At 41.3% G+C, this 243,793-nt stretch overlaps 14 protein-coding genes and 1 long non-coding RNA gene across 26 annotated transcripts in view; 6 read left to right on the forward strand and 9 right to left on the reverse strand.

Moving 5' to 3' along the window:
• The window catches only part of luc7l3 (LUC7-like 3 pre-mRNA splicing factor), a 6,077-nt gene extending 3,933 nt beyond the window's left edge, over window positions 1–2,144 (reverse strand). Inside the window, exons 1-7 of the mRNA XM_070848017.1 lie at window positions 1,946–2,144; window positions 1,336–1,402; window positions 1,191–1,230; window positions 959–1,103; window positions 672–746; window positions 353–457; window positions 77–238 (exon numbers count right to left, since the gene is read on the reverse strand). Coding sequence (XP_070704118.1) covers window positions 77–238; window positions 353–457; window positions 672–746; window positions 959–1,103; window positions 1,191–1,230; window positions 1,336–1,402; window positions 1,946–2,044 — 693 coding nt within the window. The 5' untranslated portion in view covers window positions 2,045–2,144. The remainder of the gene's footprint in view (window positions 1–76; window positions 239–352; window positions 458–671; window positions 747–958; window positions 1,104–1,190; window positions 1,231–1,335; window positions 1,403–1,945) is intronic.
• Window positions 2,145–5,657: 3,513 nt separating this feature from the next.
• Window positions 5,658–6,697, reverse strand: LOC139217000 (E3 ubiquitin/ISG15 ligase TRIM25-like). The gene is given in 2 exon segments (XM_070848256.1): window positions 5,658–5,755; window positions 5,757–6,697. Coding segments are annotated over 2 exon segments (981 nt in total). The 3' UTR covers window positions 5,658–5,715.
• Window positions 6,698–7,501: 804 nt separating this feature from the next.
• Window positions 7,502–12,223, forward strand: ankrd40 (ankyrin repeat domain 40). The gene is made up of 5 exons (XM_070848085.1): window positions 7,502–8,075; window positions 8,754–8,902; window positions 9,144–9,788; window positions 9,928–10,109; window positions 11,264–12,223. The coding sequence occupies exons 1-5, from the start codon at window positions 7,942–7,944 to the stop codon at window positions 11,405–11,407; spliced, it is 1,254 nt and encodes a 417-aa protein (XP_070704186.1). The 5' UTR covers window positions 7,502–7,941; the 3' UTR covers window positions 11,408–12,223.
• Window positions 12,224–19,904: 7,681 nt separating this feature from the next.
• On the forward strand, window positions 19,905–22,402 carry wfikkn2a (info WAP, follistatin/kazal, immunoglobulin, kunitz and netrin domain containing 2a). Its single transcript, XM_070848507.1, has 3 exons — window positions 19,905–20,129; window positions 20,659–20,975; window positions 21,202–22,402. Exons 1-3 carry the CDS (start codon window positions 19,905–19,907, stop codon window positions 22,400–22,402), a joined length of 1,743 nt encoding a protein of 580 aa, XP_070704608.1.
• Window positions 22,403–60,388: 37,986 nt separating this feature from the next.
• tob1a (transducer of ERBB2, 1a) lies at window positions 60,389–64,257 on the reverse strand. Its single transcript, XM_070847984.1, has 2 exons — window positions 64,005–64,257; window positions 60,389–62,545 (listed from the first exon to the last, which is right to left on the reverse strand). Exon 2 carries the CDS (start codon window positions 62,328–62,330, stop codon window positions 61,302–61,304), a length of 1,029 nt encoding a protein of 342 aa, XP_070704085.1. The 5' UTR covers window positions 62,331–62,545; window positions 64,005–64,257; the 3' UTR covers window positions 60,389–61,301.
• A 56,666-nt stretch (window positions 64,258–120,923) lies between these two features.
• On the reverse strand, window positions 120,924–145,835 carry spag9a (sperm associated antigen 9a). Of its 8 annotated transcripts, none has more exons than XM_070847207.1 (31): window positions 145,362–145,835; window positions 140,674–140,794; window positions 138,443–138,513; window positions 138,249–138,337; window positions 137,331–137,481; window positions 134,952–135,038; window positions 133,651–133,786; window positions 133,323–133,416; window positions 133,112–133,233; window positions 131,952–131,963; window positions 131,152–131,209; window positions 130,895–131,047; window positions 130,707–130,758; window positions 130,396–130,526; window positions 130,230–130,286; window positions 128,860–129,024; window positions 128,376–128,505; window positions 127,623–127,712; window positions 127,417–127,533; window positions 127,080–127,266; window positions 126,749–126,964; window positions 125,987–126,197; window positions 125,667–125,783; window positions 125,278–125,358; window positions 125,106–125,173; window positions 124,824–124,972; window positions 124,509–124,680; window positions 124,122–124,235; window positions 122,607–122,783; window positions 121,918–122,055; window positions 120,924–121,069 (listed from the first exon to the last, which is right to left on the reverse strand). In XM_070847207.1, exons 1-31 carry the CDS (start codon window positions 145,659–145,661, stop codon window positions 120,954–120,956), a joined length of 3,882 nt encoding a protein of 1,293 aa, XP_070703308.1. In that variant the 5' UTR covers window positions 145,662–145,835; the 3' UTR covers window positions 120,924–120,953. The 8 variants fall into 8 exon arrangements, with proteins under 8 accessions (XP_070703308.1, XP_070703304.1, XP_070703303.1 ...); XM_070847203.1 differs by having other exon boundaries at window positions 124,824–124,975; XM_070847202.1 differs by having other exon boundaries at window positions 134,952–135,041.
• A 421-nt stretch (window positions 145,836–146,256) lies between these two features.
• On the reverse strand, window positions 146,257–150,434 carry LOC139216939 (interferon-induced protein 44-like). The gene is made up of 8 exons (XM_070848187.1): window positions 150,333–150,434; window positions 150,215–150,243; window positions 149,695–149,728; window positions 149,458–149,559; window positions 148,408–148,557; window positions 147,895–148,066; window positions 146,877–146,977; window positions 146,257–146,754 (listed from the first exon to the last, which is right to left on the reverse strand). Exons 3-8 carry the CDS (start codon window positions 149,710–149,712, stop codon window positions 146,593–146,595), a joined length of 705 nt encoding a protein of 234 aa, XP_070704288.1. The 5' UTR covers window positions 149,713–149,728; window positions 150,215–150,243; window positions 150,333–150,434; the 3' UTR covers window positions 146,257–146,592.
• A 1,579-nt stretch (window positions 150,435–152,013) lies between these two features.
• On the reverse strand, window positions 152,014–153,172 carry LOC139216940 (uncharacterized). The gene is made up of 2 exons (XR_011585588.1): window positions 152,577–153,172; window positions 152,014–152,400 (listed from the first exon to the last, which is right to left on the reverse strand). It is a non-coding gene; the product is annotated as an uncharacterized lncRNA (long non-coding RNA).
• A 995-nt stretch (window positions 153,173–154,167) lies between these two features.
• LOC139216161 (interferon-induced protein 44-like) lies at window positions 154,168–168,061 on the reverse strand. 3 transcript variants are annotated; one of them, XM_070847218.1, is made up of 8 exons: window positions 159,411–159,503; window positions 159,293–159,321; window positions 158,773–158,806; window positions 158,360–158,555; window positions 157,311–157,460; window positions 156,798–156,969; window positions 155,780–155,880; window positions 154,168–155,657 (listed from the first exon to the last, which is right to left on the reverse strand). In XM_070847218.1, the coding sequence occupies exons 1-8, from the start codon at window positions 159,419–159,421 to the stop codon at window positions 155,496–155,498; spliced, it is 855 nt and encodes a 284-aa protein (XP_070703319.1). In that variant the 5' UTR covers window positions 159,422–159,503; the 3' UTR covers window positions 154,168–155,495. The 3 variants fall into 3 exon arrangements, with proteins under 3 accessions (XP_070703319.1, XP_070703321.1, XP_070703320.1); XM_070847220.1 differs by lacking the exons at window positions 159,293–159,321; window positions 159,411–159,503 and adding an exon at window positions 168,040–168,061; XM_070847219.1 differs by lacking the exons at window positions 159,293–159,321; window positions 159,411–159,503 and adding an exon at window positions 159,920–159,944.
• LOC139216162 (interferon-induced protein 44-like) lies at window positions 163,794–168,010 on the reverse strand. The gene is made up of 6 exons (XM_070847221.1): window positions 167,860–168,010; window positions 167,447–167,642; window positions 166,391–166,540; window positions 165,880–166,051; window positions 164,670–164,770; window positions 163,794–164,547 (listed from the first exon to the last, which is right to left on the reverse strand). Exons 3-6 carry the CDS (start codon window positions 166,475–166,477, stop codon window positions 164,386–164,388), a joined length of 522 nt encoding a protein of 173 aa, XP_070703322.1. The 5' UTR covers window positions 166,478–166,540; window positions 167,447–167,642; window positions 167,860–168,010; the 3' UTR covers window positions 163,794–164,385.
• A 2,844-nt stretch (window positions 168,062–170,905) lies between the features above and the next one.
• LOC139216647 (cell death-inducing p53-target protein 1 homolog) lies at window positions 170,906–175,430 on the reverse strand. Of its 2 annotated transcripts, none has more exons than XM_070847833.1 (5): window positions 175,275–175,430; window positions 173,048–173,207; window positions 172,648–172,689; window positions 171,469–171,613; window positions 170,906–171,294 (listed from the first exon to the last, which is right to left on the reverse strand). In XM_070847833.1, the coding sequence occupies exons 2-5, from the start codon at window positions 173,190–173,192 to the stop codon at window positions 171,189–171,191; spliced, it is 438 nt and encodes a 145-aa protein (XP_070703934.1). In that variant the 5' UTR covers window positions 173,193–173,207; window positions 175,275–175,430; the 3' UTR covers window positions 170,906–171,188. The 2 variants fall into 2 exon arrangements, with proteins under 2 accessions (XP_070703934.1, XP_070703935.1); XM_070847834.1 differs by having other exon boundaries at window positions 175,321–175,328.
• Window positions 175,431–180,837: 5,407 nt separating this feature from the next.
• Window positions 180,838–183,055, forward strand: LOC139216311 (myeloid-associated differentiation marker homolog). The gene is made up of 2 exons (XM_070847403.1): window positions 180,838–181,340; window positions 181,977–183,055. Exons 1-2 carry the CDS (start codon window positions 181,074–181,076, stop codon window positions 182,562–182,564), a joined length of 855 nt encoding a protein of 284 aa, XP_070703504.1. The 5' UTR covers window positions 180,838–181,073; the 3' UTR covers window positions 182,565–183,055.
• A 1,097-nt stretch (window positions 183,056–184,152) lies between these two features.
• On the forward strand, window positions 184,153–185,250 carry LOC139216313 (myeloid-associated differentiation marker-like). The gene has a single exon (XM_070847404.1). The coding sequence runs from the start codon at window positions 184,296–184,298 to the stop codon at window positions 185,148–185,150; it is 855 nt and encodes a 284-aa protein (XP_070703505.1). The 5' UTR covers window positions 184,153–184,295; the 3' UTR covers window positions 185,151–185,250.
• A 7,307-nt stretch (window positions 185,251–192,557) lies between these two features.
• On the forward strand, window positions 192,558–196,945 carry LOC139216310 (somatostatin receptor type 5-like). Of its 2 annotated transcripts, none has more exons than XM_070847401.1 (4): window positions 192,558–192,635; window positions 194,372–195,103; window positions 195,216–195,626; window positions 196,529–196,945. In XM_070847401.1, exons 2-4 carry the CDS (start codon window positions 194,420–194,422, stop codon window positions 196,613–196,615), a joined length of 1,182 nt encoding a protein of 393 aa, XP_070703502.1. In that variant the 5' UTR covers window positions 192,558–192,635; window positions 194,372–194,419; the 3' UTR covers window positions 196,616–196,945. The 2 variants fall into 2 exon arrangements, with proteins under 2 accessions (XP_070703502.1, XP_070703503.1); XM_070847402.1 differs by having other exon boundaries at window positions 196,532–196,945.
• A 10,609-nt stretch (window positions 196,946–207,554) lies between these two features.
• On the forward strand, window positions 207,555–241,135 carry LOC139217215 (Na(+)/H(+) exchange regulatory cofactor NHE-RF2). The gene is made up of 6 exons (XM_070848528.1): window positions 207,555–208,226; window positions 209,498–209,791; window positions 230,769–230,996; window positions 238,264–238,417; window positions 238,804–238,922; window positions 239,038–241,135. Exons 1-6 carry the CDS (start codon window positions 208,020–208,022, stop codon window positions 239,194–239,196), a joined length of 1,161 nt encoding a protein of 386 aa, XP_070704629.1. The 5' UTR covers window positions 207,555–208,019; the 3' UTR covers window positions 239,197–241,135.
• Window positions 241,136–243,793: the final 2,658 nt, after the last annotated feature.

Raw genomic sequence — 243,793 nt, forward strand, 5'->3', positions numbered from 1 at the left:
CATGATGTTACACAACGCACGCTCACTTCATCTCATCATCTATGCATGTGTTCTTTGTGTCAGATGATCCTGTTACCTTGAGCTCCTCTACAGTGGATTTGATCTTGGCGTAGCCCATGTGTTGCTTGCCCATCAAGTGGTCGTCCACTCGAGACTGTGCATCACCCACAATGAGGAAGGCTCCACACACCTCGCACACCTCCATCTGTTTCTCCTGGGCTGCGAAGCTCTCGATGGTCTAGGCGGGAAACACAGATCAGCTACATCGTAAGGGAGGTACGTAAAGAGCTATAATCATTTCAAAGAAAGAAACGTGTTTGCTAGCGTTGCGTCTGTGGGTGAGCCGACTCACCGAAGGGGTGGAACTGAGCAGTTCCCTCTCCTCCTTCAGCTGCTCCACAAGCTTCATCATTCCCTGGGCCTCCTCCACTCGGCCCTCTGACCCCAGCTCCTCAATCTAGGCAAAATAAAAAAACAGACAAGTCAAATCAGCCTATCAGACAGTCATAATCAATGGGAAAGGGAATGTAGTTTGATGTTTAAATTATTTCATAGTATTTCGAGACAGGATTTTCAACTTTAGTTGTATAATCTGACAAAGGCATGTGACAGAATTACAATGTGCCCTAAGTGTCTTCCAAATGTCCAGTGCTACCATACTTGTTACAAACCTGCACAACTAGGTCTTCAATCTTCTCTGTAAGAACCTGAACCTTCTCCTCATTCTTTCCTGATGGACCAGGACCCTGCAGAAATAAAACACACTGAATCTCAAATTCAACCAAAACTGTACCGGCCATGTACCTTTCATTTCAGTGCATTGTAGTCAAGGATGGCAGAGACACGTGTTGAAACTCTGAGTGAAGAGCAACTAAATGTTTATGACCAGTGAGATAACATGAATACTGTCAACAGCAATGAAAAGGTTACAGAGTAAAGCCTCAAAATCAGAACAAACCCCTGCGTTCTGCTGAGCCTGGGAAAGTGCGAGCCGGGCATGTCCTCGACGAATCCGTCGCTCCACCTCTGCCAGCAGCGACTGCAGGTAGCGCAGGAAGTCTCGCTCATAGCCCTCCTTCATGAACCGAGAGCTTTTCTCATATCTGCACACAATGAGACAGAGTTAACCGTTAGGTGGAAATATCAAGAACCACACCTAAATGTTGTTATTAACAACAACCACAACTTACGTTATCCTAAGATTTTCATCATGGATTTTTTCACAAGGGCCTGGAAAAGAATTTTTACTTTATTCATTTCAAGTATAACGAATGGATTTGTCATCTATGGTTGTATCAAAACGTATCTAAAGACTTCTGCAGGATTTTGACTTACCCAAGTCAGATCGGGTGTTTGTGAATAGCTCGGCTGGGCAGAAGCCACACAGATAGTATCGACAGACCTGAATGAAGAAAGAAGAGATGGTTTTATATTATTCAAACAGAGGTCTTACTTCTAATGCTACCATTACATCGGATCAGGCTATAACATTTAATTTAAGCGAACAAATGAGGATTACAAGTGAATCTCACAGTTAATCTAACACTAATGTGTGACATGAGTGAGGTGCTCGTGTCTCAAATTATCAGGTAGGATCAGATCCACGGAATAAGGTGCTATAAATTAGTTAAACAATAACTCTCACGATGCTAACGCTAGCAGTAGAGAATGTCAGTAATCCACAACGTTTCAAGCTTCACTACGAGCCAATGACTTACAGTTAGCATAAGCAAACTGGTGCTAATTTGACTAACACGTGTGCTTGAACAACACTCAATGTGCTACCTCGCACTGCCAGTTCCGTGCATAATTGAGCTCGAAACTGAGTGCAATCGGCTTAATTTAGCTAACTTCCACATACAATGATTTCAGGCATCTTAGCTAGCTAACGTTATGTTAGCTTCTCTGCGTAGCTAGGCTAACATTAGCTTAAATGCTAACTTACGCTCTCGTCGTCCCACCGCACGTTGCATCGCTTCTCGTCAGGGGCCAAATTTCTATCTCGGCCCATTAACTCATCGAGTAACTGGGCTGCTGAAAGCATTTTGCCGTGTAGAATGTAGCCTTTAACGAAAGTAATGCAATTTCTCCCGAAGAGCCAGTCTTCACCATCTATTGCGCGCAAATTACCTCTAATCAAAATGGCAGACGGGGTAACAACGACGCCCGTTTATGGCAAATCCACATCCAGTTCAGCAGCAGCCCCCATCGGCCTCTGAACCGGAAGTACATGTGTTTCATGTCGACCACACACATGCGTGACTATGGGTCTAATAAGAAATATTAATACACCCAAGACTTCGCTTAATTCTTTGCTACCGATAAAGTCACAGACTAATTCACAAGCGTAGTATGTTTAGGTTTATTTTGAAAGTGCTCACCGGAAGCTGAAAAATCGGCATTGTGTCTGCCTTGACTACAGACTATTATAAAGATCAGACTACTACAAAATACTGCATACTGCTTTTCAGCAGTATTCAGTACGAACCTGTTAAATCGATTTATTTTGCAGTATGCTAGGCCTGGTTATGCGGCATTTCAGCGCCTATTGAACAAGGGTTTTAGTGTATTTAGGTCCCTGCGTCCTTCTCTGTCCCCAATAACAAGAATGTAACTTAACATTAGGTTTAAGCCATCCATATTGTGTTGTTTCCTTATTGACAGGACGCTACTGTTGCTGTCTTTCTGAGATTAAACCTTATTTTAGCAGGCTTAACTTAATGTCATGTTTTTGGGGTTTTTTTTATGGACACTGGGACAAAAGCAGCTTCGATTGTCCTTCCACAAGCTAAGAATAAGAAATGTTAGATGATAAAAGTGGATATATTCCTCTTTGTCCACAACTGGCGTCGGGGGTAATCAGTATGACATCTGGTTATTTTTTCTCATACAATAGATTTTACTTTTCTTTGCATATTGCATGATACCTCTGGCACTGCTAGTGTAGTAAGCAGTTTCGGATACAGCCAGTCTACTTTTCTGTAGCCTTGCTAACTGCGCGTTAGTCCCGTCCACTTGCTTAAACCCCTTTCAGGCCTTCACAAAGTTATTTCAAATGCATTTATGCTTAACTGCCAGCTCCACCTTTACGAGGCATAATTACGAGTTTACTGCCATCCATTAGTCAAAGCGTGGAACTGCAACACATACAATTAATTAAAACTAGCAGCAGTGGCTCTAGTAGCTGGGCATCATATAGGTTGACTTAAGTGTATTTTATAATGAACGTAACTAGTATCTATTTCTGTTACTTCCTTTGGAATTGTTGTGTTTGATTACTGACCTACTGGTGTTGGTATAACAGCAGTGATGGGGTGTAATTACATCTTTATTAACACGGGATGAACAAATACAATTCACTGCAGTTTCGTACTGTGGCCACTGGAGGGCGACACAAACTGTAAACGGCTCTATGCTGTTTTATTGCCCTCTGGTGGCTACAGTGTGGAGCTGCACCAGTGCTGGCTAGACGACCCAGTCCGTCACCTTACACACCACAGAAAGTGAATCTAACAGTTACTATGATCGTTTCATGACCGCTTCTTTAACCTTCTTTCAAGTTTCGTTTCAGATACTCTAAAATATTCACAGGAAATGGTTGTATGTTATCATATGATGCTACGCAATTTATGTGGTGCGTTTCTTTACTGTGACCACTGGATGGCAGTAAAGACTCATAAACTTGTTGAAGGCTATTTCTAAATGCATTACATTGTGCACCTTAAATGTACATAAACACAAATATTCAGTAAGAATATCTATATTATTTCTACTGAAAATTTTGGAATTAGTGTTTCCCATTGTGACCACTAGAAAACAATTAAAATTAATTTCTGGTTGTGTCAGTTTGGTCCCGCTATTTTGAAGATTCACCATAATATGTACGTACTGTATATATTTGTGTGTGTGTGTGTGTTTTGACGCTTCGTCGACTAATTTAATGTGGTGCAGTTCATCAGTGTGACCACAAGAGGTCAGTAATCACCCCATTTGTGAGTGTTTTCTGCCCTCCAGTGGTGACATGGAGGAAATGCAACACAGTGAAATAATGGCATTAAACACTCAACAACAGTGCTGTTACAATCATCATTTATGTTAATATGTCCAACATCATTATGATTGTACAAATAAAAACATCAGTATTAGTTATAATCAATCAACAGTTGGTTAAACAGTGTTGCTGGTCACCAGCGTTAAGGCAGGTATGATAAAAACACTTCTGAAATAAACAAACAAAACCAAAACAATCAGAAAGCAATTAACAATAATGAATGATCATGTTTTCTTTCATGGGAAATAACACTGACAAAGCTGTTTTATTGAACAGAGAGACTGACCAGCTCACCTGTTCTGCACATAAACACTGTATTTTGTAGTGTTTCAGGAGGAAAACTGCCTCACTTATTACTTACTTATTATTTTCTCCATCAGTTTTGTATAATAGAATGAAGAAAAGAAAAAAACACTTCTTGTTTACTCATTATGTAAACCTCCAGTTTGTTCACACACCCCTTCAGTAAAGTCTCTTAAATGATTCTTGCTCACAGATTTATCCACATAATCAAGTTGTTTGTCCAAAATCTCAACTATGTACTGAAAAATAATACAAGATCTCCTTATTGATTGTGACTTACTTTCACCTCAAAGTACTTCAATTATACATCGATTTGAACAACAACACTTGCTCTGGCAAACAAAGGCACGTGATTATGGATTTCTTTCCAAATTTACAAAGTGGAAAGGCCAAAACAAAGGGAGTCTGGTGCCGGAGGTTTACATTTTTGTGCCGAGAAATGTCACTTCAGGCCATCAAAGATCACCAGGAGCCGTGGTGGCCTCCATGGCCGCAGGAGGGAGCGGCACCTGAAGACAGTAAAACATTTACAGACAAATGAGAAAAGGTCAAAGTCGCACCCGTAATGTTTGACTGACAGGTGATCTCTGTGCAGTGAAGCAACGCCACAACAATCAAAGGATAGACAGCAAGTTTAAGATTTAATACCCACTGTCCTTTAAATCACTTCTGCATATTTGAGTTATATTTGATCTTGGCAGTGTCTCCAGAATAATAAAGCCAAAGTCCGGCATGCAGAGGCTGAGTGAATGTGGTCTGGACTCTGTGGAGGAGAGTCATGGTTTTAGAGACGCTATAGAAGGACAGAACACCTGCACCGTGATCCAGGTACACTCCGACTCTGGAGGACAGAGGGCCTGAGATGGGACTTTGGAGATTGTTGTGCAAAAACGTGAAACTGTTTTTGTCACATCTTAACGCCCAAGAATTGTCGTTGAATCCATACCCACATTTATTTGACAGCCCTACTCTGCCGATATTCTTATATGAGACTGCTATGTAAACTCTTGATCCTTTCCACTCCACCTCCCAGTAACAGCGTCCCGTCAGACTCTCTCTGCTCAGGACCTGCGACCACTCCGTGAATCTGCCTGGGTGATGAGCATAAGGCTGTTGTTGACTCGTTACTGCTGCCGTTCTGTTCCCATCAGACAACAACATCTTAGGGAATGCTGTGTTTGGATCCAGTGTGATTTCACGAGAATATTTCAAGAATTCAGCTCTGGTTTTGGGCTCCGCTTGTGACAGTAAAACATCCACTTCAGTCACTGCCAGCGAGACGTTTGACCACTTCTCACTCAGGACGTCCTGTAGTTCGTCTCTGATGTACGACACAACGGCTGTCACCTCCGCGAAGTACCTCAGAGGACGGATATTGATGCTGGGTGAGTCTGTGGATTCGGCGAGTTGTGACACACCGGCGTAGCTGTGTAGAAAGTGGATGTGGTCCACCGTGTGTGAGAGCTTCTCCAGCTCGGCGTCTCTGCTCTTCAGCTCAGAAATCTCCTTCTCCAGCTTCTCCTGAAGCTCTCTGACTCGGCTCACTTCAGTTTCCTGCTGGGATCTGACCTGCTGCTTCACATCACAGCTTCTCTTCTGGATGAGGCGGGTCAGCTCGGCGAAGATCCTCTCACTGCCCTCCACTGCTTCATCGGCGGAGCGATTGATGGCCTCCACCTCCTGCTGAAGCTCCTTCACGTCTTTCTCGCTCTCCTGGATCCTCTGCTGGATGTTTTCCCGACTGACCTCGAGCTCTCTCTGCCTCTCAGTCCTCTCTGCCGCAGCTGAAACTGTGTCGTGGCCTTCATGTTCGTCCATGGAGCACAGATAACAGATGCACTGCCGATCGCTGCGGCAGAAAATCTTCATCACCTCGTCGTGGCGAGTGCAGATGTTTTCCCGGAGCTTCTTCGTGGGCTCAACCAGCTTGTGTTTTTCATATAATTCACAATGAGGCAAGAGGTGTTTGTCACAGTAAGAGGCCACACACACCAGACAGGACTTGAGGGCTTTCAGTTTTCTCCCAGTGCAAAAATCACAGGCCACATCTTCAGGTCCGGCATAGCAGTGATGATGAGGAGCCGCCTGGAGCCCGGTCTTCTTCATCTCCTCCACTAAAACTGCTAGCATGGTGTTTTTGAGCAGGACAGGTTTGGGCGTGAAGGTCTGCCTACACAGGGGGCAGCAGTGTGTTTTCCTCTCATCCTCTTCATCCCAGGCGCCTTCAATACAGCTCATGCAGTAGCTGTGCCCACAGGGAAGAGCCACCGGATCCTTCAGTAGCTCCAGACAGATCGGACAAGAGAAAGTTTCCCGCTCCAGCAACACTCCTTTCTGCGCCATTTCAATTCTCGGTGAGAAAGTTTTACTTTCTAAGAAATGAAAGTAGTCTGAGCTGATCTACACAGCATGTGTTCCTGCAGTGAATACAGCTCTGCTCTGCACCACATGCTGGTTCCACCCATTCTCCAACTATATATACACTATAAACTATATATCTGAAGGGGAGGGAACAAGCGGACGTGTGCACAGAGCCAGGTTTGCTGCGTTTGAGAGCAAGAAGAAGAGGGAGGAGTTATCAGATTCATTTCAGGAAGAGGAGCAGCAGTGTGAATTTAAACATAAAGGAGCCTCAGTTAGAAGCTGCTCCCCATTTGAAATCATCAGTTTTTAATTGTGAAATTCTTCTTTGCTCCTCATTCTGCTAAGTTATCAAACTGTCATAAAAACACACTAGTATTGGTTATATCAGTAGATATTCTTTCACAATATAAAAGTTTAAATAAGCAGCAAGACAGACATGACAGCAAACTACAACTTCCGGTGAGCACTTTCAAAATAAATAAACACAACTGAATAATGCAGATATTTATATCTATATTTCCTGTCCCTTACGTTTATAGCCACATAAATATTAGTCATAATTTCATTCAGTAATTAGCAAAAAATGATCTCACCTCGACTTTTGTCTCTCAATATGCAAAATGTGGAAATTATTACGACCCACTGGTTGCATGGCTACTGATATCCCAGCAACACGTGTGTATTAATAACAATGACTTCACCTTTTCCACGTCAGAGTTATTTTCTTAACGACAAGAACCGCTCACATAATTCACTTTGAGTTAAGTGGCATCCAAAGGGGAACTAACCTTCGTGCCCACCGTTGTTACATCTAAAGATGCCCCCCGTCGAGGCGGTGGTGTTTTTGGCAGCGCGCTGACGGAGCACCGACACCACTGATTGATTGAATGAGTGTTGGTGGTGGTGGCACAACGTGGACCAGCAACAGACGTAAATGGCGAGGACGGCGGCAGCAGTCTAAACGCCAAAGAGTCGGACCGTCAACACGAAGTTGCAATTAGCAAAGCGCTTTGTTGCTACAAGCTAGCACCAAAGTCTGCTAGCAGCGCGCTGAGCTAGCCAGTAAGATTAGCCGGGGAGCTAATGCTAGCTGGCAAGTCTATTTTTAGTGGACCCCGGTGGAGCCAGCAGTAGGAAAATTGTCAAGCGATTAGTATTGACAACTCAACCCGAGAGGCTTTTGTGTATCCTATGATCTCGCATCGCTAGTTTTCTGTACCAAAATGTCCACCACTTCGTTGGATAAAGAATTACAGGAGCGACTGAGAGAGGCGTCTGCCATCGGGGATATCGACGAAGTGCGGACATTGGTGGAGAGTGGAGTAAATGTTAATTCACAGAACGAAATAAATGGATGGTGAGTGTTTGGACGAACACACGAGCTCTCAAACTGAAGCCTGCATGTCAAATATTCAGGGCTAAACTGAAAAGTTGGGTGCAGTCGTTGCAGCGAAGTGCGTTGATGGAGGGATTAAAACTAGTCTGTGTTATCTCATTAGGCTTCTCAGTCAGCCTGACCTGCTGCTTTCCATCTTGCTTATTCAACCCGTAAATAAATGCCAGGTTAGCTGGCATGCTGTGGAGTATAAAGACGCCATTATTTTATTCAAGGGTTCAGTCACTGTGGAGTGATGTGAAATAATGACGTGAACTGGCTCCTATGAAGCTTATTCCTCATTGCTATTAGTTTAGAACTTGATTGGCTTGAATAACATAATGAAAACATTCATGTCTAAAAAGTATTCCACATACAACACAGTTATTAAACATTTTCAGACAAGCATGCAACATTACTAAGACTGTCTTATCTGTGCCTCCAATATATGTTTTGCTCAGATCTTGTGAGACTGAGGTTATAATAGTACGTCTGTCACTCGAGCACAAGGCGCAGTTCAGGTGGTGTTCGACTCCAACTTCCTAGTTCAGTGTACAACTTGTGTGATGAAAGGTGGACCTATGGAAAAGTTATTTTATCTGCACATGTGAGTGTTTTGGTTCATTAAACTGTGTTCTCTCTCTCCGTTTTCCCCACCAGGACATGCCTGCACTGGGCATGCAAGAGGAACCATAAGCACATAGTGTCGTACTTGCTCAGTTGTGGAGCAGACAAAGAAATCCTCACGGCTAAGGACGAGCTGGCCTCTCAGCTCACATCCAAACCAGAGATCAAGCGACTTTTAGGAGGTAAATGACACATTTCTTACCCCCTGGTTCCTGTCAAATCATTATAGCAGTCTTTTGTTGCTGGCATGTGATACATCAGTTGCGTACTAACTTGATGTGATGCACTGACGTGGTTATACACTTGGGTGTTGCTGGTATAAATGTATCTACACCTTTTTATGGTATAGATGGAGACAGAGGCCATCTTTGGTGTCATTGTGAAGAAATAATCCTTTTTATTCCTGCACTTTTATTACTGCAGTTGAAGTGGAGGAAGTGCCTGAAGTCAAGGAGCCTGAGTTGCCAATCATCCCCAACTACTTGTCTAACCCGCCCTTCATGTATTCCAAGCTGGATAACAAGTCAGAGGTCATCCTGGCCCAGCACCTTACACATAATGGCTCTGGAGATCACTCTGAGGACACGCACAGCGATTCGGCCTCCCTTTCTCCAACTCATGAGCCTCAAAAATCACAGAGCCTGCTCTCTGACGGCTCCACTCCTCCCCCAACCACCACCAACCACAGCCAAGCCCAGGCTGGGGAATTCATTCCTGTTGCTGAGCAAAATGGTGTGTCACCCAGCCCGGCCTCATCCCACAACCACGCTGTTGTGAACTGCGCAGTGCCCATGGACCTGTCAGTTGAGCCGCATCTTGTCAATCACGCAGACTACGCGCATGCAGTTGCACACAATGGCACCATGTGCTCGCCTCCGTTGGCCTCACCCAGCCCCAGTTTGGCCGGCAGCAGTGGGAGCCAGGTCCAGGCCCCGGTGGCCAGCGCTAACCCAACTATGAGCAGGCAGCAGTCTATCCCGCAGCAGCTGAGCTACGGACAGGCTGGCGGGCCCATGCCAGCCTTCCAGCCTTTCTTCTTCACCAGCACTTTCCCCGTCAATGTGCAAGGTGAGAGAGTAATCATGAAAGGGTTAATAGTGAGTATGATTAGATCAGTAACTCTCACCTTGTGCTGTGTCCACCATCTTAATAAAAAAACACAATATCTTTGTTAATAGAGAGGTGTCACCCTGGTCTGTCTTTCCAGAGTTGGTGCTGAAGGTGCGCATCCAGAACCCCAACGCACGGGAGAACGACTTCATTGAGGTGGAGCTGGACCGCCAGGAGCTCACATATCGTTCCCTTCTGAGGGTCTGCTGCCGTGAGTTAGACATCAGCGCAGAGCACGTGGAGAAGATCCGCAAGCTGCCAAACACCATGTTGAGAAAGGTAGGGGAAAGAAATGGGAATGAAGGCCTGCATATGACAGACCAGTTCATGTTGTCATCCAGAGTCATGTCCGCACAAGGGACCATTCAGTACACTGTACTTTACAGCAACCTACACATATAAATGCACACATGGATTCAAAAATGCTCAGCCTATAATGACGAAAAGAAGAATATTGATCTTTCAACTTACAGGAAGTTTGCTCATTTTCTCTATTTTGTGTTTGAGTGTTATCAGTCAGAACTCAGTCAAATCTGCACACACAGATATGATACACATTTAGATTCAGTGTGACCTACACTTTATGAGGATATCATTACAGTTGTCCATCGTGATTGAATGTCCACAGACAAAGAATAATAACCGGAGTGACACAGCACACCAGTGCAGGGGGAAACTTTGAAAGTCCCTAATTTAGACAGTAACGCTTGAAGTCACATAGTGTGTATGTAAGTATGTCTTTGAACACTGAGAGGTTACTGCTTGGCTTCTCCAGCTGTGGTCTGGTGCCAAATCCACACGGGAGAAAAGTGGACATGAGTGGGCATGAGTTAGAGCCACTCCTAGACATGCACGTCTCACACACTGCATGTTCTGTGTGCAGTGAAGGAGAATTGGAGATCTGAGTACGCTAACCTGCCCGTTGCCACAATGCCACCTGTTCTGTTTTGTCATAAATACATATGAAACAGGTTTGCTCTGCAGTCTGTGTCCGCCTGCCTCTCTGGCTGAGACATGCACACAAACTGAATGTGACACTGCCCCAAACTCTCTAATTAAGTTGTTTGTGACTCTCTCGCCATCCCACTGAAACCTCCTGCCCCCCCTGTGTACACTATGTTTGTGTCATTAGTCACTGCCTCTGACAAATAATGGCATATAGGGCCTGGTACAATAGAACAATAACAGTGAAACAGAAGCTGTTTGATTTATGACTACAACAAATGATCATTTTCATTATGAAAACAAGCAATTTGAAGATTTCATATTGGGCTCAGGGAAATTCTATTTTTTTTCTGGCATTTTATAGCCCCACCATAAGTTGCCGATGAACATTTATTGAATTCAAATGGCCTCTCTCTACTGTTTTCTCCTGAAAATCAATGATTAGTAGATGAATCTGTCGTTTATTTACATTTAACTTTCCTGCCCAGGACAAGGACGTGGCCCGGCTGCAGGACTTTCAGGAGCTGGAGGTGGTGTTGGAGAAAGCAGAGGGCCTGTCCCTTTTCTCTGGGACTGGGGGCCTAACAGACAGACCCTGCTACAACATGAAGGCCTCCCGCCTCACCTACTAGAGCTACCACAGAGCCTGAGGTCTCCCCGCTTTTGATGGGCTCCTGTAGCTGCCCTCAAGCAACCATAACTAGTTGCCCGCCCAGGTCCCTCGTTACAGCTTTGTCTGGCTTTGGTGTTTCGCCAATTTCCTAACTGGGATTTGTTTTTTCAAGTTCTGTAGCTATTGTCCTCCTCCTGTCCTCCTCTGGCCCTCCTGCCGCTTTAGTGTACCCAACCAGTTCTAAGCGATTACTGATGCATGGTGTCCTCGATTATGTGCGAAAGTATTTGGGCCCCCCTCTCTCCTCTCTTTTATCTCTTTCTCTCCTCCCACTGCACTTTGTGCCAAAGCTCCAGTGGGACAACAGAGGGAGACATTGGCTCGTCTTCCTTCTGGACTGGACTTGACTGGGATTCTGCAATAGCCTTATATGGACACATCTCTATACTGGCTGTGGACTGTGGTCACAGAGGAGAATGGTCTGATAAGACCAAGAGCAGAGGACAACAGGAAGGATTTACATAACTCTTACTGATAAGTTCATCATCAGTCCACAGAATAGGACGAGTTTCAGCACAGTGGACTTGCACACATCAACTTGAATTTCTAACAAATTGACCTGTAGAGTGTTATCAGATATTCTAGCTGGCATACACGCTTTCATACATGCTGTAGGCAGAAACCTTAGTGTCTTTGCAGAGGGCATCTATTATGGGCCTGATTCTTAAGGTGGAGGTAATCTCTCACCAGGTGAGACTTAGGAATCTTTGACCAATTATACGTCTATTTGCTGACCACGCATACAGTACGCTTTAATCTATATCCATACATGGATGGACACTTTTGAGTAGGAGTACTGGTTTCCCTACATATTTAAATCATCCAGTCATACACTGTGGAAAAGACATAACTAGTTTTGTTTGAATTGTTCTCGTTAGTGTCTTCTCATGTCAGACTAAGACTTCATTTACATCGTAGAGGTAAACGTGCAGCAACTTGAAGCAGGACTTATTTTTCTTTTCTTCAGTGCATCATTGCTTTCGCTTTGCAGGGTGTGCTACTCGCCACGGTCAGCATAACACCCAAGCTGTCAACTGTGAAGTATTTATTTTTTTTTAATTTTTGGAGTTCTATTGACTCTTACTAATAAAGGGAGACTGTGTTTGAGTCGCAGCAAAGTTTGAGTATGAGGCTCCCGCTTGATTTTCCGTACATTGGGGTTAAAACCTTCTGTTGAATATTTTCAGTTGCTGTGCTTCTGTTTAACTGTGATTAGAATTGAAACCAAAAACTAATCTAGCCAGCAAAGATAACTGACTGCAGAATAAACCATCACTGCTTCAGAAAAGAATGCAGCCTTGTTAGATTTATTTTCCTGAGCGAAGAGGAAATAAATATATTACAGCAAAGGACGCGACGATCTGTGTTTTGTCACATTTGGTCTATGATTGAGTGCTTCCATGCTCCTCTGTCAATCCAAATTATCATTTCTGACATGATAGTCTTTGTTGCACTGAGTTTAAACTTAAGCTGTCTATATAGTGACTAGATTTCTTTAAAATGTAACAACAGAAAGAAACACTATTGATTTGTATGGCTTTTGTTTTGTAATTTTAAAAAAATGTTAATGTTTTCTATTTGGTAGCTGAATCAGAGATGTTGCTATCTGACTTCAATGGAAACTGACAAGATGTATATTAAGAATTTAACTGGGTCATGACAGGTCAGAAGGCACAGCCATGTTGTGTCGGATATTAAATGTTTATGCTGCTTTCATCAACACTTTATATTCCATTAACTCTCGATGCTGGGCCTCTTTTATTTTAAGCAGTGCAGTCGGCGGCCACTACACATGTCCTACAATCAAAAGGTTTCTTACCCAGTGGTGACTGTTTACTGTTCAAATGTATACCTGAAGCTCTTACTGTATTTGTATGTTTTATGATATATTTTTTATTAATTTGTATAATTTTTTTTTTTAACCAGCTAGGCCTGTTGCGTTTGTGTCAAAAAAGTCTACGATCGTGTAAGAAGGAGTTCAACAATTGGAGGAAAAGTATTGAGACGCTATTGTTGAAGCCAAGTGCAATGTTTGGGGGGGGGAGAATGTGTTTCCAGAGTTTGCTGTGAGAAGAGAAGACCACCAAGAGTGCTTATTTTATGTTCTCAACTATGTTAACCGCTTTATTAAGTGAAGTTGTGCCACAGGTTAAAGGCAGGAGTTTGGTTGAAGAAGTGGAACAGTGTATGGAGGAAACACCCCCCTGGGTGAATGAGAGCAGCATGTTTGAAATGGGTTTTTATGGGATCTTCTTTGATTCTGTGGAAAGGAGATAACTAACATTGTATTTGTGGGGTTTGCTTATTGTTCTAGAAAAAGCAGAATACAGTTTGACTTAACCTATGCATTCAGAGTCTGATATTTTTATATACAGTACGTCTTGTGTACTTGTAGAAATAATCTTAGGCACTGTTAAAGTTGTGTTTTTTTTTTTCCGTTCACGAGACCTGTATCTGTTCTTTGATAAAGCATGGTGAATTACCTGATCTCTTCCCTCCTTTTCTCTCAAACTGATCAAAACGGACTAAAAGCGTACTACATCCATCTGACTAATGTAATGAGTACATTGATGTAATGAGTTTGAGTATTTATCTTAATTGTCACTTTAACTGAAGGGACCAGTGACCTGTTTTGTGTGGCTTTTCTTGCAGGTCATCCTGTTTGTGTACCTGCATGTGTGTGAGTGGGAATTTGAGGTCAACTCCCCATTTTTGTGTATTTCAGCTGAGAGCCACTAGGGGGAGCAGGAGAGCAAATATTGGCATCAGATGAGCCACTTAACTGTAGTATCTGGGTATGCCACTTTGTGGTGTTGCTTGGATTTGATTGAATAAAAAAAAAAAAAAAGAAGAAGTACTTTATAACCTGCTGTTTGGATACTTGTCTACTATCTTTATATTGTAATGTACTTCTGTCTGTAATTGACAGTGATAAACTCTTAATAATTAAATAAGAACAATTGTCATGCAGGTATACAAGTAGTAACTGGAAACTGTTCCTGTCACAAAAGATGTTGGAGGGGAAAAATGATCTTTATTGTTATGATACGGTCGGCTTGAAAGCACTTTTTTCCCAGCTGTGGTTGCATTCATTTTTTTCATTACTGAAAATCAGAAAAAGGAGCAGACTTTTTAAGTGTAGCAGCATTCAAAGGCAAATTACATGCACTTTTAATAAGGTTCTACCCGCACATTTATTCTAATAAATCTAAAATAAACCTGAATGATATTTTTTGGTTTGACTTTTGTAACCCATCAGCCATGGATAGGGCCATATGGTATAAGTAAAATCCTCTATTATAACGTGTGTTTTGGTAACACTTTACAATACGACTTTATTAATTAGGTTGTGAGTTCTCAATCATTAATAAACAATTCTAGACAAGTTATAACACAGATTTGAGCACACTGATGGGAGCGCACTATTTAGCAAGATCCAGATTACTACTCATCAATCTTACTAATGAGTTACAAATATTCATAATTTACAGAATGGAGCATTATTGTAAAGTGTAAAACATATCACCATCAAGATAACTATTGTCAAAGCCTTAGTGTATGGATATAATAGTTTGATATGCCATGACACTTTTTGGCCATAAGGTCTTATTGTAAAGTTTTACCCTAAATTTTCTATCTCAATAGAGGTACATGTTGAGATTCCATATATTTTCTGGAAAAATCAGCTGAGAAACTGCAAAATAGTGTCTCGTCAAGCAAATGAAATACCTGAACATTAATAGCACTGATATGTAGTGCTGCCTACAGCAGAGAAATACAGATAGTACCATGGCTTAAACAATATGGCAAAATCTCTGCATATATCACAAACTTACCACTTATGAGGATCTCTATTAACACTAATAAAAGCATTTCTGGGAATGCTCCATATTTATATTGTTGTACCGTCCAGCTGTGGTTTTGTCTTTGGCCTGTCCATTCACTTTTGACCTGCATTTGCACAACAAGCCAGTGTTGTACATTCTGTTATGAACTTAACTAACAAGACATTTTGTTATGTTCCCTCTCTGATTTAAAGAACATAAACAACATCTAAGTTATGGTTATACTGACACACTCGTGTATCTGTGAAATCCTTAACCTCTTCAGGGAAATGAATACAATGGTGTTCATGTGGTGAGCAGATGTTCAGACGCTGCAGTCTGGAGAGCACAAATATTGCATAATCTGAACACACGGGTGCTGAGAAAGTTAAATGTGTGTTTTTGTGTGTGTCTAAATATCTAAATATAGGGACAAAGGAATGGACGGCAAGTAGAATATATACATTTCACTTGATGTCCGGGAATCTGCGCCTTTATGCCTGCATGTCTGTCCATCGGCATGTTGTGTTGTGTGTCTAGACTGGGGCTGAGGAATCAGCTTAGGGCCCTGCTGTGGCTGGACGTGTCTCTCTCCTTTGTTCCGGAGTGAGACACTCATAATAAGCTTAGTATGAACAGTCATAACACCTTCATTGTTTTGAACCAGCTTCCCAGGCCTCAGCCATGGCCAAGAGAAGCTGTGGACCTGCATGATCGAGGACCCCTAAGAGCATTGTAGAAATGGAGGCACAAGGCGACGTTACTCGCAGGTACGTGCCTTGGTCGATGTGCTTGGACTATGGCCCTTGGTGCAGTTTGTGCCCCTCTCTAACAGGCATAATGCACAAATCCAATATTCCAGAGCTACTTATTTACAGCATAAATACATGCATGACACTCTAAAGCCACTGAGAGATTAATGGTGAAGTACGATGTACAGTAGCTTATATTCACATACATCCCAACAAACTGTGGGACCTTGTGAGCGATTTATGCCTCTTTTATTCATGAAACAGTTCATACGTAACAAGACATGAATCCCCAGTTTGTATGAAATCATCAATGGAGTGATTTTCTCTTAAAACAATGTAGTGGAGCAAATATAGTGTGTCAGCCACCACGCTCTTACCTTCACCTGTGCAGGCCCATAACCAGCATGCTGAATGATTAAAGGAATAGTTTAACATTTTGGGAAATGTTCCTATTCGCCTTCTGGCAGAGAGTTAGATGAGAAGATTGATACCACTCTCATATGTGTTTGTTCAATATAAGGCACGAGCCAGCAGCATGTTAGCTTAGCATAGCATAAAGAAGGGGAACAAGGGGGAGCAGCTAGCCTGGGCACTTCTAAAGCTCGCTAATCAAGATGTTAAACTTTCTATATATCAAATTTGTCCCTAAAAAACTTTTAGTGTGAATTATTTGGATCACTTCTTTCCACTTTTTGGATAACTTCTGGATCTGCCATTTTCTGCTTCCACAGACTTTACAAGCTCTGCAGCAGTGACACCTTTTTCTGGTCAGTACAATCTGATCCTACAGAGTAAGATGCCATGGCACCCTAAACAATCCAGGTTAGGACTTGTGAGACAGACTATGTCATATCCTCCTCACATCACTGTTGTCAAGGCCTCTCACTAACCCCTAAAACATTATTTCAAGCATTTATAAGTGTGACCACTGCATGAAGGCCAATATGGCCCCTAGTCATAGAACCGATACATATCTTCAGGTTCAGGTGAACATTCAATGTTTCAAACATGTTTATGAAGATTTCATTTATCTTTCTGTGGCAGGCAGGGTCGTGCCGTTTGTTGCACATATCTATGCTTCCTTCTATGATTTATAATCCAGGTTACAAAGGGATAGAATGGTTTCACGTTTTTTCTGTATGCTGAGAAATTAATGCTCAACCAAACTTGGTTAATGAAGTGCATGAAAGCACTGCTTTGCCCGTGCAAAAGTGAACACCAGAAGCTAGAGGCTCACCGTGAATCTTCATATCATGATAAAGTAAACGTCAGTGGAGACAGTTAAGTTGAGTTAAGTTGTTTTGAACTGGGCTCAGAAAGATGGTGAGAGGTCAAAGTCAAGATCTGTTCGCAGACAATACATGTGTTCAAGGCAGATATGCTGTCGGAGCGCCCTGCATGGGGTCCACCGTTTGGCTTAATTCAATATGTGACATGCCCCGTAGCCTCAGTGTCGGCTATGCTGGGAATGCAGGGTCTTGAGGGGTGAAGGTTAGGGGTGGAGGGCCTGAGGGGGCGAGAGGGTGAGCAGACACTGAAAACACAGCTTGACTGTGTTTGTGCATTTGCAGGCAATAGAGATCGTGATCGTGAGAGTATGCGTGAGTGTAAAATGAGTACGAGAATATATAGCATATAATCTGTGACTCGGTTTTTCTTAAGCAAATCCTTGTAAAGACTCAGTCTCGCCGATGGAATAATCACCATCTGTTCAAAATATTCACTGCTAATTGTTCTTTTTTGTGTATGTGTGTGCGTGAGTCTTACCTGTGTGTACATGTGTGCCTATGTGTTTTCAGAGAGGGCTCACAGACACAGACCAGACTAAGTCTGCAGGGTTTGGCCTGGAGAGCACTGGGCCTCTTTGGGCTCAGCAGGGACTCAGCTTGGGAAGCACAGAGTCCATACTTACACTCACACACACACAGCTACTAAAATGTCGAATTTTCTCGTTCCTCTAGAGGTAAAGGTAGACTGGCTTTTTTCAATGTCAGCAAAAACTGTTTCATTTGAGCTTAATGGTGTTCTTGAATTACTCTTGGGCTGTGTGTCACTATTGGGTGGGAACTGTAGTGTTTTTTCTGTTCATGTTCAGACCACCAGCCTATTTGTTTTGTTTTGAAGCCCCCATTTCTGCAGCACTTCCTGGAATTGGCTTTTGGGGAACAAACCATACTGTTTTTTGCTGCACGGTATCAAGTTGCCTGTTCTGCTTGTAACTTCTATGTCAATTTTGTAATCTAGCATGAGCCCGGTGAGCCTTGAAACTAATAGTATTTACAATGATTGCAATATGCCCTGCTTTTTTTCCATGATTTGTCAGGTTTTTAAGACATTTTGCAACACGTGTTGTAACTCATGCAAGCTACTAAAACGTTTAATGAGGCATGTTTTATTGAATGAATCAATTTAATTTGAATAGTACCTTATGTGGTACAATATAGAATCAACCACAGCTCAGTGAACATGACACACCTAACACAGTCATTCTTATTTTAATTCTGTGTGGTTGAGTCTACATCAGCAGCATTTCCTGTCATGTTATATTAGATACTACACCAGTAATACGCTTGGTCCAAGGCGGATGCATCCAGTATGGTAGAATTTTACCTCATTATATCAAAAATCTTTAAAAGGTGGAAGCCTAGAAGTTGCTGGTATGGCACCACCATCTGGTGCACCAGTACAATTGTTATCACCTATCTGGAAGGTTTGGCTGCTGTAGGTCTTTGTGGTCCAGAAGCCTTTAGACCCAAAAAAAGAAGAGGAGGGAGACACAGGATGAGGATACTACCCAGCACAAAATGCTGTGGTACAAATGTGTAACCATCCACTCATAATAGGCTACATAACGTGATCACTTCTACAGCTAAACCTGCTCAGGCAGCTTAAACGGCTCACTTTCAGTGCAGAAGTCAAACAAGAACAAGATCTCCAAACAGCTAAAAGACCAGAAGTGCACTGAGTTTGGTGCCATCTTCTGGAGACTGACATTTTGCTCACATGCACAGAGGATGTTTCACAGTAAACTGTGCAACATGTTTATCATGCAGGATTATAGTGTCACTCAGTACAGTGTTATAGGTGTCAATAAAGAACAGAGGATGCTGCTTCACAAGACACATATCCAAAGTTTCTTCCAATAGGAAATAATACACAATGATAACGATTTGCTTAAAAGTCTATTAAAGTCTTTTAACACTGATAAGTGAAAATAAAAAAAACAGTGTGACTGAATATTATAAAATAGAGCCATTGTATAGGCTCTATTTAGTATCTTGTATTTTTACAACAATTTTTTTTAAATGTGTGAAGAGCCAAAATGTTTACCCCGTGCCTAAATTGTACAATAAACGTTACCTATTATACTTTTTAGGGTATTGCTAAATCTCCTTCTCTTTTGGACCGACTTTGCAAGCTAAGGGTTAAGGCAGCCAGCGCCTTACGCACAGGTGTCTCGCCAGTCCTCTATGAAACAGCGCCTGCAAACAGTTGGCGAACTTTTTTTTTTTTTTTTTTTTTTTTTTTCTTTAATTAAGTTGATCATAACTGTAACTCAGCTGGGATTTGCTGTCCGACTAGACAGGCCACTGTAATTCATGTAGTTAGAACTTAAGTGGGTTTGCTCACCGCAGCCCTAATCTCTCGCTGCTATTAAACGTGGAGCGACTAACCTGGAGATCTCTCCGCATCGACACCGGTCCCGCACGCTCCTCTTTTCGCTATTCTTATGCTGCATCTGATCCCAGAGATTAGAAAATAAATACACGACAGTTTGAAGATAGTTTGGAGCTTTTCTCAACACTTTAAAGTCGTGTTGAACTTGTTGGATTTTCAAGATTTTTTTTTTTTTTAGTGTCCGCTCCATTACGCGCCGGGTATGTGGTGGATGCTGTTTCCCCGATGGATTTGGTTTCTCCTGGGACATTGTTACACTTTACTCCTTTATATGGACAGCTGCCGTGTGAGAGCAATGCCCATGCCCATGCCGATGCCTGTGGCAAAAGTGGTGTACTCTCACGCAGGTCTGTGCCCGAATGACCTGAACCCCAACCTGTGGGTGGATGCTATGAGCACCTGCATGCGCGAGTGTGAATCTGACCAGGTGAGTGTACATCTAAATGACAACAGAGACATTAAATGACATTTGAGGTTTGCATTTCACACAGTTCACAATCTTTTTTTCAAAGGTATCGTGCTGTCTCAGTTCCCTGTGATTCCACTTTTCCTTTGCATTGTTGCATGAGTTGCTGCCTGACGGGCCAGTAGAAAAATTGAGAGCAAAACCCCAATTCAATAATCTGTAATTGTCAACGATCAGCAATCTATAATCTTAGCAGTTATGAAATGCTACAGGTTACATTTTTTAAGTAAGTTTACTTCCTTCAGGTTTTTATTGATGCTCACATCCTGACTAAATATTCATCCACACTGAAAACATTCATTTAAAGAACCTTCGGATCTATACTGATCACAATGAAGTCTGCTGGTAGTGTTTCATTTAGAAGGATTTCACTGAGAATCAAACCATTTTCTTTTTCTTTTTTATTAAATATTTTAATCCAAATTATATCTCAGCTGTAAGAAGACAAAAAAAACGTTGTACAAAAGTTTTGTTTCTATTCCAACTTTAGGATTGTGAGTCGTTTGAGAAGTGCTGTCCTAATGTCTGTGGTAACAAGAGCTGTGTGGCAGCACGCTATATAGACATCAAGGGCAACAAGGGCCCCGTTGGAATGCCAAAGGGCGCCACCTGCGACAAGTTCATGTGCTCTCAGCAAGGGTCAGAGTGCGACATCTGGGATGGCCAGCCTGTTTGTAAGTGCCGTGACCGCTGTGAGAGAGAGCCCCACTTCACGTGTGCATCTGACGGCATGACCTACTATAACAAGTGCTACATGGATGCAGAGGCCTGTTCCAAGGGTATCTCTATCTCTGAGGTCACCTGCAGGTAACATGTTAAGTATTTTAGATCTCTACTATTTGTTTTTGGTGTGGTGAGGTAAAGTTGTCCTGTTTTAGTCCTCAAAATTAAGACATCTGAATCTTTTTCTCTGGCTGTAGCATGAAAAAATAAATGTATTGTGTGTATAATATGTCAGTGAAGTGATCAGAGAGAGAGAGCTTTTGACATATCTGGCTCTGATTAACTCCTTTCTTATTCAACCTACCTACAGGTACCACTTGACCTGGCCAAACACCAGTCCAATCCCCGCAGAGACCACCTTACATCCCACCACCGCCCTCCAGACCACTCTGCCAGCTGACATCCAGCTCCCCACCATACACAGTGGCCCCACCCATCAGGCAGTTTTTGTGGGTGAGACAGCCAGCTTCCTGTGTGAGGTTTCTGGGAAGCCACGTCCAGAAATCACCTGGGAGAAACAATTGAAGGGCAAAGACAACACCATAATGAAACCTAATCATGTCCAAGGGAACGTTGTGGTTACTAACATTGGCCAGCTGGTCATATACAATGCGCAACTTCAGGATGCCGGCATATATACGTGCACAGCCAGAAATGTTGGGGGAAGTGTATCATCACACTTTCCCTTGGTAGTGATCAGGAGAGACGCGAAAGGAAAGAATACTGAAGGGAACAGTACCAACCTGCCATTTCCAGCTGAAGAATGCCTCAAGAGTCCAGACACCGACGACTGCGGAGAAGAGAGCATGAGCTGGTACTATGAACCAAAGAGGAACAATTGCTTCACCTTCACCTACAGTCAGTGCAATAAAAACCGCAACCATTTCGACGCCTATGAAGCCTGCATGCTGTCATGTGGAGGAGAGCTGGCGGCTCCCTGTAGCCTACCGAGCCTCCAAGGGCCTTGCAAGGCCTATGAGCCTCGCTGGGCTTATAGCAGCACCCTGAAAAAGTGCCAGTCCTTCGTGTATGGAGGTTGTGGAGGCAACGAGAACAACTTTGAGTCTAAAGAAGCCTGTGAAGAGATGTGTCCCTTTCCGAAGAACCACAACTGCAAGATGTGCAAACCACGAGGCAAGATGGTCACCAGCTTCTGCAAAAGCGACTTTGTGATACTCGGGCATGTGACCGAGCTGACGGAAGAGCAAGAGTCAGGCCATGCTTTGGTGACAGTGGAGGAGATCTTGAAGGACGAGAAGATGGGTCTGAGGTTCTTCGGCAAAGAGCCCTTGGAGGTGACTCTTCTGAACATGGACTGGAACTGCCCCTGCCCCAATATCACTACAGCCAATGGGCAGCTCATCATCATGGGGGACGTTCACAACGGGATGGCCGTCCTGCAGCCCGACAGCTTCGTAGGCTCCTCCAGCACTCGTAGAATTAGGAAGCTTCGCGAGATTATCCACAAGAAAACCTGCGATTTCCTTAAAGATTTCACTGCCGTCCAGTAGAGTTGTTTTGAAGTCTCGCACTCACTGAGTGACTTTTCCAAGCTCCAGTGACCTCACCAGTCTGACCGACTGCCCGTAAACACAAAACCAGTAACTTATCGGTAACAGGGGAGGTTTTGTTACCTGTTTCTTTCCTTACATTGTCCTTTATTGCTCAGTAGGTCTCAGAAAACCACTTCTTGTAGGTTTTACTCTTGTCGCTGATGGTTTTTGTCATTATTTCTTCTCAGATGTTTTGTTAAAACTGCCCAAATAGCTCTTTTCAATTAGAATCAAACTTAGAGAGTTTTAACGGCCACACATAAGGTACACAGTCTCTAAAAGGCAGGTGGAATAGTATTAGGAACAAGCATTTACCCTGTTCAAAATATTTAATCTTTGTAACTGTACTAAAATTGCATTATAGATTTCCTCTCCAAACGTTACATTCAATACACTTATATCATTCATTTAGCAGTATGTTTTGATATGATTGATGCGTTTTCTTTATGTTTTTGTGGGCTATCACAAAACAGACATTGTGTAACATCTGTCCTGAGCACTTGAGCTCACAATAATGCAATTTGAAGCCTCAGTTTATGTACCAGAATCAAATAAGCTCTTTGGTTCCATGTTTTGTGGAATCTTTTACTTTTACTTTTACAATACGGAATATGTATGTGGATTTCTGTACTATGTATTTATTTTTCTTGATCTATTTCTCATAGGGTTGTGGCCAGCGGAGACACACACACACACACACACACACACACACACATATATATATATATAGGCAAAAAGTGTCTCTGTGAATCTAATTGCATAGAGAACAGTAATATTTTTTATGTTACCTATGATATATTAGTGTTCGTTAAAACTTTTATTGTATATGCTGCAGAATAAATAAAGATGATTTAGAAAATAACTCACTGAGAGTCCTTTTTTTGTGATGTGCTAAACACAAAATACCCATCATGCTCATGGTTTAACAAATGGCTTATGCAGGCAGTGCATGTGCTGCTGTGTAGTTGACATCCCCTCATCCATGTCCTCCTCCTTCCACTTGTATTTCACACACACAGGGCCTAGTCTGAAGCAGGTCACATTCCAGCCCAGCTGTGGTGGCCTGCAGAGCTGTGTGTTGTGTTGTGTCTGGGTCTGGGGCCCTCGCATAGCACACACCCCACCGGCCATCCATTGGCCTTTGGCGGCCCCTTTCATGTGCAAGGGGCCGGGGTGAAGGGGAGGAAGAAGAGGAGAGGGATGTTGGCCGATTCTCTCTCTTTCTCTCGCTCACTTGGCCACATCTGTGTTAAAGGGGCATAATAAAGAGAGAACAGGATGGAAGGAGAGTCAAAAGTCAAGCAGAAATAGAGGAATTGAACCGAAGTTAGGATACGGCTTGATGCTTTAATTACCTCCATTAACACAAAATAATTTTGTTGAATTTCTGGCTTTTTATGCTGGAGCTTGTGACTAAATCCTGATGTGGAAGAGTTTAAGACAATGGGAAAATGAAAACATGCGAGAATATAAAGAAGCAAACAGTTACAAAAGCATGTGAGAATCAACTCAGGGTTGGCAAATGCTAGAGCTGTGGGATACCATAAGAACAGAATTAGTCACCAGGATCAGCGGGGCACAGGAAACAGAACATAAGGAGCCAACTAGCTACCGAATGTTTTCCCCCTTCCCCCTCTGCCCTTATATCCCCCTTCCTAACCCCCTTCCTCAGTCCTCTTCCTCAACTGTCTGCCCACTCAGACCCACAGACAGCCAGCCCTGGGCGGTGACCTCTGACCCCACTAATGAAAAAGAGGCCAACAAGGAAAAGGCCACTTTCATTAGAACTGTTGACAAGTGTTAAGTGACTGGCTGAGCTCCAGACTAGAGCTCCACAGAGCCCCCTTGATGCCCTACACATCACAGCCGGCTGCTGATTTCAGTATCAAGTTCACTTAGAGACCACCAGCCAGGCAGCCTGCCAGACAGACCATAATAATAAGCCAGACAGCCACAGGCACAAAGGGGGGGCACAATGCCCTCAGTGACACAGTATCAGTGAGGAACTTGTTGCTGTTCAGAGGGATGGTCGACTTTCTTTCAAGAGAACTCATGCACAACCATTGGTACTGACTGTAGATTACATTCTAGCTCAGGAAATGAACATGGTGGACAAGTGTATATCATTACACAGGCTTGGAAGTAAGTTGGGGCCAATCTTTTTAAAACATTACTCAGATTTAGCATTTTGCTATGACACTGTCAAGCTGACAATGCACTGGTTTTCAAAAAGGATCTGAATCGATGCAGCAGAATTTTTCTTTCCACACATTTTTCTCCCTTGTGAAAACCTGTATATTTGGGGGTGATATGCCAGTAGCGACTAAAACAGCCTTAAGCTTCTACAACGTTAGCCTCAAGCAGAGATGAGGACCGGGCTACGGGGGTCTGGTAAGCTCTCTCTAAATCCACACCCCCAAATTTTTTTCATTTTCAAACAGGAGCCACAAAAGGCTTCTTGCAGCTCTTTTCGTTTGCAGTAGCATTCCCCAAGACCAGTGAACAAACTATGATGTATGAAATAGAAAGGAGTTGGAGATATTGGTTTACAAGCATTTTTATATAGGAGGAGAAATGTGTTAAGCTAGGAAAAGAATTGTAGAAATGGATGGATAAAGTGAGAGTGAGAATGGGTCAGAGGGAATATACACAGTAATAATTTATGCACCTACCCTGTCCTCAGACATATATGCTACAACCACACCTTATATACCCCCTTGCTTTCAATTTATACCACAAAGGACTAGATAACTTGTTATTGCTTTTCATTCCATTAAGAGCATTGTGCTACATGTTATGTTAAAATGTATTGGAGTCAAATCATTTGATGTTTTCCACCCATAATTCTACTGAATTGATTTCTAGATTTTAAGACTGTGATTTAAGATTTAATAGGACTTGGTTTTGAATAATACATTAATCTAGATAAGCTGAAAATGAAAATGAAAACTACATTACTGATTTTATGCAATGAATAAAGTTTGCCACCAGGTGGCAGCACAATACTTAACAAAGTTGGTGACGTTCAGATTACTGCAAACTGGCAACATAACTGTTGCTTATTTGTTAATATGTACATATATCACATACATGTGGTCAACATTTTAATTCATGAGCAGCACTCTACATTAATATTCAAAACATGAATAAAATATTTAGCTCAACAAATCATGATTATCAAAATTTTGCCGCCAAGAATTTCTTTTTAAAGACAAAAAATCTGCACATGAGATCTATCTTGAAATAATTGAAATTAAGAAAATATCAGTGTGAGTTGGAAACTCAAAGTGAAGCAAACTCCAGACTGACAAATTATGAGAATTGAGACCTAAAAATACACAAAAATAGTTATGGTGAAAATTGTTTTCAGTGAACAGTTGTTCTTTTACAGTACATCTCAGCTTAAAAGCAGATTTTATTGTAATTTCCTGTCTATCACACACACACACACACACACACACACACACACAGTGTTACTTGCCCAATGAGTGCCTCCACAAGCAGTCAGCCAGATGGTCTGGTAGATTGTGCCCAATGCACTGGATGTGTGCTAGTACTTGATGCGTGCAACCACACAAACATGTGCACACATGCACACAGTGTCAATAGCAGCTCTCCATGGCACAGCTGGTCCGTGTTTTGGGTTAGAATAAAAAATTGCCAGATGGGAAGGGACAGAGAGAGGGAAAGAAAGACAGAGAGTCATACATTACGAATATGTGAGATACCAGCACACTGCGTTCCCATATTCCAGGAGAAGATCTTTTACATTTACACACATGGCATATCATGTTCTGACAGACAAATGGAAATGACAGTTTGGATTATTACAAGGGTGTATGGCAAAGATAAGGTGCTCATGTTTGCATACGTCTGAATGGTTAGCAACATGGCAGGGTGTGGTGACAAAAAAGAGGCAGGAGACAGATTCGGGGTGGAAGATGAGAAACCAAAAGAAAATTGAATATAGGAAGGAAGAGAACAGATAAGAGTGCAGGAGGGGAGGTGGAGGAGTGGGGAATCAAAAAAGGTAAGGAGAAGAGGACAGAGGGAGGACACAGAGGAGCAAAGGGTACGAGGGTACGAGGGGGGCTGGGATGAGTGAACGATGCAGGCAGAAAGGTCATCGTAGCATAAGGAGTGTGTAAATTGTCCAGAACATAAAACTGCTGCTGTCGACTCGAGGGGATTCTTTTTCCCCCTTATCTTTCTGCTTTCTAAAAATAGTACCAGCTCTCTGTAGGGGGAAACTAGGACACCATTACCTCTCACATCTCTCGGTTACACTCATGCCTACTTTATTACATATAGATAGATAGATAGATAGATAGATAGATAGATAGATAGATAGATAGATAGATAGATAGATAGATAGATAGATAGATAGATAGATAGATAGATAGATAGATAGATAGATAGATAGATAGATAGATAGATAGATAGATAGATAGTTTTCAAACATATTATTTCTGTGATTATTAAAGAAAACATAAGTAATCTGCATTAGAGGATTCACTCCTAACATCCTGCACAGCTCAGGATGTGTGGCGAGTCGTTCATTAATCCCAGGGTTGGTGGGATCGATCCCCTGCTCCACCTGTCTCTGTGTCGAAGTGTGCATTGAGCAAGGGCCTGAAACGCCAAATTGCTCCTGATGGGTAAGCCAGTGGCAGCCCCGCCACCGTCGGTGTGTGTGAATGAGAAGCAGGATTGTATAAGTGCTTTGACCGTCAAGGTAGACTGCTGCTATGTAATTTTAGTCCATTTATTTAGCGTGAAATAGCAGTTTCTTTAATTAGTTAACAACCTTGCATGATGCACTGAACAAACCTGTGCCCTCTAATTATAAAACATAAAGTGGCTTGAAATTTAAACACGTATTTGTACATGCCACAACATGCAATTAAACACAAGTACGGTATGCTGACATATAGAACGATTGGGTTCAAACCACTGAAAATCAGTACAGAATAAAAGAGAGATAGAAAAATGAGCTATCATTGTAAAAAAAAAAAAAAACAAACCACTCACGACCAGTCTGTGGCCATCTTCCACACAACTTCCCATCCACTACATTAATCTATCATTTACATGTGTGTGTGTATAATAGATTGCAAAACTAGCCACAGGCTGCCACACAACATTCACACTCATGCTTGCGGATGCATACACGTACAAACATATCCTCACACATAAACAGACAGGGACCTGTATGCATCTAGTGAAACAATGATTGTCAATGTATGAAGGCAGCCTGTCTCTTTAATGAGATGTCACACCACCAGCCTGGTTTTGATTCATGTCATATACACACCGACTTATAAATGCACACATACACACACGTATTCCACTCACGCACACACACACACACCTTCCTTCTCTGCTTCCTCTGTGTATGAATACAGTATGAATTGGGACAGAATTTCAGAGAAAATGCAGGTGCAAAATTGTCTGTGTGTGTGTGTGTGTATTTAGCCTGCACGTGCAAAGACAAACACTTGTGGGACCAAAAAAAGAGGCAAAAATAGGTTTTGGTTTCAATTACAATCAAAGCTTCTTCATAAATGAGAATGAGACAATGATATAGAGATGGAGAGTATAAAAGATCCAAACAGAAATGACACAGCAAGAGAGAGAGGGCGGGGAGTGGCCAAAAAAAAAGAGACAGGGAAAGGGAGGGGTGGGGATAAAGGGATGCTTGGGACAAAATGTTCTAATCCCAAACCAGCATCACAGAGAGTTACTCAGGGATTTCACATTGTTTCTGTTTTGGGACGTTGTCCTAGTGTGACCCAGCAGATTGGCAGCAGAGATCAGCTGCTATCAGGAGTGGAACAAGAAATATCAGTCTACTGTGAGGGAAGAAAAAAAGCAAAAAGAGAATCCTTCGGGAGATCAAGGGGAAGGACACAGGCGCTATTGGCGATACTGGCACTTCTGTGAATGCTTTAAAATGAAAGGGATGATGTTATCAAACAAAGGACAGTATGGGAAAGAAAGAGAGAGAGAGAGAGAGAGAGAGAAATGACCTTCTCACATCAAATGTTTCTCTCTTAAAATTGCTTGATAATGAGCTCATAATGGCCGTCTGTAAGCGGCTTGTTATTTATGCCAGTGCACACAACACGCTCACGCTGGGCAGCAATACTACTTTGTAGCATGCACTGTTCGTGGGGACGGACACGTTACATGTGAATACATGTGTGGTTTAGCCTCACGAAGCATGACGCCGCATCTTGTCCTGCTTTTCGTTGACAGTATATTAGGTATATTATATGTCCGGCCTACAGACACACACACCGGATCCACACACGGTATTCAAACACTGCAGGGGAGCCCAAAAACTTGCTGTAATTAGGCCCAGTGGGTCTGTTCCTCAGTGACCTGATTGTAGTTAATGCTCAGGACCTTACAAATGAACTGTGTTATCAGTATTGGTTTTGCAGATTTAGAGTGTTTCACAGAGTGAGCCATGGCGGGACATTTACTGAAGCGTGCTTGTTTGCAGTAAATGTGTTCAGGGAGTTTTGTCAAAATATCGTCTTTTTCAGCCTTCATCACTTGGATGTATAAGCTTCTTGTCAATAATGTGAATTGTGTAGATGCTCTTCGATCCATTCCAGCATGTGTGTCACATCCATTTGTTTATTCTTTCAGTTTTTCTCAGTTCTTAACTCTCGCTTTAAAGCCTGGGAACCAGACAAATCTGTGAGTTCACTTGCTCTTGCAGATGTGTCTTTCTCAGACAGATCTCTAGTCTCACCTGTCCTGGGTCAGACCGATCACAACCATTTATCTAATATGGGGAGAGTTTCACACGACGACTGACAGAGGAGTGCAGCTGATGCATTTTCATTAACAACCAAGATGGCTGCCACTGATGTTTAACATTCTGTCGAATCTACTACTATGTCCATTTTAAACAAAGTGGCAGGTATATTTTCTCTAAAGGAAGAACAAACAACTAAACTCAAAGCTTTTGTTGCTAAGAAAGGTGTGTTTTCCATACTTCTGACAGGATATGGTAAAAGTTCAACATGTCAGGTTACATAATTATCGATATGTCATTGATATTGATATGAAAACAGCAAATTACACGAATGTGCATCTATCAAAATCCCTGCATTATCCTTTTTTTTTTTTTAAATATTTGTTTATTTATGTAATGTAACAATTGAATTCCCTGGCAATACTTTTACAGGTTATTGTTCAGCATTGATTTAAAAACCAAACAAACATGTATGATATGTATGGATACAGAAGCCCTGTTCAAAATGTAAGTGAAATATAATGAAATTATTGTCATACTACATACATATTAGTAATAAAACAATATAAAACTACCTTATAAAAGTACCTTATGAAAGCATCAGTTTTGTAACATTATAAAAACATAAAAAAAAACAACATTATAGTGAATGCTGTTGTTACAATGCCCGCCTCACATGCTTTGTGATACACACATTATCACAACAGTATCACAGTATTATGGACCAACGCCATCACTTTACAGTCACACATATAGACACGGATATAAAGATATCATCCGATTTTCTGAGCTCATGCTCAGTAGGAAATGGAAACCCAGACACAGCCTTTTTGTGTTCACGTAAAAAAAAAAAAACATACCAGGCCTTTCCTCATTGACTCAGGCCATCATGGCTATACAGTCACTGTAAATAGCACTCTTTCTGCTTACGGCCACAATGACTTCACAGCCCCTGTTGCTGAGGCACCTCAGGGGCCAATGAAAGCAAAAGTCTGCTGAAATGCCATAAAGCTCTGCAGACACTGGAGGGAGTGCTAGACTGCTGTCTGTTACAATCACTTGAAGACAGAGAAACTTAGTGCGCACAGTTCGTTTGATGTCTGAGTTTAGCTCTAAGGTCAGTATCATGTTAGTCATGTTAGACAGAAACGTTTAGGCTCTGAAGCAATAATAATGAGCGCGCCAAACTTAAGGTGCATTTATTTTTTAATACAGTGAGGGAAATGCAGGTAAAATGCCCTCATTAGTCTGCTGCTGTAGCAAAGATTTGTTTAATGGTAACACATTTTGGTTTAATAAGGAAGATCCTGTGTTTCCTTGGCCAAAGGATATGGGAATGACACATCATCATCATCATATTTCCTTAAAGTATCTAGCAAATTCTATCAGCTCAATTCAACTAAGGTATTTTCAATTCACTTAATTAAAGACTTTCCTTAAGAAAAAAAAAAATTGATATCAAAACTTCCACTTTTTGGTGCTTTCAAAATAAATTTCAATTTCAAAACAAAACTTGGGGGTGAAGGGTAGTTGCAACTATATTTGTTTGTTACGATCTTGACATTTTTAGCATTTGAGTAATGTTGGCCGTTATGTAATAAGTCACTCACTGGGACCCTAATTTAGCACCTGGGGAGGAGGGGGGGGGGTAGTTGGAGCAGCATGGAACAACAACAAATGCTGCTCCATGAATAGATACACACAAAACTGTACACATTTTACAATCCATTTCTGACCCGTTACTGGTTTCCAACTAACAATTATCTTTAAAAAGAAGCCTTTTTGCAACACTGACCTACAGTTTACAGAGGATGTTGAGCTACTTGGAAAACAGGGTTGATCCTTTTCAGCACACACTTTCACACACAGCATTGCATATTATAAGGCTTTGGTGTCTGACGTTATTTCAAGAGAAGCATTACATAAGTGTTCACTACTTGAAATGGAAGGAAATGCCTGTGCCTGTCAGCAGCAGAGAACGAGAGTGAAGTTGCAGTCTAACTATTTTTGGACTTCAGTCAGGTTCCTTTCTCCACAGTTTGTGCCTCTCCACCATGAGAGAGTATGAATTTTAATCAATGCTTTTATCATTTGTTATGGAAAGGCTCCCTCTGTGTTTGAATGGCAGGAAAGCCATAAACCTGCTTTTCCCTCTGCCATATTAGCATATGAGTGGAAAACATTTCTCACGGAGAGAGAGAGAGAGAGAGAGAGCAGAGGACTTGTTTGAACATAAAAGCTGCTGTGTGGAAGGGAAGCTGGGCTGCACGGGTGAATAATTTGTCCTTTCAGATTTGTTTAGAGAGGGAATGATTAGTAATCAACAGTTAAAAAGCAAGATAAAGGAAGTTTTCCACAGGCAGGCCTTTGTGAGACAGGAGAGCCTGTGGGTGTGTGCATATGTGTGTGTTTACTTTACGTATATGCATATTGGCTGGAAGGCAAATACCTCTAAGCTGGCTACAGTTGAAATCCTCACGTGCAGCTCACGTCTTAATCAAAGCTTGTGTGTGTGTGTGTGTGTGTGTGTGTGTGTGTACGTGTGTGCATCTATGTGTAGCAGATCCCGTGATGTCATGCTTTCGTTCTGAGCAGCTTAGGCAGCATGTCAGCGTGTATTAAACATCTAAATCAGATGACACTTGACCTCTGACCTTTGTGTGTGCTGCTCCTGTGAGCTAAGACACAAGCTCAGAGTGTGTGTGTGTGTGTGTGTGTGTGTGTGTGTACTTGCATTACACACTTAATGGGGCCAGAGAGCACACACAGTATGGGGCCCACAATGTTTTGTGGGTCCATTAGGATGATTTGGATAACAATGCTTTTCTGAACTATGTTGTTGTTATTGACAAAACTAAAAGTATCAAAATATTTATTTGGTGATGGTTAATATTGGTCAGGGTCAGGGATAAGTTAGTGTTTTCTAACCTACAGTATGCGATATACATTGTGTCTACGGGAAGTCCCCACAAAGATAGCAAAACATACTGTGTGTGCGCGCAAGAGTGTGTGTGTGTGTGTTGGGTGAAAGAAACTACTACACTGACCAAATCCAAATCCGGAAACCAAAAACACAGAACAACACATATAAAAATGCACAAACAGAACAAGAGAAGACAAAAAGACAGATTGGAATAAAACGATAACTAAAGTGTAAAGTGTAATTCTGTGCCGCTGAGGGATGGAGTGAGATTGATATTCTAAATGATGTCCCAAGGTGGACGACACATGCCAAGTATGTGACCATTAGCAAGGCTGCTTGAATAGACTGCAGCAGGCCAGAGGGGGATCACATTGAAAGTTTGCCTGAGGACGTAGCTATGCCTGATCTGTTGCCATGATAACTGGGACTCCGGGGTGGGGTGCAAAAGTCTGTGGATTCATTCGTAAGTTATGAATGATGATTAGAGGACATAACTGCATTTCATCTGTCAAAGCTGTCCATTCTGCACACTGTAATGTGACTGCAAAGGTACCATGTAAAAAGTAAAAGAGGTTGAGTAAAAGAGGTTTTTCTGATCATGGTCATTGTAATAGAAGTAACTTTCCACCAGGCTTACTGGCTCACATGATAAATATACTGAGCTATATGAATTACCATGAAACTGTGAAATATCTCTTACACGTGACCTTTTAGAATGGGTTGTGTACATTTGTATCCTCTGATGTGTACAGTTGCCAGGTAATATGATTTTGTCCTTGGTGGTGCCTGAGTCATTCTCCCATATGGCGTTTGTTGGTTCTAATATGTTTTCTAATGTCTGTTCAGAGCCTAAATCGTCTTACAGAACAGCCATTAGTTTCCACCTCCAGCTACACTCAACTGTGACATGCAAAAATGATGGCCTTCAATCACCTGGGTGTTAATCTGAAGAGGTAATGTGGAGGCAGTAACAAGGAAGCAGAAAGGAATGAGAAACAAGGAGAAAGTAGCAATGTGTCGTTGCAGGTGTTCAGACTTAACGGCGTAGTTTTTCTTGGGTGTGTTTGTGATTTGTGTTTGTGCTTATGAGCAGATGGCATGTGCTGTCGCCTGCAAGAGCTTCCACTTCTCACTGTGTTAAAAAAACACACACAAGCATGCACGCAAACACGCACATGCACACACATGCAGAGTCTGTGATTATCCCCCTTGAAGGCTCATCTGCTCGGGATATCGGACGGAGCAGGAGCTGAAAGTGTAGCTCTGCTGTTTACCTTCAGCTTCAGGTAGATGAAACGCTTTGAAGAGAAGAGAAGAGAAGAGAAGAGAAGAGAAGAGAAGAGAAGAGAAGAGAAGAGAAGAGAAGAGAAGAGAAGAGAAGAGAAGAGAAGAGAAGAGAAGAGAAGAGAAGAGAAGAGAGTATAAAAAAATGCTCTGTCTCAACATCTACTGACTGAGACAGTACAGGTGAACAGGGTAAAAATTATACTTAATTCGCATTAAATATTTACATTTTATTTGAATATGCAAATGTAGCATAGTCAGAAATCTGAACACTGGACAAAGCCAGCTTCAAAATTCTTATTTTATTCAGCTGACATTTTAGAGCCAAAGGTTTTTACTGAGGGGATTTTGAATGTCTGTTTTTATCACTCCATAAATCAGAAAATACTTTCATACAAACAGCCATAAAAAACTAACTTCTCCATGTTTCCAGGAATAAAATGCTGTATAAATCATGTAAATCATAAAAATCTTAAATCATCAGTATGAACAGACCCCTCTACGAAAAAAAAAAAAAAAAAACTTCAGAATTCACTGGAGTGGAGATTTCTGGATCATTGTGTGAGAAAAAAAATCATTCAGAGAAAATAGCCTTTAAGGATATGAATTTAAAAAGAAATCTACAACCACAAATAAACCAAGTGGAGTAAAATAAACACCTAAATGTGTATTTTGGACATTTTCCTTCCACTGGTCTGAAAGAGGACATGTTATGGAAGCAAAATAGCCCAAAATCTCAAAATGGACCAGAACATGAAAAAAACAATGTTTTTGCCTGTAGTGCAAATGTTTTTCTTTTCCACAAAGGCAGGTAAAACCAGAAAGCCACAACAAGACAGTCTACATTTTTAAAATGTTTTTTTTTAATGTTTTAGAGAATTGTGTGCATGTCTGAGTAGTAGAATAGTCCACACACATATAAATATAGTTTTTAAGATTTATCAGTAAATGTGTTATTGCTCAGTATGGCTCAGATATGGAATCAGTTGCTTGATATGGGAGGAAGCAGGCTGACAAAAAATGTATGTATATGGGATCAAAACATTGTTGTCTGTCAGTCAAAAGATGCGTGGACATTGTTCGATAACAATGGGTTTGGTGAGGCATTTCCCAATAATGAAAAGCTCTATATTTGTTTATTCAGAAAATCTGTGTTTGCTCAGTATTGATCTGTGAACTCTACCAAAGCTGCATATTTAGGCTTAGATCTGGTATTTTGTTGAAAGTGGATAATTTGTCAGTCTGGAAGAAGAAAAGCAAATTTGGCCAACGTGCTGTCTGAGGGATGTAGAATAAGATTTCATTTTGTTTTTTATTGTCCTTCTTACTGGGAACTCACATAGTTGCTGCAATTAGATTAAGTTGGTTGTTCACACTTGAGATATTTAGATAAACTAGAAAGCCAGGGAAATAAGGGAAAAAAAGCTCTTTATCAGGATAAACCGTATAAGTACGCAGCAGTTCTTTTCAATAAGTGTAATGACTTAATGTTGCCATGAGTATTAACTTTGTCCTTGGAGTTATTGGTGAAGAGCAAATTGGAGTGGAAATGGTGTTGGACTGTGTTAGGCTTTATCCAACCTGCTGATGTTTTGTCTCATGTACAAGTATTTGCTTTTGTGCATATATGTCTACTTTAACCATGTAACAATTTACTTTTTGAGCATGGCTCAGTAATTCTGCTTCAGGAATATTCTAGCACTTTTTTCAGGCATTTGTGCGTGAGGCCCATAGGTGACAGGTGCGGAGTGTATTATCGGGTTGGTGAGTCAGTCTGTCTATCGGACTGTGCTTAAAATTGAAAGAGCGAGGGGTGGTGAACCCTTAACACTACACTGCATTCATAGGATACTTGTTATGTAACAGAGAGAACACATACAGATATCCATAAACATACACACACACACAGAATGACATCAATCATACACACACAACTGCCAGTGGATTAGTCGACCTCCCCACCCTCATCTTTGAAACACGGGATGCACACACATGCACACATAAACAGGCATACTCACACACACATACATACACACACACACACACACACACACACACACACACACACACGTGGCTTGTCCTTCAACCCAGGGGCAATATTCTTGTGAAGTTGCCTCCTTCAGCCCACCTCCTGGCACAGTTTCACCAATCAGGCTTCATGGTGATACACACCTCACTAACCACTTTGAATCCTTAACACCAGAATGGCCCTGCTGCACTATTTGCATCCACATGGCTGCCATAAGTCTGATGTATGGGCTGCTTGTGTCCAGTTGCTTGGGGGCCAAGGCAGGTTATATTATAACATACGTATGTGTTTGTGTATGTGAAGTATCTATGTATATGCAAATGCATGTATACATATATGTATATATATACGTATATATACTTACATACTTTATACCACAAAAATGCTCATTGCTGAGATATATTCAAATGGGCATAGACACACGCAAGCAACAAAATGATAACATTCACATCAAAACATATCTAAACTCAACATTAAGGGTACACACACGAGAGAAAACAAAGGGAGATATATGCAACCTTGGGGCAACACAACCGTGGAAGACATCATGTCAAGTTAAAACAAAAACAATTTTCCGCAAAGACAGAGAAGGTAGATGTCTTTTAGTTGCTGTTGTTTTCCCGTTGGCTGCATTAATAGCGGATGCATTAGGTGGAACTCTTTGCTGCTAATCAATACAAGTTGTTAGTGCCTCTCCCTCCCTCTCTCTCTCTCTGTCCTTCTTGCTCCCAATGTCTCTCTCTCTCTCAGATCCATTGTAATGCAGCACAGAGCACTCCACACATGGCCTTTACAAAGGCTGCTTGTACTCTAGTAGAAATTGGGCTGGGGGCCTTTGTAGCAAAAGTCTGTGACCTCACTCATTCCTTTTATTACACGGACACATACACACAAACACACACATGCTCCTGAGGGAAAGCACATAGAGGTGGACGCTTTGAAAATAAGACATGTGCCGGGATGTAATGTTCTATTTACAAACATCAGCTCATGGCCCTCGGCACATATAGGCACGTACACTGATGCACCGACACACCAAGATACAAACACAAGTTCACTGTGCCCCAGTCCAGCTTTTTACAATGCTAATGGCCTTGGTGCTATGAAAGCACGGAGCAATAAACACAATGCCAGCCCACACGGCATGTGAGTGAGTAGGCTGTGAGTTGTGTGCTGAATAGATCTGTGTGTGTGTGTGTTTGCTAAGGAGCCAAGCTTTGTCACAGCACTCCACACACAGCGCTTCCAGAAAAGGCCATGTTTCAATATGGTTTTGTAAGGACCTCGCCACCGGGGCTCAAAGAGGACAAACTGTTCCCTGTTCCTCAATTCACATCGTGTTTAGTTTTATGCGTACGTTTTATTGTTGTGTCACTCTGTGAGCTATAGTGAACTCGTGAGAGATTTTTTTTTTTAATATAGAGAACAAACTCAACTAATAATAGTGTAATATACCAATTTCATTTTCTTAGCCTTGCTAGCAGTGTGTGCTCTATGGATGGCAATATCGGTCTGTCTGCCCTTTGGTCCAGGTTGAAATATCTCAACAGCTATTGGATGGATTGCCATGAACTTCTGTACAAACAGTCATGATCCCCAGAGGATGAATCCTACTGACTTTGATGATCCCACGTATTTTCCTCTAGCACTACCTGCAGATCACATTTTTCACATATCCACTGAAATAAGATTTTAATGCATCTAGATTTTGGTGTGTAGATTTTGTCAAGTATTTCTTCTCATGCACTTCTTCTGCAATGCCTCGAACCCCCTCCCCCCCACTGGAGATCAATATAGGCTTATTCATCTTGATTTATATTAATATCAGATATACCATTTATTTCTTACTTACTTACCTGCAGATTAAACAGGACTCTATTCAACATTTTCAAATAAATGTTTGCTGTCCACTCCAAACTGCAGAAACCATGTATAAAGAGAGCTGGATACAGCGTTGGGAGTCTCATTCCTATGAAAGTTGCTCAGTCGTGCAGGGGGTATAAAAGTACTCAGATCTTCTGCATTGTTGTGCCTGTGGAGCATGCTCACTAGTGTCTCTCAAAAGATGATCTTTTCTTCGTCAGCTTATCGTGTTTTGACTGTGGTGGCAAATAACAAAATGGGGACATTATCGCCATCTATTGGCAGGGAGAATAGTTGACTGTTTTGAGAAGCTTATTCTCATTTCAAAACCACATGGCTATCGTGTTCCTCTTGGTATATTTTTTGATTTCTTTACAAATATCTGATTGTTGTTGTGGTAGCTAGTTGCTAACCGAGGAGAAAGTAACTCATGAGCTACTGCACTAGATCCTTGATTATCAGTTTATACTCATACAGACATTTATACAGATATCTGGCTATGAAGACTATTTCAAAACACCTGTTTTGTTTTATTGGCTATATCAAGAAAAAAATAAGCAATTGACTCGCATTTTCACTGAGAGAAAAAGCTTTGTTCCCTACAAGCGGAAAACGCTGGCTTAGTGTGGATTGAGAGCAAACACTAAAACAAAAGATGCAGTTTGCAATGTATCCACATTGGTGTGGACTTGTGTGCCAGACTCTCACACTATCAACAACACACATACATATACACACACACACACACACACACCAGGTTTGTGTCTATTTCCCTTAGACATACACTGACATGTAAAGCAGCTGTGCTGGCAATTGTCAGTGTGGTAACCAGAGAGAAGAACAGAACAGAACTTCAGCAATAATGCCGCAGTGGGTCTGTCTGTATGTGTGTGTGAGAGAGAGAGAGAGAGAAAGAGAGGCAGAGCCTGCTGAGCCAGGCCTCTCATTATGTGAAATGTAATCTGAGCTTTCGGGGCCCGAGCCGGCCCTCCGACTGCGCTGAATGGGGGTCGAGCACCGGCCCCCACTGTCTTTCCTGTGCTTTCACTCTGCTTAGCTCGGCAACTCTGATTATAAACCGAGAGGGTGGGGTGGCCGTTGGGGCCGGGGAGTGGTGGAGGTTTGGGTGGATCACGGGTGGTGAAATTTAGGGCTGGTATGGGTGTGATGGTAAGCTTCCAGTTTGTGGTTTGTCTGAGTGTCTTGCTGAGCTGGATAGTTAAGTGCAGGGAGTTACAGTACATATACAGCATATACAGTACAAAAACAATACAAAAAGTACGAGATGAAAATTGTATTCCAATTTTCTTCTATCTACATGTTTCTGTCTTTTACTGCCATTGACAATGAATTGATAAGAAATATAAAAAAATCAAAACATGTCGAGATTTATAGAGATGCATGTTAAATGATAAACAAGACATTCAAAATTTTGCAATTTGATAAATACTATACATACAGCAATAAAAATAATGCATCTTCAGTTTGATTTTTTTCACTCGATATAGATATTTTAACAAGACATCAGAACAGAACCTGAACTGTATGAACATACCTGGATGTGACACTGCACTGCATGGAAAATCCCTCTTCTAATATTAAGGTTCATGGGATACAACTGTTTTATGTGACTGTGACTTAATATGACCATTACTTATATAGGTATTAATTTTAAAGGCAGTTAAAACCAGCTTTCCAGGTGCTGGAGCGGGACAAGATGTGTGTGTGTGTGTGTGTGTGTGGTTAAGGTGTGATGCTGAAGTCGGCCTACCACAGCAGAGGAGCACAGATAACCTTGGGTCACCTCAGACTAAATGACCGCTTCTGGACAATAGAGATGATTAATGCCCACCTTCAGTATCGGACACACACACGTGCACATGTGTCAAGTCACATGGAGTGTACGTTTGTGTGTGTTGTTAGGGTGACAACCTTGTCCCTTGGAGCTAATGAGGCCTAGCGACCGGTGTCCCATGGCTCGAGCTGTACTTGATACTAGGGCATTAAGCTTAATACGGCCTGCACATCATCTATTTTCCCTGGTGCATATTCATCATAGGATACATATTATACATCTTATATACCATTAGCCATTAAAACCACTATTGACACACTGAAAAATACCCTTAGAAAGAACTATTTGAGCCATCACCTTTCATGCAAATGTAGAAAAAACAAAAAAAGTTTTGCTTAAAACAACAGCTTTAATTGCTGAAGTATAGGAGGCAAAAAAAAAAAAGCTTGTAAGGTGACCCTGTTTCTCACTTGCAGAAGTGGGTGTCTCTAATATGGAATGAGTACAGGGGTAGGCTGTGTGCTCTTGTGTGTGTACTCTTGTGTGATATACCATGCATATTTGTGTAAAAGGGGGGCGGTGGTTTACCCCAGGGGAGCTTGCTGCCTACCTTCATGTGCTCCTGTGCTTACTTTCTACCATTTGTAAGGAGTGACTCAGTCTGGTGATCTCTGGGGAGCAAATTATTAATTTGTTGCCACTTCTGCCAGACTGCAGTTTCAGTAGAAAAAACAGATGCATGCAGAGAGGAAAGGGAAAGACTTTGGGCAAGTTCTTGAGTGTATTGTATATTTATATAAAACCTTTGAATTGTTTCAAACTGAGTGATTTCTGGTCTAAAATAGGATTGCATATGTAGTTGTAACAGGAATATTTTCCATTCCATCTTTTCAGCTCTGGTTTTCATTAGTCTTTTTCTCTCCCTTGTTCTGCATTCTACCTCTGTATTTGAGTATGTGTGTTGGAGTGAGAAGGGTGGTGGTTGGCAACCCACACTGCTTGTGAGTCAGCTGAATCACTTACACTTGGTGCAGCATGTCATTTGTGAGAGAGAGAGAGCGAGAGAGAGAGAGAGAGAGAGAGAGAGGGTGGGGGAGGGAGAGGGGGGAGAGAGAGAGGAGCAGACGGCAAGAAAGCAGCAAGGCTCATGACAGAGGGCACAGCGTGAATAGTGACCGAGCGGGGGAGGTGGTGAAATATGTGTTCCCGAAATCTGATGGGTGTAGCTGGTGAAAAGATTGATGTGGTAGCAGGTGCAACATTAGTGAGTCACTGACTACATTTACAAGAGAAACAAGGTTATTGGGAGAAATTAAGGGTGACGCAACAAGCTGAGGCTCATGTTTTGGATGCAGCTGGTCAGTAAACTGATTTCTTCTCATGCCAAGGCCGATTTTTTTTTACAGTTTATTAACTCGCTATATCACGCTTTTGGATGGCATTTGGATGTGACAACACATAGAGAGATCAAAGAATTATGTCACCTTGAGCATATCATCCGAATATTACAAAAGGTAAAGCAGAGGAAAACCAACTTATTTGGACTAATTTCAGTTTCACTTTTAGTCTTTAGTAAGCAGTTTAGAAACTATATGGATGAATGTATGCACTGGCACTCATTTAACTATAGTGTTGCCATAATTAAAAACTGGGCAGCAAGGCTTACAACAGCTTTCTATACCACTCCACAAAGACGTCTACTGTTCATCAACACTGGCTGAGGTGTTTCTGGTGATCAGGAAAGCTGCTTTGATTGAATACAGCAGTCCACAGCGGCGAAGGAGAGATCCAACTTTCAAGCAGCACAGCAAAAAGCACCACACATTCAGCGGCTCAATAATTAATTACACTTTATGTCATTATAAGATGATACACAGGCACTCCACACAAACCAGTACAAAGTGACAGTGAGATCGGGCATGACAGCTGACTCATACAACAACAGAGACCCAAAAAAACCTGCATGCACGTGCAGGAAAGCCAACTTTTATTACCCATCAACGTGTGTGTATTTGTATAAGGCTGATTATGTCCAACAGCCCACATCCAGCCTCTGAGTAGACACTGTCTGCTTACATTCACCCCCTTGGATTTCTCTCAGGAATCAACCCAAAGCTTATCCTGACCACAGAGGACCGACAGAAAAGAATAAAGTGGGAATAGATACACAGAGTAAGACAATGTGTGAGAGAGACTGATTAAAAGACAGGAAGAGGAAGACCGGCTAAAAGGAAGTAAAAGAGAGAGACGGAGCACTAGAGACAATGTTGTTTATGAGTGTTTGTATGTCTGTGTGTTTGTGGGTGATTGTGTATTTCATTCCAATGTGTGGGTATACACCTTTGTCTGCCTGTTCATTGTGTATTAGAAAAATCAGGAGCAAGCCAAACCCTGTCCTGTATCTTTTTTTATACACCAGGCCAGTGTTTCACCCTCTCTGACAATAAGATAGCTGGTGATTTGTGTGTTACTATCTTTAGTCGAACACAGGCTTTGCTGACGTACCAGTAGCTGGAAAAGGAGACCTGAACCAGCGGGACGAGCCAGGATGAGACGGGAACATGGGTGTGGTGGAGCTTCAGTGTGTGTCTTCAGGGTGTGTGGACGGTCTCAGATGAGCTTGACCTGCTTTTTAGGAGAATATTGTGCAACGCCTTGTGAAATCTGCTCCAGACACAGAGGGTGCTTTCTCAAAGATCAGCAGTAAGCCCAGCTCGGGCTTTCACGAGAGCCTTGGAAAGAGGAGATCAGGTGACAACTCATATTACATTAACAAATAAGGTGAAACAGACAGATGCTTTTTTATTCCCAAAGCATGTTAGAATTTCTTGTCACAAGAACTTATTCGTATATTGTATTTGACTTTATACATATTCTAAGTCTATGTGCAAAAAAAAAACACACCAGAAAAACAGTGAGAAGACAAAACATTAAGTAACACGCAGATACTGATATGGAAACCCTCCCTTGTGATCAACTTTAATCTGGTATCCATTGAAATGTGGCCCAGTTAGGTGCCCGTCCCCTCACATTAGGAACAGTGCTGTTGACTCATGTCCTTATTCTTAGCGCGCTGCATCAGATGTCCTCTTAGTATAGTTTGGCTGGTGCACCATCTATTTCAGTTATATAAGGACAAACATATAGAGAGACAGAGTTGAACAACGCAGTCAAGCCACTTTCCCCATTGGGAAACAAAGTTTAAATGCTTTCACGCTTCACACACCAACACCTGCTGGATTGTATCAGTTTCACTGTTAATATGTAAAAGAAAGGAGAAACATGTAGTTGAACTAGAGGGAGAATAATTGAAAGAAAGAGAATGACGCAAGCAGCTCTAATGCTCACTAACTACTGTAACATTTGTTTTATCTGTATGGAGACCGAAATGTAATAACAACACTTTTTACACTTCGTTTTTTGGCTTTGTCTCGGACAGTCGCTTCCTGGAATCCGGTCATTAACTTGAGGTTTGTCAGGGAACACTTCCTTAAATGAATCTGGTATTTGAATGACAACAACAAAGCACACCCAAGGTTAATATTCTCAGGGCACATACATAGATCTGCTTTTTCATCCAATTTAGATGACAGAGTGTTATTTCCAGAGTGTGTTTCTCCAAAGACACAACAGAACACAGAACTTAAACCTGCCCTGTATAGGATATAGCAAACATTTTCAAAAGCATAAAAGCAGCCAATGGCCTTAAACTATTGTAAAAGTCGCACTGACATCTCAGTCCAAACATCTAAAAACAAAACAGCCCGTCTTTGTCAGCAAAATCCGAACCAGAGGAGTGAAACCACAAAGCATCACAAGCCTTGTGCCTTAACCACGTGGTCACAACAACATCTATAATCAAGATTTATATTCTCAGAGTGAAACTCTCTGACTCAATATTGACTCAAATCAATATCTCTTTGTGAGAGCGGGCCTGAGCCTCTCAAACCTCATTACACCAACTAGATCTGCATTTTATCAGGAAGCCTCACATTGATAACATTTGGCTGGGGATTCCCATCGGACAGCTTTTGCTGTTTGGGCAAACTAACAGACGACATATTAAGAAAAATCGTTTGCCTTTTTCGTGAAGACGCTTGAGGGAGCCCTGTGGTACTCCAACCTCTGTTCTACTCTAATCTGTTTCTATACCCTACAGCCCCATTATCAATACCATGACATAATATAAATGATTTATTTCACAGTGCTATACATATTTTGCCTCTAATCGCTGATCACATGAGTCAGTTCCCAAAAAACGATCTATAATAGTATGGCGCAGAAAGGTTCAACCCCCTGCTGTGCTACTGCACTAGCTGAGTGTCAACAGCTTCATCAGATGTCAACTTTAAATATCAGCCAGTCACTGAGATATCCCATACTGATGAGCATAAAATGGTTCCAGCTGAGTTTCAAACATGTGACAGCACTCAGCACACAGCTTCTATTAGTGGAACAGGAGCTGGATATCAGTGGTTGATGGTAAAAATGTGTTTCTTGTCAAAGTCAAAGAGTCAAATGTCTAGTACAAATAACTCAGTCAGAAAATACAGGCTCATTAAAAAAATTTAGATAAGTCTTAATAATTCATTCAGCAAAGTAAGCTTTGTCATACCAACAATCAATTTGATTTACATTTCATTAAATGACAATGACTGCATTTTAAGCACACCTCTCTCTGCATGTGCTCTGAGACTGAGTTAAGTAAAAATTCTCTTCTGGTAAGTCTCACCACTCTCGTGATTTACGAGCACTCTCTACCTTTTTCTGAGTGCTGTGTGTTTCTCAGGGGAGCCATTTTGAATAGGTAATGTTATCACTTTTGAGGACATAAACAGGGGGCTCATCTTCTGCTCAATAACTCCAATATATTCTAATAAAACTGTTGCTTCAGCAAAAGACCACAGATGTGTTACCAGTGAATGTTAACACAGGTTTATTTTTTGGTTGAGTATTCACACATTATCAGTGATATAAGCAAGACTGCTAATGAAAATATTTGATTTGTTCATGAGAACACTTTGTTAGGAGTCATTGTTCAGATTGGAGGGCCGGGATTCAGCAGTCTACAGTCTTCCTCTGAGGCGACAACCACTTGCATCTTATAACGTGAGAACATGCATTTAAAGGGCATTCCACTGATTTGTCTCTTAACTTTACGTGTACAATAAATAATATAGAAGTAAAATATCATTTTAGTGATGTAGGAATCGATGGAGAAACAAGTAGTAAAATCAAATATGTTTTGATTTGTTAACCTTAGAAATGTAATCTCTAAATTCTTCTCTGGTCTCACACAAAGCACATACACAAACAAATAGCATATAATTAGTGTCTGCAGTTTCCTTTGGAGGGGAAGGCAAAGGCTAAATGATGATCTTTATGTTGTGGTTCGCTGAAAGCCTGTGGTCTCAGTGTAAGTCTGTATACGTTTCTATTTTGTGTGAGTGTGTGTGTGTGTGCGCGTGCATGCTTGCATGTGCGTCAGTATATACCCAACCATTACCATGTCTATTGTGTGTGGCTGTCAAGCCACCATGAATGCGACTGAAGCTCTTCAATTGCAGGGTGGGAGGAAGAACCCAACAGCTCATGGCTCAGGGACAACATTATATTTTCATCTCTGGCTTGACAACAGCATTTACATTCTCAAGTCCAGATGAGATGACGGAGACAAGATGCTACTTTTAAGTGTCTGAACTGATTTAGTTTTACAAATCAGCCATCGCTCTAAGCACACTTGTACACACTATCCAAGCCCAGAATCTCTCTGGTACGGTGGCCGGGAGGTGCAAAACTATTTTACAATACGAGAAACACTTTTACAAAGCTGGAGACAAATTTACATTTTAGAAAACATTTTTACAAATCAGAAAACAAATTTACAAGTGACGAAACACTTTTACAAGTAACTTTTTCAACCGGAAAGGGAATGTACCGCGTTAATCGGCTCATATGTTCGCCACAAAACGGGCAAAAGACCGCTTGACTGCCGTCCATTGTGGGTCGCCATGAACTCCTTATCACTTCCGGTTCTACTCGAGGTACATTGGGGGTACGTTGGTACATTCCCTTTCCGGTTGAAAAAGTTACTTGTAAATTTGTTTCAGCCGCTTGTAAAAGTGTTTTGTCACTTGTAAATTTGTCTCGGCGTTTGTAAAAGTGTTTCACGTCTTGTAAATTTGTTTTCTCAAATGTAAATTTGTCTCAGGACTTGTAAATGTGTTATGGCAATGTAATTTTGTTTTCTGATTTGTAAAAATGTTTTCTAAAATGTAAATTTGTCTCCAGCTTTGTAAAAGTGTTTCTCGTATTGTAAAATTGTTTTGCACCTCCCGGCCACCGTACTCTGGGGGACATGAACACTGTATATATTTGTCAAGTACCAGTTGTTTTCATTTTTGGTCCCCTCTTGACTGAAGATTTCTCTCCATGGCACTGTCATTCAACAGTCATCACTGTTGACATCAATAGCAGCATAACTTTGTAATTATCATTGCTTGGTAACGTCGCCATAGTTGCCTTAACAACCACTGTGGCTTCTGCAACATCAGCGTTATCAGCATCACAATGACTGTTGTTATCTGCATCACTGTAACCACATCCAATTGTTCTTCTCATCTGCTCTTCAAATTTCTGACTCAGTGTTCCCTTGAGCTACCTGTAGCAGAGAGTCCTGCAGGGTTATGCTAATAACATTGTTTCTCCTCAGACAACCCAACTATTGCCTTCAAAAACCACTACCTTTGTGCTGAGGAACCAGCATGGCTCATTGCTCTCTCTGACGCTGCAACCTGTCACACTGTGTTATAGAGCTGCACTTTCAAATGTTAACCCACACATTCCTGTTTGCCTGTAGAGGACACTTATCACTGATTCATTTTAGAATAATGTGTTAGAGTGTGAGTGTGTGTGTGTGTGTGTGTTTGGCAGAGGTCACTTGAGACTACAGTTTGCTGTTGTGAAGGTAATGGGTATTGTTTGTGCTGCAATATGTGTATTCAGGGCAGGGCTGGCCCTAAGCAAAGTCCCCAAACCACCTCAGTGCCGCCAATAGAATCAGGATCAGAGTTAGAATCATCAGCTTTATTGGCTAAGTATATGCGCACACGAACAAGGAATATGAATCCTTTTTTTTTTTTTTAAGTAGTTGTAGTTGTGTTAACTTGCCTTCATCATACCAATGTCAGCCTGACATGTTTATACCCTTCTGTGGTTTTTAATCTTAAAAGATATCAAAGTCACTACAATGGTGTACTGGTATACTGGATGTGTACAAAACCAAAGGAAAGAATAACAAAAGTATAATTTTAGATTAAAGTCACCCATTTCCAAACAAGCACAATCAGTCTTATTTCCCAAAGCCAACAAAAACTGAAAAAACAGATTCCAACCCACTTTGTTGTCTCCCCGATTTGATAAAATACCTGAATACAGATGGACCCAGTCTGTTTACAGTGAGAATAACAATGAAACCATACAAACCAGATCTGTGTAACTGGACTTCAGGGCTGAAAACAGCGTCCAGTATTTTCTGCTGTCACTCCTTCTCCTCTTTCGAATGACAAAACGTTCCTCCTGGTACTCTGCTATCATTCTTTCAAAACAGCTCAAATATCTCTTCACCTGCCACAGTTAGTTGCTGGTTTAGAGAAGCTATTGTAAAAGCAGATGGCTGGCAAATAAGAGACTGCTGGAATATTAAATTATCTTAAACACTGATTGTTGATTGAAGGATCGGGGTAAGCCTTTTGAAACAAGATAAATTGATTAAAAAAAACCTCAACAAAAAATGACAAACTAAACAAGTTGCTAAACAAGCTGTCTCATTTACTTTGAGCTAAAATCAGATAATAATGATAATGTGATTATTTACATAGGCGCAAACAAAAGTACGGTATCATTATAGGAATGCTTTTGGAAAGCATGTTTGTTTGCTTTAATTAGATAAGAAGATCAGCTCCACTGTCATGTCTGTAAATATGAAGCTGCTGGCCGGCATAGCTTCATACAAAGAAATGGACAAACAATAACTTCCTGGTGTCTCTAGTGGTTGCCTGGCAACTGGTCCCTCACAAAGGTCCCACATGAAGTCCAGCATGTAAGAGTTTGTTTTCTTGGAGAATTTTGGTCTATTGCACCATTGCATATTGTAATAGCACATAGTTCAGCGTGATGCATATCTTTCTTTATCGTCCTCTGTCAGTATTTGATACACGATCAAAATATTTTTTCGGGCAAAGCTGCTCTTGTTTTTCGCCCTCCATTTACTCTCAATCTCTCTCTCTCTCTCTCTCTTTCTCTCTGGCCTCCTGAAGCTCTGCCCATCACTCTTCACTATTTCAGTCCCTCTTCCTATATCTCTCCCTCTGTTCTCTCATTTCTCCATCCATCCATGTCTCTGCTAACCTCTCCATCATGTCAACGGTCTATTCTTTCCTTCCTACCTAAAACTTTCCATCTTTCTTTCTCCATCTGCTCTCTCTCCGCACCCGCCCCCCCACCCTGCACCCCCCACCCATCTCATCCTTCTCAGCTAGCTGGCCAGCCTGCTGACGTCTGCAGTAGCGGTGGAGCGCGGCCAAGAACTGCCTTAAATCAAACTGAATCCTAATGAAACGCACACACACGCGCATATGTGAGCTGAGATGTGTGCCAGGCATCCACCCTCACACATACACACACAATACGTATATAAATATATATAAGCGCGCATCCACATTTATATAAAAATACACTCAAACTGAACACAAACATTTTATCACCTAACACTCTGTAACTGTAAATCCTGATGTGCCCTATTTAAACGTTTCTTCATGATGAGAAACTCCAATGAAGCCCTCATAGTTTACTCTTCCACGTAAACTTATCTCTTTTGGTGCTCTGAGGGTTTTTTATTTTGTTGTGCGGGGAGTACTTGAGAAAGCTCTTTGCTTCTTTGCCGGGAACAGCAGATTACACAAAATATCTTTATTCCCAAATCTAATGCAGCCAAATGTGTATAAAATCTAACTCTAGGTGGATTTCCAGCTCTAAGTGCAGACGGCATGTCATGACAACATTGTTTACTGAAAGAGCCTCGTACTGGAGAGATTCAACTCACCTACTGCTTTCACATGAAGTCTGGAAACTGTCCAGTTATTTGGCTCTGGCTTCAATACTGTACACAGAAGATAGGCCATCTGTTCCATATTACATTTTTTACTCAGACATCCCCTCCCTTGAGCCCAAAAATCTGTGTTACCTGACCCATATTTTCAAATATAACAAAAGATTAACGACAATGATTTATTTCGACACACACCGCAGCCAAGAGTGTGCAGTGACTCATTATTTTTGTGTCATTTCATTAGCCAACACCTATTCACCTCTTTTGTAACATTCAACATTCAATTCTAAGACATGTTACTTGTATACTTGGTGAGAGTGTAATGAAATGAAAGGTCTGTTTCATCAGAGCTGTGCCTCCTCAAGTGAGACCTACAGATCACATTTCAGTGACATGGAGTGACATGACCTGGCAGAACCCTCTCTGCATCTTCTCCACTTCCATTTCCTCCTCCTCCGCGTTTGGCTGCAGCCGGCCGACAGAAAACTTACAGCACTGCCAGTAATCCTTTGCGATGGCTGACAGCACAGCGGGCACTATATCACATGGTGGGATTGACGTTTTATAGGCCTACTGTGGACTTCTATCAGCCTAAGGGAGGGGGAAGCATGAGCGAGAGATGAAGTGTAAATCAGTGCTGAAATGTGGCTTCTGTAAAACTCTGTAGCACCACATAGAGAGGAGGCTGTCTGTAGGTTTTTGCTTCACCAAACAAACATTCCCCTGTCTTATGGAGGAGCGTGTTTGGGTCTACCAACTGTGAAAGTGTTCTGTTAAGGCTGCAGACATTGCACTGCTTCACCAGTGCTCTTGAGATAAACTAATTTGAACTAAACCAAACATTTAGTGTAAATCACCAGATAAGTGCACTTGTTTTCCTTTACCTCTGTTCCCTCCCTAATCATTTAATCCTCCTTAAGATAAAACAGTCCACCTTCCTCAAGCTGCTCAAGTGTTGCTCAGTTGGCCGCTATGACAGAGTGCGTACATGGGAGAGAAGGAGAGGCAGAAACACTGTACGACCATTCAATTAGCCCCAAAGAGCTCGGTGTCTGCCCCTTTTTAGCACTGTTATGCATCAGCACAGAAACAATGACAAGCTCTCACTGTTAGCAAGAGGGAACACAACAGTGGAAAAAGCAGACTGTAAAAAAGATTGAAGGAGAGACAAATTTCACTAAACTTGTGGTGATGAATAAAGTAGAGCAATTTGTGGTAGGCGGAATTATATGTTGTATCTGTCTGCAAGTGTTAACATGCCTAGACAGTTGGCACCAGAAAACACTGACATTTAGGCTGAGGGCAAATTACCGACTTGTAAACTAAAAGTTGTGTAGACTGTGATTATGTGACACCAGTGACGAAAGATTAATGTTTGCTACATGTCTGATTTCATAGTTATAGTTATTTCCCTTGGAATAATTCAGTCTGAGATAAGGGATTTCAGGCTGGTAACTATATGGTATGTGTCTAAATGCAGAGGAAGTCTTTTATTTTAATACATTTATATTAGTGGCTACACACACGTCAGTAAAGCAGAACAGAGAAAAGTAGAAAAACGTACCATATATTTTAGTATAGTACTACCATACTGAATTCAGGCACATAAAAGCTTATTGGTCCAGGACTTTTCACAATACAAAGTCACCTACATATCTAGTTTTGAGAGTTGGAATCTTCTCTTTTTCTGTTGCTTTTGTCTTCCCCTCTTCCTCTTTCTCTGTCCCACTCTCTGTATCTGGTGTGTGATAATCATCCAGTGTAGTCTTGTGTTTACATGCTGCCGCTGCTCAGTGGGCTTTTTTTCTACAAATCGAGGTCCACGCAGTTGACTAAGACACCAATGTGTGCTGGGCTTAGCCCATGTGTGTGTGCTATACTGTGTGAGACAGAGGGGGAGAGGGAATGGGAGAATAGGTGAGAGAGAGAGAGAAACATTAAGTGATAGAAACCCCCCACCCAGCACCATCCTTAATTCTCCATATAACCTTGATGCAGCACTGACGCTCTTACACAACGCCACCCACCGAGGACCCATCAGTACCTCCCACACACGCATGCACACACACACACACACAAACACAAACACAATCAGCCTACACACAAGGCGTAGCCTTAAGCATTTCTGTTCTGTGTGGGAGAGGAGTGACATCATTTAGTCCACGTATGTTGCCTGTACAAAACAAACACTACAGCAATAAGTACAGTGAAGTCTGAGTCCGGGATGCTAATTTACCTTCTGTGCTAAATAGGACCAGATCTCTGAGACCAAATTGACATCACAAATTGATATACCTTAACTGGAGAGGCGAGGACAGCTTAGCATTAAGACTGGACACGGGGAAACAGCTAGCCCTTGCCAAAAGATAAGATAAAATATTTTATTTGTTTAATACGTAGCACAAAAGTGTAAAAACAGCAGTTCATATGGGGTTATGGACCATATTATTTCTTGAACCGGTGCTAAACTGAGCTAACTGTCCCCTGGCTGCAGCTTCATATTAACCACATAGAAATGATTATCCTTCTTTGTCAGCTAGATGGCAAATAAGCATATGCCCAAAGATGTTGAACTATTCCTTTAACTTTAAAGCATAACTCCAGTATTTTTAAACCTGTAATGTAGTCCTTTGGCGCAATCGCAATCTATCAAAGTAGTCCACTGGGAGTGCTCAATTTCGCCACTGACAGGCTCAGATTGTGATTGAAAGTGTCTGATAGCAGTAAAAAGCAGCAATTTTACCTCACAGAACATGGAGTAGCTGGTCGACTGCTGCCTCAATCGGTTGGTTTGTTTGTGTTTCTGTGTGTCACAAAAATATTCTGTTGCATCCAAATTAAACCTTTAAAACACTAAAGTCACACAAACACAAATGAACAAACTGATCGAGACAGCAGTGCGCCGGTAATCACTGTGAAAATCATTCTTTTTGCCAATGGAGTCTGGTGGCTTTGAACCAAGCAATATAAGGGCTGTTTCTAATGAAACAAAAAAGGATATTACAGGACTATCTCTGCAGGGATCCTCTCTGTAATGTTGTCAGACACTTGGAATAACAATCTGAGCATATCAGTGACAAAAACAAGCACTTTTAGTGGATGTTGTTTGATGTAGCACAATTGCCCTGAATGATTACATTACAGCTATTGTAGCTCTTTCGCCGCCCGTTCAGCTGCTGGCTGAGATGATCTGCTCGACCAAAGCTTTTTGTAACTACCAGTTATTTCAAACCTAAAATATGTCAAATTAAGGCTCATGTTTGAAATACAAGAGTTAACCTTTAAGGGGGACAGCAAAACAGAAATACAGATAAGGGAAAGAATTAGAATAAATGCAATGAGGGCAGGATAAATAACAAAAACACTTCTGAGCTTAATACTGTACATATATATTATAACATGTGATCTGCACCAACAACGCAGTGTATTGATTTTGTCTTGTAAAAAGACAAAATTCTTGGTTGTGCGCATGATTTTCGCTGTGTGCTGCACAGCGTTTCTTGACATGTATAGCTAAATATACTGAAGCAGTCACATATAAAGTGGGAAAAAAGCCCTATAATTCACAGTTCATTACATGCCAGAGGGGAAAAGGTAAAAATCATTATCCAAATTGATATAACAGGTATAGGTATAAAAACATAACGTTCTGAAAACAAAATAAAAAACAAATAAAATGCAGTGTATACTGTAGCGCCTTAAGTTTCATCAGCTTCAAATGGGAAATAAAGGCAATAATCAGTGGGAATTCATAGAAACCATATAATATACCATATAATAACATAACCATATAATAAAATGTATTAAGCACCTCAGGCACATAAGGACAATCTATAATACTGAACCATGTGACCACAAACAAACCACACATTCACACAATTCTCCTTTCGAAATACACAGTATCATGACATGGCTGTAGTAGTGTGTAATGTGCAACTGTGCCTTTTTCGACACAATACTGCTGTCGCTTTGAGAGTATTATGTTAAAAAGCCTTAATGTGCATGTGGGAGAAAGACCCCTCAGCACAATGTCACGACCGAGTGCAACGCAGCAACATAAGGATCTGACAGCTATGTAGCACACCACGCGTGTTACCTAGATCGATCCCTGCATCAGAAGCGTACACTCATTAACACGATAATGCAGTTGTGTGCGTGTTTACATAACATGTGTTGATAAAGTACTAATCGTTTTAATTCGTTTCGTCTTTTAAATCGGTGGTGAGATGAGAAACGACCGGTTCCTCCAGTCCCAATATGTGTCAGTTTTTATTGCCAAGAGCATAGGAATTTGCATCACCACTCACCCACACACAGTGATTAATTCAGCCATTATTTAGGATGAATCCTGTGCCCAAACTGGATTCCACCGCAAGTTAACGGCCTCCAACTCCTTCTCTCTGTTCACTTGTGTCATGCAATATTTTAGCATGTGACAAGTGACGCAGCCCTTGTAAATAGCCCTGGGCGATACCTGACAGTTTGTGTTAGTTTCACAAGCTTGCACGCCTCACACACCAACACACACAATACACAACGCAGTTAATTTGATGTTGTTAGGGAACTGATTAAAGGACTGGGAAAATGAGCAGAAAATAAGCAAATATTGTAACAATATGTTTAAAGCAATTAAAGAAACTGTCTCCTTTAATTTGTCTTTTTTAATATGCTTACCAATAACAACTGGGTTATCTGTCAGCCTCCAATTTAATTTGGTTATTTAGGTTTAGTAATTGGAAATAGATTATTTTTCATCTTGGAAAGTAATCCCACGGCATTACAAGAAATATTGTTGTGGCTGGTCCATTATTTTCAGCAGTAAAACAAAAAAAAAACAATATAACAGGATCTCAGAGTCACTGCTGTGGGAATATGGGGAAGAGAAATTATATATAGTCTTCATAAAATGTTGACTTTACCTCTTTAAAGTCACTTTAAAATGCTTTTCTGAATCCAAATCCACTAATAGATGCATACATTGAAAAATAAAGCATTGGTCAAGACACCAAAATAGAGTGGGTTGGATGGAGGAATCTCTATCATAACCACTAAGTCTGGCTTCATTAGAGCCTCTCTGTGCGGTGCTGTCGGTTGACAGGTGCGTGGTACATTCCCCAGATCATTGCCCAAACTGGGCCACACTTCTGTGAGGACACTGGGGGAGGCTGAGTGACCACCATGACATTTTCTTTCTGACCCATGCTATCAAGCAAATATATTTTGTTCACCTCACATGCAGATTGACCGTCTGTTATTGCATAGTCACATAGAGCCTAAAGTAAAAGAGCAAAATCAAGGCACAACAATGAATCAGGATTCACAGACACAGGAGGGAGAGTGGAGGACTGCCAAAACAGCTGCTTGACAGTGCTGGTGAACTCTAAGACCAGACAGCAACAAGCAAACGTGTTTAAACAACTAGTAAAATGAAAAGTAGCTCATGGTGGATAATGTTAGCCGATATTAGTTAACAAACTTTAGATAGATATTGATGTGTAACTGACATTACTTAGCTGGTTTGCTTACTTTGAGACCTCTCTACTTGTCCTAGTGTTACACTGTGTCTTTTAAACTTACAGCTACCCCACAATTATCCCTCATGACCACAGTGGTTGTGGTCACAACCAGCAAAAGTTAGTCTCACTTTTTTTCTTTCTTTTTTTTTTTAAAGGTCATAAACAAAAGAGGAGAAAAGAGGATATAATGGATGGGCAAACTGCCTATTGCTTATATTTCTTTTTTTTAATTTTTTTTTACTCAAAGTGTTTAAAGTAGTAACGTAGGTGCACATCAGAGAAAGTGAAACGGGGAGGAATGTGTTCAGGCCTGCACGTGACTATTGCAGGCAGCCTCATTAGTGGGATGGTTGAAATTCCAGTGTCCTGAGTCAGTCGGGGTTGCTCCAGCTGTGGATATTTCCTGGTGATGTCCAAACAGGTTCGCATAGACAAGACAGGCCCGATAAGCTCAACTCTCAACTGGATCGTAAACAACTGACAAAAACTTTTCCTAAGAGCCACATTCTTTAGTTATTTCTTGCAGTCACGTGTCATTTACCACTCTGATTATCATGAAATAATGAAATTATTAAAAGACAGAAGTGCGGCTCTTACCTCCCTCTGCTTTGCAGCTTTGAACACACACTTGTTTTTTCTGGAGCTGACCACATCCCAGCACTTTTTAAGGGCACAAAACTGACTTAGTAGCATTCATTCACGATTACTGACCTGCACCGCAGCCAGTAAATGCTACAGAGATGGCTTTATCACTGCATGTTTTCACTTCCTGTCCCACTGATCCATATGAGTGCGAGCTGTGCTTGCCAACAATCCCATCCTCACACATTTGGACTTGCAGGGGAAAAAAAGAACGTCCTCTGAGAGCTTGAGAATACATTAACTGTGTTGACAAAATATTTTAGTCCTGCACAGACAGCTGCGGGAAGTATAGGAACATTGTATACGTCTCAGGACTTAACGTTACAAGTCAGAAGCTGCATGGCCGGTCGTCACTCGGGTTTCTTTCTTTAATATGTGTAAATATTATTCATGAAAGTGTTCAAAGCATTCTGAGGTATAAGTCAAGTAAATCCAGACTGACTTTAAGCAGACAGAGAGGTGTTTAGAAAGCAATAGCTATTTTTTCTCTGTAACAGAGGAGACTTTGTGGTGACATGTCAGCTCTAGATAATATGGATTAAGTGAATGTGGAGAGAAAGTTTCATATTAATATGTTCTTAGGAAGGACTTGAGTCTCTTTTTGCTTTCGTTTTTTTTTTTTGTAATCCTCTCAACTCAGAGCATGTGCAGAAGGTGTATTATTGTATTGTTTTTTGTTTGTGTACATGGATATGTGTTTGTCGGCATGTGCATGATTATCACCTCCAGTCTTTCCCAGCATGCCCTGGCATCTCTCCTCCCAACAAATCAGCCTCTTGTGAGCATGAAGCCTCTTAGAGAAACCAAACGATTCCTTTGTTGCTATAGTGTCCATCCCCCATACCTTCCTCTACTGTTGACTCTCCCATCATCACCGCCAGTGCCACAGATCTACCAATTGCACAGCACTGATTAATCTCTGCTTGAGAACCTGAGTCTGATTCATGTTGCTTGGACACTGCTGAAAGTTGCCAAAATTAGCCATTATCTCACAGAGGAAGGGTGGGGAGCACAGTGTTATCTTTGTAGACTTGTGGATGCTTTTAAGGGATAACTAGGTATTTTTAAACCTGGGCCCTATTTTTACATATTTCAAAATGAGAGGAAGGTTAAAAAAAGTTTTGGAATTGGTTAAGCAGTTAACCTTAGCCCAAATAGCTGAAATCCTTTGGGGCAACTGTGCCACATCAAAGTATGTCCACCAAAAGTTGTTTTTGCCACTCACATTATTACTTGAAGTGTCTGACAACAACCATCCCTGCAAAGGTAAGGCCTGTAAGATTCTTTTTGTTTAACCACTAACAGCCATTATATCAATCAGTTCAAAACTGCCAGACTCCACTGACAAAAATAACAATTTTACCTTGCCATGAATTTGGTGTTTTAAAACATTTGTTTAAATCCAAACTAACTCTTTAAAACCCCAATGTCACACAATAGCACAAACAAACTAACCAATAGAGGCAGCAAATGACCAGCAACTCTGCTGAGATAAAATAACTGTTTTTGTCAATGGAGTCTGGTGACTTGGAACTGTGTGATAACGGCTGTTTCGAATATCACAGATCTATCTCTGTAGAGATCCTTCCCATAATGTTTTCAGACACTTCACATCTATCACAACTAAATCCAGAAAATTAAATCTTTATTTGCACCAGATGAGGCAGAGCACATGGTTCTAGAAGTACCATAAACAGCAGAGTTGCGTAGTTGATCTGCATATCTGCTAGGATTATTCAGGGCTGCTTTGTAACGCTGGTTAGCTCTCTCTACCCACCCTTCAGCTGAGCAAGTATCATAGGGACCCAGTGGCAGGTTTGGGAGTGCAGAGATAGACTGCACTGGAGACCAAAGTACGTCACCCCTGGAGGTGTGGGGAGGGAGGAGTGACCAAGGACCGTGTGTTTGTTTTTGGTTTTCTTCTGCAGATAAGAGCAACTGCAGTTTAAAGGGCTGGGCGTACGAGTGTGTGTCAGGGATATGTACAGTGTACAAAGCAAACTGGACAACTCCCACTGTGCACTACAATTTCTAAATACAGTTTGCTATATGTGTGTGTGGCAGTGTGTACACAAGAATGAAGGGATGTATAAGATAAACCTGACATACAACATAAAATGCTACATGCATCTCCAAGATGCCAATTAAAAAAAAAACACTCAAAAACACACATATTCCTGATATATTAGACACATTTAACCTTTGATCTATTTCTGTGTAAACTAGCACGAGACTGTCTGGAGCTGCAGGGTGTATTAGTACAATACAATAATATATTTGAATGAATGTAAACCGTCTTCTCTGCCTACAAGCGGCCACTCGTGTGTTCCAAATGGGCGTGTGAGCAACTGTTAAAAGCAACTGTGTCAGTAAACTTGATACTCACTTAAGCTTCAACTGTGAGAACAGTCAACAAATGTTATCTTTCCCATTAATGTGTACTGGAGGCAAGACACGGCAGTTGCACATTTCAGAAACAGAGGGTCCTCACTTTTTAAATGGACATTTAACTGCACCAAATACACGACATGCAGATGGAAAATAAAACACACACAGATAGATTCTTCTATGTTGGGCCAAGATCCTTTACTTTCCCCTGTGAGATACAGATAAGGTGTGGTTAAGTAATGTTCAGAGGAAAGCACAATTCCCTCCAGCTTATCATTGCTCAATCAGCTCCAGCATGCTTCCAGAAATAGATGGGGTGAGGGGTTGGACTGAGGCGAGGGACTGAAAAGCCATTAACTGTTTTTTTTTTCTGCTGAGGAGGGTGACATTACCATAAGGCCTTGTCGGCTGGCTGGGACCACAAGCTGAGCTGAGCTCCACCTGTTTTTATGACAGACGATGGGAGGACTGGGAGGGGGTGGGGGGTGGGCTGAGGGGTACACTTGGCACTGGATTAGCATCAATAGTGGTGCTGGCAGTGTTTCACTCTCACTATTTTTTGCTCCCAGTCACATTGCTCCAAGCTTTTGCCTTTCCCTTTTCTTTTCATCAAGCTTCTGTCTCTCTTTGTCACCCTGTGCTATTCTGATCCCACTCTCAGCCTTGTCTTACTTGGATTTTTTTCTCACTGGTTGCCTTCTAACATATTTTTATGGCATTCACATCCTCTATATCACACTTCCCCCTCTCTCTTTTGTCACTACCTCCCATCTTTCCTGCCCTGTCCTTCCTGGAGTGTAGAAGGGGCTGGGAAGTAACAATATATAGGATTTTGTAGCTGCTATTAAAGCCAAAAGTAAATTACATTTCCTAAACAGTGGATGGATGGATATGTCTCAACAGTGCAAGGACGTATGTGTATGTGTTAGAAGGCAGGCCGATGGTGATTTACTATTACTGCGCTTTAGGGCTTCAACAACTTTATTTTAAAAATTTAAATGTGACAGATATTTTTTCATCTAATACAAAGCCTGTGAGTGAGCAGTAACATTGTTGTGAGCTTTGGAAGTGATGGCAGGAGATACTATGATTTCAAAGACTACAAATGTGTGCTAATACTTATTTGCTGCTTTAAAAGCATAGTGTGCCAACACTTGTGCATACTTCAATGATATATTCTGAGTGAATGACACTTGAAAGGCATTATGTGAATGATTCATAAACAGGAACCTGACTGTTGTATTTCAAATGTAATCAGTTTGCATGATTATGATAAAATCCTCTACAGAATTGTGTCACAATTTTGAAATGATACCCAGGAATCCTACTACATCCCAGACAAAGCCTCCCCAATCAATTTTAGATCTGTTTTTGTTTTTTTGGAGAACTAAAATTTTAATACAATTCCAGGCTGATAAAAATCTAGATGAGTAGGGGACAGAGAAACCTCTAGTGACAGTGATGCCCTTTGATAATTGCTGGAGGTTATGGTATACGCTCCTTTTCATTTACAACTGCAGGACATTGCTGGTCTCAATCTTTTATGTCCTATTGATTCTTGTCCTGTGTAAAATCACACAAACTGGACGAAGACAGAGTTGATGTCCGTGTCCTCTGCTATCTCGGTCTAGCTTGGAGGGTCACAGTCCTGACTCGTGATGCAGAGAAAGCCATCAACAAAAATAACGAGCAGACAGATCAGGCATGTGCAAAAAGTGCTAATAATCCTTCAAAGATTTTTTTTCCCAGAAGACCTGTTCCCCATCTGGGTGATTCTGCAAGCACACAAACAGCATCACAGACCAAGATAAACAAACGCACTCCCACCAGACTCAACAGTAACACTCACAGTATCAGCTACTGAGATAAACCCCCCCACACACAGGGTGAACTTTACATAGCCTATCGAGCCCCAAGTGTATCAGGGGACACTCAGACAGACAAGCGATGATGAGCCAGCCCCAGAGGGGCCGTGATATGCCAGCAGGGTCAGGGTGATTTTAGTCAGCTAGCACTGGCATGATGCAGTCCAACAACCTCTCATCACAGCAGTAACACCACAGAGGTCTTGACTTCAACACAGCAGACCAAGGCACCAGTCATCAAGAAAACCTAGTTTTACTCTGATGCGGTTTTTTTTTTTGGCAAATCACTGGTTGTTTACTGAAAAAGCAACAATCTACCTTCAGCATTAACAATTTGCCTATCAGTTATATCTGTGGGTGGATTCTCCAAAAGCCACCTCTGAGGCTTCAATACACCTTGTTCCAGTCAAATAATGCCTCATCATCCTAATCACCACCTTCGAAATGCATCATTCGAATCATCATGCCACAAAAGCAAGCAGCTAAAAATCCAAAGTGTTACTTTGTGTGCTTGCATTCTGGAAAACATATTCGTATGAGCAATTTTGGAAAGCTTGACAGAGCTCCTCTCACACAACAAAGTCACAATAAATGATTCAGCAGACAGCCTCTTGAATATGAAACAGGCCTGAATCCTGTCCAGCTGTGGTGCTCGTTCCTCACCCCACTATATTACAGCACTCCCTTAGGATGCACGCTTGGACCTCGTTCTACCCCAATATAAAAAGTACTGGCAGTTATCCATTAACAGGCCTCATCCTCGAGGGCACTGGGTGAAATGTAGCGGATTAGCTTAGCATATAGCTATACTCTCCTGAACAGGCTTTACTGCTGTTTTCCAATATTGCATGCTGTAGTTTATCATAGAGGTTAATAAGTGACTCTTAAGTCTCCCTGGAGGGGGAGTTTTCAATCTGGTCTCCCATCTACAAAGATGTCAGGGTGCAGAGGAATGGCACCCTGGAGCTGGTAGGGTTGCAGTATCTTGCACTTCAGTACAAGCTTTGCTGCGTTTTCACCTCAGCAGAGCTGAGCTGTTGTTGCAGACAGACTTACTAAAACCAATTTTGTTTCCTCCCATGCCCCACTAAGCACGATGCCATCTTATGGGTACAGTATCAGTTCTGTACTTTCATCAGACAGGGTTCTACAAATTCTTCTACTAGTAATACAAGGCTTCTGCCCGTCTGCCGTGTGGTTTAGCAGCTTGTTAGCTAACAGCCTTGACGTGCATATGAGGCGAGGCTATAGTTCAGGAGGTTATCAGACTTGACACAATCACGCTCCCAGCATCCATATGTGTAATGACACTTAGCCCATGGGCAACTGTTAGCCAACACACCCTGCGTGGTGTGAGCAAATGTTCCTGAGGGCTTGTGGTGAGGCTCGTGTACCAACAGATCACAGGCAGAGGATATGGAATGCGTGTGACATATTTCATATTTTATCTTGTGTCGCATTTGTTCCAGATACTATTCATTAGGTAACAAACTAAACCTGCAATCTCTCAGCTTAATGTAGAATTCATTTTTTTGTGCTAACCCATTATGAGTGGTCTGTTAGCTAAGGACATACCAGTGCATAGGACACGTGAACTAAGGTGGATGTGGGCGTACCTAATAAAAACCTGATTCTTCTGACTTCAGGAAAGACTACTAGATTTGTCCTGACTTGTTAGAAAACCCTTAAATACTCTCCGTTAAAGGACCTGTTTTCAACCAGCTCAACCATGAAAACCAATGACAAACTGAACAAGTGTAATTATTTTCAAGCTTTTTAATACAAACTTAATAAACTATCAGTCCCTCTTAACATGTAAGACACTGACTCCAAATACTTTGTTATACCGTTTTGTTTTATCAAGTATTGCACAATGTAGGTACAAAATTAATATACGATTACATTTTGTCCATAATATAGCAAAAATCTTTAAACTCTTAACAGAAAATACAACTCTTATGTTTTTCAAAAAGCAAATATTCTTAAATCCCACCACTACGGAATATTCTGTACACAATCTTTAGAATAGTCAATGTTTTTTTTAAGATGGATTCATTTTATAATTTCAATAAAAAAAGAAAACATAAAGTTGCTGCAGCCATCACAGATCACTGGAGTAGTAAAAAGATATAAATGCAATACCATGTCGTAGAAACAATAGATACTCTGATATTTTACAAACTCTGTACTAAATTAAATTATACAATTAGAAAAAAGACCAGGAAATCCCACTTATTTATGCCAATTTCTTGAAAAAATTGGCGGTGTCCAGTTATGTTTAAATACTGAAAGAGGCCATGACTTGTGGTGGTGTTTTTTTTTTGTCTTTTTTTATATCTTAAAACAGTCACATAAAAAAAATATTTTGTGCTTGGTTGGCAAAAGAAATAACAATGATGCATGTTGAAGGTTAGGTAACCAAGCTTGGACATCTTGTACTAAAGATATAACTCAAGGGGGCAAAGTAATTCACCCTCGGGCTCATGCTCTTAGACTCGTAACAAAGATCTTACAGCTGACAAGTCACTTTTTCCTTTTATCCTCGACATTCTGTTCTTGTTTACACTTTTTTTTTTATTTTTCAAAAATGTGCATTTGAGTTTGTTTCCCCCCATCACATTATCTCTGGTCATTTCTGTGTGAAGTAGTAGCTTAAGTAGTACCTTTATGTGTACTAGTTGGCCATAACTGGCTGGAATTGCTGGTTAGAATACTGCATGTTGTTCAAGCTGAAATTCAAGCCATCCATAAGGGACTTGTCGTTAAGGCCACCATAGGCCGCAAACATGTCAAAGGCATTGCTGTACTGCAGCGGGCTGAGGCTGAGTGAGCTGTCCCCAGGGAAGAGAGCACTCTGGCTGCCCTGGCCCTGAAGGCTGGGGAACACAAACTCCTTGGCATTGGGGGACAGGGCTGAGGGCTTCTGGTGCTGCTGCTGCTGCTGCTGCACTCCGAGGCCCAACCCGTACAGAGAGTGCATGGAGGTGGAGATGGCTTTCTGTTTCAGGAGACTGTTCACATTCAGGCCCAGGTTGGTGGGAGAGGTACGTGCCACCTTATTCCCAGCACTACTGCCGCCATTGTTGTTGCGTCCGCTGCTCTTCATCTTAGTGGAGCCGAACTTGGTGGCAGCGAAGGTGGCTGTTGTGAAGGTTAAAGGCTGCGTGGAGCGGGGCATAAAGGTGGGGCTGACTGCTGCAGAGTGGCCGAAAGGAGGAGAGGGTGAAGTGGAGCCTGGGGAGGCTCCGTTCACAGGCTCATTGATGGGCATGAAGACCTGTGCATCAGGGTTGAAACTGTTCTTGATCTCCTTGTCAAGATCAAGTCCCCCACTACTAGCTCCACTTTCATTGCTGTCATCGACATACAATACTTTGACGGGCCCCTTCTCCCCAATCTGATAGGACACCTCAAATGGGTCAATCCACACGCTGAGGTCCTGGGGCAGGTTGTTGCGGACATCCTCAATGTCCAGCCCACTCTCTTTGGCTGCCTTCTCCACCACAGGGTCCACCTTCTCCCCCACGTGGATACATCTGAATCCTGAGCCCTTGTATGGCTTGTCTGGGTACCAGTGTCCCTCATATTTCTGCTTCAGCTGCCTCTCCAGCTCCTCGCCAAAAATGTTGACCCGCCGCCTTGGCAGCTTGTTATACAGGTACGAGATGATGAAGTTGAGAGCTACTTGGATTTCAAGCTGCATAGCTAACTGCTGAAGTTTACCAGGTGCGTGAAGATTAGGTGTGTCTGACCTTGAAAGTGTCCACTGGGTCTGCTTTGTTTATCCGTGGTTGGCAACACAGATGCTCTCCAGGCAGGATGGCGAAAGCAACCAGAACTTGGACAAAACAGGTTCTAAAGCAAAAGTGCTGGTTTTGTAGAAGCGGTGTCCTTCCACAGGGTGTGATAATGTTTTTCCTGCAACAATTGAAAAGAGAAAAATACATCTTGATTCATTCCGAAATGTTAAATAACATAAAAAACTATCATGATATAAATTCAGAATAGACAGATCTGTTTAGCTCATTTGACCTTTTCGACTACACAAGAGTTCATACTGCAGATTTTTTACAACGAGCTCGCAAGTAAGTGTCCTTTAATTATTAATAGTCTGAAGTATGAGCGCATGTTGCTGTTTTGACTGCTGTGAGCTCATAACTTGAATGTCACACAGCCAAAGCAGAATTTCACAGAGACAATCAGATGTGAGAAAATGCGCAGCTATCACAGAAATATTCATTCCGAGTCAACTGATCTGGGGGTCGAGCTACATTTGTTGCTCATCTGGCACTGAACTGAGCTTATATTGTTTATCTAAATGTGGGCATGGAGCACATTAACCTCGCACTAGGACTCGAGAATCCTGTTACATAATACGGTGCTGGGTAGCCTCCGTACAGCAGGAGACTGGAAACTAACGCACGGCTGTTGCATTTCATCACGGTGAACGTAACCGAGGAAAGAGCTCGTCAACGAAGCCCGGAGGATAAGTTAACGAGGAAATTATTAAGGTGGATTTCATGGCTTACAATCGTGTCACCGGTGCTGGTTTGATGCGTAAAGCCCCGATGATACGGCGGAGTGCTTCCTACATTGAAACATGTCGAAATAAGACTTAACGCACTATGGCTACACCCATGTATTTGGCAATTGTACACAGGGAAGACAGAATACATCAGAATAAAACGTTGGACGAGACGTAATCGTTGCAAACTATCATACCGAATTCAAATGAGTAGTCTGCGCTGCGATAATGCTCAACTATGAGAGGAGCTGCACGGTGAAATACGGAAGGTGAACTTGTCGAGGCTCTTTAAATACCTAAAAGTGGATGTAATGATTCATCCTACGGAGGAAAAACGGATTTAACTGCAACATTTATCGCCTCCCTCGTGAAAACAGCAGCTTGCAGGAGAGCCCTCGCAGCTGCGAAACGGCTACAGGTCTTGATTCATATTAGCAGTTTCGTAAAGTTAAAAGGAAATACTGTTGCAATTTCGCCCAATACCCAAGACTGTAGCGGTTTTAACAGCCTGCACTGACAATGAAAGGACACATTAATGGAGATTACGATACGGAAGGCTACAGTCTACATCCACGAACACATAAGGCGTACTTCCGAGGCTTAGAGGGAATATTGTTGCCATTTTCTTATTAATAAAAAGACATACTACACACTTTTATCTCACTCAGTCGAACATACACACTGACAAACACAAACACACACACACCCCTCCCTAACTTCGTGGACTGACGCAGCAAATCAGCTTAGTAAGTATGAATACAGCGACAGTACGACAGCGAGCTAAATAAAGACAATACTGACAAAATGCATCAAAAGTAGGCCAAGAGAAACAAGTCAGCGGGAGATACTTACTTTTTTGTAAAAAATAAAGATTCTCAGTAGTTCTGAAGTACCGTTAGTTAGTGCAAATAGAAAAAAAGTATAAATACTTTCTTCACATAGAATATATTATCAACATTACAAAAAAGTATTCCAGTACATGTACATTTCGGAGGATTGGCGTTTACGGTTTGCTTCGGTTTCTCTTTTTAAGGTTATTTTGCGTTTTTTTTTTCCTCTTTCAGCAGGCTTGCAGAGTAGCTCCCGCCGCTTCGGGAGTTTTGCAACTTCGTCCCCCTTCTGATACAGTGTTGCCTTTATTTATAGCTTTCCTCCGCCATGGGCACGAGGTAGGCGGTGATGCGGTTTCAGAGGTCAAAACAATACGAGCGGCTGCGATTGGTCCGAAGCGTAAGTCCCGCCCTCGGAGTGGTCCCTGAGTCGTGCGCTGATTGGCTGATCTGCGCCGTCAATCCGAGACATATGATTCTGTGAAACGGGAGAGACGCCTATGATGAGCGTTTGCGTCAGAGATAACCTAGGTCTGTGCTGACAGCAAAAGGCTAAAGTAATTAATTTCAAGACCGAAATGGTTTTATAGAAAGAGATATCAAGTCTGTGTCTGAGTTGTATTAAAACAAATACTTCACCAATTTGAAAATGTCATATTTTAGATGATCAACAGAATAAAACCTCTCTGTAATTATCCAGGAACTATAATCCTCTCTGACCATCAGCATCAACCAAAATTAGGGACGCAGTGTTAATGATATATATATATATATATATATATATATATGTAAGCACTGTACACATACCTCGCTGCTCTTTTAATACCTTTTAATGTTTATGCTACACAGCAGAGCTCTAAAAAGAGGCATTTCCACTATTGTAATTTCATGTGTATCATCTGCTTGCACCTTTCTTATAGATTTTTCATATGGGACCTTAGATTTTCACGACCTTCCGCGAAAAACTGCAGGAGTTTTGATGTATATCGCCTGAGAGGAGATTCCCTATAGCGGAACAATACAGCTGGCAGCAGTGTGGGTGGTGCTGAATGCTATCTAGAAAACACAGACGCTGATTGGTCTAAAACGGGGCAGGAGCCCTACGGTGAGTGGTGAGCCCGTATCCAAGGTGCTGATGTAGGCTGCGTACGTCATTGCACGGCTGAACGCATGCTGTTGCCAAATTTAAAGTGCACTAACACACATAGGTGCATGTACATGATAAAGTCATTGTTGTACAATGTCAGCGTAACTCAACGTTTCTGTTTGTGTTGGAAAGGGGGGAAAAGGTGGAGGCTGTGTTATTTGAACGAAACAAACTGTCTCCCAATGATTATTTCCACTGTTACGGTTACAGTGAAAACAGTGAAAATTCCTCATATTTGTGGGCTATAATAAGATCATTAGACTGACACTTGAAATCAGGAAAGTAAGAGGCAAATACAAATAAATGGCCAAATGATATAAAATGACTAAAATGGACTCCATCTGATAGAATAAAGTTAAAAACAGAGTATAGAGACTAAAGCCAGGAAACAGATGATGCTATGCAGACTTGTATCAGGGCATTTCAATATGTGTGGAACATCCTCTGCATTAACTTATTGTCCTTAAAGCTTTTCTGTTCCCTTCTATTCATGTCTCCTGATGGCACTCGGCACGTGAGTCTTACTTCTGTCATCACAGCAGCTGTCCTTGCAGTGGGAAAAGAAGGCTGTTGGTCTGTATAAGCCTGCCGACAGAGTGGACTTTTAGACATTCTTCAAGCACTTAGGTTTGCCAAGCGGAGTCATGTGCTCGCTGTGAGCTGTAAATGTGTGCGAAAGGGCTCCCATAGAAAGTGCTGTGGGGATCAAATGCATGAGACAGCCGATAGATCAGGCAGGAGGAAAGATTATATGGTTTGACATTGCCCCGTGGATTCAGATTCACAATCTAGCCTAGAGGTGAAGTGGGTGGGAAGAGTGTGCTGACTGCCAACATCACAGTGACTTCCACAGTCCTGGCAAGGCCTTCTGGGTTGTTTACTGTAAACAGCTCAGCGCAATCTAATGTCTCGTGTCTCCTAGGAGCAAAGCTATACAGACATTGTCTGGAAGCGCCTTTTAACGGCTATTTACATACTGTGTATGGTTGTTGTGCTTTGTCAGAGGTGTGTAAGTTGTGTGTGTGCGCTTGCCTATGGTGTTTGCACTAGTAACAAATAGCTGTCACCTGACAGAGCAAGGTCAGCAGCCATAATGAGGCATGTTAAGACTGCTATATTGTCTTAGGGTGTAATCCTCTAATATATCCTCCGCTCACTGCTGCTTCTGTCACTTGTGCTTGTAAAGAAGTGTAACACCCTAAGATCTTTAATCCCCCAATCGGTCTTCAGTCGGAATCTGTGCTTTGGCTCCTGCAATGAGAATGTGGGCAGGGGGAGAAATTAAGTTAAATGAGTAATTCGCCAAATGTTGCTGCTTTTTTTTCTCCAGTGTTTTATGAAAATCCGACTCACGAGGGCTTAGTTGAGCTGTTTTTCAGGCTTGTTTACACTGAAGGAACACAACACAAACCATGCAGGCTTTTTTCTGAGGATTTGATAAGCGTAAAAGAAGATGTGGGATACCCCGATATTAACGAAGCGTTTACATTTGTTATCTCAGTGAACTGAAGGTGACCTTCAAAAAACACTTGCTTTGCATGAGCAACATTTGTCACAAGACCTTAGCCTAACATGATAAAAACAAACACGATCCTCACCCTGACAACAGAGCGTGAACAGAGGCTGTCCTCCTCATCTGCTGCTCCATGACATAAACATACAGGCTCCTGTGATAGGACCATATGCAGAATTATGCGCAGCTGCAGGCGTGTGACGGAGCATAATGGGCAGCTTCCGCTTTTCCCTAAACCAGTGGGGAAAAAAGCAATAAGTTCCCTGGAATAAAAGAATCACTGCAATAACGTTCATCAGCCTTTGAGAGAGGAGAGACGGAAATCGCATCTGTGTTTAAAGCTTGTGATTAAAGAATAATTTGCTGCACAGCGTTAATGCTCAGTGTTATACAGCAGTGACACATGAGGGCAACTGACACACAAGTAGAGATTTTTCACACACTACACTTCCATGCCTGCCTCCCCTCCTCCCCCTCCTTATATCCCTTTCTCGCCCCCCCACCCCGGCCCTCCCTCCTCCTCCCAGCTCAGACGGAGAGCCTTTGACGTCACTGGTTGTTATTACTTAACACAACTCTGCAGAGCACCCTGGGCTCCTCGTAATAGACAGATGCTTTGCTCTCCCTTTGAAGAGTAAATGAGGCAGTGGGTGAGACATGCAGCAAAGGAGACAGAGAGAAAGGGAGAGGAATACTGTGCATGCAACACTATCACTGGCGTTGGGACTTTCAGTGTATTTTGCCTTTGTACTGTCAAATTGAAGGGATTTATTCCAAACCAAGATATCCACAAAAAGGTGATGACCCTTAAAAGCTCCCATTGAGAAAAAAGCAACATGTTTTTTCTCTTTCAACAGAGAATGGTAATATCTGGAGGAATTAAATCATATTGTTGTTCCTTTAGTGCTGTTTCCAATAGATTACTATATGAATTAATTTTCCTAAAAGGGAAAACATGTTCCTGGAACAACAAAATATATATTAACAGAATTATGTAGTTAAAGTTACAGATGAAGATCCTACATGTCAAGATACAAGTATCTTTCAAGTCTTATGAACTTTTTATGAGTTGACATCTTTAACAGACTGACCCAATCTTCCCTGAGGAGTGACTACGGAATGAAAAGGCTAATTACCTTAATGTAGATATAGATATCGATTAGATGTGAAAATTGGTGCTGCACTTAGTTATCTCTATTAGCATAGCATGTCAACCCAACATAATATCTAGAATCCATCAGCATCATTTAGCATTAGCAGCAAAACCTGCACTGAAGCTTAACCAGCAGAAGGTAGCCAGTGTGTCTCATGATCCTGTAGTTTTCATTCAGTATACAGACCGAATACTGGATGTAGAAATGTATCATCTTTTCTGTAACCTTCAAATGAGTCAGGACTACAGTTATGCCATCACGGACACATGAAATGAACACCCTGGTATAAAATCTCATTAACCCTTATGCACCCCTCGGTACATTTTTTGCATTTTTCAACTAAAAATACTCAATAATTTTGCCAATTTTAATGATAATGAGACAAAATTTTGCAGGGATGTCAGTCTTTTACCACATTTTAAGATTTCAACTTTGAATGTATTAATAGAATTATAATACACTGTGGAGAGAAGAAAGTTCCTCTCGTCACCCTTAAAACATTTTTTGCACCATTGACTCCCATTAAAACATCACTTTTTGATCCTACTTTAATTACACCATAAAATAATGTTTTACTTATGACTACCTTTTCAATCTAAGCTTTTGGCTTGAAAATTGTAGTTTTTTTCATTATCCATCATTTGACATCTTTTTCCACTATATGGCTGAGGGCTCCATTATATGCTGTTTCAGTGAATCCTACTTCCGTTGCATTTCTCACTATTGCTCCCCAGCAGAATGCATGATTCCAACTAAAATGGTCTGAGTGTGTTGGCAGTGATGTAAAAGTGTGGTATGAATGTGTGTTTTGACAAATTATTTGATGAGTGTGTGTGTGTGTGTGTGTTTGTGTACAGGGAGTTAGAAAGTCATTTTTGCTCACCACATTTTGCACATCCCTATCGCTATCTTTCTTATGACTACAGACCACATGCACCCACTCACCCCCCCGCCCACAAACACACACCTACACACACACACACACCTATTCGAAGCCCCCAGACACACTACAGCACTTGTAAAAAGCAATCAAGGTCAAAAGGTCAAAAGGTCAAAAGGTCAAAGAATCTAAGGAGGAGCACCCTAGCTTTTTTTTTTGCCTGGAAACGTTTTTTTTTTTTTTTTTGACCAAAGCAGTCTTTTTATTGTTTTGGTTTACAGTGCAGCATGTTTATACAGGTGCTGTGTCTGCAAACCTCAAGCTGCACCTAGCTGGTGCTGGCTGGTCATTTCCTCAGTGACAATGAAGAGACACTTTTGTGTTAGAGGAGGCTCTGACTGCTGTCCTGCAGTCGCCTGAGAACGAGGAGGAGATGTCCGGCACAGACACAGGCACTGAGGACATATCAGGGGAGGCTTCACCTGAAATTCATCCAGATGGGTCTCCAGCTCAAGTGAGGACATCCATGTCCTCACTTGAGCTGGAGCTGGAAGACCCATTTCCTCACTTGAGCTGGAGCTGGAAGACCCACTAGTGCGGCTGCTGCTTGGACCAGCAGCAGCCACACTAGTGGATCATGTCAGAGGAAATGGAAGAGCCAGCAGGAGAAGCCAGGCCCTCAAAGAGGTACAGGCAGTGCACATTTTGCATGGGACAGAGAAAGGTCTGGACCCATTGTGCCAAGTACAGCAAGTATGGATGCAAAGTATACATGACAGTGATCTGCAGGTCCTGCTCCACTGAGTGACCTTTCTCATCATTTGTCAATATATTCCCAAAATACCATTAAAGGGTTAAAATTAATTCATAAATACATGTAAATTGAATAGTTATGATCTGGACTGAGGTTGTTCAAAAGATTTAATGCATTGAAAGTGAAAAAAATATTAATGTATAATATTTTTAGAGCACTTCTTAGGAACAGAGTATTTTTTGCACAAAGGATAAAAGGTGGCATATTTTGTACATAAAGTCAAACTGCTCAAAAAATAATGATGGATTCAAATCAATGTTGTTGTCAATTATTGACATACCCAAGGGTGTAATACCCCCCCAAAAAAATTCCAGTTTGCAATTAGTATATGGAAAATATTTCATATTTTGTGTTTTACCTCATTTGAAATTTTTGGTTTTATATTCCCAAAATGGCACTAAAAAGTTAAAAATACTTAATAAATCCATGAAAATGGAATAGTTATGATCAGGACTGAGGTTTTTCAGAAGATTTAATGCAATAAAAGTGAAAAGAATATTAATTATAATATTTTTATAGCACTTTTTAGGAACAAAACATTTTTTTGCACAAAGCATAAAAGGTGGCATATTTTGTACATAAAGTCAAACTGCTCAAAAAATAATAATGCATTCAAATCAATGTTGTTGTCAATTATTGACACATCCAAGGATGTAATTGCCCCCCCAAAAAAATTCCAGTTTGCAATTAGTATATGAAAAATATTTCAGATTTTGTGTTTTTCTCATTTGAAATTTTTGGTTTTATATTCCGAAAATGGCACTAAAAAGTTACAAATGTTTAATAAATCCATGAAAACTTAATAGTTATGATTAGGGCTGAAGTTGGTCAAAAGATTTAATGCATTGAAAGTGAAAAAAAATATGAATGTATAATATTTTTATAGCACTTTTTAGGAACAGAACATTTTTTGCATCGAGGGTAAAAGGTGGCACATTTTTACATAAACTCAAACTGCTCAAAAAATAATAATGCATTCAAATCAATGTTATTGTCAATTATTGACATATCCAAGACTGTAATACCCCCCCAAAAAAATTCCAGTTTGCAATTAGTATATGAAAAATATTTCAGATTTTGTGTTTTTCTCATTTGAAATTTTTGGTTTTATATTCCGAAAATGGCACTAAAAAGTTACAAATGTTTAATAAATCCATGAAAACTTAATAGTTATGATTAGGGCTGAAGTTGGTCAAAAGATTTAATGCATTGAAAGTGAAAAAAAATATGAATGTATAATATTTTTATAGCACTTTTTAGGAACAGAACATTTTTTGCATCGAGGGTAAAAGGTGGCACATTTTTACATAAACTCAAACTGCTCAAAAAATAATAATGCATTCAAATCAATGTTATTGTCAATTATTGACATATCCAAGACTGTAATACCCCCCCCAAAAAATTCCAGTTTGCAATTAGTATATGAAAAATATTTCATATTTTGTGTTTTTCTCATTTGAAATTTTTGGTTTTATATTCCCAAAATGGCACTAAAAAGTTAAAAATATGTAATAAATCCATGAAAACTTAATAGTTATGATTAGGACTGAAGTTGGTCAAAAGATTTAATGCATTGAAAGTGGAAAAAAATATGAATGTATAATATTTTTATAGCACTTTTTAGGAACAGAACATTTTTTGCATCGAGGGTAAAAGGTGGCACATTTTTACATAAACTCAAACTGCTCAAAAAATAATAATGCATTCAAATCAATGTTGTTGTCAATTATTGACATATCCAAGACTGTAATACCCCCCCCCCAAAATTCCAGTTTGCAATTAGTATGTGAAAAATATTTCATATTTTGTGTTTTTCTCATTAATTAATTGTAGTTTTATATTGCAAAAATGGCATTAAAGGGTTAAAAATATTTGACAAATACATGAAAACTTTATAGTTATGATTAGGACTGAAGTTGGTCGAAAGATTTAATGCATTGAAAGTGAAAAAAAATATGAATGTATAATATTTTTATAGCACTTTTTAGGAACAGAACATTTTTTGCATCGAGGGTAAAACGTCATGATTTTTTTAAGGGGTGCACAAGGGTTAAGTAAATTCATGAGTGAGTTCATGAGTTTTTACACCAACGTTCCATGGTGTTATCGGGGACAGAAAAATTGTGCTTTTTCTTTACTCCGGAGCAGTTTGTCAGCTACGGCTGCCCATTAAACATCATACATCAGTCACACAGCGTGCATACACATGGAGGATTTACATGGCTCAGTATATGTAAATACAGAGGTTATGTTATCAGTTGTCACTACAGCAACGTAAGTACTTTTTCTCCTTCACGGTCGCCTTCATAACCCACTGAGACTGTTACATAATTCATTCGATGGCAGCCCACAGGGCCAACATCAATAGATCCATTCGCCATCTGCAGAGAGAAAAAACGAGGCTGAAATGCATCCTAATATAACTCAAAGCTGTGTGAAATGGCTCATTATTGATCTATGGTCAGTTTCAGAAATATGAAATATGTTTATTCCAAATATTCAGTGGAGTATGTAAATGATTAATCCTGTCTCTGCAAAGGAAAGCCTTATAGCTCTCAACTGAAACTTAAATCTAGTTTTAATTACGAGCTTTCTGCTATATGTGTTTTTGTGCCAAGCCGTGTCTGTACAATCTTTTTTCTCAGTTTGACCTTCTAATACTGCACAGCAAAAAACAATGGCAGCATGCTTCAGGAAAACACGGAAAAGTGGTTAGTATCACACATTAACCACACACGCACACGCACACACACACACACACACACACACACACACACACACACACACACGAATTAAGTTTGCACTACAAGTGAGCAGCATTGCCAATATTCCTCACAACTGTATGTTGTCATTAATGGGTTGTCACATGAGTTCTTTTTGAAGCAAATTCTCTTCATCCTACTTTTCTCCTAGATTTGTCGCTCCCTCATTACCCCTCATCTCAGCTGCCGCGCTACTCCATGATTAAGAAGGCAAAGAGATGGAGGGAGGTAGTCGACAGGATATCTCTGTATCTGCACTGTAAAGCTAGCACACACACACACACACACACACACACGCAAACACACAAACAAACCCATACACCTCCCCACCCCCCAGGTCTCTTTGCACATAAACTGACTCAAATGATAGAGCGACACCTCCTGCGCCCCAAGGACATGGAAAATCAATTTAGTAATGAGACTTGGATAGTTGATGGAAAGATAAGAGAAAGGTGCTGAGGCATTTTTGATTAATCTGTGGCAGTGACAAGGCACATCACTTTGTGTGGTTTACTGTCTGACATTATGTTGATTACCTTCCATTTTTTACTCTGCGCTCTTCTCTCTCCACAGTCACTCATGAGCTTTTAATGCAGAGGTGCACCCCGAACACGACAAAACAGTGGCCCACTGTGTGCACAGGATCTGACTAGGTGGGTGCAGGGTCCCCTGTGTGGTCTTGTCCACGTTTCACATCCTCTGGATGAGTATTAAACAGCAGGAGTGGATGTGCTCCAAATTGGCAATCCAAATAGTAAACAAAGAGCCCAGGAGACTCTCTGCAGCAGTTAGAGAGCACATTGTGTTATGAATTATTGACAGTTGCTACTTACCACAGTTGCAGTACCCAAGAATTTAAGCTCTGTTAGTGTTGGTGAGAAATACATAATTTAAATTATAGTTTTTATCCTACATGTAAAGTACCGTATTAGAGATTATCTTCTATTGTAGTTACAGTTGCCTCTCATCAGCCGTAAGAGTCATGACAGAATCTCTTCTTCAGCTCTGTTTCCTTATTTTCTTTGCTTGTAATATTTTTTTTGCACTGAAGTACATCCAGATTGTTTTTGGATTCAGTTGAGACAGATTGCAATCTGTCACACCTGGCATCAGAATGTTTCAAATGTCTCTTGAGTGTCCACATGATTGGCTTTCATTTCCCTGTTCAGTATGCAGATAAGCACAAACTTCACATTACGATAAACCAAGACAGACCTCTCTCTACTCTTGGATTCTGATATTTTTGGCTTGCCCCAAACTTTCATGTATGAAGTAACACCTTGTCAGTCCCTCAGTGTGGACAGGGGCACATTTGCATTCACATTAGACCACTATATGTGGCCACATGTGTCCTTGGCCACCTCCAAATGTGGCTTGAGGAACTCCCAGTGCATCCTAGTGGGTACGTTCACACCTGTGTATAGAGCTGTTTGCTTGTGATGCCATCAATCAAGACGCATTTCCGTCTTTATTGTGACTGCCTGAGGTGTTGGGGAAGCAATAGTCTCCAGGTTGAAAGAGTGTAGAGGTGCAAGAATGGAAATTGTGTGGACAAGAGGGGAAATTCAGAGGTATAAAGGACAGCTGGGAGGATATGAGGGAAGAAGGAAGGGAGAGAAGACAGTTGTGCCCCGAGGGCCAGGAGTGACCTCTGAGGGCTTACAATGAGACTGAGAGACGAGGGGAAAGAAATGAAGACTGAGCTGGTCTAGATGGAAAGAAGAAAAATATGACATTATTAGTCCAAGCAAAACAATACAATGCAAATAACTTCAAATGAATTCTGTTCATCGCGAGAAAGAAGAATCTATTTTATTTTCAAAAAGCAAAGTCAGCGAAATGGAGACCACTCATTGGCAACAGTTGAGCATGACCAAAACACTTTGTGCCTTTTGGAGGCTCAGGCTGCAGAGTTCGATGCACTTATCATAATTCTGATTTGAACTGACCCTGGAAAGACACAGCATGCAATTAGGATTCACAGAGAGAAATTAAAAGTAAACAGCATGGGCTGTCTGCCGAGAAGTGTGCCTGATAGATGAGAGGAGAGATACAGCGAGACAACAGAGGAGGGGGATGAATGAAAGAAAGAGGGGGAACAATAATCCTACCAGAGCGAGGGAGGCTGTTCTGTATTCATGGCTGTGGAAAAATATATTGTTGAACCTGTATGTTCAACTCCCCACAAACAGATACACACATTCATACATCTCTCAGCAGGCCAGGTCTCACATTCCCCGAATATGTAATCACATCCATCTGTACTAACCATATGTGTGTATGCCTGTCTCAGACATGTGTGCGCATGTGCGTTCAGGAATCGATGGAGATGAAGTGGTCACGCACCAGCAGAAATCTCATCTACCTTCAAATGAGATTCTGCTTTTTAGGTAGCTTAATAAACCAGCCATATTATCTTGAAATGTTCTGGTTGTGCTTTTCCTTTAAGATTATTCAACTTGTTATCATCCACCCTGTCACAAGCAGCAAATTAGATCTTGTAGCTTGTCTATTATTATCATAATTCAAATATCTAGCATGAATCAATTTAATAAAAAGATGTGTATGGCTAAAGCGGCCTTCCATTTAGTCTGTGAGGTCACAGAGTTTGGTCTTCCATTGCAAGTCAGTGTTAAATATGCAAATTGTATCCCACCTCTGAGGCACATATGTTGTGACTAACAAGTCCCCTTACTGAGAAGGCAGCTGAATGTATGTGTGTGTGAATACTGCATTACTTTTATGTTTCCATAAGTTCTTTGATGACACATATTACTGAATTATTTACCAGCTTCATCAAGCAATGATCCAAGCATAACTTTCCAGGGTGCACAGACTGCATCTTAAAATGGCTGTTTATTGCGAGGTGGTGGCCACAGCAGGCTGAGGAAATGTTATTTATCACTGTCATTTTTTTTTAAGATGGCTTTTTTAGCAATTCAATTATTCATAAATCCCATGGACACATCTTAAGTATGATTGTTCTAATATTATCCTTACCCACACTGATAAAAGTTGTTCTGTCGGTTCATATTCCACATCTACATCCACATCATCGACATGCTGACTGATGGCCAATCCCTGATTTCCCTGTTCTCTTGGCTCTGGGCCTGAACCAGAATTGTGTAGCTACAGAGAGAGAGATTAAAATGAGAACAGTCTGCCTTTGCTTTGCCCTGTTGACATAGGTAATAGTTGCTCTCCTCTCTCAAACTATGAGATAACACGACGACTTGAGGCCAGAAAGCATCTCCTTATTTAGCAGAATGCACTAAAAAAACCTCAATGCCTGTTTAAATTCTATTCAAATTCTGTTCATGGTTAAAACAAATAGATAATTTTATGATATTTCTTTACTGGTAGGATTATGCCTGGTAGGAGAATCTGCATGTAGTGGATGAACGTAGCTCTGGGTATATGACTCTTTACACAAGTCTTTATCTCAGTCTGGGGACTCATACATACTTTGCCCTGTGGTACATCTGGTTGGAGCAGACACAATGTACCACATTCATGATCCATAAACTCTGCTGGTCTGCTGCAGTGTTTCCAGACATCTCTCTCTCTAGTACAGCAGATATGTATGTATGTATGTATGTGTTTGTTTGTGAGGCGACAGGCCTATGTTAGTCTATCTCCTGCTGCCTTATCAGTGAGTCACACACAAACATAGTAACATGCACACGCACATTAGTTATACACACACTGGTAACAGCGCATGACTCCCACCAGCTAATGGTTGTACCTGTTATGGAAGCAGATATGGTATCATGGAGTAGCTGATGCATACTTAAAATGAATACAGCACATTAACCTTTCCTTTATTTAGCTTCTGTCCTGCAGAGTCAACGAGGTGAAACAATATCAGATGGCAACTGGCTGGCCATGAATGAGAATAAGGATGCAGGCAAACAGAGCTAGATTGCAATAGAAAGAAGCTCAGATTAATCATCTTGTGGATGTGTGTCTGGGGATTTGGATTTCCTATAAGCGAGACACACAGTTTAAAAAACAGATCAAAATTAAAGCAGCAGAATCCGAGAATAATATTGTTCTCTTCCTTGTCCACATGTGGTGCCTACAATACCCACAATGAAACATGACTGCTGACCGTTCAGTCGGAGTTTTCAGGTGTGTTATGCTAGTGGGAGCCGCACAACTGGATACATCATGTGATTGTGTACATAGGCTGCGCACTAGTCCTTTCCCACGTTGCTACTATTTCAGACTTAAAAAGCCAACAATGACAAATCAAGACTCGAGCACAAGAAAGCTTCAAAAATAGATCAGTCCATTCCCCTTCACCTTTCAAAGTCCTCACACTCAGTGAATACCTCCATCCATCAAACTCTTCGTTTACATTGACCTAATGTTTCAGAGTTGCCCCCCAAAACAAAGAGCTCTCACCAAACAGCATTCTTCCACAGCACTCTGCCCCTCCTAAATCTTCTCGTCGCTAATAGGAAGCGGCCAGCTACTGCCCTTCACACTCAGAAGTTTGCATTGGTCATCAGAAATTCACTACAGAGACCGGAGGTGGTGAGTGACTCACTGAATCAGTTACAAATGCCCTTTGATCCCGTGTGTGCATATGGTGGCAACCCCCCCACACACACACACTACACACAGACACACACACACACACATGCGCACGTCAAGTGTCAACCATGTCAGTAGGACAGCCGCGTCATGTCTCTTGTCCTGACCTTTCCTCTATCACACACATATAGACACACACACAAATCTTATTTTGACATAATGGTGCCACAGATGATATCTTTGGACAACAACTGGTGACTGCTGTGAAGAACGTGGGATCGACTCTGTCAGCGTGTGACTACAGTCTTGGTTTTTGAGGAATTTAAGTGAAGTCCCATGAAACAAATTTGAGGGACACTGCTGTCGAACTGTTCGAAGTTCAGTGTCCAAGGTATGTACTTTTCCCAGCCATTTAAGGGCGGTTGAATACACCAGTATATCCCATCATACACCAAGTAAAGGTGCAGGAAAACAGCCTGGACAGATCATCTGTCCATTGCAAGGCAAACACAGACACACTTACCATCTATGGGCAGTTTGAGCTGCCAGTACGCTTCATTAGAAGTGCTTTGGTTTGAACTTCTTTCTCTAGCTCTCTTTTTGTTTTCATATCTGCGTCTGGCACTATTCATGTAAACAACCAAGTGAAACACTATGAATGTGTCCCAGAGGAGACAGGCAGAAAATGTACACCATTATACCCATATTTAAACAATATTGTGCGAACCCCCTGCCCATGACAGCCAGGTTTTCACTTTGCTTTTGAGTATGGCCATTCAGATTCAAGATTACTTCATTTGTCCTTTGGGAAATTTGTCTTGGACATAAAAGCTGCCACATGAAAATACATACAACTACAGTCCAAACAGATATAAAGTGCAAAGCACAAACAAGTACAAAATGTAGTGGATTCAAATACTTTCAAGACAGTCCCTCATCTCACACCTTCCTGAGGCACTGACGGTGGGATGAAAGAGTTTTTGTACCTATCCAAGTACATTTAACCGCATTTAATTGGAACCATTAAATTGGAGCATCTACCTGATGGTAGTAGTTCATATTGTGAATGCTGTTTAACTATTGTCAAAGAGCATCTGAAAAGAGTCCTCTCACCCCCATAACTTTAACTGCTGTCTATTTTAACTTTACTGATATGTTACTTCACCCAAGCTTCCGTAGCATGATATAATGCCAATCACAGCATGATGAAATAATATCATTGTATTTTCTATAAGAATGAACTTGGTGAACACTGGTGAAGAGTGATCCCCCAGATGTCCTGGATCAAAACTTATCTTTTCTGTTTCCTTAGTGTTTACAATGAGATGAAGGTCGTCACACCATTGTACAAACTTTTATATCTCCAAACTATAGCCAGAAATGTCAGTGCCTGTATTCATAAGTCCCAAGGTGGCAGTGTCATCAGAAAAATAACACTAAAAGTGTTGGGATGACAATCATTTATATCTAACGTAAACAGAACTTTGAGGAACCCCTGTGACGACGACTTTAGGCTCAGATTAAGTCTGGTCCACCTGCTGGGTTCCTGTTGGTAAGAAATGAGCGATACCACGTGGTGATATGTGAATAAACAGGCTGTGTGGCTGCAGGGTGTTAAAAGCAGCACTGATGCCTCCAAAGCCCTTGGGGCTTTCAAACTGTTGCAAAATTCAGAGTATTATGGTTAGTGGTACATCGTCAGTGCCACAATTGTCTTCATGGGCAAGCTGATAAGAATCTAACTGTCCATTTATGTTCGACTTCTGCTACCACACCATCAGTTTTTCCAGACATTTCATTACAATAGAGGTCACTGCTACTGGTCTACAGTCATTATTTTCTTGGGAAACAGTTTTTTTTTTTTTTTTGGAGGAGGAGGGGTAATGAATGCAGTTTTCCAGAGAGATGGAACTGTGTGTTCCAACACACCTTTGAAAGATGGAGACCCAGACTGGTGTGAGCTCTTCTGCACATGTCTTCGAAAGGACAGCTGACACACCATCAGGGGCTTTTCCCTTATTGGTGTTTGTAACTCTAAAAAGTCTTGTGACTTCCCTGGGACTAATGTCTAAGGAAGGTTCTTAAGAGAAATCATGGGAAACTAACCTATTGTAGAAGTGGTTCAAATCATTTAGTATTATCGTCTGTTGTGTGCTTGGTGGGTGTCACATTTGTAATGGATTTCATAGTGGCCCACAGTTTCTTTATATTATTTACACAGACGTCTTTTTATTGTCTTTTTGCTGTGTTGAGTTCAGCTGCCTCTGTGCTGATCTTAGCTGCACTAGTCCTCATTCCTGAGGACAAGCCTCTTTCGTTTGATCCAGTACTTGGTAATGTTTGTTGTTTATTGTGGTTCAGGGTATCTCTGCATCCACACAGAAGTTAATGTAAGATGTGATAACTTCTGTGGATTTGTTCAAATCAGGCTCATGGAAAATGTCCCAGTCTGTGTAATTAAGTAATCTTCAAAGATTCAATACTGCCAGTGGACTGCGCAGTAGATGGGAATGAGTGCAACAGCGATTTTGCTGAATTTTACTGTTCATAGTGTCACATTTAACACACTATTCAAACTCAGGTGTTCTCATTTTAAGTTGCGTGCATCGTCTATCTTATTCCTCAGTTTGCATTACACAGCATGCATAACAGCAAGGGGGATCTGTTCCAAACTAGTTGTCTCGCCATCGATACCTCCGTGGTCTTTATAGTTCCTCAGGCAGGTCAGCCAAAGGCAATATTCTTGCCTCGCTGGAGGTTTGCAGTGACGAGAGTGTTTTCCTGTCGTAAACACGTTTCCTGGTTGTTTCTGTGGAATGTTGCTGTTGCTGCGAAAACAGTCCTCTGGGGAGAAATCTGAAAAAAACTTGTCATGTGTTACGTGACAACACAAAACAGAAACTAAAACAAGGGCACATTTATTGTCCAAGCACGATCAAAACACAAATTACATAATATTAAAGTCGTCTGGGTTGCCACTGGAAGCACACACTTTAAAAAAATCCTCATCCTCCTTCATTTGATATAACACTACATTGGACATATCATGAAAACTAGTTATTTTCAAGCATAGCCCAGCCCTTGTGTCCTATCCTATTAATGTCTTTGAAATAAGACCATCAGAGCAGCAGTGGAAACCCACCCACATACAGAGAGGACTGTGAGATTTCACGCAGAAAGTTCAAACCTTTAACGATTTCATTTTTTCATATAGTTTCTTTTTTGTTCCGCCTTTTAGCTCTAGGTCACTTAATTTCTAACAGACATCTGAATGAACAATGCTGTGCACAGATTTCTAAAATAGCACCTCAACAGTGTACAGGAAGGCTTGCCACGCAATTGTCAATTCACATCAGCACCCCTGCTCCGGGCAGACACATCAACCCTGAACCACCTCCACCAGGTAAATAGGCAGCCTGCAGTGAAGAGAAAATGGCTGCAATTACAGTCTGTGGGAAAAGGAGCAAAAATGAATAGAATCAAGGAGGTGCATCATCACTGTTCTTGTGTGTGAAAGTCTCTACTGTGCTTTTTTCTTTTTTCTCTGTCTGTCTGTTGATGCTCGCATGCGTGCAGGTATATGCACGTGTCTTTTGCTTTCTGCTGCTTCTGCTTAAAACTGGTCATTTTTCCAGCTCAAAAACTACCTACACTCAACAGCAAATGTGAAACTACTCTGGGTCGGTAAATCACGATTGCAATCTACAAAGCAGCCATGTAATCAAAGCTCCATTGAATATTGCTTTGGTAAAATTTCAGCAAACTTTTACTCTTTTTTAGTCATCTGGTTCTGTTTCAGGTCTACTCTCTAAATGCTGACGCCATTCGTTTATGTGGAGATTTTAGCAGCTGCATCTTGGATGAAGATGATTTTGAAGGGGATATTGATAGCATTTCATTTTGAGGGGCTGTAGACCTAAGAGTAAATCGCCATGGGGGCTGGCTCCTTAAATTCCTTTAGGATTGTAAATGCTGCTAATGACAATTTTACATCTATATCATGAAGAGGAAAAGCAGTTGTAGATTACATACAAACCCCTCCTTGATTGTCTGGACACTTATCGACTTGAAAGTCATCACCTCATCTGAGCTTGGCTTGGACTGGGTCTAAGAAATCCAATAGAAATCATATTAGATAATGGTGACACTGACAGAAAAAGAAAATGGAAACTAATTTTGATGAAGTGATATTTTAAATGAGATATGTGCTACACAATGAAGCTTTAGAAACTCATCTTCTAGAGGTCCTCTTCTATCTATTCAAGACATTCTTTGAATATGGTATAATACTGACAGCGTGGTATGGTGACCCCTTAATTATGAGGCCATCAGCCTTCTTCGTAGCGCTTGCAATTTGTATTCTTTTGCACTGAACAACAGGCTCACACACTAATTAGAAATGATACAGTCTCTTGTTGATGAGCAGTATGGATTTTGAAAGAAATACGCCTCTATTGATCATATGCATTCAATATCAACTATTATTAGAACTAGAATTGACAAAGGCAAATCCATTTTCCCATGTTTTGTTGACTTACGAAGGCAGGGGTGGATGGTAGATTTTATGAAGGAATAGACATCTTGTACAGTTGCCCAGTTACTTGTGTGGAGATTAATAATATGTTCAATGAGTGGTTCAATACACCTTTTGTAAAACAATGTGATATCCTTGGGCAAAAGAGCTATACTTAATTTTTAAGGAGCTTTACATGCTGTATCTGTACAGGAGTATTTTGTGTTGTAATGTTAACTTTATTAAAAGTGAGCTTTTATTGTACTTTTATTGTAAATATATTATCAAAACCAAAATTATGGATAGCCCCTGTCATCAGAGTTTGACCGATGTGTGAATGTATTAGTGTGGATCCAATGTTAGGCCACTCTGAGTTGTCAAAAAGACGAGAAAGATGCTATACAAGTATTGTCCATTTACCATTTACCATTAGAGTTGGTAGCTGAAGTGGAAAGTGAGTCCCATTTTCCTTTATACTGTATAAATTTTGTTTCTTTAATTTTCCATTAAATAGCTTGAATCGTGAAATATTCATGTGCATGAATGATTGGGAAATTGGAATGGCTGTTTAATTCTGAACTGTTCAAGTTAGCAAACCTTCTGTCAGAAGCTTGCAAAGGAAGGCAAGATTGGATTATTTAATCAGTATTTATTGTGATTTCTCCAGTTATACAGTATAGTATGCATTTTTGTCAGTGATTTATGATTTTTCTCGAAGACAATAATGGTCTGAAGATTTATTTGGTGAAAGATGCTGATCTATTTCTATGTATCTTTCTGCTCTCTTGCCCTGTATACGCAGCACTTTGCTCCTGGCTTATATGAGGTGGCTGGGCATAGTTATATGCATGACAGAATAATAAAAAATTAATTCACACTCTTGCCCTGCACCATCTCTCTTTCTCCTTTCCTTTTGTCTGTGTCCCTCAAAGTAATAATTCTAATTATACATGTCATTTTTAACTAATTAAAAATGACTGAGCTGACTGGAACATGCAATTCACCTCCACACAATCATGCTGTGTTATTAGCGTGTTGACATGACACAGATCTGCTAAAACAGCCGCCCACGACAGAGAGATGCAGAGGGAGGGGAGAGACAGCAGCATGGGAAAACAAAAAGCTTCACTTTTGTGACTGTCCTCAGTATCCAAGAGCTCTGAGAGCCACATTTCTGTCACTTAAATTTCATAAGTGCCTCCTCCTGTCGTCTCGAGACCGTTGTTTGCCTTCCTTTCCACACAAACAAAACTCCCATTGAGGCGCAAGCCTCCGCTGATGTCATAGTCACCATGGTAACTATTCTCACACACACACACCCCTCCTTCCCTTTCACCCTCTTTGATCCTTTAAATCTCCTCAGAGTGAGAGTGACATTCCATCTGTCCGTCGCTCTAATACGTTCTCCTGCAAATATACAGGCTGCATTATGCGACGTTAATGATAATTCCAGGGACAGTGACGTAACTTCCAGGGCAGGATGAAGCCGGAGAGGCCAGGGTCACTGCCCTGTGGCTGAGCAGCAGAAAAAATGGCTCTATATTTTACTCCCATACAGATATCATGCACGACCTGATCACAACCTGGTCACTCAACATGCTGACACCTCTTCATTTGTGCTTCATTTGAGGGTCCTTTAAAGAAAAATAGATAAAGATAAGAAGAGGAAAGAGGCATGTTGAGGATGACCACAAAAAGAAAGACAGCTCCTGTTTAGTATGCATTTGTCTGCTGATTTATGAGAGAGGGATGAAGTGCCCCTGAGATGGATGAGAGAGGTAGGTAGTGGCGACTGATGAGAGCATCAACAGTCGTGAACAATGCGCTAGAGATGCAACGAGAGAGGGAAGAGAGACAGAAACTTAAAAACTATTTTGTCATGTTCGGCATCAGCATTACCCATCACCTCTTGCTCCGTCTGGGAGGCAGTACAGAACAGAACAAACTGGAGGAAAGGCAGGCAGGTAAACCCTTTACACTCAGTTGGTATGTCTGCGTACCTGTAGCGGCCTAAATAATGTATGAGAACAGGAAAAGTTTGTTTCTACTCATCTTTCACTTGCAGCCATGTTTTTGTCTCGGGGACCCTCAGTAGACTCAGCTAAGGATTTTGTTCCCATTAAAGGAAAAGAGTTGGATGAGATTGTACGTTAAATACAAAGCCAGAAGCACTGCATAAAAGGACAGCAAAAAAGCATAATCATGGGCCCAAATATTACGTAATATTAGGATGTTTTGAGACCAGTGTTTCAGTGAATTTTCTGCCATGGCATGCTTTCTGTTTTGAACAATGTGTCCCAATTTATAAGAAGATCATATGTTTGTTTGCAAAATCTTAACACACAGTCATCAGTAACTGTAACTGCCAAATAAATGTGGTGTAGTAAGAGAACATTACAACATTTCCCTCTTATATTTTGTCACATAAAATGGAAGCACTCAAAGTACAAGTTCCTCAGAATGCTACAAATATGTAAATGTACTTTGATAAACTGGAAAAATCCCACATAAATCTAAACATGTTAAAATGATTCATTTTAATTTCTTTATTCATATCTCCTCTATAAAGAAGAAACTGAGGTAATCCTCATCAGATGGATAAGCCTTAGTAACAGTACAAAAAACAAAATCTAAAAAGTCAACCAGGGGTCTCAAACTGTTTGTGCATGTCACGTCCCTCTGTAGCTGATTGTAGTGAGGACCTGCTGGCATTGATCACGCTCGCTCTCACACAGACTCGGTTATTATGTAAGGGCACAGGTTTATTTTTAGAGCGTACTATCAGAGAAAACACCCACTCTTCCCCACCCGAGGCTTTGGCCCGGTTGTGCTGGTTCCATCATGTGGGAGAAAGAGAACATATGGATTACATGCTGTGTTGGCTTCAGCAGCGTAAGGTGTGAGACTGAGAGGAAATATGTTACTATGTGATACATCGCAATGTATTTAAGCGGGATCACATGTTGAGAGTCCATCCAGCAGCAGTGTGTGACTGCTTGAGTTCTCTAATTCAGATGATTGAAATGACCTACATGTGGCATTATGAACCTCAATTATTAAAGTAAAACAAACAATATAAGAAAAATGGCATCAAGCACTCACCATTCATCCTCATCATGGTTGTTTTTTTGTTTGTTTTTATCGAAGACCGGGTCATGGTGACTTGAAAACGACCGTTCTGAGGTCAGGTCTCAGTGGCCGTGATCAAATCCTGCTCATGTATTATATAAGGGGAACATGCACTGACCTGGTTACCACTATTGTGCTACAACTTCCTTATGTACTTAAACATGCAAGATTGTTCATTTGAAAAAACATATATCAGTGATTACAGGAAGATGAGAAAATTTGACCAAAGCCCTTAGATGGAATAATAGCAGATAGGAGACAGAATAAGAGACAGAAGGGAGGAGACAGTTGCAGCGAACAAGCAGATGGTAAGGGAAACAGAAAAAGAGGAAGCAGAGAAAGAGAAGGCACATAGGACAAATAAAGCATGATATAAACAGACTGAGGGGGGGAATCTGAACACACACAGAGGCAGAAAATTAAGGTGGCAGTCAGCCAAGGGTCATGTGAACAGAATTCAAAATCCAGTTATGAAAATCTAAATACACAAACACATATTCCTCAAGCTCAGAAAACCACTCAGCCAATTTGGCTCTAATTGCTTTAATTCTGTTGGTCGCAACATGATATCTTTGGATTAAACGCCACCTGTGGGGTTTGCTGGAGGTGCGACTGCATCCTTATATCCTTTTTATACAGTTACAACCACTTTACAAAACCAGTGATGAAAACAGTTTTGTTCAGCGGAAAACAATCCTGACATTACACATGCCCAGTTGAGTTCAGGCATGCATATCTCCCATTAGCCCCCATTCTGCAGCCTGTGTTACAGACAGAGTCTCACAGCCTTTGATCAGCCCCCTGTCAGATGCCAGGACTGCCCCTCCTCTTACCACAAAGCTCAATGGTCCCCTTGTTCAAAGCTGGTGCCCTAGAAGTGAGGCTTTGTGGAGGCAGCATTTAAACTTGTTCCTTTGTGCATAAACATGGATGGATGGATGTGGAGGAATGACAGAGTGATGAAAAGTAACAACCAAGCAAATCAATGGATGAGAGGGCACTGGTGGATAGGTCCTTATGAATAATAAGCACCCATACAAACTCAGAGCACAAGCAGCAGCCACCAGAGATGGAAAGAGGAACTCAAGAGGGGGAGCAAGTGGAACGGTCATTATCTGGGAGATGAGGGCTGTTCCAGGTCAGATTATGACTGCCAATGAAAACTGAAAAGGTGGCATGAAGAAATATGAAAAGTGGAGATGTGTATATAAAAAATAACTGTAGCACGGTTCGTTTTGTGGGGAAGTGGACTTCTGCTGAGACAAGAGCATTTTAGAAGTCCAAATGGAAGGGAAGCATCAGAATGGAGGAGTATGAGACCTCTGTGAATGGGACAATGATGGGAGGGGGAAGAAAGGGTGAGAGGAAAAACGCAGACATGGGAGGAGGGAAACTGTCTTGGTGATGCTGATGATGCCAGATATCAGTGTGCCGTTGGGAATTGGTAGCAAACATTATGCTGTTTCTATTCTTGCATATCTGCATCCTGTGTACAAGCTGCTGGATCCTATCATTATCCCATGTGTATGTGTGTGTGTGTATTTCTGTATCCTGAACAACAGGCTTTACCTCTCACCCAGAGTCACTGAGTCTGTCTAATTATACTTTACTGCAGAAATGCTCTAGATGAATTTACATGACGTCTGCATGCACTCACAAACACACACTTTCAATGTCATAATTAAGCAAAACAAACATACTGTGCATATCATTCTGCATTCATTCATTCACTCATTTTTCTTCCCCAACATGACACATATGACATGATGTCCAGCTCAGGAGAGAGAATATGCAAGGCTTCAGGCTTTGATAACCTCGGGCTGGAATATGAGGAGCCCATAATGACATGGCACCCTCAAGGACAATGGAGGGCCAGAGGAATGTGGCTTACCTCCAAGTTCCCCACACAAAAAACACAAGAGCAGATACAATCGATACAAAATGGAGCTCAGAGCTAAAAATATGTGCGGCCAAGCAGCCGCGAGGTGAAATATGAGCGCTGGAAAATTAGACAAGGGACAACAATAAAGGCAGCATTTAGTGATCTGACAGCACAATCTCACATTACTGACAGACTACAGGGCTCGATTTTCATCTTGACATCCACATGCAGTACATGAGAGCTTGATGCCCCACTGAAATAAGACACTCGTATTTCCTTACTAATAATACTGTGTCAGATGAACTGGAATATAGACTGCGTTATTATGGATGTGCTGTTAATGAACAGTCAGCTGGCAAGTCAAAGTGAGTGAAATGGCTGTTTCTGTAACGGTAGCAAACATACTTACAGAGTGAAGAGGACTCGGAGTGTTTAAAATTAGAATCCAGCTATTTCAATGTAATTGGAGTCATAAAATGTATCTCAGCTTTTCCAGGATTTAATGAAAAGCTTCCCTCATTTATGTGGAACCATCTCTTACATGCCATGTGCTGTGTGCTGTCACACATTTATTACTTCAATCGTCTCAGTTGCTCCTCGCTGTTGATGAGTCTCATCGCAAGCACTTTAGCTAAAACACAGAATAATACTGATTAAGGTTCAAATGTGTTTGTAATACTTGCTGCAACATGAATCTTTGCTCTAAACATTTACTTGTTTTATCATCAATATTGGATTGATGACATTGCTCACTTGATTTTCTCACCTGTAATTCCCAAGTATGTGAGGTGACATATAAATGGAATAAAACACGGCAGTCACTGACACTAGCTGCTTTAAAATATTGGTATTGTGAATTAAGATCTGTTCTAAGATTTGATCTACAATCATTAACAGAATGTTTTTGGAAATTTCACTGAACTGAAAAAAGGTTTCGACAATTCCTTTTTCAGAAAATATCCAGTCCTGCAAATTTAAACTCAACTTTATTCAAACAGCGTGTCTTCCATCAGTGATCGTGCCCACCACCTTACTCCACTCTTTATCCTTTAGGTAATCGCCTTCAGCTCCCACAGCTCACCCAGGATGCTGGAGCCTGTGTTACCCTCAGGATGGAGCGGCCCCTCCTGCACTTCATCCGACAGTTGCTTCGTGGCTGCTTATCCCAGACTTGTAAACCTGCTGAGGGAAGTCATTCCCATACAATAACTCTGCTCCAAAGTCCAATCTTACAATCCAGTCCGTGCTCTTCCTTCTTTGTGGTGACCTGGTGAGCTTTAACTTCACACACACTTGACACACTGGGATTTTCTTTCTCTTGGCTCTGCCAGAGTACACACTAAAATTCACTGGGTTCAAATTTTGACTTGAAAGAACAAGATATAACTGGCAAAAACACTAAACAAACCTCTAAATCTGTAATTCTATGTTCTTTTTGTGTGTTTTTCCATGCCAGAGCCAATCTACTGTAACTTATTATTGATATCTGTCACTTTCCTTAAATACCCTGCAAACAAATAGACAAATCAACAAATTCATATAAAGCTTAAGTTCACAAGTTATGTGCTGACACTGTATGGACCGATCGTCAAGCCACAAACTGAATGCTAACACTATGCTAACAACATGATGATGTAAGAGAAAACTTTTCTGCAATATTTTGACTTTTTTCAGATTTTTTTGCATCTGCAATCAAGGTTTTCTTATTAATTGAAAATGTGGACAAACATATATTGACAGAACATTGATACGTCCAACCTTCAGAGAGGGTTTTCTGCTATGCCCACAAAACAGTGCCAGCATAATCCAAATTAGCAGCAATATCAACAAACTGTAATTTAAACGTCAGATTAGAGTAAAAAATAGCCAGTTGCCATCTCAGTGTGTTGTATCATTGATCAATTTGTTAACATGAATAATGTTCAGTGATGTTCATTATGCTCATAAATGTTCACAAATGTGCCATCAGCTTTTGATAGTCATACTGCGAGATATGGAGAAAAAAAAAACGTTTAAAACAGACAAGGTCGGAGATTGTGAGGCGTTGCGAGACACATTGTTATGAGGATGCATGTATGCATTTTCACTCTGATGAAAGGACAGACACTGTCAATAACACTTAAGGTAGCCTTGGATACATCAGCCTGTATGTCGTAGCGGCTCATATTCATACGGTCACATGGAGTGCTAATGTATTCAGCACCTGAATGGTTGAGATGATCATCACAAATGTAAAACAGTCTCTGAAAAGACATGCTTCACTCTTTCAGCGACAGCAGGCTTTGAGAGAAGAAGAGAAAGAAAAAAAGCAGTTCTCATTCCCTGTCTAATGTAATCATTCTTTCACTTTCTCAATATGTCCTCGTGTTGCTTGCAAGAAGACCAAACCACATTTTAGAGAGCTGTGTCTGAAGGACATCCTCCCACTGTTCTTTTGTTAAAAGAGGCATGCAGGTCAACCCACACCAACCCTTCCCAACAGCTGCTTTGAGCCAGTTTAATTCATCCCTTTAAACACCCACACACATACAGCACCACGTGCCAAGTGATGATGAAAGCCATGATGATGTTTAATACCAACACCACGGTGTCCAAGGAGGGAGGACACTTGGAGTCCAGATAATCTGCCCTGTGGTGTAGCATCATGCGTTCAGAATGTCATTCATCCTGGAGATTATTTCATTTACCGCCAGGGCCCGGTCAGATCACATATTACATCACAGTCCACCTTGTCTCCAAGGACACACTAACGACCCCATTAAATAAGAATGAGAAATCCTGGCTGGCTCCCAAGTGTGTTTTATTACTTCATGTGTACGTGCGCACCTCCATGAGTGTTTGCATGTGCCACATCCTATCCCACCAGTGCTTAAGCTAATAGTACAATTTTCTATCATCCCTTCAAAATAAAATGTATCTTTCATATACTTGAAAGTAAACAGCAGTGAACTGCAGCAGTGTCAACAGCCTTTGCATGGAGCAATGATGATCCCTTGCTGCGGCACAATGTGCTATGGCCTGCGTCATCACTATGGCAAATTAAAAAATCTACTATAAGTGTGTGAAAGTGTGTGCTAAACTCAGCATTTTGCCAGATGGGAGCGTCTGGTAGTGAAAGTGGTCTCACAAGTCAGATATAACTCATGACACTTGAGATATGGCGTGGTCATGGGCACAGGAGCAGAGAAGGAGATGGTCCAGCATGGCCAGTGGATGTGAGGAAACGCTGAGTCACTGTTTTGTTGTGAACATATAATCAATACCTGAGGGCACTTGAGGCATCAGACAGCACACTGCAATTGGATGCCATTTTCTTGCGTTTTTTTAAAGTGCCAACAAGGCACCTGAGGAGTGGCTTCAATTCTGTGCCGCCATGCCAGGGCTTCTCAAGCAGCCACTGCAATGCCCCTCTTGTTTTCATTGATATGAAAGAGGAAAGAGGCCGAACAAAAACTACTCTGACAATTTGGTGTTGCTCCAGTTTTCTGACAAGTTCATGTACCAACATTACTTTACAAACCATGGAACCAAGATTTAAACTCAGGGAACGAATTATTTTTCTTTACCACATTCTGTCTAATGTGGCAAAATTGCAGTTTTTTAGGTTTGGATGCTCTTCTGAAACTCTCACCCATTACATTTGACTGCCATGCTCTCATAACAAGCTCCAACAGCTACTGTTACACATTCAAAGGAAGATTTAATCAACACGTCTAGTTACATAAACCGCAGAGATGTAGTGCAAAAACACTGAATAGTAAATGAGGATGTGCTTTCAAAAGTGGCTTCTTCAGTTATGAAGACAGGCATTTACTATCTTCAGTGACTCTGGTTCTTGCGGTCATGTCTCCACATTTCTACTCAGATAAAAATGCATTGTAAAAAGGCTCCTCAAATCAAAGACGAAGAAATGTTCCCATCACACTGACAGCAGCGGTAACAGACATCTTAAATCAGATAGATATAATGCATACAAACACAATACAAATGTTACAGAGTGAAAACCCTGAGGTGTCATCACCGAATTCATTTATAATGGAACATCATGCGGATGAGCTTATTTTATTCACCTCCTCCAGACATGCTGCAGCCACAGGATCCGACTTTCAGCCTTCAATCATTTATGACTTGAAATGTCAACTGTATACACTCTTGCTAGAGGGCATCAGAAAGTGCTGGTCTGACTATGTACTATGCTAATACAGAGTCAGTGAGCATGCCCAGACTTTGCCCCGGCTCCTCTGGGCGTTAGCCAGCAAAGAGCTGCTTTCAATGCAGTGGCCATATGCACCTCCTGCAGAATCTAATATCTTATGCTTGTTATCTCTTAATGGTCTGCGATGACAGATAACAAAGAAGATGACACATGTTAAGGAAACACGGAATTAACCTTGGTCTTCATGCTAGTTATCTCTGTGGGCCTCTTCTAAGTGCACCTTTATAACGTTGACCTGATGCAGGCACAAATTAAGGACACGTCTGTATCTGCACTTGGAGGCATTTTAGGAAGTGACCCTCCGCCACACATCCTGTCCACTGAAATATTCTCTGTGCATCTAATGCTCCAGCCTATGCTGTGTTTGGATAAGGAGGAAAAAGCCTCCACATTCACACAATAGAGTCTTTGAATTTGTGCAACACCTTAGACAGGGTGGGACCTGCTTTTACTACTGAAGTTATGTAGCTTCAGTTTCCATCCTCACAACCTGATTAGGAGAACGATGGGCAGAGCTGCACTGTTTATATTTAGCCAGCATCTGAGAGAGTCAAACTAACTTTTTTTGTCCTAAATAAATAATTGGATGACACAAGTGTTCCCATTTCCAAAAAAAATAAGGCAGGGAGCTCTACAAGACCACCACTCAGTCAGAGTTTGAGAATTGTGAAGCAATGCTATAGTCCAATTAATTTTGTTGGGCTGCACACAGCTCTGCCACTGGAAACGTTGAGCCCTGAGGTAGCAATCTGTATGATATCTCCTCTTTTTTCTCAAGCACAGCCTGTCTGTGCCTTCTTTTTGACCGGCCACACTTCAGCCTGCAGCTGCTCTGCTCATCTACATTTTCAGTTGATGAGTTCTTGTAATGCTCGTATCCTGACACTTGACTGAATAATCAAAGGCTACAGTAACACATTTCACTCTGTCTCAAAATGTTGGTGATAACGTGACTCCTCTGGCTGCGTTTCTCCCCCGCTTTTTTCCCTCAATTTGGAATGTCCAATTACCCTGTCCATATCACTGCTGGCTCCACTGTTGGCCCCAGGAGGGTGTAGTCAGTCATGTACCTCATTCGAATACGTAGGGAGTCAAGAAACAATGATTAGCTTTGCCAGATAGGTGGAGAACGAAAGCATCAGTCGCTTCAGCAAGTGACCCAGCAGGACATATAAATGTCAGACTTTGACACACCACTGTTCGCTTCCTGTCAGTCCAACACCAGTGTTTTATTCATTTATTTATTTATTTACTTTTAGCATGACTACCACCTTTCCCTAATGCTAATGACATTAGCGCATGTTTATTGCACCACTGCATCTCTAACCAAACCTATCTCAAAACATTTTGGATCTCAAATCTACATAAATATGAAATTCCAGGTGTGCCTTTGCCAATTGCCATGTGACAGATCATGATTGTGTTTCACAGTGCAAGCCATCCACGTCTGGTTTAGAAAATTAGAAAAATACATTACAATGTTAATGTATTGAACTGAATGAGTTTCTCCTTGGACCGCGGGCACGTCCATCATCCTCCAAAGTTTTTGCTCCCCTCTGAAGTCTTCTGAGCTATTTATCTACACAACAGAGCAAATGAGCTCTTCCCCTGCCTACCCTTGTATTCCTGTTTGTATCTGCTCCAGCAGAGTGTATCTAAGTACCATTGATTGATGTAGTGGTGTCTGCGTGAGGGTATTGACATTTTTGCTGAGACAACAAAGTGGAAAGTGTTAACTTTGTGGCAGCATTAAAACAAATCTGAGTACCGCCTTACTGCAAATGCAGTTTCTATTTGGACTAATGATATTCTGGTGTCGATGAAGTGTGATTGCATTGCTTGGAATTATGCAATAGCAAGAAAAAAATATAATTTGCAAAATGTGTAGATTGTATATTCTTAGTGTGTGCTCAGCAATCTGCGTTATTGCATGAATTGGTAATGTCACCGCTGTCACCCTCGCTCAGTGATTTACAGTTTCAGCATTAAGAGAGGTGTCAACACCAAAAACAAATGGTCCAGGACTTAATATGCTGGCGTGCACAACATACGAGGCATAGTTTCAAGGACAAAATGTTGTGCATGCATTAAAACTCCTCTTAATGTGTGAATATCTCTCAAGAAGTGAACTCAGTGGAGAAGTTCAGAGTTATAATTGAAACCCTGAAGCAGCGATAAGATTATACAAAAGGGTGCTTTGGGTTGCCGTGACTCTCGATAACGTATGTGAGGGAAGACAGGGCAAACTGGTTGTGAAAGCAAATAGAAAGATGGTTCTAGATTTCAATACCTTCATTTGTGCATATGTGCACAGTCGTTGGGCAACTGGAGATACACACAAACACACACATACTGGGAGACTAACCATTGAGATATCTCCTTGTATTGATTCCAGTTGTAGGTCCTTTGCCAGTAACAAAGGTTGAGGAGTGTTAATGTTTCACTCACTCTTCCAGTCTATCTGCCAAGTTCCTAAAAAATGCACTGTTGGGCCTCCTAGAGAGAAAAACTGCTTGTGCAAACACAACCCTCTCCCCCACTCCCTCTATCGCTCTCTCCTTCCTTCCTGACATAACTGTGTAACTTCGGATAACTGTCCCTCATGCTCTGCAATATGTACTTTTGCTGCCTCATTTTCTCCCTCCCCTCTTTGCTGTGTCAACACCACTAACGCAAAACACACATCAGCATGATTCAAATTGTTAAAGCCTAAATCAGCGACTCCTTTCATACACTAATGCTCCAATCAAAGCTTAAGAGCATTTTTTTTTTATAGATTCAGGGAGAATGCTTTTCCTCCTTGGGTCGACGTCAAAGCCTTCAACATGTACAAAGACATACATGGTGAGACAGGGCCAAACTGAGTTCCTCTTAAGCCTAAGGCTGTTCTGTCAGCCCACCTGTGTCCAGCTGAGCAATGGGAGACCCTCTCAGTCTGTTGCTGGGTAGAAGCACATCTCCACCCCTCACTGTGATTGGGTGCTGCAGTCTTTATGGCACCACCTCTTGGAACACTGATGTCTTCTCTGATCACAGTCGTCTGTCGCAAATCCCAACAACTGCTCTGCCGCCAGGTATTTGTGATCTGTTGGCTGCTAAAGTTGGAGCACATGCTGTTTGGTAATTTGATCCAACATCTGCCGGTATACAACTGTGCTCAACTCAATTACAGATCCATCCAAAAGCTTTACAAGCTAACTTTTGTATGAGTGAACTGCTTTTTTCCCACCTGCTCCATCTCTGTGGAAGTTGACAGACCCTTTAACTACTTTCTCCTCTGAGGACAGACTCTTGTATGTGCCATCAGTGAGGTTAACCAGACAGACAATGTGACCCTCATAAAAGGCACTTGACAGTGGGGAGAGAACATGGTGCTGTTAGTGGAGTTAATCATCCATGGCTTCTTAAATATCTGTCAGTATGTTTGTTCTTCTGTTCCTCCCTCTGAGTTTATACAGAGAGGAGGTAGTGTGGTTGGGTGCTCAATTTTGACTTTCTTCATTTTCCTCTCCCTGGCCTTGAATAAAACTTATAAGACTGACAAACTCAAAACAATAATGATAAATTATGTATCACACTCTCAAACCAAAGTGAAAGTCTGACATTGGTATTGTTTTAAGGATACATTTTATCACTTGCCACTCTTGCCTTCCATTACTGGTGATTAGATGAAGAAGACAAATCCAGTGTGAGAAATGTACCAGCTGCCACAAATCAAACCTGGTTCACCCCCCAGCTGCTGAGACAACTCAGACGATACATGAATGACAGAACGGCTGGGATGTGGAGGAGTCAAAGACTTGCACCAATGCAGATAGTGATCACAAACTTGATCGATAAAAGAAGATTGCATACAGGTACAGCCAGGTTTCATCCACGTCCCGAACACAGCGTTAAATAGTTGTGGAGTTGGTGGAGACCAAAAGTAGAGCTAACAGAAAGTGAATGTTGGATTTACATTTATCAGGGATTTTTTCCGTATCTGCTAAATGTGTAAAGTAGTAGTAGTAGTGGTAGCAGTGGTAGCAGTGGTATCCATCCATCCATCCATTTTCTATACCGCTTATCCGTCAGGGTCGCGGGGGAGCTGGAGCCTATCCCAGCTGACTTCGGGCGAGAGGCGGGGTACACCCTGGACTGGTCGCCAGCCAATCGCAGGGCCACATACAGAGACAGAGACAGACAGACAACCTTTCACTCTCACACTCACACCTACGGGCAATTTAGAGTTACCAATTAACCTAATGTGCATGTCTTTGGATTGTGGGAGGAAGCCGGAGTACCCGGAGAGAACCCACGCTAGCATGGGGAGAACATGCAAACTCCACACAGAAACACCCCGGGTTCAAACCGGGATTCGAACCCAGGACCTTCTTGCTGTGAGGCAACAGTGCTAACCACAGCAGGTAGTAGTGGTAGTAGTAGTGAAATCTCAGTCTAGTTACTAAAAATAAATACATCAATTACAATGATAAATTCAGCATATTCCTTATTTAGAGCGAAATTTGGTGTAATCATGGTGTAATTTCCTCTGAAATAACTAATCTGTGGCCGAATTTTCAATCTTTAGAGAGTAAACTGAGGCAGGCAAGCTTTACTGTGCATTCTTCCCCGAGGACATGGTCATCAATTTACATTTTTTTGATGTTATAATAAACTGAGAGCAAACAGCCATTCATGAGAGCCGACCTTTAAATAAACCTTTTCACAGTAGACATTTTGTCTCATCATAGTAGGATACAGGTGTTACCTGCTGAAGGTCTAGGGATCAAAATGTTGTACTTACAATAAAGGTTTTTGCAAGTTAGAGGACAGTGTGCGGGGGTTTTCCTTTTTTTGTCTCATCATAGTAGGAAAAGCACCGCTGTACCAGTAAGCTCTGCCATAACCCTGCACGTGCAACAGCACAGGCAAAGCTAATTGGAATGCAGGCATTATTAATAATGGTTCTAGTTACACCAGTGTTTGGCAGGTGAAAATATGTATTGGTTGACAAAAATCTGAGATGTGGGTGGTGATTCAGGGGTTTGGATCCAGGCTTTTTGATCCCTGCCTACACTGCTGCACTGATGTTCACCATCAATAGTACAAGGCTTTTTAAACCGGGGTGCACCCAGGTGTGAGATTGCATAATGTAATCCTCCCTCAAACTGTATCTACTCCTGCCGAGTGAACAGGGCTTCATTTCTGTGAAAGAGGAGATGTTCCTGTTGTAAATTTTGTACACACCGGCTCAGTCGACCTCTCAACGTATGCCATCTGCCCCTCCATCACGACATGCAACCACCCATGTCACCTCAAATACTCTCTCTTTTATCCTAATCCCTTGTTCTCTATCTCTAATTAGTTGGCATGAGTACGCCACTAATCTGTGTTGTATCACAGAGGAAAATGTTGGCTGTATGTTGATGTTGCCCTGAATTCCAATCTCTCAAAATCAGGCCAATGTTGATTTAAACAACTGATAATTATCTTACATCATGCAGTACATGGATGCACCTAATCTTTTCCCTTCCCCGTAAACCTCTTCCCACAAATAGAAATCTAATCATTTTTGCAGCAAATGCTTTATTAATTGGATAAACTCTTAATGCTTGTTTGTAATATCCAGTATACAGCAAGGGCACCGTTCATCTTCAGCAGGTTTGGTTTAACTCCTGATATAGTTGTCAGATGTATTTGTCTCACGCATTAACAAATTGCAGTCCTGAAAAAAACATAGCACTATTTTGCTACCTCATCAGCTGTAATCTCTACAAATACTGAATCTGAAAATTAAACATTTCAAACAGCACACTGGGAGGGAAGCCTGATCTACTAAACATACAGGGGAAATCTATTTGGAACAAACAGTGTCACAAATAAATGAAAAAAAAGACACATCTCATGCTTTGCACAGTGGTATATGTGTACATGTTGTAAAATGGTGCTCCGTCTATCTCAACAAGTGATTGTGTAAGAGAAAATGGAAATTAGGTTATGTGAGCCCAACTGTACACAGTCTTTATTGGTGAACAAGTGCCACACCTAGTGTCATATTTTGTCACGTTTGCATTAACAATGTTCATATAAATCCTCATTTTACCGTTAAATAACAGCCAGTGCCAAGTCCGTGTAATTGGAAGGTGTTCCCTGCTGGTACATGTTCTGCCTCCCTCCCCAGTGGGCCTGCTTCCAAACGATACTGCGTCCCTTGGCCTGGCACTGGCATGGTCTTCCCCCTAAACTAACATGCACACACAGACACACACACACACACACACAGACAAACATGCCTACACTTGCACACACAGAAATGGGCTGCCATAGTCCTGAAGCAAGGTATGACAATATGAGAGGGAGGAGCAGCATCGCCAGGTTGTTCACAATTGGCAGCCTCAAGAATCGAGTCTTCCACCTCCCCGCACGAGAGCAGGGTAAATGAACTCCCCAGGAAGACGTCGTTTTTATTAACTACTCTTTATTAGCACAGTTTTTATTTGCAAGTGAGTGCCTTGGCCCATTATACGATATTGACCAAGCAACTGCTGTTATCTGGAAATCGGTTTCAACATACATTGATACAGTGCGTGTGTGTGTGTGTGGGTGGGTGGGTGTGTTTATGTGCACGCTAGCTGTCAGCATGGCTACGTGATGAGATATCTTGGATCCCAAGCTAGAGGAGAGGAGGAGGGCAGTGGAAAATTTTCCTCTAACATTGTCAGAAAAGACAGAGGTAGGAGTCTAGACAAAATACCATAGTGTTTAATGTAAACCCAACGCATTACAAGAGCAGTGTAATGCAGAGAAAAGCATTTGATCTTTGGACGACAGGGAGATAAAGCCAGCAGTCAGAATTAGCCATGACATCCCTCTCATGTTTTATTCATCTTGGTGCATACTATTGCTTTATAAGTTGAGACAAGGTTGTAAAAGCAACTCTTAAATCATTTGAGCACTCACTAGTAGAAAACAGCCGCCCATTCTTTTAATGGAATTTAGATCAGGGAGATTCAAATGTAAAAAGAGCGTAATGAGGAAAAGAGGACAAGTGCAGGAAAACATCAGGTGATTTCTCAGTCGTCCACCACGAGCAAGGTCAAAGATCTGGAAAAATCCACGTGATTTTCCAGGGCAGCTCAGGGAAGGGTCACCGCTGTCTTATCACAGGTCGGAGCAGACCGCACTGCTGTGCCATGACCGCAGGAGCACACTTTGGCTTCCCCTCTTTCCTCCCACTCCATCCATCCCCCTTTCCCGTCCTCCCCGTACGCCATCAGGCAGCACGTTCCCCTTCCATCTGCTCTTATTCTCAAGCTGAGGAAACACTGGGGGCCAGATGGATGGATGAACGGGCTTGGAAAAATAGAGGAAGGAAAAGTAAACAGTCGGGTCAGCAGTGAAAGCAGCTGAGTATCTTTTATCAGCTTTAGATTAACAGAAAGCACTGGGCACTACACCATAGCACATGTGATAAGAATCTGAATTATTAACTTCTGGTTTGCGCTGAGGGAGGGGAAAAATAATCCTGTGAGGTCGAGTTTAAAAGGAAAGTCTGTCGCTTGCATTGCAACAGCATTGTCCAACTGAGACTGACTTGCATACCATTATATCTGTATTATTAGAGTACACCTCTCTCCTGCATATATGAGAAATGTACAAAACAAAAACAAACAAGTTGAAGCGTGCAGCCACAGCCCACCAACATATTGATTGATATTGATTCAGATTAAAGCACCTTTCCTATCTGACAGCCATCTGTTATTTTTTATGATTCAATCCAAGAAAGTGGCTTTTCATTTTAATATGTCGAGGTCATGACCAGCATGTTTGTGCCTTGTTTCTTAATGAAGTGGCACTGACAGAGCATGTTGATGGGACCACATTGCTGTAATTGAAAATATATATATAAGCTAAACATAAGACATACGATCAATGTATGTTTTAGTGTGTTTGAATTATGTTGTCGGACATATGGTGAATTATTGATGTTAGCCTGGTGAATGGGTGATGGGTGGTGCAGTACACAAAGCTAAAGCAACAGCACTTTGAGAGGCACAACATGTACTGACAGTTGTTTACCGTAATCATTCAGTGGATGTCAACACAGACTGTGTGTGTGTTTGTGTGTGTGTGTGTGTGTGTGTGTGTGCGTGAATCACCATGAGGCAGAGAGACACAACCTGGCAGTTAAATGTCTCAATTAACGTGAGCAGCTCAAGAGATCTGTGCAGGAACAGTGTGCCACGGTAGTTTCTAAACCCTAACGTTCTGCAGCAGCCATAGAAATGTAAATAAGTCTAGGTGTAAATGCGTATATACACAGGCCGCACATTGAGGGATTTAGAATACCCATCTTTGATTGGATTGTCAGAGGTTCAGTGTGTCAGGTTTGTAGGATGATCAAAAGATAACAAGATCCATGGAGAGACAGAGGCTTTCACACTTTGTTTTTGCATAATGAATTCATTTTAGGTTTGGCTTTACCTTTTCAAGCCCCAGTGGCGGCACAGCACTCTCATTGAGTGCAGAGGTGAGAGGCCAGATCGGGCCATTTAAAGTAAAGCATGAGCTTACTGCTGAGGATACACACGCATTGGTTACAATTCAGATAAGGCAAATTTTTTTCCATCTAAGTCTCACAATTCTGCATGCTGTCATCTCTCCAGGCTTTGTGCTGCAAATTGGCTCGGAACCCACAACTGTGCAGGACTCTCTGCATCATCTTCAGCCCCTCCCTGGATGACTGTGGAATGCTCCAGAAATGTATGAAGGTTGAAATGACTCCTCCTGCATCTTTGACCTTTAAAATTTTTTTTTTTTCTTTTCTATTCATAGGTTTTCCAAGACAGATGTGACTGTGCAAAATGTGTAACTTATTGTCACGGTCAAAGGTGGTGAAGAGACCCAAAGCTTACAGAGCTATGTGCAAAGATTTATAGTAAGGTACAAAGCCTCTGCAGCAGCCCACATTTACGAGTCATTATATAAAATTAAAACCTGATCTGGGCATGCATTAAGCGGGCCCTGCAAAACTCATCCGCTCACGGTCTCGATCAAAACAAAAACATTAGTGAATTTTGCTTTAAACATGAAAAGGAAGTCCGCAAAACCAAGCGCTTTAATCTGTCGGTGTGTTATCTTTGTTTTGTTTTATTAGTCTGTTCGTTTTAGTTTTGAGACATCTTTGGTGATATATGATCATCGTTGTGGCTTTCCGGGCAGCATTTCCCAGTGATCACTTGGCAACGGTGTTACCGCAATGTTGTTTTGATTCATTGAACTGACAGCAGCTCCCCAAACCTCAAACAAACAGCACTGATAACACCACAATAGATAATGGAATACCAAAACTGTACAAAACAAAGTAATACCTGCACACTACCAATATATCAAAGATTTTTCGGCTAGCAGCATTATTACTACCTATCTGTTACAGTTAATGGCTAAAATCAAATCTTACTTCTGGGGAACTTCTGCAGCTGCGAGGGGTTTTGTGGAATCTAACTCCACTAAACTCAACAAAAAAATATTTGATTTAATTTGTGAGTTAATTCAAAAGATGCATCCATATATTTTATAGAGGAATATATACCTCAATATAGGATTAACTTGTGATGCTGATCTGTAATAGGTTTGCAATAACCAGTAGCTGCTCATCAACTTAAGTCAATTGTCACCACATATTGCAATTAAGACAGTGTCTATGTCTGTACATCGCTGGTGTACAGCTTGACTGCTGGAACAGACTAGAAGAAGAGAAGAAGAGAAATCTATTTCATTAAACTTCAGTAAAATATTTCACCTGAAGATTCTCCCCCAGCTGAATTAGAAGCATCAGAAGTGAAGTGGAAAGGATCGAGAGAAGCATACAAAAAACAGAAAGCTGTTTCTAGAACAATTAGTGCTTTCATTATCAATCAAATCAAACACACACAGGAGCCTGTTTTGGTTAATTTCACAGTCAGTCAGTCTGTTTGGATACGGGACAAGTGGCGTTGGACTCTTACCTCCTTTTCATAAATAACCCTGAACAGGACTGATCCAGGTGGTGACTCTGATGAACTAACTGGCTTTCCATACTTTCTCTAAACCTGCCAGTTGTCTGGATGAACAGGCTGCAACATAACAGCGTCTCCTTCGAAATCAGACTGAACCTATTATTTTGTGCTATTTGCTGCATTCCTCAAGCTCGTGTCAGAGAATATGATTGGTCTGAAAATTCAATCTGTCGTCATTGGCACACATGTGATTTCTCATTTATGAAGTCATACATGTCTAGATCCAATTACAATTCTATGCAGTATAGAATAATAATGGTCAGCAGTTAATGTTTAGTCCTTGCATTTTTACCCTCCGTAATACACAGTGCACCCCAACAGGAACCTGCAGTAAAAGTAGAGAGATGGGCTTGCTAGAGGTGAGCCAGTGGACATATATTACATTCCCTATGCTCTCTGCACTCCAACTCTGATTCATATTAGTGCCATAAAGCACAGGGTGAGGGCACTTTTAGACAGGGGTGGCATAAATCCCACAATACAGAGCTCATGAAAATTAAAAGAAAAAAAAATCTGCTCACTCACACACAATCACTTTCTAAACATTCTGCTCATAACAGGCTCTTATTTGTTGTTTCTCTCTGAGGTAAAACACTGACCAAAAGTCTCCATCTATGTTATTCTTAACAGTACGTACAGAGTATATGTAGCCAGAGCCTGACGCCTGTTCCACCATGACACAAAGCAGACACGGTGACCTTCGTGGTATTAAGGCGTGTCCATCCAATCTTTCGGTCTCCCCCGAGACCGTCATAAAGCACACGCTGCTCTGACACCTCAGGGTGTGAGGTGTAGGGACGAGAGTTATGATGTGCTGTAAAAAAAAAAAAAAGAAGATCTAAACACGGCTGCCTGTACAATGAGGGGAGCGTGTATGTTTATGTTCTATTTCACACAGGCTTCACCCTCTATCAGCGCCCTACAGTGTTCAGCCGCTGACGCCATCACATCAGTGTGGGCTGAAATATACACTGAACTGGACGCACTCAATCCTGTGGTGAATGTGAATATAGAAAAGGGGCTACTTTTCTTTAGTTCTGTCAGATAATGTCATACATTGCAGTAAATTGCAATTGTCAATGTTTTTGTGTTTTTGCATTGACAGCATTCACTCTATGGAATGTGCTTAGATGAGGCATCCCCTGTCTAACTCCTGGTTTTCCGGATGTAAGACAAGCCATTTGTGTTTGAGGGAGAGTAAAATAGGATGCACTTTCTCTGTCAAACATATCTAACAAATGTTTACCCAGTTAAGTCAGTCAAATTTTAATCAACATTGCTTATGTTTGCACTGGGCTCAGCGTCAGTCAGATGGCGTAAAGCAATCTGTGTTGAGATTGGGAAGGACAGTGTCAGCAAAGTGGTAAAAGCTGCTATCAGATACACTCTCTGAATATAGCACATCGCTATAGCATCTCAGTGTTCGTTATTGGTTTGTTAACGTGGTCATTTCTAGCATAGTATCAGCATCAGCACCCTGAATCCTCAAATTTGACCTATTTGGAAATTACAGTAGCTCTGTTCCTGTGTGTGTTAAAACATAACTTTTATGCTGCTGATTATCAATAATGCACAGATGTATTGGTGCACAGTGTTTTCCCAGACTAATGAGATAACCTACAGGCCTGATATAACTGTTAACCACTTCATTTCCCTTCATGTGTTTCACCCTCGGTAATCCCTGTCACTGATGTATTTCCTCTCAGCTATTTAGGGCACGAAGTTACTCATGAGCAGAGAGGTTTGGGCTTATTTTGGATCCGTGCTGGGTTTCTTAAGCACTGACAAGCAGCCATATTTACAGCTAATGTGGACAGAATTAAGAGCTCAACCAGGTCATGGCATTTACAGATGCCAGTGGCCAATATTCCCCTCATGTTAACCTTGCCAACACAGCACATGACTGCAGACTGTCTGCTGAAAATGTCAGATGTGTATAGTATTTTTCGGATGACTTGGTAATGACTTTCCCAGCATTACATTTGCAGCATTTGTGCTTCACACTTATGTATGTTGTTTTACAGATTTGTTCATTGCTGATAAAATTATCCTGACACTCCCATTTATTTTCCTGTTGCCGCTCAGAACTGCTGCCTGTGAAGATTTGAAGTGTGTCCCACTCTCCTGTGGGCTCCTCCTCAAGTTCACTTCCACGGCATGAATATTTGCTTTATTTGAGAGCCAAGGCAGCCAGCAGCTTTCCCTTAAAAGGTTCATAGTGTCCAAAAAGGAAATGAGAAGAGAATGAGGGGAGAAAAAAAAGGAGCCAGTGAGTGATAGAGGGGGATAAGAGGAAGATTTTGACACAAAGATGGAAGATATTTGAAAGGGAAACAGATCTGTTGGGGCAAAGAGCAATGGAAATCAGAGAGGGAGGATGCTTAAGAGAGGAGAGGGCAAGACAGAAAAATTAGGAGAAAGACGAAAGAAAGAAGCCAAAAGAAGAGAGAGAAAGAGAGATGATGCAGAGAGAGAGAGAGAGAAAGCCACCACTCTCTCTGCTGTTGATAATTCCTCAAGCACCCTGGCACACTGCTAATCTGAGGACGGACGGAGCTTAGGTAGTCGTTAATAGCTCTGCTGACTCCTCCCACTGTGTAGTGACCCGGCACATTCGCAGGTCACACTCCGGGCTAACAACCAGCCAAAAACAGCATCGCTATCCCTCCAAAATTAAGCAGGAAATTCTTGTTATATGAGCAATTATATTTCAGTGTTCTGCAAACATGCCTGACCTGTAATCTTCTGCAGCAGCAGCGGGGTGAGGCGATTTTTTTCTTTTCTTTTCTTTGTCTTTTTTTCAGCTCTGGGTGCGTTTGGTTGAATATGAATCATAGGCAGTGTGTGAGTTAAAGACAGAGCAAAGCCAGCAGAGGATCTAGCTAGACTCCACTATGAATTTGGTTTTGTTTTCCTTTTTTTTCCCTCCCCCTAGTACTCCTGAACTCTCTGCCATTTCTATTCAGGTCATTTCTCATATTCATGCACAGCCTCACAAGAGGAGGCAGACTTTTGCCAAAAGGTGCTTCTCATTACTACCCCTACAGCATTTCATGTTTCACAAAATTTGCTATGTATAAATTGATAAAGCCCAAGGCACCCAGTGTTGTAAGGTTGGGTTGTGCAAAAATCACATACACTTTTGATTTCAAAGAATTTCTGCAGGGTTCATGAGGATGGTGCTCATTTCAGTTGCTCTATGACCTACACACCCATACCCTTCATGAATTTTAACAGCCCCTTTACGTATCAGGAATATTGACAGAAAGAGTCAATACAGACTGAAAAATTTATTGACAGTGACTGGGTAGAGGGGTTGAGAAGCCGAGTGCCCTCGTATCAGGTGCAGAATGACAGGATTCAATTAGAACCAACATGTTTCTCAAGTTGGGAGGTGATCATTGAAGGTCAGGTGCTGTTAGGTTTTCTTCGATCCTGAAGGAACTGAGCACCACTGGCTAATGATTTTCTTACTGCGGGTATTGATATTCAGTACTAGTTCATCAGAAGAGAGAGTATTCAGTTTGTAGGCCTTCAAGGACAATATTTTGTGCAGATTGCTTTTTTTCATTGTAAGAGGCAACCAAATTCCCCAAATAAAACATGATCAATGTTCACAATGATGGATTTTGAATATCTGCAAGTTGATTCTCATAAGACACCACCGGGGAGAAAGAGTTAAAAATCTAAATTGCAAGGGTATCCTTTGGGAAAGAGTCAGCAGTAAAGTGATTTGCAGTAAATGAACTAAAACATGCAAAAACACGGACGTGGTTCCCTTTAAGCGGGAGAAATGCTTGTCTGCAAATTCTGACAAACAAGCTGTGAAAGACAATATGACCTCACTGAGCAGAACTATATCTCTACTCTGCATATACATTATTAATATACAGCACTGCTTTGTGGTTCTGTATGCAAAGGCATAGGAAACTATTGCAGCAGGACAATGTTGTCAATACTAAGCCAGCAAATTTTCAAGTAATGGGCTAGTGTTGTTGCAAGCCTATATTGTTTGGGCTTTAGATCATTATAGTTCTCTGTTACACTTTCTATAAGCTCTATAAGTTCTATAAGTCTTTTACACATCTGGCTTGCACATACTGTACACTAAAATAACTTCTAGTGCTCCTTATTCCCCTTGTATAAGCTTGAGCTAGCTTTGGTGGCAGAAAACGTCAAGCTGACCTCAATCCCCTCCCACTGTGGGTCACCGTCTTGCCGGGCAGAGCAGCTCTCTGGCTGTCACACGAAGCAGCAAGCCGGCATATTCTTAGCCCTGCAGCTAGCTGGTTCCCATGGCCTGGGGTGATTAGCCTTGCTATTCATACCCAACCAAAGCTACTCTCTCAAGCTCCCTGTCTCATCAGTTGCTCTCCTCGAGGACGTGACTGGTCAAATGCCCTGGATGGAAATCTACCTCAGCTAAGCAGCTGATTAGGCCGTCAGAAACGTGTTTGAGTGTGAGTGAGGGTGCGTCCCTATGCATTTGCACAAATGACGTACAACCTAATAAAAATCAAGAGTTCAGTGTGACTCCTGCACCTTTGCGTTGTGTGTGAAATGTTCCTCTCCATCTCTTCAACAACCACTCCTTCTGGCTTCTGTAGCAGTTGAAAACAATCTTGGACCATGGGGAATTAATTAAGACAGTCTAAATCTAAACTTAAAACGTACAGAGAAGAATAACAAAGGCTGGCAAAGAGCCGTGGATGAGAGCTGGAACGTGGAAGTACGTGAGAAGAGATGCAAAGATTTAGAGTGAGACAGGCAGGGAGGGCTGAAGATGGAGGGAAGGGGAGAAACAAGTAGAATTTTTCTCAGGTGTTCGACAAAATCCAGTTGTTGTTCTTTGTTCTTAACCGTCATCAAATGTTTCAGCATCATTAAGCTCATTCAAAGCCTCTGATCATTTCACATAAAAGCAAAAACAATTAAGAAAAGTCTCACACTTAAGTCGAAAAACTTTGTTTTTTCCTACTCCGTTAATCATCTCATGGCACATTCAGATTTATCTTGTTACCCTTAGGTGGGCCCAGACTTAAGTCATTTGAACTACCTCTAATGCTAATTGCTCATTGTTGCATCAGAATTAACAATCTAACAAAGCTATATAGGCAAATATGGCACGTACTTACTTTTCCTACAGTGCAGTGTGCTGATAATACTTTACTGTACTTATTTAAGTACAGTAGTAGTAAGGATTTTGGATGCAGGACTTGGAATTCATTGTATTTTACTTAAGTCAAGTATCCAAGGACTTCCTCTACTGTCAGGATCACTGTTCGATATGGAGTTTGGGAAAGGGCCTAAAATGTTTTAGCTGAGTTCACATGAAATCTTTGCCCCATATGAAAACAAGTTTACACAACCAGATAGTGATATGGTTTACAGCTGTGGAAGCATAGTGACATAACAAGCCTGCAGCCACTGCCTAGAAACCAATCCAGGCATACACAAACTTGCACACAGAGCTCAACGCAAAACTGGCCTGTGTAAAGGTCACGCCTCTTCTATTGACTGATAATGTGATATTAGCTGTGATATCATCACGCTGGTGCTCAATCAAGGTGGCATTCACTGAGACAGAGCAGGAAACTGAAGCACTATACTGAGCAAACCAACTGGAGCATTCCTGTGAGGTACAAGAGGAAAAAATGTTGTTAGAAAACTAAAATAACTGGTTCAGCATTGTGAGGAGCAGTCACATTCGAAACTCAGCTCCCCTCCCAACAAAAAAAAGGTTAGAAAATGTATAAGTGATCGGCGCCCACATTCCTATGAAAGTAAAATGTCCCTCGGGGTTGGAAGTGTTCCCTTCACCTCAGTGCACAAGAAGTTGCACAAACACTGGCATTTTCACACCCAACCAGCTCTCCTTCACTAAAAGGGCATTATGCAACATGCCAGCAGGACACAGGAGGAGTGGGCAAACAAACGAAGAGGGAAACATTGCAATGTCCCCACTACAAAACAAAACAGCCATGTAAAAGGGGTCTGTGGATGCTGCCATATTGTCCGGTTTGTAATATAGGTATGAAAACGAGATTTGATCAAACTGAATAGAAATTAGTTCGACATTCCCAGACTCCACAGAAACACTAAACATGCATCAGTCTGTCACACTTCTCATATGACCCAGTTTCAATCTATCCTCACCAATTATTAAGTTTGACACGTTTGCTTGAAATGACATCACATGAAACTAAATCTCAGCTCACCCTAACACCAGATCTGACACTGTACTGTATTGATTTCCAATCACTCATCAATCTACTCCGCGCAATCCTATTACGTGCACCCTCGACCCTCGTAAAGACCAAGGTGCTATGTCGCATAAAAAATGGATGCGGGTGCACTCAGAAATGCTATTCTCTCCCTAAGATGTGCCAGTTCTTCACCTCAGCCTGTCATGGCAGAGACTGATGTACTTGTGGGTCGTCCCAGAGGTCAGGCAGCCACGTTTCACCACTGCAGGCCAACCTTGGCAGATACATTAGTAAATTTAATTCCCCTCTGCCCTGCCGTATGTCTTTTAGCTGCGTGTAGCGTCCAGTAAAACTCAAGAAGCCGTTGTTCCCCCTGCTGTATTTCATATGTGTCGAGCAGGGAATGAGGAAGACACGGGTGAAGGGAGAGAGCAGAGATTAATTTGGTTTGACACGTATGAAATACAGGTTCACAACCCTGAGGGGGACGGTTTATAAACTGGAGTTTCAGAGAGATTGTATCTCAAAATTGCAACTTTGAAGATGTGCCTGGTCTTGCAAGAGTTGCGTGGAAATGGAGAAAAAAAAACTTGGAATACTTTAGAAAAAGATTTTGGTCTTCCATGTAATTTAGATATGAAGCAGAGAAGGAACAGGGTGAGAAGTTTGGCTGAGATGTAAAAGATAGAGGGAAGCGAAAGGTGGAGGGTGCGATTGAAAACAACACCTACAATGACAGAGAAAACGGAAAAAAAAGAGATGGGAGAATGGGCAGGAGTACACTGTTGAGTGACTACTTCAGGCCATGAGCCGACAGGTGCCAGAAACATGTCACAAGATGATTTATTTCGCCACTATTCGCCACTATTTCGACACTAACCATGACATATTTTTCAGCTTTCAATACCAACTAAACCCAAGATAAATGTCTGAGGCAATTATTATATGAGAGCTTAAAACTAATTGACATCATCAGTTAAATATATATATGCAATTTCATAATCTGACATATATATATCATATTTACAAAGAGGTTTTCAAAGAGGATTTTCTTACTGCATAGTGGCTTAGCAACGCTTGGAGAAGTCCTTCACAGCTGAGCTGGACGTGACGCAAATAACAACACAAACACATCCAGCACAATCTGTCTGCAGGGATCTCAGCCTGCTACAACTTTGTTTTTGCATGCAATTGCTTCCAATTCACGAGAAATGAAAAAAAGGTGCCCTCTTGGGGAGTCAGGAAAGATTAGGAAAGATTAGAAAAGATTAGAAACGTTCGGCATGAAGGTATATCTATATGCATGTGAGTACAAACTCAGTTTTACGATAGCTATATCAACAGTCCCCTTTCACCCACACATATACTTCACATTTATGTCCAAGTTTCTCTGTGCTTTATTTGAAATTGTTTCCACCCACATCAACTGCCTATTTCTCTCTCACCCTTTTACGCGCACACACACACACACACTTGGATATTTCCTGACACTTTATGTTGCTAATGCCGGATGGAGGTTGTCATGGGAACACATCTTTGACAGTTTTCTCGGCTCACTCGCAGCAAAAACACAGAAACTCACTCAGGAGGCAGAGGAAGTGCAGGCGTTAGGAGGAGAAAAGGACAGTAAGGCTGAGTGACGGGGCAACGAGGATCATCAGGGGCCATCAGTGAGGGACAGGTGAACTCTCTGAGATACGATAGCTGGTTGCTTTATTTGTGTTACGTTTTTGGACTGTTGACAATGATTACAGTCGGTGGCCTGATTTCACAGATCCCTACCTCTGAGATAGAACAACCTAGATTTCATTTTCTACACACGTTGCCAGTGACACATGCAATTTAGGGTTTTTTCAGCACAAAGACTGATGCCCCTCAAATGCCTGCGCAGTAAAAATGCAGCTGCAGTCAGCAGCTGGCTAGTTTGACTAAACACAAAGACATGAAACTTCAGTTCATCTGGCTCTGTCTAAAAGTAACAAAATCTATTATTTCTGTTTCTTGGCTGGGACCAGTTGCCAGGCAACCAGCAGAGACACCAGGAAGTTACTGGTGCTGGCCAAGAAGTAGTCTGGCTCACATGCCTTCGTAAAATGACAAATAGTCCGTGTTTTGAGCTTGGTTAGATTTTGCTACCTTTAAACAGAGACAAGCTAGCTATTTCCCTCTGTTTCCTGTGTTTGTGCTAAGCTAAGCTAGCCAGCTGCTGACTCCAGCTACCTAGGGCCTATTTGGTATCTCATCCAATATAGTCTTATCCAACCCTCTATAAGCAAATAAGCGTAGTTTGCAAAACGTCAAACTGTTCCTTTAAGTTTGTGAAAGCTCTCAGTGTGCTAAAAGCTCCATGTCTCCATGTGTGTTTGTATAGTTTTATTTGCTCTCTAACCCTACAGCATCCAGGATGTTTTAACTTAAGAGTCCCTGTCTAACAGTATGCAGTCTGCAGTGTAATCTACAGTCATGTTTACATTCAAGATCCACTTTGCTAAGTTGTCCTGCTAAGTGAAAAAGACAAATCATCACACCAAAGCCACGCGGTGCTTTTACAGTGAATGAATTGCAGACTCAGTCTCTCTGCTCCCATCTGTCGGGTTGTCTATCTCTCCATCTCTCCCCCTGTCAGAGATTTATGACTCTGCCCCACCGCAGGCCCGCCACTGCACCCAAAGATGCTCAGTAATCACATCATGGCGCACGACAGCAAAACATTTGCTTATGCATGTGTGCTGTGGTCATGCACATGTGTGTGTGTGTGTGTGTGTGTGTCTGAGCAATGCAAGTATACATTTCCATCCACATCCAAGTTCACATGCAAGAGGATAAGCGCACTTTCATTTCCAGTTCCGTGTGTTATTTATGGACACCAGGAGTAGGTATAATGGAACTACCTTTGACAAGTTATTTCTCTAGTCTCACTTCATCATCTCTTTACAGTGCTCGCACTGTTTAGAATTGCTTTTTCGATGAAATATGATCCTGTCTTAATTTTTTTTTTTGTTCTTTAAAATATATAGTCAGCATTGTTCTGCGCTTCAGGCAGTTTTATCAAAATACAGTAAAATGTCTCTCTCTAATACTATAGAGGATACGCTCAACTGTGGGTTTCTCTTCACGATGTGTTTTTCCCATGCTTTCTTTTCCGTTTGGTCCTGAGGCATCCGAAATAAAAACTGTAGCCTATAATCAAGTTTTCTCATCAATCACTGAGTTGTATGGGATGTAGCTGTAGCAAGCGTCTCTGTGCCAACAGCTGTCAGGTAAAGACAAACCATGATATACAGAAGCGTTGCAGAAATATAGATAAGTTAGAAAGGGGATAGTGGGAAACTACAGAATATCCCTGTACATGGTAGCAGCTGTGAGTGGCTGAAGGTGGGTGATCAGGGAGGTATGTTTGGGTGAATCACATGATGTGGTGACTTCTGACAAGATACCACCATACTGTGTATTAGCAAAAGGCCTGTTCTTTCTTTAAACAAGCACGTATATGAATATCACCTTCTGGCCATGAACACCGCGGCCCCACTTTAGGTCCATTGCACAAAACTGGTCCAGTTGCCAGGCAACCGATGGAGATTCCAGGAAGTTACCACAGAACGGCAAATTGTCATTTTACAGGTATGTTTTTGTACAGATTTAACAAATAAGACCTAACACGTGCAGACTGGCAGATTTTGTTCCTTTTGGACAGAGCCAAGCAAGCCGCCCCCCCCCTCCCCTCCCTTTCCCAGTGTTTATGCTAAGCTAAATTAGCTGACTTAGCATGCAGACATGTGAGTGGTATTTTCTCACCTAATTCTCTTTGAGAAATTGTATAAGTGTGTTTCCCAAAATGTGGAACTTTTTATCTTTTTATCATAGAAAAAAAAAAAGGATTCACGACTATTGTTAAACTTTTGTTAAATAGATTTTTGTAAAGTCTCCACAAGTAGGCCTACACACTAATAAAAAAGATAATTCTCATCCATCACGTTTAAGACACAGTGTTTGTAATAAAAGAAAAAAAAACATGTAAGCATCTAGGCTGCACAAGATGACCCCTAGAAACCAATTTCACAGTCACAATACAAAAATTCTTTATGGAAATGGATTGTATAAAACACGTGAGGCGCTGTTCTCGTCACATTTTACAAGCACAGCTATCTTTTTTATGTCTCCCAGTTACCTTGACATCACAGTAACAACTAACCCCACAATATCAGTCCTCAGATTCACTTATCTCTCTGTGGTCTGGCAAGGACATGGATACATTTCCTTGTGACAGACATCATTTGCAGCAGCCTGAGGACAGCATGATTGTCCGCTCTCTTCTGCACTTCATCAACATGAATACTCTTGATTGAATAAACATCCTGCTGAGCTACAAAAAAGCACAGGGCCGCTTTGTAAACTAGAATAAACATGTTACCTGACATCATGTCTGTCTAGTATTTCTGTTATCACTAATACTAAGACTACAGTTTGCACACACACATTTGTATTTTAAAAGTAAAACAGCAACCACAATAGTCACTCCCCTGAAAGGATTCAGGCTATAGAGGTTACATTCAAGAACAGTCATTGTGTTAGTTGTTCTTATAGATTAGCAAATTTGCATTTTAATGAGTCATCCCTTGTGGAAGAGTATAGACCATTTATCACATTTCATTTCTCATGTGGCCAGCAAAAGACACGTGGGCAATATTAAGTGTGTGAGTAGTGAAGAAAAAAATTAGCAGCACTTGATTATATTCTGTGACCAACATGCTATTTTATGTTTGGTGCTGATCTATTAATCAGTGCCCTCATGTTTGTCTGCATTATTGATGATATTCTTTTGAACAACCAACAAAAATGTGTAAATAATCTTTCTCACAGTCACAGAAGAAGTTCCACAAGACAACCTGAAAAGTTTACACACCGCCACCATTTCTGCAGGAAATGTTATTCAATGCATGGATGTTTCCATTGCAAAGGCAAGAAATCTCCAGTCGCTCAGCATTTTAATGAGCATAAACATGATGTCAGCCATCTCAGGTTTATGGGGATGGAGGTGGTCAATATACCCAAAGTGGAGAGGGAACAGAGACAGAGACGTTTGCTCCAGAGAAGCTTTTTGGATTGATTTTTGCATACTCTTACACCTAATGGTTTGAATGGGGATTTTTCCGTGACATGTTTTTTGTAAAGATTCAACTTTGTATTGATTGTTTATTTCCTTGTGCTGCCATTGTGAATTTTCTATGGGCTTATCCTGGTCCTATTGGTTGTCCTGCTAGAAGTGTCTTGTTGACTAATCAGCCTATTCCTATGTGTTACGGCCACCCATGTGTGGTCTGATATCTAATAACTGCCACAGAGGGACTCGGCCCGAAATGTCTTTATGTCATTAAATAATATTTTCTGCAGAAGTCAGAATGTCTTATGTATTGGTTTTTAGGTTCCTGACACCCGAGCACACATACATAACAAATACACTTAGAAACCTTATTATGGGCCATTAATTAATAGCTTTTATGTTTCTAATTTAGCCCTACATAGGTTTGTCATATGAGTGAGTGTGCCCTTCCACCCAGAGAGGCAATGAGCTTTAGGACCCATAAGGATGTCACCTCAATGAGCTCTAGACTAATGAGTATCAATCAGCTATGCATGACTTCAAAACAGACCTCTCCATCTGTAAGCTGTGTAGGGCACTTAACACTGTATTCATATGCACACACACACAAAGACACACATAATTTCTGTAGATAGGGGATGAAGCGGGGGAAAAAATAAACATATTTGCAACACTACAAGACAACAAGGAAAGCATGAATACACATTGGTCACACAAACACCCGCATGCACACATACTGCACAAATGTCAGCTGCTTTTGATGATAGGAGATGTCAATATTTCCCTGGGGCTCTCTTCAGGGCTCTTCAGATGAGCGTGACATGGAAGGACCCCTGGGAAAGGTCAGCACAGCTCAGAGCCCCAGTGGGGCCACATCAGATATAACACTGTAGGATCAAAAGCTAGGATGTCGCCCACCAGTGAGACCTCACAGTGGGGCATCAAGGAGGGCTGATCCTGGGGAGGTGGAGGAGGTGGAGAATGAGGAGAGACGATATGAAGATGTGGAAAAAAAAAAGGGACGGTGTGGTAGAAGAGCCTGACAGAGAAGGGGAGGGTGGGTGTGCGAGGGAGGATAGACATGATAGACATGAGCAGGAAGTGGCAGCCTTGCACTGGTACGCATATTGCAAGTCAACTGTAAGTTAGCCGCTTCATTATTTTTGGCCTCGTTCAGTAGGCAACAACCCTCACATATCCTCTGTAGGCAAATTGTGTTTGACATACACTCAAGAAAAATCATAACCCATGCACGCTACTTCAAATTCTCTGGGTTCCACATGTGTCAGTTTTTTTCAGTGATCATCATTTGGAGTTGACAAGTGCAGATGAGATAATTGTGAGTTCACTGACGAAACTGGCGCAGCTCCGGTGAACACGTCGTAACTACCGCAAGTGTGAAATTACCTCAGAAAGGTACAGGCGACAGTGTCACACCATCTCATCCAAAGCTCGGACCCACGCGCTGGTAGATAACGATGCCACGCCAACGAGTGCACACTGACTCACACACAGACGCAGTTAAACTGTGACAGGTGATTACACTCGGATATTGAAGGGGTGGACTGTCAGTGGACGTGCATCCCTCTAGTCAGTGAGGTATTGATGAAGTGGGTTTGCACATAAGTGTATTTCCAGTTTCTACTAATGTTCAACAATCTGATTCAAATATTTTTTCAGTAGCTAGGGCTCCGTGTGTGTGATAATCGTGTGACAGTCGAGTGACAGTCTCTTGAATTTTGAGGTGATTAATGAGGCGGAGAAAGTCTTATTAATTGAGATTTTCTCACTAGTAGCAGTAGCTCAGATCTCCTGTTTACATGCGTGCCTGATAGAAGATATAAAGATGAATCGCAGAAGTGGAGTGATTGTCAGACAGAGTACAGAGTGCCTGGCAGCCTAAAGAGCCTCCTCAGAGACAAAACCACTGCCAGCCCAAATGAATCATAACATTCAAAGGGGAAAAAGAGAGTGAGTCATAGACTAAAAACATCCAGTTGCTTCTTGCATATGAAAACACAATATCGCAAAAGAATGACAGAGAGCAAGAGAGGGATGAGGAGTGATAACAGCAGCACGTCTATGGCATTGATGAAAGGGTAATCAGACTGGTGGAGCAGAGGGGGTGATAAAGGAGCGAGGAGTGTGGGTGATATTACCCACATCACCCTGCTGTTTGTGGCCCTGGTGCCAGTCGTGCTCTGCTGGGCAGTGACGTCACTCTGCCCCGATGTACACAAACACACAAGACCTGTGTGTAAAGACCTGCACGCACACACGCACACACTGCAGGTGCTTCATTATTCAACACACCACGTATACACACACACACACGCACGCACAGGTGCACATGATTCCTCATCGATGTCCATCAGGTCAATAATTCATGGGACTGTTAGTGGCTGCACTGTCGTCCAGATGCTGTGAACAACAACTCTCCAACATTTAGAGTCTAACTTCGGCACGCACACAGAGAGAGAAAGAGGGCATCAAGGTGGTTTAAAGTTTCCGCCTCTTCCACAAACAAGATTAAACCACACACGTGTACCTCAAAGGCTCGTCCTAAATATAGGAAAGAAGCAGGAGAGAGAGAGAGAGAAAGAGGACGGGGATCTGACTGGTTTGCACTCATATATAACCTCTGCCTCACTGCTAGCCAGCACATGGTGTCACACTAAACTGTGTCCCCACTTTCAACCCCAGTTCTGCCCCCTCAGCACGTTAGTCATTTGCTATAAATAGGCACACACACACACACACACACACACACACAAACACACACACGCCACAGCCAACAGCCCATTTTGAGTGTCTACTTTTATTTTTTAGCTAAAGAGATTTAAGCCGTGTTGAGGCCTCACCCGCAGGTTGGTGTGTTGTGTTTACGGTGTGCACATTGCGCTCCGTGAACGTGTGTCGCTTTGCTGTGCTGGCTCAGAAAATGCTTAGCCCAGCCCATCAATGTGAAATACTGCGCACCTCCACGGGAGGCCAAAGGCACTCTCACCAGGACCGAGGGAGGCTATTAAATCAAATGCGATCATAGGTCCACACACCTCCACTCACACACAGGGTGCTAGCAGACAGGAACATGCTGTATGTTATAATATCATGTGTATGAGTCAGTGAACAAAAGGGGGACCGACTCTTTTTTAAACGCCCTTTCTGCTCATTTTATTTGCTGTATCTACAGCGTCTACTCTGGTCAAATAGCGTGTGAGAGGTTCAACTAATGTGTGGGATTGACTGCATATGTGTGTGTGTATTTGTCCTCATGCATACTCGCAACTGTAGTAGTTTCGTAATAATTTCAGTTGGCTGGTCGTATTTTCCCACTTACGTTCCACACTCCTTCTGTGAGATTTTGGAGGAACAGGTTCATCTGGTTGGCTTTTACTGGGAGAAATTCTCTGGCAGAGAGCGAATGATTGATTTTACATTTCTGGCAGCAGCATCGGGCGTCACTTGGAATGAGCAGAAAAGGATCCTGTAGTTAAAATGATGAATGAGCCACAGCGGCTTGACAGGAAAGGCAAGAGAGGTAGTATGAACGAGCACCAAAATCCTGGCATGGATGTCACAGCCCTGAAAATAGTGTGGTCTCGCGGAGATCTCAAAGGAACCCCAAAGCTCTGACTGCTAATGATCAAATATTTGAGGGCTTGTGCTGTTTCTCTCCACAGGACTGCAGAGACAACCATGCACTGGAATCAGGGAACTAAGGGGGGAAAAATGTAAAACACTCTTCCACAAACACATAAAAAGTGTGATGATGCAGACACATGCAAACACACAGACACCTCTCCTCTTGTTTCCCAAGCCTTTCAGCTGTTCTACTTGCGGGGAGGAGGTCCGGATAGTATTTAGCAGATGCGTCTCTTCCCCCTCACCACAGCCGCTGCCACATTTTTCACTCCAGTGTCATCTGGTGAGCGTCTTCTCCTACCCCTCTCTCTCTCTCTCTCTCTCTCTCTCTCTCTCTCTTCCTTTAGTCCCATGTTTTCTAGACTTCTCGGTTTTCTCCCTTTGCTTTCACCCAGCCGCAATCACTACTAGAAAGAATGGCTCTAATTTTGAAATCTCCTAAATAAATCAACGCACTGCTCCACACCACTGCTATGCTGACATACCACAGGCAGCCGTGAAAGTATTGCAACTATCGCATCTATGAACTTCGCCTCGTGAAAGCTTTCATAAGGACACAGCATGTGCTACACAAGCAGTGGCATTGTCCTGGTTCTTTGCCTCTCTTTCGACAGAAAATGTTCTGTATTTTTCTTCCCTTCTCTGAAGTTCTGCTCTGAGCTCAACATCACAGCGTGATCGCACCATTGATCTGGCAGCATTGTGTTGCATGTCACTGCTGCGTACCAAGCTGAAACAAACACAGGTGATGATTCAAATGCAAACAGCACTCCAGGCCGTTTCATCAAACTTAAGGAAGAACACAAAAAAGGGTTAGTTAGCGAAGGTTTTTTGGGATCAATGATAACTAACAGAAAAAAACACACCAAGAGATCTGATCTTTGACAGGGGATTGACTTCCATCAAGCAGAGAGAGAGAAGGAGAAATGCATTTGAACCCTTAAGGCCTTTTTTTTTAATATTTTACTGTCACATAACTCACAGTCAAGCTACACGCTACACAATGAGCCTGGTGAGCGCAACACAGCAACCTAAATCTCCTGTTTGTCCTGCTAGATGTAGATAAATCATCTCTGCTTACAAGTCTGAGGACAGAAACAAATGGAAATTGTATGTAGTGCAAAACAGCATTTGCTCTCTGGACCTGCAAGGGTATTTAATGTATTTATATTTAGATGTTATTTGAATTGTCTGCCATTTTATGTTTTAATTTGTAAAGCTAATTTGAGCTGCATTCTGTGTATGATAGGTATTGATTCAGCCTGTTGTTGAGTACACTCTGACACAGGAAGTCGGGATCAGTGTTTCTTTAGCAGCATCCCTGCTGTAACGTTGCACAAGCCTGGCATGTGTAAAGAATCCCCTGTCTGGGCTACAAGACGCTCCGTGACGTCAAGAAACCTCTTTGTATGTGTGCGCAGGCCTCGCTGTCAGCCCCCGCATGGCTTCAGAGGAGGAGGGATGGATGAGGTGGGACGGAGGGACATAGGGAGAGACGGAGGAGGGAGGAGGGAGGTGGGCTTTAGGCTGTGATGTAATTTCATGGAAACTGTTATGTGTAGTGATGCTGCATCCTACAGCAGCCCTGCATAGCGCAGCCTCCTACTGGCCAAGGAGAAGACCACATGAACAGAGAGCATCTGACTCGGAAAACATGATGTTTGTGTTGCCCCTTTAAATCTAGCAGCAGTGTTACCTCACCTTGAGCATTAAAGAGCCTTTGTTAATGCAGACATCCACACTAAAGCCTGAGGAGATCATCTAAGCAGACACTGGATGGATTACCATTTTTTCATCATTCAAATTCTTCGGTTGTTCTGCAACGTAAAAACCATGCGCACATTTTACACGAGCTGTAAGGAGGATGATGGAATAAAGCACAGGTTAATTAAAGTTTGGCCTGCAACGTCACGTCTTTTGTTTCCAGAGATAAAAATCATATTTGAATATGGCCGTTGTAGAGCTGAGAGGACGCCTCCGGCTGTTTTGGAAAATACACATCTAGCACCACCTAGTGGTCATATGGGTCAATAATGTTGAGTCATGTGTTGCAGCCTACATGCTTAGTAAACTGGAACATTATCACTATTCTGTTCTTTTCTTTTAACTTGTTAATGGATGCCCAAAGTAGTGAAACATATATGTCACAGTTACAGAGGATGTAGAGAAGACAGCACAGGGCAGTGGTTAAAGTTCTGTTTCTTATGCAAATCAGTGTTTGTATGACCATGTTTAAAGGCAGGGTGTTCAACTTGTTTTAGAGGCATTTTCTGTTGTGTTTGTTGAAATTCTGGTCACACGAGACTGGCAGAGAAAACCACACACACACACACACACACACACAAGATGAGCTGAGGAACAAGTAACTATGAGCTAAAAAGTTATGTTACGTTCGTGAACTCGTCCTCTAGCAGTCACCAGGCAGTGCCAGGCTTTAAGGCCAATTTTACATAGTGGCCAAACCATGTATTTACAACAAAAGCGTCTGTCATGTGATGTCATAGTGCCCAAAAAGAGATGCTTGTAAATCAGCTGATTCATTTTTTGGAGCGTCACAACCCCGCAAAATGACTTACTTAGTTACTAGATAACATTTGGAAAGTCTAGAATGACTAGCCGTATGATTAAATCATTTTATCCCCATTAAAGTTAGCAGAGGGCTACCCAGAAGTTAGTAAGCTTGGCAGGCCCAAGACGGAAGGTCCGGGTACTTTTAGGCTCAGGAAAACTTTTGGGGAGTAGCTCATCTTGCTAGTAAGACTGGCTACTCCCCAGGCTAGCTTGCTAGTTTTCTCCAGTGTTACAGACCCCGCCTTTAACGTTTTAACTCATGATTACATGTCATCAGTGTACAGTAGGACTGTGGACATAAAGACTTGGCTTCATATCTTCAAATATTTCTTGACATTTAATATTGACTAAATAAGCAAAAACCACAGTTACAAAAACATCTTTAATTATTATTCATGAAGAGTTTAACACTGGAAAACTTGTTAATCTGCTACATCGGGGCTGTGTTGGCGATGATTGATCAGATCTGATTGACACATAAGTCCACGAAATCACATTTTCCTTAAGGAGCCTCGCCCCACTTCAATGCAGCATGGACAGCACAGAGAAAAAATATATAAAAATCTCCAATATGAAACAACAGAAAACAAGTTTTGAAAATGAAAATGAGACACACGATAACAGAAACTTGTCCATGAAACTGAGTTTAATAGATTGTTAAAAATAAGGCTACGATGCTGTTTTAACAAATATTGACCAGGAGGAACCACCGTTATGGTGCCCAGAGAATCCCAGTTCAAACAGGTAAATGTGACCAGTCTCCGGGGTGTTACAGATGGACATACAGTGAGCACACATACACCGCACATTTGCAGAATCAAACACACACTGACAAACATGTCTTGCGTTCAAACCCCAACATGTACACATGTACGGTACACACAAACACACACATAGACATCCAGCCCACCCAAAACGGTGGCAATAAACAGATTTAGCTGAAAACATAGCAGTGTTCTCTTAAAAAAAACATGCATAGCTTAGTACATATGAATGTGTTGTTCGAAAAACCACCAAGTTATTGTTTGCACACTTTGATCTCATGGTTTGTCAAAAAATTTCCAACATAATTACATGAATTTCTTTTATTTAACCATTATTAACAATCACGCAAACTCATTGGACTATTCTGTTTACAATAGCCTCCTGTTATGTTTTGCTCATATAGAAAGTTACATTCTGAACCCAGATGGGCTCAATAACAAAGGAAATAAATACTGGAATGGCAAAAACACAATATAAAGTTACTATTTTGAAATGGACTGAAGACCAATCTTGGCCCAACTTTTGAGATATAAAAACAAATTAAAACAGCTGCTTAATAGCGGTATCCTACTATCATGGTACAGGCATCATCAAAATACTTATTACTTAATAAAAGTGACGCATGAATATAAAACACTTGTGATGCCCAAACTAACAACAACAAAACTGACAATAGTTGCCTTCCAGGCCTCTGGATGTATTTGTAACAAGAAAAGAAGGAATGATGAAGCAATCAGGAGACTCTTTAGTGCTGTGTGCATGTTCATTAGAAGGTGCCACACAAAAATGCTATTTTTAGTCCGATTCCCTTATTCAAGCTTATTTCCCAAAAAGACGAGACCCTGAAAATAACGTACACCCTCAAATTAATAGACTCACAATACGCATTAAGTTGCAAAATAATCAAACAAACTGTCAGTTTCACGGCGCTTCTTCTTTCGTCCTTTGGTTACTGGAGTGACTACAAATAGTTTGTTCCCTTCATACAGTTACCACATAGTACTGTAGTGCACGTTACCATGGGTGTTCTTCCAAACCTCAAGCTACTAACATGTAACATTTGTAAAGTGCCAATGAGCTGAAGCAAACAGGAAGCACCGCGCTGGTGGCACAGACGGACTGTCCTCACACGACGGACGAGGGGGTTTAACTTGAAGACGTTCGAGCAGGCACGCACGCTTGGACGAGGGTACAGGGTTTCCCCCACGCAGGCTACTGCTCACCTACAGCAACGTAAGCTGGTTCTTCTATCACAGGAAACCTTTATGTACCCAAACTGTTTAGATAGTCATATCACAAAACATAGAGCTGTGGCAAATAGGGCTCGTGTCAGTCAATTTTAACACAACCTGCTCGAGCAGTGTTTCATCCTAATAAAAGCACATTTAAATTTACCACTGGTACGTGCAAGCTGCTTTTCTAATAAATCGGACAGTACAGTAGAGTAATCGTCCTCAAAAGGACACATTCAAGGAATTTAACCTTCTGAAATGTTGTCTACATTTTGAATAGCAGGTATCGTGACGTTTGGCCCTAATGGTGAAGATAATAAAGATGCTCAACTCAGGAAAGACCTCAGTGAATGCCTACACACACCTGATGTTCACACACGTACAGACATGTGGTTTACAAATGTAAAAGTCTAATGTGTATAATATAAAATATACTTCCGTTCAACTAAAAAAAAACAAAAAAACAAACCTGCTCCTTTTTTTAATGCTTCAAGCACTTTTCCCTTTTCTCTTCCACATCTAAAACCCTTTTTATCATTTGTGAGACGAACCACTCCACACACTACCTGATCAAACTGACACCGCTAGTCGTGCTGACTTGGCCTTTTTCCTGTGTGCACCAGCTTCTCCAGCGTCTAACCAGCAGAAGGGAACACGCGGACCTTGGACGGATTCTTTAAGTTTACGTAAACCTCGCCTTACCTATTTCAGATTCATAAAGAATAAACTGTACAAAACATGGACTAAAAATAATTGTTTTCTTTTACAAAGTAGTCAGCTACTCAGGCATTAAGAACAATCAGTAATATCAAATTATAAACGTCATGCAGGGGTCTGTTTTTTTCTTCTTTTTTTTTCTTTTTCAATCAGACATTGTGACCTGCCAGACAATGAGGTGGCTCTGCTCGACCTTGGTGGGTGCTGACTGCTGCCTGGCTGTTGGCTCTGATAAACCGTCCAACTCGCCACCTTCATCACCTGAGGAGGAAGACGATGAGTCAAACCAGGTGGGTCACAGTGGAGACTTTTGGCCTTTTTGCACCAGTTTTAACAGTATATCACAAGATAGCTATAGTATAGCAGTATAGCTATATGACTAGAGCTGGGTATTAATCTAAACTTTTCTTGTCTTTACTTTTTTCCATAGCAATTTTTAAAAATCCATTTTAACTAAAAGAAAACTACATCACATATTACGTTATAAGTCTTTTTACACACTCAAGGCAGTTTCATAACTAAAATATAGACCTAAAATGTGATTCAACTAAAGTTGTCTGACTTACCTCTGACTTAATTTTATGTTTCAGCACCTTAACATTTTCCACTCAAAACTGTTTTACAACATAAAAAGTGGTCTGGTAACATAGGGTCAATAAATAAAAATGTATAAAAGCCAGAATCAAAGTGGAAACCTTCAGGTTTCCAGACAACTGTAACTCCAACTACTGCCGTGCCGCCCCATCAAAAACACAGACAGATCTAACAGTGCGACCTGCGCCGTTTACACACCAGCACGGCCTCGGGGGGAGCCACAGGTTGGGCACCACAGTCCCGTAACACCCTTACCAGTGGTAACCGCATGGGCCAGCCAGAGCGTAATGCAGAGTGGCAGCTAACCAATGTTTTTCCTGCATGCCTCTACAGCATGTGACATCAGACAGCCAATCACCAGCATTAACTTTGTCTAAAAGTATCAAAGTTTGATACCCATCCCTATATATTATCTTTTATGCGGATTCAAATGCAACCTTTTGCTTTTCACTCGGGGGAAACTTTACTTGGTAGCTCCACTTAAGTGAGGACATTTTGCTCTGTGGTGTACTCACCCATTCTGAAGTCTATGTAGCCTTCGCCTCCACTCATCACCAGGTATGTTTTGGGTTCAGATGTTGCGGTGTCAGAGGATTCAGATGGAGGGTCATCGGAGCCCGAATCTGCACTCCCTGGGGGGGGCATGGCCTGACCTGTGGCAGAAAGTCGAATTACCAACAGTAAAAAAAACACTTTACAATTCATTTTATTTTCTGTCAGCTAGTATTCTAATTACTGACATTCACAAAATGAACTACTTTAATTATCAATTCATCTGCTGATTAATTTCCAGATGAATTGCTTAGTCCTTCCCTCTATTCTTCAGATGTCTTGTTTCGTCAAACCAAAAGATATAAAATTTATGATCATATAAAAAAGAGAAAAGCAGCAATTTGTCACAAGTGAGAAGCTGCAGCCAACAGATTTTTGGCAGTTTTGCTTGAAAAATTACTGAAACAATTCATTAATTATCATATTAGTTTCTGATTCATTTTATTTATTCATTTTTAATCCACTAATTGTAGCAGCTGCACATTAAAGTCACAAATAAATAGCGGAGACGGCTATTTCTGATCTCTGATGATATCTCATCAGATGTGAAATAATGGCGGTTACCGATGTAAGTAATGTGACCCATACAATTTTCAGTGGTTGACAGCTATCAATTTTACAGCATTTAATTTTGTTAGCACTTGTCACCCACCTGGCACAGTGACGAAAAACTTGACAGCATCTCGATGTCCATGGAAACACAGCTGGGCGTGAGCCATGGAGCAGTATGGCACGAAGCTGCCTGGCATGGCACAGTCTGAACTGTCGTCACTGTAAACCCGAACAGCGCTGCCGGGCCGATTTGGCACTACTCCGCTCGTCTTGTTGGCTGCAGAATAAGAAAGATATACATTAATAAAAGCTGTTGACATCACAATATGCATTTTATCTTGGCCTCTCTTTTCAGAGCCTTCAGAAACGTTTTGAGGGAAATGATAAATCCACAAGTAGATGAAAGAATAAGAAATTAGAAATAAAATAAGGCCAAAAAAGAGAGGCCAGCTGTGGGTGAAGTGGACTCTGCACAACACAAAAGGTGAGATAATGGGTGAAACGATCAAATCTCAGTCTCCGATAAGAGGTTGAGAGCAGGAAATGTACCAGAAAAGATCAGCGTTAATGGTCACAAGAGAGTGTGAAACTGATTTCCCATCAGAAAAACAGACAAATCAAGGTTATGAGCAGAAATGGCCTGCACACAGTCTCTCAGAGACACAGCGGAGCAGTCTGAGGGTTCATGTCAGTCTGACAACAGAGGAGTCTGTCTGCTGTCATTATTTTAGAAAGCATAAACAAAGTTCTTTCATATTCACACTCCACGAGAAAGACACTCAAGATAGAAAAGAAGAGTCATACTGAAGTGTGCGGAAGAGAAAAAAAGGGAAAAGGAAGAATATGCCGATGAGGGAAGAGGACAGGCCCTCGGTCACCAGATGAGGACACCATCTTCCATGCTCAGAAAAGTTAGAAAGAGAGCAGCACTCCTCAATTTCCCCTGAGAACAGAGCTGTGCGGTGTGAACCTGCCAAATGGTGTCGTGTGAGCTACACAGTGACCGTCAGACCTGTATCCATGGCAACCCCCAGTTGTCTTTTATTCAACAAGTGACGCCAGGGTGGTGACAATCGCTGCTTTGTCCGAACGTGCCTCGAGAGAAAATGTGGGACGCAGATACATTGAGAGGCAACATGCAGACAGGATGTATGGCAGCCAGGATTTAAAGAGAGGTTACGATGTCGGAGAGAGGGAGAAAAGGAGACATTACGTATGGTAGCAGTGTAGCGGTGAAGTGTCTGTGCTGAGGGTCTAAAGTCTAAGGCAGAGTTGGATTGTGAAAGAGGAAGTGGAGGAAGCCGCAAAGAGAATGTGAGTTCGAAAAGAGCAAGCCACTTGTTTCCAACACCACCGCCAATATGCTTTGATTTAAACACATAGATATTTATCGTACTGTTAAAGAAACACATTTCACAGAAATCCAGCCCCTGAAGCAGAAATGTGTGTCCAAGGGTGAGAATAAATCTCCACACTCACTCACGGGCACCTTAACCTGAGCGAGCTTCAATGAACATGGTGCTATTGTTATGCTGTTGCACATTTTTAGGAGACTGGAGATTGTTGCATGGAGTAAACCTGAGTGGGCTGTAGATGCGGTGCAGGTGTGCGATACCTTCAGACAGCGGGATGGAGATGATGACGCCGTTTCCTGTCCCCACCCACAGTCGGCTGCAGGACACCATCAGAGCCGTGATTCTCACAAACGAGAAGCCCAGTTTCCCCGTGCCTGCAACACGCATAGAACACACACACGTGTTTGCTGTTTCGATCCATGTGCACTCCGAGACCTGGAGGAAGAAGTTCGACGTCTCTCTAAATTATGCACATGCTGCTCTCAAAATGTTATCAGGCGGTTGTTCATGTAAACAATAGATATCATACGTATGCCACATTAGGTAGGTTTTAATCTGCTTACACAGTGTTTACTTCCCATGAAAGAGTAAGTAAAACACAATAGTCTGATAAGATGAAAGTCAGAAAGGAGATTTATCATGTGTACCCAACATCTTGCTGACGTAGGGCTCAATGTCCACATCCTGGAGGTGCTGGTAGGTGTGGGCGTGAAACAAGCGTAGAGTTGAATCGAGCCGGATGGACACCCAGATACCGTCGCCGACCCAGGCCAGCTGCCGCACCTGGCTCTCCTTGCGAGGATGAGCGTCGAACGACTTCTGCTCGGACATGACGGATCGAGGTGATGTTAGATAACCGTGGAAATGTTAAATTCAATTCATTAAAGGTTTTTAATCGGCTGTGGTAAAAGGAGCACTAACTTGAGTGACAGAATGATTGTTAATTATAGTGTCCGCTGTACCTCTATCCTCATGGCCTTAGGCTGGATGACGTAGATCTTGTTCCTATAGCCGCACCACACCTTGTCATGGACTACTGTCATACAGCGGATCGAGTGGTGGGGCCGGCCAAGATCCAAGAGGTGGTAGTTGGTTAAATCCCACTGGCCGTCTGCTTGGGAGAGACAGAGAGACTTCAGAACTGATCATCTCTGTGACATAAAAATAGCAGGGGAAATACCATGGAAAATGCTAAATAACTAATAATTTAAGCTTCCTAACCCACGAAGAGCACGCAGGCTTACCAATGCTTCTGTGGAAAATTGCTATTGTCCCATCAGCCAACGCTACCAGGACTCTCCCTTTAACATGCCTGGAACAAGAGATAAAACACCTTTTACACATTCTTTTCCTCTACGTATAAATGCATGCTCGGTCTGTGTCCTTCAGTAACTACACAACCGACTTTGTACTCACACTATGCTGAGGATGGAGTCTTTCAGTTTGATGGCATGGAGACATTTCCTCCATCGCGCCACAGACGAGTGGACATACAGACTTGAGAAGGAGAGACGGAGAGATGAAGAGAGTGCAACACTGGCTTTTGAGGAGTGGGTTTTAAAACGAAACAAGCAAACAATGCAACTGAATGGATACATTTACTCCTGGCTGACAAAAACAGAATCATTGCTGGATTAAAACTTCAAAGCTTGATTTCATCAACATCTTCCGTCACATATTAAAAAGCACAGTACGTGCTCACAAATGCCAAATGGGAAAAGCTTTCTGATAGGCCGTGTGAGTGACCCCTCTTTTATTTTCCTGCTGCATTAATAGCACCCTCTAGTGGCGGCTGTCCTCCTCACCATCCATTCTGAGCTCCCAGCCACATGGTGGGCAGGGCGCTGCTCATCCTCAGAACCTCCCCCTCTGATGGGTCTGAGTCTTCCGGCAAGGAAGCCACACCGTCCTGCCCGGAGCCCCTGGATCAGACACAGAGGATTCACCAGTTTTAGAAATGTACCCTTCATAAAAGAACATAACACTTGTGGCAAGTGCAGTCTCATTTAAAGGTCTTTTACAACAGTGTTACTCTTATTAACATTTCCTTTGTGAGCTAATATCCTGACTGACGATTTACTGGTGACAATTTTGCTGGAGACAGACAGGAACATTATTTGCTCACCTCTGTGTGTCAGCAGGAGAGGAGTCGGTGGGTCCCACCCCCAGTGGGTCGGTAAACACGTGCTCTGTGTAGATTCCTGGCTGGTTTTGATCCGCTCCTTGGTCCTCTTCTCCATCTTCGCCCACACCAGCATTTGCCTCAGTGGCTTCCGTTGCCTCCTCTGCGGTAGGGACGCCGTCCTCTGCTGGACTGGACTCTCTGGACAGCTCAACTGTGGGCAGCGTGGATTAAGGGGTTAATCAGAGGGGAAATGACCAGCACACGGAGAGGTTTGGGTGGAGATTCAAACACAGGGGAATGTAAAGTAACTCTCTTTGCAAGGAAAAGGGTGGACTGTCCCTTATGATTTGGGTGGGAGGAGTGAAATAGGGTCTTGAGGATGACTCACTGATAACACTTTTGCTCTTTATTATTTATGACATTCTTGTAAACTCAGAAACTTTGTCCATGTCGGGATTCTGTAAGAATGTAAATGATACTTTTCCAGTGAGCCGATTGGTCAGCAAAGAGGCAGTTGGCAGGTTTTGACCTCATCCTCTGTAGTTAATCTGCTCCATAGTAGGTTAGCCGTGCAGCACAGGTCACTATGGTGATCTACCTCAGTTAAAAGTGAGCCAGCTTCCTGATGCCAGTAAACCTGAGTTAAGGCTAAAGACAGCTAGCTAAGTCATACAGGACTCTGGTGGATCCTTAAGTTGTAGCCAGTGGCCCCCATTGTGTTCGATGCCAACAGTATGGCTGTATGGCAAACAAGGACGTTACCTGAGCCAGAGACGCCGCTGTGCTCAGCCGGCTGGTCACTGACACCTGAGCTGGCCGTCTGGGGGATGGCGGTGGTCCCCTCTGCTGCCATGGCACCATCGCTGCCTGTTGAGCCCACACTCGCCACACTGCCGGCCAGTGACACCCCGTCACCTTGGCTAGCCTCCAGGTCTTGGGGTACCTCCTCGCCTGCCGGATAATCAGTCTCCAACGCACCTGACAAAACAACAAACGCTACAGTCAGAATTCAGTGCTGATAGAACAGAGAACAAGTTCTGCAGTCATGGATGACAGAGACCCCACCAGCTAACAATGATACCTCTGAACCTACCCGGCACACTGGCAATGCAGACCACGTGGGTGTTGCAGGCGTAGAAGCTGTCAAGTAGGTCAGAGGGTTGGCTGGCGTCCAGCACCATGACCTTGGTGGAGGAGTGGGTGCTGGTGCACACCCACACCCTACTGGATACCTCGTCCTGAAGGACCAGCTCCTTCTCCTGGTCCCCTTTCTCCTGCTCCTGACGGACAAAACAAAATCATTCGACTTAATGCAAACCAAAGCTTAAAGAATTTTCTGAACTCACCGGGTTCACAGAGTGGAATACCTGTTTAGACATTACAGTAAAATAAAAAAAACACAGCAGGATAAGCAGCCCACAGCCTCTTACCTTACTTTCTTGCTCTAACTGGTCCAGGCTACTCTGAGAACCCTTCGTCTGCTTAGTGAGCTCTGATGTGAGTAATGTCCTTCCCCCACACAGGTTGACCCCTGCAGCACACCACAGCTGGGGAACACAGAGAGAATATATAAATATCCAGTTCTCTTCAGAACTAAAGGAAAGGTACAAAAAGTGTTATCTAGTTGTTGACTTACCTTCATAGAAGCATCTTTCTGCTCCAGAGGTCTCAAATAAACCGGTACAGGCAAGTTCATTTTGTTCTCCACCTGTCCACCATTTGCCACCTGCCGGGGTATAGCCAGTACATGCAGAGGACACGGGCTTTTAAAACAGATTATAACTCAGATTTAGACAAAAAGGCAATGTAATCATCAGTGTAACATTCTGCTGAGGGTGACCATCTGCAGTAGCGATTAAGTCTGCACAAAAACAAGGGTCTTTGAAAGGTCGCAGAGGAAGAGACGATGAGGTGTGAGCCACAAATTGAGTCAAAAATTCAGTCATAACTCGGTTCAACCTTCTCCAGAACATCCATGGCTACGCAGCAAACCAGAACTGCTAATAGCTAATTCAGCATACTTATAAAAAAGGTGCCAGTTTACCAGAATGTAAACAGATACACAGTGCTCAAATTACATCCCATAGTGTAACTCCTGAACTGAATTCATGGCAACATTTTACTTTCTTTTTACATCTCCAGAAGCATTATGGGAATTGTAATTCCAAAACATACATTTACAATGCTCATTTTTGCATTATGCTGGTACTACATGTCTAATCACATGAGGTTGAGCTCCATCTGGTGGGCAATTTGAATTAGTGAGTGTGGTTAACTGAACCCAGATGAAGACAAGTCTTGGTAAAATTGTCACTGATCTAATGAAAAAGAAAAAAAAACAGCCATATTTCCTTCCCACTTGATTCCTACTCAAACTTTAATTTCCTACTTTGTATTTGCTGGGCAGGCTCCAGCCGTGTGCAGTGACTCGTCCATCCTCCTTCTGCATGTGGGCCTTGACCTGCCTGTACTGGGCTCTCTTCTGCTCTTTACGCGATGGCGAGCTGCACTGGTCCTTTCTGCAAGAAGGGCGAAAAGAGAGAGAAATGTGATCAGCTTACAGATACATCTCAGACTTAACTTTAAATACTTACATGTGCATTATTGCAGGCCATTAGGGGGACAGAAAATTCCTAATTTTTTGTCAGCCATGATAGATATCAAATCCAAGGGGCTTGCACTACATTGACCCCCTAATTTTAGAAAAGAAATGAATACAAATCTAATTATTAAAATGTAATCAATGAATTTCACATTTATTTCTTAGGTTATTGGATTGAGATAAATTTCAAGTTTCACATATTGTGCCTTTTTGAGAATTTCCTTCAATATGTTCACTTTGATAAAATGTGATTAATGATTACTTTACTCACTCTTCATTGAGGAAGTCAAAAGTCTTGGACTTCTCTGTAGGGAACTGGGAGAAGGTGCTACTCCTCTTCACCAGGCTGCCCGGAGTGTTGTACTTCACGATGGACTGGGACTCCACCTTCTTGATGGCGGGGGCACTGGAGGAGGAGCTAAACAGTCTGCTGAAGCTGCAGGTGGAAAAGTCACGGAGATGGAGCAGACGGGAGTGCAGGGAAAAAGCAAGGAAGGGGGTCACCAACCAGACGAGCAAGGAATTACCACCACCATTTACTCTACAGTGACGCAAAGCATGCTGGGGAGTCGTGGAATAGCTTAGCACCTCCTATCACATTTAACTGGGGCCGAGTACTGAACATCAATACTTATACTACTAATCAAACTGTCTTTTTAAGCAAGTATCAAGTTACAGTTTGACACTTTTATAAGGTAGTCTTGGAAATGGGTACTGAGACTAAGTTGCTATTGTAAAAAGTTGCATATATTTTGTATAAAAAGTATAAAATAATTTATCCATTTAGCTTGTGTGAATAAAAATCTGAAAAAAGCAGATAAAACTTCACAGTGCAAGAAAAGCAAACAAAATGTCTAATTCATGATTTCAGAGTGGTGTTCAATCAACCTTCCATGCAGATGAGGAGAACATTGTTAAAATATGTCAACATGTTTCATTCAAATCACAGAAGACTAAACACAAATGTATCTCCAGCAATTTGTCATTTCCCATTACTAACTATTTGTGTGAAAACTTAAATCAAATAACCCATGAGACACTAGCTTACTGCTTAACTTTTTGGTCGATATTCTCTTCATGTCTACCCCAATAAGGTAAGATAACACAACTACTGAATCTATTAAAAATTCCTTAGAGTAACAAATCAAGCTACAACCTGAATAAAGACAGAACATGTACATGTTTTTATGCTGCTTTAGCTCCCTATGAGCAGACAGAGTAGGAAAACATCAAAAGGCACACAGCAGGCAGGAGACAGGAAAGCCCGGGGCACAAGGAGAGTCATGTCTGAGCAGTTTGTGATAACAACAACCACTGACGCACTGCACGGAGAGAAGAAGTTATGGATAAAGACACATCAAAGTTGGATCCATTTGCAATGGAGGAGCAGCTCTGTGTCAATGGAGGGAAAGACAGGGGTTTGGCTGGGTGAAGGTTTATGAAACCATCTTTACCTAATGCTGCCAATTCAATAGCACATCCAGGAAAAGAATAAGAAAAAAAACGTATTTGAATATTTGAGAGACAATGTCACAGGACTTAACTCGGAAGATGTGCAATGACCTCGACAGTCCGTCAAAACTAGAGCCCTGGCACGGGTAGTTTTTAAAAAAAAGAAACGGTAAATGTGGGAAGACTTACAACTGCCAGATGCTGGATTTCTTTTTTTCTGTGAGTGTTGGATTTTCTCTGGAGGCCCTAAAGAAAAGCACAAGATGATATCATGTTACCTGCCGCCAGTTGGACCTCATCATTCTCACTGAACAAATATATATATTGTGTAAATGTCTTGGCTTTTGTTCTGTACCTGATCATCTCTGTCCACCGCACAGCTTCCTGTAGCTCCATCAGTCTCTCTTTGTACTGGTTCCTTTCCATCAGCACTCTGGCCATTTCCACCCTGGTGAAGCGCTTCCTCTGGGCTGTAGGTACATCACTCTGTGGCAGCGCACAATTAAACCCACACATTACCATACAGGAATAAATGTATTATTGTGAGAATGAGCTACATCGCGACAGAAACAGGAGAAATGTATTACATGCTGTATGATGTATATTATATACTGTGTACATATACTACATATAAATGCATGTCTGCAACCTCAGGAAAAGACTCACATCCTCTTCATCTTTACTTTTCTGTTTCACTTCCTCAACCTCCAGTCGCACTCTAGAAAAGAAGAAAAGATAAGTTAGTACACGTCCAAAATAAAAATAAAACTATTTTAATAAAATATGTTCTGTGGTTATTTCAGAAGTTTGTAATAAATAATAGTACCAAACTTTGTGTATGACTGTTGACTTACTTTTTGAGTTCCTCCTCCAGCTCTTTGCTCTTGTCCTCCAGCTTGGCCTTGGCCTGCAGCACAGCCTCCAGCTCTCCCTGCAACATCTCTTTCTCACATGTCAGCTCGTCCACCTTCAATATCAAGTCCTTATTCACCACGTTCAGAGCATTCCTGCAGAGACGGGAACAAGGACATTTTAGTATAACTGTTGGCGCATTTTAACGACGGCAAAGGATCAACAAGTGACAGAAAAAAAAACGTGTACATGTACTTACTTTGTCTCGAGCAGTTGTGAATTCTCCTGAATGAGATTTTCAACTTCCCGGCCCATACCTGAACAGAATTGATAGTACAAATGTAATTTTTTGTTTTACATTTTAAAAAACTATTTGACAACAAGCTGTGGCTGTATCTACATTACACTACATATTAAGATGAACTGATTATTCTTATTATGGTAAAATCCAACAATGACTACAAAGGATGTGAAATATCTCCTAGTGAGATATTTGTCACTGTAGGTTTCACAGTACAGGAAACTAACACGACACACAAACCCACAGCACACGTCACATGACTGACAGGAGAAGGATGGATAGAGTGGGTGGGGTCTTACCAATCAAACTAAGGTCTGAGAAAACCATGCAATCCAAGTCAGGCGGAAAGAACAAGGAAGAGAGAGAGAGAGAGAAAGAAATGCGGATATAGTTTGAGACAGTGGAATGACCAAAATGATGAAAGAGCCACCGCTAAACTTGTAGCCGTTGACTCCACAAGCAAGAAGATGTTGCTGGGTCTCTAAAGCTAGTTAGATACCACAATCACAGCAGTAAAGAGAAGGAAAACAGGAAGAATAAAAAAAAATAATTGAAGCTGTAAAAAGAACAGTTAGGCCAACAAAGGAAGCATTGAAGTCCATCAGTCATGCACCAAACTTTGTCAAAAGTCAACTGTCAAACATAATGAAGAAGAAGCTGTGAGCTGGCGTATATGGCAGAAAGTGACTAATGAGGAGAGGTCAAAGAGACATCACAGAGGAATGTTTGGCTAAGGAAAGGTTTGAGGTCATACACACCAGAGTACTCCACTGGGATTATGGACAAAAGCCAGAGGATGAGACACGGGAGAAAGAGAGGTGATGTTAACATGGGCAGATGGCTAACACTGCGTACAACAGCTGGACTAAAGCAAGTGGTGTAGCGTTGCAGCAAACAGCAGGCGTGGGGAGTTACAATGAATCTGGTGCTATCAGTAAAACGCTTTGTAGTAAGTCTCAGTAAAAACAGCTTTATCCATTATTTGAAAAAACGGAGAAAAGCAGCGAGTCCGGATATAAGACATATTCATACCTTCCAGAGATACATCAAGATAAAAAGTCACATAATCATTTCAACAAGCTTATTTTCTCTTTTGTCTTTTCTACGTTTTCTATATCAGGACAGCACAAAATGACTTATTAAGTATATTATTATTATTCCATGGCCATGAAAAACATGGGCTGTGTTGTCTTCTGTTTTTTAAGTGTTTAAATATCTTGCATCTTGCTCTTGCGAGGGGTTTTTGGCAGATTAATCACACATTACTTCTCAAATTTTTCTAAAGCTCTGCGATTGGTGGTCCCTCTATAATTTTTAGATGTATATTTTTTGCGATATAACTGAGACATCACATCACATTTTACCTCTTAGAGCGAAGCTGACAATGACAGCGGAGGAAAGTGACATTGAGGGTGCCATAAGTGGCATTCTGTATTTTTTTGCTTGTTAGTTGTCTGTTTTTTCGAGTTGGTTGGAGGGCTTAAGTCAATTGGTCAAGGCTCACCTCTGACTTTTATATATCTTGTGCAAGTAATTAGAACCGTGGTGACACTTTAAATCAACACCGTGTTTAAGATGCCTCAATATGCCCGAATGATTTCAATAGACACCTAGCAGCCAATTAGAAATGAGCATTTTCAATGGCCATGGTATAATTGTCACAAATAACACCAATATGCAAGAAAACACTGGGAACAGAGCATTTCCACAACCCACTGCGTATTGTAAATACTCAAATACCAGGAATGTGTCAGGAGGTTCTTATCACTTTCATCATTGAACCCATTTATAAATGAATCAAGGCATTTCATCACAGACTATTCCAACACATTCTTTATTAAATGTACTGAAAGGATTACTGCTACATTATCTCATTTCTGTGTTGCATTGACACAATAAAGATAAAGTTTTTACTCACCCAGCAGGTCAGCCCCTTCATCCACATCCCCTATGAGCCCCGTGCCTGCAGACGACAGCTCTTCAAACAGAGAGTCTGTATTGCGGTCAAATGCCATGTTTTCAATGCCTTTCGTCGGGGTACTAGAAGAGTAATAACAACAGCAGGTGATGTAATGCCACTTGATGAAAGTTGGTTTAAAGCTGGCCTGACAGCATGTTCTTTGTACTACCTGCAGGGCTTGTATCCAATGAGATCCATATCCAGCTCAGGGGTGGACTCAATGATGTCCTGCACATCTGAGCTGTCCTCATTTTCAGGCAAACCTGCACAGCCAAAATACAGACCAGAAGGAAGGATACTGTATGTGAGCAAAAATGTTCCATCAATCTTCACGTAATGAACCTAAGAGAGTTACCTCTTCAATACAGTATGCAAAACCTTTGTGTCATATTCTGTTATTCTGTAGATAACAAAAACAGAGAAATGCTTGAAGGCCATCAGGCCCAGTGGATGACTATGAATGTCATTCTGTAGATAGTACAGTTTCATGCCCCTACCCACTGATATGGATCTGGTCCCCGGTGCAGCCTGCACTTCCGTGCTCTTACTGTTCCCATCTTCCCTCTCCATGTCTGAGGCTGTGGTGGACATTGGCGTGGCCGATTTGGAGCCGGTGAAATCCGACAGTTCATCCTGTAATGAAAGGGGGCTTACTTACAGCATCATTACACGTAGCCATTCCAGGTCAAAGGTCAAAAAGACAGGTAGACATTAAATGAACCCGTATGAATATAGAAAAAAAACATACAGAAAACATACAGAGAACACAAAGAAAACACAGCGCAGCAGGTTTATATGGCTGGACAGGCTGAAAGTGCTGATCACAAACTAGAGAGTTCACTACATACATTACACATGCAGTAACAGAAGACACAGGAGTCCTATTTGTCTCAGCTCTTACGCTGTGTGTAGCAAGAGCATCGTAATTATCTTAAAGGGAAAATCTAGTAAGCTACAGGTTACATTTTTTTGTGAAACTGGATTTAATGAAAACACCAGGGAAGAAACACTATAAATTCACATGAAAGAAAACATCAACGACACAGAGACAGAACACAAACACAGACAGGGAAGTCCGCACACAGCTACACAGATTACGGGGGGCTTCACACAACATCCACTAAAATCAAACATGGCCACAATGAGAGCTGCCATTCTACCGCAAGTACACAACACAAACCCACACATGATCCAAAAACTGTCTAAAAGAACCTGAACAGAGACTGAGAGTGTAAATCTACTGGATATTAGATCTAATATTACACAACTACAGGGTTAAAATACAAAACAATTCCAATGTATGACACTATGTTATTGTACAATGAGTGATCAGAAATGTTATTATGTTGAAAATGAATTAAACAAAAATACGAAGAAGCCTGTGAAAAATGAATCTCATGCGTTTTAACCAAAAAGAAAAAAAAAAAACTAATACAGACCAGATGCAACCATGTTGTTATTGATTTTAAAAGATGAATAATTAACCAGTTCCATCTGTGACACAGCTGACTGCGGTGCACACTTAGATTTTGAAAGACCTCAATGTAGCCGTCACACAGGACATGGTTGCATGTAGCCCGATCTAGCACAGGTGCTCTTTGAGGTGAGGGTCTGTAAATGCATAAAGTGAGAGGCGATGCTTTTGAAAAGATGAAACAGCATAGTGGAGGAGACTACTGAAGCCCACAGACACGCAGACACAAACACTGTGCTGTCCACAGCCAATGCAGGCAGGCGTGCTGCTGCTGCTGCTGCTGCTGCTGCTGGCATTTCCAGCAGCCGCCACTCATCCAACTACCTTGCAGTCGTCTGCCAGTGAATTCCCCCAAGTAGAGTCCTGCGCACTCTTACCCTCCCTTTCCTTTGGGGGGTCGACATAGTCCAACTGCTTGGGGGGGGAGAGTAAGAATGAAGCTCACATGTGCAGAAGCAGTTCAGCACAAATGCATACACCCCAAAGTGTGCATGTCCGTGAAGTGAATGGAAAAGTGCTAGTGTCTGTGACAAAGTATCTCAATACAGGTAAGCCTGTGTGTGTGGCTAGCTCATAGTGCAGACTCTGTGGTCTGGACTATAAGCAACAAAGCAATAGATTAAACTTTGATCTGGTTTTTATTTAAATAGTAACTGAATGCTAACGATCAGAAACAATTAGTTGATTAATTATTAATTAAATATTGTTCCCATGTACATTATAGCATTAGTCTTTTTTCATTTGCATAAAAGCGTACTCCACCAATTCAGCACTGCACTCCTATAAATCTGTTGAACTGACAGTCGAACAACAGATGCAGTACAACCGGGTATATAGTATTTCATTCTACATTAATGTCCCATGCTAATGAATTTATGCATTTTTTTTTAACAAGTGGTCTTCAAACCGAGCCGACGTTTATCGGATTCTGTGCTCACCAAAAACTTTATACAGCTTTTTTCACATTTGCAGTGGTAAAATTGGTGGATTTCTCCTTTAAGTGACACTGCATCGTAAAGGTCTGTTTGAGTGAAACTAAAAGCAGTGATTTAGAAAATATAATTATGCCACCTTTAAAGGCAATGGGATGGTCTTGCTTATACAGTATGACTCATATTGTGGATGGAGAATACATCATGGCTGGCATGCGGGCATATGCACACAATTTACCTGCCTTTCCTTTCCACTTGAAACGATGCACACTCCCATAAATAAATATGACGTCTTTGTTTAACTCTGAGAGCCTGTCTGCATATCAAAGCCACTCGTGTTCAAAAGGCTGTTGCTCAACAATAACCGTCCTGTAGCGCTGATTACATAAGAACCAATCACACTGCAGCTAGCCCCTTTCTCCCTCGGTGACTGGCTGCGAGCCATACAGCGGCATCGCTCCCATCATGCATCGCGCCACAGAGCTGATGTCCCAGTTTCAACAAAAACGCAGCAGTGGGATGAATTAAAATTGTCGCCCTCCAGGTCCTAACTGCCACAGATACAAGCATAACCCTGACCCACACAGCAAAAATATTTTGAAGAGATATTTAGCAGAAAGAACAGCGTAATTTTACCTGAGAAAGCATAACCTTTATAATGTCTACTTAGTAAACTGCTTTAAATACTAGAGGGAAGTAATTTTCCCTGTGAATTGAAATCACTGAAAATGCACATCATATGATAAAGCTATCATCTGCCTGCATCAAATAGACGATTATTGCTGCTGTGAATATTCATGTGTTAAATTTAATGATCTCCTGTGACTGCTGCAACGGGGGAACACAAACGTTTGCATATTCATCAATGGTTAAACAGGAGGATGTCTGACAACAGGCATGGCCTTGTTGGGTGCCTACTAAAATTTGCCCACACGCCTGAGCCTTATCAAAGGCTCTCTATTTTTAAATGGTTCCAAAGCCAAAACTCCTCTATCTTGTAGCTCTGGCAGGAGGGCTGGAGACACTCAGCCAGGAAATGAGATTATAGCTATTGTATCATTCTCCATATTTCATTGGGGTTTTTTTTTGTACACTGTTGACACATTATTGATCAAGCAGCTAAAACACTTACAGTGTTCAGTAGTGTTTAATATTCAAGTATCAAATAATTTAAAATTGAATAATGATATGATCAGGTGACACAATAATTTTTAATCATTTAAGATAATCAATTCAATTTAACAATTTAACAACCACACAGGATGGGCTGATCTTTATTCCTGTCCACTTCTTCTATCTAGTTGTTACTAGCTGTTGGGGCCGGGCTGTTGTGTGAGTGAGGACAAAAGCGCTCATTCCAAAAGTTACATCACTCGTGCTTGAAATGTTCGAATTTTCTACAGTGTAACATTTCCATTCTCTCCGATCTCTCTTTCTTCATCAGTGCTTGAATTTGCTGTAGCGACCAATGGAGAGCGAGCTGTGTCCTGCATGCTGTTCAGTGGTTTAACAGTTAACAAGGGTTCCCTTTAAATACACCGCACAGTTCATAATGCAGTACTAATAAATATGTCATGTAGATCTCGAGAGCTCACGCACAACTTTGCAATATGTATACATTAAGACACAGACTCTTTCAATTTTAGTAAGATATCTTATAGTCTCAACCAGACATGAGTTTACTCTCTGAAGAAAAATCACACTGGAATAAGTCATTCATTTCTACCGACCGTGATAAAAGTTCACACGGAGGAGCCGTCCACAGTCCTACCTTGAGACTAGCGTTGGACCGTGGTTGCGATGGGTCAGTGAACCTCCAGCCCTCTGTGCCCAGTGTCTCTGCCCTGACCTGGGGGTCTGGGGTTAGCAGAGACACCCCACCAGACGATGGGAAGATCCCCAAAGAAAGAGGCCGCTCTCTCCTGGAGGGCACAAGAAAAAGTGGCATTTGAACACATTTTCTCAGAGGCGCAGTGCACAAATCTTGCATCAGCTGAGCTCTTGTTAACCATGAAGTGTTTGCTGTAGTAGTGTTTTGATTTGAAGGTACTGATGATTTGTTTTGTATCTCTTAACGTTTAACTTTATATATTATATAAAGTTAAACGTTAAGAGATACAATATATAAGCACCGAAACTGCCTGTAATCTGAAACTGTGATGCCTTTTTTATGTCTGTGCTCTTTATAAATGTTTCACGAGCCCTCAAAGATCAGTCCAATTATGAGTTCACAAAAACATGCTCACAGGTTTGTCCATGGTGTTACAAAAGAAAGGGTTCCTCCTGCATGGCTTCACATGTGTTTCTTTTGCAGCGTTCATGTCATATTGCAGTTGGTCTAATTACAAATTTCAACCATGTAAATAGCTTTCATGTCAAGATTGAAGTCATAATAACGACTTCGATAACGACAAGATTTTCTGAAAGCTCTAATTTGTTCATGTTGACAACAACTAAAGCAAAAGTGTCTAAAAACTCTGTCAAACTCCGTCACTGACTGTAATTAAACCCAGATTTAATAGATATGTTGTTATATTGTAAATGCACAGCATTTTAACCCTCTCATGACCAACTATGTAATCATACTGTCTTGATGATGGTCGTCAATATAGGAATCTTTCCATCTCTAGCATCCATCCCATACGACATGAGCGCAGCAGTGATATAAACTTATCCGTTGTGGTCTCACCTGACTCGGCCGCCCGTGCCCGACTCCGAAGTCTCGCTAATCTGCTGCAATTTGATTCTCTCTACATGCTCCATATAGTTATGGATCATCTGCAGAAGTCAAACCAAACACCAAGAGGAAACCAGTGGTTAGCGATTAAAATTCAACATTACCATCATCCTTCCTTCCTCCCCTCATTCTTTCTCACCCCCTACCTCTGTGTGTCGCTGATGGAGGGAGTTGAATTCCTTCTTGAGTTCCAGTTCACGCTCTTCTAACCTGCCAACTGAAACAGAATACAACACTGATCAATTAAAGGTATTACACGACACAGGACAACACACCATGCTTTGTCTATCAACTATCTGTTAAATGATAATTAAAGAAGCAAAGAACTGGACATGACAAATTCAAAATCGTGCAAACAGGATCTGAGAATCCTTACCAGTGAAACAATACCTAAGTAGCATGGCTTCACTGCGGGTGCACATGACTTAGCATATCAAGGAACAGTTGCATGTTTTACACGATGTGCCTTTTCATTTTCGTGCCAAGTGGTAGATAAGAAGATTGATACGACTCTCATGTGTGTACAGTAGATATGAAGTTACTGTTCCTTAAAAAACTTTTAGAACTTCATTGTACCTCAATATAGTGCAAACTTGTACATAAAAGAGTGCGCATGTGCCACCAGGCAGACACCGGGACTCAGCAGAGGAGGTAATCTCATTCAAACAGGTTTCAACGTTGGGCCGATTTACAAAGTAACAAAAACACCTAATCCCCTATTAGTGTGTCGGGTCTAGCATATAAACCACAGAGAGAGCTACTGGGGCAGACAGATATACAGTGTAAAGCCTGGATACTATCAATTACAGCAGCTAAAGCCTCTGCATGCTGTGTGGTGATGTCTTTGCCTGTGTGTGCATTTTGACATTTGCAGGGGATTTCATTCTGCTATCGTGACTCATCAAATTCATGGAGTCATGCATGAAGTGAAGTGAGGAAGGCTAAAGACGGGAGAGATGGCTGTAGTCTGAAGTACATCCCTCCTCTGTGTGTGTGTGTGTGTGTATTAGTGAAAGCACTGGAAAGCACTGTGTGTGTTCAACGTGCGGCTGAACATTAAGACAATGATATTGATTGCGTTAATAATATATTTACATTAAAAAAACTGTTCAACACTGACAAAACAATACCTTTCTGTCAGTAACATCCACTAGCAGGATATGTAACACAAAACACCACTTCTATGGTGTTACCAGCAGTGTTTCCTGGATCAGTGTGAGGAGCTGTGTAATCAGCCATTAAGGTCCATTCAATTAAATGTCATAAATCTGCTGGGAAACCGGTATGAGAGACGTATGTCGGTGTATAAATCTTCATCATCAGATTGTTGGATGCCCTTTGCTTGACAAATGCAGTAGAAGTTTCTGAGACCGTATAAAAAATATTACCTAATCCTATTTTACTTTATTTGTAGGAGTGTCCCACATCCCAAAAATCACTGAAAATCTGAATATGATGACGAAAGTGAATGAATAAAAATGAGAGTTTCAATCGTCTCTAATGGGAGACACAAGCTAAAAATGCATCTGATTGATTACTGGTCTCTTCAGTGAGAGGCAAGGGAAAGTAAAGCAGGAGGACGGCTTAAAATGTGAACTACACTGCTGTTACCTATTAACAGTGGCCTCATTAACTCTGCAGTAGCTGTGGACTATGTCCTAAATGCCTCTGAACGCAATCAGCTCAGGAGCTGCAACACACAATAATGAGTGAATGATTTACTATTTACCGGGAGAGGCAGACAGTCAACTGAACCCACTGACTAGTTGTATGAAAGATCTCCATTTTTCCAAATTGGACTTACGGCTGGTAATGGAGCAAAATTACAAAATGATTTATTCAATTTTCCAGAGTTAAATTTAAATCGTAGCACTGAGCTACTTGTGTTTTCCTTATTAATGCTTCCTCTAAAAGTAAGATATGAAAGAAATTCATGTTGGCATTTTCATCCCCATCAAAGCTTTGCGTGTGTGAATGAATGACTCACTCTAACCAGCTGTGTTGCCTACTGAACCAGTCGCAGTGTGAATTCACTATTTCCAACAAGACCGCATTTAAGAGCCAATCACTTTCTGTTCCTTAATCCACCAATAAGATGGGCGGTAATGCACTGCCGCATTAGGAGGATGGGAATAACAGAAATCCTTTAATCCCATTACTGTTACCCCCGCAAAGAGAGAAAGAGCGCGAGTGTGTATGGTTGTGTAAGTGTGTGCGTGTGTCGAGACAAAAAGTAGGCATGACAAGCCATTAGAGAGACATCAAACTAGTGAGGAACGTTATTTATAGAGAGTAAAAAACGGCAGGACACAGAACAGCCTTGTACGTGGGTACAAACAGATAAATTAAATGTGTGTGTGTGTGTTTTTGTGCTTACTCTGGTCTGCGTAGTTCTTGATCTTGAGTTCCAGTTGCCGGGAGTGGGACTCCATTCTGTCCACATGGTTCTGCAGGTCCTTCTTATCCTGTTCATGAGTGTCCTCAAACTCAATGAACTTCTACTCAGGAACACACGCACACACACACACACACACACAGAGCTTGGTCAGACTCATTGGCACTTAATTAAAAACACATCAAAATTAATTTGTCGTTAATGGCCGGATGCTGTTTAAGGCGATAGCCAGAGAATTTCCTGCCGTGACTGTATGAGCTGTCTAATGCCAAGTTCCAAACATGAGCCTGCTAGTGATGTTACAAACGGTAAACAAACATTTAATGCATCAGCAAATGTTTTTGATTGCAACACAAGAGCAGAATTAGTATAATGATAATCTGGAATAGAGGGACAGGATTTTCTGGTCCCTCCGAGTTTCCTTCCAGGAGGACCACTGATCGGAAGTGATCGGTGTGGGTGAGTGTGAGTGTGTGTCAGTGTCCACATCCTGTCCAGCTGAGCAAGCCAAGGCCCTAATGTGGCTGCCCTTCCTGCTCTTACTATACTATACTAGACAAATAAGGGAATTATCTTATCTTATGAACATGTGTTCTGTGAATTAAAAGTGTTTTTTTTTTTTTTAAATGACTCTAAAATTCTTCCACACATCAAATGTTTCAGTATTTTCTGGCATTTTACAAACTATGCAATTAATCACTGGAGAAAATAATCGTCTGATTGAATGTTGATGAAACTAATCATTAGTTGCAGCCCTAAAATAATGCCACTGGCAGTCCCATTGTCATTAAGAGCAATAACTGAGGGTATAGATGCGTGTAAGAAAAAGAGAAACCACAATGAAGGTTTAGAACCAATGAGAAACTGGAGATGGGCTGCGAATTACTTTTAATGATCTGAACAGCTGGCTCGGTACCTCAGACTTTCACACAGTCATCAATATCACAAGGAATGTTTACTTTTATGTATATATTGTCAAATTGCATTAAATACTAGAGGAAACAGAGCTGCAATAATGACAGAACAGGCAGCACGATGACACCATCTGTTTCAGGTCTTTGTGAAATAGTGAGTTAAGAAGCAGGGAACGGTCAATCCAGCCAGTAAAGGGTGAAAAAAAGTCAATATATGTGAAAGCTTGAGCTGTTCATGGCATGTGGTAGCAGCCATGAAGCAGACTGATGGTCGGTCTGTGACGCCAGAATTTGAGACTTAAATCAAAGTCAGGAAAGAAGAAAAAAAAAAAATGCAAAGCTGAGGAACGTTCCTTTTCTGTTAGTTCCTCACAAAGGATCACATGACCTGGAAGTAATACCTTGCCTTTCCACGAGGCTCAGAGCGCCCCTGTTCACTCCTCCTCAGGGGTGTGGACAAAGACTTTTTCCCAGGACAAACCCGTGAACACTGCAGCACATTTATGGTTGACATTAAGTGTTGTAACAATGACGGGTACACTGGTATTGTCAGTGTGCATGCGTATGAGTGTTTGCGAGCCTGGCTGTCACTCTGCTTCAGTGTCACTGTGTGTAAAGAGGGGGTCTACACGTCCACAGCACACTGGGCCAGTGTCCCTGCTGTCCCGCTGCCCCGAGTCAAAGAGGCAAGCTGGGACAGAAGGTCTGAGTCACATCACATAGCCCTTCATGTGATCGCTCAGGGCCAGGAGGCAGCAGATTCACACATCTGAGGCAAAAAACCTCAACCAGAACACAAGATCCCTAATGCCCATACACACACACACAACAGGGTTTCTACTTTTGTTGGCAGTGTCTGATCAAGTAATGACTGAGAGCTGTTGCTGCAAAATGCAACCATGTGGTTGCTACTTGTTCCACAAAATAAACTTTGTCTACTAAGTCAAAGCCACTTTACTAGTCATGATAAGCACAACTCAGCCTGTGAAAATGGTTGAATAATGGCCTCTGTAGCTCTGGAGGAGATTTCTAAAGTCTGAAAAAAGAATTACCTATAATTATACAAACGACATACAGTGGGGCAAAAAAGTATTTAGTCAGCCACCAATTGTGCAAGTTCTCCCACTTAAAAAGATGAGAGAGGCCTGTAATTTTCATCATAGGTACACTTCAACTATGAGAGACAGAATGGGGGGACAGAATCCAGGAAATCACATTGTAGGATTTTTAATGAATTTATTGGTAAATTCCTCAGTAAAATAAGTATTTGGTCACCTACAGACAAGCAAGATTTCTGGCTCTCACAGACCTGTAACTTCTTCTTTAAGAGGCTCCTCTGTCCTCCACTCGTTACCTGTATTAATGGCACCTGTTTGAACTTGTTATCAGTATAAAAGACACCTGTCCACAACCTCAAACAGTCACACTCCAAACTCCACTATGGCCAAGACCAAAGAGCTGTCAAAGGACACCAGAAACAAAAGTGTAGACCTGCACCAGGCTGGGAAGACTGAATCTGCAATAGGTAAGCAGCTTGGTGTGAAGAAATCAACTGTGGGAGCAATTATTAGAAAATGGAAGACATACAAGACCACTGATAATCTCCCTCGATCTGGGGCTCCACGCAAGATCTCACCCCGTGGGGCCAAAATGATCACAAGAACGGTGAGCAAAAATCCCAGAACCACACGGGGGGACCTAGTGAATGACCTGCAGAGAGCTGGGATCAAAGTAACAAAGGCTACCATCAGTAACACACTACGCCACCAGGGACTCAAATCCTGCAGTGCCAGACGTGTCCCCCTGCTTAAGCCAGTACATGTCCAGGCCCGTCTGAAGTTTGCTAGAGAGCATTTGGATGATCCAGAAGCGGATTGGGAGAATGTCATATGGTCAGATGAAACCAAAATAGAACTTTTTGGTAAAAACTCAACTTGTCGTGTTTGGAGGAGAAAGAATGCTGAGTTGCATCCAAAGAACACCATACCTACTGTGAAGCATGGGGGTGGAAACATCATGCTTTGGGGCTGTATTTCTGCAAAGGGACCAGGACGACTGATCCGTGTAAAGGAAAGAATGAATGGGGCCATGTATCGTGAGATTTTGAGTGAAAACCTCCTTCCATCAGCAAGGGCATTGAAGATGAAACGTGGCTGGGTCTTTCAGCATGACAATGATCCCAAACACACCGCCCGGGCAATGAAGGAGTGGCTTCGTAAGAAGCATTTCAAGGTCCTGGAGTGGCCTAGCCAGTCTCCAGATCTCAACCCCATAGAAAATCTTTGGTGGGAGTTGAAAGTCCGTGTTGCCCAGCGGCAGCCCCAAAACATCACTGCTCTAGAGGAGATCTGCATGGAGGAATGGTCCAAAATACCAGCAACAGTGTGTGAAAACCTTGTGAAGACTTACAGAAAACGTTTGACCTCTGTCATTGCCAACAAAGGGTATATAACAAAGTATTGAGATGAACTTTTGTTATTGACCAAATACTTATTTTCCACCATAATTTGCAAATAAATTCATTAAAAATCCTACAATGTGATTTCCTGGATTCTTTCCCCCCATTCTGTCTCTCATAGTTGAAGTGTACCTGTGATGAAAATTACAGGCCTCTCTCATCTTTTTAAGTGGGAGAACTTGCATAATTGGTGGCTGACTAAATACTTTTTTGCCCCACTGTATGTATAACAGAAAGACTGTAAGTGAAAGATGTGGGTGTTCAGCAGGCATGGAGGGTTTCATGAGAAATGCTACCAGGAAATATCGGGGCTAATGTTTTTGAAGCCTGAACCGTAAGCACGAAGGATATCTATTTTTTTTTTTATCTCTCTCATAAGACCCCCAACTTTATGGAAATACACTATTCAATCAGTGGAGTGCCACTTTAATTGAGAGGTACTGACTTAAAACCACAGTTTGTGGCCACTGGATAAACCTCCTCTCTGCTTCTGGGGGCCAGGGGCAATCCAAGGCCCTCAATGCACAGTGACTGTTTTAAATACTAGGACACTGTGGGGTGTTTTTTGCCCAACATATCTGCTTGGGTGAGTAACTGACATGGATAAAGTGATTTGCACGGGAGTGAATGGTGGCGATGAAGATCTGCTGGCAGTGCAGGCTGTTGGCAGCAGTTGTGGATCCAAATAATATGATCAGCTTAGAGTACAGTTTAGGTGAAGCTGCAGCTTTGTGACATTTATTACTTTCTATGCTTACGTCTCCCTATTTTACGCAAATGTGTCGCCCTTCTGACTGCTTGTCTGTCTCCTTCAGTGTTTTTTTTTTTTAACTTATGTTACAGTGATGCCCCAAACTGCTGAGTCACTTCACCTGCCTTTCCTCCAGTCAAGGTCTCACTGGGCTCAGACGTGACTTCACTATCTGATGCAATAGGCGAGCTGGTAGATTATAGGAGTGTTTGGTAGAGAGCTGGTTATGTTTGGCCTGTTAGAAAGATGCCTTTGTCGGGGCAGTGAGTGAGTGCTGCCATGCTGGGATTAGAGATCCAGTGTTGTGTTATGTCACTGGCCGTCCCGCTACAGCACGCGCACACCGCTCATACAAAGAGAGGGCCATTTCAGCCATGACACTGCCTTGTTTACATCCCCAATGAGCGCCGTGGCAGGCGGGTGGGATGCTGCCCGGCCACGTGTGTTGGTTGGGTCACCACACAGGGCTGCTGGGGGGGGGGGGGGGACAAAACACCTGAGGCAGCCTCCTCTGAAGGACCCTGGCGACCATCCCAGTGCCGCTCACCTCCTCTGCGTGTTTCCTCAGCGCTTTCTCCCGCTCGTACTGGGTGATGAGCTGCTCGTTGTCCTCCTTCAGCAGCTCCAGCTCCACTTCGTGCTCCTGGTTCTCCGCGAACACCGAGTCCAGGTTCTCCAGCACGGCCACGACCAGCGGCATCAGCTCCTTCACCACGTCCTCGTCGTATTTACCGATGAGCCTCTCGAACTCGCGGTAGATGGAGTTGGCCAGGCCCGATACCCGCTCAGACATCATCGCTGATGTGCCCGGGTCGTCCTGGTACACAACTCCGTCTTCCAGCTCCATTTTAGTCCCTCTCCCTTTCAGCAGACAGCACCAGTGTGGCTTCTTCCGCGTCACCCCGCCACTATGAATACCGGCTAATAGAAAGCAGCGTTTCTTCAAATAAACGTACACATTGAGGACATTTCACGGCTGGACTATTACGATGCAAGACAGGCTACGTGGATGGATGTCTTCCTCTTTTTCCCTCACTTGTTCAATGCTGCCTTCAGGTGCCCTTCCAAAGCTTCTAATTCCCAGATTCATTGGGCTAAATCGACCGCGTAGTCCCGGCGGATATGTTTTATCGTATGGCAGTAAGATATACAAGCTATGTTCCCATAACTGAAAACATAATAATCTATTCATAAAGATTGGTCACTTTGATTTTTTTTCCGCACCCGCTTGGCACCGTAATCCCGTCATACCCGACGGTACCTGAAGGCACCATCACAACAGCTGAGTTGTTGACCAGATCACGTGATGACGTCACATCGTGCCAATAACGTAAGTCACCGACACGCTGACGGCATGTACATAGTCTTATACTAAATTATTTTCCAGCTCAAAAGGAGAGAAAAGGAACTATAGCAACAAACAAAAACAAGAAATAAATTCCTTACGTTTCTCACAGCATTTTATTGCAGTACCAATCTATGACAAAACACTGCATTTGTTAAAAACTGTTTGACAAATAAAGCAACGTACAGGAGGAGGTTAATATATCATGGCTTAATATTGTGTATTAATTCCCATGCTTATGCATTAAGCTCACATGCTTACACACTTTGGTTTTCCATACAAGTAAGCATTTTTTTAGCACATCCAGGTTTATAGTTGATAGTACATGAATCACGCAATAATGAAACCCCCCAAACTGCACCATGCAGATCACAGTTCAAAGTTGTTTTTTCATGCCCTGTTCCTTCAGTATTTGTTTCAGCAGTATGTGGGTCTACAGGTTGCTCAGGTAGTCTTCTCCAAAGGTGATCATGTGTCTCAGTGCAGCCAGTATCTGAGTATCCATGTCTTCGCTCATGCTGGTTGATGAATCATAGTTCTTCACAAGAAAGATGCAGTTCAGTGGGATTCCCAGCCACACGTGCACTTCGTCAACCTAAGTTTTAAAGTAGCAGCATTTCAATTGGTCAGTAATTACAAAGTGGTGATCAAAGGAGAGTTTTGCACTTAAATTACAGTCCAAAAGAACAAATGTAAAAATGCCTTAAAGAAACTTACCAGTTCCTTCAGGTACTTGCTCCAATAGGCATTCTTTATGTCTCCTTGTGTACAAGAACAAGCTTCATCAATTCTGGTGAGAATCACCATTTGGGGAATTCCTGCAAATACAAGAACTAAATCAGTATTTTAAAGAGACAGTTCACCCCAAAGTCAAAAATACTTTTCCTCTTACCTATAGTGCTATTTATCCATCTGGATCATTTTGTTTTTTTTGTATCTACTCATGGACGAGAGTCTAGTTCCTGTGACAGCGTCGGATGTAAAGTGTGATGGTGTCCTCCTCGGCTGAGCTGTAATGTTAACCAGCTCAGAGGTTCTAGGTGAGTTAGCAGCCACAACGACTACCTTCTCGTTCATGAGTAGATGCGCGATGAGACAGTTGGTAGGTGCAGTTCAGGAGAAAATAGTTCCTACATGAAACTGCTCACAGCAACGTGTAGGGATTATTTTGAGGAACAGGGTCATGATTTCTGGAAAGAGACATTGCAGTTGAATTTTGCAAATTGTTTTTTTTTCGTTTTATGGAGCTTTGAGCATAACAAGTTGTCTGCCATCCCAGCTACATTGTATTTGAGAGAAGGCAGACATCTCTACTGTTGATATCCCCAAAACCCCAGCAGCTCACAACAAAACGATCTAGTCAGATAAATAGGAATACAGGTAAAATATGTATTTTTGATTTGGGAATGAGCTGTCCCTTTAAGTAAACAGTAAATGGTCTGTACTTGTACTCGACCACTTAAAGTGCTTTTACACTACATTTACATTCATCCATTCACACATCATTCATACAGGAGGAATCTAAGCTCTATTCTCTCACACACTGAAGCTACGCCTCAAGACCAAGTTGGGGTTCAGTGTCTTGCCCAAAGACACTTTGACATGCAGACATGAAGGAGCAGATGTTCAGATTGATAGACGACCTGCTCTACAGCCACCCTGTTTGCTTTTTATTTCATCAGTGTGGCACCATTACTCCACAAAGAGTAATAAACATTGTGATGTCAGCTCTTACCGATTTCCGAGGCTGCCAGTCTGACGTCTCTCATCTTCCTCTTAACATCGTCACTCATTATAGATACTGAGTCGGCAGCGATGACACTGACCAGAACATGAACTCTGTCATTCAGATTGGGAGATGAGTTGTAACCTTGATCCTTCTCTGTCAGTGGATGTCCAGGTTTGAACTAGAAAAAAATAAAATACGGTGAAAAAAATTAATGTGACAATTAATGGGGGTTTGTTTTTGAACATGCAATGCATTGCAAGATGTGGAGATGTGCTTAATGGTATGCTGTGGAGTTTCTGAAAAGTGGGTCCCCATTTTGTTGGTTTGCTTTTTGCAGTTGTAAAAATGGTCGTAAACAATGCAGGATCCAAACTTTCATGAAAAAGTTTGTAATTGTTGAATGGAAAAGGAAATGCACTGATTGTTTTAGTAAAACCCCAAGAATACACACATTGTGTTTGTTCACAGGAACTTTCCACAGGACACCTCTGAATAATGACAAGGCTCAAAAGATTGTACCTGGTAACCTTCTGTGACGTGTCCCCTCAGGACCGATTTGACGTCTTCCACATGAATTCCTCTGTTGATTTTCATCTCATAGCCCATGACGTAATTGAAAGTGAAAGAGTAAAAACTCTCTGGATCCTTGTGGAATTTGTAGGTCGTGTACTGGAGAGCAGATGGTGCAATTATTTACATTGTTTTAGCAAATCACAGATAAATATGCAATTAACACAACACAAATATCTGCAATTCAACATTCATTTTATTCAGCAAATGAACAGTGTGACTGTCCCAAATCTGCCTTAAATTTTAGAAAAAAATACTAGAAAAATATTATCTGACTCCAAATACACCTGCCTTAAAAAGATATAAATTCTGACACTCTGTAGGAAACAGGAAACAAACAGCAGACTTCTTGTTCCCTGACATGGTGATATGAAAGTACCTTCATGTTATACATCTGTACACTCTGGACTGTCCTTGTCTTGTTCGCCCTGCCTCCACCTGTGCTATGGCTGCCGCTTGCTAATCCTAAATGCCCCTTGTAGAGCCTCTAATATGATCCTTTTCAGTGTTGAGTTTGCTTCCCATTCTGCTTGTTTCATGTTAAATATGGTCGATATTCCAGCAAATTAAATGCATGCTTTTGCTGCCACTGTCACAACACAGGTACTTGGTGCAGCACCAGTTGGTGGGGCTGAGATGACGGCACTTTTTTTTACATTTTTGCTACTGGTGCAGTGTCCAGGTCCTGTTCAGAACATAAGTTCATTGGGACAGGCCTCCTTGTACTGCTGCTTGCAGCATTGTCAACGGGCATGCCTGTTTAAAGTGGGCCGATTGCTTGGTCACTGAAAGACCTTCGTGTAGAGACCTCGAGAAAGTGCTCATCTGACCAGTTTCACCATCAAAACTGCGCTCGTTTAGATCCTCAGAAATCCACCCACAATGTCTGAAGTCGATATATCTCAAGATATGTGTCAACTTTTTGATATGTTTTAAACTGAAATAACTGAAATGATTAATTATGACATAATTTGCTTAACATGAATGAGCTGTTCATACCTTTAGCGTAAAACTGTCCCCACCGAGTGCATCTGTCGAAGCTCGACCAGTAATTTGTTGTTGTAAAACACTGTCGACAGAGTTGATGAAACTGGACTTGCTCTGTTGTCTCCACCAACAACACCAACACCAACCAGTCAGCAGAAAAACAAATCACTTGAGTTATGTGTTAAAGAGCAGAACTGAACATCGAGGCCACAATGACACCACACTGACTTTATGTTTACTCATACTCACTTGGGCAAAGGCCTCCATGGCTGACTAAGATAACCTTAAGGGCAAAATACGCATGTTTAGATACAGTTAGACAGAGACATTATTATACATTATTTTGTATGAATGTTCATTATCATTACTCAATTGGCATTTTTGTAACATTTTAAGAGAAAGTTAAAGTGTGACATGGCAAGACTTACCTGCCATAGATGTAAAGTAAGACATTTACATGTAAATGTGAATGAATTAAAGAAAAGTAAAAGTTACCAAGTTATCAAATTCCTACCTACGCACAGAGGTATTGTCAGCAAAATCTTTGTATAGAACCAAAAGCAGAGGGTGACAAAAGTAGATTGTTCAATAGAACAATAAATAATAAACTAGTGGACAGAAATACAAGACAGGGAGGAGATATATTATTTTTATATTCTTATATACTATTTTGACTTTTAACTTGTTTTTTCACTGTTTGTTTTTATCTGTGTGTTGTACTGTGTCCTTGAGTGCTTTGAAAGGCGCCTGTAAATAAAATGTTACTTACTGTTGTTGATGTAGCTCCAGAATGTGCCTCTGCAATATTAACAGGGAGGCAGTGTTTTTATAGGCTCTCCTACTTCTACTACTACTTCTGCTTAAATTTTCTGTGTCAGTTGACTTACAATAAATCCATGATGCTTCCACAAAGTGTCCTGGTTAGACCTTAAACATGATGGAGGAAATGATCCAAGAAGGATGTCAATCTTCCAAGGTGATCAGGGAAGCTTGAAGATATTGACAGGAAAACTCAGATCAGACAACTTTGCTTTTTTTTTTCTTAAACATTTTAGCGAATCTGGATCAATATTAATCAATTCTGGCGGTGTAATATATGTAGTATATGAATTCAAAACTACATTTCGCGTCTTCCCGTCACTCAAATAAATTTAGGAAAAGTCAACGGAGAATGAGGTCTGGACATCTTTTACCCAAAGGATGTTTACTCATACTCACTTCGGCAAAGACCTCCATGGCTGACTAAGATAACCTTAAGGGCAAAATACACGCTTAGATACAGTTAGGCAGAGACATTATTATACATTATCTCATATGAATGTTCATTATCATTACTCAAATTGGCATTTTTGTAACATTTTAAGAGAAAGTTAAAGTGTGACATGTAAAGACTTACTTCCTCCCATAGCAGTAAAGTAAGACATTTACATGTAAATGTAAATGAATTAAAGAAGTAAAAGTTACCAAGTTAACAAATTCCTACCTACGCACAGAGGTATTGTCAGCAACATCTTTGTTTAGAACCAAAAGCAAAGAGGGTGACAAATGTAGATTGTTCAATAGAACAATAAATAACAAACTAGTGGATAGCAATGTAAGACAGGGAGGAGATATAAAAACATACAATTTAAACAAGAGGAACAATATATAATATATAAAAGAAAGGGTAAAATATAAAAAAGTATAGTATATTGAGAACTGAGGTTGCTCTGAATAAATATATTGCACAGTTGTTGTACATTATAGTGTTGTTACGGTCAGTTTTGCTGGTTTAATGTTTATGTATTTCTTCAGAGGAATCTGAATATGTAGATTTAGCTAAAAATAAAAAATAATAATGTCATGTCAGTAATGTCAAATCATGCTAAATTTAAGTAGAAAGTCAATATTCACTTTCTACTTCAGTATCTAATTCAGTATCCAGTGAATAATCAATAGAACAGATGATAACACATTTCTTCTTTAGTGTAAATTTTGTAAAGACACAGACACTAAATTGGCCCAAATAAATGAAATGAATAAAGCATTACCCCAAATAAACCAATAGAAATTTAGTTTCACAATCTCAATATCATATTTTACTAATACATCTTAGGAGAGATACAATAGAAAGTCCTTACTGTTGCTGATGTGGCTCCAGAATGTGACTCTGCAATATTAACGGGGAGGGAGTGTTTTTATAGGCTCTCCTCTTACTTTCATTTTCTGTTTCAGATGACTTACAATAAATCCATGATGCTTCCAGGAACTGTCCTGGTTGGACCTTAAACATGATGGAGGAAATAATCCAAGAATGATGTCAATCTTCCAAGGTGATCAGGGAAGCTTGAAGATATTGGCAGGAAAACTCAGACAACTTTTTTTTTCTTTTCAACATTTTAGAGAATTTGGATCAATATTAATAAATTCTGGAGGTGTAATATATGTAGTATATGAACTAAAAACTACATTTCCTGATTGTTGCTTATTTAATCAGAAATATCACACATTAGTGTTACACCAAGCATAACACAAAGAAAGTGACTCCTCTCTTTCCCCACCCTCAAAGATGAGCCGTGCTACAGCAGATTCAGTCCAAAAAAAACACATTTATTGTCAGATAGTAAATAAACAAAACATTCCACAAAGACATCAAGTAACTTACCAAACTTAACCCTTTCATGCATGAATTATGATAACCTCAGTCAGGGTTTTTTACCAAGCGATTTTATTCATCTTTAGGCACAAAAAACAAGGTTTGAACTTTAGTTTTTTCAACCAATATTTTCTATGGATCATTTGCAGAAGTCAAACCAAACACCAAGAGGAAACTAGTGGTTAGCGATTAAACTTCAACATTACCATCATCCTTCCTTCCTCCCTTTCTCCCTTTCTCACCCCCTACCTCTGTGTGTCACTGATGGAGGGAGTTGTTTTCCTTCTTGAGTTCCAGTTCACGCTCTTCTAACCTGCCAACTGAAACAGAATACAACACTGATCAGTTAAAGGTATTACACGACACAGGACAACACACCATGCTTTGTCTATGAACTATCTGTTAAATGATCATTTAAGAATTCAATTAAATTAAAGAAACAAAGAACAGCAAATGACAAATTCAAAATCTTGGATCTGGACGGTAAAATCCTCACCAGTGAAATAATACCTAAGTAGCATGGCTTTACTGCGGGTGCACATGACTTAGCATATCAAGGAACAGTTGCATGTTTTACACGATGTGCCTTTTCACTTTCGTGCCAAGTGGTAGATAAGAAGATGCGACTCTCATGTGTGTACAGTAGATATGAAGTTACTGCCAGCAGCAGTGCTAGCTTAGCATAAAAACTGGAAAGAGGGAGAAACTTGCCAGCCTGATGCCATCCAGAGTACCGTGGCCTCAACTGTCCACCACAAAGCAAATAAAAACATCACACAAACTGTTCCTTAAAAACTTTTAGAACTTACTTTTAGAAGGTACTTTTAGTACCTCAATATAGTGCAAACTTGTAAAAAAAAAAGTGTGCATGTGCCACCAGGCAGACACCAGGACTCAGCAGATAGGGTAATCTTATTCAAACAGGTTCCAACGTTGGGCCGAAGTAACAAAAACACCTAATCCCCTGTCTTAGCCTGTGTGTGTATTTTGACATTTGCAGGGGAATTCTTTCTGCTATCGTGACTCATCAAATTCATGGAGTCATGTATGAAGTGAAGTGAGGAAGGCTAAAGACAGGAGAGATGGCTGAAGTCTGAAGTACATCCCTCCTGTGTATGTGTGTGTGCGTATGTGTATTAGTGATGTGCATGTTTGGAAAGCACTGTGTGGAGAAATTCAACGTGCGGCTAAACATTAAGGCAATGATATTGATTGCATTAATAATACACTGCCTGTCCAAAAAAAAAAAAGTCATCACCTGGATTTAACTAAGCAAATAGGTAAGAGCCTTCCATTGGATAATTACTGCAGTGATGAATATGTTTTAACTGGCAACAACTTATTTAACCCTAGCTGATGAGTAGCTTCTCTTTTCTTAAACAACCATATTGGAAGACATATCCTGTGGTCGTGGAAAGGGTGAGGGTTTCAGAAGGGTCAAATTATTGGCCTGCATCAAGCAAAGAAAACAACTAAGGAGATTGCTGAAACTACTAAAATGGGGTTAAGAACCGTCCAACGCATTATTAAAACACGGAAGGATAGTGCTGAACCATCATTTTCGAGGAAGAAGTGTGGTCGGAACAAACTCTTGGATGATCGTGATCGGAGATCACTTAAACGTTTGGTGAAATCATATCGTACGAAATCAACAGTGATAGTGAAAGTAAGAGCATTTCCACACGCACAATGCAAAAGGGAACTCAAGGGATTGGGACTTAACAGCTGTGTAGCCCTAAGAAAACCACTGATCAGTGAGGCTAATCAGAAAAAAAGGCTTCAATTTGGTAGGGAGCATAACAATTGGACTCAGGAGCAATGGAAGAAAGTCGTGGTCTGATGAGTCCAGATTTACCCTGTTCCAGAGTGATGGGCATATCAGGGTAAGACGAGAGGTGGATGAAGTGATGCACCCATCATGCCTAGTGCCTACCGTACAAGCCACTCTCCCATCATCAATACAAGATCTTGGCAGAAAATTAATGCAACTCTGGATGGAAATAAATGATGTGACATTGCAGAAGCTTATTGAAATGATGCCGTGGCGAATGTGTGCCGTACTCAAAGCTAAAGATGGTCCAACGAAATATTAGTGTGCGACTTTATTTTTGGACAGGCAGTGCATATTTACATTAAAACACTGTTCAACACTGACAAAACGATACCTTTCTTTCAATAATATCCACTAACAGGATAACAGCTTGTCAAGGTCCGGCAACAAAGCCAACTTTTTGTAATTTAGGAGCCGATTTTAGCACTAATTTAGTGCTTAATAAGTGTGTGAAGTACAGCTCAGCCAAACTTATGGACATTAATGACAGTCAGCCATAACACTTTCACCAGGACTGAAAACCACTCTTTGGCAGACTGCAGCTCCTGAGAACAACGGAGTGGTGCCAGAGCTCACGGGGACAGGTATGCAAGAGGAAGAGGTGCAAGCAGAAGAGAGGCAAATGGGCTGGCTGGCTGGTCCAGCTGAGGGCCAGCAGACCGCCGATTCCGCCACTCTTTCTGGCCAACGTTCGTTCCCCGGATAACAAAATCACTGATCGGGAAAAACTCGTGGAGGTGGACTGTGTGTGTACGTGAACAAGGACTGGTGCACAAACTGTGAGATGGTTAAAAGCCACTGCTCCGAGGCAAAAGAATATCTGACTGTTAAATGCCGGCCACACTATTTGCCTCATGAGTTCACAGCTGTGTTCGTCATCATTGTTTACATCCGGCCGAGGGCAAATGCTAACGCTAATGCTAACGACGCATTAAGGGAGCTATATAATACCATTAGCTCACAGCAGACCAAGCACCCGGAAACCAGCGGCATCAGCTCCTTCACCACGTCCTCGTATACAGTTTATTATTTCATTTATTATTTTGGTAGTAAAATATACAAGCTTTGTTCCAATAACCAAAAACATAATAATCTATTCATAAGGATTGGACACTTTGATTTTTTTCCCCACCCAGTTGGCACCATCACAACAGCTGAGTTGTTGACCAGATCACGTGATGACGTCACATTGCCGACACGATGACGGCATATAAAGGTTTTCTCATTTGGTCAATTAAAGTGTTTTAATTCCTTACGTTTCTCACAGCATTTTATTGCAGTACCAATCTATGACAAAACACTGCATTTGTTAAAAACTGTTTGACAAATAAAGCAACGTACAGGAGGAGGTTAATATATCATGGCTTAATATTGTGTATTAATTCCCATGCTTATGCATTAAGCTCACATGCTTACACACTTTGGTTTTCCAAGTAAGCATTTTTTTAGCACATCCAGGTTTATAGTTGATAGTACATGAATTTCGCAATAATGAAACCCCCCAAACTGCGCCATGCAGATCACAGTTCAAAGTTGTTTTTTCATGCCCTGTTCCTTCAGTATTTGTTTCAGCAGTATGTGGGTCTACAGGTTGCTCAGGTAGTCTTCTCCAAAGGTGATCATGTGTCTCAGTGCAGCCAGTATCTGAGTATCCATGTCTTCGCTCATCCTGGTTGATGAATCGTAGTTCTTCACAAGAAAGATGCAGTTCAGTGGGATTCCCAGCCACACGTGCACTTTGTCAACCTAAGTTTTAAAGTAGCAGCATTTCAATTGGTCAGTAATTACAAAGTGGTGATCAAAGGAGAGTTTTGCACTTAAATTACAGTCCAAAAGAACAAATGTAAAAATGCCTTAAAGAAACTTACCTGTTCCTTCAGGTACTTGCTCCTATAGGCATTCTTTATGTCTCCTTGTGTATCAGAACAAGCTTCATCAATTCTGGTGAGAATCACCATTTGGGGAATTCCTGCAAATACAAGAACTAAATCAGTATTTTAAAGAGACAGTTCATCCCAAAGTCAAAAATACTTTTCCTCTTACCTATAGTGCTATTTATCCATCTGGATCATTTTGTTTTTTTTGTATCTACTCATGGACGAGAGTCTAGTTCCTGTGACAGCGTCGGATGTAAAGTGTGATGGTGTCCTCCTCGGCTGAGCTGTAATGTTAACCAGCTCAGAGGTTCTAGGTGAGTTAGCAGCCACAACGACTACCTTCTCGTTCATGAGTAGATGCGCGATGAGACAGTTGGTAGGTGCAGTTCAGGAGAAAATAGTTCCTACATGAAACTGCTCACAGCAACGTGTAGGGATTATTTTGAGGAACAGGGTCATGATTTCTGGAAAGAGACATTGCAGTTGAATTTTGCAAATTGTTTTTTTTTCGTTTTATGGAGCTTTGAGCATAACAAGTTGTCTGCCATCCCAGCTACATTGTATTTGAGAGAAGGCAGACATCTCTACTGTTGATATCCCCAAAACCCCAGCAGCTCACAACAAAACGATCTAGTCAGATAAATAGGACTACAGGTAAAATATGTATTTTTGATTTGGGAATGAGCTGTCCCTTTAAGTAAACAGTAAATGGTCTGTACTTGTACTCGACCACTTAAAGTGCTTTTACACTACATTTACATTCATCCATTCACACATCATTCATACAGGAGGAATCTAAGCTCTATTCTCTCACACACTGAAGCTACGCCTCAAGACCAAGTTGGGGTTCAGTGTCTTGCCCAAAGACACTTTGACATGCAGACATGAAGGAGCAGATGTTCAGATTGATAGACGACCTGCTCTACAGCCACCCTGTTTGCTTTTTATTTCATCAGTGTGGCACCATTACTCCACAAAGAGTAATAAACATTGTGATGTCAGCTCTTACCGATTTCCGAGGCTGCCAGTCTGACGTCTCTCATCTTCCTCTTAACATCGTCACTCATTATAGATACTGAGTCGGCAGCGATGACACTGACCAGAACATGAACTCTGTCATTCAGATTGGGAGATGAGTTGTAACCTTGATCCTTCTCTGTCAGTGGATGTCCAGGTTTGAACTAGAAAAAAATAAAATACAGTGAAAAAAATTAATGTGACAATTAATGGGGGTTTGTTTTTGAACATGCAATGCATTGCAAGATGTGGAGATGTGCTTAATGGTATGCTGTGGGGTTTCTGAAAAGTGGGTCCCCATTTTGTTGGTTTGCTTTTTGCAGTTGTAAAAATGGTCGTAAACAATGCAGGATCCAAACTTTCATGAAAAAGTTTGTAATTGTTGAATGGAAAAGGAAATGCACTGATTGTTTTAGTAAAACCCCAAGAATACACACATTGTGTTTGTTCACAGGAACTTTCCACAGGACACCTCTGAATAATGACAAGGCTCAAAAGATTGTACCTGGTAACCTTCTGTGACGTGTCCCCTCAGGACCGATTTGACGTCTTCCACATGAATTCCTCTGTTGATTTTCATCTCATAGCCCATGACGTAATTGAAAGTGAAAGAGTAAAAACTCTCTGGATCCTTGTGGAATTTGTAGGTCGTGTACTGGAGAGCAGATGGTGCAATTATTTACATTGTTTTAGCAAATCACAGATAAATATGCAATTAACACAACACAAATATCTGCAATTCAACATTCATTTTATTCAGCAAATGAACAGTGTGACTGTCCCAAATCTGCCTTAAATTTTAGAAAAAATACTAGAAAAATATTATCTGACTCCAAATACACCTGCCTTAAAAAGATATAAATTCTGACACTCTGTAGGAAACAGGAAACAAACAGCAGACTTCTTGTTCCCTGACATGGTGATATGAAAGTACCTTCATGTTATACATCTGTACACTCTGGACTGTCCTTGTCTTGTTCGCCCTGCCTCCACCTGTGCTATGGCTGCCGCTTGCTAATCCTAAATGCCCCTTGTAGAGCCTCTAATATGATCCTTTTCAGTGTTGAGTTTGCTTCCCATTCTGCTTGTTTCATGTTAAATATGGTCGATATTCCAGCAAATTAAATGCATGCTTTTGCTGCCACTGTCACAACACAGGTACTTGGTGCAGCACCAGTTGGTGGGGCTGAGATGACGGCACTTTTTTTTACATTTTTGCTACTGGTGCAGTGTCCAGGTCCTGTTCAGAACATAAGTTCATTGGGACAGGCCTCCTTGTACTGCTGCTTGCAGCATTGTCAACGGGCATGTCTGTTTAGAGTGGGCCGATTGCTTGGTCACTGAAAGACCTTCTTGTAGAGACCTCGAGAAAGTGCTCATCTGACCAGTTTCACCATCAAAACTGCGCTCGTTTAGATCCTCAGAAATCCACCCACAATGTCTGAAGTCGATATATCTCAAGATATGTGTCAACTTTTTGATATGTTTTAAACTGAAATAACTGAAATGATTAATTATGACATAATTTGCTTAACATGAATGAGCTGTTCATACCTTTAGCGTAAAACTGTCCCCACCGAGTGCATCTGTCGAAGCTCGACCAGTAATTTGTTGTTGTAAAACACTGTCGACAGAGTTGATGAAACTGGACTTGCCAGCGCCAACTTGTCCATGAACCAGAATTCGAACATTTTTCACTTCCTTGTTCTGAGATTGGTAATTTCTCACAAAATTGAGACTGTCCTCTTTGCTGTTGGTTATTTAAGAAGAAAACAGTATGATAAAAAACTGCAGGATTTTGATCACTGAATGAATACATTGATATTGATGCTCTGTTGTCTCCACCAACAACACCAACACCAACCAGTCAGCAGAAAAACAAATCACTTGAGTTATGTGTTAAAGAGCAGAACTGAACATTGAGGCCACAATGACACCACACTGACTTTATGTTTACTCATACTCACTTGGGCAAAGGCCTCCATGGCTGACTAAGATAACCTTAAGGGCAAAATACGCATGTTTAGATACAGTTAGACAGAGACATTATTATACATTATTTTGTATGAATGTTCATTATCATTACTCAATTGGCATTTTTGTAACATTTTAAGAGAAAGTTAAAGTGTGACATGGCAAGACTTACCTGCCATAGCTGTAAAGTAAGACATTTACATGTAAATGTGAATGAATTAAAGAAAAGTAAAAGTTACCAAGTTATCAAATTCCTACCTACGCACAGAGGTATTGTCAGCAAAATCTTTGTATAGAACCAAAAGCAGAGGGTGACAAAAGTAGATTGTTCAATAGAACAATAAATAATAAACTAGTGGACAGAAATACAAGACAGGGAGGAGATATATTATTTTTATATTCTTATATACTATTTTGACTTTTAACTTGTTTTTTCACTGTTTGTTTTTATCTGTGTGTTGTACTGTGTCCTTGAGTGCTTTGAAAGGCGCCTGTAAATAAAATGTTACTTACTGTTGTTGATGTAGCTCCAGAATGTGCCTCTGCAATATTAACAGGGAGGCAGTGTTTTTATAGGCTCTCCTACTTCTACTACTACTTCTGCTTAAATTTTCTGTGTCAGTTGACTTACAATAAATCCATGATGCTTCCACAAAGTGTCCTGGTTAAACCTTAAACAAGATGGAGGAAATGATCCAAGAAGGATGTCAATCTTCCAAGGTGATCAGGGAAGCTTGAAGATATTGACAGGAAAACTCAGATCAGACAACTTTGCTTTTTTTTTTCTTAAACATTTTAGCGAATCTGGATCAATATTAATCAATTCTGGCGGTGTAATATATGTAGTATATGAATTCAAAACTACATTTCGCGTCTTCCCGTCACTCAAATAAATTTAGGAAAAGTCAACGGAGAATGAGGTCTGGACATCTTTTACCCAAAGGATGTTTACTCATACTCACTTCGGCAAAGACCTCCATGGCTGACTAAGATAACCTTAAGGGCAAAATACACGCTTAGATACAGTTAGGCAGAGACATTATTATACATTATCTCATATGAATGTTCATTATCATTACTCAAATTGGCATTTTTGTAACATTTTAAGAGAAAGTTAAAGTGTGACATGTAAAGACTTACTTCCTCCCATAGCAGTAAAGTAAGACATTTACATGTAAATGTAAATGAATTAAAGAAGTAAAAGTTACCAAGTTAACAAATTCCTACCTACGCACAGAGGTATTGTCAGCAACATCTTTGTTTAGAACCAAAAGCAAAGAGGGTGACAAATGTAGATTGTTCAATAGAACAATAAATAACAAACTAGTGGATAGCAATATAAGACAGGGAGGAGATATAAAAACATACAATTTAAACAAGAGGAACAATATATAATATATAAAAGAAAGGGTAAAATATAAAAAAGTATAGTATATTGAGAACTGAGGTTGCTCTGAATAAATATATTGCACAGTTGTTGTACATTATAGTGTTGTTACTGTCAGTTTTGCTGGTTTAATGTTTATGTATTTCTTCAGAGGAATCTGAATATATAGATTTAGCTAAAAATAAAAAATAATAATGTCATGTCAGTAATGTCAAATCATGCTAAATTTAAGTAGAAAGTCAATATTCACTTTCTACTTCAGTATCTACTTCAGTATCCAGTGAATAATCAATAGAACAGATGATAACACATTTCTTCTTTAGTGTAAATTTTGTAAAGACACAGACACTAAATTGGCCCAAATAAATGAAATGAATAAAACATTACCCCAAATAAACCAATAGAATTTTAGTTTCACAATCTCAATATCATATTTTACTAATACATTTTAGGAGAGATACAATAGAAAGTCCTTACTGTTGCTGATGTGGCTCCAGAATGTGACTCTGCAATATTAACGGGGAGGGAGTGTTTTTATAGGCTCTCCTCTTACTTTCATTTTCTGTTTCAGATGACTTACAATAAATCCATGATGCTTCCAGGAACTGTCCTGGTTGGACCTTAAACATGATGGAGGAAATAATCCAAGAATGATGTCAATCTTCCAAGGTGATCAGGGAAGCTTGAAGATATTGGCAGGAAAACTCAGATTAGACAACCTTTTTTTTTTTTTACATTTTAGAGAATTTGGATCAATATTAATAAATTCTGGAGGTGTAATATATGTAGTATATGAATTAAAAACTACATTTCCTGTCTTATCTTAAATTGTTTTCCCAAATAAATTTAGGAAAAGTCCCGGAGAATCAGGTCCGGACATCTTTTACACACAGGCTATTCACACAACAGACAAACTGTTTTTGTCGGTAATGTACAGTATTCTGTGGTAATGTGCGATAACACATGGTTATGTACTGTAAAGAATGGTAATGTGTGGTAATGTACGGTAACACATGGTTATGTACTGTAAAGAATGGTAATGTGTGGTAATGTACGGTAACACACGGTAATGTACAGTATTCTACGGTATCATATGGTAATGTACGGTATTCTATGATAACGTATGGTGAAATATGGTAATGTATAGTAACAGATAGTAATGTGTGGTACTGTTTTTAACTTTAACCATAACTGATTGTTGCTTATTTAATCAGAAATATCACACATTAGTGTTACACCAAGCATAACACAAAGAAAGTGACTCCTCTCTTTCCCCACCCTCAAAGATGAGCCGTGCTACAGCAGATTCAGTCCAAAAAAAACACATTTATTGTCAGATAGTAAATAAACAAAACATTCCACAAAGACATCAAGTAACTTACCAAACTTAACCCTTTCATGCATGAATTATGATAACCTCAGTCAGGGTTTTTTACCAAGCGATTTTATTCATCTTTAGGCACAAAAAACAAGGTTTGAACTTTATTTTTTTCAACCAATATTTTCTATGGATCATTTGCAGAAGTCAAACCAAACACCAAGAGGAAACTAGTGGTTAGCGATTAAACTTCAACATTACCATCATCCTTCCTTCCTCCCCTCATTCTTTCTCACCCCCTACCTCTGTGTGTCACTGATGGAGGGAGTTGTTTTCCTTCTTGAGTTCCAGTTCACGCTCTTCTAACCTGCCAACTGAAACAGAATACAACACTGATCAATTAAAGGTATTACACGACACAGGACAACACACCATGCTTTGTCTATGAACTATCTGTTAAATGATCATTTAAGAATTCAATTCAATTAAAGAAACAAAGAACAGCAAATGACAAATTCAAAATCTTGGATCTGGACGGTAAAATCCTCACCAGTGAAATAATACCTAAGTAGCATGGCTTTACTGTGGGTGCACATGACTTAGCATATCAAGGAACAGTTGCATGTTTTACACGATGTGCCTTTTCACTTTCGTGCCAAGTGGTAGATAAGAAGATGCGACTCTCATGTGTGTATAGTAGATATGAAGTTACTGCCTGTCCAAAAAAAAAAAGTCATCACCTGAATTTAACTAAGCAAATAGGTAAGAGCCTTCCATTGGATAATTACTGCAGTGATGAATATGTTTTAACTGGCAACAACTTATTTAACCCTAGCTGATGAGTAGCTTCTCTTTTCTTAAACAACCATATTGGAAGACATATCCTGTGGTCGTGGAAAGGGTTAGGGTTTCAGAAGGGTCAAATTATTGGCCTGCATCAAGCAAAGAAAACAACTAAGGAGATTGCTGAAACTACTAAAATGGGGTTAAGAACCGTCCAACGCATTATTAAAACACGGAAGGATAGTGCTGAACCATCATTTTCGAGGAAGAAGTGTGGTCGGAACAAACTCTTGGATGATCGTGATCGGAGATCACTTAAACGTTTGGTGAAATCATATCGTACGAAATCAACAGTGATAGTGAAAGTAAGAGCATTTCCACACGCACAATGCAAAGGGGAACTCAAGGGATTGGGACTTAACAGCTGTGTAGCCCTAAGAAAACCACTGATCAGTGAGGCTAATCAGAAAAAAAGGCTTCAATTTGGTAGGGAGCATAACAATTGGACTCAGGAGCAATGGAAGAAAGTCGTGGTCTGATGAGTCCAGATTTACCCTGTTCCAGAGTGATGGGCATATCAGGGTAAGACGAGAGGTGGATGAAGTGATGCACCCATCATGCCTAGTGCCTACCGTACAAGCCACTCTCCCATCATCAATACAAGATCTTGGCAGAAAATTAATGCAACTCTGGATGGAAATAAATGATGTGACATTGCAGAAGCTTATTGAAATGATGCCGTGGCGAATGTGTGCCGTACTCAAAGCTAAAGATGGTCCAACGAAATATTAGTGTGCGACTTTATTTTTGGACAGGCAGTGCATATTTACATTAAAACACTGTTCAACACTGACAAAACGATACCTTTCTTTCAATAATATCCACTAACAGGATAACAGCTTGTCAAGGTCCGGCAACAAAGCCAACTTTTTGTAATTTAGGAGCCGATTTTAGCACTAATTTAGTGCTTAATAAGTGTGTGAAGTACAGCTCAGCCAAACTTATGGACATTAATGACAGTCAGCCATAACACTTTCACCAGGACTGAAAACCACTCTTTGGCAGACTGCAGCTCCTGAGAACAACGGAGTGGTGCCAGAGCTCACGGGGACAGGTATGCAAGAGGAAGAGGTGCAAGCAGAAGAGAGGCAAATGGGCTGGCTGGCTGGTCCAGCTGAGGGCCAGCAGACCGCCGATTCCGCCACTCTTTCTGGCCAACGTTCGTTCCCCGGATAACAAAATCACTGATCGGGAAAAACTCGTGGAGGTGGACTGTGTGTGTACGTGAACAAGGACTGGTGCACAAACTGTGAGATGGTTAAAAGCCACTGCTCCGAGGCAAAAGAATATCTGACTGTTAAATGCCGGCCACACTATTTGCCTCATGAGTTCACAGCTGTGTTCGTCATCATTGTTTACATCCGGCCGAGGGCAAATGCTAACGCTAATGCTAACGACGCATTAAGGGAGCTATATAATACCATTAGCTCACAGCAGACCAAGCACCCGGAAACCAGCGGCATCAGCTCCTTCACCACGTCCTCGTATTCAGTTTATTATTTCATTTATTATTTTGGTAGTAAAATATACAAGCTTTGTTCTAATAACCAAAAACATAATAATCTATTCATAAGGATTGGACACTTTGATTTTTTTCCCCACCCAGTTGGCACCATCACAACAGCTGAGTTGTTGACCAGATCACGTGATGACGTCACATTGCCGACACGATGACGGCATATAAAGGTTTTCTCATTTGGTCAATTAAAGTGTTTTAATTCCTTACGTTTCTCACAGCATTTTATTGCAGTACCAATCTATGACAAAACACTGCATTTGTTAAAAACTGTTTGACAAATAAAGCAACGTACAGGAGGAGGTTAATATATCATGGCTTAATATTGTGTATTAATTCCCATGCTTATGCATTAAGCTCACATGCTTACACACTTTGGTTTTCCATACAAGTAAGCATTTTTTTAGCACATCCAGGTTTATAGTTGATAGTACATGAATTTCGCAATAATGAAACCCCCCAAACTGCGCCATGCAGATCACAGTTCAAAGTTGTTTTTTCATGCCCTGTTCCTTCAGTATTTGTTTCAGCAGTATGTGGGTCTACAGGTTGCTCAGGTAGTCTTCTCCAAAGGTGATCATGTGTCTCAGTGCAGCCAGTATCTGAGTATCCATGTCTTCGCTTATCCTGGTTGATGAATCGTAGTTCTTCACAAGAAAGATGCAGTTCAGTGGGATTCCCAGCCACACGTGCACTTCGTCAACCTAAGTTTTAAAGTAGGAGCATTTCAATTGGTCAGTAATTTAAATGCAGAACTCTTCTTGGATCACCACTTTGTAATTACAGTCCAAAAGAACAAATGTAAAAATGCCTTAAAGAAACTTACCAGTTGCTTCAGGTACTTGCTCCAATAGGCATTCTTTATGTCTCTTTGTGTACGAGAACAAGCTTCATCAATTCTGGTGAGAATCACCATTTGGGGAATTCCTGCATATACAAGAACCAAATCAGTATTTTAAAGGGACAGTTCACCCCAAAGTCAAAAATACATACTTTTCCTCTTATCTATAGTGCTATTTATCCATCTGGATCATTTTGGTGTTAGTTGCAGAGTTTTGGAGATGTCAGCAGTAGAGATGTCTGCCTTCTCTTAAACACAATTGAACTGGATGTCACAAGGCTTTTGGTTCTCAAATCATGAAGCAGTTACACACGATAATCCACAGACTTTGTTGTTTGCAGTTTTATGAAGGAACTATTTTTGACCAAACTACACAGCCCAGCTGTCTCACCACGTATCTACTCATGGACGAGAGTCTAGTTCCTGTGACAGCGTCGGATGTAAAGTGCGATGGTGTCCTCCTCGGCTGAGCTGTAATGTTAACCAGCTCAGAGGTTCTAGGTGAGTTAGCAGCCACAACGACTACCTTCTCATTCATGAGTAGATGTGCGATGAGACAGTTGGTAGGTGCAGTTCAGGAGAAAATAGTTCCTACATGAAACTGCTCACAGCAACGTATAGGGATTCTTTTGAGGAACAGGGTCATGATTTCTGGAAAGAGACATTGCAGTTGAATTTTTCAAATTGTTTTTTTTCTTTTTATGGAGCTTTGAGCATAACAAGTTGTCTGCCATCCCAGCTACATTGTATTTGAGAGAAGGCAGACATCTCTACTGTTGATATCCCCAAAAACCCAGCAGCTCACAACAAAACGATCTAGTCAGATAAATAGGACTACAGGTAGAATATGTATTTTTGATTTGGGAATGAGCTGTCCCTTTAAGTAAACAGTAAATGGTCTGTACTTGTACTCGACCACTTAAAGTGCTTTTACACTACATTTACATTCATCCATTCACACATCATTCATACAGGAGGAATCTAAGCTCTATTCTCTCACACACTGAAGCTACGCCTCAGGACCAAGTTGGGGTTCAGTGTCTTGCCCAAAGACACTTTGACATGCAGACATGAAGGAGCAGATGTTCAGATTGATAGACGACCTGCTCTACAGCCACCCTGTTTGCTTTTTATTTCATCAGTGTGGCACCATTACTCCACAAAGAGTAATAAACATTGTGATGTCAGCTCTTACCGATTTCCGAGGCTGCCAGTCTGACGTCTCTCATCTTCTTCTTAACATCGTCACTCATTATAGATACTGAGTCGGCAGCGATGACACTGACCAGAACATGAACTCTGTCATTCAGATTGGGAGATGAGTTGTAACTTTGATCCTTCTCTGTCAGTGGATGTCCAGGTTTGAACTAGAAAAAAATAAAATACAGTGAAAACAATTAATGTGACAATTAATGGGGTTTTTTCTGAACATGCAATGCATTGCAAGATGTGGAGATGTGCTTAATGGTATGCTGTGGAGTTTCTGAAAAGTGGGTCCCCATTTTGTTGGTTTGCTTTTTGCAGTTGTAAAAATGGTTGTAAACAATGCAGGATCCAAACTTTCATGAAAAAGTTTGTAATTGTTGAATGGAAAAGGAAATGTACTGATTGTTTTAGTAAAGCCCCAAGAATACACACATTGTGTTTGTTCACAGGAACTCTCCACAGGACACCTCTGAATAATGACAAGGCTCAAAAGATTGTACCTGGTAACCTTCTGTGATGTGTCCCCTCAGGACCGATTTGACGTCTTCCACATGAATTCCTCTACCGGTTTTCATCTCAAAGCCCATGAGGTCATTGAAAGTGAAAGAGTAAAAACTCTCTGGATCCTTGCGGAATTTGTACGTTGTGTACTGGAGAGCAGATGGTGCAATTATTTACATTGTTTTAGCAAATCACAGATAAATATGCAATTCTTAACAACACAAATATCTGCAATTCATCATTCATTTTATTCAGCAAATGAACAGTGTGACTGTCACAGTCTGTTATCAAAGCATTTCCTGCATATACACTGTTGCCCATAAAGTTGGAATAATTGTTCAATACCCCCAATTTTGTTAAAGCCTGAATACACAGTTTGCAAAGGTTAATTGTGGTTTAAGTTTCACTGTGATATGTTTGGAAGAGTTTGATCGATAAAGTTGAGAAGATATATTTATATTTTTATATTTTATATATTTTTTTATATTTATCAAGAATAAATCACATTGTCACAATCATTTCATGTGAAGAGGTAAAAACCATTTTATTCCAACTTTATGGGCAACAGTGTATATTTAACCAAGGGACAGAAACTCCATTCCATTGCTCAACTGCCTGCCTCCGCCTGTGCTATGGCTGCCATTTAGGCACTTTGAAAGAAGTGAAAATGTATTGGTTCTGCCAAGAAACTGGAGCCACAGCCGCACAGAGCATTTGTGCTACTGGTGCAGTGTCCAGGTCCTGTTCAGAGCATGAGTTCATTGGAACAAGCCTCCTTGTACTGCTGCTTGCAGCATTGTCAACGGGCATGCCTGTTTAAAGTGGGCCGATTGCTTGGTCACTGAAAGACCTTCGTGTAGAGACCTCGAGAAAGTGCTCATCTGACCAGTTTCACCATCAAAACTGCGCTCGTTTAGATCCTCAGAAATCCACCCACAATGTCTGAAGTCGATATATCTCAAGATATGTGTCAACTTTTTGATATGTTTTAAACTGAAATAACTGAAATGATTAATTATGACATAATTTGCTTAACATGAATGAGCTGTTCATACCTTTAGCGTAAAGCTGTCCCCACCGAGTGCATCTGTCAAAGCTCGACCAGTAATTCGTTGTTGTAAAACACTGTCGACAGAGTTGATGAAACTGGACTTGCCAGCGCCAACTTGTCCATGAACCAGAATTCGAACATTTTTCACTTCCTTGTTCTGAGATTGGTAATTTCTCACAAACTTGAGACTGTCCTTGTTGCTGTTGGTTATTTAAGAAGAAAACAGTATGATAAAAAACTGCAGTATTTTGATCACTGAAGGAATACATTGATATTGATGCTCTGTTGTCTCCACCAACAACACCAACACCAACCAGTCAGCAGAAAAACAAATCACTTGAGTTATGTGTTAAAGAGCAGAACTGAACATCGAGGCCACAATGACACCACACTGACTTTATGTTTACTCATACTCACTTGGGCAAAGGCCTCCATGGCTGACTAAGATAACCTTAAGGGCAAAATACACATGTTTAGATACAGTTAGACAGAGACATTATTATACATTATTTTGTATGAATGTTCATTATCATTACTCAAATTGGCATTTTTGTAACATTTTAAGAGAAAGTTAAAGTGTGACATGTAAAGACTTACCTCCCATAGCTGTAAAGTAAGACATTTACATGTAAATGTGAATGAATTAAAGAAGGAAAAGTAAAACAATAAATAATAACCTAGTGAACAGCAATACAAGACAGGGAGGAGATATAAAAACATACAATTTAAACAAGAGGAACAATATACAATATATAAAAGAAGGGAAAATAAATATATAAATAAAGTATAGTATATGAATAAATATATTGCACAGTTGTACATTATACATTACTGTCAGTTTTGCTGGTCTAATTTTTATGTATTTCTTCAGTGGAATCTGAATATAACTAAAAATCCAAAAAATAATAAGTAACATGAAAATAATAATGTCATGTCAGTAATGTCAAATCATGCTAAATTTAAGTAGAAAGTCAATATTCACTTTCTACTTCAGTATCTAATTCAGTATCCAGTGAATAATCAATAGAACAGATGATAACACATTTCTTCTTTAGTGTAAATTTTGTAAAGACACAGACACTAAATTGGCCCAAATAAATGAAATGAATAAAGCATTACCTCAAATAAACAAATAGCATTTTAGTTTCACAATCTCAATATCATATTTTACTAATACATCTTAGGAGAGATACAATAGAAAGTCCTTACTGTTGCTGATGTGGCTCCAGAATGTGACTCTGCAATATTAACGGGGAGGGAGTGTTTTTATAGGCTCTCCTCTTACTTTCATTTTCTGTTTCAGATGACTTACAATAAATCCATGATGCTTCCAGGAACTGTCCTGGTTGGACCTTAAACATGATGGAGGAAATAATCCAAGAATGATGTCAATCTTCCAAGGTGATCAGGAAAGCTTGAAGATATTGGCAGGAAAACTCAGACAACTTTTTTTTTCTTTTCAACATTTTAGAGAATTTGGATCAATATTAATAAATTCTGGAGGTGTAATATATGTAGTATATGAACTAAAAACTACATTTCCTGATTGTTGCTTATTTAATCAGAAATATCACACATTAGTGTTACACCAAGCATAACACAAAGAAAGTGACTCCTCTCTTTCCCCACCCTCAAAGATGAGCCGTGCTACAGCAGATTCAGTCCAAAAAAACACATTTATTGTCAGATAGTAAATAAACAAAACATTCCACAAAGACATCAACTAACTTACCAAACTTAACCCTTTCATGCATGAATTATGATAACCTCAGTCAGGGTTTTTTACCAAGCGTTTTTATTCATCTTTAAGCACAAAAAACAAGGTTTGAACTTGTTTTTTTTTAACCCATATTTTCTAAACATATATTTACATGTCTAGTAGTTGAAAGATAGCTAGTGATGCATGATGTACAATTCAATATAAAATCAATACTTGGAAAATTTAGCAATTGCATGACTCCTTAGATGTTACTTGATGTCACCATATTTTTCTTACCTGTAAGGGTCTCTTTTTATAGAAGGTTTGAAATAAAAATGAGCAACTTGGTGTTTCTGGCTGTCTGTCGACCATCTTGGTTTCACTCTTTTTTTTTCCACTTGCAATGGCTTGGCCCTGGGTAGCAGTGGATGAGGTGATGCAATAGAATCCCCTGTAGTGACTGATGTGCAACTATGCCATCAAAACTCATGCATATACAAGAAAACAGTTTTTGAATAGCTTTACACTGTAGTGACCTCTATGCAGAGTTAAGAAAAGAAAATGAAAGTAGATACAGGGCTGTTATCTCTCTCCCTAACAAAACACAGGAGAAAAAAAGAATAAAAAGAAAAGGCTTCTCGCCCCTATACTGCTTTTAGTCTACATATGCAACATTCACAATAGTGATTACATGAGCAATTATTCGCTGTTCACCTACTTGAGCTGAACTGATCACTGGATGTTAAGAAAGTTCCTGCAGCCAAACAGACTTAAAAGTTGGTGTAGGGTGAAAAAGGTTTGTGCTTCTCTGGAGTTGCAACATGAGACACACTGTCTGCCTCTATCTGTGTGTCTGTGTGGAGACAAGAGTCCATTGTTCTGCATAAAGTCTGACTATGAAAGCCATGTTAACAAATGGAGGACCTTTAAACCGATACAGGATATGATGAGTTAAAGAACCCTTTTTGTTCACATCCATGATATTTTATAGGTACAGACATTGAAACTGCAGTGAGAGATGTTTGTTTAATACTGTTGGTATGGTGTCAGTTTGGCAATTGTAGATTAGTTTCCCCACCTGTACAACAATGTTGGTTTTCTCAATTCACCATCTACTGTATTGATTTAAAATTAAAAACCCTGTAGAGTTTCTGTGGATAGAATCTCTGCATTTGATAGCAAGGTTTCATATTTAATGGCCATTATTAAAGACAGACTCAGTGCAGAAAGACAGGCCTGTAATTTGCTATAATTAATGTAATTTGCTGTATGCATGCTATCTACCCCTGCATTTTATACTGTTCTAATCCATATTATGGCAAGAACCACTCAACTAAGTAAAGAGAAATGACAGCTCATCATTACTTTAACATATTATGGTCAGTCAGTGGGACATAATTTCTCTCAAATAACAGGATGTGTGTGTTTTTTAGTGATTCTCTGCAAGTATTAGATGGATCGCTTAGAAACTTATTCCAGATGTCCACTGGTTAAATAGTGAATTTAGCACCACCAACAGGTCAAATTGTATTTTGTTCCAGCACACCATCAGCCTTACTTTGTGTCAACAGTGCTTTAAATAAATGCAGTATTCAAAACAGAACAAAAAATGACAAGAAAATAGTTTAAACTGAGTCAAACATTAAAATGACAAACAATGAAACGCAATGAAAAAAGAAAACACCAGCCTTACTGGAAGGGCACAGAGGAAACCTAATAATGCACAACAGAAATTGCAACTGGATTCACCACTGGACAAACAAACTACTTTTCCTTTTTATTGTCATGCTTGTTGGTTTATATCTCTTGTTTAATGAATTACAAATGTACAACTGATTGCTGAATATAAACTCCCCACAGTATGATGCTTCACCACATACATCATTAGCAAATGACCAGTCGGAGTAGGATTGTAATAATGATAATGATGATAATGATAGTAGTTTTTATATTGATCAGTATCAAAATGATGTTGGAGTAAGTAATGCCATTAATAGGCTACAGATAAACATGTAGTTCTTCTCCACCATTCACTGTCAGGATAGTTTCACATTCGCTTGTATATGTAGATGACTTTCTGGCAGGAGGGGCAGCGATGCTCTACGTCTTGACAGGAATCAACGCAGAACGGGATACAGCAGCAGAGAAAACACCTGTAGAAGGAAACAAAGCAAATTACAACTTTCCAGTTTTGTTCTTATTGTAGTAATAGTGTGTTTTTTGTGCTTTCTCTCTATAGCTTCAGATTTAGAGTCTAAAATGTATTTTTCTTTTCCACAAGATAAAAACTACCCAAAACTAGCTTCAACCCAAGAGGTTGTTTTTACCCAAAGATGGCGAGACCTCCACAGATGGCCCAGGCCATCAGGCCTGGTGTGTGCTCTGTCTTGGTGATCACAGTCTGCTGGCAGTGGGGACACACAGTTTGTCCTGGGACGTCATGCAGCGCAGGTGTTACTATCATGTGAGTCACTGAGGACGAGAAATGCCCAACACATAAAGTAAAGGATTCGTCTCTGTTTTCTTTTGTCTCCACACTGACCTTTTTAATCCTTGTAAACCTGTAACCAATGTAATCAATAACATCTGAGAATAGACACATTTGAGACTGATCAGGTTTGCAGTGTTGGTCACATGATTTTGCACCGTTCATGTTGATACATGCAGACACATTGAGTCATAGAAAGCTGTGTGTTTTAACGAAGGGCCCTGCATCTTTTTAGGTATTAACTAATACTGTTTTTTTTTTAAAAATTGTATAATTTATTAAGATTTATAACTGGTGTGGCCCTCACTTCTATCATTTCATTACTGCACACTCTGCTTTGGGATGTCTTTACCAGATTTGGGGGTAAAATGCACTGACGTAAAAAGACCAGCAGAGGCTGCCAATAGTAAGATAACTGAATATGATGACAAGATGGTCTTCTGCTTCTGGCTTTCTATGGTCCCTGTCTGGTAAGTCAAGTTATTGATCCAAATAGAGGGTTTCATGGTAATGGACGGTTCAGACTGTTGTCAGTGTGTAGAGTGAAACTGTCACTGAACACAAAGAACACCTTGACATCAATGTGAATGTTAGAAATATAACACATCCTTTATGCGAGGTTAAAAAGAATTAGCTTTATTAGTATGATGTTTTTACTCATGGAGTTGTATATGAAGAAGATATACCTGTGATAGGAGGCTACAAGCAATACTCAAAATGTGGCTGTACACCATAAGAACAAACTGTGAACAATAGCTATTTGTTTTGCACAGAGGCTATGAATGGGCTATTCTTCAGATCACTGTGTGGGAGAGCGAGGACTTCACCCTCTGGGGCTGTGATGCCGTGTAGAGGCAGTTCTCACCTCACAAAGAGGAACAAAAACATGCGTACCGTGTGTTCACATGCATGTGCTGTTTGTGCAAGGTGTAAATGTGTGTGCTCAAATGGTACAACAATGCATGCGTGTCTGTTGAGTTTAACATAGAAAGGTCTTCGGTCAGGTGCATCGCCTCACCTGTTGTGGCAGGTACAGCCGGGGCTGCAGCAAAAGGAACACCTGGCAGATGAAACACATACCAGAAGGGAAAGGGACGGTTCAGATGGTTCGTCATAGCGTAACGTTTTTTGCATAAAGAAAATGTATTTTTAATTTGTGGATTTTGTTTAGATTTTATTTAAATTATTTCCTCTACCTACTGGGTGGTTATTTGTATATGTGGTTATGTTAGGTTATGCAAAGCATGATTCAGATGATTCACAGAATCAAAGGTCCATTTGTTTTTCACAGAAAAAGGTGTGAAATGGTGTGAAATAAGTGTTGTGAGGCCTCAGAAGGGCAAAATTAACCCTGGTCAAGGATACAATGACATCTCAAGAGTAACGGTGTCGTCTTTTAAATCAAGGCAGACACACACCTCCTTGGTATCCAACAGGTGGAGGTGCCACAGGGGAGAAGCCGGGTTGAGGGTACATCCCTGGCTGAGGCACTGCACCCCCATAGTTGAGAGGCGGCCCAGGGTACGGCGGCGCTGATTCCTGTGGTGGGTATCCTTTTTCCATCTTCAGAAATATTTGCTGTATGTGAGAAATGTGTATTGTTATTGTTTTCAGCTGATCAACTGGCTTTCAAGTTAAAAAGTAAAAGTACATGTTTAGTAGATACATTGATTTGTGCTATTTTAGAGCTTTGAAAAGCAGCATTGTTGTGTAACAATCTATGCTTGGCACAATATAATAAGTTATGAAAGGCTTTTAGCCTTAAACATCCCCAACATCCTCCTTTGAAAGCACGATGGCCCCTTCAACCCTCTTGTTTAGCTTTGCAGTGTGTGATCTACTGTAAATGAATGACTAGTAGTGGTTATGTCAGCTGCATTACAATTTGATTTCCTTAATGTATTGTATTCCTCATAACAAGTAGCAAGGGGAAGTAAAGGTTTGTACAGCTTGACAAGTGAGGTGGAACCTCAAACTTCACTTTTCACATCCTCTTCACGACCCATCTGACGTTGTCAATAGCTGTAGTCAAATGTATGTGGCATAGTTTAGACATAAGGTTGATAGTAATGACAGAGAGGTTTAACCATAAAACCTTTTACCATGGATCCTGAATTAAGCAGCATGTGTGAAATGTCAAGATTTCTTTGAGTGCAATCATAAAACTATGTGCTGGGACATTATGCCCAGAAAAAAACAGTGTTAGAGGAGCTTTTCAGATCCTTTATTAAACATGCAATAACTGATTGTTTGGACAGTTCAGGGCAGCGGATACAAGTTGTTCACACAACACTGACATTTTATCACCTTTTAAGTTGATATGGTGAACTTGTGACCAAACGGTTGCAGAGCAACATGATAATTCATTTGCAGTCGTGTCTCTGATCACCCAACAAATATAAGTCCAACATTCCCTCTCTTTAAGCTCTGTTTTTAGTCTCCAATGCTGCCTGAGGAAAATGTCTGGCTATCTAGCTGTTAAATGCTTCACCGTGTTCACCAGCTAGTTGCTAGCTGCATCTGTCTGCTGTTTGGTGCTCAGCAGGTAGTTTACCAGAGCTTATTTAGCTGAAAACAGCTGCCTCCTGCAACCAAAAAGTACATCATGAGAACCGAGAACCAAAACAGTAACGTTAATGGCCAAAACCATGATCTGAAACTGACTTTATTAAAGCTCTGTAAAGCCAGGAGGAACTGCATTATGAGTCTACATATATTACACAAGTGAAAGAACCTAAATGTTACCAGCCAAATGTATCAAAAGTAAAAATACTGATATTATCATTGCAGATGCATTAATGATGAACTCTTGTAGCTGGTCAAGATGTTGTTAATTTATAACTTACGTGCATAACATATATCACAAGATAGTTGGACTTTAAAATAACCATCAATACAGTTGTCAAATACGTGTAGAGGAGTAAAACGTCCAATATTGGCATCTGAATGGAGTGAAGTAGAAGTAGAAGGTGGCAAAACACTCAAGTAAATTATTCAAGTACTGCTGGAGAAAACTGTGCAGCTTTGAAAAGACTTCAAACCGTAGTACTTTTTCTCGGAGTGAGGAAGCCAGATGGAAGCAGTTAACTGCAGCAGTTTACCATATCGTTTTTTATTTGCATAGTCGGAGACGCATGAGGCAAGCTTAAAGGAGCTTTGCTCTGATAATGTTGCCTTGTACCTTTTCAAATCCGGCATATGTTTATTTTTTTGTTAGCTTTGTCTCATCATAGTGTTGTCATGCCTTAAAACACTATAGTGGATCAGTGGTTTTGATGATATAGGAGGATGTGGTGCCACAGTGTATGCTGGTCAGACTGTAGGCCCAGTCAGTCAGTGCGAGCCTGCCTGTGCCTCATCATAAATCCATCCTAAATCAATTAGAGCAACATGAGCCACACACACTGAAGCACTCTAGTTCAGCACAACAGAGTGCTGGTGCCTCACCCTGTTTTTTTTTTTCTTTTCTTTTTTTCTCAACAATGTGGCTGGATAAGCTAAATTTCTGAGAAAATCTATTCTTTAAAGATGTGTAAGAATAATATCAGTCAGCTCACACAATAACAAAATGGGTAACATCAACATAATGGAAACAACACTTGATCATTACAGAGACACAAATGTGTAAAAATAAGGTTTACCTACTTGAAACCTCCCATGAAAAGTAAAAGAGAGTTAAACACCCTCTCACCCTCTGGAGTTGCCTGGTCCTCACTGAGGTCGGATGAAATGCAGCAGAACGAAGAGAGCACTGCTGGATGACAGGAAGCAAATAGAAAACAATTGCTACAGAGGGTTGGAAGGCTAAGAGAGAAAGGACAATCTGTACTTCCTTTAGTGCAACGTAGTGGACTGACCGTAAGCCCAACAACTTTATGATGCCCCCACCCTCTTTTCTCCTCCCAGCATCCCATGTGACTTGGGAGGGTCAGAAGAGAATATTGAGAGTGGTATTACTGTGTTTATTCAAAAGCTAAGCAAATAATGGCCAGTATGGCCACAGAGCTCAGCAGAAGAGAGGAAGAGAGAGTGTGTTTGCTGAGAATAAAACATTCTTCGCTGGCCTAATGTAATGCCTCATATATGACAGACGCAGTTTCAGCCAGCATTCCTTGAATAATCACATTCATCACATCACCCGCACATTTAAGAGAACACATACGCATTGTTATTACCAAAAACTGGAGTTTAAGATCAGGGCACCATGTAGAGAGTTTTTTTTTATTTTTTAGATGAACTGAAAGAAAAATCTGATTTGAGAGGGTTCTTAGTTGTTGTTGAGGAACAGACTATTGCCTATTACTGCCACAACAGCTATCTGTGTTTTTCCCTGTCAACAGCCTCTAGTTTCCTGTGCTTTAACGCTCTCTCAACCTCATTCATTTAATGAGAACCATGTGACAAACTGAAACCAGTCTACATGTTTTCCACAAACAGTCCTGTTGAATACCATGTACACAATCCAGCTGCCATGGTTGTGTGTGATAGTTGTGTGGGACTGGGAGGTTCGTTACATCTTGGTAATGAATCAGAGAGACATGAATCAACAGGAGAAAACAGCCGCAATACTGGAAATATGCCTCAGTACAAGTGTCACTTGCATGTTGTTGTCACTGTTATTCTTATTATTCTATACCTGCATGGGACATCTCTTGCAGGATGACACCACCATAACCCATTCTGTAATGATGTTTCCAGAACAGCACATTTTAAATAGTCTTCTTGATTATATTATGGCACATCATGTGTGGTTTTTAACTTTTAAGAACCTACACAGGGTTTAATTACAGACTTACTCCATTTGACTTTGCACAACTCATTGAGTCAAATCACTGAAGCATCAATCAACAGTTATATGTCGAAGCTGTGGGCCACTAGCAAAGCAGAAGAACTCTAAAACAGCTAACAAACACACAGCCCTGGCATATTATTACCTCATAAAGCTGTGTAGACTAACTCCCAAGGGTGACAAATAACTGGAATAGATCGTTATATTAAGATAAGATTGATCAGCTGAAATCAAAGGTGAGATAGATATGGAGTTCACATGTACGATCTTATCTCTCACGTTATAAGGAAATTCACCACACTAGTTCACAATAAAATGTTTTGCCATAAATGCTTGTCAGTGCCTGTACAATTCGGCAGACATTCTCTGCCACGCACTCTCACACTAAGTGAGTGTGGATGATCCACCTCTAAGCACATGAGCTTGACACATAAAGGCCTGATGACTGTCAGGAAGGGGCTGAGGACACTGAGAGGTCACAGGACTATCACAAGAGCCTTACCCATCACATCAGGCGTGTCCTTTGCTGCAGCCACACTGATAAATACAGGCAGGCATGGGAAAGTGCTGCACTGACTTTAAATGCAGGGAAAATAACTATTTTAAGACATAAGACATAAGAGGTTTATTGTCATTGTACAACTGTTAACAGCATACAGTCTAACAAGTCTAAAGATTAAAATATAGATGTGTATATCTATATATATATATATAGATATAGATATACACACACACACACACATATATATGATAAATAAATATATATATCAATAACAAAATAATGATAACAATCAGGAAGAATTATAACAATCTTATACAGTCTTGAACAATTTTGAACAAAGAACAAATAAATAAATAAAAATAGATAACAATTGGCTACAAATATTCACATTCAAGGGGTAGGTGGTATTAGTGCAAATATAAAACTTGAGAAAATGGGTGTGAGTGAGGCTGGGTGTGGGATGTGGTGGGGGGGGGGGGGGGGGGGGGGGGCTATAGTGTGTTTAGTAAAAAGCTGTTTTTTCAGCCTAGTGGTGCAGGCCTGAATTGTCCTGAATCTCCTGCCAGAGGGAAGGAGCCTGAAGAGGTGGTGGGCAGGGTGGGTCGGGTCTCGGGTGATGTTCCTGGCCCTGCTCTGACATCGGGTCTCAAAGAGTTGACTGATGGCAGGTAGATCAGACCCGGTGATCCTCTGTGCCGTTTTGATGACCCTCTACAGTGCATCCTGCATACCATGCTGTTATACAGTACGTCAGGATGCTCTCCACCGTGCACAGGTAGAAGTTGGTGAGGAGGTTCCGTGGTAGACCAGCCTTCCTCAGTTTCCTCAGGAAGTAGAGGTGTTGTTGTGCTCTGCTGGTGACATGGGAGGTGTGTGTGCTCCAGGAGAGGTCCTCGGTGATGTGAACCCCCAGAAACTTAAAGGTGGGGACTCTCGCCACAGCCTCTCCGTTGATGGTCATAGGAGCAGTGGCCGTCCTCCTGGCCCTCCTCAGGTCCACCACAATCTCCTTGGTCTTTTTACTGTTCAGTATGAGATTGTTGGTGGAGCACCAGATTGTCAGGTTTTGTACCTCGCTCCTGTATGCTGTCTCGTCGTTGTTGGAGATCAGCCCCACAACCGTTGTGTTGTCCGCGAACTTGATGATGGTGTTAGTTGCGTGGACAGGCTGACAGTCGTGAGTGAAGAGGACAAAGAGGAGGGGGCTCAGGACACATCCTTGGGGCACACCGGTGTTCAGGGTGATGGAGGAGGATGTGTGATTCCCCAACCTGACAGACTGGGGGCAGTTATTGAGGAAGTCCAGTGTCCAGTTGCAGATGGTGGAGTTTAGGCCGAGGTTGTGCAGTTTAGAGACCAAGGTGCTGGAACCACCTACCACCTGTCAAGCTAACAGGGCAATAATGTTAACTGAAAGAACATTTTAGTCTTTATTTTAACAGCTTTGCGTTTATCATTTCTCTTTCATTCTACTTCTTTTGCCCAATCTGTCTATCATTGTGTCAGCCTCTCTCCACCACCAGTGTGACCTTTGTCTTCCCATCTTTTGGCCTCAAGTTTTACTTTACTTTTATCAGCTCATCATGCTGCTGTTCTTTCCCACATCTGTAACCAGATCTCCCCCTTTTCTTTTCCCTGTTAATTTCTCTTCCTGTCTCGCCCAGATCCTGGCAGCTCTGGAGATAGGTCGCTGAACTCTCACTTCCTTGCTCACGGAAAGCGGGTGCTGAGTGAGTCTGGGACCCAACAGACCACTGAAGTGGTAAGGAAGCATAACAATAATAATAATTTTTCACTATCGACACCTTGTTTTTTTCTGGAAGCTTTCTTCTTTGTCTCCTTTTTCCTGTGACTCACAATCTATAGCCCACTTTTGTGAATCCAGTTTCCTTGTTAGTGAAATAATTCATTTTTATTATGGAATTGTTATGGAATCAAAATGTTTTCTGATTTGTAATCACCACCACTCATTTTGTTGCTTCCAGTGAAAACCTGAAGAGGCCAGCTGCTCTGATGTTATTCATGGAAGTGTGTTTAGATTGCTGCATAGCTGTGCGCCGACATCACCAAGTGGTTTACACAACCTGCAAAAAAAACAGTAACACTCTAAGAACTAGCCATCACTGCTCTGCTGTCCTCTAGTGGCCATGTCGATGCTGATTGTACTCCTACAAAAGAAAAGTGCTGTGGGTTGAGTGTAGGTGGTGCACTGCAATAGACTGACAGGTTAACATTCAGGAACTGATAAATAAAAACTTTCATTTTGAATCAGGGAATCGATTTTTGGAATTGGGATTTTTTTCATTACTTTTTAACCTTGTTGACAGCAAGCTCATCTGTCCTTGCTGGAAAAGAGGGTTTGAGGTTACCAGAGATGTAAGTGATGATAAGTTGAACAGTTAAGCCGGATGATTTAATGTGCGACCATGCTAGATACTATAGTGTCATGAACTAGCAATTTTTTGTAGTGTTATTTCCACCAACCTTGCACAGCAATGGTTTATTGGTGTTTAATTGTGCTGATAAGTAGCCATGTCTTATTCTGCACACACCAGATGTATATTCTGGCTCAGTCTCAGTTATTTTAGCCATGCTAGAGACATTTCTTTTTATCCACCTGTCTTTACAAGAGGAATAACGAAACCATAAAACTGGTAGGTCGTATTTGGACTCTGGTCAAGTCCCAACAAGTTTTTTTTTTTTTGATGACAATGGAGGCAACTTATTGTTCCCTTTGTGGTTGCAGTGCCATATCTGAAAAGCCTCTGTTATCCGTGTGATAAGAAATTATGTTAAATATACTGTTTGCTATTCCTCTAGTTGTAGCCAGTTGAATAAGCTGTGCTTGTTCAGTCATTTAGTCGTAACGGTAAAATGAGTTTCACACTGTACCACATCATGTACAGAAGCAGCGAGTGTTGTTCTGACACTGGACAAACACTCATCAGAAAGTCTGAGGTGTAGCTCTGAAGGTTCTTTTGCTTTTGAATGGGTCCTCAGTGTATCAATGTCACAATTGAGTCATCTCAATAATTCAGACATTTATAACTATTAAGTGTTTTTAAGGACAAACCAATTTGCTGGGTTTTGCCTTGTGAATTTCATGTGGCAAAGGTTTTTCCAAAATGGAGAAAGCATTAAGCAGCCATACTTCAGTCATGACTGGCACTCATGTACACAAGCACATCGAAGCGATTTAAAAGTTGTCATGCTTTCTTTCCTCCAGATTTCATTGAAAACGCTCACATTTTCCAATATTTTTGGAAGGTTGTGTAGGTCTTGCAGACTTGGTTAATCTATATGCCTCCATTGTATCCTTATGCAACACAATCTGGTTACTCTGTCTGATTAGAGCCTGATTCAGAACTCTGTTGATGGATTTATTTCACATTTACAACTTAAATAGCTGATTCAAAGTTTGTAAGGACGACATTTTTCAGATGACTTTCAGATTAAGTTTTTTAAGGTGCTTATGTGTGTGGTGTGTGCAGTTGGCAGTCTGTAACAGTTGGTAGTTGACTGGTTTTAATTTGGAACAGTGTTATAGCCCTCAGTAGATTAGTCCGTGTCTTAAAAAGCAAAATGTAAATCCTAAACCCTGGATCTTGTTTCCTTTGCAGTATCCCATACCTACATTTTTATCCACCTGCTGCAGCACTAAGGCCCCTCTCAAGCCTCCTGTAACACATTTACAGAACTGAGCTATTGATGGGCAGGCATGTCACTAACTTAGCAAACACAGTCAATGAGCAATTGGGTAATTAGGGTGTGCTCTGTACAGCCGCTGTGAAATAACAGAACTATTTTAGCCAACTGATAAGCACATAGAAGTAAGCAACGGACAGCTTCCCCCCCACTCTGCCACTTCATATAACTGTCACGCACTTGCGCATTAAACAATTGGTTACTGGCCTGGGCGGCAACAAGGGAGCGGCCAGAGGTTCCACAGTCTGCTTTCCGTCTCCGTCACAGACCTTCAGGTAGCGGTTATAGGATGAGGGCATAGGAACGACAAAATTACAGAGCTTTTCAGAAAAATACTTGAAAAATATATAATTAAGTTGAGTAAGGACAGAGGCTGGCGAGGAGGTGTGAGATCTAATTAGATATCTATCCAGAACCGCAGTGAACAGACCACAGGGTTAAAATTACCATGGTTACACTGGACTTCAGGACGCTGATGGCGCCCGTGGGCATCGTGCGGCTACTGGAGGTGGTCTTCAGCTGTATCTCCTTCAGCCTGGTGGCGTCAGTGAACTACTATACGTTCTCCTTCTGGACGTGGTGCATGTTCACCTGGTGCTTCTGCTTCTGTGTCACCTTAATTATCCTCTTCCTGGAGTTCACCAGTCTCCACGCTAAGCTGCCCATCTCCTGGGATGACTTCACCACTGCTTTTGCCATGTTGGCTACTCTAATGGTGAGTGTCTATTTCATTCTGGTGTTATTTGTCTTGGTCCACAGATATTTTATGGATAAACCTGTTAGTTGTTAGTGAATTACATTACGGCCACTGCACATTACTGCATTGGAAATATAAAATGAAACAGAGGAAAATAAATTTAGGAAGAATGAAAATAGATGAGCACACATTTTAAACTCATACTCAGCGTGTGAGCTTTGATAAACAGTAAGGAGACAATATTAGACAATATCATTGTACTCCCAATGCATAATGCAAGTAAAGGCAGCCAAATCCACATTACCACAAAATGAATTGATGTAATTATCAGCAAAAACACCTGTAATATTATTCTTGAAACTGGAAGAGGTTTCAATAAGTTCATGCTACATTTAGCACCCCGACAATTTCATGAAAAAAGAGCAACAAGGACTGTTTTATCCACCATAAACTAAGCACCATCTTAAATCAGTAACCTTGAACACCCCCATATTTGGATGTTTGCTATTTTTTGATGCTAAAAGATTAATACAGTATGGCTTTCAAATGTTCTCATGGTCCACATTTGGTTCTGCTGTTAGCACTGCACAAGAAATTTAGTGAAAAAACTGCTACAGAGTATCATTTCATACTTTTCACTTTCCTCTCATACAGGTGCTCTCCTCATCCATCATCTATCCCATCTTCTTCACTTGCCCCACCTGTGGCAAAAGCATCGGTGCCACTATTATTTCCATTCTGGTGTTCATCCTGTACGCTATAGAGGTTGGCCTGACCCGGGCTAAACCTGGCGAGATTAGTGGATTCCTGACCACAGTCCCGGGTCTCCTCAAGGTTCTGGAGGCTTTTGTGGCCTGCATCATCTTCATCTGCTTAGACCACAACCAGTACTCCAAGTTTCCAGGGCTCCAGTGGTGTGTTGCTGTCTACTCCATTTGCTTCATTTTTGCCCTCATTGTCATTATTTTTACCATTTGCCGTCTTTTGTCTCTCTTCCCCGCACCATTTGACAAAATCCTGACAGGCTGCAATGTGCTGGCGGTACTGATGTACATGACAGCCGTGGTCATTTGGCCGTTGTACAGCTTCCGGAACAATTCGAGGCCGGATTACTGCTCACACACTTTGTGTCCATGGGATAATTTGGTGGTTATCTCTTTCATGACCTGTTTCAACCTTGCCGCTTACATTGTGGATACTGTTTATTCTTTTAGGCTGGTCTTCATCACCAGCAGAGCGTAGACTGCAAATATGCCTCGTGTTTCAGATGATGGCAATCTCCGAAGTTCATTAGACCACAAAGATTGATGATGAGATACGACTTCTGTTAAACATGTTTTATTGGTTGCTGTTTTAATGTTGACCCTTTTAGTGCATATTCTAGTGTGTGAAATGCGATTCAAATGTGATAAAAGTGTGGGGTTGTTGTGCTTGCTTGCACCACCATGGGTGCGGTGTCACCTCCCCACCTAAATGAATAGATCATAAATGAGTAATCGGTTTAAATAGCTTCAGTGTCCTGCTTAAATGGTGTTTGCAAAGGTGTGTCAGTGCATATTCCACGAAACACAAAGCAGCTACAGGTCTCAGTTCCACAGCTCCGCCCCCATTTGTCTATAATGGGCACTGGGTCAGGAGGGGTCGAATGACTCAACAGACTTGTCCTTTAGCTCTCTAAACTGAACATCTTTGGCACCTTTTGGCATCTTTTTGAAGAAATTTGAGGACATCATGTGTTCTGGGATGTAGTGACTTGTATCTTTTCACTTTAGATTACACAGTTAACTGATCGTGCAAAGATAAATCTGCAGATTAATCTACAATGAAAACAGTTGCTAGTCCTTGAACATTGGCTCCAATATTATTTCAACAAACTTACACTTTACTGTCACAAAATGTATTCACCCCTCTGTCGTGCCACATTTAATGATGAGAGAAAAGCATGGAGAATGAAGGCAGTTTATATTTTTGTACTGTATGTTCAGCCTTCTTTTAACAATATAACAAAAGCAAGTGAGTAATTAAAGTTAGATTAAAGCTTATCTTTCAGATATCCACGACAACCATGATAACTGATATAACCTTTGACCAGTCCATGCATTACTTCTCTCTACAAAGTCAAAATGGAGACTCTGGAGCAGAAATTATAATGACCTCATAAGACAAAAAAGCAGAGGAGGAAGGGAAAAGACAGAAAAGGATGAAGAAGAAGAGAAGATAGAATATAATCGCACATCCATTTTAGAATAAGTGCCGTTGTTGTCATATATATCTAAAGAGACTTTTAACCTCTAGATATTTGGTGCAATGTACAAAAAGGATGTTTTCATGTTGTTGATGTGTTCATGTAAAATGTCAATGTTTTGGTTACAGCAATGTTAACAGTGATGTAATGAAATATGATCATTTTGTAATACAGTAAATACAAAAAAACATCATACTGTCGTCTCATGTCTGTTTTGTGTGAGGGCAGTTTTTAAAAGGTTCTTTATTAAACGTAGAAATGCTCAAAATTCAACTTCTTTTTTGTACTTTATTCCATAAAACCCATAAAAACGCCAACTTTTGTACTACCCAGGAACAATAACTCAAGTGAACTGAAGGACAGGATTTTCCTCAGGATGTGACCCACGCCCACTCATTGTTTTGGGAATCGGCTTCTGAACAAGCCTACTACTGAGGACCACAGTCCAGAGTGTGTGTGTCGTGAGGTGAGCGATAACACCTAACCAGTATCCAATCCGTGGGGGGAAGCAGGGGCCATAAACTACACAGATAAGCCCAGAATGATCTGTTTGACTGTACACCAACACACTTAGAGTTTCAAAGAACACGCCTGCTGGGGCTCTTGCTTACATGGATTTCTTCAAAAGGCTATTTTCTGCACTGAGGGATGGACTGAGTGGAGTCAACTGACTTTGGGAAACAAAACAACACCTTTATTTGGTCAAACAGACTCATTCCTGTCCAGTCATGACCGGCGTGGAGTTGCGGTCACTCACCCAGCCTGTGGGCATCATGCGAACAGTGGCAGCCGTCCTGACTTGTATGTGTTTTAGCCTGGTAGCAGCCGCAGGGTATGTCTCGTCATCCTACTGGGCATGGTGCATGTTCACCTGGTGCTTCTGCTTCTTCTTCACCTTCCTCATTCTCATCCTGGAGTTTACCACTGTCAGTACTAAATTACCTTTCGCCTGGGATGACTTCACCACCGCCTTTGCTATGCTGGCGAGCCTCATGTGCCTCACCGTCTCCATCATCTACCCCACCTTCTTCACCTGCAAGACCTGCCACCTCCAGATCGGAGCCTCTGTGGTGTCCTGGGTCTGTTTTGGGGTGTATGCAGGTGAAGTGGCCTTTACTCGCCTTCGTCAGACTGGGCAGAACAGCGGCTTCCTTTCCACGTTGCCTGGCATAATGAAGATGCTGGAGACGTTCCTCGCCTGTCTCATCTTCACATCCCTGGAGAAAGGCCAGTACTCTGCCTTTCCAGGACTGCAGTGGTGTGTGGCCGTGTACTCCTTGTGCTTCATCTTTGCCATCTTCATAATCCTGCTCACCGTTGGACAGCTCACCTCTTTTTTCCCGTTCTCCTTTGACAAGCTGGTGATCGTCTATAACATTTTGGCAGCAGTGTTGTATATCACAGCTATGGTGATCTGGCCGCTGTATAGCTTCCACAACAGTACGAGACCCAGTGACTGTGGCCACCTCTGTGCCTGGGATAAACTGGTGTTGGTGACTTTTATGACAATCCTCAATGCTATTGTTTACACCATGGACACTGTCTACTCAATATGCCTTGTGTTCTGCGTCAGTAACCAGTGAAGCTGCTGCTCAACAAAACAAAATGTGTCCTAGGTTTGCAAACTTTGACCTATGTCTTAAAGAGATTAATTTTGTTGTTGTTTTAGACAAAGTGCAATATACTTAACCCCTTGAAGGTCCTCAGAAATAATCACGTTAAAGATCCTTACACACATAAATGTGTATGCATAAAAACAAGCCATAAAAATGTTAAAAATCTTTCTTTTTTTTTAAATTTTTTTAAAATAGTTTTTTAGACCAGCATCAGCCCTAATCATACATATCAAATTTTAATTAGTTTTTTAAAAAATTAACCCTTAAATTGCCATGTTTTTGTCATGATGCGCATCATTTTATGGTCTAAAATACACAAAAAATACATGAAAAAAATTGAGAACTCTGAAAAATTCACCATCTTGCAAAATTATAAGCAATATGCATGAAAAACTGATGAAATATGCTAAAAATAAAAATCATAACACACTAGAAAGTGCTGAAGACCCTCAAAGGGTTAAAGTCAAATTAGTTAATGATTAAAACTGTCATAAAACATGATATACAGCCTATAAGAACTTTGGATCCTGATACACAAAGAGTGATCAAACACTGCAGGTAATAACACTGAGCATTTACCTTGGTTTATTGCACTGTGTGATAGTCTAGCTCTGCCACATGTAAATCTGTGTGCTTTCACATTCATTTCTTGTCATTTCTTTATTTGGGGGTGGTGCAGCTTTCCATTAAAGGAACAGTTTGACATTTTGAGCAACACACTAATTTGATTTCTTGCGGAGAGTTAGATGAGAGGATTAATACCACTCATATCTGTACAGTAAATGTGTCCAAGAAATAGTCCGACTACAACGAGTTGTTTTGACATTTCAGTTTTGTGTGGATGATCAGCAAGATGATCAATCTAGGAGGGATTGAAGATCTTGTGACAGTAGACATTTTTGTCTAATGGCACATTGTCCATTAAAGCTAGGTAATGACTGATCTTGTGGAAAAACTATTGAACAGTTGTTCAGTGTGTAATGCTTGAACAAGAAAGATGGTGTGGTTAAAACAGTGAATGAGTTTATTCTGAAAGAAATGAGATGAAAGCAGTGCTAAAGCCATCATTATCATGTCCACATGGAGTAGAGGCCAGGAGGACGGTTCACTATAACGAAGTGTTTGTCATGTTTTCCAGGTTGGGTGTGAAAGACTAAGAACAAGACTGTTGGTGAAGAGTTGATCGATAGGTTTAAGTTGAAAATGGCTGAAAATTCAGACATGACACAGTAAGCCAATTAAACCATTAAGATGCTCTGATATGTGATTGTTAACTAATGATGACAGAGATCTAATGGTCAAGAGTCAGTGTTGCCAGGTGTACGATAATTTTGCCCTCTGTACCATGTACGATCAATAATCCAAAAAGAGGCCAAAAGTACGATAATTTGACAGTTTCCGTGAACGTGTGGTTCAGCCTTGCTCAAATCTGCCATACAGTTTTTGTGAACTCTGAAGGCATCTCATGTCATGTGACATTTCCAACCAATTGTAATTTTCAGGTTCTGTTGCTGATGGAAGCACAAAGAAGCGTGCAGGCTAAGCTAACCCAACGCTGACGGTAACCTTGTGTTTATTGTGCAGACATGATAGCTAATAATGGTTTTTCCAAAAAAATGACCAACTACTCCTTTAATCCTAGTGGTATGAAAAACACTGTCTGCTTAACTGCCCATTTGTACTGACGACAGATAATATGAACAAGAGAGAGAAACGCCAGTGAAGGAGAGAGAAAAAACGAGGACAGAGAGATTGACGTAGACACACAGAGGTAGGATGTGTGGGAAAAGTGAAAAAGAAAATCCTTTAATCAACAGGCAGCAGCAGCATGTGGATTTGGATTTATCACAAGGTGTTATCTGTCTTTTTTCTTATTCAGCTTCTTTTCTTCCTCGGTGATTTGGGGGGCCAGGGGGTGGAAAGCTAGAAAGTATGACTTTCTTTTCTTTTCTTTTTTAACCAAGTGGAAACGTAAAAAGGACGTCATCCAAATCTCACTTGTAATCCCACAGCTATTGTGCTACCTGGCACACCAATCTGTGTGAGTGAGCTCGGGTCAAATGGAGCAACTGAAGCGTGAAGTTTTGCTTTTCTTCTCCTGTCAGCCTGTCAGAAACACAGAACACACTTAAGTCAGCAGTCGCTGTAAGTCAGACATATTTCCTGCTATTTCAAAGGCATTTTATGCAAAGAAGAAACCTCAATAAATAACTTAACATCAGACTTAGACTTCTTTTATTGATCCCCCATAGGGGGAAATTTACACGTTACAGCAGCAACAATAGACAAGAAAGAGTGAATAAAAGCAACATTGGAAAATAAAGCAATAGCAAAATAAATATGTGCTGTGATGATAAATAAATATTTACACTATGGAATATTTACATTACGGAATATTTATACTATGTATCATAAAATAAAATGTGAAATGTACATGTATGGACAGGAACATGGACAGGAAGGATCAGGTAGATTTTATTCTCAGTGCCTGAGTAGCCTCTGACTCACTTAAAAAGTCACCCCAGGTTTCTGTAACCAAAAGGAGCGCATTTTATCTGCATCCTCCAAAAATAATGCAGATGCCCTTTGGGAAAATCACTGACTGACAAGATGCATCACCCCTCTGGTTCCAGCAAAATTGGTCTTGTGGTGTGGTAATTATGGGCTTTTAAAGTTACTAAATGTGACCTTCAATTATAGCACCCCATCAGGCTAATCAGTATGGGCTCTTAAACACCAGAGCACAGTGCCAAAGTGCAAATCCAATCTCATTTTGTTAAAGTCTAAATTTTCAGACCTCTTTTCATTCTTGATTTTGTTTTAGATTTTAGTCAAGTACCAGTTATACAAATGATATATACTACATCTATACTGCATGTGTTTATATTTATGTATATGTACACAGTATGTGTATGACAGTCTTTCTACATCCTTGCTCAGCTGCATGCTGTGAGCCACAACGTTGAGCACAACAGATAACCGTAGTTGTAAGGCTAACAGGATATGAGTCACTGGGCCTCACATCTACTGCGTTTCCTTTTTTATGGTCATTTTCTTCCATTAAACTTCTCCTCTGATTAGTGGCCTTTGATTCAACTGTGCAGCAATCAGATGAGGACATCATGGACATGAATTACTGCATATCAGTTGGCACAACTTCAAGAACGTCTCTATTAGAAAGAAACCTTTGTATGGGTGTGGGAGTCTGAAAGTTTGCACTGTTCCTATGTCAAACGTTAAAGTGTGGGGACATGGGTTTAGAAATATGACACATAAGTGCCATTCCTCTCTATTACACCATCCTGTACACACACATGACGTTTGAGGTGCTTATTTTGAGCTCTGTCCACTTGGCTCAGATCCATCCCTTTCTGCACATACAGGCTTTCACTTCCATTAAAATTCAAATGTTGCATAAATGCTTACTAATGTATTTTTTACACATTTCTTTATCCACGTGAGAATTACTTTTAAAAGTAGCTTCCTGACAAGTAAAAATTATGATTGTCAACTTTGTTGGTAATAAAACATCACAGCCTTTCAGTCTTGGCAAATGCCTTGAGAGTTTTATTACAGCTTCAAAAAGAATGGCTTTGATGTTTGACGATGTTCGGTTGGGGCTTTTTAGGAGAATCAGAGGATACCTTTGCAAGGAAATATCTGATCCATATTGGCTTTACGTAGTTCTTCAAACTGCCCCCTATGAAGGACCAGTTATTAACCTGAATACTGGGTCCCAATTAGTAAACCCATTAATAAATAAACCCTCCCAAAATAATAAATCCCAGATTTTGTGGAAATTAAACCATAAACACGTGAAGATCTTAGTTAAAACAAAACATTGTTCTTTCTCCTCGAACAGTCACAGACCAAAACTATTAGACTCAATAGTCACATCATCACATCATCAACTATCAAGTTACACACATCCACACTCTTCCCAGCCTCCACACATGATAAACTGAGCTCCATCATAAATCATGTTTAAGTCTAATTGCAGACAAAAACTGATTCATACAAAAAAAACCTCCTTCAAACACACACACGCTGTTTATATTATGTGTCACCTCTGTTAGCTTGTGAAATGCTAATGGCACAAGCAGCACAGAGATGCTGCATGCCGAGTCCACAGCAGTCAACAGCTCCATCTGGCGTCTGTATGCAGATAAACAGCTACATTAACAGAGTTTTAACAAAGGTGAATCCACACCAATTAGCTGGTGTCACTTAAAGAGGTCGTGCACACTAAATGATATGACTGTAATGTAATGAAACACATTAATGATGTCTTCATGGTGACATTTCTTACTAAATATATATAAACCTGCATTTCATGGGTCAAAAATGGCTCATCTAGTGTTTTAGCTCGGCTTGAACCTTGCAAGGCCAGTGCTGAGATAAAGTAGACAGGCTGGGATTTATCTACAGTACGAACTTTATTCTTTTTTAAAAGAACTGGTGGTGGGTGGTAACACCCGCCTCTGTGACACAGCAGTCATTTTTAAATATATGCTAATCAAGACTCATCATTCACGGGAGTTTACTAGCATGAATGTATAAGGAGAGCTGGATACAGCATTAGGCATTAGAGGGCTCCATTCATTCCTATGAAGCTGCTCCGTGCCGCATGAAGCCAAAAACTGTTGACTTCCTGGGAGTAAAACTATCCTGATCTTTCACGTTGTTGGACCCATACAGCATGGCGTATGAGCATCTCTGGCCTTGGATCAAGTTCTGATGGTGATTTCACGGGGGTTGTGACTCTCAAAAAAATGTATCCTGCGCCATTCACAGGAGTTTATGCTATAGAGAGAGAAACAGAGAGAGAGACAGAGGGTTCCAAAAAGAGAGAGAGAGCCCAGAGCTCTGTCTTTGGGCTTTGCTGAGCTTGGAGGACAAAAGAGGCCTCTGTGGCATAGGTGCCTTATAGTTTGGTGTCATTTTTCTCTGGCCAGGGAACCAAACCACTCCTGCCTCACACAGCCATGACCCCCCCACACCCTCCTCCACTCCGCCCAATTATGCAGTGGGCAGAGTTAGGCTCAGAATTAGAGGTGAAGTTACACTTTAATCATTTCTTGACACTTTTTAATTGACAATTGAAGCAGAAAGTAAACAACATTAAGCTAATAAGCAGCCTTGTTAGCTGGCTGCATTAAGAGGCCTATTTTCCCTGCAAGAATAGAGTGTCCAGTTTTAATATTTAAGTAAAACTGCATTCATTTATCTTTAAGCTTTAACAGCTAACTGGCCCCTGGCTGCTGTGTGTCATCTTAACCACTGGAGATTGTGGCTAAAAACAAACAGAAGAGTCAGGTAGTAAGAAGTGACCAAATCAGCTGAACATACAGGCACAGAGATTGATTGATTGATTATTAGTATATTCTGTCTTACATCCTCTGACCTCAACGCACAGCGTCAGCCACAGAGGCGCCACTTTGGACATCATCTCATTCATTTCTTCCTTAATTTCTTTCTCCTCCACATACAAGCGCACACACACACACAAATACACACATACTCTTCTGTCTCCTCTTGACGATCAGCGGTGGACTATTGATTCAGCTTGCTTGAGACCACAAACGTATCACAGTCGCACTGCTGTTACCTTCAGAGAGTTCTCCAGTCGGTTCCAGCTGATGTTTTGTCACGGGCCAGCCGTGGTTGGCGACTGACACGGCTCTGATATGATCTCAGTGCACATCCCCACGGGGGGGAAGCTTGACATAAAAAGACAGGAGGTGCGTGCAGACTGTTTGAAGCCAGAGTGACTCATCTGAACAAGAGAAAGACGAAGGGCTATGACAAAAAAAAAAAAAACTGTTCATCAGAAACAGGCCTGAAGGGAACTGAAATTAAAGCAAATTCAAGTCAATGTCAAAAAAAATGCAAAATAGAAGATTTTAGATTAAAAAGCATGACCAAGTACTTTGATCTGAAGATACAGAGTATTGGTGTGTGCATTGGTGATCACTTTTCTGGAAGCAATGCAATCTCATACGTAGGGCAGAGATATGAAACACTTAATTTATAGGGACTGATATATGAATTCAGCAAAACAAGCAAAAATGTGGGCATTTAAGGACAAGTTAGGGACACAGAACATAGAAAATACATATGAGCAGTTGTGTCTGGCATTTTAAAACCAGAATTTGTTATCGTCTTGACCACACTGTGGCTGGTCCGTAAAGCATGCCTGTGCTGTCTTCCTTATAAAAGTAATATAATGCTAAAACAAGACTTAAATAAGAGACAGTAGGCTAAAAACAGGATTTAGTGCTGGGCTGTTATATTAGACTGCATCAGTTGTATCCATGTGTACTTGAGAGAGTTTTAGTTTTTTTTGACACAGCCGTCCTAACCTTGAAAAATGAGAGCAGACATTGCCTGCACTGGAGAAAACAAAGTGTAAATGAGCCATATCATTGTCCTGGCATCCTGAGTGCCACCACACACCACTGTCCCTGCAGGGCAGGCCTTTACACACAGCTGTGTGCCACAGTTTACTCCTACATTTACATGTCTCAAAAAATCCTCCTGTCTGGTCTGGGTAGGACCGGTCAAACAGGGAGAATAATACGTCATCAACTTCCCACTGTCCCTTCTTAACCCCCTTTGATTCTTTACACTGGTGGAAAATGTAGGATTGGAGTACATACTGTAAACATGCACTCACACACACTCACACACTCACACACTCACATCTCCTGTACCTGTTCCCTAGACTGTCCAAAAGCAGATAAATGTCTGTGTGAGTGTGTCTATATGTGTGGCAGCCTGGATGACAAATACATGAAGTTAATGGCATAGAAGTAGGCAGCTTTCCCAGACAATTACCATCAAATCTCTCCCACAGCGCGCAATCTCATCCTCCCTCCACCGTTTTTCCATTTCACCCTAATTTCTCTTCCTCCGTCTCAGGTGCCCCTGGCCACCATCAAGGTGATTTATTCCCCAGGGCGCTTCTGGGCTCTGCTCCATTCCTCTTTCTGCCTCTCTTTCTCTCTCTCTCTCACACACACACACACACACACACAGTAAAAAAAAAAGTTAGTATCACTTTACGGTTGCAGAATCTCCAGCTATAAAAGCACCTGCTGCAAAGGAAAAGTAAAGAAAAAGAGAGAGACAGTGTGTGATTTTACACCAGCAACTGGTCTCGGCTATGAGGAGATAACAGACACCCATGGGTGGGACTTTCGCATCCAAAGGCGGGGTGACGTTTCCCGCATAAATACTCGCAGTGCGTCGAGGCGCTACATGACCCTGAGAGTGACTCCTCATCAGCTAAGAGACGCATCTCCCCGCGCACAGCGTTTCCTTCAGGAGTGACCTGCGTGGAAAAATCCTGGAAAATCAAACAAAAAGATAATGTTGGCGTTTGAGCGTCTGACTGTGGAAATCTGACATCACGCCACCGGATAATGGAGAGGAGCGCACAGGAGCGCACAGGTAGGTGGAATCACATTCACATTAACATTTACATGTGTTTATGAAATTGAATCAAATGCTGTTTTTTTGTGAAAGATTATGCTCCTGTTTGTGTTTTTTTTATAACATCTTTTTTTTTTAGTCTTTTATTTCTTATATGTCGGGTTAGAAAAATGCTGTGAGCCATAAAGTTTTACTCATCAAACTCAGATTTGATGAGCTTCAAATGTCTGTCATGGCTCTGGGCTGTGGCTATTATAGTTTGGTGGACAAACACTTGGAGCCCCGTGCAGCCTGAAGGGGACACAGGGGCTTCAAGTGTTTGTTTTCTCAACAACGTGCTGCGGGCTGCGCGTCACTCCCGTGTTTTGAAGCGCGGTTCAGTGAATCCTCACGTCACACTATTTATTTGTGCAACACATTTTCACAGCCTCGGGTCGCAACGCCTGACAACTGGCAGTTATAAGATTATTATTATTATTTTAGGTCACCTACAAGGCGACCAGGTGAGGACATGTAAGTAGTTCCAGGCTATTCTCACAATGGCAGCATGGGCTCACAATTAGGGTGCCAGTTGGCCATTGCTCTCGTTCAAGGCTGTATATTCATTAATTAAACTCTTACAATATATTTATGTGTATAAAGGATAGCTTCATAACTTTAAGGTTCCAGAGAAAACAATGTGGTGCACTGATATTTTTATTTTTATTTTAGTTTTCTAAGTGCAGAATGCAAATCACAATAACGGTACAACCAATAGACAACTCATTGTTTTGCAGTCTACATGTTTAAATGACAGTAGTGATCAAACACAAAGAAAATGTAGTGAATGGTGCTTGTTCAGTTGCATTATCATGCAATGCAATGTGATAGATTATTTGCGTGAAGCAAAAAAAAAAAATGCATAATGCACACTGCAGTGAGTTGATGCAGATCCAGAGGAATTTCAGGCAAAATATGTCAAATGGAGCCTTTTTTTTTAAAATTCTGCTAATATTTGCTGTTAAGCCAAGCTGTAACTCCACAGCCGCTCAGCAAATGTCCATAATGTCAATTACTACTGCAACATCAGTCTTTGTATACTACACTTCCTGCTGAACCTTGAATTAACAGTTTAATTACATTTTCAGCTCAGCATGCATATCATCACATTTTTGCATGTTGAAATATAGTGCCACAGCGTATTGCTTAACTCCATCATTAATGCGCATTTGTACACTGGGATTTCACAAAACTGCTAAACTATTTTACAAACTCAGAGACTTTTTGTAATTATGTTTGGCCCAAAAACAGTGTTAGTGTCAACATAATGTATATTTATCACTGTTGCACTCCGGCTCTTTAAGGGTTACTTGACATTTGGCTGCAGGTTTTTGTGTCTGTCTCTGTCGTCCCCCCCCCCCCCCCCCCCCCCCCCCCCCCCCCCCCCCCATTATGGACACCTAATCCAACAGTAGTGACAGCACTTAAAACCTGCTTAACTGATGTCATGTTCTCCTTAAGTGCAACTTTCCATTAAGAGAAATGGCATGTTGGCCACTTGCCCAGACAATTCAGTGGAAAGTTTCTCATCTTTCCTGGTAAATATGGGCATCTTACCCAGAAGGCACACATGTGTTGTTGTGAGTTTGTATAATACAAAACATAACCTATAACACCCCTAAGAAACTATTTTTTTTGCATGGGTAGTTTTTAAGTATCCCATATAATAATTATAGGTTTTTTTTTCTCTCTCTCTCTCTCTTTTCTCTCATGAGCTGTTTCCTACCATAATCCAAACGGACGCCAGCACCCCATTTTTCAACATGGATGCCTACAATTGGATGCTGGGGTCTGAGAACGTCAGCATGTCTTCCGCACAGCCCTACCCCAGCTACCCCACCTCCAAAAACATCTCAGAGGTGGTCACGCCAATGCCCTTCGATGCGGTCACAGCGGTCGTCTACACCATTGTCTTCATTGTGGGTCTTCTGGGTAACACGTTAGTCATCTATGTGGTGGTTCGCTACGCCAAGATGAAGACAGTAACCAACATGTACATCCTCAATTTAGCCTTGGCAGATGAACTCTACATCCTGGGGATTCCCTTTCTAGGCACTAACAGTGCGCTTTCCTACTGGCCATATGGGGATTTCTTCTGCAAGGTGTGCATGACTGCCGATACCATGAGCCAGTTTGCATCAACCTTTTGTCTCACAGTGATGAGCATCGATCGCTACCTGGCCGTGGTTCATCCTATTCGCAGTGCCAAATGGCGGAAGCCACAGGTGGCCAAGATTTTTAATGGCATGGTGTGGGTTGTTTCCTTTCTGGTTGTGCTGCCAGTCACAATCTACTCACATGTACAGCAGGAGCTCAACACCTGCAACATAACCTGGCCTGAACCGCGTGAATTGTGGTCCATTGTCTTCATCCTCTACACGTCCATTCTGGGCTTCTTTGGTCCTCTGGTTGTCATCTGCCTCTGCTACCTGCTCATTGTAGTCAAGGTAATCAGACAGATAAAATTGGCCTCTGGCTCTTGTTTGTGTCTAACTCAATTATCAATTATCTGCTCTTATAATCTAATGACACCTTTTCAATCAACCATCTCAATTTCAGGTGAGGTCAGCAGGTGTGCGTGCAGGCCTGACTAAGCGGCGGAAGTCGGAGCGTAAGGTTACACGCATGGTGGTGATCATCGTGTTGGTCTTTGTGCTCTGTTGGCTGCCCTTCTTCACTACCAACATTGTCAACCTGATTCATATAATCCCAGAGAACAAAACTACTGCTGTAATCTTCTTCTTCCTGGTGATCCTCACCTACGTCAACTCCTGCGCCAACCCGCTCCTCTATGGCTTCCTCTCTGACAACTTCAAGCAGAGCTTCCAGAAGGTGCTCTGCGTCCACAAACCAAATGGAGTCGGCACTACAGACCAGATGGGAGGTAGACAGAAGGCACCTAAGGAAAACCCCAATCCCATTTTCACACCGGGAAATCACACACAGAATGGAAAAATCCAGAGCATTCAGGTATTGCATAAACAGTACTCATGTGATCTATGTAATCTCTGAATAAAGGCATAAATACTTCTTTTGTACCACATTTTCCAGCAAGCATATTTTGTGCATTTGATAGCACAGTTCAATCCTATTCGGGCCCCCCTTTTTCAGTTTTCATTTTCTGATTGTAAGAATGCTGCATGAACCCACGTGCAGTGAGAGGCAGGAGAGGGAACACAGGAGTTTAATTCTGGGCAAAACAAAAAACACTACAGCCAACAAGGCAATGTAACTATCTCATTTGGTGACTGTCTATAGCACAGAAAACAACAAGCAGGAATGTTAGTGGAAAACAGGTGAAGTCATTGGATTGGAAAAGATTAGTTATTAGATGGAAGGACCCGCTGGTAGCATGTGGGTGGGGGGGAGAAAGAAAGAGAGCACCCAGGACAGCTCCCCAGCCGCTCCCAGCTGTAGGATCAGCACCTTGGAGAGAGCTGTGGCCTGATGCACTGAATAGTCTATTTATCTGAGAATGGCCCTGACATTTTAATTAGACTGATTTTACACAATTTTCTGGTATAAACTGGTCCCATTGCCCGAATGAAATACTTTAATGTTAAAATTTAAAAAGAAGGGTGAAAAAATAGGTAGACATAATTATTCAGCTTCAGTGCCATTAGTGGCCCCCACACTCACAGCGCTCAGTGTATTGTCGCCCCAATGTCTTTCTTTCTTATGTGTGAAAATGTGACCTCCAGAGACGAAGCTCACTTTATGTAACAGACAGGAAAGAAATGAGCCCCTGGTTATAACCTTCAACACCAGCATTGACAGAAATTCTTTCACTGACAATAAGACCAACAGCTCAAGTCAGAGTTTTCTGACAATTGTGTCCCTAATCTCTGTGTCTGTGGTTGTTTTTGTTTCAGCAGCCTGTCCAGGTGGAGGTTATTGGGGAGCTCGACAGTGAGCCTTTAACTTCAAAAACAGTGGTGAATGGCCAGTCATCGCTATGAGTTTTCAAACCGACCTACCACGCACATAGCGTACTACGGCATGGGACTTTTACTGCTGGACCTTGTACTGATGCGTATTTCCTGTCTTTATCGCTGATCCTGCCTCTCTGACTGGGACATTTGTGGAGAGGACTGTGGAGAGAAAACTACATACAGCATTCATTGCTAACAATGTTAACACAGCATTTTTGTTTGCATCCTTATGTGTTTGTGCTGTTAATAGGTTGGCTGCATTGTACAGAGCATTAGTTTATGTAATGATGTGAGATCTCAGTACGATACAATATGCAGTCACCAGATTTTAAAATGCTGTAAATTCTCAAATAGCTTCATTAACCTAAACTGCAGAGAAAACCAGCCTTTTAATTTCAGTTATGTTTTTCTCTCTAATTTCTGTTTTGGACTTTTTAGCAAGAAAGCTTGTTTCCTGATCTTCTTTTGTTTTATTTGCTCCAAATGTAAACTCAACACCATCTCTATGTCTTCCTGTTATCTTGATTAATTTGGTTCAATGTACATTTCACAGCATTAAGAGGCATCGGTGCAGGAAGTGTAGAGGTGACAGTACAAGCTAGCTTCACACCAATTGACTGGATTTAATTTATGAGTGACAGCAGTAACTCTCTTACAGCAACAGTTATTAACTGTGATGGAGTTAACTTCTGGCAGACATTACCATGAGATGATTGATACCACTGTTGTATCTGTCCGTTAAATAATCTATAAGGCCACAGCCAACAGCCAGTTAGCTCAGAGTTGCTGGTGGGATGCTTTTGTTCCCTTTGTTCCCATTTGTCTTTATGCTAAGCTAAGCTAACCAGCTGCTGGTAGTAGGCTCATATTTGATCATTCATATTTGTGATCATGCATGTATCTTTTCTTACACACCAAATATATTTCAAAACAACATTTTTGAGTATATCTTATTAAAATCTGTCTTTTCTTTTAATGGAAAACAAAAAAAATACTTTTGGACTTTGGGGCAGTTATATAAATGTATCCAATCACATTCATAAGCTAAAGGTGCTCCAAGTTTAGTTTCATTGTGACTTTAATGGGTAGACACGAGACGCAACTAAAAAACAAATTAGTACATTCTCCAAAAATGGGACCTGTTCCCTTAAGAGGAGAAACTCAATAGAGTGGTAGTTAAACAACTACTTGCTAAGTAAGAAAACAGTAGAGTAATGGCGACCTGAGCAGAGAATGAAGTTACACATTTACTCTCTGTGTGTTGTAATAAGAGCTTCTCTGTCCTTTATTTTTGTCGTCAGGACGGCCGTGCCTGCATGTGAGACTGTAAACTGCTCAGTGAGTGAAACCGTAGCGCAATGAAACCAAGCCGAAAAATGAGTCAGAGCTGCTGCCCAGCGACAGACTCGGCTAAACCTACTGAGTTAACGCGGCAGCAGAAAAGCCAGAGGAGGTTGTCAGTCAGCGATTGTGTACAAGAATCAAACAAGAGAACAGGCTGTGGGGTCACAGGGGTGGAGGCGGGGGTGAGGAAAGGTGGAGGAGCTCATTTGTTTTGGTCTGAGATGCTAACTGAACTTTAAACTGGAGTTAGCGCTGTTCTGCTGGTTATTGTAAAGCAGGTTATATTTAATATTTTTGATGTACATGACAATTATATTTCTTTTGGCTTGTTAGTTTCGACTTCGATGTTAAAAAGCTGTGAAAAATGCCTTGAAAAATCACAGCCAAATATTGTCTTGTAGTGGATTTATTTGCAGCATCTCCATAGCTGTAACATGAACTGAGCAAGACCGTGTTGACAATGTTTATTGTTCAGGTTGAGCTTCTTTGAAAATCTATCCACTAATTAAGATGGACCCATGGAGACGCGGATACCTTTAAGGGATTTGTTTGTATTTGTAAAAACTGTGATTTTATGATCTAATAGGACCATGGAATTCCATGAAATATACAACAAAAATGCTAATTAAGTCATTCTGTTAGCCATCATGAATATTAATAAATGATTAAGTCCATTTTGCATGTTCACCCTGCATTAATCCTACACAGTACAATGTATGGCTGCTAACGTGTGCCTGTATAGAACAAAACTGTTATATGTACATTAACAAAGACAGTTGATGTTTATTGTCGCTGTGATTTATGAATATCATATGGCAGGTTTATGTTTCAGACTGAAGCACTTTATCGTTAATTTCAGTAGAGAGAGGACAGTGGCAGCTTTACGCTTGAATGTTAATATGTCCCAGCATGAATCAATTTAGCTTCATTTTTTTTTATTTTTGTGAATGAAGTTAAAGTCATTTTTTCAAAAGCAGAGGGAATAACAAGAAAAAGGATCTATTATTTCCCATCAGGCAAGTCATCGGAACAGATTTGGATGCAATTCGACTTTAGAACAATGGCTTGCCAAAAAAATTAAATATTTACATGAAAATATGAAAAGCAGATGAGGGGAGGCGGTTCTAAGTGTCCCTGTGAGCTGAGTCTTTATTTGTTGTTAATGGTGGTGGGTTTTGTTTGTTTGTTTTCTCCCAGACTGATGATCTAGCAACCCTTTCACTGATACTTTAATAAATGCAACCATATCAAAAAATACTGTGGAGTGCAAATTGATTAAGGATACATTTTGAGTTTTAATACAATGCCATGTGCACATTATTAGAGTTGTTGGTCACTGTAAGCTTAGTTATCTCCAAAATGCAAAAATGAAGTTCAGCCTGAGCTAATATCAGGCTTCAGCAGTCTGAGTCGCACAAAACTCAGTGTGCCAAAGCGTAATTTTATTTTAGCTTAAACTTAAGACATTTTTGCATGCAGTAATAGCTGTGTATTTAAGTCTCCATTTACAGTGCAGACTAGAGAGGGATCACCCTTTTAACAAGTAGGGAGAGGAGGAAGGATTACAGCAAACTATAATTATTTGTATTTAGACAGGGTAATATAAGAAAAACTATTCTTCAATCTGATAGTGATTCAAATAAATACATAACACAAATGAGATGTTTTGCGTACAACATGCGTACCTTGGTTTAAAAAAGTGCTTGGCAGAAGACCCGCAGTATACAAAGTGTGAAAAACACTGAGCTGAAAACTGTGCGTGATAAGACAAAGAAAAAGACGGCTGATGAAATGTAGATGGGTACACGTAATCTCAGAGACACCTGCTGCCTCTTTTCACCCACTAGCTTCATTCAGACATACTGTGCAATTGCTTTCACAGATGGGGCACAGTAAGTTTAAGTCGGTAAGAGCACAGACTCCATCATTATCTTATTATCTATATATTGTACAGTTTCACACCATGTGTTATTGACAGGATTTGATTGAGCGTTCATTCAGTCAAAACTTATAATAATAATACGGTTTGTGAAATTGAACTGTAGCACAGGTGTCTTTGGCAGCATCCACCTGAACATTGTACTTTTCTTACTGCTATTTTCTCTCTTTTCTGTTGCTCCTTAAACTCACCCCTATGTCTTCCCTCATTTCTCTCTATATACTCTATCTCTATAACATATACTGTACTATCTTTTCTCAGCCCTTATGACACATCTGTTTACTGACAGCCTGTTTTTGTGGCTGGGTGTGGGGGTAGAAACACACTCTGTACCTTCTGCAGCTTCTGATTACCTTGGTGTTTGCGGTCCTGCTGCTTTTGTTCCATTGACTTTAATGTCAGGTGAAAGAACCAGTATTATTGTCAAACAGAGAAAAAAAAGCACCTTACCTTAGTTTTTTGACTCTTGGGTCATTCCAAGAAAAATCGGCCATGAATGAATAACATTTCACCAAGAAAACAAAAATATATGTTTCTAATGTTCTGTCACTGAATGGAATAATGATTGCTGTACACACAATCAAACCCACACGTTCTACATAGTGAGAAAATGGTCTTATTATTCAACTAATCTCAAAGGTGTTTTTATATCTGGGCAGAAATGGCATTGATTTGTCTCTCTCATTAGTTTTTAATAGCACACTGCAGCAAACTGCAATAAATCCCATGCACTGTACATGGCTGCTGGTGCTCTGGGCAGTTTTTGACTTTGGTTTTAGAAGGTCTAAAGCACACTGGGAACATTTCATCTCACATAAGAGATCACTAAAGTATCTCCGGTTATTTCTATCCACGTTAGCAACATGGACTCTCAATAGATGGCTATGACCTGCAAGGTGAGGGTTATGTGTCCGATGGCGACAGTGGAAGACATCACTAGGTTAGGTTTATTAGCCTGGCTAGCTTGTCTGTTTGTTTTGTAAGAAGGTAGGTGAAAATATGATTGAAACTCTGAATGCATACAGCTTGAATACAGCACAAATGTCCATAAGGAAGTAAACATTTTGAGATTTGAACTGTTTCTGTAGGTGAACGTATGCAGGAGTAGTAAAATATACCAAATATACAATGATGATAATAAAGATTGAAAGAAGTCATTTGAATGCTCTCAATATTAACTTCATAGCAACCATAATGTCATACAATTGCATTTAATACTGTTGATGCTGATTCAAAAAGGTACAGATATGCAGAATATGATTAAGGTTTATTTTATCTAATGAATTTTTGATGAATTTGTATTTGTAATTTGTATTTGGATCAGCTGAGTTTGTGTGGGGTGGGAAGTGTGGGAAACCTGAGCACCAGGAGAAAAACCCATATAGACACATGCAAACTCCATACAGAAACAAGATGTCAATAACCCCACTCAGTGGCCCATTTTAATCTTACTGAGTCTCCAGATTAGCAAATTACAAGTGAGAGAATTTACTTTTCAGTCCTGCTTTAGTAATATTATGCCACTGTGCTCTGACCGCTGGCCTAGCAAACCTTACTTTGTAGCCTGAGCTCCAACTAGCCTGTTACTAGTTAGCCTGTAAAGAACACGGGTTCGATTACAACCTATTCTTTATGGTGGTAAAGATTGATGGTGGTCAGACCCTTAGGTGTTACCGGGGAAACGGAGTCCTGGCTTGTGAAAAACTTTAGATTTTGGTTGCAAAATACATGAAAATATAATTGAATGATCTTAATGTTTTTTTCTTTGGCAAATGACCATGGTATAAGCAGGATAATGATCTTATTGATCCAGGGACATCCTATCCTATCATCAGTGTTCTAGTGCTGCTGGGAAGACATAAATCAGATACCAGGAAACTGACCGCACATCTCTATGGACACACACGATGTGTTTGTTGACAATGAGAGTTGCCTCACTGAATAAACTACATGTCAGTCTGTGTAGTGACAGTGAAGAAAGGAATTTAACTGGTGGAGGTGAAAGAAATGCTATAAGTTACAGGGAATGTGTTGAAAGTTGCATTCCTGTATTCAGGAGCATAACCAAGCTGTGCATAACCAAGGCACATTTTGGAATGAGTGGTACACAAGTGGAAAAAAAGCTTTAAAGGCAAAGTATGTTACTTATTTTTGCAGCATTTTTTGTTATCGGCTCAACAGCAATCAATAAATCAATTCATTTGACAAAAAAGAAAAAAATTTGGTACCTGTGGCTGGCCTGTAATAACCCCATCCAATAATTTCAGCTAACCTTTTAGCAAGTTAGCAAGCGAGTTACATGCAGGAAGTGTGAGGCTGTTGGAAATATCAACATTTTCCGACATAAAACTAAAAGAAAAGTAAATAAAAGAAAAAACATATTTGGCAGCATATCACAATTGTGAAAAATATAATATTATAATTGCTTAATTGGTTCTCTAGAATATCAATGTTGATGAAACCATTTCTCCCAAATTTCGGCTTTGTTTCCCAGCACTGTATTTACATGAATATTTAGAGAATAATGTATCTCCCCTTTCCTCTAAAAATGGCCGATTGTTTTCCCCCACAGCCTTGTTTTTTCCCCAACATATTAAAAAAGAATAAAACCTCCGTGATGAGTTTTTAACTGATTATGAAAAAGTCAGAATTTAATACTGATGCCTCTATACGACATAGATAAGCAAACAAGACCATCAGCGAGAGGACTGGCTGTATTGGCTGTTTGTATTTTGTAATTCTAAATGCCTTCTCATGAAGCGATTTGCCCTGAGTTGTCCCAGCTCCCCTCCCTGTCCTCCTGGGGCAGTCCTTACCCCCCACTGCAGCACTTTGTCAGGCTGGTCTGGCCAGATATTAACCAGGAGAAGCACAGAGTTCAAGCTGGCTAAGCTTACCTCTTATCGTGGTGGCACCACCCACTGCGGCACTTGGTCCGGCTTGTCTGGTTTGGATGGTAAAAGATGCCGTGGGCAGAGATCGTCTCAAGGTCTGCCGATCTCAATCCAACCTCCAGGCTTCATTTTCCAATTTGTATTTCTATTTTTCTGTGGTTTCAGCGATGCTCAAATGTAGTGTTTATTCTGGGAAACACTGCTTTAGTCCACAGGGGCCATCAAAATTAACACAAAATGAAAGTTCACTCTAGCTGCCTTAATGTGTCTCTATTTGATCTCTCATCATCTCAGGCCAAAACATCAAAACAGGTGCAACACATAGTTTTCATCAAATAGTTTCTAGTGTTAAGTAAAACCTTGCTAAAACAGTTTTTACTACTTCTCTAGTGCCTGTGGCGATATTCACCTATATTCACCCTCACACATGCTGACAGCTGGAGAAATGTGTGTTGCTGAAGGAAGGTTAATTAACATTTTTCATTGCAGCAGCGCACGTCTGTAATGTTGGTGCAGAGGCTTCAGGATCGTTCAGGAAACTATTTTTAATAACTAATCAAGGGAAAATAATACAACAAAGCTTGTGTGTGTGTGTGTGGTGTGTGTCAGCGAATCCTTGCCATCGGTGCTGAAAATACCTTCATCTCATTAGATTTAGTTCAAGAAGCAAAACTATTGTTGTAACCCAGACACAGATTATCAGCTGCTTCATACTGAAATATATTAACTATATTAACCACCATATTATTACCATATTAACTACTTGGTAGGTAGTCATGAAATATTATATCCCCCCATAGGATGAATTAGAATAACTTTGGTGACAATCTGACTGATCTTTCTGTGCTATCATCTGGTCCAGATTTAGATTTGTCCAATACTTTGGTTTGTGACCAAATTCCTGGAAAAAATAATGAGGTAGCAAATGGTTAGTTATCATGCCTTGAAATCCTCAGGTGCAACCCAGCACACAAATTCACTTAGATGCTGCATTAATAAAGTACAAAGTGCTGCAATACGACAATCCAGTTTCTCTCGCAGTTTGCAGTGTGTTTAGCTGCATATAGAGGAGTGAGGAGCATTGAGGAGAGTAGAAAGAAGAGACAAAGGAGTGAGTTGCCCTGTGTGGCTAATTAAAGCTGAGAGCTGTGCCCTTCTTCACGCCACGGTGTCTTTCCCTCCCTCTGCCAGGGGGGAGGCAGCATGCCTCTGTTCGTTTCAATAATGTATTAGAGATAGTTGCCACTCACAACATACTGAAACCAAGATATCTGCTTTGTTCATCAGTATCACTTTACCACTTTTTCTCTTTCCATATCTGCGTTTAAGTAATAAAACAGAATTTGCAATGGGTCATTTTTAAGAAATCAGTAATCCAGTGATGACAGCGGTTTTAGGACTATAACTGCTCTATATTTGTCAGCATCTGTCCGCATTGCTGGAGCTTTGCAAAAACAAAGTGACACTTTCTTTAAACAGGTTACTTTCTCGCCCACACCCACTTGATATTTTGGTGGTTCTCTGGAAAACTGAGCGCCCCGCAGTGGGAGGAGAGGCGCAGTAGGGAGTGCATCAGTGTGTCAGTAGCAATTAAACCTGGCCAAAAGCATGTGTGTTTGTGCCTCTTCCACAGTTTTACCAAAGAATGGACACACATGGCAAGCAGAGTGATCGCATCCTCTACAGATGGGACCAGGGATTGTTGGAGAAATTGAGATTTACAACTTTCTGAGTCAGAAGTTATTTACATCAAAGAAAAAATACAAATTTCTATGGCTGAATGAATGAACTCTAACTCAAGTCTATATCGGCACACAGCTAAATTGTCCTCTACCTAAAAAACCTGGGGCTCATACATACTATAGTCTGCTGTGGACGTCGTGTGTGTCCTGTGTGTTTGTTGACTCATGGAGCCATTTAGGTGAAGCTGTGACAGCTGTGACAAAGACTAAACTTGGACTTTCCCCCAGGGATTCTCCCCCCGATGGCATCCACTGTCGTCTTTAATATAAACACAGGGCAACTGAGCTAAAAGCCTAGTCAGTGCTGTGTGTGTGTGTGTGTGTGTGTATACGTGCTGACAGATTACCCAAACCCATCCATTAGCTATGACAGAGAAAGGTCACATTATCACCACAGCTCCCCATCTGTTTTTCTTTACATTTGCAGGCATTTGCTTCGCTAAACTCCTCTTCCACATTCAATCAATGTCAATCAATGAATCCCAGCTCCCCCTGCAACCTCCCTCATCAACTCCACTCACCCCACATTAGACCAATTACAGGAGAGGCAGTGATGAGAAGGGAACAGAGAGCAGGATATCTAAAACTGCATGTATCTAAAATCTACAGGAAGGGATGATGACTCTGTCGCACTCTTTTTATGTCCGTGTCGCTGTCTGCGGAGAGACAGATATAGAACGTAACAGGAAATTGAGAGCTCTTTCAACATAATCAAGGCTCGACAAACATGATTAATGTGATGCCAGTTATAACTGACATTTAATCTTGTAATCAACATGGAGGCTTGTGTGTGTGTGTGTGTGTGTGTGTGTGTGTGTGTGTGTGTGTGCGCACGCCATCATTTCATGGAGGCTTTGTCACTGATATAAACCTTGTACTCCGAATGTCACGCTGCTGCTTTCAATCTCCCTTTGAACACACACAAACACTCGTGCAAATATCTTTCTTTTTTTGAATCTTTAAAGTTGTTGTCAACTATCAAAATGGCTGGTGTGACTGAAAACATTTTTGTGGTGCTGGAAAACACATGTTTGAGTTTTGGAAAGTCCAAATCTTGGCATGAGGACGCTGTTTGGCAAAAAAATGTTTTTGCGAAATTCAAGAGAAGAATGTGCAGCACGGAGGGAGGAGGGCGGGGTAACACATCTGTACACAAATGCATCACAACATCTGTCTTATTGTCTCTCTCTGTGTCTCTGGAATGCAGCTATGCACTGCGTCCACATTTTGATTTAATATAATGTGCATCTTAAATAGAATCATGCTGCTGACTTTACTCAAATATGTGTTTACTATCACAGAAGATTAAGAAATTGTGGGAGAATTGTTATTGGGGGGAAAATGACGATGAATCGGTCATCAAAATCATTTCTCATCAGCTAATCTTTGCAGCAGCACTGCTGGTGGTCTAGTGTCTAGTAACAAATAAATATAAACTGGATTTGTCACATTTTTAAGAAACAAAAGATTTGTTTGTTACTCAGAACATTCAAACACGAAACTAGAAATAAAATAAGCCTGCTGCTGTCATGGTGTTGTCTCTGCTGTAATTGAATGGATGATCCTTCCTGGTCTGACTGACTGAAAACAGATGTATCAAATGGAACAGTCATCAACATTAGCCCATCCAGTGAGTGGGCATATGGGTAAAAAAAAAAAAAGTCAGCGGTCAGACATCCTGAGCAGACAAGCACTGATTTGCTTGTGTGCGTTCCCTGGAGGAGATGATGGAGGAAATGATAGTCTGACCCGAATGAGCCATCAGTATGGACGGGGAGATCTGTGGGATAACACGGTGGTGAAAACAGACATCAGTGCAGTAAAGTCAAGCTGAAACAAGGATGGTAATAATGAGTTATTATAGTTCTATTCTTTTGGTTTTGCTCTGGAGACCAGCTTTACGTGTTACAGCTGATAATCCCACCGTCAAGGCAGAAATAACAGCAAACAGTGACCAAACTGAAGCAGTCAGACACAAGCACAAATGATCACATCGTTCTTCAGTCGACTCCGACAGTATCACTTTAAATTCCTCAGCGGAATAATAACTGAAGTTAAATGAATATTGGGAGAGATTATTATCATTCTCTCTGGCCGTGAGTCATGTTAGTACTGATGTAAATAATATCTGTATGAGTGCACTTTGGTATCAACCAATAGATGGATGTACTTTACTGATCCCAGACCGGGCAGTTGTATAAACACCATGCCATGCATTCCATGAAAATACTGCATTCGACATACATAACATTAGATGGTTTTATTTTGAAAGGTTTGACAGCTATGCCATGGTGTACTGTCTAGTATTCTATCTTGTATATTGTTGGTACTATTTGAGGGTAGATGACATGAGTGCACACGGAATTACGGGTGTTCACTGTCCTTCAGTGGTCACAGTGAGGAACTGCAAGTCCACATGAAAGTTATGGCTAGTAGTGCTGATATCCATCCATCCATCCATTGACTATACTGCTTATACTTCAGGGTCACGGGGGCTGGAGCCAATCCCGGCTGAGAGGTGGGGTACACCCTGGACTGGTCAGCAGTCAATCACAGGGAAGACACATAGAGACAGACAACCATTCACACTCACACCTACGGGCAATTTAGAGTCACCAATTAACCTGCATGTCTTTGGACTGTGGGAGGAAGCCGGAGTACCCAGAGGAAACACAGAAAGACCCCAGGTTCAACCTTCTTGATGTGAGGCAACTGTGCTGATATCAATATGTACAACTAGTCATTAACAGATACACCAGTAGGCCAAATAATTCAAGTAATCCAGTTATGTGTGTATGTGTGTATATCTACACATACATAGATACACACACACACACACACACACACACACACACACACATACATACATACATTGACAGGGACATTGTTCACAAACTATTTCCTGCCACGCAGGGGCAGTGTCGTGTCATGTTGCATCCTCAGCCTCTGCCCTGAATATATCAGTTTCCTCACAGAGACAAACAGGTAGCCAGAGCGGAGGGAGGTGGTGCTATTGCGCACAAGGCGCTATCCTTGCGCAAACTACAGCATAACTGCATGCATATTCTCCCACCAGCTGTTATGGATAAATGTGAAGGGAGAGGTGATCTTTTGGGCTCCAGCACCCCTGCAGAAGCTCCAGGGATGCTCCGTTGGAGGCTCTGAAGTCTGCGTGCGCTGCGACGGATCAGTTTTGGAGTCGCCAGCTGTGCGCTTCGGCTTCACACAAGACACACGATCTGGAGGACTGGTCGCATCGTTTTCTTAAAAGTTTGCTACCTTTTTTCCACGTGTTTTTTACGGTGGGATTTCTGCTTTTGAAGTGCATTTGGAGCTGTTTACATTGTTGCGTGCGTTTCTCTGATATGGGCGAAAGCGTGCGTATCGGGCAGGTATGTTTTCTCTCCGTGGAAGTTTAGCCCTGCGCCCGCTCTCATAAACCCTCTCATCTCTGCATTTTAATTATCATATTTTAGCTGGAAAGTGCGAGAGATTTAAAACTACAGTGGGAAATGACCAGCGAGCGGAAACCGCGGCTTTGTCTCATGACAAAAGGGGAGAACGGGTATGGATTTCACTTGCACGGCGAGAAAGGGAAGAGCGGACAGTTCATCCGCAAAGTGGAGCCTGGCTCTCCGGCAGAAGCGTCGGGGCTGCGCGCCGGGGACCGTGTGGTGGCAGTGAATGGGGTCAACGTGGAGAAAGAGACGCACCATCAGGCAAGTAGATGTGCATAGTGGTTTTTACCTCAGACCAACAGTTCGCCCGTGCAGAGGTGCACCAACAGGTCGCGCTGGCTGGTGCGTGCATCCTGACGCAGATGGTTCTGGGACAGCCAGGCACCCACACCGCCCTCCTCCTGGAGTGATGGGTGGGGGAAAAAACTGTTAGTTATCACTGTGAAGCACTTGAAACTTTCTGCTTGTTTTCAGCAGTCAAGGTTTGCCCACATGAAACCCAAGTGTTACTTTTAAGAAAAACCTGCCATTGTTACAGTTGGACTCTCCAATCACATGATCCATTTCACGTGACTAACCTGCACGGTTCCTTTGTCTGGACTGAAGGTGTGCACTGACAAATGACCTCAGGCAGGCTGAGATAGCAGTCTGTGATATTGTTCCACACCTTCACTCTCTCAGTGTGACAATCAGCATGTCACTGGTGGATATTTAAACTGCCTCCACCTCTGCCTGCATGTGGTCTTGTTTCTCTCTGAGTCCTGGCTGGTGGTCAGATGGGGACAGCAGGCTCTCATAATCATTTTCTTTCCCAAGCTCACAGACACAGAGCACCAGCACAAACCACCTCTGCGTATATTAGGTTGCCTGTAACCTTGTTTCAGCTGTTGATTGTTGTGTTTGAAGTTTTCAGAGCAATTCTGCAGCCCTGGTGCTTTAACTTTGGTTAACACGAAGGCTGACGGGGTGTCAGATAATGATGCTTGCCCATATGTTAATTGTTAGAAACCCCCTCTGGTTAAAAAAAAAAAACTCTCTCTGTATAGTATGTTGAGTTTCTACAAAGTTATTGTATGTAAATCAGTGATGTCAGAGCATGTTTTTCTCTGAATTATCATATTCTAGGTCCAATTAATTTTCAGATTATTTTCTCAGTTAATCAATTAAAACAATGCCCATGACTTTATCACGTCTTGTTTTGTCCAACAGAATCAAAAATATTCACTTTTCTATCATGGACAGGAGGGAAAAGCAACACATTCTGCTACCATCAGATGTTAGAAAAAATACTTGAATGTTTAAATGCTAATAAATCTTACAGCACATACAGTCTGATATTTTGGTCAGTGTTTGTATTTTTTCTATCACCACTCTGCCAATGTGTCAATGTGTTTAATACTTTGGAGAGATGTTCTAGCTGGATGCTTCTAGAGAGAAGTCTGCCGTCTGTAATGGTTCAGACTGTAAAGTTATTTTATCGCCTTTTAAACTGAAATGACCAGTGAATTACGCCTCCCTGTCCCATCCCTCAGGTGGTGCAACGGATCAAAGCCGTGGAAAACGAGACCAGGTTGCTGGTGGCGGACCATGAGACGTATGAAAGTCTGCGCAGCCTGCGCCTCACAGCCACAGAGGACATGGCCGTCCTGGGGATCGGGCCTGCTTCCTCCTCCTCTCCTCCGGCCTCACCCTCTCCTCCCCCGTCCTCACTCCCATCCTCCCCCAGCAAGAAGCGGGAGAACGGCTCGGTGTCCAAGCAGCCGGTCACAGTGAGCGGCCAGGTGCAGAAGCCCACCAGGAGGTCACCGTCAAAGGCTGCGAAGAAGGTAAGCAGAGGAACATGTGGGATTAAGATTAAGATTAAATCAGTGTTGTTTCCATCATGATCATCATCCTTGTTTTCTACCCAGCTGAAGGACTCTGCACCCTGTAATGTGTTTAGATAAGTTTAGACTTAGGATCTATAGATGGCTCTATAAAGAGTATTGATCCATTAAGATGTAAGGTGCTCCTGTTTTTCTAAAATGTATCTCATTATTCCGTTGACTGGGGGTAGCTTCCTACCTGACTGGTGTAAAGTGAAAACTGAGGTAGACCCATGGAGGCTGACCTCTAACGACTTTGTGTTGGACTAGCATTTAAACTGAACAGTTACCTAAGGCTGCAACTGATTATTCTATTTCATGAATAAGTTATTCATGTAATTACTTCAGTTATTAATTCACTGTCATTAAAGACTTTCTGTTTTACATTAAAAAGAAAACGGAATCAGTAAATATTCACGTTAGAAATGTTGGAACTAATGATTTTTTTTCTTTATAAATATGACTTAAAGAAATAGTTTGACACTTTGGAAAATAAGCTATTTGCTGCACTGCGAGTTAGAAGATCAACACCACTCTCATGTCCGCACAGTAAATATGAAGCTATTACCAGTTAGCTTAGCTTAGCACAAAGACTGGAAACAGGGGGAAACAGCTAGCCTGACTTAGACATGAAAGTCTCGACGAGAAAAACAATAAAATGTCCAATTATTATCTTATGATGTGGTGTCTTCGTGAGTGTAAACAGAAGGCCTCACTAAGCCTCCTCCTCCTTAGTAGACCAGTAAATGACAGGCTGTAGCCTAAAAACAGACACTCAAAAAAAGCCATCTTAGAGATTCATCAGCTCCCAAACACAAGAGTTAAAAATACTAAACGCATTAGCCAACAGATTGCAGGTAGTGAGTCAACTCTTTGAACAGATTCTCCTCAGCTCAGACATGCTTTCACCCCAGACTTGTTTTCTGGCGGCTTTGCCAGTTTCAGATTAGATTAGTAGATGTCATGCAACTTTCCATCCTGTGCTGCAGCCTTTCATGCATGCATGTCCGTCTCTGAACGAGTGAGAGTCCAGAGGGAAGAGCCTGGCTAGCTGAAAATGTTCCAGATGTTGTGTTAGGGGTCAAAGGGAGCAGGAGAGGTCGGAGGGCTGGACCCATCAGAGGTTAGGAATCTGGCAATGGACAACGCAGTGACTCTGCAGAACAGGAAATCGTAAAAAAAATAACATATGCAACATATGAATAAAGATGGCTGGCTGGGAGATTTTCTGAATAACTTTCTATTGTAGACATTGAATTTATGTGAAATGATGTTCCAAAGGGACTGTTCTCTTACAGGCCATTGACATCTCATCTTCCTGCCTTTAAACACACACTGATTGTCACAGTCGATTGCATAATACTCAAAAGTCATCTGACATATTTTAGTTTTTTTGTTATTTTTATTCGCTGCATGATTATTCCATGTCGACATGCTAAACAGGATGTGTTTCCGTCCGTTGTGTCTCCCCTGGAAAGCAGAGATGCGATGAGCTTAGGCTTCACATGGTCCCTATCAGCGAGACGAGGCAAATTCTGCTTTCTGCATTCAGGCTACACAACATGTGTTTTCACTTAAGTTTGCCCTGCCAATATGTGAGCGGTACTCAGGCACTATTTCTACAAGAGCAGTGACAGGGCCAATCAGTTAAATCTTAAATGTGCGTGTGTTTTTGTTGTGTGTGTGTGTGTGTGTGTGTGTGTGTGTGTGTTTTTGTTCAGCTCTGGCTTTTGCGACCCGTGGGGAGAAATCCTAGTGCTTGGTGGGGTCGCATTGGCCCAGCTACGGCTCAGGAAATGCTTAGAGGTTTCTCGTTTCTGTATTTCTCTCCGACTTTAATGACTCTAATGAAAGAATGGAAAGAGGGTTGAGCTGGATGAGCCAAAAGGCATTTGCAGTGCAAGGCAAAAAGTAGGAAAATTGGAGGACAATGTATGAACTGCTGTTGGAACATTAATTTTAAACAACTTCATTTACACACTGAACACAGACCGATCATTAACTACCTCCTGCTCAAGCTGGCGCTCCTGTGCCACCAGTTTGGCACTTTGTCGTCTCTGCTTCCTGTCGCATGTCAAAGGAAGCTCTTCCACCACAGATATGCAGACTCAGTATTGACACTGTACGCTGATACAGCATATTATGTCTTGTGTGTAGTAGTCATTCGTCCATGTGGCTGGCAAGCAGCTTTGGCAATCAATGTGGTGTTTACCACAACAAAAGCAGATGAACAAACAGACTAATCAGCAATGAAACCATTAATCACCAAGTGAATCGCAGCTAAATAGAATATAGATCCATAGTCTTGATGTCTGTCAGCTGGAAAAGTCGACTAATCTTGCTGTGAGGTGTTTCATTTTGCTCATTCTGATCTGTAGGAGACTGCTGAGAGCAGCAAATTTCATCTCGGATTTTCATTTTCAAGAAAAGGCAGGAGAGAGAATGAGGGAAAGATGGAGAGAAAGAGAGTATGCAGCATCTGGTCGGAGGGAACTGAGAACAGCCAATAACAACCCTGAAGATTTGTTGGATGGAGTTTCAGGAAGTGGGCCCCCCTAAGTGGAGCAGGGGAGTGGGGGGGAAGCAAAAGGAGCTCAGGCTAGTGGAGTCACACTAGAGGGGGAGAGTTGTTGAGGAGTTGTTTGAAAGCACTTGGCGCTGCCTGTGCATGTGCCAGTTTGTCAGTCACCATGTTTACGTCCACGCTAATATTCACTATTACTCCAATAATGACAATATTCCAAGTCATGCAAACAGCCTGGTTACATTTGGATAACCTGAATTAGGCCTGTTTCTGAATGAATCTGAAAGTCAAGACTTGGGAAAAGCAGATATAATTTGGGTTTAAGGAGAATTCTTTGGACTTGCACACAGGGCATTCAGAATATGCTTCTCAATTGGAGTTTTTTTCCCGCAGTTTGTGATGTGTGTCTTGCCTGTTTATGGTCAGCTCTGTGCGTTGTAAACGAGCCAAACGGCCAATAGTTGAGAGGGATGGGTTAAAGATGCATGCCCAAAAGAAAAGCTCGCATTTGTGGTCAGAAAGAGAAGCACACACCCACTTTAAAACATTTCTACAGACTTGGATATCAACACGTTTTTGGATATGCGCAGATATAACGCAGACCTTGTCAATATGGTGGTTGAAGGAATGAAAGACGGAGGCTGTGTTTGCACGGTTGATCAAGTCCATCACTGATGAAAAACGTAGGAAAAAAAATCCTTGACACAAAGCAGCCAAAGCCGTTCCACTTTTCCAGATTTTGACGCGATAAATGGCACATTAAAAAGTATGCACCTAAACAGGAATATCAGTGGAATATTAATTTTCATTAGTCATATAAACAAGTTTGTAGAAATACTGTCTTTTTTGGAAGGAAGGCAAATCTGGAATATTTTGTGGATGTAAACATACTGACTGTATTTGCACATGAAATTATGCCTTTGCAAATGATGTGTCTGCAGCACTTTGACTACTGCTCAGGATTGTTGAATAGTCTGTAAACATCCAGCCGTTTTATTTTGCAGTGGTTTCGGATTTAAAGATTGAATGTTAGTTTAGAGCAGAGATTTTCAAAGTGAGGCAAGAGAGATGTGAGGAAAATATACTGCCTTGAGTTGAAAGGGACAGTTAGTTTTAGTTTGGCCTAGTTATCAAAATGGTCACAGACACACAGCTCATGGAGACAGTCACTGTGCTTAAAAACTCTCTGAGTCATACATCAATCAAATCTGCACACAAACACATGATACAAGTATTTGTAGATTCAGTATGACTTTCCCATGGTATCATGTTCTAAGATGAACTGCAGAACTTGCCTGAGAATCATCGTGTTTTTGAGTTTCCTTCAGCGTCAAAGTAATCCTGTGATCGTTGTCTCTTCACCCATTGGTGCATTGCAACTGCTGAAAGCTAATTCGACATACTTTTAATAGTGCCAATATACTGAGTCCATGAAAACCCTCAAAATATGAGAACTCAAAACTTAAAACATAATTTCCTTACAATGAGAAGAAGGTAGAGGGTGACTTTGAAAAACCACAGACTGCAGAGGCAATATGAGGACCGTGTTAAAGTGTGTCAATATTAAATATTGCAGTAGACTCGCCAAAATTTTGTATAATCAAAACTTAAGAACGTTTATTTTCTTTATCCTCTCCTTTCTGCCAAAACAACAGGAAGCAGATTACAGTCGAAGGACACACAACATAAACCCCTCACACGGACATTTACGAGCATGTACATGGTTGCAGTAGAGACATGGGTAGACATGAACCCTGTTTGCAACTATAATCATTTGCACATTTCCCCAATAAATTACCCAGCTCTGGGTTGTGTGTGTGTTTGTGCGTGTGTTCCCCAGGTTACGTGACATGGCCTGTACTTCTCTGTTTTATGGCCACTCATCCCCCAGGTTTCATTGCTTGCTTCTCTATCTGTGTGTACATTCTTGGGTCAGCATACAATATGCACTGTGAATAGAAACAAAGCTTGTATTTTTTTTTACCCCCTCTGTGCTTTTTTTTTTCTCACTGCATTTCTCAACTCACAATATCACAAACTGTTAACCATGAACAAAAGCTAATTTTCTCTATTTATCCCATTTCTTCACCAAAGCTTCCCAGCACAACAGTATTACAGCTGAGTCATGCTGGGCTGTTAGAAATCCAATATTCAGGCCTTTATAGGCCATTACAGTTAACCATGACCAACAGTGAATTACACAACCTTATATAAGCCTGGTTGGTGTAGGCTTGTGTGTAGCCAGACACTGTTTTGTTTTTGGATTTAGGCCTGAAGAATCAAGGGCGAGTGTTAGAGAGAAATGCTGCTAACACTAAGAACATCACTCGATTTTTGTCTACTTTTGGCGTATGCACAAGAATTTAGTCTAAAGTTACATCAAATATTGCCATGACTGTCGTCGTCGACAACCAAACTTATTATTCGTCAATCAACTTTCCATCTTTAGAAGCGGAAACGCCCCCTAATATAAATGAATTTCTGGAAAAAACAGCATTTAAATCAGTGCTTTCACCTTGAATACATTTCTGTATCTTTTACATGACATTTTTTCGTGGTATATTGAAATTCAAAGGCGAGGTGGACTTTGTGAAAGAGACCTGGACTACACGTCAAACTGGGAAAAACACTTTAAAGACATGTCATCTTGCTCTCAGCCCGTATCTCTGTGACAACATCAGAAAAAATTGTATCAAATTGGAGCAGAGCTCAGCTTAGTCACTTTCTCACATGTCGTCTCTCAAAACAATTTTCTGTTCACTTTCTTGCCCGTAGGCACGACGGTTGCCAGCAAATTGCATCAAACGCATTTAACAGAAACAATGATTGATGCTGGAGTGCTGCCTGTGCCTATTTCAGGGAGAAAGGAGGAGTCGCTTCAAGGACAAGAACATTATGACTCGGGTTTGAGACGTATCATCTTACCTGAGCACACACCTGAGGTGTCAGCGCTCTGTCACGTGGGTGCGTCATTAACACTAAAGCTCAAGATAAAGTGTCAGGTGTCACTTTCTCACCAAAACCTTTTTTTAACTCGCTATTGCACAAGCACACACATGGCCTTTGTTGGTCAGAGAAAACAAGGCAGTTGATTACATAATTTTTGACTATAAGATATCATGAGGGGCATTTTACTCTACTTTCTGGTGTTTTATAGACCAAATAATGAATCCAGAAAGTTATCAGCATATAAATCTAAAATTAAAATGAGCGTTATTTACAGTCCTACATGCATACATGAACCTACAGTTAGAGACAAGAATATCAACATGCTAACACAGCTACAACATGAGGAAATATTGCAACCGTGCCGACAATTTTATCTTAGTTGCCAACAGAATTTGCATCCCTCCATCTCTGCTGTGTGTGTCAATTGAATGCGAGGAGGCAAATACAGCAGAAAACCAGACATAAATTAACATATTAGGCCGTATAGACAGGTTAATATATTCCACAGCCACACACGGACAGACATTTTCCTGGCGTGTTTACGGAAGTTGCCTCATTTGGAGGAGATATTGTTTGTGGTGCTCTGCTCTTCCACCTCTCCGTGGTCTGAATTTTCCCTTTCTGTTGGTGGCGAGCCCTCCACCACACACACACTAACATATTGTGGTCTTTTGTTGTTGTTCTTTCCAGTCATGCTGGACTCCGGGTTGGCTTGTTGGGAAGTACATGGAAAGTTGTTGCCATGGCGACAGACAGCATCAGGATTAGTGCGCTGGGAAGATAGATGTGGCAAAATTTAGTAAAATAAAGGTTTGATGTAAGATGTGTGAGAATGGGAAAGGGAGACAAAGAAAACAGGGATGCAGTGTTTTTCTTTTACTTTGAAATGTCCGTTGTGAGTGTAGACTTTATTAAAGTTATTTCCAAGAGCTTTGGGGCTTTGGAGTTTGAAACAGTTGCAGTAGTCCAGATGACTGGCCCAGCTGCTAGCACACAGACTAACATGCGAACAGCACATTGTGTTGTAATAAACCTCACTACATCATGTGTAGGATTTGCAGAAGCCTGCTAGAGATCATCTACTCCCTGTGGAGCACAAACACACACACGGTTTGTGGCCTATGTGTGTGCATGTGTGTCTTTGCATGGTCACAAATATAATACAGCTTTGTGTGACAAATGTGTGCTCACGAGAGAGTACAAGTTTATGTCCTTATTTGTGCACGGCTATGGCAGGAAACACATGTGTCACAGGTGGTGAAACCGTAACAAATTTCCATCTAAACATCAGCAGAGACTAAACAAGTCAAACATGGACGCAAAGTACACCAGAGAGTCCCTACAGCTTTTGATAAAATCATCCTACAGAGATCTTCTGTAAATACTTAAAAAAGTGCATCTTTAGGAGTTGAAAGTTGTATTTGAGTGAAAGAGATCTGCGTAAGAAAACTACGGACAAGGAGCACAGTTTTTAAGGGTCAAGGCTTGAGGTCACGGGGTCAGGACAATAAACAAATAGTAACATTTAGAGAGAGAGAGAGCAGCAGAAGGGTTATCTTTGCTGACAGTAAACAAAAGAAGAAGCTGCATCACACACACACACACACACGTTAGAAACACTGTTCTCTACATTGATTTTCTGCAGTAAACAGATTCACTGCAGATGTTGTAAAGATGTTGACTGTCATCTCAATTCTTGTTTGGCACATTATTCTTTCAACGTCCCTCTGGTTTGTGGTCTTTGTGCCGCTGCTACCAAAACATAATCATGTCTGGCCATTAGTAGATAACAATTCAAAATGAGATAATGTCTCAGGTCAGGCTCCCTGACATCTCAGCCTTGTCCTGTTCACTAGCTCAGGTTTTCATTTTGCCAGGATAATAGGAAAAAGATGTTGCCTGTCGGCTCTAATGTAAATGCACACAGAACAGGAGTTGTCTGGAGGTCTTTAGCCTGTGTGATATTCTGTGAATGATTTGTGCCTGCCAGCCAGACACACTGTAAGAGGCGTACAAATGTGCGGTTGTTCCTTATTGCTTTGACAAAACGAGGCGTTTGAGGTTGTGTACGATACTTTCTGGGCTAAACAGTAGCAGCACAGTAGACCAAGACAAGGTATGTAATTTGTTAGACCTTCAATTAAGCTGGCATGTCAGTTAACAACACTTTTCCCAAACTGAAGTGAACATTTAATCTCAGAATAAAAGTATTCATGTATGATATCAGATAAAATATACATTTACACACATTTGATTTAAAGTGACCGTACACACTGAGAGTGAGTGACTAACTCTTTTTACTAACATCTGGAGCTGGTGTTCAAGACCTCCCACCCCCCACCCCCCCTCCTTTGAATACCAACTGTGTTACATCAAGATGCAGGGGTCCAGATTCTGTGTGTCTGCATATATGTGTGTGTGTGTGTGTGTGTGTGTCTGTGTGTGAGAGTAAACCAAATTCCTGGAGTAAAAACACAGCCTGTAGGATGTGGAAGGGTCACGAATGGGGAACAAGGGCGTGTGTTTCTGAGGAATTAAGGAACAAAACGGGTGGAATTAGTAAGGTGGCTAACATAGGAGACACATGAACAACTGAGCGTATTGTCTTAAACGTGTGTGTGGGTGTGAGAGTGAACACAGCTGTGGGTCTCCATGTATTATCTCCCCATGCACAGCTCATAATAAATCCAAATGTTGCTCTTGCTAACTGGGAAGACATTGACCCGACTCTCTCTTCAGATGTAGCTTGATTCAGTTTAGCAACACAAATAATTCTCTGACTTTTACAGGAAATGTCTTTGTCACTGTGTCATGAATTAAGTTATAGTGTTTACACAATTTGATATGAAATAATAAGGAACACTTCCTTATCCAGGATCTCATGTTTCAATCTGGCTTTTCAAGTAAAGCATAGCACTGAGAATGCTCTACGTAATCTCCCCCTTATAGAGATGTAAAGATTTAGCCGTAATTGTACTTAAATGAAGCTCTGCACTTGATAAAGTAGATCACAATGTCTTAATGTGTTGTCTAAAAGAATTTGTCAGAGTTGCAGATGCTGCTCTTATGCAGTTTGTCTTCTATCTCTCAATTTGTTCTTAACTGTGGAGAACCCCAAGGCTCTGTCCTAGGTACCCTTCCGCTTTGCCTTCTGCTTTGTCTCTATCCTCTTGGTGAATAGCCATAGCCATAACATTTCTTTTCATTTGTTAATGTCGATGACGAGCAACTTCATGTGTCTGTAAAATCAGGAGCAACCACCAATCTTTAAATACTGTCAAATAACTCCCTCTAATATCTGGCCTAGTGTCAGAAATTTACGAGTTATTTTTCATTATAATCCAACTTCTCATTTTTAAGTTAATGAAGAAGTTCTGTCTTGTATTAATCAACTTGCTATTGTTTTGAAAACAATTGTTTTGTTTTAATTTTTTTTATCTCACTTTCTGACTTGGAGATGGTAATTCATGCTTTCATCTTTTCCAGTTTGCTGCTCATACTGGAATGATTATGAAGTTGTAACATTTCTGCGGCACTCTGTCCATCCATAGTCTATGGATAGAGTAAATTTGTAGAGCTAATTTGTAAGTGTGGCAATTGAGAGACTTGACCCAAAATTAAGCATTATTTATAGATTGCACTACTTTTGTGTAGCCCTTACTGGGTCAGAGTATAGGAAAACAGGCCTGCCATATCTTTGAATCATGTGGGACTGATCTCTGAATTCCCCTTTTCAAATCATTAACACTCATATTTAGTCAGTTCCTAGAGTCTTTATCCCACCAAATAATGTCTGTTTGGGAAACATACAATCACTCTGCTTCTCTATCTCCATTTTATTAATCTCATCGGTTGTTGCATGTGGAAATAGAAGTGGAGCGTAGGTCGGCTGTAGCCAGGCCAAGGATCGATCGATGCGCTGCCCACACAACAGCATCGCCAACAAATCCGGGAGAGACAAAGAGAGAGAACTCAAGAGGCAGGCAGCAAGAAATTCTTCATTGCTACACCTCATTACTGCTGATGGAGAAGTTCTTGAAAGCAGTGAAGAGAGCTTTGGACCCAGTGTGCTTTAGCAATGTGTGCTATTGTCACACCTGTGCTGTTTCACAGCCTTATCCATAGCTATAACTGGCTGTTATTGTCCCTCCTCGCCCATGTTCAGTCCCTTCACATGTTCGGTTTTCATCTGCTCACAGCTGAGAGCCAGCGTACATTCCCACACATCGATCCGTGCAGCGTTCACACACACTGAGCCGTTTGTGTTTTTGATATCCCACTGGCCCTGCTCTGTTTCGCTCAGCTCACACATCAGCATCTTGGATCACTTTAATTGCAGCCGTCCTTTTCTCTGTTTGTGGGAGTGGAGTAGATGTGATGGGAGAGAGGTTTGGTATCCTTATGGATCCTTATGGGAATAGTATGAATGCATGAGTAACACTCAGCAAACAGAGGGGGAGGTGTAGTTTATGTGAGCATGAGGCAAGGTCAGTGTGCGTTACAAGAATGAGAGAGGACGTCTGTGGCATAGCAGCAGACAGGAATCCCCTCTAATTGATTCATTATGCTCTGGAAAGTGGGAGAGAGAAATTTAGATCCATCTGCTGTCTGTTATACACATATACACACAGAAGTACATAAATCTTTGGCCTGGTGTCATCTCTGAGGCCTCCCCCACACAAAGCCTGTTCGTGACTCTATGATGTCACTTACACAGTACGTCTTCACCAATCTGGGCCCCACAGGTTTAAAGACACACACACACACATATACATATAGAGCTGCAACTAATGATTATCGATTCATGTGCTGACTATTTACAATTAATCAAGTGTTTGCTCTATAAAATGTCAGACATTTGTTGAAAATCAGATGCTGGATTTTTTTTTTAGGCCAAAACACAATGCTGACATAACAGCCCATAGTAAAAGTGAAGTTAAACAATCCTGATACGGATCAATTTATTTTACAGTGTGAAAATAAACATGTCAGTGCTCTGAAGACAGTGTTTCTAAATGGCTTCAAACCATTATTTATTGGCGGACATAGACTTCAACAGACAAAGAAAATCTGTAAATATTGAAATTTTTCCATTTGGGATGCTGGGACCAGTAATTTTTTCATCAACTATTTCAGCATTTCAACATTTCCCACAAAACTTCACCCCCATTTTATACTTTCACATTCTCTGCCTCCATCACGCTCCTCCCTCTCTCTTACTCTTACATCCTAACCAAGGGATGACAGATGTCTGCCACACACTGATAACAGGGGTGTGGACACACACACACACGCAGGTTACATTAGCAACATCAACGGCTGTACCGTCCCTCTTGCGAAAAACAGAGGTAGAAAGAAAAACTGACAAGAATATAATGAAGGGGAAAAACAGCTTTTAATCTAATGATAGATTTAAAAGACCAGAGAAGATAAAGAGGAGAAAATAGTTGCATTCACCTTTAAAATCTCACTCCCTCATCTGTGACACACACACACACACACAGCAGCACATAACTGCTGAATATATCAGCACGCCAGCAGCCCACACAATTTAAACTGACATTTAAATGCAAGTAGGCGCAAATGTTGTATTCTGCAGTCACTTCATGTGAACGCGTTGCACCATGAAGCAGTCAGAGATAAGAGAGGGGCAGAAAGTAAGAGGGAGTGGAAGGGTTAAAGAACTCGGGCCAATAGAAGACATGAAATACCACGACATGGAGGGTGGAAGTGTGCTCCGCAAAATAAATAGAAGATTAGGGAAGAATGGAGTGTAGAAAGATAGTGTCAGACAGATGCAGGAAATGTAAGAGAGGGGTTCAAGCCACCTGTTGGTTTGCCTCCTCTCCTCTCGCTCTCGCTCTCTCTGTCTGCCTTCGCATAGTTTCGCTAACCTCCTCAAGATATGCTCCGACCGTGACAATGAAACAGACGCAGAGGAATATTATGAGACACTGTTATTGTGCAGCTGATGAACATAGACGTTATGGATAGACGAAGGGATGAGACGGCTTCGTAGATTGCTGAAGATCAGGGATATGGTCACAGTCATGAGAGTCCTTTAGATGGTTTATTGGTCGACGACAGCGCTTTTGATCTTTTTCGTTCTGCAGCATATGACTAGCATGAAAGAGGGCCGTGAGAATTCAATCAACTTCAGGCTCTCAAACAAACTAAAGCTGTGCTCTCTCTCTCTCTTTCTTTCTATCAGAAAGACCGTAACAGGGTGACATGTACAAACGCTCGCGTTCCCATCACCAGGCACAAGACTTTGTTTCACAGCCAGTTCAATATAGAAACACAGCAGCATGTACGTAGAGACAATACATAGAATCTCCATAGAAATTTCATGGATCCAGCACACATTCAGTCAGTGAAGCAATGCCACAGGGAAACTCCTGCTGAAGTGAGCTCTCCTCCATTTTAAGGTCCTGTGTCTCAGTCCAGTTGGCTGTAAAGTGACGTGATGGTTGAGTGGCTGATCAGCGATCAGTTCCCTTTGGTATTGTGGCGGCTGGGTGTGTGGTGGCTCTGTGGTCCACGTCTGAGAGTTTCGGCGTGGGAAGGCAGTTGATTTTAGAGGCAGCATGTGTAATGCTGGTAAGTTTGCTTTTGTTGGAGATGGTCAGTGTGGTGAAGAAGCAGGGGCAACAGTACAACAGGATGGGTTGAATTATGCTTTTGTAAAGAAACAACAGGAGGTGGGGGGGGGGCAACAGACTGTGCTCTGAGTTTACAGATAACATGGAGTCTTATGCTGGGATCGTTTATGGATCCCATTGATGATCCCAATGTGGTTTTATTGTCTGAAGTCAAGATTCTTGAAGTCATTGACTTGTTCCACAGTCTTGCCATGGATGGAGGGGGGGTTCAGTCCAGTGGGGGGTATCTTTGACGTGCTAATGACCATTTTTTTGTTTTGTCCACATTTGGTTGAAGGTAGTTATTAGTGCACCATTGTGTGAAGTGAAAAACGTTTTGACAGAGTTTTTGTCAATGAATAGAGAATTGCAGTGTCATCAGAGTATTTGACGTATGTGGTGAGTCACAAAATCATCATGATGGAAAAACAAGCTTAACTATATTCCTATTTAGTCTTAGATATGGTTGTTACAGGTTTAAACTTATAGTTGACTCAATTACTTAAGCACATTTTCTGGAGCACTATTTGATTAAACAATAAAATGAGGAACAAAAAACAATCAGCACAACAACTTTGGACAGATTTTGTAGACTCGTGTTGATGCAGTATGTTGCGTAGATCCCCAGTAACACTTTCACTAATTCCACACGCAGCTTGTTAAGAGACACAGCTGACCTGAGAACAGCCAGAGCCAAGAGATGCTAGCAACTTGGAGACATATTCAGCACTCATGTTCATGTAGCTAAGAGGATAAAACATAAGTGAGAGATTCTGTGCTCACGTATAGTGTGTTTTTACTCATTTCATTGTTAAAATATATTTTTTATCAAGGAGGGTGGTAGTTATTCTCCTTATTTCATTGCTTTAGTGTAAAAACTGAGGCGAGATTTGTGCTTTTTTTGTTTTCCTGCAGCGATTTTAAACTCAGTAACGGAGTTTGACTTTTAAACCCTCGAGAGGCAGATGAGACTTGGTGTTTTAATATGTGGAGTACAAGTGGTGCAATGACCGTTGTGACATTTATACATTTTTATGATTTTTTTTATATGGACTTTTAAGTGGACATCGTGGACAACATGATGTGAGACTGTGGGGAGCTGTGGCCCGAGTTTCCATCATGTCACCATCAAAGCTCTGATGTTCTGTGCTAATTGTTCATACAAGAAGTCAAGCTGACGGCCTTCATATCCATCATGATCTCATCTGTGCTCAGTGACAGTTCAGCTGCGAGCTGCAACACCCTTCGCAATATGTTTTCACTCGCAGGAGTTTTGCAGCGAAACGCAGCTTCAGCCCTGCAGCTTTTCAGTCAACCTGACGGTCGAGCTCTAACATCTTGAACAGCTGTTAAATGACAACACAAATCAACATCCATGACTGCTTTGTCAGACATTCAAGCGAAATGGAAAAAGTCATTTCTTTTTACAATCAGCCCATCAAGTTTCCCCTCAGCATTTCAATGGCTGAATTTCTGCTTTCTCGTGAGCTGTATTTATAGTTTGCATAGTGAAAGCAAAGAAGTGAATACTATTTTTTATGGACCCAGTCCATATATTTTCCTTCTATCATTGATTTCGCTCTCTTTGAACTTTCTAGGAAAAGAGAGAAGTTGCTTCTGTTGCAAACTGAAAATTGTTATGGACTACTGCTGCTGTATGAAGGTTGTGGCAGTGAAACAAAGGTGTGACGACTCAGGAGAAGGAAGAGATGTGCAGGTTGACTGGAGTTCGTTTTACTGTACTTTAATTGATCACGAAGACACCAGTCAGTAGTTGTGACGACTGATACAGGATGTGAAAACGTGACTCCGGTACATTGTGACTGCACAGCACGTTGAGTCATGACTCGTGACAAGTTCAGCTCTCGACTTTTACAGCATGCCACCCCCTTAGTCTCCCACTTCCATATTTCATTTTGTTGTGGTTTGTTTTTTGTTTCAGTTTTTTGTTGTTTAAAATATGTTATTTTGCCTTCTAGCCAAGACTCAGAAGGGAAGATACCAGTCACACGTCGCATATGTAGCTGTAGATAGCAGCCGTTAGCTGAGCTTAGCACAAGGACTGGAAGCAGAGGGAAACAGCTAGCCTGGCTCTGTCCAAGAGTAACAAAATGTGCCCACTGACGACTCTAAAACTCACCACTCAACATGTGATTTGTTTAATCCTGACAAAAACTGAAGTGTAAAAATATCTGGTCACTGTTTTATGGGGCAGACAGTTTGCGGGCCAGAACCAGTCGCCAGGCAACCAGCAGAGACTCTAGGAAGTTACTGCTCCCAAATAGGCCATCACATAACCCCCCCAATAAAACAGGACATTGTAGTTTTTTAACACTTTGATCATATATGCATTAAACATACAATATGCTTGTTCGTGAGCTTTAGACGTGCTGGGTGATGGATTTTGTTTGTTTCTTTCTTTCTGACAGAGCCAGACAAGCTGTTTCCCCACGTTTTCAGTCCTTATGCTAAGCTAAGATGAGCTTAATAGTTACCATGCAGATGTGAGAGTGGTTTCAATCTTTGCAATGAACCACATATGAATAAATGAACTAATAACCATATTTATTAGAATGGGGATATTTGTGTTAAATAGCAGTGATTCAACTTTGCATCTTGAGTCTGTAACATTCATCAACCCAGAGTGCAGAGCAATTTGCTCCATGACAAAATACGGGATCACTTTTCCAATCTGATCATGTTGCTCTTTACTTTATCGTTCCTATATGTTTTTCCCAGGAGCATTCGCTCCTGTGTTTTCACACATCCCACCTTAACGCTCCTCTCTCCTTTTCACTCGCTCCTGATTTATGATCTTAGGAAACACTTAAACAGCAGGTACCACATGTAGCACACACACACACACACACACACACACATATACACTCTGAAGCAGAGCAGGGGACTTTGTAAACATATCCCAGCAGGTCCCGTCCTAGCAGAGCAGCGCTGGACACACAAACACGCACAGCTAGCACTCGTATCACAGAGCTGTTACGCAATACACCACAACACCAGTGGGAAAAGCTGCTGTTGGTTATCGAGATCTCTGGCCGGTCTTCGTGTTCTCATATTCTCTGTGCCTGCCTCTCTTCCTGTCCTCCACATGCTGTGCATCATCTCCCTTTCTGCCTTGCCCTATTTATCTTTATCTTTCTGAGTTCTCCTCTCCTCTGTTACTCAGTCCTTCATTTTCATCTTTACAAGCCCCAAATCCCTCTCTGCTTTTCTCCAGCTGCCTGTCATTTCCTTTCTCTCTTGTTCCCTTCTGACTCCTCTCACTTTTTCTCACCCACAACGAACTGGCCAAATTCACTATTTCCCCCTTGGATAGAGCAACATGTAAAGCAGCTGTATGTGGGGTACACACACACACACACACATATACCCCCCCACACACACACATACCCACACACACACAAGCACATGTCATTGGCCTAAATGACTAAATGACAGCAATTTTCTTAATTTGGTAAACCCCTCTAAATGATCCTCATATGGGCTTTGCAGACATGTTTGAATCATGCTGTCACACAGACACAGAGCAGTGTCAGAGCACACAAAACTCCTCAAAGGATTAAAATCTCCATGAAATCTGTAGATAAGACATATGTGTTGTCCTAAAGCTGCACCTCTTGTCCGACAGATAGAACAGGCTGCACTGGTTCCACTACTGTCTTCATGGCAACTGGTTGTCAACCATGACGTCAGAAAAGTCCCACGTGCTCCTGTTGTTTGTAGCTCATGCGCCTCGGCGTCATGCAGCATCAGCAACACTTCCATTCACTGCTTCATTTTTAATTAGATCAGGCATCGTAGATGAACTCTGGCTTCAGGCCGACAGCCACCATGCGTTTTTGCTGCTTCCAGGAAATGTACGTTTGTGGGGTCAATCTAAATGCAGAAATTTGATTTTTTTCAGAGTTCAGAGGTCACAATACCAACAAACATGTTACATATGGAATAAAACAGCCATGTTTTGGTGATGCTAACTGTAAAAGCACACCATTGCTCATATCAGCAAACTGAATCTTCACTAATCCTTGCCCCTCCTTAGTTACCGTTGCTAGGGCTGCCAACAATAACTTAGGAGGGCAAAGTAAAATGTTTATAATTCTTATAATACTTGGACCAACGAGTGTTTAAGCAAAAGCAGGTTTCTGGTTCCACATTGAGCGTGGATTATGTCGGCTGAAAAGTTGGTTGAAAAATGGATCTGTCATTGAATTTATGTGTGTTAGTGTCTCCAGCTTTATTTTAATGAAAAGCCTGTATAATGGTAGTAATATGCACTTAATGGCTACCATACATGCTTAAATTGTGCTTAGAGGCTGAGGCTAAAGCTGCGTGTCCCATCCAAAAACACAACAGTCTCGCCAGCTGGCGATCCGGAGAATATTTGGAATTAAAGGAGCAGCAGTTTTTCGTCTATTGTGGTAAAGATTAATTGTTTCAGGAATATACAAGAATGTATCCTCCAACTTGATTGACATTTTATTGCAGCAGAAGTTGATGTTTTCAGCTGGTCTGAACACAGTAGGCTTAGGGTAATTTCTGCATTGCAAGCCCAGCTGGAAAACAGGCTGTCGACTCCAGTTGGCTTTTTCCAAACTGAGAAATAACATTAACAAAACGGGATGCAGTATTTAGGTCATGGAAGGACTCCGGTCGAGTTATGGAAAGTCATAAAAAACTACATCAGGGCCATGGAACAAAAACTGATGAATACGCTTTTAGTTGGATTTTCCCTCTAAATGGTTGGACACAAAGCTCTCTTGCTTGTTTAACCTTCCATCCACTGATTGTCAGTTTTCCACTGTATTCAATACATATATGTGTTTGTTACATAATCTAGTTCTACCATTCAGTAGGCCGTTCAGTTTTTAGTCACTAAATAGGTCATTTATCCACACTGGTTAGTGTGTTTTCAGTACACACTGAAATTAGTTCCTATGACATTATCTGCTGGCACTCTAAGTCGTGCGTCAGACTTCTCTTTAGACAAATCTGCCTTTAGCGAACTAAACGCAGCAGAAAAAACAACATACTTCTGACTGAGGGCTCAAAGGAAACTTGACCTCCTGATTTATTAGAATGGGGATATTAAGTTAACCATAATCCCCAATGGGAAGCATGCAAGTGAAAGCATTGTAGACATTACATACACACACACACACACACACACAGGATTTAAGGTTTCTTTGTAGCACATGCTCAAAAAAAACTTCATTGTGTTGTGGGCCAGCAGTGAGCCAATGATCCTTGGCTGTGAAAGGGTTAACAGCGGTCATGATCCATCCTATCGCAGTGCGCCACCGCTCAATTATTCAGCAAGCTGAGATCTAGTTTCATCAACTGCTAACGCAACTGCCAGCAGTCACAACCAGAAGGAAATATAGACATGACACAAGCTAAACACAAGTCTTTATTCTCAGTCAGACACCACGTAAACATCAGACTGGTCCCATTAAGACTCAAAGATACAGTCACAAGCACATATAGACTCACCACTACTGCTAAATTTATAATAAAAAAGTCATTTTTAAAGGAGATACATTAAGCAAATTTTAGGTTCATACTGTTTACCTGCTGTAACGTTTAAAACAATACGTTTTTCCTCATTCTGTGCCTACTCCAGAATGCTCTTTTCAACCTCTTACTGAATTTAGCCCCCATCTCTTTAAGGCCCCTACTGAAAAGCTTAGTCTGCTCTGATTGGTCAGTTCCCACAAGCCTGAGGAGGCACCGCCCACCAACTCCGTCACAAAATAAAGTAGATCGTCACTTTCTCATTTGGTGGAGGATATGAAGACTGTTGTGTGGGATTTTGTAGCCAACAACATGTTTTGCCCGCACTTTTGACATCTTCGACATGCAGCACTAGCATTAGCGAGATAACAACAATGTCAGACAGTGGGTGGGACCATCAACCTGCTGAAGGGGTGAAGGAGGTCACATGTTCAACAAGGGGGCCAAATTTTAGAGGACGGTCTTTGCTCATAGTTTGGGGATCGTTTGACTTGTCCACTTTAAGTCTCTAAGTCTTTAAAACAACAATGTTGTTGAAGGTAACATTAGGTTAATTAGCTAGCTAGCTTTGTAAATCTGCCTGTTACCATTGCCACTGTTATTGTTACCTCTTGATGTGCTGGTTTGAAAACTTTGAGCCTGATTGGCATAGCAACAGTAACTAAGGGGGTGGCGTTTAGCGAAGGGTGAATGATGTACGTAAATTTAGCTCAATATATATCACATTGCAATATATTAATCCAAAAAAGGAATCAAATTTCTAATGTAATCAAACTTGAGTAACCCAACCACGGAGTCAAACACAAGTCTTGTGTGTGGACGGTTCTCTCCCCCACATGTACTCACAGAGACTGACACAAACAAAGGCGTTATTGTGACAGGAAACTAAAAGAATTCACGGGATGGCACTTGTCCCTTTGACAGCACATCCTCTCAGTGTGCCACAGTCAGGACGCTGGGGTCAGTCCATGTGTGTGTGTTGTGTCCATCAGTTCCATAATGTTCTGCTGTGGGCGTGAAATATTCCAGATTGTTTTCCTTATAGAAAAGCAGAATTTTCCATGTGAACCATGTTTTCCATGTGTGTTTTGTTGCTGTTACATTCACATGCGTGGGGCAAAACATGGACACTGTGTTTTCCCAGCAGTTCCTGCTGCCTCTCCACCCATTGGGACTGTTTTGAAAGGTTTGCTGACAAAGGATGAAAACATCACATCTTATTTCTCTCTTTCGCTCATCAAAATATTTTTCTCAAAAACCATGAAGTTTTCAACACCCACTGTTCAAACAAACACGATGACCGCATTTCATTTGATGGCCTCTCCTCTTGGAGAGGTTGCGTGGTAACTCCAAACCTCTTTGCCTTGCCACTCTTCTTTCGAGCCAGGAGTCTCTTTCCTTGTACACCTTTCTACAGACATCTGCATCCATCCACTACCAGTAAAGAGCAGAGAACACACGCAGACTAATGGGCAAAGTTAAACCACTAAGTTTGTATAGATCAAACCCACAGCACCCAAAGACCAAATCAGAAGTGTCCAAAATGCGCACTAACGTCAAAGACTGAGACTTTTAGAGATGGCTCAGGCCCCAGGGGGTGATTAGTGGGGTGCAGACAGGCATTGAGAGGCCGACGGAGGTTAGATTGGCAGACACTTGCGTCTCCCCCGCATAATGACTCCCAGCTGTGCAACTCTCGCTGTTTACTTTAGAGGAGTCCCACTGCACAATCTTTTCCTCCCCGTCGTCACTAACTGGAAGCCTCATCTTGATTTTTTCGGTTCCGATCCGTCTCCAGTCTGTTAATCTGTGTGCTGAATTTCTCCGCACACTCTTAACTTGACTGTTTCTTTTCTTTAACTCTCTTTCTCAGTCCTCTCGCTGCATCTAATTTTCTATCCCTCCCACGCACTCTCGCCCTCACCGCTTGGTCCCTTTCTCCTCTCCCCTCCCATTTCTCTCCTTTGTCCAGATCCCATGATGCTAATACATTTGATTTCAGATATACTTTCTATCCTTTATAAAAATCTACCCCCTGCTGCCCAACCCAGCCACTTCCTCTCCAGGCAGGAAAAGGAGGATCTGGAGGGATTTAAGAGAGCTGTTGTTAGACTCTCTCCCTCCTTTGCAGGGCAAGCTGCCTAGATCACTGCTACTCTAAAGAATTTGGTGCCTGAAATTATAGCATATGTTGCAATGTTTTTCTTACAGTTGTGGGGTAGAATTTGAGGTATTATTGTGCATTTGCAATATAAAGGAAGTTAAAGAGGAGATAGAGTTCAGAGAAATTGATCACTAGTTAATTATTGTTAAAAAAAAAAAAAAGCAGTTTAAAAAAAGATGTCCTTGTTCTTTGTCAGAATAAACCATAAACCATCTTTTCCTCTCTACACCCTGAAGTACCTTTGCCTCTCTCTTTCCTTCTCTCTCTCTCTCACCCTGCCCACATACTCCATATGTATTTTTAGCTGGCACAAACTGGATCATGCTGATAGCTTCGCATATGCAGTGGAAACAGCAGACTTGTTGCGTAATATGAATGCAGATGCACACATGTGTATTGTATGCAGACATACATGTGGTCACCCGACACCCGCTCTACCTCTCTGTTACCTCACAGCTAATATCAGCTGAGGTTACAGAGCTGGCCACCAGCTATTAGCCCTCTCACTGCACATTTTTTTTGCCGGCGTGTAGGTGGTAAATCAGTGTGATCACACTGCAGAGCTCAAGGCACAATTATACAGGTTCTATAAATGTCTTCATCCAGGCTGTTAGAGCTGTCAGCGGCGTGGACAGCTTCTCTCCAGAATAAAATGCGCTGTATAACATCGATTCTACAACTGAATGATAATTTAAAATGAAAACATAACAAGGAGAATAACCCTGTAACCAACAAAAAAATGATATACAAGTAATGAGATAAAACACGTGGAATATGGTTTGGTGAGACTGCATTGTGTTCTACCTACAGGCTTGAAAGGTGGTTCTTGTGTTGCCACTCTGACTTTGCCAATCTTTCTACATACACTGCCCCTTTTAAACCTCTTTTATAGGCCTTTAAACTTTATAAATGCCAAAGTTGTGGTGTATATTCTTAGGTACTTCCTGGCTGTCTTCATGAACTAATGGGTAAACCTTTATATTTACATAGTTTTTATATATTTTACCTGTATTGCCGTTGCATCTCTCTCTAACATTACATAGTAATCGCTTACTTGTTCCCTAGAAGAACAAGCAAAAGTGTTTCTGCATTGTAAAACACATTGTACACATTTTTCTCATTCTCTCTCAGGAGGCTCTTGCCCAGGCTGAGGCCCACACACAGGCCCAGTCCCAGTCGCGGCCCCAAGTCGACCCGTCTGAGCTCGTCCCACGTCTGTGCCACCTGGTGCGGTCTGAAAACGGCTACGGATTCAACCTGCACAGTGATCGATCCCGGCCCGGACAGTACATCCGCTCCCTAGACCCCGGATCACCTGCCGACCACGCCGGGCTACGGCCACAAGACAGGCTGATTGAGGTAGGACAGAGGAGTAGAAGGATGGGGTGCCTGAGTAATGAAGTCCACCACCGTAGTCCTACTTTGGATGATCTGAAGTTTTTGTTGACACTTTCAGCTCGCTTGTAATTTTTAAAAAGCTGTAATTTTAGCTTGTGGTGGTCTTGTGTTGGACTACTTTATATCATCATTGTTGTTATTCCTGTTTGTCCACCCTGTGTATGAGTGTGGGCTGTAAACAACCACAAATATAGATTTTTCGGTTATGAACAGGTTTCGCCCTTTGAACATATACAAACAGCATCTGAATTTTTGCAGTTCTATTCATACTTTAGTTTAGGGGCCGTCTCAAAGATACATTCAGAATCGCTTCCCACATATTTAACAGTAGCTTTTAATTTATTTTCATTTCATAGACACTTCACACCAACTTTAATGTCATCTGGACTTCTTGCCATTACACACACAACCTCCTGTTTGTAAAGCATGCACTATGGCAAAATGTAATCTGCTTCACACAGATACAAATACATGTTGTGTGACTTAAACAGATACGGTATCACACTCCTAATGTTTGTCTGTTTGGGAGTCTTTTATAAGTGGGCATAATAAGAAATTAATGGGATGAGAGGGAACGTCTACGGCAATGGTGATAAGCTGGAAGGAGTCTGGGCCGCAGAATGTCAGGCACAAAAAGGTGATAATATGTGAGTGTTTCATGCATACGCACACTTGGTTGACACAGCAGAGCTCAGCAGAGGAATGAGGAGTACACAGGCTAATGAGGTGATTATTGATAAATGATTCAGGGTTAGTCTGCTACATGTCAGAGAACAGTATGATTGACTGGGTGTGAGAAAATCCTCTTCATCATGCTGCTTAGCAGATGGGAGTCTGTGTTGGTGGTTACTGTGCATGCATGTAGTTATGTGTCAACACTCCTGAGTTTCCATGTGCCCACATTTCCACACAACCGTTCAAACCATCACCTCTTAATAAATCTATTTTCCAGGAAAAGTAGCTATTGGTTGCTATTGGAAGTAATTTATTTATGTTTATTTGAACGCAAATTAAGTTTGTAAGATAGAAGGAGAACACCTGAATGGACCAGCTAAGTGAAGATCCTAAACACAAGATCGCAAACACAAGACTAAATATATTCCCTCATCAGGATCCACCCCACAGTCAAGCTGCTTTATCGTCAAGTTTTTACATTGGTCCAAAAAAGTAGTTTGTATAGTTTGTCTAAAGACACAGAAAACGCACTCTCCCACACCAGATCGAATACAGATGTGACTCCATCTACACACACTGTCACAGCGGTAATTAAAATGGCAGGAGTCTCAAAGGGTAGCAGGACATGAAGCCTGGACTCAATCTTCACTATGTGTCAGACTGGAGAGAGAGGAGACGCCAGTCATAGGGGAGAGGTGAGGCAGTTATAAATCAGGGTGATCGCAGAGGGGGAGATGTGAGGGAGGAGGGGGGCAAAGAAAGCAGCAGAGAGCAAAGATGCAAGGACAAAGAGGAAAAGGGGTGTCCTTGAGAAAAGATGACAAAAACAGACTGTAAATTGTAGTCAGTATTAAAGTTTCTTTCACATGCAGAACTTCATTGAAGTGTCTTTTTTTTTTTTTTTTTTTTTTAAAAAGGTAATTAATTGAATTCTATGAAAGGGTGAGGAAATCGCTGACAGAAAAATGGATTCTCAGTCAACTTTACCCTGGTTAAGAAAAAATACACTCACGCAGAAGCATCATCATTTTCATTTTAAGTATTTTGTCATGTGCTCATATGACATTCAGCCTCCTTTCCCATGACCTTTGCCGTCACTGGTTGTACATCAGGTTCCAGACCAGGCTGCAGAGCAGGCCAAACAAGACTCTGATAGAGTCTGATGATAAAAGGTTAAACAGAGTTCATTTAGGAACCCTCAAAACGTGGAGGAACATACAAACAATTTTCCCATTAAGTATATGATCTTGTTTTTTTAACCTTCAGTTAGCTATTCAATCCATTTGACAGCATTTCGTGCCTAGACTTCTAGAGCAGGGCCTGTGCTGAAAATGTTCTGTTTTGGTGCATTCAAGGACTCTCTAATGATCACCTGATTTTGTAGAGAAGTCAACCACAGACATTAACACAGTGTTTTTTAGAAATGGGGATATTGTCTTTCTTGCCAAAAGTTAGATGAGAAGATCGATACCACACTTTTGTACAATAAGCACATGTATGTAGCTACAGCTAGCAGCTGGTTAGCTTAGCTTAGCATTAAGTCTGGAAACAGAGGGAAAAGTAATTTTTTTTGCTTAATGACAACATTGCTGTGGTGTGAGCCTGCACCACCTGCACGGGTGGGCCAGAGGCATGATGGGATGAACACTGCTGCACATATTCAGTGAGCCACACGTGTATATGCCAGGTGAGCAATCCTCATTGGACAGAATAGGCGCCAGCTTTGCCTTTAGTATCCAACTCATATAATACATCCATGCCAAAAGCAGGCACCTCCTGGACTAGCTGCTTCTCCGTTAACTGGCTGCTACATATTTACCATACAAATATGAAAGTGGTATCAATCCTCTCATCTAATTCTCAGTTTTAGAGCTGAATTTTTTTTCAGAGCTGCAGTTGTTCATTAAAGTAGAAGTCTGTCAGAGGCAAAATGTTGTTGATCGCACTCCAGAGTCTTGGCATTAGAGGATGCTGATGATCCACTGGAACATTAGATGTCTGATGAGAGTGTGTGGGAACATCCTGTCACAGGTCACTGATGACAGTCACGGTCCGTCACCTCCCTGCATCTCTCCATGGAGGCATAAATGGAGGATCACATTTACATGCACACACACAAATGAAGTTGGGAGGTTCTCAAGACTGTCAGGCCAAATCCAGTTATCCAGTTAAAGGAGTTTTATTTGCATAATGCATATGTGCGCACAATGCCAAAGCAAAGATCTGAATATAACGTAGAAATAAACAATGATAATATCTGCGCTGTTTAGAACAGAAGCTTAGTCAATAAGTCAGAAAATGTATCAGAAACTATTTAGATAATCAATGAATTGTTTAAGTTATTTTTCAAGTAAGAAACCCAATGGCAGCTTCTTCAATGTGATGAGTTGCAGCTTTTTTCAGTTTAATGTCATTACAAACTGAATATCTTTGGTTTTTGGAATGCTGGTCAGAAAAACCAAGACATTCGAAGACATCGTGTTGAACTCTGGGAAAATATAACGGACTGATATTACTGTTGCCTTTAATGGACTGAAAAAATAATGAGAAGAATGAGAAAATAATGGGCAGTTTCATCTCTAATGAAAATAATTGTTAGGTGCAGCCCTGGTTTAGTGGTTCCTAATAAAAAAAATGTGGGACAAAAAGTTCACACTGTCAGCACTTATTATTCATGTATCTACTCATTTATTTTCCTTTGTTATGTGTGAAAAAGGGAATGTATACTGTTAAAGCTTTGGGCTGTTTTCTACAGCAGTTATCTGTACTTTACAGCAGGACACTGTAAAGTAAACCCTATGAGGCTTTCTGGTAATTACTGTATGTGATTTCTCGCCAGCTTGATAACTTTATCTCGGAGTTTTCGTTTTGTTTGGCCCAAAATAAAATAAAATCTGAGCCTCTGTTGAGTTAGTTGGCTGCTGCTCGTGTGTGTCTGTGTGATAATAGCAACCGTCTCTGACCATGCATCAAGACAGCGCTTGTGTTATCTGTCAGCAGTTTGTTAGAGAGGTGAACAACCATGACAGATCCCTCTCTCTCTCTCTCTCTCTCTCTCACCACGCCCCATTACACTGGAGGTGTGTCAGCAGCGAGCGTTGTAAATGCTCTGGTGAGAGCTCAGCTTTCTGTCGATGTTTGGCAGAAGCAGTGACACCCGTGAACGCCTCATCAGTCTCTCTGCTCTGCCTGCGCTCGACAGTGCATACTCTGGGCCTCTCACAAAACTGAGGGTGACTTCAAAGAAGTGCAGCACTCTCGCTCCTCTAATAGTACCCACATACATGCTTAAGATTATTTTTTATGATAGCCCACAGATCAGCTCCACAGTGAGTTCACCCACACACTCACTTAAAGGTCCCATATTCTGTTAATTTTCAAGGTCATATTTGTATTTGGAGGTCGTACTAGAACAAGTTTATGAAACATTGTTTCTCATCCAGATGTGGCTGCTGCAGTTGTCTGGAGGCTCCGTTTTAGAAGAACAGAACAATCTGCTGCTTCACTGTCGCTTTCGACGTTTTTGTATTACAGGGAGCTGGAGTTAGTAAGTAAGTGAGCTAGTAAGGGAAAAACAATGGCAGACAGTGAGTTGGATTCAGGAGGTTTTCAGTGGGTGGGGACAGTCGGCCTGCTGAAGGGCTGGAGGAGGTCACATGACCAACAAATCCCCTTATGACATCATAAAAAGAGCCAAAGCTAAACGCAGTGTTTTCACACACGTTTACTGAAAGATGGAGCAGGAGAAAAAGAGAGCAGATGGTCTTTCTTCAGAGTTTGGCAGCCTCTCAACACACAGGGGAGACACATTCATGCTGAGAATCATTAAAAAGTGCGTTTTGTAGAATATGGGACCTTTAATCTGACATTGTCATCCAGCTCAGGACTCACTACACTGGAGACAACCTTACAAACACAACAAAGAAATTTGTTTTTTCAGTCAGTCAGGCCACCACTGTGGTCCAGACTGAAATATCTCAACAAATATTGGACAGATTGACATAAGATTTAACACAGGCACAGGCGGTCCCCGGAGGATGAACCCTGCATGTTACTGTGTGTCACCAGCAGGTCACTTATCCAGTATGATATCTCAGTATCTACCAGATGGATTGGCACAGTCTATCCTAACGGTTTTGGAGGTCAGCTGACTTTTCTTCAACAACCACATTTGTAGTACTATTGGATGAATTGCCATTAAATGCGATACACACATTCATGTCCCCCTCATGATGACCTGCAGTTACTCGGTGATCCCTTAATTTGTGTTCAGTGCTCATTAGCGATTTTTAGCATGCTAAATTAAGATGGTGACCATGGTAAGCATTGTACCTGCTTAGCATTAGCATGTTAGTATTATCACTGTGAGCATTTTAGCATTGGTATTTAGCTCAGTGCACCACTGTGTATAAGCACAGCTTCACAGAGTTACTAACATGGCTGTAGACTCTTGGCCAGGAAGGGATCAACCAGCATCAACCAGGAAATCCTGTTCTTTGCAGAGACATCACCATGAAACCTTAATACTCTTGATTTGGCCAATGTGCCACGTTCTACTAAAAAAACCTAATAACTGTTCTGGGAATATTAAATGTCCACTAATTTATCTACAGAAATCAGTTTCTGAATTACTTTGAGGCAACAAATTAGGCCATTCAGTTGCTGAATCATGCATTATTTGAACTGTCACAGCTTGTTTAAAAACGTCACATGAAATCTTTGCAAAGCTCAACTGGAAACCAAAGAGTTAAAAGTCACACGTGCGTCATATTCACACGTGTAGAAATTGTTTGTTTCGATCAATCAAAGGTTAGTGTGTAGCTGCTCAGTCTCACACACACAAACACACACACACACACAGTCACACAAAGCAGATCAAAACAGTGCCAGTGGACTTCAGGTCGCTGGACCCTCCATGACTTTGAAGAGGCAAATACTTACACACACATACGCACGCATACACACACTAGTATCAAGAGGTTCCCTGAGGAATAGTCCCATGAGACATAAGCTCCTGTACTGTTCCTACAGTGTGGATTAATTAGCCCTGCAGGCAGAGAGCGGAGTGTATTGTCTTTGTGTGGGATGGACTGTTAATGAAGGACTGTGAAACATGACACAACACCTGCTGTTTGGCCGAATACAAAGATGCTTGTTCTCTCTGTATCAAACTGTCTGTCTGAGTCTCCGGCTGACTGACGATGTCTGTTTTATCTGTCTGTCATGAGTCCTGGGAAGAAAGGATGGAGTAGAAATTTTTCAGAGGAGAGGAGAGGAGAGGAGAGGAGAGGAGAGGAGTTGTTCACATTTAGCACCTGTTGATTCCACTCTTTCTTCTTGTTTCCTCCAACTCATTTACAATGTTGTCTTCCTTCCTCTCTCTCTCTCTGTTCTTGTTTTCGCTTCCTTTCTTTTCTGAAATACCCACAAAGTCTGTCTCATTGCACCTATTTGCTTACAGTTTTACTTTTCGTGTGTGTGAATTTACACTTAGCTTCCTATTCCTCTGCTTTACTACGTCCAGTCTTGCCATAAGCGGTGAATTTTAAGCAAATTCTCCCTCAGGACTCTGACACCTGAAACCCGGCACTATAGCTGGAGCCCAGCGGGGCCATCAATAATTGAATGTGCACCAACACTCACTTGGCGTGGTGCGACGCTACCTGCCTTAGAGAGGCCAAGGTCTAGACAAAGCTGCTGAAACATTGGCCTCCAAATGCTTCTAGATGAGGATTATTGTGTTTTGCTCGTTAGGTGTAGAGGCAAGGGCGTTATTGTCACATGGTCACTCACATGCACTCGTATTCATTATGTTCCTCTGTTCAACTGTGAAGGGAGAGACATAAGGTGGCTCCAGGGTTTTTTGATTATTGTAACCCCATATCGAAGTATTTAAGGAGTCATTTAGGAGGAGTCTTCTTTTAATGTGGTAAATCATAACAACTACAGCTGCATGAACAGCTGTCCTCTCCTGGATTTCCTTTGCAAGAATCCAAGAGTTTGAGTATCTTGGTAAGAGAGCTGCTGGCGCTCTGAGAGTCACGTTGAGGAGTGTATAATCGGTGTGTTGTTCCACGGCTCCACCTACTGGACTAAATGGGTACTGCAAGCTCTCAGTGACGTGAGGCACAGAGGGTTCTGCCTTATTCTAAGAACAAAGTGAATGTGGTTGTTTATGTATGTTTTTGGTATTCCCCGTAAATTAAGCCTCTAGAAAGAAAGTAGGGCGTTAATTAAATGTGTCTTTGTATTGATGTTTTGTTCTGTTCTCTGTATTTTGGAGATGTGCCTAAAGCTGTGTGAACAACATTATATCTACCTTCTGAAGATCTTCATGGCTGCAAAAAAAAAAAAAACTTTTCAAAGAATCCTCCAACCCCCAACTGAGAACATCTTTACAGACGCTCACATCTATCTGCTCCCTTGAAAAGATGACTAATGGTTGAAATGGGATTGTTACTCTCAGGAAGCAGACTCTGATGGATGCTCTTATTTGTCTGTCTCGTTTTTCTTTATCTTTATCTGACCCTCTTGTGTCTCTTGCATTCTCCAGGTAAATGGTGTGAACATCGAGGGCATGCGGCATGCGGAGGTGGTGGCCTTCATAAAGAAAGGGGGAGATGAGACCTGGCTGTTGGTGGTGGACCCCGACACAGACGAGCACTTCAAGAGGAGGGGGGTCGTCCCCACAGTGAGCCATCTCAAAGGTAGGACAGCACTAACAAAAGCACAAAAGCTATGCAGAACATATTGATCTGAACTTTCGTGTTAAATGGGAAAATGATAGCAGGTACAAAGAATGAGGTTGTCTACAAATCTGGGTGACACAAACATTATTATAATAATAAACCCATAATAAACCAATTTAATACTGTCTATATTCCCCCATTGATTCGTAGGAAATAGCACAGTTCTTTCTGGGAAACTTCCCAAGAAATTATTAGGACATTCCTCGACTAATTCTTGAATTGATGAGGACGAAACATTTTCATTCTTACGTCACAACAAACCATGTCAGACTTCATGTGCTGACTGAGATCAGGCTTAGACGACATTTTCTTCACTGTTTTCTTTCTGTGTTTGTTGTTCACAGACTATGATGGTCCGTCCATATCCAACGGCTCCCCCAACCCTCAGATCAACGGCAGCTCCACCACACAGTCCATCAGGTCCACGCACTCTGACCTCAGCAGCCAGGGCAACAGCACACAGGTGGGTGTGGGCATTCATGTATGGGTGTTGTGTTTGGTCTTTGGTCCTTCACGTGACGGTCAGAACCCTCAACCCTTCTGTCTGCTTTCCATCTTCAATTATGTCCCGGGTCTAGCTGGCGGATGATGAGGGCAGCCGGCTGTTGGACCCGTTCGCTGAGATTGGCCTGAGCGCTACGGCAGCAGAGGAGAAAATGAAGATCCATGCCAAAGAAAAGAAGAAGGCGCCGCAGATGGACTGGATGCAGAAATACAAGCTGTTCAGCAACTTCTGAGACGTTCCCCTCCGTGGACACTTCAGACACCAAAGGACAGAGCTTCTCCACAAGCTCTTTGCAGCCCTTCGCTTTGAGGAGTTTCTGCTGTGGGAGAACGTCCCACTTACTACCCAGATCATGTTTTTTCTCAGAGGAAGAACCAAGATCCTACATATGAACGTATTTTATTCCTGGAATTAAATGTGACAAAAGGAAAAAGTTGTCCAATGGATTTGATTTTTTTTTAAGCCACTTCAGAGACATTTTAGCAGCTCCTTTTCTCTCTTGAAAGTGCTGACTGACTGCAAAAACTGTGCAAACTTCAAATTACTCTGTTCAGAAGAAAGAGCGTCTTATAAAGCTTCACATACACGTACTTCTATGAGATGGGAGACAGACAGATCTGCCCTTTTTACTTTAATCGCCCCATTCTTCCCACTCCTCGAGACTCGTTTCAAACAAACGTGGGAGACAGTTATTTTTATATTTAAAAAGTATAAGCAACCATAAGAATAAAACAGTATCCCAGCATCATGGACTGCATTTTAAAGAGTTTTATGGACACTGTGACATAAATGATTGTGGACATTGTGGGAGCTTTGGCCCATCAGTCAGAGGATGCCCAAAGTTGGCAGAAGATCACTGTGAAAGAGTTGAGACCCTCCACCTCCAGCATACACACACATGCTTGATAATAACCACAGACAGAGAAAAGCATGGCTGTGTGTACTGACTGTGTGTGATGTATGCTACATGTATTTGTACCTAACTGACTGATCATCAGATCAGCTCTGCTTTATCCACAAAAAAAAAAAAAAAGTATGTTACTTGTTATTTAGCGCTCAGTCATAATAAGTGTGTCACCACTAACCTCTTTTCCCAAAGTGCTCCAGTGCACGTGTGCATAACAGAGGGAAGCACCACTAACAGTACATGTACTAATAAAGTAAATAATGGAACCTGGAAGGTAGAAGAAAGGAAGATTTCTCAGGGCAAATGGCACAATGAATGAGTTTATCATTGGAGCAGGCTTGATGTGAGCAGCAGAGGGCAAACTTACACCACAAATAGAGTCTCCTTTGGCCACTTAAACAAAACAGAGTAGATGGTTATCCAGGCTGAGTTTTGGGTGGTTTTTGTCAAACAGATTTTTAGTCAAGACCAGTAACTTCATGCAGTCACCAGTAGTTGCTTGGCACCAATAAATAGTCCAGTATAAACACAAAATTGTCACTTTTTTTCTACAAATTAAACAGACAAGATGTGACGTGATTACTGAGCTTTAGAGGAGCCGGTTGGTGGATTTTGTTATCATTATACAGAGCCAGGCGTTCACCCTGTTTGTGTGTTAAGCTAAGCTAACCAGCTGCTCATGGTAGCTTCATATTTACAGCACAGACACAGAGAGTGGTTTAGATCTTCAGCGTCCTTTCACCAGAATGCAAATAAGAGTATACCCAAAATGTTGTATTATTCCTTTAACTAAATAAAAAAGGCAGGTTAAGGCTCAAAAGTGAAGGGATGTGATGAGCTACAGCATGAAGGTTGCATGTGAGGTCAGAGATGCTCTGGAGGATCTAGTGAAAGAGACTGTGGGAGCCACAGAGCTTACTGAGGATTATTACCCATAAGGGGACAGCTGTCATACACATGCTCGCACACAATGCGTCTGTGTAGAGAAGGTATACATGCAGCAATGCAAGCAATGTTGATATGATGCATTACAGCAAGTGGGACCGCAAGTTGGGGAAATCATCTCTGTGTACATTGTTTTTTTTTTTTTGTTCCCGTACATACTCTTACTCGTACTTTGAACATCAGTGTGTGTGTGCAGTAGGGCTCACTCCGTATGTTCTGACATTCACAGGAAAAGAAACTCTACATTACCATGGCTGATGTATATACAGTAAAAGCTTACAGTATATATGGCAGGTTGCATTTCAATAAAGTGTGACAATGACGTTTTTGAATATATTAAATTGTCGTCGTCATTTGTCGTGCTTTCTCTGATGTGTCCTGCGTCTCTCCACATTTTGTCCTCCAACACTCTCATCTGCTCCACCAGCTCGTACGTTCTTATTCTCTCACATTCCTTTCTCTGTCTCTCCGTCATTACAACATCTCTCATTTGCTCTCGTTTCCTCTGGTTCCCCCCTCAACCCCCGCTCTCTCTCTGTCTGTCCTGCTGAGGATTACGCCGGCGTACAGTTTCAGTTTCAGCCTGTTCTCGGAGTTCTCCACCAGCCAGCTGCTGCGAGCTTTCAGGCCACACGGAGGTCAAACAAAGGTCAAAAGTGTACTTGTGCGCACGTGTGTGTGTGTGTGTGTGGGTTTGCGTGACGGAGACAAGTGTGTGTTTGTACTTATATGTGTATCTCCATTGTGTGCCTTGAGATGTACAGTGTGCCATTGTATTGCTTCGTCTGCATTTTGGTCCAGTCTGTGTGTTTGTTCTCAGATAAACAGTGGAAGAAGTTCTCAGATGATGATGGTGATGCAGTTATTTAAAAATAGTCAATTACAAATTATTAATTTAACTCTGTACTTAAGTAAAAGTTTAATGCACGAAATGTACTCAAAGTTCAAAAGTAAGAGCACCGGCTGGGCAGAAAAAAGGCCCTTTTAATGATGCATATGACATAATTTGATTTATAATATTGATGCTTTAATCTGTAACCAGTATTTTACTGTTGCAGCTGGTTGAGAGGGAGCTGGTTTTAACTGCTTTTATAGACAGTTTGAAAGTTTAGTCCAGCGTTTCAAAATCAAGGCGTAGGGCCTCCATAAACTGTGATTCGATGAATCTGCGGCGTCCTGAAATGATTAAAGGGGTAGAAAGTAAGAAAAAACTAAACTCTGTTACACAATTTTGTATTTGCGTTTTGTGCTTCTCGGCTGTATTTGTGAAATGTTGGGTGATTTTACTATATGGGGCAAAGAAGAGTTGTTTAAATGAAAGCATCTGAGAAGTCAAAAAAAGGTGAAATGTCTATTTGGTGGGACTGCCACTATAACACAAAAATTAAAAAATGCAGTACATGAAGAAAAATGTTCACAAAAAAATTCTGTTTGACCACTAGGTGGTGCACCGTCAGCATTTTGCATCCAGGAAGTAAGCCAAACCTTGGTCGTGTGAGGCTGCGGGTACATCCAGTGCCCTACCTGATCTTTGTCGAAATGTAATGCCACACGTGGGCACATTATCAAGCTCCCTGGAGGTTATGGCAAGGCCGACTAGTGACGCCAGCACATCAAAGGACAGGCCCAGTTCAAAGCAGTCTGCAATTTCAGAGCAGTAAAAGCAGGAGAACAGAAGCAGAGAATAGAGCCACAGGTGGGCACTTTCTGTTTAGCCTGTCTCAGCCAATGCAGGCATTTCTACCCACTATTGATGATAGATGATTGCTTGATTCTCACCCTAGGCTTCTGTCCTCCTGCGGGTCTCCTGGATTTTAATTTAAGTTAACTGTACAAACAATTTTTTTTCACCAGTCTTTTACCTGTGTTTTTTTGACCTTAGTTTTATTCTCTTTTTGTGTCTCTCAGTCTTTCCGCCGCCTTTCGATCCCGTCCAGTATCCCACCCTCCAAGTTAGAGTGCCACCCATGTAACAGTGCCAGGGCTGCCCGGGATGCAGTGGTGCCCGCAAGGAGGGAGAAACCACAGACTGACAGGGAGGGGGAGAGAGAGAGGGATTGGGGAGGAGAGGGGAGGGGGGGGGGTGAGTCCGTCCCCATGGCAACTGTGTGTTTTTGTTAGCGCTCGTGAGTCAGACAAGCAGTGACTCACAGTCAGGAGGAAACACACACACACACACACACAGTCACATTCATACTCACACTCCCACTCACTCGAAGGGAAGCCAAATAAGGACAGCTACACTAACATGCACAGAGAGGGAGAGGGAGAGGGCAGGAAAAAGAAAAGAGAGGGGAACGAGTTGGATCATTTGTTCTATCCCAGAAAAGTCCATAAAGAAACAAACAAAAGGAAAAGTTGCAAGTGAGAGAGACGAAAGAGGCAAAGAGAGAGAGAGATGGGATAGGAGAGTGTGTGTGCCAAAATGGAGGGACGCCGGAGAGCTAGAGGGCACGAGTGCGGGCACATACCCTCTCCCAAGAGCACCCTTCACATGGGTGGGGGTTGCGGAAACACACACAGACACACCCAGGTTGTGCACACCTTGGCTTAACTTGTTAAACCACCCATTTATTATCTGACGCCTACACCTTTAGGAAGGCCACCTGCTTTTGCACAACAAACTCTGCATTTATTTAACTTTGCAAATCTGATTTTGGGTGATAAACTGGAGGAAAAAAACGTACAAGTTTAACAAAGCTGAACTGAGCTGCATGTTTCTTTGATATTTTTTTAAACTACAGAGCTGGTCAGGTAGCGTTTGCGCTCTACAAAAATGAGTAGCTTGATTGTTCTTGTGTTCGTCATCTCTTTCCCCTCCGAGTGATGGATTTATCTTCCCACTGTTGTTTTGCTGGAGTCCTTTAGGTGGTGGGGATGACTGACTTTATTTACTCTGGGGAGTCTGCAGGTTTATGTGTGTGTAGACTGTGATTTACATACAGTTACAGACCATTGCTCATCCCACACTAAATGT

Source organism: Pempheris klunzingeri, chromosome 17, assembly GCF_042242105.1.
Source record: "Pempheris klunzingeri isolate RE-2024b chromosome 17, fPemKlu1.hap1, whole genome shotgun sequence".
NCBI classification, from domain to species: Eukaryota; Metazoa; Chordata; class Actinopteri; order Acropomatiformes; family Pempheridae; genus Pempheris; species Pempheris klunzingeri.

Bases quoted from the DNA above. Each gene is read 5' to 3' on its own strand.
- ankrd40 (XM_070848085.1), top strand. From the start codon at position 7,942: ATGTCCACCACTTCGTTGGATAAAGAATTACAGGAGCGACTGAGAGAG. The intron at 8,903-9,143 runs GTAAATGACACA...TTATTACTGCAG, and splicing joins GATCAAGCGACTTTTAGGAG to TTGAAGTGGAGGAAGTGCCT. The intron at 10,110-11,263 runs GTAGGGGAAAGA...TTTCCTGCCCAG, and splicing joins CAAACACCATGTTGAGAAAG to GACAAGGACGTGGCCCGGCT.
- wfikkn2a (XM_070848507.1), top strand. From the start codon at position 19,905: ATGTGGTGGATGCTGTTTCCCCGATGGATTTGGTTTCTCCTGGGACAT. The intron at 20,130-20,658 runs GTGAGTGTACAT...TTCCAACTTTAG, and splicing joins GCGAGTGTGAATCTGACCAG to GATTGTGAGTCGTTTGAGAA. The intron at 20,976-21,201 runs GTAACATGTTAA...ACCTACCTACAG, and splicing joins ATCTCTGAGGTCACCTGCAG to GTACCACTTGACCTGGCCAA.
- tob1a (XM_070847984.1), bottom strand. From the start codon at position 62,330: ATGCAGCTTGAAATCCAAGTAGCTCTCAACTTCATCATCTCGTACCTG.
- spag9a (XM_070847201.1), bottom strand. From the start codon at position 145,661: ATGGAGCTGGAAGACGGAGTTGTGTACCAGGACGACCCGGGCACATCA. The intron at 133,787-134,951 runs GTAGTTGGATGA...CTTTCATTACAG, and splicing joins CACTGGCAGACGACTGCAAG to GATGAACTGTCGGATTTCAC. The intron at 131,048-131,151 runs GTAAGTACATGT...CCGTCTCTGCAG, and splicing joins TCACAACTGCTCGAGACAAA to GAATGCTCTGAACGTGGTGA.
- LOC139216939 (XM_070848187.1), bottom strand. The intron at 146,978-147,894 runs GTAAGAGCTGAC...TTGTATTTGCAG, and splicing joins ACTGGCAGCCTCGGAAATCG to GAATTCCCCAAATGGTGATT. The intron at 146,755-146,876 runs GTAAGTTTCTTT...TTTAAAACTTAG, and splicing joins GCAAGTACCTGAAGGAACTG to GTTGACGAAGTGCACGTGTG.
- LOC139216161 (XM_070847218.1), bottom strand. The intron at 156,970-157,310 runs GTACAATCTTTT...ATTTTTTTCTAG, and splicing joins ACGTCACAGAAGGTTACCAG to TTCAAACCTGGACATCCACT. The intron at 155,881-156,797 runs GTAAGAGCTGAC...TTGTATTTGCAG, and splicing joins ACTGGCAGCCTCGGAAATCG to GAATTCCCCAAATGGTGATT.
- LOC139216162 (XM_070847221.1), bottom strand. From the start codon at position 166,477: ATGGGCTTTGAGATGAAAACCGGTAGAGGAATTCATGTGGAAGACGTC. The intron at 164,771-165,879 runs GTAAGAGCTGAC...TTGTATATGCAG, and splicing joins ACTGGCAGCCTCGGAAATCG to GAATTCCCCAAATGGTGATT. The intron at 164,548-164,669 runs GTAAGTTTCTTT...TTTAAAACTTAG, and splicing joins GCAAGTACCTGAAGCAACTG to GTTGACGAAGTGCACGTGTG.
- LOC139216647 (XM_070847833.1), bottom strand. From the start codon at position 173,192: ATGGAAAAAGGATACCCACCACAGGAATCAGCGCCGCCGTACCCTGGG. The intron at 172,690-173,047 runs GTGTGTGTCTGC...TTCATCTGCCAG, and splicing joins ACCTGTTGGATACCAAGGAG to GTGTTCCTTTTGCTGCAGCC. The intron at 171,614-172,647 runs GTGAGGCGATGC...TCTCGTCCTCAG, and splicing joins GGCTGTACCTGCCACAACAG to TGACTCACATGATAGTAACA.
- LOC139216311 (XM_070847403.1), top strand. From the start codon at position 181,074: ATGGTTACACTGGACTTCAGGACGCTGATGGCGCCCGTGGGCATCGTG. The intron at 181,341-181,976 runs GTGAGTGTCTAT...CCTCTCATACAG, and splicing joins CCATGTTGGCTACTCTAATG to GTGCTCTCCTCATCCATCAT.
- LOC139216313 (XM_070847404.1), top strand. From the start codon at position 184,296: ATGACCGGCGTGGAGTTGCGGTCACTCACCCAGCCTGTGGGCATCATG.
- LOC139216310 (XM_070847401.1), top strand. From the start codon at position 194,420: ATGGATGCCTACAATTGGATGCTGGGGTCTGAGAACGTCAGCATGTCT. The intron at 195,104-195,215 runs GTAATCAGACAG...TCTCAATTTCAG, and splicing joins ACCTGCTCATTGTAGTCAAG to GTGAGGTCAGCAGGTGTGCG. The intron at 195,627-196,528 runs GTATTGCATAAA...TTTTTGTTTCAG, and splicing joins GAAAAATCCAGAGCATTCAG to CAGCCTGTCCAGGTGGAGGT.
- LOC139217215 (XM_070848528.1), top strand. From the start codon at position 208,020: ATGACCAGCGAGCGGAAACCGCGGCTTTGTCTCATGACAAAAGGGGAG. The intron at 209,792-230,768 runs GTAAGCAGAGGA...ATTCTCTCTCAG, and splicing joins CGTCAAAGGCTGCGAAGAAG to GAGGCTCTTGCCCAGGCTGA. The intron at 238,418-238,803 runs GTAGGACAGCAC...TGTTGTTCACAG, and splicing joins CACAGTGAGCCATCTCAAAG to ACTATGATGGTCCGTCCATA.